The 288,358-nt window shown below is 44.8% G+C and overlaps 6 protein-coding genes and 3 long non-coding RNA genes across 19 annotated transcripts in view; 2 read left to right on the top strand and 7 right to left on the bottom strand.

Annotated features, from left to right (window-relative positions):
* LOC118174005 overlaps positions 1-29,085 on the top strand; it is a 100,992-nt gene extending 71,907 nt beyond the window's left edge. The window contains exon 3 of the long non-coding RNA XR_004754490.1: positions 28,898-29,085. This is a non-coding gene — a long non-coding RNA (uncharacterized LOC118174005). The remainder of the gene's footprint in view (positions 1-28,897) is intronic.
* COL23A1 (collagen type XXIII alpha 1 chain) overlaps positions 1-46,657 on the bottom strand; it is a 165,100-nt gene extending 118,443 nt beyond the window's left edge. For 2 of the 3 annotated variants that reach the window (XM_035338988.1, XM_035338989.1), the window contains exons 1-2: positions 46,202-46,655; positions 42,107-42,176 (exon numbers count right to left, since the gene is read on the bottom strand). In XM_035338988.1, the coding sequence (XP_035194879.1) occupies positions 42,107-42,176; positions 46,202-46,417 (286 nt within the window). In that variant the 5' untranslated portion in view covers positions 46,418-46,655. Of the gene's footprint in view, positions 1-42,106; positions 42,177-46,201 lie in introns of all 3 variants that reach the window. The other variant, XM_035338986.1, reaches the window with a different exon arrangement.
* A 3,634-nt stretch (positions 46,658-50,291) lies between these two features.
* Positions 50,292-60,877, bottom strand: CLK4 (CDC like kinase 4). The gene is made up of 14 exons (XM_035338679.1): positions 60,770-60,877; positions 59,006-59,065; positions 58,230-58,387; positions 56,948-57,173; positions 55,664-55,754; positions 55,176-55,242; positions 53,409-53,525; positions 53,153-53,319; positions 52,954-53,048; positions 51,739-51,868; positions 51,319-51,401; positions 50,837-50,916; positions 50,526-50,613; positions 50,292-50,445 (listed from the first exon to the last, which is right to left on the bottom strand). Exons 2-14 carry the CDS (start codon positions 59,057-59,059, stop codon positions 50,308-50,310), a joined length of 1,494 nt encoding a protein of 497 aa, XP_035194570.1. The 5' UTR covers positions 59,060-59,065; positions 60,770-60,877; the 3' UTR covers positions 50,292-50,307.
* Positions 60,878-68,313: 7,436 nt separating this feature from the next.
* RASGEF1C (RasGEF domain family member 1C) lies at positions 68,314-138,282 on the bottom strand. 3 transcript variants are annotated; one of them, XM_035338429.1, is made up of 14 exons: positions 138,099-138,282; positions 96,222-96,404; positions 94,484-94,606; positions 91,775-91,912; positions 86,377-86,589; positions 85,259-85,333; positions 82,138-82,233; positions 80,954-81,056; positions 80,771-80,850; positions 80,242-80,337; positions 75,381-75,476; positions 73,909-74,032; positions 71,919-71,991; positions 68,314-71,526 (listed from the first exon to the last, which is right to left on the bottom strand). In XM_035338429.1, the coding sequence occupies exons 2-14, from the start codon at positions 96,396-96,398 to the stop codon at positions 71,502-71,504; spliced, it is 1,419 nt and encodes a 472-aa protein (XP_035194320.1). In that variant the 5' UTR covers positions 96,399-96,404; positions 138,099-138,282; the 3' UTR covers positions 68,314-71,501. The 3 variants fall into 3 exon arrangements, with proteins under 3 accessions (XP_035194320.1, XP_035194319.1, XP_035194317.1); XM_035338428.1 differs by lacking the exon at positions 138,099-138,282 and adding an exon at positions 112,175-112,243; XM_035338426.1 differs by lacking the exon at positions 138,099-138,282 and adding an exon at positions 107,325-107,444.
* Positions 138,283-164,210: 25,928 nt separating this feature from the next.
* LOC118173665 lies at positions 164,211-188,426 on the bottom strand. 2 transcript variants are annotated; one of them, XR_004754338.1, is made up of 3 exons: positions 188,305-188,426; positions 168,476-172,068; positions 164,211-166,533 (listed from the first exon to the last, which is right to left on the bottom strand). It is a non-coding gene; the product is annotated as an uncharacterized LOC118173665 (long non-coding RNA). The 2 variants fall into 2 exon arrangements; XR_004754339.1 differs by lacking the exon at positions 164,211-166,533 and adding an exon at positions 167,009-167,596.
* Positions 188,427-192,404: 3,978 nt separating this feature from the next.
* LOC118173553 lies at positions 192,405-201,621 on the bottom strand. The gene is made up of 2 exons (XR_004754280.1): positions 201,547-201,621; positions 192,405-193,144 (listed from the first exon to the last, which is right to left on the bottom strand). It is a non-coding gene; the product is annotated as an uncharacterized LOC118173553 (long non-coding RNA).
* A 24,098-nt stretch (positions 201,622-225,719) lies between these two features.
* On the top strand, positions 225,720-229,856 carry LOC118173609 (rho GTPase-activating protein 24-like). Of its 2 annotated transcripts, XM_035338341.1 has the most exons (3): positions 225,720-225,968; positions 227,016-227,670; positions 229,231-229,856. In XM_035338341.1, the coding sequence occupies exons 2-3, from the start codon at positions 227,417-227,419 to the stop codon at positions 229,436-229,438; spliced, it is 462 nt and encodes a 153-aa protein (XP_035194232.1). In that variant the 5' UTR covers positions 225,720-225,968; positions 227,016-227,416; the 3' UTR covers positions 229,439-229,856. The 2 variants fall into 2 exon arrangements, with proteins under 2 accessions (XP_035194232.1, XP_035194233.1); XM_035338342.1 differs by lacking the exon at positions 225,720-225,968 and having other exon boundaries at positions 226,903-227,670.
* A 6,348-nt stretch (positions 229,857-236,204) lies between these two features.
* On the bottom strand, positions 236,205-258,493 carry MAPK9 (mitogen-activated protein kinase 9). 5 transcript variants are annotated; one of them, XM_035338337.1, is made up of 12 exons: positions 258,343-258,493; positions 254,196-254,370; positions 249,696-249,825; positions 248,924-248,982; positions 248,095-248,233; positions 246,756-246,921; positions 245,745-245,816; positions 241,238-241,420; positions 240,394-240,518; positions 239,841-239,904; positions 238,863-238,934; positions 236,205-238,144 (listed from the first exon to the last, which is right to left on the bottom strand). In XM_035338337.1, the coding sequence occupies exons 2-12, from the start codon at positions 254,315-254,317 to the stop codon at positions 238,002-238,004; spliced, it is 1,275 nt and encodes a 424-aa protein (XP_035194228.1). In that variant the 5' UTR covers positions 254,318-254,370; positions 258,343-258,493; the 3' UTR covers positions 236,205-238,001. The 5 variants fall into 5 exon arrangements, with proteins under 5 accessions (XP_035194228.1, XP_035194229.1, XP_035194230.1 ...); XM_035338338.1 differs by lacking the exon at positions 245,745-245,816 and adding an exon at positions 245,439-245,510 and having other exon boundaries at positions 236,205-238,072; positions 258,343-258,491; XM_035338339.1 differs by lacking the exon at positions 245,745-245,816 and adding an exon at positions 245,439-245,510 and having other exon boundaries at positions 236,205-238,149; positions 258,343-258,490.
* A 1,825-nt stretch (positions 258,494-260,318) lies between these two features.
* On the bottom strand, positions 260,319-288,041 carry GFPT2 (glutamine-fructose-6-phosphate transaminase 2). Its single transcript, XM_035338878.1, has 21 exons — positions 287,685-288,041; positions 287,021-287,084; positions 277,479-278,386; positions 272,677-272,784; positions 271,929-272,027; positions 271,135-271,260; positions 270,508-270,566; positions 269,888-270,022; positions 268,349-268,410; positions 266,946-267,025; positions 266,515-266,632; positions 265,647-265,810; positions 265,457-265,552; positions 265,255-265,352; positions 264,773-264,893; positions 264,288-264,445; positions 264,037-264,151; positions 263,285-263,412; positions 262,420-262,587; positions 261,851-262,012; positions 260,319-261,201 (listed from the first exon to the last, which is right to left on the bottom strand). Exons 3-21 carry the CDS (start codon positions 277,483-277,485, stop codon positions 261,157-261,159), a joined length of 2,049 nt encoding a protein of 682 aa, XP_035194769.1. The 5' UTR covers positions 277,486-278,386; positions 287,021-287,084; positions 287,685-288,041; the 3' UTR covers positions 260,319-261,156.
* Between the last annotated feature and the right edge of the window lie 317 nt (positions 288,042-288,358).

Raw genomic sequence — 288,358 nt, 5'->3', positions numbered from 1 at the left:
AAGTTCAGGTTGAATGCAGTAGATGCCTGGTATTTTTTAATCAACAGGACAATAGCTTTCCACTTCTTTAACCTGCAAGAGAGCACGAATGTTATGAAAAAGCCATCCATCAGCTTCCAAATAAGCCACGCAGCCGAGGAGCCGACGTTCTCCCCATGTGTTTAATCCTACCGCGTGACTCATGCGCTTATTTTTATCCTTATAATGAAATTATTATTACTGGAAAACTTCTTTGCTAAGTTGTCTCTGTAGGTGCCACACATGAGTTGAAAGCACATGAAGTCAAAGAGGGCCTTTGGTTTCTGAGCTAGTCAGCTGGTGACCAAATGGCAGCTGTGCTCCAAGTGCGGATTGCACGAGGCAGAGAGCTGCTTGCCCCTGCTCAGCTCTGCCCCAACGCTTCCTCAGCTAGGCCAGAGGGGGCTGAAAGGGTATGTGGCATAGGGGAGGTTTGATTCGTTTTCACTAGAATACAAAAAAGACAGAGGGATCTTCATACAACCTAGGAGGCAAACAACAACAAAACCAGAAGCCAGAAGAGCTCCTGGGGCTCTGAAGAGCCGGACTGGAGCTGCGAGGTAGCCCCAGCCCCCTCCAGCCAGAAACAAGGGGTGCTAGCGCAGCACCGCGCCTCGTGTCTGCAGGGCACGGCCCCGCGGGTGTTCTGCTCGCATCCTATTGCCCTCCAGCCCCACCTGCACACCAGCGCGGTGGCTCCTGCACAGGTCCCATGGGGGACGCTTGGGGATGAAGGGCTGGGTGGAGAAATGCCACGACACACGCAGAGCCAAGCACCCAGCAGCAGGAGGTCCAGAGCCCCTGCACAGCGCCGAGTTTGGCAGAACCAGCGGCTACCACCCGCCCCAGAGCCCCAGCACCAAGAACCAAAGCGACCCTCTTATTCGGCAGGCAAATCCGTGAGGACAGGAGAAGGTCCTGCCCTAGCAGGACAGGGAAGGGGACATGCAGGGGCCCAGCGCTGCCCCCCCAGCCACGCAGAGCAGCTCCCAGAGCCTCGGCACGCACAGCATCCCTCGGTGGCTGCGGAGCTGGGGGAAGCGGGACATGTCCTGCGCTTGCCCCGGCTGGGTCTGGCAGAGACCCAACAATTTAAAGAGCAGAGGAAAAGCAACTCGAGGAGATAAGCTTTACAAGTAATTGGGACATCTTCCACCAATTCGACAGGCGGGGACCAGCTCACAAGCAGATGCGCCTTGCCAGTATTTTCCTCGCATCCTGTCACCCTCGCCGCGCGCGGAGGCCCGCTTCCCAGAATCTCAGCCTAATGTACACAAACCGGAGGAGAAAAACCCCCAGCGACAGCGCTTTGGGTTAAACCCATCCCAATCTGATTAATCAGGTCTTAAATTGCACATTGTGCTGGCAAACATGCTTTCCCGAGTCGTAGGTTATAAATATTTACAATTTCCCCTGTAACAATGCGGACAGAAACTGCACACAGCTCATCAGGAGCGGAGCTGAGTGCCAGGCACAAGAGCTGGGACTCGCGGTAGTTTCAGGCTTCTCCCTGCCGATGTTTCAACACATCACGTAGCCTCTTGCTGCCACCGCGGGAGGGTTTAATCCAGCGGGGGCTTTGCTGCTCCTCCCAGCTCCAGCCCCCAACCTCCCCGTGCTGGCCCTTGGCCGGCAGCGCTGCGGGGTGAACAGAGACAGAACGGAGGCACTGGAGGAAAAATGGGGAAAACAAGGTTGGGTTGGGTCCCTGAAAGCTTATGCTAGCAACAGGGAGCAGATGGTACAGGGACAACAGCCAGCAGAGGATGGAAGCAGCTCTTCTGGTGGCAGAGCGAGCAGATTTGGTTTACATTGCCCCAAAAGAATGCGTGTTAGGGAGAGAGATCCATTTACATGCAATGCAAGACGACAGCAGGATTTTCAAAAGCTGCCCTCTCCCTGCCATGGGACCCAGAGAGGATTCAGCACTAGGCTCGCCCTGGTGCTGAGCACACCGCCAGGGACGGCAGGACAGCACGCCGCGTGGTGGCAGCCAGCTGAGGATGGATGTGCCAGAGCAAACCTCCAGGTTGGGTCATTCCCCGCCGCCTCCACACGCAGCACCGCGCAGCTGCACACATGCGTCCGCGTGTGTAAACACATCTGCGGAAAAATAAATAGACTGAGCTCGGTCTGGCAGACAGCTCGAGCTGGTCTTCTTGGAAGGCTCGCACAGCGACATGTGAGCAGCATGCTCCACGTAGCCTTTCCTCTCCAGCCCCAGAGCGCAGAAGTCTCGGTGGAGCCTCCAAGCGTGCGTTAAAGAGCAGTTGTTGAGCTGCAGGAGCCTGCTGCAGGCAGAAGCAAGGACGTGCCCCCATTTTACAGCCACCTGCAGCCAGCCTGAGCCTCGTGCCACCAGGGCTGTGCTGGCCAGAGCCAGCGTTTGTCTCTGCTCCATCCCCAGCCTGAGCAAGCGTTAAGTGAAGGCCCCCTGTAGGCGCTCTGGCCACCCCATAGCTCTGTGGTGAGGCGGCCTCCAGAGCTTATCAGAGCACTGCCAACTGCCAGGGAAGCCCGCGTGTTTCAGCGTGGTATTTCAGAGCGAGACCTTTCCAGGTTACATAAATACAGCTGACACGTGACCGGTCTGACTCCTAAAATCCCCCCGTACACACAACGAGGCACCTCAGCCCACAGGTACCTCACAACTACGAGCACTGCCAAGGCAGGTCACACACACAGCTGAAGGATCAGCAGCTGCCAAGGCAGAGACAAACAGCAAACACTGCCGCGCACGGCTCTGTCCGATACGCTCCTTTCCAGGTGGCTGCCACCAACCCTATCACCGCCTCAACGTGAAGACACGTCCCCGGCACACACGGGTGGTCACAGAGCACCCACAGCCAGCGGTGGTGCCACAGAAGGGGAAAGGGGCAGCGGGCATCTGCCGAGCTGCGGTTCTCCGAGCCGGGAAGGCACCTAAATGCCAGGTCTGTTACAAACGGCGATATTTCATCTTTTTAGTGGAATACCTGCAAACTCCCCAGTTAAAGCAATACTTCACTCCCACTTTCCGCAGAAGAGATAAACACTGGAACAACTCTCCTGCGAGACGGGTAGCCTCGTGCTTGTCCCAGCCCGCTGATACAGAGCACTTTGATTTCTGAATGCTCTTCCTTTAATTCTTGTTATATTTTAGCCATCAAAGCCAACGTGCATGATATTGGTTTTTATTGGGATGATGAGGTTTTTATCGGGGGCGTGCTCCCGAGATCCTGAAAACACAGACGTTTTCCCGACGTTTCTGAACCCTTTGTACTTCAAGGCCTAGAGCAAGAGGCTTTTCAGAAACTGCTTCAGTTACGCCCTTTGGGAACATTGTGTGCCACTGAATTTACCCGTCTTTAATTTCTTGGAAGGTTTGCTCTAAATCATCAAGCCTGCTCGCAGCTGTCCTGAGCCACGCAGCCAGCCCCTGGGGATGCTGAGTGCCATGTGAGGGCAGCAGGAACGGGCCCACGGCTACCTCACGTCACCCACCTACACTCCGTTAAAAATAATAGTCATAAAACCAGCCTGAATATCCCTCCAGCCAGCTGTCTTGTTCTCAGGCCTGAAAGGAGATGCCAGCAGTGAGCATCATCTTCCTCCGAGGAGAGCTGACCTTTCCGCTCGCTGCTGACTCAGACTCGAGCTGTAAACAACTGCGATTTGTTCTTCCCCCGGAGCCAGTTGTTCTCCTCTCCCCATCTCACGCCGCTTACAAAGTTCAGTGGCCGGCCCCGCTCGCATCTGCCGCCCTTGCCGCTGAAGCACGCTAACCTGGTTTTCTCTCAGCATCCCGAAAGATTGCGGCTCCGCTTGCTGCGGCGTTCGTGGGTTTGTTTGAATGAGCTTCCCAGCCCACACAACACACACACACTTTGTTGTTTGTTGCACACGAATCTTTTTGCTTGAAAACACATCTGCTACTGCAGCAGCTGGACGCTTGCTCCAAACACCACACTGCAGAGACGGAGTCACTTTGAAACCCATGCTTTTTTTTGCTACGACCTCTGAAAGGAATAAGAAATAGCTCATAGCCACCACTCCGCAATATTTCTTCAACAGTTTCCTCACTACTCCCTGACATCCCCTAGGAAACCTGCTCATCCCTGATACCTTTTCTGACAACTCGATGACGTGTCAGGGGGATTTCCAGCACCAGAGGTGCAGCTGCCCTCCTGGCTCGACGGCTGTTTGCAAACCTGAATCCCGAAGCACTCCGGTTCTGTCCTGCAGCATCACAGCAGAGCCGAATTTCCAAAAAGCATCGCATCTTCCACGTGGAGCTTTCAGGACGTGCTGCTGCGCTGCTCTAGCAGAAGTGGCACTGGAGAGCCACCCGAGGCACTGACTGCTCAGCACCCCAAACGCCAAGGTCACAAAGAAGGTCACACAGAACGTCACTTCAGGCTCAGGACACTGGGTGCCCGTGGCAGCACGGCCGAGGGATGACTGTCAGAGCAGATCTGCAAGGCAGGACTGAGACTCTCGAGTGTTCAAAAGCACACCTGCCTTTTGCGAGCACACCTCCTAGGGTGATGAAGGGATTCTGCCTCTCCCCTGAAACACCCAAACCTGCCCAACACCGCGCTGGCACCCACTGAACAAGCCCATATCCATGAAATCCACCGGGCCCATGCTGCTCCCCCAAGAGCAGGACTTCCTCCACAAGCCCAACACTAACCGACTCCATGGAGTTAACTCGGTATTAAAAAGCCCCGATCAGCACTGTCAGGGCACTAGCTGGGCTCCTGACATCATGGTGTCGAAACACAGGCCTGCAGGTTTTACCCACATTATCTTTCCTAGCAGAGCCACTCCGTGGTTTGCCAGGTGAGGCTCTCAGCCCGGGGTGGGTTTGGCATCTGCCATTTCCTTTTGCAAACCTGAGCTGTCACAAAGCAGTCATTAGGCTGCCTCGCTAACCACGAACATGAAGCATCATGCACCCCAGCTGACGGAGCTGGCCAGGTAGAGCCTTCTCGGGGACCCTCTGAGGGCCTTGCACTCTTCTGGCCACCCACAGCGGTTTTACACCTCCAGCCCTGAGCAACCAGGCAGGGGAGAGAAGGCGCAGTGCTGGTTTGGGTTGGTTTGCAAAGCGCTTGCAGCCAGAATAAAAAAACTGGCACATTTTAACATTAAAAGCACTAGTGCAGAAAACCAGCAGCAGCAGCTAGCGTCTATATCAGAGCATGCACCGCAGGCGCGATTAACAAACTGAATGGTGCCTTTTTTTTTTTTAATATAAATTAGGTTGATTAAAAGCAGGAGGAAGCAATGACTAATCCCCAAAATAGAAGAAAACATTGGGTCAAAGTGACACTGTCAGAACTAAGCTGTTGAGGGACACGGTGATTTTAACCCAGCAGCACTTGTGCTTGTCAAGGCGTAAAACATCATTTTGGATGAGGACAAAACATTGTTGTCCACGACTTCCAAATCCTTGCTGCCCTGAACTGTTACAATTTAATCTCCCCGTCAAGAGAAAAGATGGCTTTACGAGAAGAAAAATCCAGTAAAGCAAGCGCTCACGAGAGCTCTAGAAAAGCTGCACATGAGGAGGATGCTGTTCATGACACCCCTGCCCAGGTCACGTACCTCGAGGTGGGTGACAACGCTCAGGAATCCCAAGCACTCGCAGATACAGAAGTGTCATCGGCAAAGCAGCACTTTGGTTAGCGTTGGTTTGTGTCACGTTTTGACAGTAATCTCCTATTTTAGAGTCATCCGGGCAGCTTCCCGCGGACTGTAACGCACAGCAGCGAGGCAGGAACCACGCCATTTGAACCCACACACCTGTAAATCGCCTTCAAGCCAGCTGGACAAGAGACATGGCACCTTAAGGTCTACGTGGCTTCATAACTCAGTCCTCAGAATTTCATGAATTGGATCCCAGGACACTAATGTTTAGTGTTTGCAGGTTACGTACACGATTCCTCTTTCTCAGGACACAAAACAAGTGCCCAGGCTTTATCTGCAGTTCTCCATCTGCCTCAGAAGGCATCGTGGAAGCTCCGCTGATAGTGCCAGTTCAGAGAGCAACGGTGAATGGCGTTACCTGCTCAGCAGCTGCTTCCCTGCACACTCCGAGCTATCTATAAAGTAGCTTTGGTTTGGGGCACAGGCAGTAACACAATATGAGGCTTTTCCTCAGGGAACAGCTACCTCCCTCAGATTTCCAGGCTGTTTATGAACTTGAGAGACCAGGTTAATGTATCAATTGACTTCTACAAGACCGAAACCAAAAACACTGAGAGCTACATGGAGACTAGAAGTGGCAGCGATGGAAAGTGACAGTCAAAACCGGGACTCACGCTGCCAACACCAGCATCGGGCTGCTGTCACCTAACCCAGGGAAGCCTTTTCTGGCACATAAGCAGTGCTCTCAACACCACAGGCACTCTCTCCTGTCCCAAAACGCGAGCCCTGAGGCCAGCTGGGTGGCCACAGGCTCAGCATCATCCCAGCCGTGCCTTCGTAGAGGCCAAGTGCCAGTGGGGCATCCACCTTCTGCTGCACCTCTCCAGTCCCAGCCCCAGCCCAAGAAGTGGCTTCATTAAAACTGACTCTGATTAAGCTTACACCAGCTTTATCCTCGGGTTACCAATTTAAAGCATGAGGCTGAAATGCCTCATAAAAACCCAAAGAGCCTACAAGTGCCAAACGCTCTAAGCGGCTATCGAACGCAATTACCCCGCAGTTTATTTTAACTCGCTCACTGAAAATATTTAAGCAGGAATTTCATGCCGAGATAAACCACCGGGTAAGGCGAGAGGTTATGGCACAGATAGGAGGTATTGTATGTGTGCGGGCATGGGTTACAGCAGGGAGCGTTAGGGCTGGATGGCATTTCCAACTTAATCCCATTCTTCAGCTGCAAATAGCTTTTATTAAACCAAGTCCGCGGAGGACCGAAGTTTTCCATGCATCAGCTGAGCCGGAAGGCAGCTTTCCTTGTAAAACTTCGAGCAATGCAGGGTCAGAGTTAAAAGCAGAGGGAAATAAAACACAAACCAGGTTTTAGAGAAGCCATTGGCTGAAGGGGAAAATCCCATGGGAAAATTTATTCAATCATTTTTACTTAAACAGCAGAGTATTTCCAAACACGTGGGCATCAGCGTTCCCAGCTGGGAGAGGGGAAACCGCTGGGCTAGATGGGCAGGCAGCGAAGGACGATCCCCTCCTCAGGGCCTGAATCCGAGGGCTAAACCCTGAGATCCCAGAATCAGATAGGTCAGGAAGTCAAAATAACTCACCCCCGGCTCATATCTCAAAATATGGGGAAAGAAAAGCTTTTTTTTAAAGCTAGTTAAAGCAAATTGCATCAAGTATGAACAAAGCTAAATTCTTCCTGGAAAAAAAGAAAGGCTGTATCACTGCAGAGTCAACACATCATTTGGGAAAGAAACTAATGTTCCGAGATAAAATTTTGAGGGGAATTAAGAGCAGTTATCTTCCTAATTAATAATTTGCCATTTCCTTTCAAAAATGGCAAGCGGGAACCTGCCTCGCCCCTTCCCCCTCCGACCAGCCCCTTCAGAGCAACTGTGAGAAAAATGTGATGGGAAAAAAGGTCAAGAAAAGCAGAGCAATGCTTTCGCATGCATTTCTCCCGAGTTATTCCTCCGCTCCCAACATTACCATGTAATTTCCTCTCCAAGGTATTCTTTATCGCTGGAGATTAAAGGCACATTTTGCGGCTGTTTGATTTGGCCCGCGCTCAGATAAACAAGTAAACTGCAGGAACGCAGAAGTCAACAATCAAAATCGGTTGGGTTGACGGCAACGAGATAAAAAGCAGCAGGTCAGGGTCTGGTTTGCTTCATTTTCTTACACATCCTCTTGCCTTGCTACAGACGGGGCTTGGGGAAGAGCTGTCGCTCTCTGCAAAAAGCCTACCTTCCTGAATGGAAAAGTTCCTTGTGAACAGCATTCAGGGCCAAGTCAGCGTTCAACAGCACCTCCTTTTCTAGCTTATTTGTCGCAGGAAAGAGGAAAGGAGGCGCCTTTCCCACCCAGAAGTGCAGGTGATGGCTGCTCTGCCTTCTTCGCTTGCTCTGAAGCCAAGGCACAGCCACACGCTCAGTGCCCTGCAAGGACAGAAACTGCAGCGGGTAAAGTCTGGGGGAGCCAGCACAGGGAATAGGTGATAACTTGCATTTCTGCACGGCCGCATACTTATTTAAGCGATCACAACTATTTTTTATTTAAAGCTGTGTGCTTTTAAAGGAAAGCCCCACTCCTGCATGCAGCAGGGGCTCCAGAGCAAGCCACGTCGCGCTGCACCGAGCTCAGCCTCAGCTCCTCACCGAGCCCTCAGCCCCAGCCCTGTGCCAGCTCAGCCTGCTGGGGCAGCCAGGAGCAGCAGCACTTCTGCACCGGGTAAATTCTCTCCCTTTCAGCCCAGAAGGCCTGAGGTGACGCAGGTTGCTTCAGCCCAGCAATTTACCACAAACCCAAGCCACTACGAGCTCAAAGCTCGGCAAATTTGATCAGCTCTAGAGAATTAAACTTCCTGCAGCTCCAAAGACGCATCGTGGCACGGGGCCCATTCCTGGAACAGTTTGCCAAAAGGTATCTTAGGGCCATTTCCTAAATTAACTCATTCATAGTTTTATTATTTCTCTTGCTATGCCTCCTTTCCCCCCCCCCCCCCTTTTTTTTTTTAAATTAAGCATTGGAGAAAGGGAGCTAGGAAACATCTTAATTTGAGGCCAAAAAGCAGTAAAAAATGAAGTTACTGTTGCAAGGAGAAGCTGAACCATGCATTTGTGATACACTGCGCTGCAGCCTTCCTGGTAGTTCCAGGGGAGGAAGACATCCAGTTCAGCAGAGCTGAGGAAACGTACAACATCGCTCATAAAAAGCGCAGATTCCAGCTGGGCACAAAAACGTCAAATTTGTACTTACCCTCGCAGCTTAACCGAGGGGTAGGAACGTGTGTGGAAAGGGAAGGGAGAGGAGCTTTTAACAGATGAGAAACAAAACTGTTTCAGGAGACTTTCCCCAGACAGAACGTTTGGCTGTCCTGGAACAACGTTCTCAGACCAGAGAACGCCGGTGTTTGAGAAGTTAAATTATTGTCTTGTAAAACTGCGCTGGGCAGAGCACTTCTGCGTTTCTGGAAAGTCCAGAGCTTTTTTTGAAAAAACAAAGCTTTGCTTTGAGGTTAGGAAGAGCCCTTGCTCTTCATCTTCCCCACAAATTGAGGGTAGATTATTCCAGATTTTTTCCCCAAAACCCAGCAGCACCACCCAGAGCGGTACCGACATACCTCAGCTGCCCCTGCCCCAACTCTCAACCAAGCGCGCACAACATTTTCCTTAATTCTCCGTGGTCTTATTCAAAGCCTGCTGCCTGGTGGAAGCGTAGCACAAGCAGAAGATGATTTTCTTCACGAAAGAAGAAAAACTTAACTAAGAATGAAGAACAAGAGATCTTGTATTTATCGTTGGGATATTTGCGTGGAAGGCCAAGCCACTACACAGCCCGGGCCCTGCGGTCTGCTGAGACCTGCAACCCACTGGGGGGATTTAGCGTCAAAATACATTCAAGGACACCACAAAGGAACTCCTTTGAGCAAATCCCCAGGGCCAGAGACCCAGGGACACCTGCCCTGCTGCTTTTCCACCTGGAGAGCAAGAGAAAGGAGGAGGAAGCACGACTGGCCAGAGGAGAGCCAGCTCACTCAAACACCGCTGCGATTCATGCAGCCATCCCCAGGGAGGGGAAGGAAGGCGAGTGCACAACTGCAGGCACCGCTGGAGAGCAAAGTGCTCGTGCTAAAGGACGAGAATCAAGGCAGAAAGCAATTAAGAGAAAAGGTAATTACAGGAGCACATGCACGTGTGTTAATCACTCCCTACGGAGCTCACAGGGCACCTTGTCTTGCTTTTGGTGACTTGCTTTCGGCACCTCCCTGAGCCCGTCCTGCTGGAAGCCCGGAGCCGCACAGCGCGCAGACCTCACCCGCGAGCAGCCGCTCCCCCCTACACCAGAACATGCATTAGTTTGGCAAAAGAACGCATTTAATTTCACAAGTTTTATTTTTTTAAAAAATCACTTCTTTTGAAACCAGAACATAATAAAGCGAACAAGAAACGCACGAGCAGCATGATGCTCATTTATTCCTTATACAGCCCAGAAGGAATGTAATTGAAAAGGCAAACTTTGGCAATCCATCACACGCTCTCTCAAACTTCAGGACTTTCAAAGAGGAAACTGAAAGGAGCAAGATGTTTAACGCTGGGGAATGCCTCCCACCACCAGCAGAGCTATCAGCCGCACGACGTTCGCCCTGAACGCACCACGTTCAGCTCCTCGCTGCTGCAGCTCCGCCGGCTCGGAGACTCGTGGGGGGAGCAGGGCCGGCTCGCTGTCACGAGCACATCCGTGAAACACTATTTATATCATCACCTCTAAAAAACGTACATAATCGCATGGAAAAGGTGATTTAATTGAAGTATTCGTGGAGTGCAGGAGACAGGCACTTAAAGCTGTAGGGTAAATCACATCTCTGCAGGACACGCACAGGAGTTAACACGAGCACTCACGTTCATCCTCTGCTGGGTAACACCGCAGGTTTGGGCTGAATATCTAAACAGACAGCTTGTTTCTGAACCTGATTTGTTGACGCAGCGATCCGACGGTGAGAAATAAACCTCTCACATCAGAGGCCTTCACCCAGACCAACGGTGGCCCTCCTGGGCGAGGGGCCCCGCGCTGGGAGCATCCCCAGCCAGGCTCCCCCGAGGAACAAACCGTCCCTCACGTCTGGCTGTGAGTTACCCGCGGTGCAGGAACAGGGCTTTTCCTTCGGATACCCTGAAGCACGCAGCAAGCCTGTTCACCACTTACAATTAAAATTAATAGGCAACCTTGCCCTCCCTTATCTGCGCAGCAGTCATTCCCCCGTGCACACCGCGCAGCGCTGCCAATCCTGCCCCGTGGGCCTCCCGAAGCACAGCCCAGCTCACGTTATCTGCGAGCACGCACGCCAAGCATTTTCAGAGGCAGATACACGCCTGTGTCTGCTCTCATTAAGCCATTTCCTGGGGTATCTGCTGAGTGCCTACAGCCTGCCCAACAGCTGTACCCCTCCCAACCCTCACGTTTTTCAGGACATATATATATAATATATTTTTAACCGGGGACACAGGGGACTAACAGTACCCAGCTTGCTGGGAAGCCTGGCACAACTGTCAGTCTTCTGCTGTTGGCTCCAGGGTAACACAACGCCACGTTACATTCACCTCTCCCACCAGGAAAATTAATTATTTAAGAAGAATTATTGACTTCTGCAGTAGCCTGCTAGAAAACGGGAAGAATCAGCCTCAGACCTATATCAAGCAAGACCTCTTATTCCTCCTGTGGTTTGCCAAGCGTCCCGTTCCCAGCTAGGCTGCCTGGGCTCCTGCAAGTCTCCGGCCCAACTGGCTCCACATCTACTCCCCCCCTTCTCTGCGGCTCCGCGGATCCACGGACACAGCTTCCCCCTCGCTTGTTTGCTGTGGGTGGTAACGTTGGACTACAAGTCACCTTCTGGGAAGAGAAAAGCGATTTCCAGCCTTCTCATCGCAAATGCTCCTGATGTTTTGGTTTCTTGTTTCGGGTTCGATATTATTTCCTCCCCCTCCTAGGGCTTAGGCACTTGTTTCTAATAAGGGCTGAATTTCTCGTGCAGCTAACCGAGACAGCTGGTGGGTAATTAAATATTACAATGCTGTGATAAACTTCCAAGCATGCACTGATATTTTCTTTTTTAAAAAGTTCAACGTGAACAAATTCTAAACAAAAGAAAAAAAAAAAATCAAAATCCCAAGCTAGGAACAAGTTGGGCTGAATTAAATTTAAGTCAACCTTGACTTAGCTGGTGACAACTCCTGCAGGGGACTGAACTTGGATGCCTCGTGAAACCAGTACAGTTGGAGCAGGGCTTGCAACCTAGCTCTAAAGTGGGCTGCCTTTCATCACCATCTGATTATTTTCTCTCCTTTCTCTTTGGCTTCCAGAAGCAGTACAGGGGACACCCTTCAGATAAGAGCTTATTTTTGTACCTTGAAAGAAAATAGCAAAGGCATTTTCTCCGCTTTAAGCGGCCTTAAAGACGCGATTTGAAGTGCTCTGGAAGCATTTATATAATTGAATTATAATTTGCTTCATTTGTGCTTGTGGTCTCTGTGCACTGTCCAGTGCACAAATCAGGCATTTTGTACAATTCAATTACAAATATACCCAGGAACCTTTTAATCTCGTATTAGGTTTCATAATTGATTCCGGCTGTCAGCATCAAGTCTCAGCATTCACCAAGTTCTCCCGAATCATGTGCAGAGTCCATCAGACGTTCACAGGCAAAAAAAAAGGTACAATTAACTGTAATGTATAGGGTAAGGCAGATTTTGGGGACCAGATCTCAATTACAGGAGCGGACATAGCCGTGTGCATGCAGGGTGGTGACATTTGGTGGCGTGGCAGCAATTTACACCCGTGACTCCTTCCCGACTGCTTTTAAGTTCTGGGTTTTCCTTGGAAAAAATAATGTATACACACTACTGAACTATAGGCAAAAAGTAGAGTGTAATCAGTCAGTGCCTGGAAACATCCTTTCGGACTAGAAAACAGGGCTTGTATTTTTAGAAACTGGAAGAAATCCACAGTAGTACATCTGTTAAACAAACCTCTCAGACTCTTTCCTAAAGTAATGGAAAATGTCATGGTCTCCTGATAGAGTAGTGGAGGCAACAAGCTCCTTTAAAAACTAAAACCAGGTGTTAGCACTTCGGGTTTCGGCAAGAACATCCCCAAGCACACCCGCTTACAGAGGCTTTGCATGGAGCTGCCGTTTCTGCTGTCCCTTGGTCGGCCCAGGCAGCACGGCAGAGCCCACTCCCCGCAGGAGCCCGCTCCCCTTTGAAGCTGTCACAGCACACCCCGAGTTGGAAGGGACCCGTGAGGATCATCGCTTCCAGCTCCTAGCTCTGCACAGGACCACCCAAAAATCAAACCCTAACGTCTGAGAGCATCGCCCAAACGCTTCTTCAACTGCGAGAGGCTCCGGGTCACAGCCCCTTCCCTGGGGAGCCCTCCCGAAGAGCCTTCTCTGGTGGCACCCAGCCCGACCCACCCCAGCACATCGCACACACCCTCGGCTGAGCCACTGGGGAGTCCAAAGTGAAGCCACAGCTCGAACACAGTGCGTGAGCAGCTGGGCACGGGAAAGGTATTTCAGAGCTCCTCAGGCTGGTGGATAAGATAGGCAGAAAACGAAGCAGGACTTATTCTATACTGAACGCTATTCTGTACTTACTCAGTGTAAGTCCTGCTTCGTTTGCCAGCTATCTTGCGTTAATCAAAGCGTTTTTATACATCTGAAGTTGCTTCAGCACCCACAAGCACTGCCAGCACTTCGGGTTACCTGACTTTTCCGTGGCATTTACTGATGTCTTGGCTCCACGGAAATCTCATCCTGAAATCCTGGTCTGATTTTTCTGTGCATGGTAAAGCAGCCTAGGTCCATACAGAAACACAGAACTAGCCCGGCAGTAGCAAAGCCTCACAGGACTATTTTCCTGTTCTTCAGGCAGGTATTAGATTGAGCAGAGCAGACCCAGCTCTGCTAGCAGTTACACGCACACAAACCCACACGTCTGGGAGGGGTCGCACTGGATTTACCCATCTCTACTCACAATGCCATGCTGAAAACCCCCGGCAGCCAGCAGCAAGCCCGGCCAGCTCCCTCACCAGGTCTGCGATGGGACACACACCGAGTTACGGGTCACCAGCCGTGTCCCATCCCATCTGCCAACGTGCCCCAGCCTCTCAGCACCAGCTACTGGCTCCTCACGAGCTGAGTACCTTGAGGGAACAAGCAAAGCTGCCTCACCTGACCTTTGCAGACGCACTTTCAGATAAAGTTTCCTAACATACAGCATCGGTTACCGTCACGCACTGCCCCACACCAGGTACTCAAGGCACGACTTCCTGGGGCAAGCAGGCAGAGACCGACACCGAGAACAACGGGCAGACACAGCAAAACCCATGGAGAACACAGATTGTATACAGCACTTGGGACCCACTTCAAAGCCCAAGTTTAGGAAAACAACTGGTACTTAGCTCCCATTTGCTTTGTTTTGATGGTTTATGCGTGCAGTTCCACGAAGCAGCGCTCATTTTTTCCTAAAGGCTCTTTTAAACATAAGCCAGGGGGAAGGAAACCTCCGAGCGGTTACCTGAAGTGAACCGCCGCGGTCACGGCTGGTATCGGGCAGTGCCTCCCCTGCCTGCTGCCGCGGGACCGGAGGGAAGAAAAAGCTTTCCACCTTCCACCCCACGTGCTGCGTGTTTAAAAAAGTTATCTATGTTTTCAACACATGATATTCATAATCAGACCACATCAAAAAGTCCTAAGTGCTCCTCCAGCCTGAACACACACAAACAATGCTTTTCACGAGAGAATTACAGCGCTGTGGCTTATCACAACACGAGGAACAGCAGCTCCGAGGGCCCGGAGAGCCGCAGCAGTTCATGATATGCAGGAAGGGGAAAAAGCCCCCCCAGGAGGGGCACAGCCAGACGTGTGCCTAACAAGAGACCTTGTTTTCTCCTGCTGGCATCCGAGGATGTCCGAAGGCGGATGAGAGGCCTTACAGTGCAGTTAAACGTCACCTCCTTCCACAGCAAGGCCCAGTAAAACAGCACCCCCGGAGCACTGTTGGAGTGCCACTGCCCAAAGGGGAGGCTGCAGATAGTGCCGCTGCTGCTACACCAGTTCATGCCGCTGTAATCCCCTCCTGGATCCAGTCTTCCTCATTTTGGGGATCTCATCCTGTGCGTTGACCTTACCAAGGCAGAACATGAGGACTTCTGTGCCCGTACACCTTGCTTAGAGCTGCACAAATGAGTTCACGTCACCAGTGCTTCAAGAACAGCTCCGTCACCACTCCGCTTCAGAAGCACGGATGAAGAGCAGCTACGTGAAGTCACACCTGTGGGCCCCGAGTCAGTTTCAGCTGCATATAAAGAAAAACATTATCCAGCTTCCAGCCCCCCAGGGTCTCTCTGAAGTCTGGAAGCCAAGTGAGGTCCTCCCCACAGGAAGGGAAAGCCCAGCTAACGACACATGAACCAGAAAAAGAATAAAAATCCATTTACGCCCCTCTTTGCCAAGCTGACACCATAGCATTAGGAGAAACAAAATCCTCCCCGGAGGATCTGGAATCCATAAATTTGTAAAAATTAAAGCGCCGTTCTCATACTGAAACTTAACCAGCCCTGAGTTTTTAATATTTATGAAATTTTGCAGCCCTTAGAACTCGCTAAGCAAGCACTGGGGTAACGTTAGATGTTTGGGCAGTGGAATGCAGCAGGGAACCGCTACGTTTAAAAGTCAGAGGAAGCGCCAAGCACCAGGCACGGCTCAGCACAACGCTTTTACCCCAGCAGCACCTCCCCGGGGAGGAAGCTGCCCCTGCAGCCAGCTTCTCCCGAGCTGTCCGTGGGCAACAGGCAGCTGCACCCCGGAGCCGGGGATGCCCCAGAGCCACAGGCAAGAACGAGAGGCACGGAAGACACCAACACCTTGGACCTTCATTAAGTCTCTTTTAGATGTATGTGTAATTAAACCACAGACCTGCAGGACCCAGGCCGCTCACAGACAGCGGGAAACCCACTTTAATAGCAAGGAAAGAAAAGATAAACCCCCATGGACACGGCAACAACTGGCAGAGAACAGTCCCAACGCGACCGCAACGTCTGCCTTCGTTTCTGACTGGCTCAAGGGTGATGACAACTGCGGGACCTTTTTCAATTATCATTTTAGATCACTCAGAAAATCTATGTGCTGATGGAGAGACAGACACAGCGGGTTTCCCTACACCAGGGGATCATTAATAAAGACTTTACAGGCATAAGTCTTCGGGTCAAGACATAAAACATGTCATAGCGGGGTGCTTAATAACCAAACGTGGCGCAGAGCCTTGTACGCGAGCTGCCTACAGCTACAGAGAAAGAGAAAGCAGGCTCCAAGCGCTCATCTTGTAGCATCAAGCACCCAGCACCAGGAAGTACACAGGTCTGCAAAGTTCAACCCCAGTTCCTGAGAAACGCCCCCAGTTCAGCACAGCCGCTGCATTTCCCCACAGCACCGAAGCCGAGGGCTCTGTCCTAGCTCCCGGTGGCCGTTTCATAATGCTGCAATTTTCACCTTTGAGCCTTTAAAAAGGGATGCCTGTTTATTTCATCCCTTCCTGAGAAAGCTCTGCTCTAAGAAATGCAAACTGCTGGAAAACGCCTGCATCCATTTTAAACTATGTGAAGTGGATCTTATGTCATGAGGCAGGAGCTCATTAAGTCACCCCGATTAGACATGGAGGTCACATTGCTGTGATCAAAGAAAAATGTGATTTGAGAAATACCTTTCTACAAGCTGTAAATATTTGTAAGCAATGAAGGATTTTGTGCATCTCCCACCGAGTTCTATGTTTCACATTCAGAATAGGAAAACTTGATTCACAGCTCACGGCTTCCAGCAGCAGGGACAGAGAGGGACCAAACTGGAACACCAGGACTCACCGCATTTTCCACTTGCCCCACGTGTGACATCACTTTCCAGACATCAGGCTAAAACCGAGCTTTTAGAAAAGGATTTTGGTATCACAAGCACAATGTGTGCTGAGGGAAAAGGCGATGCCATGCAGCTGGCAGCGGAGGGGCACCGAGTGCTGCAGTGCACAGCTTCCAAACGAGAGCCAGATGGGTTCCTCCTGGTGCTATTCACCCAGCTCCAGGGGAAGGGCCAGATTCTTCTCAGTACCCTTGAGCTCGTTGCTCAGACAGTTACACTGAGCTGAACCATACAGAGCTGGGCAGCCAAAAGCGAGGCATCCGTGTGCATCCAGGCGATTTCATTACCACCTCTTGCAGTTGATGTTGAAAACAAGTTCACGTCAACAACTTTCCCTTAACCTGTTTGTGCAGTACAACAAGAGTCAGGAAGAGTTACCTTCATTACATTTTTAAACCCTGTTGCAGTAACAGAGGGATTACAACCCCCCGCTCCCTGCCTGCGGTGTGCATACAACCGTCCCCAGCTGAGCTCCCGGGGTGCTACAGGTACCAGCACCACGCTTGCAAGACTGACACAGGAGGAGGAAGAAACAACGCACACCTTGTCTCTCCGCAGAGCACACCCACACTCCGCATACAGATTCCGAAGCCTGAAGATGGTTCATTTCACTGTTCCAAAGCCTTCAGCGTGACCAAGTGTCAGTTTCTCGGTCAGTTCAGAGAGACCCTTCCGGCAGCTGGGCTCTGAGCACACCACCGTGTGTCAGTACACAGCAGCCCAGCCTGCCAAGCTAACGCCTGGAGGTTTACAAGGGACTTCACAGCATTTCCTTTGGTTCTCCCCTCTCCAGGTGGGCATTGCCACGCAAGTGCCCCCGGTGCACGGCGGGGCTGTCCCCGTGCTCCCCAGCCGTGCACGGCCGATGGCCCCGCACCGCACACCGCTCCCACATCACCACGCCGAACAGCCGAGGAAAAACGCATCTGGCAAGCTTCTCCCTGAAAAGACATCGTGCACAGGCACGGGTCTCAGCAAATTGGAACCAGTTGGTATCTTATTGTGAGCGTGCGCAGTGTTCACCATGAAAGTGGGTCACTCCAGAGGAAACGGTCCTCTGGGGATTTCATACATGTTTGACAGCTGATCCAGATATTTTCCCGAGAGAAAAATATACCCATTGGGAAACATCTCCCCTGGTAAGGTTCCTAAAAGCTTTCTGTACACCAGGAGGGATAGGGATGGAAGAAAAAGGTTCAACAAGTGGGGATTTAAGCCAAATCTTTATATTATTCTAGAGAGCTTACTAAGAAGCTGCAGATAAGTTCTGCAAGCAAGTCAGAACAAAGTCTAGCAACCAATTAAGAAAAGTCATGCTGAAATCTGAAGCTTCCATTTCTTCAGTGTGAGACAGAGCTCCGTGGGTGACAGGAAAGTCACTGCAGCCTGCCAGCAGCTCCGCTGCCCAAGCACAGCGTATCAGAGACCCCAGCACAGCGCCTGCTGCCAGCAAGCCAGGCCCCTGCAGGGCTGTCCTGCCCCAGGCCCTAGGACACGAGGTATTCCTGCACCAGGTGGGAGCAGTTGGAGATGCCTGTTCTCCCATTAGCCACGTTCAAACACGTTCCTGCAAAGCGGTTTAACCCAACTTGAGCATCGCAGCCCTGTATTTCTGCTGTAGATGATCACGATAGCGGATTCCAGACCAGCCAAATTGGCATCATTTGTCAGGAACAAAAAGAATTAAAGAATAACCACATAAATCAGAGTCAAATACTTGTGACAAAGAACAGATTTTTACATTTTAACCTAAACAGATTTCATCTTTCCATTCACATGGACGCCTGCTAATTGGGCTGCCCGAGACGACCTATAAAACTTAATTAGCAGACAACCAGCTACATGAAGTAATGCGTTAGAAACAAGTCTTCCTATTTTCTAGCCTACAGTTCCTGAAATGAACCACAAAGATAACCTCTGGTCATTTTTTTTTTTCCTCCAGTCAGTCTGTGAAAACTGAAGTTGATTCTGTACCATGTTAGTTTTTTCCACGTATAACTCAATTAGCATGGAAACCTGTATGAAAACCACATCCTGATGTTTGCTGGCTGCAAGAGCGTAAAATCGCTTATGGAAATCCCAGGCTGCCTTGGCCAGCGGAGCTGTCTGTCAGTCACTTCACAAGCACATGGCATTCTGGCACAAGGCAGGTTAGGGCTTTTAAAGACATCTGATTTACCTCCGGGGTACGCCACAGAGTCAGCCTAGCATGAAAACACATACCCTCCTCACACAGGTCATGCAAAAGAAACATCTGCTGGTGATTCAATCCCCAAACTCCTGACTAATCACGACAAACAGTTACTTAAACAATCTGCTCTCCAGTACAGATTACTCAAAAGGAGTAGTTCCTTCTCATGCAGAAGACCCTCGTTATTCATCTCTTGCCTGCAGGTACAGAGGGGGCAAAAGGACTCCACCGGGAGTCAGATCACTGCCCTCAGCCACGAGGACGCCCCGCAGGTAAGAGCATCGCCTGGCTCTTGAGAACTTCCAGCTCAGAAGGCAGAAGTTCAAGGCACAGATGAGCGCAACACCGACAGCTTTTTCCTCTGTACTTTTTCAAGCCCCTTTTTCCACCCCTCAAAGCAGAACACAGCTCTTTGCCTTTCACCCAAGGTTCCTTCGGGGCTGAAGCTGGGCTCGCTGGTGCCAGGTGTGAGCATTGGCAGGTCAGTTCGGGGCCTGGCAGAGGTCAGCCTTCACCAGCATTCATGCTCCTGAACAACCTGTGCCCACCTGGCACTGACCCACAGCACCCACAGCAGCCCCAGCAGCTCCCTGCCAAGGGTCCAAGCAGAGCTCAGAGGCTCACAGCCAAAAACCTGGTGTGTATGTGAGTAACTGGGCAAGGCCGTGGTGCTGAGCTCCGTCCCCTCGGATCGAGGGGACCGGCACCACAGACCCCAGGGGCTCTGGGGCCGTGCACCACGAGGAGGAAACTCCGAGCCAGGAGGTAAATCAGGTGAACGCCTGAGCAATGAGAAGGGAAGAGGAGGAAAACCAGCAGGTATCGATTCTCCCATGGCACGGGACGCTAAGTTGTTTTCCCAGAGGATGCAAATGATAAGCAAGGGAAAAAAGCTGGCCTTCTGTGAGATACCTTCAGGGATGGATCACACCACTTACAGGGAGGCTGCGTAAGGCTGGGTAAGTCACCCTGCAGGTCTGCAGCTACTGACCTTTGAGGGAAGGAAAAAGGAAGGAAGGCTTGCTGCAGGGAGACCTTCCCAGCAATCCCAGGCACCTTCACGCATCTAAAATGAATTCAGCTGCAGAGCAGGTGGAGATGTGGGATCACTAACATGATTGCAGGAGTGAGGTGTTAATTTCCTGACAGTGGTTCTGGCTGTGTTATGTCAGTTTTCAATCTTATGTGGAAATCCTAAGCAACATCAGACATTGCCCCCATTTGCAGGGGTATCCTGGGACAGACCGTTCCCTCTTGCAGCCCCAATACCACCACTCCTTCCCACAGTGCGTGCAGAAATTCAGGACCTCAGGACCATGTTTTGTCCCGAGGGGTAAAGGATGCTGTCAGCCATCTCAGAGGTCATCGGCTTCCCTCTTACTGCCACGCTTCCTACAGAAACAGGGCGCTGGGGCAAGGAGAGGAGCGTTGATGCCAACAGCGGTGTTTTCAGGCTGAAACTATTCAAGCCATTTAGTTTTCCAAACAACCCCAAACTTTTTTCCAAGTGATTTTCCTCATGGTTAAGCAACAGACACACATGCACTAATTAAAGCATTCACTCACTCAGAGGTCAGAATTGGAAGGCCTTTTGGTGCTCAGAGGAAAAAGAAAATGGAAACCATCCTAAGCAGAGAAAATTATTCACTCGCTGGGTTTCTCACTACCTATTGCTTCTTGGGGATAACTTCTTTAAATTAATTTAGCCTTAAAAGCCTCAGTGCATTTCTGCAGCAGTCCTTGTAACCAGCCAGACTGCTGCCTCGGGGTTTCAGGACGTGGCACTCACACAGACCCTACCGCAGCACGCTGCTGGCAGCCCGTCCTGCTGCGCCCTCGCAGAGCCCAGCACGGGGACAGCCTGCTGTTACCGAGATATTCAGGGACATTCGATACACCCAAATTGGAAAAAATTAGAAAGAGCAGCTCTACAGGTATTTCATACTCCACCTGATGGAATCCTGCCCGGTGAGGCACGCCAGCATTATACACAGACCTCTCCTACCTAAGGGGCAGTGAGAAGGCTCAGAGGCAGCAGCGAGGTCAGCCCAGGCCGCGCAATGCCCTGACGCGAGGCACTCACAGCACAAATGCTCCTGGTGTAAACAGGCATCAGGGTGAAAACTCAGTCTGCCACAACCCTTTATGGCTAAACACTCAATAAACAATCAGGTTTTAAAATTTTAGGTATGTGAAAACGCATTAATGTGCCTGCCTGAAGGATTCCAGCGACAGCCGTGAACACTGTGGACATGATAAAGTCAATCAGGTCAGTAAACAACCAAGGCATTGATATATTCCCTCAGGAAGCGTTCAGTGGCACGTTATCAGGTTCGGAGTCATACATCCTAAATTAACAGTTTTGGATGCAAAGATTCATACAGCTACCTGCAACTCCCCTGCAGCAAACCCGATGCTTTTGGGACAGTTGGTCTTAATCACGACTGAGGAGCGGAGGCAGCCCAGAGCCGGCCCTGAGCACAGGCTGCGATACCATAAGCTGAATTTTACAGACACGTTTGCTTAAATTGTTATTTCCAGGCCCTGCTCCGGTGGGAAGCTTGCCTTTGGCTTCCCATAGCAAGCAGCCACCTGTGGTATGAGGCCGGGCACCCCCGCTCCAGGGAAACAAAATCTGTGTGACCAGAGCCAAAGTACACACCCCTCGAGCCCCAAGTCAGTGCCAAGGTAGACTTTTGTCTCTCCAACCCCCAGAATGGAATTTTATTGGGTCTGGACTACCTGCGTGAAATCCAGCCACCATCGCGTCAGGAAGCGGAATTTAATCCTCCCTTCCCAGCACGTGGAAGAGTTGATGTTTTCCTTGGCAGTTCGGTCTGTTTCAAATACACACATTAGGAAAACCACAGCTGGAGAGAGGAGAAAAGGTGCGTCTTCAGAGCAGACCCCATCTGGCGTACGTAGCAAGCACGAAGCTCATTTCAGCAATGCAAAAACCCAGGCACCCTTCCAGCTTTCAAGAAACTGAAGGCTCAATACAACAAATTTTAGATGTCACCCAGGAAGCATTTAGTGGTGATGCACAAACGGCCTTGGAAGTTCAGCCCCGGCCACAAACACTCTCCATGCTGCCAACACACGGGTGCCCTAGCGCAGTCCCCACCACACGCTGGCGTCCCGTGGCTTTCATATTCCAAAATCCTGGCTTACCAAAGGCTGAGTAGCCAAATTGCTCCTAACTGCATTGCTGAGCAGGAAGAAAGCAGCATGCATCTCCCCAGCTGCAGGCAGCCCTGAGTTCAGTCCTACCTCCTTCCAGCAGCTCGCCTCACTGGGGCTGCTTCCCAGGGACGCTCGTGTCTCCCTGCAGCCACACGCTCCAGCATGGTGAAGAGGGCAAGGAATTGTGGCCATGGGTGGAAAAGCATCAGAGCTGCTGGGGAAAATGCTGCTTACATGAAAAAAACAAATCCATGCATGTCATGCAGACAGATATTAGGCTACACGTGTTTCACAGCAAGGAGGCTCCGTGCACGCAGCCAGAGCCCGATGCCACCAAGCGCTGCCCGAGCCTTTCTTGGTCCTTGCTCAGGGCATACATTAAAAAATGTCACGAGCAAAAAGATTTGCACTCCTTGGGTTAGACACTGGCTGCTAAAACACAAGTTTGTCTGAGTTCAGGGCATGGAAAGTTTCTGAATTTAAAAGGACTTAATCTGTTTAACACAGCCTGTATTAATTAGGGTTTATTGCAGAACTGTATTCTGTGCTACAAAAACACCACCACATATTTATCAAATTTTAACCATGATTACTGTGTTTTATTGTTTCATAAACTTTGAAAATGTCATGTCATGATCTATTTCATCTCCGACTTTCCTTTCCATCTAGAAACCATTACATATGCTCCGAGGAGAAGCCGACCCAGCTGCACATGGATGTACTATGGGATTCTGTTTGCAATGAAAGCGATCTGCAAGCGATTCTCATGGAGAGCCATCTTCACAGGCATCCTGTGAAGCCAGAGCTAAATAGCAAACAGGGTTTGCAGAAACACACACGTTTCCCTGCAGGCAAGAGAAAAAGGGTGTGGGGGAAACAATTAGTACGCTAACAGTGATTCTGAGCTAATGGGAACCTGAGATGTCAGCACAGTGCCAGGGACGAGCACAGCACCAGGGACGTCTCGCTGCGATGTCAGGCACCAGAGCTCTCTAGGAGAGCCTCTGCAGAACTGATGCCCAGCCGTACAGACAGGAAACCCACCACCACCACTCCTCCTGGTCAGTATTTAATGGCACCGAAGGAAAGCTGCGTGGCCTGCGGCAGACAAGCTGAGCAGCACTGCTGGAGCTGCCATCTCCCGCGCTCCATGTGCCCACAGAGGGGACACGATGAACTGCCACGTGCCAGAACCACGGCGCCAACCACCGTGGGCAGCTTGGCCGTACCACTGGGGGTTTGCAAGCTAGTGGCTAATCCCCTTGCTCTCTCCACCCCTACAGCAGCGCTGAACTCCCAGCAACGCTTCTCTGCTCCAGCCCTCAAGCCCTCCTGAGCTCCAGATGCCCTCACTGACAGCAGTGGCTGTGCCTACAGACCAGTTCTCCTTCCCGCTTCATTCCAGCCCCATGTTCCACATGGGGATTTCATTTACAGCCCCTCTGTTGCCACCCATCCATCTTTGCATTCAGTGCCTTCATCAGTTCACATTCTGTAGGATACTGGGAAGGTGCATGCTTGGGGTTTAAACCCCATTCGGGTGTTCTGGATTTACCAGCCCAATTACAAGGGCTTGCTACGTTCTGCCTTCCCTTGATGGCTTTCCAGTCTCCGTCGGAACAAGGGAGATATTCAGACGACAAAGGCTCTGTCTGATACCGCCTGCAATCCCCCCGAAGCTACTGACCTGGTCTGACACCACATTGGAGGCATTGTGCTCCAAGCGATCTGGGTGCAAAAGCCTTGCTTTGGTTAGCCCGATATTGGCATCCCGCTGAGCAGGAGGGATGACCATCCCCACACTTCTTTAATTGTAATTGATACTCTATTAACACTCCAGCTGGGAATTGTGGCAGGCTCCGAAGAAGGGAATTCTTTCCATCCTGCCACCCGGGCGCTGTGGCTGCACACTGGAGCTGCAGAGCAGCAGGGCCGAGCCCACACCGTGCCAGTAGAGAAAGGAAGGGACAGAGCAGCTCCCCTCCGTCCCTACGACCCTCACCAAGTTACCGAAAACTGTGAAAAATAAGAAAACGTGTGGCCCAGCACAATGCAAGCGGAGGCTCCTCAGGGAGCCACTAAGGCTGTGACACCAAAAGCGTGCAGCAAGCTGCTCAGGACGATCCATGAATTCTATTCAAACTCCGCTTTCATCCTCCAGAGCAGCGGGCTCTACAAGGACACACACACAGAGCCAGGACGCTGCTCTGGGGGAGGGAACACCTCGCCAGGCACGCTCCCGACACGTGGGAGCTCAGGGCTGGGATGCCTCCCCCCGAGGAGCTCGCCTGTTAGAGCAAACAGGCTCAAAAAAAAAATTAAAGTTGCATAATTGATTTGACATGCATTCTCTAGATTTTATGCATCTTCCCTGGCACCAGAGTGGATACAAAAGGAATTTAGCCCAGTACGATCACCAAACAGATGGAGACGCCTGTCCCCTGCAAGCAGGTACCTGGAATAAGACTCCAAGCAGTTATAAAGCCATACCATTCAGTCTCAAACACCAGTGACCAGGTGTCTGCCTCTGGCCATGAAAAGCCAAAACGTCCAAAGCTTCCCCCTGCTTACCCAAATACACCATTTACCTTCAGCAGAAAGTGCCCCCACCACATCTCCTCTCTATCGCAAAGACTTGCGACACTTATCCTGCTTCTTATAAGTCCTGGAGAGCTCGATATTAGCTGATAAACTCTGAAACAATAGGATTTACAAGTGCAAGAAACAATTCCCCACCCCACCCCCTTTTTAAACTTCTCTATTTGGAACAGTTTACTGGGATTTCTGCCAGGGTCTGGTGGAAAGTTTTTACATCTGGGCTGTACAATTAAAGTGTCAAAGCCAGAGATTATTCCGTGTATTAAGAGGAAATCTAAAGGAAAGCCACACATTTTTAAGAGTCATAATCTTCACTGAATTATGCCAAGACTATCTCCTCACTCAGCGTGAGCCAGTACTTCATAATTACCAGGACCCGGCCAGTTTGAAACTCTTCAGTGCTTCGCCCCCTTCCCACCCCAAATTCCTCCCTCCTTCCCCAGCCACCCTGCTCGCAGCCATGCCTCGAGCACCCCTCGGCCTGACAGGCACCAGCACCAACTCTGCTACAAGCACAGCATTAACAATTAAGACTCAGAGGTGATTTTGTGCCAACTGTCTGGGTGGGGAGGGTCTGACAGATGGCTGAACACACCTGTGTCACGCAGCGTGCTTCAGTCACTGAGGCTGTTGCTTGGAGTCACAACAACAATTTTAGAGCCAAGCTGTGGCCGCACAAAAGAAGTAAGGTTGCCCTGTACAGAAGGTTCCTACTCAACTTTTGCAGATTTGCAGCAGGGTGCTCACAGCAGACTAACAGCATCAAAATCGTGCACTCAGTGAATTCTCACGCCGTCGGGACCCCAGCGGGTTCCCAGTTTCCACCAGCTCTTCTGCTCTGGTGTGAGCTGCAGAAGAGGAGCGGGGCTGGGGTGCCAGGACCAGCGCTGCCTCTGGCTTCGCTCACACAACCTGGGGACCCGAGAGCTCTGAAGGACCCACAAGGCAAGGGCCGGCTGGGCTCCTACAGGACAGCTGCTCGTTTTTGCTGCCTGTTCACATGTAGTGGGGTTTAGGGGACCGATGAATTCACGCTTAATACAACTTTCCTTTGGTCAGTGTTTGAAATAACCCCAGATTTTCCAACAGGAGTTGTACACAATAATTCTGAAAAATGGATGACACCACCCCCTCATGAGGCTTCTCTGAGGAAATAAATGTGTTGTGCTTTGGTAGAAGTCCCCCCGTAAAGCAGGAGTGGTCAGAGGGCAGTGCTGTCTGCATCCCCACACGGATCACCACGCAGACATCCAGCGGCGCTGTCCAGGCCCCCCAGGGGAGCAGCCTGCACCCCTCTGCTTCCTAGAGGCCCCAACCTGCCTTGTCCCCCTGTGAAGGCACAGCACCGTAATCCCCCAGCACACCACCACGAGCCAACACACACAGAACCATTACTGAAGGGTGGTACCACACCGTTTGGGACTACGCAGTTAAACCACCTGGGGAAACAGGAGATTGGTCTGGGTGAGCTGTTCCACGAGAGACATCGCAGCAATTGGACAAGTCAACGCACACACAGTGCTAATAAAAGTCTTCAAGCCCTAATAAAAACCTTTCGATCCTAACAAAGACCAAATAAACCTGTTAATGATAACCAGGACCAATTAACCAACATCAGCTAGGACCAGGACTGAGGACAGCCCGGGGACTGGAAGTTACATTGGGCTGGGAGCTGAATTTCAGCCACAACCGACCCGTTGCACTTGAGAGCCCTGGAACAAACCTGACAGCAAGCAGGTACGGCGAGAGCATGGGCTGCTCCGCAGGCTTTGGGAGAGAACCAAGTCACTGTCCTCGAGCTACTTGCTCAAGAAAGGGCAAGCAGCACAGCAGAGCATCTAATGAGAGGCTCACACTGTAAAGCAGGTTCGCTTCCGTGACAAGTTGGTTTGTCTGCAGCGTTTGAGTTATAGATTACACCAGTATCCCTCCCCCCCAAGTCACGGCTTACCCAACGCAAAAGACATTTATGATAGGGATTCGTGTCCTTTTGTTTTTAATTATTCGTTTGCAGCTCCATTTTGGGAGGGTGGGAAGGGTGAAAAGACCACGAAGGAAATGACATGTCAAGATACATAAACTGGTAAGGAAGACAAGCAAACCAAGAGGGCTCCCCCAACCAAAAATATCTGCCAACAACCAACTTCGGCTCGCTAGGCACAGTTTGAGAGGCATTATTTATAGATGAGAGCTCAAGAGTCGCATGTGAACAGAAAATAGAGACTTAAATGATAACACATTAGTGATGTTTAAACATCTAGAGCAACCCCTAAATAAGGATCCAGGCAGCGGGACACACTGCTCTGATGTATTTTTACCTAGAGGAGCTGGAAAAAAAAAAACACACAGATTTCAGCTGCAGCTCCCCAGCTGATCGGAGCTGCATGAGATGCTTGGCACTGGAAAGCTTCAGTTCAGCCCCAGTTTGTACTGTTTATGGTACAAATCCGTTTGTGCTGCTCAAAGAAAAAAAAACTCCCTGACTTGAATAAAAAGTAAATCCATCTCTCTTCAACCTACCGGGAAGGACCCCTTCCTTGCAATTGGCCCACAGAGGTCTTCAGAACACGGCCCTCGCGTCTTCCCTGCCTGGAAGTGACAGCCCCGATTAGGACTTGGCTGCACAAACCCAATGGAGCAAAACAAAAACATTTCACAGCCCACAGCATTCTTGGCTCCCCTTCAAAACGCTGGCAGCCAGGAGAAGGAAATCAAACCCTCCATCCCCAGGCTGATCTCAGCCATTTGGTCCCCTCATCGTGCTCCTTCCAGCTTTTGCACTTAAAGCCATCAGATACAGACAAATTGCCTTTAGCACACGATATTAGCCAAAGTCTCAGGTGCTAACGACTGCACCATCCACAGGCCCTTTCACTCCGTCCTAATTTGAGTGGAAACAACTTTGACAAACGGCCTCGATCTGCTGGGAGCCATGCTTCTGCTGGCCCCACTCGTTAGGCTGCCCCTCACTCCTTGGCAAGGAGACAATCCCAAACAGCAAAGATTAATGGCTTCAACCCAGGGCCCCATTTACACCAAGACAGGCTGTTGTGGATTTCTACCGCGAACCAGGGTCGGGTCCCAGAGCAGTCTGGCACGGAGCTCCAGCCGGCTGGCACCGCTCAGCAGCCGCCTCCCCCCCCCTGCCTGGCACAGCCCCGAGCTTGTGCTTTATCAGTGCTGGCGAGCTGCAGACTGCTCCCCGAGCAGCCACTGCCCGTCACAGAGCACGACCCCTTCCCAGCTTGGGGTCCCTTTATGTTCTGCAGCGCCCATCGCAGGCAACACTTCCTTCGTCATAACGGCTTGTCCTCAGCACTGCCACTCCATGCATTAAACAATGAAAATACAAGCAGGAGCGCGGTCACGGGGCTGAGTGGGAAAAGCAGCCACAAACAGAAGCTGATGAGCTTGCCTGCTGACTCTTTCCCTCGCAGAGGGAGCCTTTTCACCTCCATGAGTTACCTTCCTACACTAAGGACCCCTCCACCTGCCCTTTTGGCCCAAATCCCCTCTTGCTGTGTGTCTCCAGGAGCCATCTCAGCGAGGTTTCTCCAACTCCCCAACCACGCCCTTACAGGCGGACCAGCAGGGCCACCCGCCGGGGCTTGCAGCCCCACTGAAGGCGCTTGCCCAGGAGCCTGGGGAGCACACGGCAGTTTACCAGAGTAAAAGCAGTGCTTCACACGAGCAGAGCATTAGCAAGGTGAACAGCTGGGAAGGTAGAGGCCCCTCAGAAGCCCCCTGGGGCTTAACATCTTGGAGCTGGGCCACTTCATCCTTCTCCAAAAGGTTTCTCCTTAAGGTGCATGCTCCTTAGGTGCTTCTTGCGCCCCCAGTACAGCCCAGCCTGCAGCAAGCAAACTGGGAGCCCCACAGAGGAAACAACCTTCAAAATAGCACACTTGGGCAGTCAGTCCCACCAACAGGACCCCCGGGGCAGCACACCACCCCCCTGCGGGAAAAACAGGGCTGGCAGCACCTTCCTCCATGGCAGGAACACAAAGGGCCTCCCAGGCCAGCACCCAGGCAGGCTGCTGCCACAGCTACCTGTGGGCCAGACCTTCCACGAGCCCAGCACACGCGTACACACTGCTCCTTGCACCGAGTACACTCCAGTACACCTCAATCCCCCACCTCATCTTTTAAAAGGGGCAGAGGGAATCCAGGTACTTTCAAGCATTTAACTCCCCTTTCCTGGCTGAAAGTCAGCCCCAGCAAACACTAACACGCTTACAGATCTCCGCCTTGCCGAGAAATGAAAAGTAGCAAACACCACAAGACTCACCGCACAGCCACGGCCTGGCCTCCTGGAAACCTCCGGACTTGAGCTCCAGCTGAGCCACCGACGGAAAGCCCCAGGGGAGCTCAGCGGGTGAATATGAGACCTCTCAGCACCACAGCGAGCTCGAGCTTTGCAGGAAGGGGAGGGAGAAGCCCTCAAACACACCTGGGATGAAGGTGGTTCATGGGGAGCAGCAGCTGTACGCTGTTAGGGGCAGAAGCAGGTGAAGCCCTGCTTGTTAATGCCCCAGCCGGGGCAGTGGTGCTCCTGTCTGAGGGGAGGGGGGAGCAGCTCTGTTGCCTTTCCACCCCCTTCCCTGAGGCATTTGGAGGAAAGGGAGATGCTCCTCGTACCTCTCCTGGGAAGGGAAGCAGCTGCAGTGGGGTCACTCCTGGGGACGGAGGGGCTATGAAGGGGTGTGTGAGGGAGGGACCTGGCCATGCAGCAGGACCAGCACTGTGATACGTGAGTGAGGTACGGGCGTCTTCACCAGTCCCTCCCGTGTCACAGCCCTGCTGCCCCCCAGGCTGGGGTCAGCCCCGCTCTTTGCTGTGGAAAGGACCACGAGCTATACAGCTGAGACAAGAATTTCTTTTTAAAACGTGCATTTGGAGTTTTAAAAATTGCATTAAGAGCTTCAGTATGAATAAGTTGGAAAGTCCAGCACGTGGTTGTGATTATTTTGCCCTGACAAGGATGCTGGGAGGCATTCAGAGGTCCAGCACTCCCCACTGGGGCTGCCAGCGCATCAGGCTGCAGGGCAGCAGCTAAAGAATAAAACGCTCCTTCACGTGATGATGCTTTGAAAGGGGATTTTGGATCCCCAATGACACGGCTCCAATGCGTGTGCTCCCCTCCCTGAGTGCATGCAGTTTTACACCCAGGGAAAAGCAAACATTTTCAATGCTTGGTGGCAAAGGCCAAACTCCTTGGGGAACCAGTGCCAGGTTTGACGTTGCTGGCTCAATTCAGTTACTCTGCGTGGGATTTCTGCCAGAGGCACTGAGCTCACTGTGTGAAGAGGCTGAAATTCAGGGTGATAAGGGCACGCAGACATGCGGCCGTGATACAGCCATAGGGAATCCCCAACGACAGCAGTCAAGGCTTCCAAAACTAGGTATCCGATCATTTTTAAAGCAACACAGATTGACAAAACTGTTCTGTTCAAACCACACGTAACTACCAGCTCAAACCAAGTCAGGATGGAGCCAACCAGCATCACCCGTTCCCCACAGTGATATTCCCCTGAGATAAGCTCTTGGCACAAAGTCATCTAGCACAGCCTATCTGGAGCAAAGAGGAGATAAAATCTGCAAAAAAAAAAAAACAGTACAAGAAGATGGCATTTATTCACCAAGGAGAAGGAATGTGTTTATCTTTCCCCGCTCTTCTGTTTTCATTGCATTTTGTTTTGCCCACTTAACATTACCAAGCACTAATGAGTACATACACACACAGAATGATGTATGTAATGGTGTACGTATTTATGTACACACACCTAGGCGTAGCTATAAAAATAAAGGCCTTCTTCCTTATGAACACTATCCATGGATGGGATGGAGAGGGGGTCCTTCCAACTTCAGATCCCCTCATTAACTCAAAGAAGTGGGTTTGGTTTTTTTTTTCCTTGCTAACCCCCAAGTGCCTGCTTTAACAAAACGCAGTCTCCCCTCTACTCTTTTTTTTTTTTTTTTTTATTTTTTCCTTGCATCCAGGCGGAGAAGCCTGGCTTTTCTCAAAGGCCTGAATGTGTCTTTGTGTCGCTACAGCCGGGGGGAGCCAAACCAGGGGGGTGGTTGTGCTGCTGCTCCTCCAGATACCACAAACTTCGCGTGTCTGATCGGCTCCAGCGCAGCCGTCAGCTGCCAGCACTGGGGCACGGCAGCGCCTGGGGACGCTGCGAGCATCGATGCACTCTGACCTCGTGTCTGTGTGAAGAAACTGTTTAAAGACTGTGAATCTTTTCACTTTGTAAATGAGATAGAGTTCCTTAAGGTCTGGCTGAATTCACATGAAAGCAACTCCCAAGCAGCTAAAATGCACTGCTTTTATCCTTAATGTCCAAGTGGGCTGCATGAACTGCCAAGCTGGACCTGAACATTTCTTCTTGGGGAACCTAACCCTATCTTTGGAATTTAAGTAAGACCTGTATAGAGCCCTAAACTACAAAATGGAGAGCTCAGAAACAAAAGCAAACCAAACAAAAATCAAACAAAATTACAAATAAAAAAAGCCACAAAGAAAGAAAGAAACTGCAGGAGAAAAGACAAGCACGTGCTTGTCTGGCCAGGGCTCCTCTGCCTCCACACCACGTTCCAGCACAGGATCAACACGTGCCTGGGAGGAGGGCAGGGGCAAACACACAGGCAGCGGTCACTCCATTCTGGAGTCAAGCCTCCAGGACTGAGCTGGAAGAGCTGTGTTTTAGGATGCAAAGTTCAGGAAGAAAACATTAACGAAGCAAATGAACACATGGCACAGAACTGCTGTGGATCGCAGCACCCCTGCCCGCACCAGCAGCACATTGCCCACTTCCATCAGCACGTCTCACGGCTGAGGACCTTCCAAAAACCAACCAACACAAACCAAACCACAACGGTTGTTCGCAGACAAGCTAACACCAGCTGCCAGTAGGCAAAAATCAGGCTCTCTCTTGAAAAATGGCCCAAGAATTCCTTGCAGCTCTCTATCAAGACCCATGATTGCAAGCAGCCATGCCCTCAAGCCCCACTGGTATTGTGCTTTAGTCTGCACAACACAGTTGAGCATATTTGCATGTTTGCACGACAGGGACCCGGCAGCATCATTATTTGCTAGGAGTTATTGCCAAAGCTTCCCAAAACACGAGGCAGCCCATATCAATACCAACTGTTCTCATCTTCCAGACAGATCTGCTGGGGGGAAAAAAAAAAAAAAGAAAGAAAGAAAGAAAAAGAAAAATCTGTTCAACATCTCGCCCAAGCTCTTCAATCTCTCTTAGCAGCGAAGCAGCACAAACCCGCCTGATCCTTCCACACCGCGTGCCTCGCGCTGGAGTAGCACGAACAGGGGCTGCTCAGAGACAGCACCAAACAGGGAGAAAACCCAGACAAAGTCAAGCCAGAAAGAAACATTTCCAGATGTACAGTGCTGATAGACCTCGTCTGCACTGCTCTTTTTTTTTTTAGAAGCCTGACCACAAGCACACAGATGGTTGGGAACTCCACTGAACCTATTCAATTCCTCTTTGTAAACACTTCCCTCTCCATGCCATACTCGCTGGGAAACCGCCCAAGAGCCTGGGGCACCCAGGGTACAAACCTAGGTGGCAGCACGGCCTTAGGAGGTCCACCCGGGGCCATGAGGCTCCACGAGCAGCTCGCACAGCTGAGGAGCACGGCTGTGCCATGGGAAGGCCAGAAGCAAAGGGAGAAACGTGGGATTTCTTGCAAGTGCACAAGAAATATTGCACATGGGTCTGGAGCCAAGTCCACCCCAGGAGTTGTCTTGGCATAACTGGTCCCAGGCAGACAACGCACAGCAGCGGGAGCCTTCTGGTGAGCTAAGTGGGATTTGGGGAGGTGCCACTCAGCAGCAGTTAAAGACTGAGAGCTGCCAGGCTGAGCCTCTCCGTACCGTCAGGGTCAGGGGCTGGGCAGCCACCAGCACCGCTGGTGTCATCGCTCCGACGTATTACACGGCCTTTCCTAGGTACGGATTGGTTCCTCTTGGCATCCGCATCCCATCACGATTGCAGGCATTTTCTGAAACTAAACCATGAAGACAGATGTAGTTCAGCAGAAGCCAAGCTCTCTTAACATCTTAAATAAATAAATGGTCCAGATTTAAAGTGTGCCAGAAACATGAAGTAAATACAACCAATGCGGCCCTAAATCTCTACCCCAACCGAGATTCCGTATGGCCACAGAAAGTCCTAAAGATGAATATGAGCTCTTTCACCAGTACCTCCCCCATTTCCATTTGTAGAGAAAGGTGGGCTTCTGGCATCAGATTAACACTGAAAACGGTGACAGGATCTAAGCCCCTCCGTGAGTCCTGGAGCTGCACTCCAATCCATCCCACACGCGCAGTTCTTTCTCCTTCTTGCCCCACTATGTCACTATAAAAAAGCAAATGAGCACATGCTGGGTGGGCAGGGGGAGATGCCGGACCCCACAGTGCCGCCCCCTTGGTTTTCAGCAGCTTTCGCTCGTACCAGAGGCTGGGAGCTCAATCCATCTGCCGCAGGGATGAAACCGAAGAAGCATGGTGCTTGCGCAGGCTGCCGAGCCCTGGTGTCCGGGAGGATCTCAGCACCAGCGGCTCTCCTGCCACGGGATAAAACAAAGACTGACGGGGACAAACACAGAGCAGGTGGAGGTTTAATTAGGTCACTAAGCCATGTGATTGCAACCTGCAAAGCTGCACTAACGCAAATGCTCGCGCCCACCATGCTTGGCCTTGGGGTGGAAAGCACAGCCCGAGACAATCGCCTCCCCCGGGGCTGGATGCCGCGTACCAGTCGTGGGATTGCTGCAGGGTCACAGCTGGGAAATGATGAGAGTTGTTGCCTCTTGGGTCCGATTTAGAAAAGCAGAAAGAAATATGTCCTTTTTACTGGCTAGGTTATCACGGCAAGACAGGTGCAAATAAAAAAAGATCAGCAACTGAATCTGCCTCGTGCTGCTTCTCCATGCAGCGTGCCACCACGAGGACCTGTCACTCAGACCAGCACGCCCCGTGCACATGCGGGGTGAGATCGTTTCAGTGGTAGGCTCCTGCACGGCCCAGCACCAACCCGAGACACCTTCAGCTATCCCTCCTGGCACCCCGGGGACAGGGGACCAGAGGGACACCACTGCAGCAGCACTGCCTCCAAGCTCCTCCCAACCACGATGGACAAACCTGCAGCCAAATCCTCCAAAATCCACGTTTAAAGCAGCTCCTCCGTGACTCCCTGCAGGCAGAACGGCTTCGTGCGAAATGGAGGAGTGGGAGCACCCGTCCCAGGCTGCAGGAGATCTGCCACCCGCTTACCACCTCTGTGGTCAAACTGCTGCTGTCACGTCGCCTTCCTGAGGAGCGAGGTCCATGGTCCACGAGAAGATAGCTAACTAATTTCACTGCTGATCTGAAATACCTGCAGTAAAGGTAAACCCTGCTCTATGCTAAGGATGGAGGAGGATGCACCGAGCTCAGCAGCTACTCAAGACTGACAAAAATACAATTTCCATGCTGTAAAGTTCCCATGCGCTTTGCTTAATGCGGCTTCTGTTAAGAAACCCTTTGGCAAAAGAAAATCCTGCCTCGTTGCTCCACACTGCTGGCATCACTCGAGCCGACTTCCCCCGAGTCTCATCAATGAAAGCAGAAGGACGGGACGGTCGTAAACCAGGCGAGCTCTCTGATGGGTTTGAGCGGATGCAGCACAGACGAGCAGCCCCAGCACCCCAGGGTCTGGTGCTCACACCAGGAGGAGCGGGGGTGAGGGCATTCAGATGGAGACCTGCCAGCGCTGATTTAGGGATGAAAGGAGGCTGCTCTGCAGAATCAGAAATGCAATCAGGAGGGAGCACAACCACCAAGCCAAGCATGGCGGAGCAGAAGCTGAACAGAAATGCAGCTGTGTTTCTATCTCAAATGTTTCATGATCTAACCATAGCTTTTTTTCCAAACTTTTTGGAGGTGTGATCCACCCTGATTCTTTGCCTCCAGTGACTACAAAGAGTTACTGGAATTGTTACCAGTTTTCCCCTTTAACCTCTTGGCGTCTTCCAAGTGAAAATAAGACAAAAGTTCCCCGAACTCTGTGTTTCTGCATCTGAAATAAAACCTGGAGTTTCGGTGTGGTCCCAGCCAACATGATCGATGCTTGGCTTGTGTTTTGGGCTGGTGAAACGCAGTGATCCAGGCGTGGGGCTGGTGTTTGGGTCTCACTCACCAAGTTGCAATCCTCCCTCCCCAAAGGGTGGTCAAAGGATGAGCAGATGTGGTGACATGAAGGCTCGCTACTTAGGTGCTGGAGTTCGGAGGAATCCTTTCCTTTTAGGAAACTCTAACAAAACTGAAATGGACTCGCCCAGAAATCTGTAAAACAGCCCAAAAGCTACTGATGGATTTATTTCTTTGGGGTTAATTCCCCAGGACCCAACAGGCCTTTCTCAGCGACAGGAGAGCTGAAGATACATCTGGAGTCTTTAAACTGCACTGCACCTATTGCCCCTGCAGCCCTAAAAAGAAAAACAAATGACAGCCTCTTAGAGCAGTAAAACAGAACCAAGCAAGCTGTGCCGTGGTAAGGACAACATCTCGGGTCCTGAAATGGCAGAACAGGGAACACGCCAGGTTTGAGGGTTGTGCTGGGCTTCTCAGGTGGGAAGGGCAGAGGCTGGTGGGGCAGATGGGGCTGAAGCAAAGCCCACCCACTGCAGGGAGAGGAGACGCAGCAGTCGTACAGCTCCTCTGCTCTGCTTTGATCTTTGGTGGCCGTTACCTGCATGCCCCCAGCCACCCGTGCGGGTGACTGTGCTTCCTGTGCAGCGTGTGTTTATGCAAATGTAAGTCACGAAACATCAGCCTGGAGCTCCTCGGTGCCAGTAAAATACGGCACCTCTCACTGCAGGACTACAACAAAGGTAGCTGACTGTCCAAAATGATTTCTGTGCTAAAACCTGCTTCTATCAACAGTGCGTGAAGGATGAGATCAACTGAAAGCACGCTGGGTTTGAAACACATTCCTATCCCAATAGGATGGATGGAAAACAGCAGTGCTGCCGACTGCATGAGGCACCAGGACAGAGCAGGTACCGCGCCAAGCGCAGGCTACTTTCCATAATCAGTTCTGCGAAGCCAAAATGGTGCCCACATGGGTGACATTCTTCCATCATCCGACCAAGAGAGAGAAGGAAACCAAGTGGCAGCAGATGGAGAACTCCCAGGTGAGGCAGTCCAGGAGCGTCGAACCAACCTGCTTCAGCGCCTCCTCTCTGGCCTGGCAGCGCTGGAGGGGCTGGCAGCAAAAAATATCTGTGCCTAGATAAATGACTTCATATGTCGAGACAAAGATAAAGTTACACAGAGCCTCTCACAGAGGATATGGTCATCAGGTTTATTTTTGTAGTTTTCATTACACTCAGAATAACTTTGGCAGACTTAGAAAAAATAAATTTTCAAAGCCTTCTCCCGTTGATGTCACCATTTTTAATTAATTTTTGCTGAAGTGGTCTGAAAACAAATGCTGCTGTGAGAGGGCCAATTCCTGGTGTACCGCTCTGGGCCTCAGTGCTCAAATGCCGCGGTCGCACCAAACAGCACCAGATTAAATACCGCCGCGGTCGTGCTGGGAGATGGCTCCGGCCCATCAGCCTGTGCCAGGGCTTTTGTGAGAGCCAGCGAGGAGGCCAGACTGCCTTTTAGCTGGTGTCTCTGACTCCGTGACAGAGGCGCTGCCAGCTCTGGGAATAACAGTGGTACCACGCTATTTCCTGCCTCGGAAAGTCCCGGCCACATCCAGCATTTAATGTCACCTCAGGAGGGCACCGCATGTCGCTGCTGGCTGACACGGTGCCTGATCCGGGAGGGTATTGTTCCGATGGGTTCTGAGACTGGAGGAGAACTTTTCCCCTACACACTGGCGAGGGGGGGACCTCAGGTTTGAGGGCAGTCCTCGAGCTCCCACATTCACCCTGCACGGCTGGCTGACACCTGCATCTCCCTCCGGCAGCACAACACCCTCAGAAGGGGTGCGGAGCGGTGGCAGAAGCGGTGTTTGTAGTGGAGAAAAGCAAGCCAGCATCAGCAGAGGTATGCCTGACGCTGCCACGCCATGCCAGGCGGCTGCCGCAGTACCAGCAGACCCCTCCAGACACACAGCAGCGAGTAAATCACTCACAAATCTACTTTCAAGAGGGACTTTGGGCCTCTTCCCCCTTGCAAGCTGGCTCCCCGCAGAACACAGCACACGCGCTAGTTGTACGCCTGGAAGGAGACGCCAGACCAAGCAGGACTCCTCCTCTGCTTGTTTCCGTTTATTGCAACCGCTCTTAGAAAACAAGGCCCTGGCTCACAGATTTCTATCAGCAGAGTCCTGAAGACGCAAAACATCTCTTTAAGCACAGCTTTAAGGCTCCCAAGGATGCGACCAAGCCCAGCCAAACACCGCAACTCAGCTCTGCTCCAACATGAGATCAGTCTGCTATTCAGTTTAGTCAACACATTTCAGCAAGTCTGGCTCGCGCTGGCAGGCTTCAAGCGCTGTCCCCGCCACGCTGCCACAGGTGACACAGGCTCCGTTGGGTGACCTTGGTTGATTTGGGAGAAACACCAGCCCCAAGCACGCAGCAGCTGCTTCTTACCAGGAGCTCCTTGAAGAAGCCGGAGGGTATCAGTGCCCATCCCAGGTAGCTGCGGGGAGAAGCCGGCTGGCGGCCCCTGCACATGTGGCGTGCAGACACGGCTCCAGATGTCCTTGGGACCTTCCACGAATATCCAAAAGGGACGGGGAATGGTCGCCAGGAAGGAGCTGACGGAATGTAGCTGGCAGCAATTTTTATGCTCAAAGAGACGCGGAGCGGCATTTTTCCAAAAGCTGCTGAGATCTGCAATTGGATCGTGTTTTGAAGGGGTAACATTTGCAAACACATGCAAAAGAAAGTAAGTTCCTGCATGTAAATGGCACGGTTTGTCACTGGTCCTTCCCAGACCGTTGTTCTTCATCGTTTCAGTGCTTTAACACTTGGCTTCTGGCTAATCTTTAAAAATCCTGGCACAGGTTTTTCCACACGGGAAAGAACTCTGATTGTTGTCTGGTGCAAGCAAATCCTGTAATTACACTGTCCTAGCCTCCTGTGTGCAAAGCCAGACCAAGGAAGTAAACCCTGATGAAAGAAAGTGACTGGCAGGGTACGGGAAGGGATGGGCTTCTCATAGAAGCTGAGGTGAGCAGGGTTTAGAAAACATTTTAAATCCTGAAGATGTTGTAAAGCTCTTTGTCTCCTTCTAAATTATAGAAATTACAGAAAGATACTGAGTCTTAATGACTTCATTGGGTAGAAAAACATCTCCTGGGGTGACGGTAAGGAGTACTTCAGACATTTAAGATCAGCAGATGCAAAGCAACTCACAGAGGCAGAGATAACTGGTAATTTCAGAAAGAAATACTTGCTCTCATTTGATATTTTTCCATATCTATTTAAGCATTCTGAAGGAATCATAACTTGAAAATGCAGAATTACAGACCCATATACCGAAGACATAGAGAAATAACAGAGAGCTTCTATCACACATGAGTGCGAAACAAAAAGCCTGCGTTAGCAGAGCACACTGTATCACATTTGGCCTGCTGGAAAACATCTGCCATTTGTCAGGACTACAAAGCAAACAGAACCCTCTCCTCCTTGATCTCCACCAATTAGGGAAATTCTGTTGTGCTAATTACCTGGGGAGACAAAGAGGGGAGAAGGCAGATAGCGAGTGACACTTGAAGACAACATTTACACCAGAAAAAAATAGGCAGACATTTCAAGTCACTAGGAACCACAGAACATTTTGTGCCAAACTTTCCCAGCAAGATGGAAGAAGTCCATCCATGTGCTTAAAAAGAAATATAAATAAAAATAAAAATAAATAAAATGCAGCAAGAGAGCCTCCAGAGTTTGCACGAGGTACAGAGGATTGTAAGTGATAGACTTCCCTGAGTACACATGGTTTGAATTGCCAAGAAATGGAGCAATGCACCGTCCTGCAGGCTGAGTACCACTCACCTCTTTGTGTTGCCAAGTCATTATTGGGAAATATTTGTCACATATGAACTGGAACATCAGATTACTACACCGAACATTTAACACTGCTTTATAATTTATACATACATACAAAAGCATATGATACCATCTCAGCATGAATTCGAGATGAAGACAGGGATATGCATCACCCAGCAGCCAGGAAATTCGGAGTTAGGGCTTCTCAGTAACTGAGTGCAAAGCCTGGGGAGATACAGCACGCCGAAACACCAGGCATATGCTGAGAGATGCAGTGCTAGAGCCACGCAAAGAGCTGCAGACTTTCACACCCTCAGTCTGAAATACAGCAAGAATCAGCTGATGGGCAGGGCATTTTCTGAGGACTCGGTCCTATTTTTTGTTTGTTGTTGTTGTTTTAAATCTATTTCTACTGAATTTAAGAGAAGTTTGCTCCCAGGCTCTAGTATGGTACATCTAGCACCTCAAGCCCGAGGGACTTCCTCACAGACCCCAAGGAGTTTTATTTAACTAGAGCCTTTCACACCTCACGTTTCAAAAGACTGTTAAAAAAATGAAAGGGGTGGAGGGAAAAAAAAAAAAAGAAAAAAAAGATAAAAGCAGTCAGAGGCCACACTACTGTGAACAAAGTATCTGCAAGCACAAAGTTTTAGTCTTGCTTTTAACCCGCTTCCACTTGCTCCTCAGTTGAAGGCTGTCCTAAATGCCATGTAAACAAGTGTTCGGCACCTGCTAAGCTGTATCTTATGAGGAAGGCTGCGCGCAGATCCCATCCAGAGAAAGAGGCTGAATGTAAAGCAACAGAGAGGCTCTCTGTGAAGTATCACACGCATGGCTCAGGATAACGATAATAAAAATACTGAGCTGCTGTTTCGCAGCGTGCCAACATATGGGGACAGCCTGTCCTCGGTCTGGCCAGCACCGGCAGCACGCAATGGCTGTGGCCCCCAAAATAGCTGGAGCCATTGAAGCCAAAAGGCCCTGCTCCTCACCTCAGCGGAGTCACCACTGCCCCAAATCCTCACCACAACGGGGACACAACCATCCTGCTCCTCACCACAGCAGGGCCACCACCGTCCTGCTCCTCACCACAGCGGGGCCACCACTGCCCCAATCCTCACCACAGCAGGGCCACTGCCGCCACCTCAGGACATCTCCCACAAGTGTTTTCCTCCCATTCCATACCACAGAAATGCCCAAACTGCGAAGGAGTGAAAAATGACACAAAACTTCCCCCCCACGCACCACCACCCACACCGCTTTTGTTGAATAAATAAAGCAGAACAAATCTCTTCACATCTCCATGACACCCCACAAACACAGGTGTTGATGGCAAACGCAGAGACACCTTTTGGAGCATCCCGAGCGTCAGAGGCACAGTAGCACTTTTTAAAAATCTTTATTATTGTTATAGTGTTTTACGATCGCGATTTCTTCGTGGTGCTGACAAAACGGCCGGGCCCCCTCTGCTGGCCACCCGCCCCAGGCACCTCAGCGCCTGTCCGGGCCCCGGCCCTCCTCACTGCCCCTCCGCTGCCCCCCCGGAAAAGAACAAAACCCCAAACTGACTCACTCTGAGGCAAAACGCGTCTTCTCCAAAAGCAACCCAGAGTGCAGGGCGAGCTCCGAGCACACAGCTTGCTGCAGGGGCTTTGTGAGTGCTGCAGCTCCCTGAAGAGGCCCGGCTGCGGCGCGAGGGCACGGCCCTGCCGCCGTGCCCTTCACAGGGGCCCGGCCTTAGAGCCCCCTGTGAGGAGTCGGTTTAAACTCCTGGGGTTTCTGGCCACTGTTTTGGGGCAGGTGAATGGAGGCTTCACTGTTAGTCGGCTACTTTGTCTGAGAAACAGAATTGTGTGGAAAAAGTCCTTTGATTCAGCCAAAAAGGAGCTGGGAGGCTTCAGGACAGCTCCACAGCGTGTCCTCGCCTCAGCGCAGCGCTCGGCTCCAGAGCGGAGGTGGCCAGGAGCAGCCAACATTGCTGCAGTGCTTTCTGTCCACCGGACAAGCACTTGTGCCTTTGGCTCACAAATTACCTAGACATTTGTTGCTAATGACTGTAACGAGCATTTCAGCAGCATGTGGGAAAACCATCCCCTTCCTCTCTTTCCCCCATCTTTTAAACACAGAAACCAGCAAAACCAGTGACCCAGAACAGAATTGGGATGTGCCTGGCAACAAAGGAGCTCTTAAATCCCAATTGCTTTCTGCAGAGCAAAGGAAAAGCCCTTTGACCACTTAATTGTGCCAGCAGTGTCCCCATTGCATGGACAGGAGCAAGATACAGCCCACAGGGCCAAGGGACTTGGTTCGGCCTGTGCTTCAGAGGGCAGAAAACCAATATGACCACTGGTCTCCAAAGAGCTGGAAATAAGCATCGTTTGTGTCTCGGCTGACGTGGTTTGGTTCCGAGGCAGTGAGGTACACAGGACGCCCGCAGCAGCCTTCCACTTGAAAACCAGTTAGGGCAACTGCAGCAGCACAGAATCATTACCGAAATATTTCTGAGGCTATCACACATAATTTTACGGGGGTGGGGGAACAAAAACTAAATCAAAAACAAACAAACACATCTTTTTTTGTTTAGTCCCATGAGTACGTGCTAATGCTGTGTATTCTGGTATGATTCATATCCAGGACGTCAGGAAAATCTGAGACTGCTCATTTGTCTATAATGCTTCTACATGTAACATTCATTCTTTTTTTCCTTCAAAACTAGGATTGAACTATCTGCTGCTTGCAAAGCTTTGTAACAGGCCAATGCATTCTCCACCATCAAAGCAGTGCACATCTTTCTCCCATCTTTAGCTACTTCTGTTAAAAAAAAAAAAAAAGAAAAAAAACACACAAAAGGTTTGAAGTGCATCAGACCGAAGTCATTCATGCTGTTCAGTATGACAGCAGAGCACTTACTGAGTATTTCTAGAATGAGATTCCTTTACAAACTAATCTAAGCTGTTTATTGTTTCCAAGGAGCATGCACTTCCACAGCAGAACAGGAAGTTTTGACAGTTTAAGAAGTTCATTAAACTCTGGGAGGAAATTTAAACAATCAGTGACAGCTTTCGTACAGCAAGGCGCTGGAGAAGTTGCTACCCTCCTAAAAGGCAGGGAGAGAGGCTGCAGCTTTTAATTATCACACTTGCATTAAGACACAGTGATTTTGTTACTACTTCTAAATTGTTTTGGCCCAACACCCAGGGCTCACAACCGAGTAAAGCTGTTCACTCTTTTATTCTTATAGCCAAATGTCGCTTTTGTCCAAACCTCAAACTCCTTTATCTGTAAACAGGCCAAAGCAAGGCAGTGGAAGAAGTTAATAGTCTCAAACACAAGAGAGTGCTTCAGCTTGGAAAAACACTTCTTAGCACATTTTACTTGAAATGGGGGAATACATAGAACAGAAGAGGAGTTCAGCAGCGTCGGTCCAGCAAGCCGTTGGCTCCTGGGCAGTCTGGCGTTGGCTGTGCTGATTCGTCTGCACCTACCTGGGGGGCACATGCAGTCTGACGGAGCCTCTCTCGCTGTCCGCAGCTTAGCTAGTCCTTCACCCAGTTTCTGTTTGGAGGAGGAATAAAAATAGCCATTTAGAGAATACATTATATCTAAATGCATGCTGTGCGTGCACTCCAGCAGCCAAAGCATCCATCACACTTCCTTCAAGTGAGGCAATAGTTTCACCCTGCTGTGTTCAGCCTCTGTTGGTAACACCTACAGCAGCACACAAAATATTAAAAGTTTCTTAGCAAGCCTGTGCCCTCATACGGAGCAGGTAGAGACTCCTGCTACGCAGCCCAGAAGTCCCTTGTGCCAAGCCCCATGGGCTGGATTCGTGCCCATTCATGGAGCAGATATTGGTCCTGTGTTAGACATTGTTAATTCCCATGTGCAGATTTTGGCACCATCTCGGCGTGTCTGGTGGCAGAAGCAGTGCTGCAGAGCCCCTTGTGCTGCTGCTCCACGGGCTGAACACAACAGGAGGCAAACGCCAGGGAAAAGCCCCGCTGTAATCAAATGCGAAGCAGCTTCCAAACACTCTAGGGGTTACGTGGCAGGGTGATACTTACAGAACAGATGTGGCCTGATTTTGGTGATTTTCAACTTAAAATTCATGCTATGTGGAGTATTAAAGTTTTCTTTAGGAGAGGGGTGAGGGGATGAAGGACAGTGGGGTTGGCAGTGCCAACGAGTCTGCTGTGCTCTCCCACCCCAGGCCCACCCGAAGCCCAACGTGTTACCATCTTTAAGGTAAAAAATTGATTGGTGGGACTACTAAAACATGTAAAAACTCCCCAAACTAAAGCAATGCCTATGTGGCATATTGTAGACAGATGTGAGCACATTCTGCCTGCTCTCTAAGCCTACCAAAATATTCGTGCCTGCATTTAGGACAGTGCCAAGCTCGTGTTAGTAAACCCCGATGACATGTAAGTTGTTTTAGCTCAGGCACAGCAACTCGTGGCTGCAGCAGCCCTGCAAGAGTGGGAGCAACTCCTCTTTGTTCGTAATTGTTACTAAGTCCTTCAGGAATCCCGTCTCACCTAAGGTATTTACAAGAGAAACCAGCAATCTGACAACTGGAGTCCACATCCAGACATGTAAAAGAGAGAAAATTCAGTGTACTTATTGGATTCAGGGTGCTCAGGCTTGAATTTTACATAGCTGATGACCAAGTCTGTGTTCAAATATTTGATCACTGTGGACTATTCAGGAATTAGGCTACATGTGAGTTAGGTTCTGGTCCTCTTATTCCAGAGATTAAATAGTTTTATCTGTTGTTGAAATCCTATGCAATCCTTTCCAGCTGCTTGATGCAAAGAGGTCCTGCAAGTATCAGCTCATTTACAAAGAAACTGACAGAGAAGTTGTCCTAAGGGAAGCACAAGCAGCAGAAAGACCCAGCTGCCTACTGCAGCACATACACTTTCCTTCAGAAAAAGCAGAATGTATCTGAAGAGACTTTTCTGCCATCCACTTACAGTCATAATCGTACAGAGCATCACTCAAATTTTGTGTTTGTTTTTAAATATTTGGATGATGAAGGTGCTCAGTGGAAAGACATAAGCTCTTCCATCCTTTTAGTTCTGCAGGCAGAGGAGATCTTTTCCTGTCCTGAATCCTGGAACAAGTCTGTTCTCCCATTGAATTGTTCTTGTCATGAAGCTGATTAATCTGGACACTCTCTGCCTACTGCGGACAATAAATCCTTTGTGAACAAAACGGTCCAGCTTTGCTTACAACAACTGGATACTCCTATAATCCTCACGTTAACTTTTTCACTCCAGTATGGAAATGATGTGCTTTGAATTCGGGCTTTGGCTGCAGAGCAAGTGGAGGTAGATGCCACCACATTTGGACCACACTGTTAGAAATGTTTCAGAGGGCGTCAAACCAGGACTCTGCAGCTCGTTCAGTTAAAGAAGTACCCGAGGGAAAACTAAGTTCCTGCATCCTTAAATCAGCAGTTTCTCCACAGTTAGATGGCTGCCTGTCACGGGGCCAAAAGCAAAACTTCAGTTGTCCAAATCGGCTTTCATTGCCTTTACTACATATTTACCCTTCCTTTATTATTTCCTATCCTCTTTAACTTGCCAAACATTTAAACAACGCTAAGAGGAATGGAAGCCGGCATGTTTGTGTTGCATTTGCGGCTCTTCATGTGCAGCCCTTCCATAAATTACGCTCACAAACCCCAAGACTGGTATATGTAGTCATGCTTTTTGTGTAGTGACAGAGAACAAAGTACCAGGGGTCATGCACAGAGAGCATATGGAGCTTTGGTTTCACTTCTGAAATACTGTGGTAAACTTCAAAGAAGGACCAAAACAGAGTTTAACAAAAAAACTGACCCCAGGCATCAGTTGATGTGCATGTTGATGGAAATATTCTCTTGCTCCCCAGAAACTCCCAAGCACAGAAAGGACAGAAGTTGCCTGACGAGCGAGAGGTCTTATGTAACGAAGAGGAATTTGCTCAAGAAACAGGCACGTTCTGAAACCTTAACGTGAGTGAATAAGCCTGCTTAAAATGATGATTAATAGATAGCATGATGGCTACCATGCATTCCTTGATTGTTACCCCTTCCAAAGTTTGCTTTCGGTATTGACAAAAGTTTGGTCATACTAAACGTTTCAACAAGCTCACTCTTGCATTAGAAACCCAATTATGTGGTTTTGCTTTATTTTCCCCTGTACAATCTCCATCTGAGCATTCCCAGTACAAAACAAGCTTTCCACACTTAACTAAATCTCAGCAAGAGGTTGCACATGATCTTAGGCAGTGCCACAGAAACCATTCCCATTGCTAAGCACATTTATTGGAGTAATTGGAACAGAACCACTGCCACGACTGGCAGGCTAATTCCTGCCTGCAGAAAAGACGCTAACTAGATTTTCTGATTACGCCTCACAAGCACCCCTCTGTTCTGGTATTCAGGGTTTTCACAAAAATAGTTTTTAGCGTTTCCCTTTACCAAGACACATGGATGCGACCAAGTTTCCAGGAGCACGGGCATGGTCCAGCGGTGCCGGCAGTTCCCAGCTCCAAGCGTAATGCGCAGAAGCAGAACTTCTCCTGCTCGCCCCAGCGCTGCCTTCACCCCCCCACGCAGCCCCCGCACACATGCGGTGCAACTTTCGCTCCCCGGAGCTGCTCACAGCTGGAGGGAGCTGCATGAGAATGTATTTTCGCAGGACTGAGGCTTCATGGCTGCAACGATGTTAATGCAGGACTGTGCTTTGCACCCTGGTCAGGCCGGCAATAAAATACCAGCATAAACCCTCCCCAGATGTCAGACCTGGTCACTCGGGAGCATCCTGCCACAGCCCCGTAAGCCGTGATGGATCTCACTGCACGTTGCGAGCTCCTGCTTACACAGACCAGCAGAGCGACCGTGGGATCTCCAAGCAGTTCCCACAAGTGGTGGGAGCCGTTCCCATCACCCCCGCCAGTGCAATGCCCCAAACCTAAGCGCCACAACACCCCAGTCTGTGGAAATGTATAGTGCTGGGATCAAGTGTGACTTCTCCCAGGGGCTTGGCTTAGTTACAGAGGACATCAGCGTAGACAACTGTTTGTTAAGTAGAGGTCTTTCAGCACAGAACTCTTTAATGAGTAATTTCGGAAAATTTTGGGGCTGAAAGTGAAGGGACCCATCACTGGTCTTCTCTACCCACCAGAAATCAGCTCAGCGCTGCTGGACCACTCGATACCCTGTGACAGAGCCTAGATAACAGGGATGATCTTCATGCATTTCTAACGAGGAAATTATAGTCTGTTACGCCCAGGGATATATAGCATGTAAGCACTCGGATTACCTTTGCCACTGAGTGGAACGAGGGGGAAAGCGGGACGTCTCAAACACAGCCCCTAGGGCATTTTCTCTGGGAAACCAGAGGGGCCACCCCATGTCACGCCTCCCCCTGCGCTCCGACTAACGGGCACGGACATAACAAGGGGCAAAGTTCGGCAGGAGGGAAGGGGAAAAAGAAGAACAAAACTTTTCCAAAGGGAACAACGAAGCCGGCGCCAACACACGGAGCCCCGGGGAGGGGGGGGGGTGGTCCCGGCAGCCACTCACTCACCTCTCGGAGGAGCTGCTCCAGGCGGGGCTGCAGAGCGTCCAGCAGCGGCCCGGGGCCGGCGGCTCCGCGCTCCTCCAAGGCGGCCAGGCGGCCCTGCAGCTCCGCCGTCTTGGCGCCCAGCAGCAGGCAGACGGCCACGGCGGTGAGCGAGAGGAGCAGGCAGAGGGCGGAGGTGGCGGTGCCCGCCGCGGTGCCGGCTCCTCCGGCCGCGCTCATCGCTCCCGGCTCCGCGCCGCTGCGCGGGGAGGACCCGCTCGGGGGGGACCCGGGACCGGACCGGACCCGCTCGGCTGCCGCCCGCCCGCCCCCGGCGCCGCATCCAGCGCCCGCCCCGTGCGCTGCGCGCCCCGCCGCGGCACTGGGGCTGCGGAGCGGCCGCTGCTCCTCCGCTCGCCCCACCGGGACCCGGTCTTTAAACAGAGGAAGCGGGGGGGAGCCGGGGAAGGGGGGATGCTCCGGGAGCAGGCCCCCCCTTCCCCGGGGAGGAGGGGGGGGGATCACGCCCAGCAGAGCCCACCCCCGCTGCCCTGCCCGGCCCCCTGTGGGAGAGCTGTCCGTCCGTCCTTCCCCCCCGCCCCTCCCGGCCGCCCGCCCCGGGACTGCGGCTCCCAGCGCCCCCCCGGTAGCGGCGGGACGGGACGGGGCCGGACCCCGGGACGGGACCGCAGAGCTCGGCAGCCCGCGGAGCTGGCGCCCTCCAGCGGGTCCCGGCCCTGGCACCGACCCGCTGCTAAGGGGGGACCTGCCGGAGCAGGGATTTTGGGCCCCCGGCCCCCCCCCCCCCCCCCCCCCGCTTCTTTTTCTCTTTCCGTGCTGCGGCTCCTGCTGGGGTTGCGAGGTGGTTTAGGGAAGAGACCGTACCCGCAAAGCGCAGAGGTGTTCCACCATGCCTGGTAACACACGGACTGAATCGCAGGGAAGTGCCCTGTCTGCTTTGGGAAGCCTTTAAGGGAGGGAAGCTATGCTCACAGACAAACATTAAGCAGCCCCAGACTTTGCCAAACGTCCTTGTCTTTTTTCTGTTACAGATTGCATCACATCAACGCTTGACTCACCTATAAAACATCCTCAGGTAACGTAACGCTTGTCTAGACTCTACAGAGCCAAATCTGCTCTTTGCCTCTTGGCCCCAGACCCACCCTTGTACGCGTACTCCTGACTTCTAGAACAGGCAGGTGAAGCCTAGGACAGCACTAGAGAAAATTGCTAGGAGTGATATCAGCAACTGTGTTAATTAAACACCTGTGCACATGGCCAAGCTGCCCTGGTGTACATGTAGTGCTTATTTTGTAGCTACTATTTCCAAACCAGTTAGCCAGGAAAACTTTATATCACTTGCTAACAACTATTTCCTGCCCCTCACATGCCTGGAGACACAGGAAGGAAAATGCCAGGTTATTATGAGCAACCTCTTCCCTTCCTTCTCCCTGTCTCCTTTCTACACACCTGCTGAGACTTTGCTTCCAATCTCTCAGTGCACGTACACAGTGCTATCAACCTGAGGGAGCTTTTCAGAGCGTCTTGCCTTAAATGTGCACATGGCCTGAGCCCTCCCCACAACAGGGACATCAAGAAAATGTAAGAGGAAAAAGGACAAGTTGCTACTGCAGCCAAGCCCTCTGCCCCACAGCTCCTCTGAACTTTTGTTTGAAGTGTCACCCCCAGTGCAACTCTTCCCCTGCCCTACTCATCTTTGAAGTGCTGGATCTTGTACACCATTTGCACCTTACAAAGCCTATTTTGTTCACTTAAGAGACAGCTTAATTTTCTCCCATCATCTATGCTTAGTGAAATGTAGAACTGACCTGTTAAGATGCATGCGGCTGCTCTGCCTCTGCCTGACAATTAGCAGGTTTACAGACTGTGTTGTTCTAGGTACGGCAGCTAAAAATCAGAAGTGCAGAGAAAGATGTAAATAGATCTCATCATTATTTACCAACAGCAACAGGCAGTTAGCATTAGCTTGATCCAAACTTGCAGAGATTACAAACTACGCCAGCTATAGTCATGTAGTAACAATACTGAGGGCAGCCCAGAGAAGAGAAATTGGACCGATTAAGGACAGAGCCCCTGGCACCCAGCTGTTCCTCAGCTACAAACAGCTCTGTGCTGCTCCACCACTGAGCCCAGCAATGTTGGACCCGTGCCCCTTCCTCCTTCCAAACTCAAGCTCCATTTATGCAACACTGTAAAGCCTGTAAAACTACTTGGCACCTTGCTGCAGTTGTTCTACTAATTGTCACAGTATTATTTTTAATGTTTACAAGGAGGAGAGCAAATTTCAACAGGACAGTGTGTGTGTGTGTATACACACACACACTTCTTTTTCTAGCATGTATGTCCTTTAGCAAGTATGTCCATTTAGCAATGTGCTTCAGTAGCTACATTAGCAGAAGCTTCAAGTACTCCTTCAGGAAGAGTACACAATCCTTTACTTTCTAATTTTGATAGAACTGTTCTGTAGTTGGTTTTATAGGTATAGCAGCATAGAAACTTTTTTTTCCATCTGCCTTTGATTTGTATTGTTTATGCTGAAACAGCTAAGTACCTGCTTTGCTGAGAAAAGTGTGGGATGCAAAGTATTGATGGAGGAAATCAGGGCCGAAATTCACTGCTGTCCTCCTTAGTCCCACCAAAGGCACTGCTGACCTGGATGGTACCAACTGCTGAGTTCTGTCACACAGAGAAAAAACAATGATGCAAAGAACCCAGGAAGAGGGGTGTCTGTATTAGGAGATATAATCAAGCACAGTAGGTGGCACTGGTTACAGAAGATAAGCTTTCAAAGCCTTGTCTCAGCTGTAGTCTCTCCCCAGCTCAGAGATATGCATGTCTGGAGCCTCTTGCAAATTAAGCCTTCTCCCTGCCCCACACATCAGTGGAACACAGACACTAGTTTAAAACCTTACTGTGTTTGAGGACTTGCACAGCAAGCACAGAACCTGAAGTAAGGCTCCTGTGGAGCTGAAACAATTTATTGTTTCTCTCCTTAAGACTTGCATGCCAAAGACTGCAATAAATGGTTGAAACTTGCAAATTGCATCTAGACTGGCAGACAGCCTAGATGAGCCCTACCATTCCTCCTGTTCAGCAGTGAGAAAGACCAACACCAACTTAAACATGAAAGAGCAAAAACTACGTAAGAAAGTAGATTAAAGAGGCTTATGAAGCAGTACCACGCAGCACTTAAGTTCACGAGTTATGGCTGAGAACTGATCCTCCTCCTTCCTATATTACAGTCTGATGACAGTGCTTCCCTGTTGTCAAGGTTACTTATCAGTAATTACAGAGCTCCACAAAAATATGTAGTTGAAGACTTAGGCTTATCTTACGACTACTGCAAGAGAAGGGCTTAAATATGCCACAACCACTTCAGAATATTTCTCTACATTTTTTTTTTCCAGGGGCAGTACAGTCTTTCAAAAAAAAGAAAACTTATCACAGAAATGCTAGTTTTAAGTGAATGAAAACAGTACTGAAAATAGGAAATATTACTTCCCAAACCTTACCTATAAATTTGCCTGGAAATATTTCCCACTAAGCACACCAGACGAGTTTCCAGTCTCTATAACTAGGCTCCTTTTAAAAGAGCAACACATGCTGTTTAGAAGGAATTTTGGGGAAAAAGGGGACCCACAAGAGGTTATCTACTTGGATTTTAAACTCCCATCTTCAATCATGCTTCCAAATACTAGAAAAAGGTATTATTTACCACATTCTTATGTAAGCATAGCCCTTGAAATCTTGGGTCTAACATTTAAAGAAAGCTAGCTGAAAAAGTTTAATACTTTAAAAACTTGCATAGCTAGCCCATGGACTATTCATCTAAAAAGTCAAATTATTAACTCTACCTGCAGGAAGAGAATGAAGTTTCAAAGAGAAAACTATTTTCAAAAATGAAAATTACTTTTATTTTTCACTTTGATATCCATAATCAAGACTACAACTGTTCAACAAGATAAACATGACAGTTATACAAAACATATGTAAATATTTACAGACTTAACTGTACAAAATAATTTAAAGTTTACAAAAGTTTCATGCAACCTCTGTTGACTGACACAGTCTAGGTAATCTCCTTGGAGAAGTGTAAAAGATCTTTGAATTTATTTTTTTAATGGTTCAAAAAAAGGATGCTGCAAAGCTTCATCAAGAGTAATTCTTTTGGCTGGATCATATTCCAGCATCCTGCGAACAAGGTCAAACAGACTTTGATGATCTGTGTCTTGGCAATGCATGAATTCCTGAAATGAGAAAAAAAAAGTATTTGAGAGATCTTTCACAACTACAAATCTAACGCAATAATCAAAAGCTTCAGTCTTACCTTTAAAGGCTTACAGCGTCTCCTGACATATCGACCTGCAGAGCTGTGTTCATCCCAGTCCAGTTGGTCATGGTGAAAATAGTGTTTTCTGCATGACAAGGAAAATGATTTTAAGATAGTTGAGAACAGCTCTAACACTGACACTATTTAATTCAGCTAAAGCTGACACAATTTCTTGCAGTAGACTAGTAGGTAACAAGCCTGGAAGTCTTTCTTGATTTTCAGAAGCTCACAACTAACAACGGAACCTTTAAAATTTCCTTTATAATAGAAATATACTAGGCAACTTACTCCTTTTATAATGTACTTACCTGGATTTTTTGATCATGTGAGCTGGCAGAGGCCCTAGTATTCTTTCCATCATTGCCAAGTGTTCTTTACTGTCATGAGTCTACGTGGAAAAAGCAATGAGCACACTGTCAGATTTTTCTACACTCAGCCACTTGGTAACAACACTCGTCTATTAACAGTATGCTTGACAAGGCATCACCATATTATCTTTAGACATCAGCCCAGGTTTTGTATGTTGACTTTATTCCTAATTTCAGCAGCAGCCTCAAACTATAGACATGTTTCATTATCCAAGAAGCTACACTGGGTATCTTAAATAGTCTAAGGGAGATGTCCACAACATTACATTTTCATACATGCATGCTGTCTTTACAATCTCATCTCTGTAATACCTGAAACTTGTAAGGTTATGCCTTTTAAACTAACAGTTAGGCAGACATCATTAAAAGATCCAAGTCAGAAGTCTGTAACAAAAACACTTGATTTAAATTCACATACACACCTGAAAAACTGTAAAGCCCAGATAATACTCAATTAGAATACATCCAATGCTCCAAACATCACAAGGCTGCGACCATCCCAGTGCTGCAAAATAGGCAAAGTTGGTTTACTTTTTAATATATTCTCTCAACCTGTAATCCACAAAGGATATCCCCAGTTTTCGTGCAATTACTGATGCCTATTTCCCTCCCTCCACGCCTCTCCCCAAACCTTGGTTGTTAGATGGAAGGGGGAAAGGAATGTGTTTGGACTTGTGTTCTTAGAATATTTCTTTTACCCCTTACTCTCAAAAAATTTAACAGCACCGTCTGTAAGAGATGACTGAACTGTTAGAACCATAAGGAACCACTCCCGTTTACAAAATAAAGACATCTGAATGAACTGTAATAAGCTGTCAGAAGGTTTCAAAGTCCCCACTGACCTAAAATAACCTCAGGAGCTCTATAATGTCTTGTAGACACTAATGTGCTGTGATGTTCATCATCAAAAGTCGCGCTTCCAAAATCAACCACTTTTATGTCTGTATTCTTTAAAGTGCGTTCATCTCGCTTCTGTAAGAGAATCCAAATGCTATTTGTTAGTACTTTTAAAAGCGTGCTTAGGCAAAAGATACCACATTATCAATCTAAATCATCTTTCAAGTTCCAATTAACAATCATGCTAAAGATTAAACCTATGTAACAAAACACTCCTTTGCAATACATCCATTCCTTTTCAGCCCCAGCTCCAAGGAAGAAGAGCAGATAAAGCAATTAAATCTGAATACTCACAGACAGCTGAATATCTAAAGACCTTTCCACAGTAAGAGTTTTTTCTCTTTTGTTAACCTCAACAGTAACTTCAGTTAGTTGTCCATCTTAATTTTTTCGCTATCCATTGGTACATTCATATAACTTTGTAATTTTTCATTTATGTAATTTTAGCTCTTGAAAGCGAATTAGTAAATAAAAATGAGCCTCATGCATAAACTAGATGTAGTGATGCCCATACTGCTTTTCTGTTTCTAAGAAGCCTCTGAACTTTGAAAAAAGAGCACCAGCATAAAAAGAAATGCTTATTTCTCCTAGTGCAGCCAAGTTCTCATCCTAACGTTGTATGTCTTAGTGTTTTCTTACATTTAAAAGGAAGAAACTGATCAAGAACAGTCCTATTCTTGGCCCATGCCAATTATCAACGACATGTTAATCAAAAGAAAATTAATCTTAGCTACTAAGCCAAGGGCTGCTGAGCTGACAGGGCCTTCAGGTAATCAAATAGAAAGCAAGACCTGACATATTTCTCAAAACTTACATACACTTTAAAGAAAGGGATTCAAATGGCTTGTTAAAGAAAAATTAAGGAAAAAAATCTTGCCGAATTCAAAAGCCATTAATATAATGCCTCCTATTAATACCTGAACTTCATTAAACAACACAGAATTTAAATTTAGCTAATGATCAGAGAAAACACTTCAGTTTCAATTGAAGCAATGTTACCAGCTCAGCAGAAATCCAACACGTCTCAAAGGGCACAAGAAATCTAGGAAACATAACTCTGATTATCACTTGACCTTTTTATGCGTAGAAAGACTACTTTTTAAGAAGAGTTCAGATGAAGACAGAAATTCAGTGCTGAGAGAAAAAAACAAAAAACTTACCATTTTTGCATTGTACTTCACTATGTAATCAGACTCCACAAACAAGATATTTTCAGGCTTTAAATCGGTATGAGTTAATTTATTGTGATGTAAAACTACAAGGAAAAAAGGAAAAAAATCCATAATTAATACTTTGATTTCCTAAAGGAAAAAAGAGAATAGAGCAACATATTTGATAAAAGTATGGAGATTTACTTACAGTTAATAGACTGGCAGATTTGATAAGCCATGTTTCTAATGTCATTGATATGAAATGGCAGAAAGCTGTTTTCCTTAATAAAATCATATGTGCTAAGCCCCAGCAGCTCAAAAACAATGCAAACATGGCCATGATGATCGAACCATTCCAGCATCTGAACACAGCGGCTTGAAAGAGAAATACATAAATACATGAAAACTCAATTTATTGAGCCTTTTGGCAAGTCCTTAGCATGCTGTTCTCCCTTTTCACTTACAAAGTGCTGCTGGGATCCATGGTGTTCAGGTGTTCCAATACCTGTATTTCTGAACGGGCTGCTTCCCGGTATCTACCAACATTTTTCACAATTTTAACTGCTACATGCATTCCTCTCCTTCAAAAGAAAGAAAAGTACCACAAATTGATTCAGTTACTGTGAAATATCTACAGTCCCAGAGCATTCTGATTTTGGTAGAGTGAACGCAGAAAGAGTAAAGGGCACAGAATTGTGAGTTGGATCAGAGGAATGTGACTTAAGGACACTACAAAGGAAAAATCAGTATAAAAACAGTTCTGGTCAAGTTCATATACCCACAGCATATGCTAGATTACCTACTTCTAAGTCTTATTAACTCATTTAAGGTAGAACAAGCATCAGGAAAGATGACTCAAAAATAGCAAAGTTCTCATTTGAAAAATGTACTACAAAAAAACAAAAATTTGTCACATTTCTGCAACTTGAATAACAACTTCTGGCTCTTTTTCAGTGCTCCTATGCCATCAGGGGAAATAAGTTATTTTAATATCTGAACTTTATATTCTGAATATTTTGTACTAGTGAAGACAGACCTGCACTCAGTGTAACGTTCAAACTCTAACGCTATTACTGAAACATACATATAGCCCATTCTATCCTATCCACTAATGGACAATTTTTAATTGTCTCTGTAGAGTTATTTAGATTCTAATGACTTAAGAATGCAGTCTGCCTTTACAACATGACCTCAAGCTCCTGAAGTCTTAACTTGTGAAATGACCAAATACACCAAAGCCACAGGAAACAAATTACAACTGCTTCACTATACTGAACTGCAGATATAAAACATACGGTTGCTATAACTTGAATCTGGGTTTTACTAACTTTTTAAATGTCTTACAATATACAAGTTGTAGAAATATAATAATTTCTTCTTCTCCACTGAACATGCCATCAGGCTGGAGTCACCATGCTATCAAAAAAGCATGACTTGATTACTGTGCGTGCAGAGAAAGTTGAAAGGATTAAGTCTGATTATGAAGACTGAAGGAAAGAAATTTACAGCTTAAGCAGTTCCAAGCAGTTGCTTTCACTAAGAACCAAAACTACTTTCTCAGCATCTCACTGCATCATCCTCCAAGTCAGTCTCTTGACTCGCTTCTGTACTCTGCACACCTGCACATCCTCTAGTTACGGCAACAGCGATTGTAGAAACAACCAAAAACTGTAATGAAGGAAAACCAATCTCCCCTTTTAAAAAAGGGCAGATGTTATCTGCTTAGTAATTAGGAATTTATTCCATGTGCTTAGACAACTTGTATAGAATATATAAAGGTTTACTTTTGAAAGGAATCCTCTCTAGGCAGATGTTTCCCAAGACAAACGTGGTCAAGGAAGTTTATTGTTCAAGACAGATTCTCAAAATCTAAGAGAAATCGTAGCCAAAAATATTTCTCTGTATGCCATCTTGCATAAAGTTAACGTAACGCAAGGGCCTTTCACAAAGTGAATGGAGAAACAAAAAACCATTTATAGAATTGAAAGCAATGACTGAAGAACCTTAAAACTCATCAGGGAAATATATAGTTTCTATCCAAAAATCCTTTAAAAATTTTCAACTAGAAGTAACCTGAAAAGGTAGCTCAGATCAAAATAAAACCATTTCTTTTTTAAATATACTACACTATTTGAACCACAACTTACTTTCTTTTAAAGAAAACATTCTTGAACTTTAATTTCTGAGTTAAACAGCACTGTTTGTCATGAGGTGTACTTACTGACACTTACATATCATGATCTATACACTCCACTACTTTTCCAAAAGCTCCTTCTCCTAAAGTCGCAACAATTTCATCTAAAAAGAACAAACACAAGTTAGAATTATGCAACGACTTAAACAAGAATGAATATTACTAATGTAGATTTAAAAATGTGCCATTACAAAAGTATAATTACTTTAAATCTCAGCATCTGAATGTGTTATTTTATTGGACAGTTGTCATGAAAACAGTTAGCCAAAAAAAAAAAACAAAACCAAAAAACTATCTCTTGTTCTAATCTCAAGATTCAAGTTCATTTACTACTTGGAACTTTTTGAACACAGTACTTAAATTCTACAGAAAAGAAGATATGCAAAAAAAAAACAAACAAAAAGCACAAAAAAATAAAATGAAAAGAGCAATGAAGATTTCCTTAGCCCCCCTCCTCTGACATACTATTCTAAACAGATTTTTTTGCTGAAAAGTTTTTAAGAAGTGTTGAAAAATGTTCTATACATCTTGCTCTTAGAACGTCTCCACTTTCACAGATCAGGTGACCCTCCTCATCATCCTCTACACTCCTGGATCTTTTCCTTCGGTGACTCTTCTGGAAACGGCACCAAGATCGTCCAGCCAATCAATATATCAGAGTGAATTCAGGGCAGAATACGCAATTCATTCAGCGGGGAGATATTCAGGCATTCAGTTACGCACCAGGCCACGAACAGTTGGCAGGAGCAATTTCAAATTCAGTCCCCAGAAATTCACAGGGCACAGTTTATGTTACAGAAGAAAAACATGGCAAGGAACAGATTTTCAGATAAATACTTAAAGTGATAAGGCAACAGAAAAAAAAACAACACAATTTTGACTCTCAAACAGTGGCTTAATTGAAGACAGATTAAGACTGCAATGTCACTATTTCTAATACTTTGCTATCAAGCAGCAAAAAGCAGTTATTTATTTATATAGCTAAGCTTACAGTCAGTTGAAATGTTTCTCTTTAAAAACATACAATTCTCGTAATCTAAATATTATCAACTATCAAGTAATTTTACTTCCCTCATGCAAGGAGAGTGAAGAAAAATTACTCTCAAGCCCTTGATCTGCATTGTATAGTCTCATACAATTTGCCATTTCTATTGCAGAAATGCAACATAAAATACTTGGACCTGAAGATTTATCAGTGGGCATCATGCCAACAATGAGAAACTCACACAGCATGCCTTCAAAGAAGGCAAGCAGCAAGCTTATCCCATCTTCAGTAAGACATTAGCCGCCACTGGTCAGGCACGTGACTTATCAATATTTTCTGAAATCAGGTGTAGAATTGTGCAGCTTCTTCTTATCAATTTACCAGACATGCATGTTTCACACCCCCAGTTTACATTAAAAAGGCACGTTACTTCAGTTATTTTTATTTATAGGATGGATGGCATCTCACAGCCTACTTGAAAAGCAAATAGTTCACTATGCTCTACGACTGAAGTGAGCACTGCGAAACAGCACAGCTACCTGCCTTCACTTTCAGATAACATTTTTCAGATTAACCCCTGGCAATCTAGCAGCTGGCCACCTACATCCCCAGCGTGTAGTACTGACGATTATCCCCCCAACATCCTAATCCAAAAACCTCAACTAGGAACATTCATATGCTCACAACTGGGTTCAATTACAAATCCTTTATTAATAGAATAGTATTTCCCCAAAATACCGTGACCAGGAATTGAAGTTCTAGCACTTGCTTAAGAAGTCTATTACCACTCATTCATTAATAATAAAGTTAAAAATTACTCATACCGAATGTGATTGGTGACTGGAGCAATGATGTCTCTTATGCTTCCTTTTATGACTACTTTTCCTGCTCCGACCAGAGGATTTGCTATAGTGATGATGGTGACTCTTTTCATAGTCTCTGTGATAATGCCTGTGGTCATATACTTCACAGAAGTCATTTCTGTATTCCTCAACATATCTCCGGTCATGATGGTCTCTTTCATTTATGGCTCTATCGTCCAAATAATGACTGAAAATATATTTTAAGTGAATGTTCTCCACTTCAAAAACTTGAGGTTCCAACAAGATAAGCGATTGAGCTGAGTTACAGAGTTACACAGTATCTGTCTTTACAACAAGAACGTTTTCTAATCAACTCCCTCCTTAAAAGAAGTGGAGCTTTTCATTACTTTATTAGGGATCTAATGACACTGTCAGTCTGACATACATAGCCATCCACAGGAACAATATTCAGTCCACAGTTTGCACAGTAAGCAAGAAATTCAGCCTCAAAAAGGAGAGAGACTTCCTAAATATACCAAGCAACTCAATTACAATTTCCAAAGACACAATATCGAGTGCTCTTAATACAGCAATAATCCTTCTACGGTTTCAAAACTCAAAACATTAAAAAAGAAAAATAAAACCTGGAGATTCTGAGGTAAGCAGCATTCATCTTAGTACTCTACCCTACACATTAAATGCTTCAGGAAGTACCTGGATCAATGATCTTCTGCCCAGAAAAAAAACAACAACTTAAAGCGGCAGAGGCCAAGAGCCCCCATACTGCTGTACACCTACCCCTTCCAGCATTTTATAAGCATGAGTATGAGCTCTTAAAAGAATTCCATGGGATCTTCTTCGCAAGGGAAAAACAGAAAAACACATCCTTCCAGTGAAAGCAGTGTGGGAGAAAAAGCAAACCACCTCCAAATTAGTAAGAGAAATCTAACTCATACTTACCACTGTTTTAAATGACTACACAAGCCTTCTCTTCCCCTCCTTTTGCTCACATCAAGTAAACAAACAGACATACTTTTCACTTGAAATTTAATACTGAGTGTATTCAATGCCAACACTGAACTGACAACAGAGAAACAAACTAATAAACATTTACTGGTTTTATTAAAGAACTTCTGTTCAGCCATTGGGGTACTGTGTTAACAAAACCAACTACCTCTTCAGCTTGCCTTAAGTGAGTCAAACCTTAAAGAATCACCAGCAATGGGCATTTAAAACCTCATATCCTGAAAATGTGTTTATTTTAGGCACATAAATTATCACTACATGATTCAGAGTCTTATACCTTTCCGAAACGTGATTTGGCTTATAGTGCTTGCTTTCTTGTCCACTACTGTGGGACCTTTTCCTGCGTTTACGGCTGCTGCTGTGCTTTCTTTGATCCCAGCTCCTTCTATCATCCCACTCAGGGCAATGAGTTTGTTTTGAGTGCCGCATCTTCCACTAATAAAACAAAACAAACAAAACAACACAACAAAAACACATAAAAGACAAGTGTTACACTGGGATTTGTAGTTGTCAGAACTTAAAGAACCATTTCCTCTTTCCTTAGCTTTGCCCATCCACTGCTTTGTTTTTGGGTGAGCAGTTACCTCATCCCTACACTGTTACAAAACACAATTCAAGATTAAATAGGCCAGCTCATCTTCACCTAATAGCTTCAAACATGTTATTAAGGTCTGTTTTAAATAAACTCTCAAGTGACTAAAGAGAACCATTTCCTTAAATAGCCTTCCCATGGAGAGGGGCCTTAATCTTCAAATATCCTCTCTGAAAAATCGTAGATTTGGTTCTTTACGCTATATTGTATACACGTCACTACAAGAAAACCAAGTATGTTCAACTAGACTGAAACATCTCTCACAAACCTCTTTACAAATCACTCCTAAAAAAAATAAAAAACTAACATCCCTGTTTAAGCTGTAGCAACAATCACAAAAAAGTTGATAAATTAATATATAATTGCAGTCCTACGAACCAAGCCACTGTTTCTGAACTCTGTTAGCACACGAGTAAGCAGCTGCTGTACAATACGGCTGATTTACCAAAGACAAAACCCACCAGCTCCTGTTGCTGGACGTTATATGCAGGAATTCTGTGATCAAACAGGTACATGCACAACTGAAAAAGAAAGCAAAGCACAGCTGTAGGATTCGGAATACAGCAAAAGCAACCACATTCATCCTTCAGCAGAAATATTTAAAAATGAGAAAGCTCATGTATCTGTTTCAGCATATTGTAAATAACTTAGAAAGGACAAGAAAGATTTCCATTGCATTTGTTGACAGGAAGAAAAGAAGTTTAAAGAGGAATATAGCATTAAAATACTGATATATCGTTGCTCCATGTCAATTTGCGCCACTATGGTCGCCTCCACACCAACTAGAGGCACGAAGAAGGGAACTTTTAGAGCATGTGAATGCTCATGTAAATGGCAAGCTTCTTCTGAAAAAGAGGTTTTCTGACAAGCTTCAAATTTCTGACATGTTGGCAGTTAACAAATTAACGCCTTTATCAGCGTGTTTTTTCCCTTTTTTCCTTTTACAGTAATCTGCTTTAAACTCTGCAAAAATAAGTGACTGGCGCAACCTTTCAATCAGTCACGATGCAGTGGCATAAAAATCTTACTCACTTACTGTGCATTAGTAAGAAATAAAAACACGTATCTAAGTATAAATCGATATTCCCAGAGGACAAGACAAAATTAAAATCTGCTCCTCCTCCATTTCCATGCCCGATCTTCTTACCTTCTTACCTAATTCAGCAGCCATTTTTCTCTATTTCCGACCTACACCACTCAAATTACGAAACACACCCGGATTTCAGTTACTGTACTTCGGAGGTGAGAAGTGCTTTGTGCCCCGCGCCCTACTCAACAATAGGTGAATTGAGGACTTCACCTACGATTCCCTCCCCAGTTTGCCAGAAAGCAGCCCGCAATAAAGCTCTGTAATGGGTAAGTAAATACCTAAATAAAAGCCCCATGAAAGAGTGCTGTAGAGGGAGGTTTTTGGCTGGAAAAATAGCCACAGAAATCTTGAGGGTTTAGTTGACGACTAACTGCTGCTTAACTACACTTTTGTCCACGAAGAATGAACAAAACCTAGACAGAATTTGCATGTTCTATCCCTAAAGGATAGATAATAATAATAAAAAAAACATGCACTCCCTCTAAATGTATGCGCTGAGGCGCCTCACTTACGTAATACTGACAGCTGCCCTTACCACACGCGTTCCCATACGGCTGAGGCCCCAGCACAGCTCGCGGGCCGCCCCCACGCCGTGCCTCACGGCTCCCGAGGAGGGGCCCTCTGCGAGAAGCCCCCCCCCAGAAAACCACCCGCCTGGGGAAGGCCGCAGCGGCCCTGTGGCGAGCTGCACACGCAGCACTTTTTAAATGTCTCTCCCGGAGAAGTTGGCAGGCGGCGCAGGCCGGGGGAGGTCAAAGGCTCGCTGCGCCAGGGCGAACGAAGTCCGCCGGGCCCGGGAAGGGGGGGGAGGGCATGGGCAGGCCCGCAGCAGGCGCCCCCAGCCCCTGCTCACCCCAGCCGCGACCCCCAGCCCCCTCCCCGCCGCGGGAGGCCTCGGGATCCAGCTGAACGAGGCCGGGGGAGGCCCCGCAGCACCCCGGGCAGGCCCCAACCCCCTCAGCCCCTGGTAACCGCGCGGCCTCCGCCCCGGCCCCCACAGGGCCCCGCTGCCCCCTCAGCCCCTCACGCACCCGCTGCGCCCCGCGGCCCTCTCACCGCTTCGAGCAGAGAGGGGAAGGAAGGAGAAGGCGAGGAGAAAGGGACCCTCGGGGGGGGGAAAGAGCCCGCCGCTTACCGCTAAGGACCGAGGCGAGCGAGCCCCGCAGCCGCCCTGCGCGCCCCAACAAAATGGCGGCCGCCGCCCCGCGCCCGGCAGCTCCTTCCTCGACCTCCTCCTCCTCCTCCTCTCCCCCCCCCACCTCCGGCCGCGCCGTGCGGCGTGACGTCACGCGGGCGGCCCAGCCCCGCCCGGCGCCGGGGCCCCGCCCCCTGCGGCGCCGAGGGGCAGAGCCCGGGGGGCGCTGAGGGGAGCGGGGGGAGCCCGCGGGGTACCCGGGGGAGGGTCCCGGAGCCAGGAGCTCTTTCCCGAGGCAGTTCTGTCACATCTTACTGCACGGGGACGTCTGCTGCTGGCAGACAAACCGCAGCACCTCGCGTTGAGCAAGCGGTGTGTGTTCAGCGAGCCCCCAAGGCACTAGCACATGGTCCCGAGAGGGAGGGGCACGTTTGGTTTCGTGCTCCTAAAAATGCCGTTAAAATTCTCCTGCCAGTGGGCGTAAATAAGCATTTAACTGTGGTTTTCACTGGATTGATCCCGTTTCTCTTTATTAAGATGAGAAACTAAGACGCAGAACGCTGATGGCCATTTGCTTTCCCTTAGTTTTCAAAAGGCCTCGGTACCTCCCGGCCCTCGCCGTACCTCTGTGTCCGGGCCCGGTGTGGGCCTGGTGCCCATGGGTTACTGTTTTAGCGTGGAAGTGACAGGCCGTTACTTACAAAGACAGCACGGACAGCTGCCAAAAGTTGTCTTCCCAACACCCACCGATGCATCCCCACCTTAGCAATCCTCTCCGACCACAGGCAGCACGAGAGAGGTGAGGAGGGACGAAGTGAAGCCTGCGGCGAGACAGGGGGCAGGTGGGCACCTTGTGCAGGAACGCTGCACGCTGAGGGCCCTGCACCAGCTCCCTGCCCGTTCCCACAGCTCCGTGCCACAGGAGCGATGTCTCAGGGGCGTCCAGGACAACCTCAAGGGAGTGCTCTTGAAGAAAGGCTGGTGGCAAACCAGTGCCCTGTGTTGCTGGCAGGGCAGATGGGATGGGATGTGACGGGAGCACTTCATCTGCCTTCCTTACCGCCTCTTCTGGAGTCTCACTTTTGCTGTTTTGGTCCTGCCATGTAAATACACGACAGGCACTTCTACAGGGTACAGCAGCTCAGAGGCAGTTTGGGGAAGGCCCGCTTATTCAGACAGAGTAGGTTGTAGCTGAAGGGACTATCAAAAATAACCGTACCTTGAAGGCAGAAAAAACTTGGTTCTAGGGCTTTGTGGTTCTCGCCTGTTCAGAAAAAAAGATTTTCAGAATGAAAAGGGGGTGGAAAGGACTATTGTTCATTAGGAAAACGCGGTGAATGGGAGCTAGTTAAAATTTACCATTTTCAGTTAAAGGTTTTTGGCTGATAACTGAAGGAGGAATAAATCTGTCAGAAGCTAAGGATAATTAGCTTTTCATTTTGAACCTTTTTGAAGAAGAAAAGGGGTATATAAAGGTCATACCTTCTTCACATCAGACATACGTGAAGTAAATGAAAGAAAGCTCACACTGAAGCAAAAGCCTTACAACAGACTTTATAAAAAGCATTCTGCGTGTAACAAAGCAGACTTTCAGATATCGCTCTCTTTGTGCTAAACGGAATCCAGTGCTTTCAAAAATACCTGTCCAGACATTCAAAAGAAAAGTGGCATTGGAAGCAGTCAATTTTCCTCCCTGTTCGGGAGGTGGCAGTGCAGACCCAGCAGCAGAGAGCCGTCAGGCTGCTGGAATGCAGGTGGCATCGCTGGGAAGGAGGAATCAGGAGACGCTCGCTGGCCACGAGCAGGTTGTGTGGTGCAAACAAAGCAACAGCTGCTCTAGAAAAATCAAATTAGAGGAATTTCATCTTTATAGCAATGGGAAAGAAACTTTTGAGTGCATTTATAGCTACTTCTGTTGCCAACTCATATGGTATTTACTTTGGTTTATAAGAAGTATTTCCTTTTTTTAATTAGCCTCCACTATGCCAAATGTATGCACAACTTGAGCGAGTAACACACAATACAAGCATGCTTTCATTCACTCTGTACAACAGAATACATTACATTTCAGTGTTATTACCCTGGCGGGAGACATTTGTGCGTGTATGAAAAGCTACATTCAAAACGTTTGCTTCCAAAATGCAATATTGTGTTGGTTGCCCTTTCAAGTACTTTACAGCGGTGGGTAATCCATCCTCACAGCAGCCATTTGCGAGATGCAAGGCTCATCTACTTCTCTCAGTGTTTGGATACAGAATTTAAAATGGGCTGACTGCCTTGCCTAAAGAGGCACAATGGCAGAGCCAAAAATTCCTGGCTTTGACTACTTCCAGTAGTGTGCTTGCTTTCTGTTAATTAAAGATGCATTGGTTTTGTTATTCCTCCCTCTGGTTAGTGTCAGAGGCTGGCTGATTAGTAGTTGTGCTTTGCCTTTAGTTGTTCATGGATTTCTGCAGTTCCTGGGTTTGTTTTTTATAGTGATGGAGAGAATATCGTAGATCTCCTCAACTGGTAGCAGCTGTAGGAGCTCAGGGACAGAATCATGACATTACGGCCTGTTTAGGAGAGTCTGAACAATGGGGATGGAAAAAACAATCAGGAGCCTTTCTAAGATATGTTGGAAAAAAGTGCAATTTGTTTCACAAATCATTGTAACTAACGATCAAGCAAGGATGTGTCCCAGATTGTTGTGGTGTGTGTAAATTCAAGAGATAATAGGAACTGGAAAACACAAATAGGAAATGGAAAAATGCAAATATTCAGCCACAGCAAATTAAGGTCTGGGCTCAGGGACACATTTTCCTTATTAATGAGTTACTGGAAATTTTCTTGGGAAAGCAGTGGCCCAGAAACTTTGTGTGAGCACGTGCACTTGTGTTCATTCCCAAGTGCATTGTGAGAAGTCGTGGCCGAGCGATGGGATTGTTCCCTTCGAGCTGTGGTAGGTGGCAGGCTGGAACTGCCTGCACAGCCAGCAGCGTGTTCATGGCCCAGATAAACACGCTAAGGGCAAGCCAAATGCTGTGCCTTAAATGCCTGGCAGGTTGCCACTCAGGGAAGGTGTTTGCTCTCTGGTGTTTAGGCTGGTTTTAACTTTTGAAGGCGCGGTGTGCCTGCCCAGCTGGGGTCCCCTTGGGCTGAGCTGACCCGATCCATTCCCTTTTGTTGCGAGGCTCACGGACAGCTGCAACTTCAGCTTCTCACCCTCTGCTTGTGGCAGAGCCGAGTCTTCTGGGGCCCAGCTTTTTCCTCTCATTACGATACTTGGAGCCTGTGACTCCATTTGGGGAAAATATAATGAGAAATAAGAGCGATTGTCTCTTTTCCTTGTAGTGTACAGTGCAGTGCAATCTTCTGAATGTATGAGGATGGAGAGAGAAGCAGTAGAGTGGGAATGAGGAGAAGCAGAAACTACAGGTACTTTAATTTCTACACGCCTATTCATGAACTGCTGAGTTGAGTCAAGGGTATCTTTGTATTTTTGGTTTTTCAAAGCAACCAGAGTTTCTTTCCAGCCTATACTGTAATTTGGAGTTGTTGAAATCTCTACTAGAAATAAAGCTGAAAAACAAAATACACACAGCTCAGCCATTTTTGTTTTTATTATTCTAATTTGACACTCACATTACAAAATTTAGAAACCATAGACAGTTCAGGCAAACTGTTAAAACACAGTATAAATTAGGGGGGTTTAATATATAAATTCTATACATAGGTAAGTTAGCTTGAACATGACTGACAAAAGGATTTCATAACAATCTTACCACAACGGTATAAAAAGGCATGGAAGTAGGATGGGCACTATAATCATGACTGCGGGTTAAGACATTTTCCACAACAGCTATAAAGCGTAACAATGACCATGCTATTCTGGCAGTGCTTATGTGGGGTACAGTATGCATATTACCATTAACATTTTGCAAGATCTATGTACAGTCACGAAATTATAACAGCCACTTTCAAGTAACTTTACGGTTTTCTGCCTGCGCAATTAATAGAGTGGTGATATTTGTTTTGAGGACTTCTAACAAATCTATGTGGGTTTAGTATTATGGAGGGTGCGGGGGTTTCGATTTGACCCGAAAATGCTGATCATAACATGAAATAGCTTAATTTAAAGGAAAAGGTACAGGAAAAGCAGAGCCCCTCATTACTATTGCTCCCACAATCATTATTTACCAGTCTTTTAATCCATATTTATTTTATTTCCTACCTTATTCTCGATTAAAAATAAAATATTTCTTTCCCATTTTTCTAAGCACAATTGTAAAACGAAGTTATAAGAGATGAAATGTAAGACTAGAATTTGGATGTCAATATGGGGTAATTTTGGAAAGCAGGTGACTGCAGACATCATTCTATCTTTGAATTTCTCATTCTGAATACAAGGACAATTCTGCTTACTCATTTTTACCCTGTGCGTTTAGGTCTGTGAATAAATGTTTTGGAAGAATATGTTCCTGGGGTTTAAGACAACTGGTTCCGTCACAGTTCACAGAACTTGGTAAAAGTGAAAAAAAAAACACCCTAAAATCTGATTTTTCACCTTTATATACCAATGCATACTTGCTAAGAGTCAACCGTTCTGGAACCCAGAGGCTAATTTATTTTCCATCTGTATGGCATGCCAGCAGTTTTATTTCTTTTTACAGACCGACTCCTAAGGAAAGTACTTACACGTTTGTAAGAATCGTATCTTGAAACAAATTTAATAGCTGTGCGCTTGTATCGCTCACAAAGAGTTAGGAGGATTCTACTGGAAAAATTTCCTTCTAGTTCAAGGCGAGGACATGCTGTAAGTGATAACCCAGCCTGGGCTCTTTTGGAAGTACAGATCGTGTCAACTGTCTAGACTCTAACCCCTGTTTTCTCAATTCTTTCTCAGCTCTTCCAACTCCCTTTTTGACTCATGGGCCAAACACCAGGAAGATATCAGAAGCTTAGTTATCCCAAAAAGACTGGAATTTTAGAAGTCTAATTAAATGATGAAAGCAGTGACGTAGTACTGACCAGTGACAGTTCGCCGAGGAAGCTGCATTTTCTCTGAAAGGGAGCTGGAATTTTCTGGTCAGAAGTCCATTAATCAGGTTGTGCACATATTAGAAGGAAATTTACTGTACAGAGATTTAACTTACAGGACTTGTGAGCTCTGAACTCTAAGTCAGATGGATTCAAGAAGGCCTGGGAACGTTGCTGCACTGCAGGATGAGTCTGGGCTAGCACTTCTAGTGCCAGGGAAGAAGGGAGAAGGACTCCCAACGTGACAGCTCTGGCACATGACTGCAGAGCCCACGTATGGCAGAGAACTAGAAAGATATTCCTACGGCATTTTGCAGAAGCTGTTGATAGAGCAAAATACCACTCCTGTGGAAGGAAAGGTATCAGAGGGAGAGATAGGATTGTAAGCCGCCCCGAATTTACAGCGTTACAGTCTGAGTCTGGCCACAGTGCAAGGTAGGGGATCTGGACAAGAGTAACTCATATTTACTTTATTCTGTAACTCAGGTTATCGCCTGAGTTTCAGTGTCTTGCACCTGTGCAGAACGCAGGAAATGCCACCCATACAAGCTATTAACTTCTAATATACATCTTGCATAGTATAAAAATGCAGAATGCGATGTCTTCTATGCGCATTAACTTAATGTATTTGATAATTTTTGCATATCTGAAAATATGCAAAAAGAACTGTAAAATAAATAAATACAAAACAGATTAGCTTCCAGATCTGTTCCACTAAAAAGGGTAACCAGCTTGCTGCCTCCCTGATCAGCTCAGGAACGTGGATCTCTGTAGAGCAGCTACCAATGGCTGCAGGGAAAGGGACCCACTGCAAGGCAGCGTGCTTTCTTTCCAACGTACCCAATGTGAAAACACAAATATTGGTACAGCTTGCTGCACGCATCACTTTTTCACTGGATTCTCTCCTGCTTTGGACTGCCCAGCTGCCATTGATATTAAGAGGAATAGCACATGCACAGGTGTCTTTTTCCACTCCACTGCCATGCTGTGAAATATAAAAGTTAACAACCATTAAGGCATTGCTCATAATTCTTATGTACTTATTTTACCATGCTGCTTAGATCTTAAAATTTCTGTCAACTAAGTAACAAATTCTCCACTGTTTCAAGTCCTCCAGAGGAATCTCTTTTAGTTTAAAGAATTCTCTTGTAGTTATTCTGTTGGATGGAGAAGGAAGTATGTAAAAAATGCCTTTGGCCCACAGCTGAGCCTCTGAGTAGTGACAAAGGAGCTTTTCCATGTTTCCTTGTCACTTCCCAATCCTATTCTGCAGTTACAACAATGGAAATAATGTTTACAATCAAAGGGGTTTTAATTTCCAAAGAAAGACGCTCCTGAGACAGTAAGGCTGATTTCTACCACTTCAAAAGAAAAAAAGATTTCTTAAAAGCCAGAAGGCCAAATTTTGCTCTCTGATCTGAGATAATTCACTGGATCAAATTCAGTCCTTGAATTTGCTGTTGAAACTACAACGTCAAAGAAAACTTTTGCCAAGGCTGGATTTTCACCCTATTAAGTGCACCTGCCCATCTGAGACTTGCAGTTGGCTCAAATGAAAGGCCAAGGACTATACCAGCTGCCAATTTAATCCCTATACGTAACTTTAAACAGTATAGTTGCCAACTGCTCTAAAGCCCATCAAAATCAATGGGAGTTTTTCCCTGACACATCCCCGTGCGTGGGTTTGGTCTCCCTCTACAGAACAGTCCTTGTTAGGCCAGATGCTATTAACTGCATCACATTTTTAGACCGATATGCGTAACTGTCTTTTCTACTAATACATTTTCTTTTTGATAACTCCAACTACCTACTCATTAACCTGAACTCCATTCTAAACTGGATTTGCAGTGCTCATGTGCTTTAAAAAAAGGTGCATAAGCTATTGCACTACAGCATGACAAAGTAACAAAGGTATCAGGAAGGGACTGGCTTGATTTTAAGTGGGTGATTATCTTACCGCTACTGACCACATCACAAAGAACTTTCAAGCTGAGGAAAATAACTCTACGCTTGAACTGCTTCTTATTTGAAATGCCACTTTGTTCAAGTGCCATCTCAGCAGTGCCCGAGATCACGGTTTGCTTCCAGCCACCTGCCTGACAGAGAGGGACAGCAACATGCGAAGCACAGCGCGCCGGCTGCACGGGGCTCTTGTGTGGGAGACTCTCCTCAAGAGCTCTCTGCCCTCCGAATTCAGTCACGGCCAGCAGATCTACGCTTAATCATCCACCTACCTTTAATGAGCTAGTGTGATTGATTCTGAAGTGAAATTGAGGGCAAAACAGTTGTCAGGAAGGCAAATCCACTGAAAATAGTGGAATTAGAAAGCCATGGCATTACTAACAGTAACCTGTCTTGATGTCAGTCTAATGACCACATGCCTTACAGTGGCCTAGTGTTTGGCATTAAGTGATAGCACTCTTTTAACTCATGGTAAGAGCTCTCTACATGTTTCTAGCCAGAAAACGTGAGTATCAGAGGTGTTTTTTCTCGTTTTGTAGTTCACATAATGCTAATAATTTAATAATAATGACATTCCCCAAATTGTCATCCCTCCCTTTTTTTTTTCAGTTGTATTCAGGCTTTGTAATGCCTGTTGGTGAAGCAAAGCTCTGACCACACCACCCTGCTGTCCGGAGCTGTACCCCCTAGTCAGGCCAAGTATAAGGCACGAATGCAACTGAAGCGGTAACTTAACTCTTGAAATGGTTTCTATTTAAATCAATAGGATTTTGGCCACAGAGCTATGTGAAGGCAAGCCACAATTCCTAAAGTCTATTTTGAAAGTATTGTCTTCTCATTTGAAGTTGTGCACTCTCATCTCTGAGTTACTTGCAAGGTGCAGTCAGCATTTCTGGAGACCACATGCTATGGATCAATACACCATGCACCTCTAGAAAGCAGTAACTGCTTCAGTATTCACCAAGAGATGAGGATGTTTAGCACCTCTAAATAAATGAAGTGTGTGACTACATAAAGGCTTAAAGATGATCTGGTGCATCTGAAAGCCCCCCTAAGCCCTTAATACCTCCCTAAATCTGACTTCTGTGCTTCCATTTTAAGCACTGAGGTTTGAAAGTTTTGGACTATGAATGTTGTTTAGTTTGCAACAGTGATAACCTTTATGAGACCAAATTTTAACTCTTTCTTATGAAATTGCCTGAATGCAGGAAGGTACCCCAAAATGTAAAATATCATCAAGAGGAATCTCATTTTGATTAATCTCCTGGGTGTTAATACCTCAGCTGTACCGGCCTCAATTGGATCATTAGAAAAGGAGTGAGCATTTGCACTTTAAGAAACAGCTTTTAAGGAAGGGCCCATCCACATACAGTGCGTTTCAGATAACTAAAAAAAAAACAATTCCATCATGAAGTCACACTGTGCCTACTAAAAAGATTCAGACATCACACAAAAAAAACCCAACCACAAAACAACAACAACAAAAAAAGCCCTTTTAGCAAACACGTATGAGCATTAGCATTGTTGCAGGTACATTTATGGTTATTGCTCTGGATTTGTTTGGAATTAAACAGGATTTTAGTGGCATCATTCTGGAAATGGTTCTGCTCAAAGGAATGGCTGGGTGTGTACGTTTCTCTGTATAGCTCTCAGCTCACGTACAAAAATTAACAAACAGCATATCAACAGTGTCACCAGAACCATTGCTCCCTGGCTGGAATGATGTTGTACTAATCTTCCACTTAGTTCTTCCATACACAGCTTGAGTATTGACATGACATTTTCCCCTGACATGTTGCCCCTGCTTGAACTCATGTGCTGATAGATATGTGAAAAGAATTGGATTTCTGCCTCAAGCCCCTCCGCACACAAATTTAGACAAAACTGCCCTGCACACTTTGACTGCTCATCTCACAGAACGGCAAGAGTGCATTTCAGGCTGCCATGGTCCAGACGGCACAGGTTTCCACAGATCAAAACCCAACACAAGAATGGCACTGTAAACACTACCAAGCTTTAGTATGTCATGTAGAACATGTTTCGGGCTCTGTACCCCAGATCAGCTTAATTTTCTGGGTTGCCCTCAAACAATAGCTCACCAATGCCCCTCACATTTCAACAACTCACTCATGCATGGGTAACTTTTACCTGGCAGTGAGCAGGAACAATTCCAGCTTTCTGGCTAAATGCATAGCCAGGTTTTACAATTAGCCTCGTTTTTCCAAACCCTACAGCCATTTTGGAATTGCTCTGAATTGAAATAAAACAGTGAATGAATTCAAAGCAAATGTTATGTTCCACCTTTCTAGATGGAGAAAGACTAGAACATTTGAAAGGCCAGCATCAAGTCAGTACTAAAACTAAGTTCAGTATCACATGGCATTTAGGTTTCATCAAAGCTTTTTGAGGTCTGTTTTGGGGCAGGTGGAACATTCCTTTCACATATAAACAAGCCATCTGCTGTTAGGGCTTAGTTTTGAATCTAATATCCATCCAGTTCATTATCATTTATTATAGGTTGCAGTAGCACCATGGTCATTGTACAAGTTAGAAGAGAAGCCACAGTCTCTGTATGATCTGTAAGGAAGTGGTGGGTATGGTTTAGACCCTAAAAACCAAATAAGATAAAAATCTGTTAATGAACAACAAATTTTGTACTTTAGTTCATTCACTCTAGTCTGAAAACCTTTGTCTTTTTAAAGCACACCATATAGTTCCCACTTCAGAGCAATTACTTCCCCCTTCCCATCCTCTTAGCATCATGTTGCAAAGCAAACAGTGCTGGATTCATTGGAACCTGATAGATTTTTTTTTTTTTTTTTGCTAATGCAGTATCTTTTTTTCTGTGTGATAAAGTCCTCTAAAGGATGCATCTCACCATGAACAAAATTAGGGAGAACACTACATACATTAAATAGAGGTAAGTTGAGTCCAGGGTAATTTGCTTCTTCAGTTCAGCTTGGGGGGGAGGTGGTATTTAAGGAATACCGTCTACACTGTATGCCCTCCGCAGATCTGCCGAGATTCACAGTAAGAAAAACAACAACAGTGGTGGGAAGAGTAACTAAGCAATAGCCATACTTCAGATTGTTCTCTGTAAAAATTCATAGGATGTGTCCAACTCTCCCATGCTGATGCGATCTGTATATGACATACATGTGTACGTATGAGCGAGTGATGTCATTTTCATCCACTGGAAGCTTATACCTGTCGCAGTCGGTGCTTTGTTCAACAAGGCTGGGGGACTGCTAATGTAAGATTAAGTTCTTCTTTCTTCATTCAGCAATTAACCAGATTGCTGCTGTGTCAGTTTAATTTTATAATCCTCAAAGGGTTTAAAGAGCTGCTTTCTGAAGCACCTGCTTCTGAAATAGGCATGTCTATTTTTATTTTTACATTTCCATTCTCTTTTGCAGTACCATGGTTCTCCATGCTCCTGATTTTCTTCTATTTTCCTTCAGAGGCAAAGGTTACAGTGATCCTGACGCAGTTTGGGCACAGCCACAAATAGTCTGTCCTTCCTTTATCTCTCTCATAGTTAGAAAAGCGTCCACGTGCACAGTTCTGTTGATTTCGCTGGATGAATCCAGTTCATCCAGCATGTTAGGCAGTCAAAAAAAAAAAACAAAAACAAAAAACAAAACTCAAAGAAAGTAAATTGTCTACATCCCAAACAGGCATCTTTGGAATCAGTAGTGCAAAATGTTTGCGGATTTCTTTTCTTTGACCTACTGCAATAATCTCTTAATCTTCAAGTCTTTCCTAAAATAGTGGATCTGAAAATTTAAAACATAGGAACAATGAAAAAGTAGTAAATATAAATGTGTTTTTTTTTTTGATTGTTTTACATCACTCTCTTCAGATTCTCATTTACACCAAACCATTTACCATCACTTATAAAACTCTTACAAATAAGAGATGTAAAAAGTAGGAAGATTACAGGTACAGCAGTGTATAAACGCACAAGTGGAAGATATCCTTTAAGTGGTGGATAATTTGAGATTAAGATTAGTTTTTATCAGCACGGACCCAGCTCTGTAAGTTAGTCATAAATGGAAAAAACCTCCAACAGAGGTCACACTTTAAATGCCAGCACTTTACAGGCTTTGACCACCAATGCAGCGTTGTGGAGGTACTTCAGAACTGAGCTGATACAATGAGTGGTTACCTTAAGGATTTCCATCTGTCTTTTTCAGTCTGGTTTTCTGGACTTTCACTTTCATAGGAAGCCAGATACAAACCTGAAAAAGGTAAAAATGTGTTATTTCAACTGCAACAATAACTCCCTCTCTTCATGGCCTATCATGTATCTGGAAATCAATATGACACTGGTGTTTAGCTCCCATTTTTACCTTTGGAAATCTGTTAAGTTAATTTTGATGGAACCGCAAAGGAGCCCAGAGTTAAAATATGTTGGCATGATGTTCTTATAACAACACTAACCAGTTAAATGGTCCCCAGTTTTGAATAAAAAGATCTGGGCCTATTTATTTCATCACAGTGCTGCTACCAAAGTGTTATATGAACATTTAAAAGGAGAACTGAAGTGAAGCAAGCACACTTTTAAAATTCCCATTACTTAACACAACTTAAACTTCCTTGATCTTTTTAAAGCTTAAGAGAACACGGTATCTTAAATGGATACAAAACAGCCTCAAGATAAGAACGAGTTACAGAAACCAGAGAAGCAACACAGTAGAAGAAAATAAGCAGGTCTTTTTTTGGTGGTGCATCGATGTCTCACTGTCGTCGCAATTTTTTAAAAAGAGTAGGCTATGATGTGTATTCACATGCACGTCCTCATTTTGCTCTTTAGTGATGCTTCACTCTTTAATGCTGGAACCGTCTGTGTTCAAACCTGTGCTATAATTCAAGCACATTTTAATACTCAAGGGTTGGCCCAACATTCCTCCACGCTGTGACAAGCACAGTCCAGCTGTACTTCACGTACCAGGGTTGCATCTATCTGATATGTTCTCCCATCTTTTACCCAGGGTGAATCTTTCCACCCAGCACTTCCTCCTGGCTAACGGGAGGCCTGCTGTGGCTTCTGCAATGGGCATCTCCTGAAGTGTATGAATATGGCAGAGGACGTGGGAGAGAAAATCTGCAAGCAATTAGTGGCTTGAGGTCACTTTTTTTCAGTGTACCAGCCCCAAAACTGTACTTTTAAACACCACTTCTGAGATACCCTTGACTTTCACTTCATGACCCTTCAGAGCCCAAATACAGAGCAAATGTGCTCTCTCCTTTCAATACATACTCCTTTTACTGCATTAATTATTCCATTTTGGCAGTCATTTCTCTTAGTATTTAGGCAGGATTTTTGAGGGACTATTTTGTGTTCTGAAGTAATCTATGAAATAAAAGCTGTCTGGTCTGATTAACCTGGATCAGTACAGAGAACTGCCTACAGAAACAAGAAAAAAAATAAACCCAATGCCAGTATAGCTTATGGGAACATAGCTAGAGAGGATTTCTGTGCGTGACAATGTACAAGAAGCAACTGACATGACCCAATATGAAATGGCAAAGGCCATTGTGCTGGACACCAAATTGAAAGAAGAAAAGAAAGGACAGATATGACTAAAAAGACAACCAAAGACATAATTTCAGACCAGCCTGTTCATAGCTACAGCTTAAATTAATTACTAGAAAGGATTTTTCTTAAAAAATCTTTTTTGTAGATAATATATTTATTTGCTGTAGTGAAGGAGGTCAGCGGGACTACCACAGCCCCAAGCTGTGTTCACTGAAGAAATGACAGCATTGGTTTGCAGAAGAGATTAGTCCTGGCTCCATCAATCACGGAATGAGTTTGGCTAAGGGACAGCTGACATTCACAGCAGTCCATGACATGGTTTTGTGGCCATTTTCTTGATTACAAAAATAGGGCCACCATGGCAACTTCCTAGACAGCAGCTCATAAAGAAGCTACGGACTAGAGAAAAGTAATTAGGCAGCAGCTTTACAAGGTAGATGGTTTCATCTGCAAAAGCATGTTGATAGTTTGGGGATAATACACAAGCTATGTGACAGGAAAGCTAGGAAAGACCTGCGACTGGTCAGTAGGAGAGATCTCCAGAGCACGACTCAGGTTGTTAATTAGTAGTGATGAGGAGATGTATTTTCAGTGATTATAGATTGTACTGTCTTACCATCTTCAGTAAAAATGGGAGCAGTATGCAGGTAGTGGATTATGTTAGCATCTTGTTCAAAGGGACATTCCACTTGCTTCCATGTTATAAATTCTCCTACTTGCTTAGCCAGCTCCAGAAATTTCTGTAAAGATAAGACCATTCCATTCAGGTACAGTACCATTACCTCACTAAGTAACCACATTCAAGCAGAAGACCGGGATAAAGGATCCCTTGTGCAAACCACAAGGATATTAGCAGAAAGGAGCCTTGCATCTTTTAGTTGGGTGCATTTTCACCTTTTGTTTACAGGGGAAAGAGGGAGGAAAGGGTGTGCTACATATCTTATGTAAGTGAAAATGTATCCAGGAACAAAGCTAGGGTTATACATACTTAAGAACAGAGGGCATAAACTTTGATGGAATAGGAGGGAACAGAATTATACACATTACATGAAGTGGAATGACTCCAGTCCCTCACAGCTCTTTAGGCCTTCCAACAGTAAACGTACATGGCAAAAATATTCTGATGTAATTTAAGGGGATGCCAGGCTTTATCTTATGCATTACTCACTATCTCACAATGGCAATGGCTGAAAGAGAAATTTAATGCAACTGATCAAAGAGATGCCGAATAAATGATTTACAAAGAATCCGAGGGCTAGAGAACCATTTTCTCATTGACACGGGTCAGTTCTTTCTAAAGCATTTCATCTCTGCCCCCTACCACCCCCTCCCCCCATCAGATTACATGAACATAGCAATTGCAAGGCAGAGCACAATGTAAAAACCCAAGTGTCTGCACACAGCCACTAGCAACAAGTTGCACCACCATAAAACCACCCTCTCTGGCACAGAACAGGGTATGTTAGTGCCTAGTGCTGGGGCTGCAGGGAAATATCCTACTTCTGTTGATAGAAATTCTTCTGGGTAAGACTTACAGGCAGGAGATAACACGTTCTACTCCTTACATCAATAGCATGCCCTTTACCTCATGATCACAGTGACTCGGTACTCTATATGTAATTCTGCTTCTATTCTAATCTTTCTGTAATGACCACTACTAGTTTGTCTTACTCTGCCAAGTCTCTTTATTAAAAGTGAGAAAGGGCTAAGAAGGCACATAAAATTTAGTAAGAAGCGTTTTATACTAATTTGTCAAAACACGTGTAAGGAAAATACAGCTTTTCTTGTTCTCTGAAAGAGTCTTCTTCCCCTCCAAGTCATATGTATAATCATGTACACTGCTGACCCTGCATTTCTAGCAGCCAACCCACATGAAGTAAGTCAGAATAATCCGTTTGTACTGTTTCTATAAAATATATACATTATTGCTTTTAGAAAACATTCTGAGGTTGGTTTAACCTTCAAGCAGTCATTTGAGATTGTCCCTTTTGGCACACTCAGTCTTTGTTGGTCTGCACTGAAATTGCAGGCAAACAGTTACATAGTGCTGTCAGAATGGGATAGATAAAAATAGGTTTCAGATCTTACTTCAAAGTTGACATGTCCATTTGGAAGGCGATTAGCACATCCTTCATTCAAAAAATAAATGTCTTTGATCAATAGGCTGAAGAAGGGGATCACGATCTGTGAAAAGAAATGGCATAACTATTAGCTTTCCACTTCAGTATTTTCCCTGCATGAAACAAGAACTCAGCCAGGAGAGAGGAGAAAAAAAAAAGAAGTATCAACTTTTCAATGTTTTGTGCACTTAAAAAGCAGCGGAGTGACAGGCAAGCAAAAGGGCAGGAGGGTATAGAGACACCTTCAGTCATCAGGAGGATGAATGCTGAAATGAGTGTGAACTGAAAACAATGTGCACCGAGCAGACTACCATGACTAAGAAAATACTAATAACCCAGTTTCTTAGCTCTTGGTATATCACAGCATCATTGTCTGATGACAAGATCAGACAGCTAAGAGCAAAATAAAACTGCCTAACTTGGGTCTCTGTTGGGTCTATAAGCAAAGAAGGTGAGTACGCAAATCAAGCAACTTAGAGACAGCTGGGAACCAAAGACCACTATTGTCTCTGAACAAGGAAAGACAGAATAAAACCTGGGGACTGCCCCGACAGTTAATTAGGAGCAGTTTCATTTTCAACAGCTCCATGCATGGCTACCTCTCGAGGTACATAATTTCCTTCCTGGTGCCTGATTAGTACAACCTGCTTCCCCAAATTAACCTGCAGACAGTAGGACTGAAAATACATAGTTGACAAGAAACTACCAACAGAAGCCAGAGATCTTTGTAGCATTCAATATGAGCCCTGGCCATCATCCAGGGTGAAGTGACACATCGCAATGATCCAAGCCTTTTCTCTGACCCATCAGAGCCAGATCCTGATTTGCTACAGAAGTCTACTTCAAGGTAAAACTCTTAATATTAATGGAATTACAGCAGGGATAAATTTGATGCCAGGTGATCTGCAGTGCTCCTGAAGCTCATCCCCAGCACTTAGCAGACAGCCAGAGTGCAGCAAACTCCCTCCAGCCCTCTCGTGACACAACTCAAAGGGAGAAGGAGAACAAAAAGGACCAGTAGGGGACAAAGCTGACACTCAAAGCTCTTGGACTTGATATTCAAATCTGAGTGTACCCAGCAGTGGCACTGTGACAGAAAAAGGTCATTTTGGGCTTCAGAGTTTGAGCTATAAAGTCAGCAGCCTTTGTGAGCATTTTCCTGGGGCAGCCACACCTGTCCTTGAAGCCAGTAAGTACCAACTTAACTACCATGAACTTACAGGAGAGCACATAACATGGTAGTGTCCAGGTGTTTCCACTGGCCTGTTTGTGCATTAACTGAAGCATAGCTTGTTACACGTGCACCAAAGCTGAAGTGCATTCATGGCACACAAGACTAGCCAAGGGAGCTGGTGACAACCAAGCAGTCATTTATGTAAGTTTTATCTTGTACTGTTATTCCATCTCATCAGCTGAAACAGCTTATGAAATAGACCCAGGGTGGGATGGCAGCTGTTATTTTCCAGTGTACAGCCTTCACAATGCAACTGTGAGTGCGAGCAAGTACAAAAAACACATACTGAGGCAAGGACTCTACAAACCACTACCTTCTCTTGCTGTAAAAGTGGAAGCCGATTTCTGTTTTAGCTAAAATACCACGTGCAGTGAACTGCTAAAGATACGCATCTCTGCTGGCCTTTTTATGGGACAGCCACGGACAAACTCTAATGTCAGTGCAACAGCCATGAAAAAGGCTGAATGACATTCCAGGAGCTCCTGGCATTATCCTGATACACCACCGTGATAATAACACAGGAATGGAAACAAAGCATGGCGTCAGGCTTTTGGGTCTAAACCCCAAAACATGCTGAGCCCCCCTGTCAGGGTCAGGAGGGTGATTTCTAGGCAAACTGAGCTAAGTGTCATTTTTCTATCATCCCAATTAGACAAACCAGCCTCAGGTAAGGAACACAATTCAGCCTATGGTTTGTTTTCTACCAAAAATTAGGATACTCGGTATCCAGTGCAGCACTGGTCTTATAAAGTCAAAAGACACACAGAGAGCTGGAGCCAGACACTATCTCCAGCTAGAAATTACTGCCAGCTTCTGCCTACATACTTGTTTTCAGACAGATACAAGCTTGTTCTGCCTGCTCCACGCTGCCTGGGAGCTAGGTCACCATCATTAGTGGTACTGAACATAAACTAAAAGCCTTGCTGAGAAGGAAGGTATATTAACGTGGGCTCAGTGCCATGATAATAGAGTTACAAAGCCACCAGTCAGCTCAGAGCGTGGGCAGTTTGTTCTCATCTGCATCCAAAAAGCAGCAAAGACATTCCCTAGGATACCAGTTCTCCACTCCTCTCCAGAGGATTTCTATCTTTTGGTCACCATTTATTTCCCCAGTAAAAATATGTCACCCTGCATGCTTTGCCTTCCAAGTTTCTGTAGTAAAAACAACAGAAGTGGATAGAGTTACACTTTAAAGTTGGCTTCCGTCCAGGCGCTTTGCTAGCATAAAATCTGGGTTAGTGCCAGAAACTCCTATTTCACTCCCTTTTGATTTTCCCCAGAGCATCTAACCCACCCCCATGCCGAAGGACAGTTGTCTCCTGCAGGAAGAAGGAAGCTAATGAGATCAGACGTGTTCTTCCTCTGCAGCATTGAATGGCAGCAACACGCGGCACGGCACTGTACACACTCCCAGCATTTCAAAGCCGATCAGAGAACCAGCATTAGCACTGAGCAGGGTGTCCCAGTGCCTTATTTTGGAGATGGAACAGGTCAGCTGACTGCACAGATACAACCAGGCTTAGTTCCTGACAAGCTGCCTGAATCACCACCCCTCCTTCGTTAGCGGTTCTCTCACCCTGCACTCTGGCAGGTTTCCTTCTGCCACTGTATCGCATCTCTTGGCTTTGAGGGCAGCCTTGCCGTGCCTTTTTACAAACCTGCTTCTGAACAAGTACAGGTAGTTGTACCTAGGCCATATACATACGAAGAAAAGGGCCGGATTAAAACAGTCAGGACCGAGGTCAGGGGATCCCCCATGGGTATACTGAGATCGCCTACAGCCTGCGCTGCAGGCTCATGCCAGCACTCTGAGGATCACCATGGAGTGGATGATGTATTTCTCAAGCAGGTGGACTGAGGCCTGAAGCCTCCATGAGTGTTTCTGTGGTGCCCAACTGCTGAGAAGAGGGGCAGAGGGGACTGGGACCTCAAAGCGTTACAAGCACAGCTCAGTCAGAGGAAAAAATATTTTCTTCAGTGAGAGAGCTTTGCTACAAGCTTACTACAAAACAGAGTAACATTTTCTACTGAAAAAGGGATCATGTTCTTTCAAAGGCATTAAAATGAATAACTAATAATCTGGTTTACAACAGGCAACACAATTCCTTAATTCCTACAGCATGAATGACATGACCTTCTCTATCTGGCACCGTAAAACACCCAGCATGAGCAACTACCAAGTCATATGCTTGATCATTTGAACAGTTACATACACAAGGGAAAGAGAATATAGGCTTTTTCTTCTGTAAAATATCTTCCTTTCAATCTAATAATCTCTCTGTCCTCCATCTTAACTTCCTAGGGGGAGAGATACGGCAGAGACTGCGAACTTCCACAGGAAATTAAATCAAACAATATAGCAGCTGGCTTGAATATATATCATGGTTGCAGAAGAACTAAACTCCAAAGACATCTCAGACTGATGGGTCCTTGCTGTGTTCTGTGAAGTTAAAAGAATTTTTCTGCTGCTCACAAACATTCACAGCTATTGTCTCCTCCTTGTGCAGAGAAGTGCTTTTCAGAACAGCACACTCCCTTTGCAGCTGAGTCAGCCTGCGACCAGCTGCTGATCTCATTTCACCATAAATGCTTCAAGATTCCATTAGCTTCAGCAGATTTACATCAAATTTACAGGGATGTGAGATCAGCATCTAGCCTGGCTCCTCCAGTGAAAGAATATTCAATTCTGCCTTATGCTTCTTCATGCAGTATCTACCTTAGCCACACTTTGTGCAGAGATTACCCATTTATTCCTATGTGCGATTGCAATGTTAAACACAAACACTCTTCCGTAAAAATGAGAGAATTGGATAGAGAAAGAAGAAAATGAACGAGATGCATGCTGAGGCCCAAACCAGCAGGATTATGCACTAACATCTCATCGATCTGATCTTTTGCAGTATCAGTGATGTCTCAGAAAGCTATATTTGTATCTGCCACAAACACTGATGGTGCAGTTTTTGCTCAGCAAGAGGGCATCAACAACCAAATGAAATGAAAACTCACAAATAGAGAATTTCACCCCAAATTTCCTACAATGGATTCAGACCAGACTTTTTTAGCATGCCTTACAGTAAGTTATCTTTCTGTAACATAAATGGAGAAATAGCTTATCACCTCTGAGTGCTGTGCCCTTTGCTCTCTATCTCAAATCATACACTTACAGTAAGGGCTTGTCTGCACAGAGAAGCTGGCTGGCACAGTTGCAACAAAGTGCAGCTCCACCTGGGCCTGCCAAGCTGATGCTCCATACCATAACAGAAGTCATTTTAGTCTGGAATACCCATTCCATCTAGTTCATCAATCTAAACAGTATGAATTTTAGAGAGATACAGATATGCTTGCAACAAGGTCCTTCATTCTGCATGTCCTGTCCTCCCCAGCTCCCTGAGAGCAAGTCCACAAGAGCCCTGTGATCCACTTCAGACTCCTTTCCGCTGCAGACTTACATTTTTAGTTGAACTTAGCCATCCACAAGCCTTGCACTTGTGCCCCATGGAAGAGAGGAGAGCACTTGCATCAAGTGTTTCAGTCACGCTCTCAGCAGCAATGCACCCCAACCATTTGGAGGTGAAGGGGATGTGGTCACACCTACCTTTTCCCTGTTGCTGTGTGCAGTGAGGGATCTGTGAGCAGCCCCCCGCAGTGCGGTTCTGTAGTTATAGAAGTTACCAGTAGGGTCCATCTGGTGCTAGATACACAAAAGACAACACATGGGTTAGAACACAACCTGGGTTCTCTGAAGGCAGCTTTGCCTTTAGTTGTACCAAATCGTAAACAGAGCCTAGCCTACATCTTCAAAAATCCACATGCACACAAAACCCATGAACCACAGATACAATGAGAGCTCTGCAGGCACAGATCATACTGTAAATAAGATTTTTTCTATTAATAACTTTCTGAGCTTTTATTTGAAGACTAAGGACTGCAAATTTTATATATGCCAAATCCTAGTATCCTCCATATAAAAGCCAACCACCCTGCATATACTGTTCAAATAGGTGGTTTAAAAATGTGCCCTCTAATTACTGTTTATTCAAAGCCTAACTACTAAAAAACATTAAAGACTCTAGCTACTGTTTATTGGAATGGGAAAATGCACAAACAACAATTTATTCATTTACCTCAAGAATGAAGAATTTGGCTGTTTTCACTTTTGACCAAGTCTTCTTTAACCTGGAAACTGGACTCATGTTCATTCCAGCTGTGAGGGAGAGAGTAGAAAGGAAAAGCCATGGATGAGAGTCAGACTTCCCCTTTTTATTTGTGACAGCCCATGGTGACATCTGGTTAGGAGCTGTACTTACAAATGATTGCCATCAGTGAATTAAAATTCCCTATGTTAAAGCACTCTCGGGCAACGTCAATGAAGAATTCAATGACTTGTGCTCGCTGTTTCTTTTTTGCAGGCTGCAAATTAAAACAAACAAATATCTGTAATAAGCACACAGAGAACTGGAGGGAATCTCAGGTAATCATCCCACACATAGCAGGGTCCAAGCTACTTAAGCTACCTGCTGCTATCAGCCACTGGCCCTAATTCTATTCCAGCAACCCAGTGGATGCCAGTGACTGGCTGTGTCCAAAATCAAAACTTTCATTGCCATGGCACAGAAGAACTTTACGGCAGTGCCCAGGCTTGCCTCAGTCAGTGTCTTAGAGATGGAGCAGGCAGCCCAAATAGCCCAGTAGAAGTGCCAGCTCGCTGCTGGCCTCCCTGAAGTCAGTGGGCACATCACCACTGACTTGCCTATGGGCAGGATTTCACACGCATATGACACAGCACCTTTGTCCCAGACAGGCTTTGTTTCCCTGCATTAATCTCTTTCCCCTGTTCTCTGCCTTTCAGCATGATGGCCAGGCCTATCAGTACCTTACATTTTAATCCACATTGTAATTGGGCTGGAATCACCCCACCTTTCCAAATATCTTCAGATGACAACGCTGTCAAATCACAAGCTATGTAGGCTGTTTATCCCATTAGTATTCCCCCCCCCTTCAAAGGAGAAAACATTAATTTCATTTTGATGGGGTCAATCTGAACAACTAAAATCACTACCAAGTAAAAAAACCACCAGTCACAGCTACAGCAATGGGCAGCAGGATGAAGCACCATGCGATGGGAATTCACATGCACAACAGAGCTTCAGGATGACAGCTAACAAATACTGCTCCACTAGAATCTTTTCCAGCAGAAATCTCAGAGGATAATTCAAGGCATTTTTTCCTCTCTTTTTCCCTGCAGGGTTCATTATTCCACACTGTGCTCCTACTACATCAATAGAAAGCGTATCCCCTGTGTGCTGCCAGCTCTGTTTTGCAACATGCTTGTCATTTATCAGGTTGTTTCTGTGAATGCAGCACTGCTAAAACTTACTGTCAGACGCTTAGCTAGGTCATAAGAAATAAATCCCCAGGTTTCCTTATTAATGTGCCACCTTAAACTGGTACCTTGAGCAGCAGTAAAGCATGCCGCATATATTCCACTTACCATGCAAATTTCTGTTGCCACAAGATAGCAGAGTCTGTTGAACCATTTCACGTAGGCCTCAAGGTTACTGGTCTTCTTTTGTTCACTGAAACAAGGCTGGGGAGCAAAAAGCACAGGAAGACTTGTAATTGCACTTCAGTTAGCTGCCCAATTGCTAAGACACATCCTACACAAAGCAATCACTTGACCACATGTCTCTCAGGCACCGAGAAGACAGCATTAAGGGCTCACTGGAGAAAGGCAGCGGGTGGGTGGGTGCTGTATGGAAGCACAGGGTCTAGCCCCGTGTGTCACCCCATGCAGTTCAGACCAGTGCCTGGAAAACATCCCCATTTTGTCTGCTCACCAACGCAGCCTGCGCTGACCCTTGCTTGCTATTAACACCCAGCAGGCAGCAACAACACCATGCAGAGAAAGTAAAACAAGCACCATTTTCCACAGCCACCCGGTTTGTGCCTTCGATTCCTGCACTTCCCTCACTTCAGTGAACACCATCACCCACGGCTCTTTTCTAGAGGGGAGAGTCCATAACTCAGGGAAGTGAACAAGTGGTAAGCAAAAGAAAAAACACTGCTAGTTACTTCTTTATGGGAAAAATATTTCTCTTACTCTCTCGAGTTTTCGGGGTAATGGGCTGTGCAGTGCCCCAACTCTGTCTTGCTGGCTGCTCTGGAACAGGCCACATACATGCAAGACACACTTCTTCAGTAAGAGTCACTACAAGAAGCACGTTTTTCACTTCTTATATGGAGTTTTATACAGATTCCCACAGCTGATAGGGGCTGACTGCAGTTACTTTGATATGAACAGATAATTTGACTTCAGCAGAATGACAGGGTAGCTCACCCAGCCTGAAGGTGCTGCTTGGGGTTGTAAGAACTGTAAGCACTCCTTTTCCCTGCCCTAAATTCTGAGACTGTCCATCGAGGACACACGGCTCTCTGGAGTTCACACGATTTACCTGAACATTCGTTAGCATCCACTAGAGGGTATCAGAGAATACTGAATTTTGTTTTACACTGATGATCATTTCCTAGAGCTACCATAAATACACGCCACCAAGAAGAAAATCACAATGCATAAACACAGCTCCACGAATGTCAATGGGACTACACATGTTATGTAAGTTAAACAAGAACCTAAAACCCCATAAGAAATAGGCCTTAATGTGATCTACTTTACATTAAGATTCTTTGAATCAAGGTAAATCAAAGAAAGAAAATATTTACCTGCAATTCTGTATGCAGGCATTTGTGGAAGCAGAAATCACAATACCATATCGGGGGAAAATCTTACCAAGTCTGAAACTCCTAGCCACCTTATGAGTGGTCTATACATGCAATAAATATATACATATATTTTTAAAGTATCTCAGAAGTAAACATTGGCAAGCAGGATGTGAATATCAAACAAAAAGAAAACCCAAAGCAGCCCCAGCCTATCCACAGCAGCTGCTTTTCTTGCACTCTGTGGTATTTCTTGTTCCCTGTTAGAGGGAAAAAAAAATATATGAATCCTAGGTTTTGTTCCGAAGTTGATGTTTCCATCACAACACTGCTGTCCCGTGCCAGGTCACGAGAATGATAGCTAATGCCACAAAACTTGTGTAAAACGCATACATTTGAAGTTGAAACAGACAGCTTTTTAAAGGTTAAGATTTATAAACGGCAACAATATTTAGCACCTCCCTAGCATCTTCCATCTGCAGCTCTCAAAGTGCTTGATAAACATTCATAAATGAAACCTTTTGAAGCCTTCATGCAAGAAGGCAATGCAGTGATGCATCCCTGCTTTGAGCTCTTCTTTTCTCTCTCAATCTGCACTGCGGTGAAGTCACAGGACTGCACTGGGCAGCGCCCCAGTGTTGAGTTTTGCATTTGAAGAACATGCGTTACTGTTGAATTTATTTAGAAAAACTGAATTGGAGGAGTCCATGGAGATGATTTGCTTGGATTTCCCATCCCACTGCTACTTTTGGGCTCTCCACCTCCCATTCTAATTCTTCCTGTCCACCTTGGTTGATATTTCCTTATGTTTCTCTTCACATCTCAGTATTACTCTGTGCTGGCACCACACTAGAAATTCTAGATACAGCTACAGCCATGGTGCACACACCTCCTTGTTACTGAACGTTTCCTTCTGCCTCTTAGCATCCCTTCCCCTCTGTGGCTTGACAAAATTTGACTTCGTTTACTGCTGCCTCCCTCTCATTTTTCCAAACCTCTCAGATTCAGTGCCCTCATATGATCCCTTTCATTCTTCCTCTCCTCTCCTTGAATCTCCATAACTCCAGTGAGAGAAGGACAGAGCCCAAGGCTGCACTTTTTGTGTGTCTGTGCCTCCCTCCCTTCACAAGCAGAAGCTATCTTGGTGCTCTTTGGGAAACATTACAAACAGAAGTCTCCATGTTTCTAATGATCAACTTCTGCCATTGATGTATGACCTCAGTGGGAGCCCGTGCATGGGTCTGGTTCTGAGGAAGAATTTTCCACCCTCTTTCTTTTCTGGCAGCACGTGAAATCTCAGACTCCCACTCTCCAGCCAGAAAGTCTCTTCCCTTGTTGAGGTGCTCACTGAAATGCTGCTTCAAACCCCACTGGAATCAGTGGAAAGACTCTGCCTGGCTTCCAACAACTTTGGAGGAAGCCCTGCTCAGGCACTCTGCTCCCCGCAGTGCGTTGGGTTACAAGCTATTGTGTGCAGAGAGCAGAGGCTGTTGATTCATGACGCACTGACTCATTACTGTGGTGTCTGGGCACACGCTGTGCGCATTACATCATGTCCACGGTCTTTATGCCTTTAACACCAGGAGCAGACACCCCCTAGTTCTGTACAGCTACAAGCCTTCTGCCCTGGCCAAAGCGGGTTAGGAGGAAAAGCCAGAGGTCAGAATTTCAGCACGCAGGCCAGTCTCTGGCTGGGACATATTCTCACAAGGAAGGAATGACAACGACCGGCCAGCAAGAGATCTACCAGCAGGTCCCATCCTTGCCGTCAGAATACAGCTCTGCCAGTTGGCTGACATACGTCCCAAGCCCTGCTGTTATGGATCGGTTCAGTTCACATCAGTTCACTCAAAGCAGTTATTGCAGGAAACATTTTGCACGTGGACAAGTCATACCTTGGTGCCATCCAGAGGGTCTTTATGTACAAATGCCTGCACAAACTCCTCAGGTCCAATGTGACTTAGCCTTTCCTATGGGAGGGGAAAATGAAAGAGACGGGAAGAAATAAGTTTCTGTTTCTCTTAGTAGAACATTCCCATTATCTGTAAGTTCTGAGTGGTGTTGCTGAACTGGTAGACAGCCAACGAGCATGAGACATTAAAATTCATAAGAACAATTAGAGTTATTTCAGCAGAAAGAGGAAAATGAGAATAAACATGTCTCATTACTGAGAAGCCAAAGCAAGAGCCCTCTCCGCCGTGCAGAGGGAAAGGTGCTGGATGCACAAGGCTTCACATGGGAGCCAGCAAGTCCTTGGCTCTGTGCTTGGCACTGCCACGGACCTGCTGTGGTCCAGCATTTCTCAATAGCTTTGTTTCCCAGTTGTCAGAGTGGCAGTAATGCTGTCATCTGGTAACCACAGCAATCATAGCTCAGCTGCACACAGTGCTCCGACCCTACCTCCCTGCCCAGTGCAGCTCAGGTGATGCCCTGGGGTGCTGGCTGGGTGCCACTGGGGGAGGCAGGCGTGGGAGATGCATTTGCTTCTATTCAAGGCATTGCTTACTCTGTAGAGAGTCCCAGGAATTACCCAAACCAAGAGTAATTAAAGCACCCAGATCTCTCTTAGGAAGGGACAGTGATCTCCGCCAGCAACTCAGATACTTTACGTATCTATAAGAATGGATTTGAATTGTTAAAATTTCTTCCAAATTAATAAAATGGCTAATGATCAGCCATTTCAATAGCACCTTCAGGTTTTAGGGCTCAGAGGGAGTACCTTGCAGAAGGGGGAACCCCTCGACCTGCCTGCGACCTAAGACTTGAGTTTAATGAGTAAGCAAGCAGAAAAGGTAAAGCGATGTGCCCCAAGATGCACAGGAACACTCTGATATATATCTTGCTCCCCAAGCATCTCTTAACTTATCAAACCCTGCCTCCTGCTGCAGTGATGATACAGCACGGGATGTGCTGCAGCAGCGCAGACATTTTTTGGTTGTGTCTGGAATACTTAGCAGCTGATGGCTTAAAATAATATCTCTGACTGCAGAAGTTGGAAACCATTCCTACGTACCAGCTCCACATGTGTCAGCTGCTGAGCCAGAGTGTAAGGGTCACTGCAGACGCTCAGGATCTCCCTCTGAATTGATGGCGGTTTACTTTTAAAGGCAACCAGCTTATCAGAGACAGCAGCACTGATCTTGACAATCCCTTCTTGCCCATGGCTGAGGGTTGCAAGCTTCTGATTCAGGGTCTGCAGAAGCTGATTCATCTTTTTCCAGTAGGCCTGGAGAGACAGGGAGAGAAAGGAACGTAAACCACTCGCAGCATTTGACAAAGGTGTGTTTTTATGCTGAATTTTGCCTTCTGCAAAATACTCCTAAGCCAGCAACAGGTTACCAGAATAATCGGTTGGCTTAATTACAGCTCTGTGCTCCGGACCGCAGCAACAGACTGCAGCCTAGAGAAGATGCGAGCAGGGCTGGTGGGCTGGGCTGGCACCAACACTCACATATTGCTGCCAACACCAGTGCTGCTGGGATCAGAGATGTAATGCTGCAACATGAGTTATTCCAGCTTTCTGGAGCACTTGGTACCCATCCTTTATGTCAGTGACGTGTTGGCTGAAAACTCTACCTGTTAATAGTTCCTGGTCAACTCTAACTTACTGGGACTAAGAGATGTTTTTAAAGCTATTCTCTCCAACCTTTTGAGCCGAGAGCAGCAGAAGCACACTGTTACTTGCTACCTGGTTGAAGTGGTCTGAGCACTGCATAGCTTTGAGTATTTAACAACCAAGATGTTAATTGCTACTGAAGGAAGCTCATATTGTATTCCAGGCACAGCCACGTGCTCAGCGGGATGATCATTACCAAGTTGTGCAGGTTGCTCTCAGAGCTGGAGCAGCTCTTTACAGAAAAAGAGTGGAGCTGCTGGCCATGGAGGATGGGCAGAAAGAAATTCAGTTCTTCATGACTGACAGATGCAGACATAAAGCTGAGAGAACTGGTGGATGGGCTCTGAAGATGAGGATTAATTGTAAAAGTCCTTGGGCTAAAGCTTCACATGGAGGACAGCGTATGCTTGTGCTGAGGTGCTCCTCTGCAGGAAGGCCTCATTTGCTTTCCCCACCAGAGAAGTAGCACCAGGCACATGTGCGATGTGTGCTTGCTCACTTTCAGAGAGCACAGTCACTCGGGGCAGTAGTTTTCAGGCTGGCCTGTTATCAGCTCCTCCTCCAGCACAAAGCTGCACAGTGGAGAGATGCTCTGGCTGCTCACGTGTGGAATACCTCCTCTCCCTTCATCCCAGCAGATTTCAGTGATGTCAAGTTGCCAGTAACATCAGTTTGTAAAATGCAGGTGTGAAACCAGAGCTGGCACAGAGCCCTCTTGTGTTACATCTGTACTGTGCAGCAGATGTACACCTTGGCACCCTCCACGCAGTTTTTATTGTCACAACAGGGACTTGGCCCACGTGTGCCTTCCCGTGGAGGCCAACACAAACCTGTGCCATGGCCAGGCTGCACGCAGCCCAAGTGCGTGCTTGGGAAGCACTCCTGAATCCTGTGGTTCAGAAACAGCCTTTGTCTTCTCCAGACTCCTGTAGACTGCAGGCAGTCTTCAGTTTTCAGCACTGACTAGTACCAAAGTACCAAAACTGGAGGCAGTGTTCTTCTCACTTCAACCGCCCACTGGAAGCAGTGTCCCCACAACATGCTAACTTCTGCCCTGTTCCCGTTACAGTCTGAGGCTGGAAGCCCTCCGGACATCCCAAGTGCTTCAACTTCTGCTGCAATGTTCTGTAACGTGTGCACAGTTCTAGCAGGAGGTTTCACATTGCTGAGGTACCTCTTGTTTCATGCAAGGAAGATGTTCCTTTGAGCCAGGCTTGAGCACAGCCAGAGAAGCAGTTTGTAGTCAGGTTATTTTGCAAACCAGAGCTGCTAAGTCCAAAACAGAGCAAGTACCTAGAAGGCAGGAGGGACTCTTCTTCCAGAACATCAACACAGGTTTCATTCAGAAGCAAATCACAGAGGAGGAGTGAAAATCGAGTAAGGAAGACGTAAAATGAATAATTGAAATAGTTTTTAGAAAATAAAAATCATCTTTCACTTTTTATCTGTTCCTGATATGCACCAGCTCAAGGAAAAGAGACTGCTGGTCTTCTTCATGTAAGTCCTTGCTCAAACAGGTGGTCACACGTTTGATTTACAAAGGCCATTCTGGGCCTGAACTACTGAATACCGTCTAAATATTTCTCCAGCTTACATCCAGGTATGTTTGCAAAACTCAGAATAGCCTACCAAGGTCTATGAATAGAACACTATTCTTAGTGGAAAATCACACAGTGACATATTTTGGCATTTTGTGAACGTGTTTTGAAAACACGGAAATTAATCTCAGAAGCCAAACTTTTCTAGAGTATAAAGCATTTGGCTAAAAAAAATAGCTGAAAACCAAGTCTGCTTTCAAAGAGGAGTTTGGATGAGAAATCTTTGCTCAGCCATGTCTGTGCAGTGTCAAATTCTTCATTGTTTGGATGAAAAGCCAAAAAGCAGCAGAATTGTTTGAAAGACATGAATATTTAGCAAGTCTTTCAACACACCATCATCAAGAGATCTAGTTTCATCTACTGTAATAGGGAATATAACACAGAAAATTTGATATAGGCAACAATAGACAAAGATTTGGGTAAGCCAACCAGATAGCTTAATGAAATGAGAGAGTTAATGGACTCGGAAAAGATTATTCATAAAAGAGAGCTCTTGAGAGACTCACCCAGAAACCTTTTCTGTGTATTAGGGGAGAAAATAAATAAATAAAATTAAAAACTGCTTTTGCCCTTTTAAAAGTGTTTCCTGCCTCCTTTAAACTATGTTCAGTAGGTGAAAACAACATTGTTCATTACCTTCAACGTGCTGATAATTACCTTGCCACCAAGTGACCCCCCATTGTACAGGAGCCATGTGTGGGACTCTGTCAACCTATTTCACTTCATTGCCACATTAACAGTCAAAAGAAGCCTACTACTGTTTAATATTTAAAGAAAATGTTTCATTCTTTACTGGGAAAGTTACTCTGAAGACGGCAGGCCTCAGCAGGTGGCTTAGGAGCTCAAATTTTAATTAAAATTTCTAACTCTAAATGCAAATCACAGCACTTACTAAGAAATGCTTCTCAGCATGGACACCTTCCTCAGCACATCACGGAGCCTCTGGACTACACAAAGGACAGAAGCACACACTGCAGGGGAAAATGCTGCATTAACCTACATGGACCAGATGACCTCACAAATCTTTCCATCTTTAATTTCTCTCATCCGCAATAGGAACAACTTTTTTTCCAAACAACTACTGGGCACCGCCACTCCTTTGTGCTGCCCCTTAAAAAAAAAGGAAATTTGCATCTGCAGGATACGAGCTGTTCTTAAATTAATTATTGATTTCGCTCAGGCATAATTACTTGCAATTATAGTCCCTAGCAGTATTTGAAAAACAATGATTTGAACCTAATCCAGTCTGAGGCCCCCCAGAGCACCCAGGAACGTCATTGCTCATCTAGGCATGCTCCAAAGCAAAGGTGTGCAGCATCTGCCCAGGTTAGGCAAATAAATGACTGCTTTGTACGCAGAAGGTTGATTTGTACCACTTACTTCTCTTTACCGGGGCAGGTACTTAGCACAAAGCAGCAGCCTTTTAAAACACCCCCATAAAGCCCTTGCTATTTGCCCTGTTGGCTGGTTCCTTCTTTCCAGTAGACATGATTTTGGTAGGTCTGTACAGTTCAGATACTGGTGCCTTTCTTGACAGTTGGCAGGAGCAAGTTCATTGCCTGCTTCCCATGAAGAAGAATTTTGACTGCTCGATGGAGCTGGGCCCCTCCTGGGAGCACTTTTTGTTTCCTTTGACTCCAGAGAAGTGTCACGCAGCTTCCCCTTCCCACCCCATCTCTCCTGCAGTCTGGTCAGCCGAGCCATGCTAGCCGAGAGCCACCCAAAAGTGCCAGCTGTGATGCCAGCCCAGCCCAAGAGCAGCTGTTTCCATTTCTCTTGTGTTTCATGTGGGTAGGAGGGCTCAATTTCATTTCCGTTTTGCTGCAGCTCTGCTAATTCTTTCTCTTTTTCTCTCCACCCTCCCTCTTTTGCCCTACTGGGTATCGTGCACTTTGTTACACTGAACTGCACACATCTGTGGCCTGACCTTGGTGCTGCCAATGGGACTGAGTCCTTCCACATCCCACGGTTAACCTAGAAGTAATTAGAAACTCTCTATGCGCTGTTTGCTCTTATCCTTGTTATTTTCATGGACTTTGTGGTACTTTTAATGTTTCTGAATTAATTTATGGAGTTCACCCACCTGAATTTGGAAGCAGGTCTCACAGATGCTGACTGTGTCCTCCTCTGCCACACACAGCTCATGTAACTGAACACCAAGACCGTGTAACTATATAGATTGATTTTCTGCCCAGAGGGCTACAAACTGCTGTCTTCTGCCATTTTTATACGCCCAGAGAATCTATGTGCCCATAACCATTTGTATTTTTTTGCTAAAGGTAAGAATCATCCCTTGCAATCTCACCATGTCAGCAAAACAGACTGGATTCAACAGGATCTACATTTTGGCCCACAGATCATGTGGACCTTGACGGGGATCCCAGTGGCATTGCCTGCCATTCTGTGTCTGTCTGCCTTCTGTCTGGGTGCCAGCTTTACCATATCAACCAGCTCAAGCACGGGGCCTGTGAACGCTCTCACAGAGGACAGGAGTGTGCAAATTGAACCCTTGTTAGATTCACTAATGAAAAAGATGAGAAAATGCAAAGATTGTTTCAAGACAGTTACCACACTGAAGACACGTAAGGTAAGGAATGAGAAGTGGTTCCACTTTCACAACCACTCCTTTTCTTAGAGATAGGAAGCCTTTGTCAGGCACCTTTAAGCAACTGATCATCTTTTTTAGTTCCACAATATCACTTGATGATGAGCTGCTTGTTCCACTCCCCATTCACGATATTAAACATCCTGAAGTGCTCCCTAAGCCATTGCTTGGGCAGGATGGTTGTTCTTAGGTCCTGATACTTCACTCCTCTGCTAGACTATAATTTGGGAGATCACACCTCTGTTGCTATTTGAATTAGGATTCAAATAGCAACAGAAAAAAAAATAAAAAGCACCACTTTCAGTCTATGCTATGTACCAGATGTTCTGTCTGTAAAACAGGAGTATGCAGGAGATGAGTCCTGTTGATTACTCTGATGTTTCCCTGCGTTACTACCACAGGAGTACCTACACCGAGAGACACAGCTTTCAGGGAAGCTACTACAAGTTATAACCATTAGAGGAGAACAGAACTGTAAGAGCTCCAAGGCAGAGTTCCTAGAAAAGTGGCAAACATCAGGAGGAAAAGGAAGAACCAGGTGGGAAAATGAACTGAACACTTCCACGCAATGTCACAAGTCAGCCATCCTCACCTCATCACATGGGGCTATCCTGTGAATCATGTCTTTCAGGTGGCCAATCATCCGCTCTTCCTGAAAGTCATACGGGAATGTTTCTGTCCACTCTGTCAGCAACTGTAAGATTTTGGGTCCGAATTTTCTGATCCGTGCCTGAAATGGAAACCAGAACGATGCATAGGGATTGAAATGGGTTTACTCATTAAAGTCCCAGCAAATATGTATCTTACTGAATGGGGGGCCAGATTTTCAAAGACACTTAAGAGTTGCACCTGAAAAATCTGCACACATGCAAACTAATGGCATGTTGCACAAATGACACATTTTGGCATGCAGATATACCAGTACTTAGATGCACGCACAACAATCTGGTTTACATGCAGATTTGAGTATTCTGCACATGCAATTGGCCAGTCTGTAGTTGGCTGGACATTTTGTTGGTGCAACCTTTGTACCTTTTTTGAAAACAACTGGCCTTTTTGCTGATTTGAACCATGTGTTCTCCGTTGAACTTACAACCCTCCTATGCTTTCATCCTTTTCCCCCAAAATTTATTATCACGTATCTCTTGACCAACAAAGTGGTGAGTCTTTTGCTTCTTTTCTTTCCGTGTGGATGAAAAAAACTGCTTAGTGACCGGTGGCATATATAACATGAGGAAGAACAGTTGGACAAAACACCAGCCCTTTAGTAACTTTACCTGGACTACTGACAACGTTGTGCTCTTCCCACATGAGCTCAAGGTCACGATAGGATAAGGACACCCACTCACAGAACACACAGCTGGTGCCCACTTTGCTTTTGGTGTAGATTTATATGTGAGGATGCAGCAGCAGGAACAGTCAGGATGATACAGAACAAGGAGGGAAATATGTGGGAACAGCACAATTGGTGCCATACTATTATCTCAACAGACGGCCAGTGCAGCTGCTTCCAAAGCTTTCATCCTCCATTATCCAAGAACATGGGAAAAGGAAATCGCGTTAAACAACAAACTGCATTTTTATTTACAGAAAACACAGACCCAAACAAACAGCCTTCTTTTGCATCTTACGTACTGTAGCTAAAGCGTACCCTGTAATCAGGAAAAATTATACTCTTGAGCTCTCTGCTTTTCAACCAAGGTGGTTGAAACACGTATTTCAGCTTTCCACCAACAACAGGTTTCAATGAACCACATCTCTAAAAATAACTGCTGTCAGCTAGCATTAAGCTCATGCTCAAAGACCAGCAGGTGGCTGCTAAAGGGAAAGCTTTATTGGAAACTACAAAGGTCTGGGGAGACATTTGCTCCAGCTGTATAAACTGCTATTACGAATGGAAGGAGAGGACGTGGTGCAAGTCAGAGGACATGGCTCAGGGGATGGGAGGTTACTGATGTGCAGTTTCAAAGTCAGCCCCACTCTCAGTAACACAAAATCAGCTGTCCCACCAACTGTGTGTTACTACAGGGACGTCCAAAATGCAGATCCACTTTAGGTAGATTTGAGATCATAGTAAGATAATGTTTCTCATTTCTTGCAAGGTCTAATGAGCAGCAAAGCTTTGGAATGCTCACATTTTAAATCCTCCTGAATTTGCATCTGGCATAGCATCAGAGAACAGAATCCATCACATCTCAGAAAAACTGTTTTGGATGCTGCACCTCACACAGATATTTGCAGCTCACACTGTATGTGCAACCTAAATACTAGACTCCTCTGCAGTCTGGCTGATTGTACTGTGCAGTGAAGGCATAGCTCCTGCTACTCCTGCAACCAGTTGCCCAGGTTTGCATAGGCCAAAAGAAGCACGTACACTCAGATGTTGGTGACTGAACACCGATGCCAAAAACATCATGTTTCAAAGCTGGGAAAGCTGATCCTGAGAATCATGCCAGATTTTTTTTTTTTTTTTTTGAAAATTGCAACTGATGCACATTCTTCTCCTCTCCACTGCACTCAAGATGCATCTCCTGCTCCAGGTAGTGTACTGGAGAGGTCTTCCATCACGCACTGAGGCTCTGAGTGCGATCCAGTGGGATCCACCTATATCACAGTGCCTGTGGGACTGCCAGAGGACGCATGTGTGTTGGTATACACTGTACTGGTCTGCAGAGTCGCTAGGGCAAAACAGGAGGAGCAGTGACGCACTAACAGCTTGGATTTGCTCATTCTGTCAGCTTGTCACAGCCTCACTACTGCTTCAGCTCGCTCCTGGTGTGCCAGACATCGCCGCTCGGCAGCACGGCTGTGCAGACAATCTGGCAGTGCCGGCAGCGGGAGGTTAGCGGGTAGCTGCATGCTGTTACGTGGCGTTCATGGTGACAGGTAAGGCCAAAAGGAACGGTTATATACTGTACCAGAAGCAAGAAAGAAAAAGGTCAGACGCATTAAGTAAAAATGGGAGAGGGAGCAGTGTGCCGACACCTGCAATTGACAGTGTGTGAGGATTACGTCCTACCTCCTGGCATCCTGCAGGCTTCAAAGCCTTAAAGAAGTTAGGAAGGAAAGTCACCTGGGAAGACTGAGACAGTGGGAAAGGGAAATGAGAAGATTTGAAGTGCCTAGTGGCTGGGGCACTGCCCTGGGACATGGGTAGTAAGATGCCTCAATGTCAGGATCTCAACAACCGTCACACTTGTGAGAAAGTTTCATTCAATCCAAAGGGAGTCAAAGCCACAAGGCAGAGCCCCAGAACTCTGCCTGTTGAAAATGCCTCATATTTTTGTAAAGATCAACTAACCTTGTCCAGCACGGGGTCATCCAGCCGCTGCTGCTCAATGCACTTGTGACAAACTCGGGACAAAAGCTCATGGGGTTCGATGAAGAGTCTGGAACTCAGCAGGAATGTAAAGATATAGGCTTTCTGTGGGAGAAAGTCAAGCAGACCTGCTGTAAGCCAGCCACGCAGTGGTAATATTAGTCATAAAAGCCCTGAACTCCATGGTTTTATTTCCACTGGCACAGACAGAACAGAGCTGTGTGTCTAAAAGCCATTGATTCCTGGCCCCTTCAAACAGAATTGGTTGCAGTGGGCACGGGAGGCAGCAGCACCTCCTACGTCCACAGCAACCACGTCCAAACCTTGCTTGCCCAAACCCTGTGCAAAGGTGCAGAGAAGACTGTGTGCAGGTCACTCTGCAGAAGATGGCCCAGGTATTGGAGACAGCACCAGCAGGAATGCACAGAGACCATTGGAAACTGATTTTGTAGACTCAGGCATCCCAGTGCTGTACAGGGCTGCGAGCTCAGAAACTCCCACATGAATCACATTTTGTTACCGCCCTGAAGGTCTCACTCTTCCTCCTTCAGGGAACATTTCATTGATCCTACTAACTCCCCAAAACATATTTCTATCAGTTAAACTATACCACATGCAGCCTCACATCTGTAAACCTGAGGGAAGCAGGGCTGTTGGACAAATCCTGGGATTATTTAAAGTATTTCTGCAGTTAAATTAAAATATATGCATGAATCCTCAGTCTTTGCATCCCAACCCACCCTGGTGCCTGGATTATCTTATTTCCCCCAGACCTAGCCATGCTCCTGAGCAGCAGGCGTAGTATTTCCTATCACACATTGCTTAATGAAAATCTCACAGACTAATCTGGCCATTACCTATTTTTATTGCCTTTCTGTTCTTTTTTAATTAACATGCTTCTTTATTACTTATGTTTAGCTGATCAGAAACTGAGCTGCGGGTAATTTAAAACATGCTGTCTGCTCTGCATTGATAACTTTAGTAGTTCTCTAAACTGCCCAGAAGTCAATGCTGCTGCGGTGCTTTGAAATACAAGCCTTTCCGTGGACATATTAGCACTTGAAAGTCTTCCAGTAAAATTCTGTGCTGAATTCCACTGAGCATGTGCAAAATCCAGTGAAGTCAATGGCTTTCAGGACCACAAACCTGCTCACAGTTTAAATCCTCACACTGCTGATGGAGAAACACTGAATATTCACTGATGGATTGAGGATTAGGGTCCGGATCCTGCTGTCCAGTGACTGCAAAGTCACTGTGATCATAACCCCAGGTAAATTAAGAAGCCACCAGAAGCAGCGTTTCTGTTGTCACTGAGGGAACGCTTTGTATCTGCAGTGAAACCTGGATGACTTCAGCAGCTATGGAAATTCAGCTAATTTAATGCCAGTTCAGACTGGAAATTTTTTGCTTCAGTCTTCACCTAAATCTCTCTGGGATGCACTGCTATTGTTGCAGTGCTCCTACTGATAAATCACTAATTCATCATTGCCACGGCTTTTCCCCTCCCTGTTCTCTTACTTAAAGCCAGTATCAACTCTGCAATCTAGTTTTTCATGGAAACAAATACAGAAGAGTAAAACAGCATTTAAAGCAATTCATTAACATACCCAGCCTTTACATAAGCCCTCTTAATTCAAAATTGAACACATTTGCACTTTTGCATAAAGCACTGTCCCAATTCATCAAAAACAAGCTGTTTATTGTGCTGTGAATGGCTTACTTCAGGGTAGTAATCAGTGGTGGGTATGAGATGCTGGATTAGAGCATCCAGAGATGCTGAGGTAAGGTTTCCATCCTGGAAGATCAGTCCTCCTTGTTCATCTTCTTTTGCAGTATGTAGATGAGGGCTGAAGCTACATGGGGTAAACATACTGGTAGAAGTCAGCGTTTGGGGCATGCCTTCCTGCAACAGAGAGAAGCTCACATCAGGCAAAGATCCGTCAGGTTCACAGCCACAACTGTCTTCAGGTTGATTTGAAAACCAGAAGCCAATAACGAGAGCTTCCTGTTCACATCCTCTCTTCGTTATATCATCTTTTAGAGTTGTCATTAGCAGATCACACCTGGGATGGGAAATAGACATGAAAATGTTTTGATTTACACCTTTGGATTTAGGATGAGAGGGAGAGAAAAGGGAGCGCCAGCCTGGGTTTGACTCAGGAAGAGTCTTGTGAAATGCTTCGTGGCTCCCATGGGACAGGAGAGCCATCAGAGTGAGCAAGTGATAGCAGCAGGAGCGGAAATCAGTTGGAAGAGCATGTAAATAGAAAGAGTTGGAGAAACAGAGAATGTGGGAGTTGATAAAGAGATTAAAGGACAAAGAAGAAAAGCGAGGAAGAGGAAGAAGGCAGACACCTGCACTATTTTTGGAGCCTGAAGCTAGTCAGCCCTAGATCTATACTTAGGTACTAAGTATATGCTTCAGAAAGATCCTGAGCAGTCATCATCTTCACTAGAGCTGCAGAGTCCTCAGCACCTTTGAAAAGGAGGCCAGGCAAGCTCGGAGCACGTAGCCCAGTTTCAAGCTCCCTGTATTTCAGTTCTCTGGGCTGTCCGGGTTGCATTCTGGGCTCTATCTCTATTTTGTGGCTTACAATCAGCTTTAAACATTTCTTCTATGCAGCAAAGAAGTTTTGTTTCTGCATTGGTGCAGGGAGAGGACAGATTTTGCCCTGAGGGCTTTAAAGCAGTTCCAGCTGCCTCCAAAATGCCCCCTCAAAGCCCTGCTCTTGGCTAGAGGCTGGGCTGCAGGACAGGGACTGGGACAAGGACAGCGCTCACTCCCAGGTCAGCAAATGCATCATCCAGACCAAGGTTCTTTGAACACACAAACCCTCTGTGACCTGGCAATTAGCTTTGAAATTTGATTTAACTCGACGTGAGGGAGGATGGGAGAGACGACAAAAGGGAGGAGTCCTTAAGCCCATCTCTGCTCTCCTGAGCAGCTACCAAACATCTCCCAGGACTGCAGCTAACTCCTGAGCATAACCTCTGCCTGCTGGAAGAGCAGGATCTGCACCCCATGGCCTGCAGGGCCAACACGCACCTCCCACGTAGGGAGGCTCAGGGCCACAGGCTGACACTGCCTGCTGCGACGGCTCGTCCTGCCTGCTGGTGCTCGGCCTCAGGCACTCATCGGATACACCTTATTTTCTGGCATCCTTCTCTGCCGTTTCCTTCACCCTGCTCCACCTCGTTTTCTGCCTCTTTACCATCCCACCCAACTTCCAAAGCTGCCCCGTGGATTTGGCTTAAATACCTGAGCTCATGTTTCTCCCTCACGCTTGCAGGGCACGCTGTACCCCTGGCAGCCAGCTCAGCTTCAGTCCCACGCACGGCACTTCGTAGCTACTCCTCCAAAGAGCCCTGCACGCAGAAGCACCTCTCAGCCTGGCACAACCCAGCTACTCCCCCGGGCTCAGGCTGCTGCGAGTTGCCAGCTCAGAGCAATGCTGGCCACCGAGGAGGGGAAGGGCAGCACCCCTAAGCCAGGCCGGCTGCGAAGCCCCGGGAGATGCCGGGAGCCGAGCCCAGCACAGCGGGAGATCAGGCTGTACGAGCAAAACCGGGGTGGCTTCACCCTTCAAAGGAGGGACCGTTCCCCGAGAGCCAGTGGCGGGGTTACAGCATCGCCTGGGAGCAGGGCTGCCTCTGGGATCTGCAGCAACCACAGGGAAACAAATGCCTGCCTCAACTGCAAAGCGAACGAGATGGCGAGGATTTTAGTTTACAGACCATAACATCGAAGTGTCATCCCAGGCAGAATGCAAGTTGAAGTATCCAGTTTTAATGATGGTGCAGATGTGCCTGTTAATAAGGCTTTGAGAGCGAGTAATTGCTGCTTTTTGTACACAGCTCAGCCGCCGTGTAGTAAATGGGAGAGACTGCCAAACCCCATTTGTTACTTCCAACACGCTCCGTGTTACATCTTGTTTCTATGGCAATAATCCCAAGAAAGATTATATGTCCATATAGATCAAGAAATAAATCTTATGGACATACAGCTGTCTAGATGACAAAAAGAAAAAGTTAAAACAGCTGTGAACTTACAGGGCACATCCTGGCCTCGGTGTAGAACAAAACTCAAAGTAACAATTTATTCAGTGCAACCCCTCCCTGTCAACACCATTTTTTATTATCAAATAGAAACATATCTGAACAGGATTTTGCCTGAACTTTTGCATCTCATTACATGAGAAATCTTGCTGAAATGCACAGTAATACTTTTTAAAAAGTTATCTTGTTTTTTTTTTTCTAACTGAATAAAACCAGCTGTACAAACGTTGCTGAGGCATCCTTCTTGGGTATCGTTAAGAAATTAAATTTCACTTTATACCATGAAGTTCCAGGTCTGATCGCAAGCTTTCAGGCGAGGCCTGTGTCAGATCTGAGCTGGTGCCTGGCTGTCACCCCACTTGCCACTGAAGGGAGCGACACTTCTGGCATAGATGAGGTGCCTTTGCTGTGAACCTGAAGGTTTAACTTCACGGCTTTTGGCTCACTGCTGTCTGACACTGTTACCCTCAGAGCAGGATGAAGACCAACTCTGTCCAGAGACCAAAAACCCCTTGCACTACTACTCTTGGTAATAACTGATGTCAGCATTCCTCAGACAGGAGTTTAGGACGGTGACTTTCCTGCCTGCCACACCTTGATTTTGTTTTTCTCTTCATGCGGTTTCCAAAGTGGTCTTTCCAAAAGCTCTAAACAGAAATGAGATCTTGCTTTGAAACAGTCCGAGTGCGGGACTGGCTGCAGTGGGCAGAAGATGGGGTTATGATGTCCATCAGCTACAGAATACAGGAACAACAAGGGAAGCACTGAGAGGGGGAAACAAAGAAGCAAACAAGAACCTGGAGATTTGCCTTGCTGTACCAAGTGGCCCGTACCATGGGAAAGGCCGGTGGTGTAGGCAGAGGCAGCCCCCTCCCAGGGGAGCACAGCGAACGGCCGAAAGGCACCGCTCACGGGCTGCAGGAGGGAAATTCCTGCTGAACTAAGAGAAAATCCTCCCGAGTGCAGTGTGCAACTGGAACAGGGACCTGGGGAGGATGTCCAGTCTCCATTCTGGGAGATTTTCAGAGCTCAGACAGACAAGGCTCCAAGCACCCAGAGCAGTTTGCAGTTAATCCTGCTCAGAGTACAGGCTTGGACCAGAGACCATGAGAGGTCCCTTCTGATCAACTTCTCTGTGATTCTGATACGTCGCTCTCAAACCAGTGCAGTATTTCCCCTTTTCTTGGCTATATCATAAGTAGGGAGATAATATCACATGAGGGAGTGAAAGCTTCCTTTTTAGTGTAAACCATAACAAGTAAAAAATCTAGTCCAGATCATAAGATATTTGTAAAAAAAAGTCCATGTTGGGAATCAAAACCTTTTTCTACTTTACCTGGAAATAACAGCCCGGAGGTGGCCCCAGACTCCACAGTATTTCAACACAGATGAAAGCAGGTAGCCCCCAGACACTTCTCACTACAAATTATGCTGTTTACACAGAATATTTAAGGACTTGGTTCATTGAGCCAAAACAAGGAGCCAATCGCCAGTGCTTGGGAGAGAAGCCACCCACAAACTCCGCACCAATCTACAGCTAAATGTATCTTAAAACCTCTGGAAAAGCAGCACCCACCTGGAAAATTGAGCAGGGCATGACTCGGAGGAAGGGCTGCCTAGCCACACGTTGAACAGGAACCCAGCAAGCGGCACAAAGCCTGCCTCCTCTCCCACTGATGTTTCTCCAGGCTCAATTCAGACTGCAGCAAGAGAGGTCCGGCGGGCTGGCAGACAGCTGAGAGGCTGCCAGCTCGGCCTTCCTCCTGCCAGCCGGTGACCACAGCAGGGCCACGAAGGTAAACACCCCACCAGTGTTCTCCAGCTCCACTGCCTGGCATCGCAAGCGTCCCCGTAGCAAGTACAATTAATGCTTACGTGGACACAAAATGTTCGGGAAACGTTTAATGTGTTTTTCAGCAGCTTTGATGTGATAAGTGTTTTATCCTTATATCAAAAACTTAATCATACTGCTTACTTTTGATCTTCATTTCATCTCTGCCTTCCATCTGCCCTGTTCCTCTCAAGGGGAAACGAGCTGGGACCATGTGACAAACAGTGGGGCTGCAGACTTATCTTCCCACCCTCTTAACTTTCAGATTAACAAAATAAATAAAACCCTTCCCCACTTCAGGGATGAAAGGCACAAGCTTTTGAAGATCTCCCACCAGAATTACAGGAGCTAGAGAGGATGGTAAGGGAAGGTGTGGAGGCTGGGGTGTCCAGCTGTGCCGTCAGGGAGGCTTCAGTTCCATTCCCTCTCCTGGCCATGACAGCGGGGTCCTCCTTGCAAGGACGCAGGACACGTGAGGCAGTGCTCAGTGAGCACAGGCAGGCACTCACCAAGGCATAGGAGGCCCGAGGTCATGCATTACCTGGCAAGGCAGACTTGAACAAACATCCCTGATCTAGAGCAAGGTGGACTGGTTCTAGCTCCCATCTGAACAAAGGTGGCAGATGTCCTGCATCCCGTCTCAGTCCTGCAGAAGTCTCTGTCGAGCAAGCTGTCACCAAGAGCCAGAGAGTTCAAGGAAATGAAGATGGTACACACTGAATTTTGGGGAAAAAAAGAAAAAAGAAAAGAAAAAAAAAGAAAGAAAGAAAGAAAGAAAAAAAGGAAATATGGGAGAATTCCTGGCCAACGTTAGTAATCAAGCCTATTGCTGGTATCTCCATATGACATTGGAAGAGCTTTGGTGAAGGATTTGCTCTGTTACAAAAGCATCAGCAGCTGAGGGATGGAAGAGAGAGAGAATCACAAGAATCACAAGCAGCTACCACCTTCTGTAGATGGATGTTGGTCCGAGTAATCCAATGGACAGCATGGGTCTGCAGCACAAAGCAGATATACAGACCTCCTTCAATGTTTAGTTGCAATTCCACCAAACCCAGGTGCTGTTTGTTCTAACTCACATGCAGCTGAATCCTGTCCCCTGAGGAAGTCACTGCTGTGATGGACAAATGGTAGGATGGGAAACCGGAGCCAAAGTTGGTCTACTTCATGCTGCAGGTGGGAGAGGAACCAACTCCCAGTCCTATTCAGCAGACTCAGGTTTAGGGCTCCCTGTGCCTCCTTGCTGGCAATCAGCTTAGCTGTGGTGTTACCAACACTGGAGGACTCCGACACCACGGGAACACATCCCCCGCTTTGTCCAGCCAAGCAGAGACTCGTCTCCTACAAGTGCCCACATTTCTACCTCTAAACAAACGGTGATACCACGGCATGTTGCCAAACCAGGGCAGGGAGCAGTGTCAGCACGCCCATTAGGATCTGGGCGAGCCAAAGATCCTTTTGCTTCTAACAAAAGCAAGGTTCTTCACCAGCAGAAAAATCCAGAAATCCAGGCTCATTTTAAAAAGAGTCTTTCCTAGGTGAGCTCTGTAGGAAAATGAGTGTTTGTCCAAGGAGGTCTGCCTAGGATTACTGTAACACAGCGCTTCAGGAACCCTTCTGCTGGACACCGGGAGGTGAAGGAGATACAGCCTCTGTGCAAGGGTCTCATCTGCCTCACTACCTAACCACTGCTGTCATCTAAGCCCTCCACACCGCTGGGCTCAGCAGAGACTTCAGTAACACATGCTCATTTTCCTTTACATTAATTTCAGTAATTTTCAAGCTATTCATCTTTGCAGTCAAAAAAACAAACACCACCAAACTTTGGAAGATAATCACAGTGAGTTAAAATTCAGTTGTTTTTTTTTTTTTTTTTTTCTATTTCTTTTGTAGGGAGCAAAGCAGAGGAAAGAGGAGAGAGAGAACTCTGATGTTTCAGAGAACAAAAGAAAAACCACTGCAAAGTAATTGCTTCCACTTGTCAGGGCCACGGTTGTAAATATTTTTCCAGCAAGAGTACCTGGCATTAACAAACTCATAATGTATTTGATGCTGATGCAATTAGGAAGCTGGTAGCAGATGTAACTTTCTCTTCACCTTTTCAACAGTTCATAAAGCATTCAATTTACAGTCTGTGAAGTCGTGAGATTGCAGAGAGCTCAACCTGTCAATCCCAATACTGCTGGAAATGCTTAAATGAGCAACATAGTGAAGCCACGCAACTTACAAACGCAAAAGAATCAGACAGGAAAAGAACCATGAGATGGAAAAGGTGGGGAAAAGCCACTTAACTGCAATATTCTCCCAGCTCAATAGCAATGACGTGGACCGGTTCTCTCCCCTTTCCTATCCATTCCTCGCACCGGCTGAAGCACTTTGGTGAGATTCACATGAATGAGACTGCAAGAACAGCAAGTGAATTTCAGGGCTTTGGTTTCTGGGTATCTAACTGGAATTAGATGACAATTTATTTCCTCTGATCCCATCTGGTTCTCACCTCTTACTCATCTCCGCCCCTGGCCAGCTCCCTAAGGAGTTCACCCCCGCAGCCATCCATGCAGAGCCTCCTCTGGGTGCTGTGGATCAGGAGGAAAGCACAAACCCTCCTAATCCAGATTTAAGGGGAAAACCCAAACCACAATGACCTCTGCGGTAAAAAACAGCTACAAGGTTGCACACTGAACAATTCTCGGTGTGCTTCCACCTTCCCCATGGCAAAGTGCTCTAACCAAGAGCACCCCAAGATTCGGCCCAGGAACAGGGCCCAGCACCTCCAAACCAGCACCGACATCACCATAGGAGCGGCCTGAACACACAGACCAGCCCTCAGGTCTCTGTCCTGTCCCTGCTGGCACTCGGACAAGGCACAGAGCCACGCTGCTCAGGGCAGGCACAGGAAGCAGGCCAGCTCCTCCTTGCAGCAGCCCTCCAAAACCTGAAAGGCCCAGCGCAAGCAGCGCTCGCAGCCTAACTCCATTCCCCTAAGGACATTGCAGGGTGACAGGGAAACGATTCAGCTCAAAACCCACAGAAATTGCTGGGCTCTGCATTTCACGTATTTACTCCGAGCTAGAACGAGAGCTTTTATTCTCCGAGACATGCACATAACTGCGTCCAAAGGCAGCCAAGAGGAGCGCGTGCCTACACCTACCAGCCGATCCTTTGCCATCGTGTCAGTGGGAGCGATCACAGCTCCTCTTGTACTAGAGGTTTTACGAGAAATATCTTGCAGTCAAAATACTACAGTGGAAAAACCACTACGCTAACCAATTACCTCCAAATGTGACAGACGTGGCTCTGAACGAGGCCCAATTTGTAGGTAAGGAGCAGACATTAAATCAATTACTGGTACAGGGCAAGCGAGAACAAGGTCACCTTGCTGACGGAATATTTCTGTTTATGCTCCTGTCTGAGTATTTTGCTCGATAGTGAAAAATGAAAACCTGATTATCATGAATTTGGTAGACTGGGCTGAAGAAGAATGTAAATCAGAAATGAGGAGATTTATGGCCAATTAAATTGAACTCCAATCAAAATCTCATTCAGGCAACAGTTCCCTGGGGGCTTCAATTTGTTAGTGCCACATTTTTTTAATAACTTTCTTTTTCATGTAACATCAGCAATAATAAAAGCCCTTCAACAACAAGCGGAGCAGCAAACCCGTTATTTATCTCAAAATGCCATCATCGCCTGGGACCAGAAAGCACTGCAAGCACGCGCTGCCATCAGGAACAACCCCCCGGAAAACTGCCCCAACGCAAGGCTTTTTTTTCCTTAGTCTCAGAACAATTTCTCTTTTCATTAAATTGGTTCAAGCCTGAAGTATTTCTCCTGAGTAAGAGCGAGCTGGCACTAACCCTGGCACAAGATTGAAGGCAGGCTCTGCTATCTCGGGCTGCCTGCACGGCGCAGCCGCTGTCACGGTGCTAAATCTGTGGCGCGGGGCCCGTGGTGTATCTGTGCCTCATCACTATCAGACTTTTAGTAAAGGAGAACTCCCATCAGGGTACTGCAGATGCCCTTGACAGCATTCAAATGTATGCTAAAGGCAGCAGTCTGGATTTCTGTCGCTTTAGGCAAGGAAATCCATTTTCTGCTCTAACCTGCCGCCTCTCCCCTCCCGCCTCCCCCTGCCTCCCGAGTTCCTGGTGAAACCCTAGGATATTATAAAGATTATTCGGAGGTACAGGATTATTTTTGTCCTTTAGGGAAAGGCTAACTAGAACGTTAACGGAGTAAGGAAAATGAGAGTGCTTTGAGTGGGAACGAGCTACTATAGGTTTTGTTAAAGGCAGAATTGTAAAATTGCCCAGAGCGAAGTCCGAGCTCAGCCAGGCGTGGACAGCGAGGGAAATCCCGGAACAAAACCATGCCGGCAGCGTTCCCAGAAACCACCGACAGCAACAGGAGCCTTTGGCTCCTTTCAGTCACTGCTGCTGGTCTGCCACTGTGACTGCCTGGAAATCAGTCAGCACTTGGTTTTCTTGCTTAGACAGAAGCGGTGAGGAGAGGAAGATTTTTAAGGGTAACTACTAGCTGTCAGTCTGAAGGGTCGGATGGTTTTGTAGGGCAGTCCGGAGTCTGGGCTGCAGCATCACCAAAATCACACTTAGAAATGAGAAAGCTGCGTTGGGAATTGTATTTAATACCTCAGCCCAGGTGTGACGTTGAGACTGCCTGCAGACCTCAACAGCTGCCTCCTCTCAGGAACTGCTCCTTCCAAACCAAACCTGGAGGAATCACAGAGGCTTAGAAACAGCATGGCAGATACTGGCCCCCGCAACATCGACAGCTTTACTTGAGCGAGGACGCCTCTCCCCATCTAAATGAATGCTGTCTCCACCGCGTGCTGTCAGAATTACAATACAAAGCCCGTAAATAAAACAAAAATGCAGACTTGAGTCCTCCTCTCCTGACATCTTGGTGAGAACAGGCCCTGACAGGAATAAAAACCCTCCCACACTAAGCAAAGCGCTCCTGCTATTTATGCAGGAGGAAGAAGGAAAGCTGTATATCAAACAAATAATTACAAGAGCAGCTTTATCAGTCCCTGCTGATTACTCTCAGCTCGGTTTGATGATCCTGCCAGTGCTCCGCAGGTTGTTCAGAGAGGTGCGTGTCACAACATTTCACTCGCGGTTCTTTCATTTATTAGCACCTACTGCTACCTGTCTCGGAGTCAAAAATCTTAGCATACGTTTAGAAATTGGTCTCCTGGAGCCTGTCAGGGAGGTTTAAAAACCTATAAATCATGTTTTATATGTACACATACGCCCTCGGACAGATTTCGCATGCATATATGAATGCATAATGATATATTTTGGGCACTGCACACGCACACAAACACATATATACGCACACACAGAGACACGCACACATTTTTATATATGCACACCCCCACCCCCGTATGTAAATACAGCAATTCCAGTACCCTGCCTGTCACTGCTCTAGTTAGGGTAGGACATTTCATTTGATTTTTTTCTCCAAATTTGCTAGAACATTTAATGGAAGAGAGTTTATTCTTTTTCACAGAAAGCATCAATGTCTTCTGGGGAACAACGTAAGCTCTGCCAGTCACCAACATCAGTTTATCACTGCTGTTAATTACGCTGTATTTGAGCAGTGCTCGGTTACCTGGTTTGCAAAAACGCCTCGTGGACGTGTTCCTAATGCCGCAGTTTGCCGACATCCCCCAGGTGGCTGTTTCACCACGAGGCATCCTCCACGGCATGCACCTCTGTGCAGGACCCAGCCAGGCGGATGGACATCCAGGCACTTTACTGAAGGTGCTCACATGCCCCATCCTCAACTTGCCTTCGGAAGCTTTGCACAGGATCCAGATTAGAAAACGGAGAGGTCAGAGCTGAGCCTGTCACTGATGGGAACGGACACGCAGACTCCCAGAGTCACTTGTTCTCCCAAATAACCCCTCAGCCATGGGCTGGGGGGGCGGCATTGAAACCCCCAAGGACACTCACATGCAGAAATTCACCTGCCACCGGGGACAGATGCAGAGCACAGGGATTACAGCCAGCACTCTAGCTATGGATTTTGGTTATTTCATCCTAGCAGCCCTGGAGGACTCCATGCTGACGAGCTGGTTCCTGTGCTGTACGGATGGCATACGGACGTGTCTCCCTAAAAGAAACAAGCTTGTGAGCCTTCGGATATCCCTTCTGGAGCACCATCTGCACCCGCCGCCAGTCCCACCGCCCGCTACCACGGTGTGACCCAAGGAACCGGGCACCCAGGCAGCAACGTAGTCTGTAGCTGTCCCCAGATCTAATCACGTTCGTGCTGGAATATGCTCAGCCCACGCAAATTGAGCCTTCATCCGGGCAGCCAAGGAGTTTTTTACTGACAGATTTTCTCTGGCTGGGTTAAGTACTCGAGGAAAAAAAAAAAAAAAAAAAGACACTGCTGATATTTAGGGTAACACAGTAAGTCTGCAGCTGGCAAACAGTCCCCCAGCTTCAGGAAGCATTTCAGCTGCAGCCCGAGCACCTCTTCCCCACCAGTGAGGGTGCCGGGCTCCCATGTTGCAGGGAAGCACCGTGCTCAGCCCCGAGCACCTCTTCTCCAGCGGGCACGGGCAGGGGGAGTCAGGCACCGAGCTGACTAATTGCTCATTAGCAGAAATCAGCTACGCGAGACACTTCTGTGATCGCTGCTAAAAATCTGTCATTAAAAGGGAACGTGGACATCAATTCTTCACTTCCCATCAGAGCACCAGCTATGTGACGCCAGCTCCAGCAATCTGCTCTCGGAGAACCAAGGGACGTGCCCATGCGGAGCTGCCACCGCCCCCCCTGGCTCCCCTGCCCTCCTCTCGTGTCGGCCAGCACCAGATGCAAAGCAAAAAGGGGCACTAGCAGTGCTGTCTGCTCTCAGCAGCAGCCTCCCTCTGCTCCCCAGTAGGTAGAGGCTAGTTCTTATCCTGGTGCACGGGATTTAAGGTCCGTCCAAAATCTGCCATTGTTTTTCTCAGCACCCGTATACAAATTGTAACCTTTGGGAGCCAGCGAGCAGCAGGCTTTGTAGAGCTACGCTAGGGAGCTTGGTGAAATGCACGTGTAGCAGAGGAGCTGACTTATAAAGGGATGAATTTTTTTTCTTGGCGTCATTCCACTGATTTGGGTAGTATAAAACCCAGGGGTGAATATAGTCCAAGACATACGCACAACGAGCTAAATTCTGAACTGCATTTACTGACCTCATAGCTCTGCAGCAGTTGAAATGTGGGTTACAAAGCCAATTTCCATAAAGGCCACGTTCAGCTAACAGTGGGAGACTGTGCTGACTCGGGCTGTGTGAGCACGCCACCGAGATATTTCCCACACAATCTACATTCATTCCATACTTTTCAGAAGTTCTCTAACGATGGTGCAAATCACGTCAAGCGGTAGACATGTGACCCACCAAAAGCACAGAGCTTTTAAACTCATCATTCCAGTGACATAAGAAGCCACAAAACACTTTTTTTTCTTCCCTTCACCCCCTAAAACTGCAGCTTGTTTAGCTTATAGGCGCTGTGTGGCTCTGCACGTGTATCCCCCGTAGCACTTGAAGCAAAACAAGCTGTACAGGGGCTCGGTGAAGGTCCCAAGATTTGTCTCTGGATAGGGCCCAGCATAAAAAGCTATATTCATTCGCTCATTTTGCTCGTTCCTTGAGCAACAGCGTGTTTTTCAAAGCAGCAACCACAATTGTTACGAAATTGTGCTATTTTAATAATATGACAAACTACTCGATACAAAATTTGAATGAACACCAGAGTTGTTACCCTTTGGCTAAATGTCTCACCCTTACTTAATCTTCTAAGACTCCAGACCTGCACAGACAGAGACATACACAACAGGACTTTAAACACTGTAGGGGAATTTCTGGTAAAATTATGCATGTACAGATATGCAAATATATGTGGGATTTGCAAAAGGAAGAGTCTAATGTCACCTGTGATCTCTTGAGCACATAGATTTAGACGTGCAATTGAAAAAAACCTTTGACTTCCCACACCTGCATGGGAAATTGAATGAATCACAAGCTCAAATGAGGTCGGGCACTGCCACATAGCCAGGACCAAGTTCGAGCCATTTTATTTCTGTTCATCAGCCACAAAACACGGTGAGACCTTCAAATTAGTGTGACTACTCAAAAAGAACGCTGCTGCTGCTTCCTGTGGATAAGGGGAGTCAGCCCCGCTCCCCAAATATACCAAACTGCTCACGGAAATGTTTATGGCAGCAAGGTCGGATCGTGCCTTAAAAATTCAGTCTCTGGTATTTGTAAGTTTTCTAGAAGTGCTAATACCAAACCCAGAAACATGCTGCTTGTCTTGAAATGTTTATTCAGCTAAATAATCGTTTCAATTTGAATAATTCTAAAGCAGCTGAGCCAGCAGCCTGTTTCAAAGAATATTGACAGGAATGAGCAAACACAGGTTTAAGATCAGTTTAAGGCAGTAACTGGAAGAAACATACAGCACGTTGTTAAGTGGACATAAAACAAATAGGCATACGTGATAGGAGACAGACAGGTCTTAAAGGCTATTTTAGTACTGCTTGGAATTTAAATAATAATAGAGATTCATGGTCAAGCCATCAGCAGTGTATCTAAAACATTCATGGATGGATCTTCTCTCTTCCCAGTGCAAAATGCACTGCAGGGACCAAGTCATTGGGAACACAGCTCCAGGCACACTCACCCAAACATTTGCTCTTGAAGGAATTTGCAGAAGGATGGACACAGGACAGACGAAAATTTCATTGCCCAGTGCTTTGCTGGGAAGCCCCCTGCTGCTCCCACGAGGGACACAGCAAATGTGAGTCTGATTAAGAAGCTAACTGAACTCCAGAAAGAAAAGAAAATGCGGAAACGAGGGATGTAACAAAGTGCTGCATTCGATGCAATGAAATTTGAACGTTGGTTTGTAGGCAATAGTAATTAGATTGGAAAACAGGTGAATGCCAGCCACATCAGCTTTCAGTGAAGTTACTGGCACTATAAGTGAGGGGCTGAAATGCCCTGTGCAAACAGAGATGCCCTTCCCCTGCTGCACTGCGGCATTACACTTTAGACTTGGTGCATGGTTACTCTGCTCACTGGGATGGCATGAGGATCCAGGATGTCTTCCATGCATTTCAAATTTTTTAAGCTCCACTCCAGCAGTCCCTGCTGTACTTTTAGATGGCGCTGAAATTTCAGTATTTCCTTGGTGGCATATGGCAGCAAGAGAAGCCACTTAGGAGGGAACCGGGGAGGTAACCAGCTGGAAACCCATGACGAAGGAAAGACTCCTCGTTACCTTCCCAAGGGAGACAGGCGAGAGTAAAAGTTAATGGAAGGATAATCAGAACTCACCAGGGATATCAGTTTATAGGCCAGGAGCATATATAACCTGAAACTTGTTTGCATATCAAGAGACTACAGGAGAGGTGTGACAGCCAAATGCAGCTTATGAAAATATGGCTATCCGTACAGCCGATAGCTTCTTTGCATGTGAAAACACAATCCTAATGTTCAGCTTGGCAACTGAAGGCTAAATAACATCAGTATGTTTGTTTTGGGCAGCCCGTACAGCAAAATCGCTTCTTGTGACATTTATATTGCTCTCAGCAGCCACGCCTGGGACTCAGAGACAAGCTGGGTGGTTTTTCCCCGTACCTCAACTTAGAACCCCCTCCAACACTGGCACAGGAGCCCTTTAGAGAAAAGCAAGTTCACCCATACCTGATTTCTGATTTCCTCCCATGCTGTATTAAGCATTTTGTTCAAGTACTTTCTTGGAAATAAAGGTAACTGAAGATCCCCACGACTCAACTTCACTTCCAGTCTGCACATTGAATAATCCCTCCAGCTGGTCTGCACAAGTGCCACCGTGCTTCGGCCAGATCCGTGCCCTGACCTCCCTGCCAAGCCCAGCACAAAACTCTCCTTCTCCTCCTCCTCTGGACTGCCTGGCAATGTCGCCACATGCTATTAAACAGTATGAAAAGGAAGGATTACTGAAAGCCTTTCACTGGGCGAAGCACTCAAACACAGGATTTTATTATTAGAATCTGTTTTGTCAAAAAGCAGGATATTGGCCAAGATTATCTCAATCTGTTTTGTGATGATTTCAGTGAAATCTTCCATGTTGGCCAAGTCAAGAAATGTGTGGGAAATTAAGTTATTTATCCCATTACGGCTCTTTTACTGTGCAAATGACCAATATTCTTCTTTATTGTCAGGGCATTTTTAAATATGTGCCTGTCATGCATAAATATATAATTGCTTTCTTGTTTATAATTTTTTATTAACATACTGAATATTTAGATGGCTGCCACATAATTACCCGGGGAGAAAAAAACTTCCTCTTGTACATGGTGCCAATTCACCATCACGTTACAGGACTGCGGTCCATTTTACTGTCTTACTCATTTCCCAGTGGGAACTCAATTCAGAAATTCCCAAATCCTCCACTTTTAAAATATCCCTTTTTATGTTTCGATGGCTCTTCATTCCACTCCACTGACACACACAAGCCAGGAGAAGCTGGAGTCGAAAGGTTATTCTGGAACTCAGGCGGTTGTTATTCAGTGCCCACGCTTACAAAAGCCGCCGGGACCTCACCATTTCCAAACTACCCTCCCACAAGGAAGGGTTTTGTTCCAGCACCAGTTTTCCATCCTCTCTAGAGTACCATGGTTTTTTTTTTCTCTCTTGCATCTGCAAATCTTTGATAATTTTCACCTTCTTTAGGCAGTTCAATGACACTTTTGATTTGCAAGTAAGTTCAGGCATGAATTTTATCGGATGAGTAGTTTTGCTATCTACATGCATTTTGCTACCGCATTAGTATTGGCTTTCTTCCAGCCAGGAGACTTAGAAGAATCTTGAAGAGGTCTTTGTATTCAGACCAAGCCTTCTGCTGAGCTCTGGGCACTATCTGTAAAGTGACTCTATGAAAATGACATCATTGTGTGGCAAACTTGTTCTTCCGACAGAAAATGTGTTTGGCAATGCGAGTCAAAACGGAGCTTTTTCAAATTGTCAGCATCTTGAGCTCAGTCTTGCAGCTAAACACCACCTTGTGTTCTTTCTCCTGCATGTCTCGCACATCAGCAACAAGACGAGCTCGACAATCAAACCTGAGCTGGCGTTTTTTGTGATGACTCACGGAGCTGATTAAAATACAATTGCCCTACCACGTTTGTACTGGCTCAAAACGGCAGCAAATGTATCAAAGAGGTGTCTCTTAATTCCCCACCCTTTGTTCAGAAAATTAAACACACACAGAGAAGAGACAGATGCAGTAATGGAGTGTGCATTTTCCTGTCATTTGTAACCAAGCCAACCCTTAACTAATGGGGCTTGATGCAGTTGTACATTATGATTTCAGATGGGCGTCTTTACTCACACTGAGTTATGCGCTCCGTGAGTCGCAGTAACAAAACCGTGCGCTCACGAACTGAAGCATTAAGAAATAAGGCGGGAGACAGACTCTGTAAGTTAAAATGACATTTAGGAGCATAACAGCCACATAACCTCAAGATAGAGGCTCTTAACCCATAGCAGGCTTATTTCTAATGCTGTATTTGTCACAGGTGACATGAAGTTACGTACTCCCCAGACAGCAGTGGCGCACAACAGAGAAACCTTCAGTCTCCTTCAGTCTCTCCGAAGGCAGAAGTATTTGTCCTTGTCACCCAGCGCAAGACGGTAACCCCAGCCCAGCAGGCTGCAATCACACCAGCACTGAGAAACCAGGGGGAGGAAAATGAAAGCACGAAAGAGGCAGTGCCTACCTTTTGAGCTGAATTATCTCAAGGCATGCCTGTAACCCTTCTCTGCGAGACGCTGCTGCTGAGCGCTGGCAACGTCTTTAAAAGTCTCTAAAGCAGTCAACAAATCTCGACCTCTAAAACACCAGCCTGGCTGCTCCGTATGAACCTGGGGCATGACTCAGCGTGGGAATACGGCTTCAAAAGCAAGAATTTCAGACGGCATTCTCTTAAAAACACTTGGAAAAAAAACAGCTCATTTCAGATTAGTCTTCCTTCTTCCTGTTGTTTTTGTTCTTAATTGCATCAGGAACGAGCCTTTTTGGGCTCCTATTTTAAAAGTTTGGGCCTAGAGGAAGTTCTGCCAAGTCCTAGCAAAGCACAATGTAATTTTAAAATTACAGCCTGACAAACTGCTGCTTAGAGAGCCCGACCATCTAAATGACTGGGCAGGCCACCTCAAATCGCTGCTTTACATGAGAAGAGAAAGGGCTGCAAGAACGCAGAGCAGTTGTTGCTCTAACTCCACGAGGGCCCTGGACTTCAAAGACATCTGAACATCACCGCATCGCTAATGCAAATCCCACAGCATTGCTCTGCACATCCTCAGGTGGCCTGAATTCAGCTGCCGTGCTGAAACGTCAGGATGGCACTGAGGCATGTCTGCTCATGCCTTGGTACAACTCCAGACTGATACCGCACGGCTCCATCAAATAAAAATAAATCACGTCTCCCAGATATGATTAAATCCCTTTGTGTTCTTTAAGTCTGAGCTGGACCGAGCTCAGAGAACATTACACAGAGGCTGGGCACCCAGGGAACAGCGGCGATCACCTAACCGAGTCGGATACACTCGGCAACAACCTAGATTCCAGCTGGACGCAGGAATGAAAAAGCAGTGATGGATGATCTCTGGGTCTCAGCAGAGATGGGAGAAACATCTATTTTCATTCCTCCAGACTGCTCGGCAGCCTTCAGCCCGTCAACGTTCAAACTCTGCCTGGCAGGAGCAAAGCAGCCCAGGTTAATGCTGCGATGTGGTTCTGCCACAGAAATTGGAGTGATGAGGGAACACACCTTTGCTGTCCTTCCCTCTGGGATCCCACTCGGCACCTCCAGGATCTTGATGCAAAGGGACGTGCAGGGAGGATTTGAGAAGCTGTCAACGGGCAGAGAAGACGCAGCACTGCTTGCTCTCCCCTCCACACAGCCATGCTGCAGGTACCGAGGTAACACATGGCCCAGAGGAGGACAACGAAAGGCTGGGAAGCAGCTGGCAAAAACTGAACCCAACCTTCAGAGAAAAGGGGAAAGTTTCAGCCACAATTCAGTCACTTTTAGCCCAAAGCTAACCTGTACCCTGCAGCTGTCCCTCCTGTGTCCAGCCTGAGGGACAGCGTGCGACATGCTCGCCACAGTGCTGACTGCCTTGCTGGCAGGCAAACAGCTTCTGGTTGCCTGTTTTCACCACATCAGAACTATCTTATAATTTTATTGTACAGCAGCACCAGAATTCCCGTGCAGCTCAAGGGGAGGGAGGGACGACATGCTCACCACACACACCACCACCTGGACTGGGCTCACGATTGCCCAGGAACAGCTGGAAGGAGAGGCTGGGAAAAGCCAAGCAGCATCTCTGGCATCATCTGAAGAAAACAAAGACCGCTCTATGTACCTCTAGGCCTAAATACTTGTACATTTTCTAATTGCAAGAATTGTGTTAATTTCACACTCTCCTTGTCTTCAGGGCTACCAGTGAGCTTTGCAACATTTAACAACAGCTACCAGAAGAGGCAGTTTCCAAAGACAAGAGCAGAGTAAGTTGATGTGCACCTTCCTCAGCATTGCTTTGCTGTTAGAGGTTTTACTGTCGCTGTCACAGGGCCACTTCTGTGAATAAGAAAGAATCAGAGCAATCACCGCGTGCTTCAGCTCTTCCTAGGAGAACCACTGCTAAGGCAGGCTGTGGGGCAGACGTTCATCAACCACAAAATGGAAACTGCAAAGGAACCAAGCTAACAGGCAAAGTGATCACTGGATTCATCATTGAATTCCTTGCACGCTTCGGCTGGATCTGGACCCAGGTTCTTCCAGAGCCCATCAGACTCGTGTATATCACCACGTCCCGACAGCTAAGGCCAGTACAACCCCCCCCACAGTGCCGCTTCCCAAGGCGCAGGGAACCGCAGACCCAGTGCCAGGACTTAGGGCCACCAGCACTACAGCTGCTGCAGCCAGGTGAGAGGGCTGAAGCAAGAAAAATGCGAGTTGACTCGTGGGCATTTGATCATGGCCCAAGCTGATTTATCCAGAGGGGAAATCACTCCTGAATTTGCCCCAGGTGGAAGAGAAAATTCACTTGTAAGAGTTTACAGACTTGAAAAAATTCAGACAGCTCGAGATGCTACAGCCCTAAGCAGGCACGTGTCCCCGTTTCTCAGCTTTAGCAGTCTACAGAGCTCTGCCTGCTGCTGGCTGTAACTAGAGCACTAAGGCTGTACAAGATTTACATTTAAAGCGTATTAGTAACACTTTTTAATGATGAGAGAGGCATTTTAGCAAACAGTAAATTCCGCAGAAGCTCTGCTTGGCAGAGTTATCAATAATCCTATTAATGACAAGGTGCAATTTACAGCAAAGTGGCAGTGGAAAGGAGATACAGTACTTATGTGAAACAAAAAGATAATACAATATTATTCCATTGACTGTGCTTTCTCTTAATTGCCTTGTTATGTACGCTCGGGGCACACGATCTATCATGGATGAAGTTGTTTGTTCATAAAGCGGCACGCAAGAGGTTTTTAATCCAAGATCCCTCTAGCTGCATTTCAGGATTTATTTCAGAGTTGTCTTTAATTTTTCTATCTCGTCTAAGTTTATCCTAATATTAGGGAGCACTCCTCTGAAAAGAAACTGCTGTGCTCAGTGGTGCTGCTTGTGCTTCTGTAGGGGACTGCTCACCGAGGCGTTAGTCAGTAGGAGCACAGAGACAGGCTCTGCACAACAGGCAGCGCATCCACTGTCACTGGTCTCTGCCCCCAGGTTTGCAGAGGGGCTGGTGACCCTCGGGACAGAATCCAACTATTATTCATTTGTGTGTCAAAGGGACCCACGTCCAACATGCCAGGTTCGGTGCACAACTATTATAACAGAGGTGTTGAGAATACCCTTTGCACAAATATGAAATAACTCCATCAAACCGAATGCCATCGTTCTAATGTAATGAGCAAACTTGACCCCCTAAGAATTTATCCATCCTACTAACACATGAAAAAACACCGGAAATTTTAAAGACTGTAGAAAGACACTTTTGAGGCTTTCAAATTGTTTTAAATGATTTGTTTTCAACATTAACTCATCTTCAGGTGTCTGTGTGGGAGGGCAGACAGATGGTTACCCAACTGGGGAACTTTAGGCCGTTCTGTCTTTGTACAACAGTAACCACCAGCAGGCTGAAGATGGGCTTCAGACCAGATCAAATTCCAAATAAAGAAGAAGAGACTATGGAAACAGCATGTCAGGGAACTGCTCAGATCTAGCTTTTGTGTGGTTTTCCTTCAGCTTGGATTCCCAAGGCTCTCACAGATGGATTTGGTCATTATGCCATGGACAGCTAAAATGCCCAAGATGCACATTTCTGTACCATACATAGTGCTAAGAATGTAAACTACGCTGGGAAGGAAGATGATGAATGAATTTATTTTATTTGTAGTTTTAATTATTGGGTAAATTCCATTTACCACCTAGAACGTGAACTTGTTTTATTACAATAATAAGCCTTAGGCACGAATCCAAAAAGAGCTACCAAGCAAGGGGGAGGGGGCCTTAAATTGTGCTGCTTGTGTTGAAAGCACTTGACATTTCTCCATTTCATTTCCTGGGTGCAACATCATAAATAAGCTCAATAAACTGTTGCTTACAGCCCTGGCCAATTTGAAACTCTACCTGATGGATTTATTTCAAGTATGCTCTGTCCTCCAAAGCTGCCGGGAAACAACAACTTATCACTGCCAACCTGTTATTTCTGGTCCCGACACTGTCTGTAGCATCAGCAAAGCTATTTCCAGGGCTTGTTTGCAGAGTTGCTAAAAGTGACCAGAAATTGATGGCTGCCTGCACTCGTGCCTGAAGAGGCAGCAGATAAGCCGAGTGACACTTGGCTGTCCTGCCAAACACGGAGACCACCTCAAAAGGCAGGAACAGATTTGGACTTTTTGCAATCCATACTCCACAGCTGAGGAGAACTAGGGAAACAGTCCTTGCTTAGGGTAATAACATTGGCTAATCTTTTCTTATAGCTTTACTTGGTTTCTTATAGCAACCAAGTTGACTTACGCCACAATAATTCGAAGTTGTTCGGAACTTTCTCTTGCAAAAGTCATCAGCTTGACATTACATGCCTCTGGCAAACGCAGCAGGAATCAGCTGAGGGTGTTTCTCCAGGTGTGTGCTTGTTAAAATACACACGTGGTGTTGGCATCCTCCGCACAGATGACTGATATTAAGAGGACTGGAACATCAGTTGCAGCTGCTGGACTTGCCAAGTAACAGCCTTAGCTTAACAGAAACTGCAGATGAGAGGGTCACGGTCTGCTCAGTTAGTTCAGGTACACGGTGACATTAGTGAAGCCAATTCAATCCTGGGATCCTACACCTTGTGCACAGCTGATGCAAGCTGGCGGCTCACACTGCAAGAAGCAATTGCAACGCACACCTACCGTTGGGTTTTCCGACCCAGAAAGCCACTCCCCACTCCTGCTGTTATGATGCTCCAGCTTGCAAATCAAACCCTACCTCGTTCAGACTCCTCAAGGCCACCCACCACATGCCCACAGTCGCGAAGCACCATTTCCCTCTCGCACATACTCCATGTGCCACTCCAGCCTCTGACCCCTGCTGGAGCTGCTGGGCAGAGGGAGACGGGCCAGGAGATTTCCGCGTTATCATGGCTCTCCATGAATGACTTCAAAGCAAAGCACAGATCCTATCTCCTGGAGATTAGCTGGAGCTGCACTGCCAGCATAGGCAAGCTTGTTCCTGCCTTTTATCCTATAACTTGCAGGATCCTCGTGCAGCAGAAAATTCAAGACCACATTCACCAAAGCCTCCTACACTGGGCCTGCAGAGGGTCACTTCCAGCAGCCAGAGCCCGGGAGAGGACAACACAGCACCTACAGCCCCTCCTACAGGAAGGAGGTGCTTACTCCAAGCAACCACCAAAGCTTTGGGGTAATAGGTATTCAAATCTCGCCTTGTTTTGCGTTCCAGAATTGCTTTTACTAGTTAGTTTACTGAACACCCATAATTGCATTTCCATGAACACAAACCCCATTTCCTGCCATGCCTTTACATTCAAATAAACAGCTCAGCAGTACACAAATGCATGGCTGACGGATGGCAAGTCCCTGGGAGCTCTGGGCACCTCTTTACGTGAAGAAACTTTGCCTGCAAAGCAAAGAACAGGAGCCACAACTGTCACGAGCAGTAAACAATGCTATCTTTAAAAAGTACGCGTGGGTGCCTGTGTGCAGCTGCAAAGCCCAGGGGAAGCTCCATATGCTGCTACATTTCTGCTTAGTGCTGTCAGACAGAGGCTGCTTGGGCTCTGCACAAGCTGCTGGGGATGGGGCCAAGCCTGTCCCCGCTCACAGCTCCGCAGGAACCCCAGCACCCTTCTGCAAGTCCAGTTTCTGGCAGTCCCCACTGCTGTAGTGCGGCTGGCTTTACAATGACACTTCTCACACTTGTGGGGTTTCCTCCATAATGGAGGGACTCTGGATCCTCAAACGTCCTACCAGGAAAGCACTGGAGAGGCAGGGACAGAAAAAAGGCACGCTCTCCACAACTTCTGCAGTGGCCTCAATGCATCAGAGAGATCTCGGTGAAGGAAACAAGCTGAGCTTGACCTCCACGTCCTGCTCATGTCAGCTAGAAGAGGAACGAAATCACGTAGCTGTGGTTTTCTCCCAACAACGTTAGCTCAGCAGACCGGCACACTCCAGCTGGGCTGCTGACGGCCACCCAGCACCAAAGCTCCTTTAGCACCCTGAGCTTGCACACACTCAGGGTGCTTGGCACGACCTGCCTGCAGCCTCTTGCTATTTCCTCACACAACGTGAAACGTGAACGAACCTCAAAGTTGCAGGGTGGCAGAGGTAAGGATGGCACAAGTTTCCCTCCGCTGGCTGAATCCTCGCGCCATGCCAGCCGGTGCCACATTGTGCGCAGCTCAAACTGCTCCAGCTCCCCATTAGCATTCTGGAGCACAACTTCATCCTCCTGCCTCAGAGACCAGCCCCTGCTTTACATAAATCTTTAATGAGACGCTCTGCCTCAAGCGCCAATGCCTATGCACAAAAGGCAGAGTTGAAGGAAAACAAGGTTTTTGCCTCCAAAAACCAGCATTTCTACAGATAGCACATGGAAATTATGCTTGCTACCTCCCTGGGATCCCTGCAGCACCACTAAAGAGACGGTACAGCATCAAGAAAAGCAAGGAGGTAATAATTGTATGTAGTAAGAGTAGTTTAACTGTGGTACGTGCTAAAAGACAGCAGGACCGCCCCAGTGTCCCAGCACCCACGTAGAGTTCATGTCAACGTGCGGGAGGCTGGAAGGCTGCGTGTGCCAGGCTGACAGCACTGGGTGCTCCACACCAAACCAAAAAGGCTGGATGCCGATCAGGAAACTGTTCTTAAAACCGTGAGATTTAAAACCACACACACAAGTCTATGAATTTTATGTTCCTTCTGCGATTCCGAACACTTACGGTTAATGCTGTCGAGTGTTTCAAGTCCTCCTTTCATGAATGTAAATGTTATAAATGTCCATCTCCCCCCACAACCAGCAGCAAGCAGAATTAATAATGGAAACCGGCCGTACCGCTGTGATCCAGGACTAGGAACTATGATTTTAGGATAAAACTAAGTATCAAGAAACAAGATAAAATTGCAGGGACTGGCAACACAGTGCAATAAGGGCAATTACTGTCCTGATGCACAACAGTGACCAGGAGATGTCACAAGGCCCACAGAGCTGAGAACGCAGACTGCAGCGCAAAGCCATCAAGCCTTTAAGGCTTCATACCATAACACTTGATTGATGTTTTCAAAGCAGTCTGCAGGAATTAAGACATGTATCTTCCATTAATCTTAATGGAAAATGTTTGTTGAAATCCCCAAGACTGCTTTGAAAAAGAAGTATTTCTACTTCACAGTCTGGGTTGGATGCCTACATTTTCATTTGAATATTCACATCGGCATGTTGGCCCCAGGTCAGTAAATCATTTATATGTGTGCTCCAACATGCACCAGCCAATAAGGCTGCTCATGTGCTCAAAATTAAGTAAACATATAGATGTCCCATCCAACAGAGATGGGGTTGCTCACGTGATTCCGTGTGTTGCTGATCTAGTGCCTAAAAGCTGCAGAAGGGCTGCCATGAGGAAGTTGTGTTTTGCCAACAAATACCACGCTGTTACCGCACTTATTCTTACAGAGACAAAGGCAATCTCCGAGACACGCTCCAAGACACAGTCATGTCTCAGAGATCACTTGTTTGTGCACCTTGGCTTTCTCATATGTATTTTGGAAAACCGAGTTAGGGATTTGAACCAAGCTGAAGAACTGGACCCAACTGAACGGTTTTCAAATATCCCTTTAGTTCTTCTGAAACAAGTTTTCTTTCTGTTTTCTTTCCAGTCTTTCCTAGGCTTTCTACATTGTATTAGCAGCTATTGTGAGGATTAAAAATAAGGCAAGAAAAACCCTTCAACCCTAAAAAACAACACCTTAACATAATGGTGAGACAAAGTAGAACAAATCCTCCTCCCTAGCTGGATTTCCAACACACAGAATGCAGAGGGCTTTGGCAATCCAGTGTACTTTCAGCTTCAGCTTCCCTTACATCTGCATGACAGCCCAGGATGCCTGGGGACAGGAGTTAAACCCTGGAACTTGAGCTGAGCGCCCAAGGATAGGCAGGGAGCTACCCCTTGGGACCAGGCATTTAGGGAAGGATCACCACCAACATTTGGACATAATCTAAGGCTGGGGAAATGAGGTCTCTGAACGCATGGAAATATTTGGATCCCATCATCCGATTCTCAGTTACCCCGATCAGCACGAGTCTGACAATAAATTAATGACTTCATGCACACAGAATTTCAGCTTTTGAAAGCCAAGCAGCTATTTGCAGCTACATTTTAAAGCTCTGAACCCAACACCAGCCGTATAAATGCTCAGCCGTTACCATTTGCAGACCCATCCAAGGTAAGCAGGTAAGACAGCAGCTTGATGTTAAACATAATCTGGTGCGACCATGCGCAGCGTGAAGGAGAGATCCTGCTCTCCCACGCTGCCTGTTGCTTCCCTTGCAATTTAGACAGAAACTGGAAGACAAGAGAGGTGAGTCTGCTTGGTCTGCTGACCTAGCAGAAAATTAGCACACCAAGAGGAGAAAAAACCCTCTGAGGAATCCTTTGCCCCCTATCAAAGTTGAATGTTGGCCAGAGGACAAGCCCAACGAGCCAGCTCCCATGGGCCACACAATCTGCAAACCTAAGGGAGAGGGAGAAGATGCACAACTGCAAAAGGGGAAAGAGACTGTCCCTTCTGGCATCAGCTCACAGTCAGGGTAAAACCTTCAAGCCACGCTCCTGGTGAGCACGTGGCATCCAGCACGTGGGGGAGGGAACAAACTTGTGTATTTCGGGCTAGCCAACGGACAGAGGCAGGTTTGCAGAATAATACATAACCAGAGACGTGCACATAAAAATCCCAGCACGTGGCTGGCAGTCTGCGTGATGCTTTCGCACAGCTGTGCCGAGGCACACGCAAAGCAAGGGCGCCCATTTGGCCTCTGCTCCGTACAGCTGTAAGCTTGGCCCAAGTCCCGCCAAGCACAGAAGAGCGCCACTTTTCATAGCAAATCCCTCCTTCCTTCCTGAAATGCTCCATGTATTGCTGTAATTTGGACGGAAGAACATACATGAAATAGACACCAAGACTCTCCTACCTAGGGTACAGTCACTGTTAGGTGTTGGAGGTATGTGGCCCACTTGCACTGGGGGTAATGTAGGGGCTTGCTACTAGGAGTATCTTTATGCACATGCTGCATAAAGAACAGGGCTTCCTTGAATTCATTTCTGTGTGAATGACAACATCATTTTCTGAAAAAGAAACTCACTCTGCTCCATCTGAGTAATTCCACTGATTGGAACCACTGGTAGATTGCTCTGTGGCTCACTGATTATGCTCAGTGTGAATAATTACGTTACGAAAATAGGCCGGCTCCAACACCGCCAAGGCCAAGTCTGAGCAGCAGGGGATGCAGAGGGGCTGAGCCCACCTGTGTGAGGGCCACACGAGCACCCCGACTCCAGGAGGACAGCAGGAGGTGTTTGTGTGGCTGCAGAGAGCCTACCTCCAGGAGCTCCGTGGCTCGTTTGTTCTCCCCTACAGCTACAGCATGCTCCCAAGTGGACGGGCCGCTTCATCCCGGGTCCCAGACGTGCGTTTAGTATGCATGACGGTGCTCCTCAGGGCAGCGCCTACGCGGAGCAGCGCTGAACATGCTGACAAAGGCAAGGGAAGTGACCTGGAAATGACAAAGTGAAGTGAGGCAAGGAGCAAAGATGAGGCAGCAGAGGAAAAACGTCTGCATGGTTACACCGAGCCCACCGAGGAAAGGGGACGGGTTTTGGCTGATACAGTTGGTGCAGTGCAGGCGCTGCTGGGTCTCTCTGGTTCGGGCAAAAGCTCTGTGGATTGGCAGCCAGATTAATCCTGTGCCGCCCAGAAGCAGTGGGGGCTACGTGTGGAAGAAGAAAGGCTACTTTAGTTTTTCATCACGTAGAATATTACATCAAACAGCAGAGACGTACTGTCCTGAGCACAGTAACAGCCTCCTGGCAGCAAGCACAGAGCTGCCACACGATTCTTTGCAGCTTAAACTGCAGTTCCTGAAGCTGAAGTCAACTTTTTCATAACAAGAAGTAGCAGAAAAATCACTTGATCAAGAAGGGATCGCTTGTAAAATCAAAATCAGTTCTAAAACTAAAGAGCTACTTTTCACAATGAACGATATTTTAAATACTACAAGACAGAACACGGTTTCCTTAAATAGGTGCCAGTTAATTAATGAGATGTGGTAAATGAGTGCATCTCCTGCATGACAAACTACAGATTTATCCTTACAAAGAACATTATGCTAAAGTGGAAAAAAAACTTTTATTCTGAAGTGAAAGACTGCCCACTGGGGGGTTTGCACTAAAACAAGTACTCCAGGAATACCTTCACCCAGGAATACAAGCAGTGTATTTGCAAGCAGCGACCAAGCAACCATGAAACATACTACTATCTCCTAAAGGAATCAGTACAAAGATGAAGCTCCTAAATGCCAAAGAAAACACATCAGCTGGGCCTGCTGGTTTATACAACAGCTCAGCAGACAGGGCTGAGCTGCCTCCTGGGAATAAGACCCTCGGAGCCCGTCCATGTGCTGCAGTATCAAGTCATAACCGGCTCTGGGTCCTGCACTAGGCCACGCAGACATCACATCTCTCAGCCTGCCTCAGCACCTTGGGACCACAGCGTACTTGTATTTAAGCAGTGAACTCCAGTGTGTGCTGGCTTGTCTAGAGTTACTTAAGCATCTGGGCACTGTGCTGCATTGCAGGGGGCAGGCAGGACGGAGCAAGCAGACACAGCAGCTTTCCATCAAAGTCCCCGAGTGCCTGACACCCTAAAACCTCTGAGAGATGGCAGGGGTGCCACTAACAAACTGATGGAAGAGACCAGTCCTATGACCAGCGTGGTTCATGATGACCCTTCCCAGATCAACCCATAACACCCCTGAAGCCACCTCCCCCAGCCTTCTTTCAGAAACCTGCCTCCAAAATGCTTTACACGTGCAAGGCTCCCAGCCCAGAGGGAACGATGCTCGTGGCGCAATTCACCTGGTGGGCTCCTAGGTGGGAAAGCCATCTGGGAGAGATGCAGCCATAATCACACACATTGGGGTGTCCAGCCCCCAGGCCAGCATCTAATAATCCGTAGCAGACTCTGTGAGCGACCAACACAGAAATACTGTTCAGGTTATTCCCTAGAATAATAAGCACCAACCTTATCTGCTCAGGAACATCTCTCTGAGCTCTCTCGCTGCACGCAGCCAGTGTCAACTCACTGGGACGCCGAATGCTTGACTTTCATTACGGTAAATTATTCACAGCAGAAGTGTCATTTTAGCCAAGTAAACTCCTTGCCATTATAAATATTGTCAAATCATGACTTTGCTTCCTTTATACCTGCTGCATCTTAGACCACACTGCTCTGCTCTCCTTTAGACCAAGCTTGGCTGTTCCACACAAAGGACAGTCTCCGATTTACCAGAACACAAAGCAAAATTCACAGTGACCTTCCTGAGACCTTCAGAAAGAAGCATTAATATTAATTTTTTTCTGTGCTTCCCATGATTTTGCCCATTCTCCCAAACAAATTCTCTTTCCCTACCAGAACGTGCAAGTATGCACATGCTCCATCTTCAGTATAATCAATATATTGACACAGAAGTGAATGCCTTGCAGTATATCTTCTTGCTGCTTTAATACCCTGACTTTTCCCCATGGCTGTATGAACTAAATCCATTCTAAATCTTAACTGTGTTTCTGTACCAATGATTTCCAACTCAAAAGCTTTGCACTGACAATTACACACATGCCCGCACATACCTACCTATGAGTCTGTTAATTAAGAAATACTTGAATCCTTTAAGACTCTTTTCCAAATTTTACTATTTCCCCTACAACACTAGCTTGGTTACCTATTAACCCTCCTGAAATATCACTTTGTCCAACACTCTTAAACCACCTCTCCCTCTGCACAGCAGAGAGAGACAGCACCACGTCACAGAACCATGTTTTCATCTTCCAACATGCAGATATCGAGTCCGGGTATTGTTATAACTGTGCTTTTTGCTAACCTATCCAGGGGTGAAAGCATTCAGCATGACTTATTCACAACTGCACTTACCCCCGTTTATTTTGTGAGTTCAGCGCTGAGCCACGCTACGAGAATCCTCACTCTACCTTCAGTGACCTGTTTGGCATGGCCAGTGCTAGCAGTTAGCGCAGATTTTGCACATTAACAGAACAAGTAGGACAGAACAGCAACAGAAGAGCAGGCTAAATGTTATAGCAGCTGGGACATACCTTCCTTCAATCTCCCAGAACATGCCACCACTTCCCATTTCCAGGCCTGGTTTCGTGCTGGCAGCTGCCCCAAGGCATGGACACGGGCAGCACGTGGAACTGCTCAGCCAGGAGAGGGCTGAAATTCCACAAGGAGCTTATCCTGCCCTCAGCTTGCACCAAAATAGCTGGGGAAACAAGGTGGAGGCTCAAGCCCCTGGATGTTCCCCAGAACCTCAACTTACAGTCAACCTTACTCGGATGTTGATGGAGTCTTCAGGACCGTATCGGTCTTCACCTGCAGGCAATAAAAGGAGCAGAAACAGTCCTTCCCACGAGCCATGGCTGTCTGGGTATTCTTGCTGCTAGCAAGTCTTTGATTTTTCAGCTTTAGTGGTCTTTGAACTGAAGTCACCTGCAGCGTCCTGCAATTCCTAACACGCCTTTGTCCACTGGGATAAATGCACATTTCTGTGCTCTGGTCAAAAATAAGACTTTTACCCCTGATCAAAGGAACTGCATCTTTCATGTTGCATAAACCACTACAGAGATGAAAATACTTTTCCTAGATGAGAATTTAATAAAAAAAAAAAGACAGAAACCTTCCTACATAAACACGACAGAATAGACACTCAAGTCACATACCAAGCATTTTATAGTGGTTTGGGAAAGAGAAGGAATATAAAGCTGGAAGTTAACATTCCTCATGGAATGAGATTAGAGATATTTATTTTACGCTCTACTTGAAACATCATAGTAATTTTCATCTGCACTAATAAAAATAAATCAGAAGCTGATCTTCCATGCATTAAAATTACCATTTCATGCAACAGTCACAATGTTTCTGAGACATATGTGCCTTTTGGAACTCGTGCCACAAATAGAGCTGAATTTAAGGACTGCTGCGTACACAAATTTATTACACCAATTCTTTCCAAAGCGGGATATTGTCATGTACAAAATGCCACACGAGCAGCTACAGAAAAGCATCTAGCACTGAGTAAAGACCCTTAGCTTCCAGAAGAATTTTAAGAACTGAGAAACTAAAAGAAATAATCATACTGCATGGCACCAACTGTCGGGTGACCAGCAGAGCCCCGTTTGGGGAACACTCATCACCCAGACAGGAATTAATGAATTCACCAGCAGCCTGCAGCCCAGCCTCTCACAAAGATGCTCATTTGCAGAGCAGGATACAACTTGCTGTTAGACAGGGGAAGTTCAATATTCATTAACCAAAAGAGCCCCCACTTCGCGCTGCTGTCTGCAGTACAAATCATCCGCCTGTGGGTTTTGTCAATGCCACCGCCTGCTGTTTGGTGAAGGCTGTACCTAGAGACACCACGCGATGCATCAATATCCCAGCCCTCAGCTGGGGGTTTTAGAGCCAGAGTCCAAAGCTAGGAAGCTGCAGCCACTTTTTGAGCGATTCAAATAGAAAATGGTGAAGAGACAAAAGGTTCCTTCTCAAACTTGCATATACTCCTCACAGTAGTTCAGTCTTTGAAAAAGAGGTATGTGAAAGGGGAGGATTGAAATGGGCAGCTGCCCCTTGGGACATTTACTCCAAATCCTCCCAGGTCGTTCTGCAGCAGGCTTGTAAGCGTGCCCTTTTGTACTGCAACTCAAGATGGCAATACATTCAACCGTGCTTAAGCAAACTTGTCAGGTACATAGATGTTAAAGAGATAATACACCGAAGTCACAGGGACTTCATATAATCATAAAGAGATGCAGGCAGAAGCTGCTTCTTCCTTGCTCTTTGCTATCTGCTGTCCGCACCGTTACATCGGATGGGAGATGCGCACGGAGGCAGCTCCAGAGGCAAGGAAGGCTGGGGTAACCTCACCCTGCTCCCGCAAACACTGCCAGGAGAAAATCCTAGGTTTCTTAAGAGGTCAAAGCCAACCTTTCTTAGATTCTTGTGTCTACATTTCTACTACTGAGCTCTGCACCTTGGCGACATGCAGATAACCTGAGAAGCTCACTCAAGCCATGGATGGAGGTAAGTAGGTACAGTAGAGCTCCAGTACTACAAAAGCTGTCAAGAAACCTGCTTCCAAGCCTCTGGAAGCCATACAAAAAGATCTTCATAACAGGGACCAAGCAGATGGCTAAGCACGCAGTCCCAGCAGAGGCACAGGTCGTGCTGGAAAACAAATCCAACAAACCGCAGAGCCCCGCAGACACATTTCAGTACCACCCGGGATGAAGCCTGCCCCTCCAGCACTGGCAAGGCTTGGACACAAAGGTGTTTCCTCTCTTCACTGAATGCCTGAAAATGCTCTTTATAACACAGCTATGTCATACGCCTGTCACCATGTTCCAAATAACTCATAAGAATGCCTCGCATTTTTCAAGTGGTGTCATAAAACGCGGGGCTGCACATGCCACAAACACTGACATATTTCACTACCACAATCCAGCAGCAGCATACAGAGAATATTTATGCAGCTCTTTATTATTTTTTATGAAAGGTAAATGACCCTTTTGGTGAAACGGTGACTTGTGCTGACAGCATCTTTGTTTTTAGGAAAAAAAACAACAGTGAAGGGAGGTTCGGTGAGTTTGCAAATTAACTGAGGGGTACAAATTTCTCCGGCCTTGTCATAATAAAAAAATATCTTCAGAAGGTTTTACTGCCATTCATCCTTTAAGCTGGTCTTGCTAAACTAGTTACTTCACACAGTAATTAGCAGCAATATGAATGAGCTAGAGATGCATATAAATTAAATCTATATATTGACTAAGTGAGTCTTGAAACACAGGTTCCCATGATTTAGAAATCACCTCCCCAATATACTTTCATATCTTAAGGTCAAATATTTCTAAATGAGGAAATGAGTGATTCTGCTCATTAGCGCAGGGCTGAGGCTAAGCAGAGTCAGCTGCACACACCGATCTGCTAAAGCATTCCCAGGCCAAGGAAGCAGTAAGATTTCAGATGTCTGTCTAATTAAGTCTTCTTAATTGCTGTTTTACTAATTGGAGTAGAGTGGTTTTGTCATGATTTTAGCTGTTGACAAACAATTAAGTAGAATGCAGCATTAATTCCTCCTTTAACTACTGAGGAAGGCCAATGCATGCTCAGACTCCAGTGAAACAAACCAAACCTAATCAAAGCGCCGTGGTTATTAGCTCACGAGGTGGGAAGCCAAGAAACCAGCACCGCTCCCCACCAAGCCAACAGGAGGAGATCTCTACAATGCTCCCAGCCCAAGCAGGCTGGATACCAAAACCTCAAGTCTTTGCTCTTGCACCTTGCTCGCTGACAGCGACAACCTTTGAAGGCCGTGCCAAGGTGACTCTTCACCAAGGAAGAGCCGTCCGTGACTCGGGGGATCAGGATGGTTTTAGGGAACCAGCTCTGAACTCCTGTTCTCTGCTACATCACAAAGAGGCCTTTCGATGAGTCCCACAGTCTCCCTGTCCCTCTGTTCCCACCTACCAGGAGTGGATAACAGCCTGTCTCTAGCACGGAAGGATGCCTTGATAAATGTACTAATTATCACCAGACACCCCACCCAGCAAGTAAGCAAAAAGGCCATTTATTTGCCTAAAAAACTTCCGGTTATAAAATCAGCGCTAGAAAATTGTGCAAATCAAGACCCTGGAACCTGATTAATTAAATCAATGGGAATTATAGAATTAATTTATAAGAAAACTCAAACCTAACATGAAAGAGTTGGTACTGATCAACAAAGTCCTTCCACATGCCGAGAGCAAATCCATTTTTATTATTCTTAGCACTGCAGAAGCTGCCATCAAACAGCTCAGCGGTACCGCCACAGCCCTCCCAGCCCAGCTGCAGCTCCACTGCTCCATTTGTCATCTCAATGCCCCATTTGTTCCTCAGAACACCGATCATCTTACACAAAGCAGTTGTCATGCGTCTTCCCGGTCCCGACCATTTCAAACGCTCCGCATTCCTCCCCGCACATGCTCGTAAACATCACTTGCCAGAAGAGTTTTCAATGGGCCTTGTCAAAGCATCAAAATAGGTGTTCAAGACAGAACCCCCCGTTCTTGTGCCGCTTACCCAAACGGCCACGCGCACAGCCTAGGCTGCTCTTTTTGCAAGGAACCACTGAGATATTTAGACGTGGCTCGTAAAGGAGAAGAATTATGCCAGGAGGGTAGGAGGGAGAGACACGACCACCTTGAAATAAATTCAGGTGCATAACTCTACAAAAAGGAAAGCCTGTCTATCTGCAACAGAAGCCATTAGGAAGTGATTTAAAGTAGTTTGGAAGTAGGATTTGAGTGGCCGTTTGAACACCTCCTTTAGAATACAAACATTCCCCAGGCTATTTATAGTCCCCGTGGAAAAGCTCCTGATTTCACCCCACCAGGCACAGAAGACCAGGATCTGTTCTCAGTGGGGAAAAATAAAATTTACCAGCTCCAATGGGCACGAACAAGTCACTGGATTTATCTCACTTTAACTGATTTCAAAAAACTTAAAGAAGCAATACTCCAGACAAGTACTCTCAGTCTCTTAGAAACTCAGCCCCCTACTAGACCCGCTGTTGTGTAGATAGCGATTGCTCGTTTATCGACGGCAAAATGCTGTGGATCAAGCCTTAGTCTCTGCTAATATCCCTGCCAAAATTGCACTTTAACAGCCCAATCCAACTCCCATTAACCAGAAAGGATTGAGTCCTATTTTCTTTAATGGAGTTGTATATGAAGTTGTAGCAGTTGGGAAAAATATTAAGAATTTTTTTTCCTGACCAGGGGAAAAAAAAAAAATCCGGAACAGGAAAAAAATATCTAATTTTGAACCAAATACTTATTTCTGAGTGCATTTTATCTGATATGAAAACTCCAAATCTAGGACTACAACAGGATTTCAACTACACTGATGCATTCAAATTAAAAAAATATATAAAAATAAAGTGTTGAGAAGTAGAAATCCACCTCTCATTCAGCTGGGCGTTATTCAGAAGCAACCCTGGTGAAGCCAGGGCAGCTCCAGGAACATAAATATGAAGTGACAAGGAAATCCAGCCTACTATTCACATCACATATTTCATGCTTCTTTCTATTTCACAGTAATACACCAAGTTAAGCTGCTTATTAGATGGGCACATTCTCCTAACCGCAGCCAGATTTGTATTTTATGTTGGGCTAACCATCAGTACTGACTGCCCTTTAATCATAATACTGCTGTCATTTGTGGTTCCACTTTGGAAGATGCTGGCTTTAATACACAAGCTGCATAGCTGTTCACATTGCTGTGCTCCAGAAGAGAAAGGCACAAGAGTAATTCCAAGAGAGGGACTTTATTGTAGCCATCCCTGTTTATACAGCCCTCCTGCACATTTTCCTCAAATACTTCTGTTAGCCTATATGATGCTGTAGCATACTTTGCCAAGTCCCACAGCACACCGATTTGTAAATAATGACCTTCCTGACATGACCTAGTAACAGCTAATAGCTACGCCATAAAGAACAAAAGGCTTTGTTGTACAAAAGGTCTTTTATGGAATGAAAAAAAGCCCAAGTGCTTTTTATGAGCAGGATCACTAAGAGATGCGTGCTTCTCCTGTGCTGTGTGGATTTGAGAAACGTCTAGTACCGGTTAACGAAGTTATCCTCGAAAACACAAACAACCCCCAAAACAGCATTTCAACACGCACACCGCAGCCTGGCAGCTTATGAATGAAATGCTCCGTAGGTGTTTGTGTACATTTATAATTTACTACACCACATTAAGAAACACGACTGCAAATGACAAGCTGACACTCTTACAGCCCCGTCCACCACGTGATGGTATCTTAGGGCTTTGCTAGCCTCCCCACCAACTTCTTGTTTGAGCCAAACAGAAGGATCCAAAGGATCCAAGTCACCTCTAGCATCTGGGTAACTACCTGCAGCGACTCTGCCTCTACAGAGTTTGTATTGTGGATGTTTTAAAGCAATACACAACAAACAGCTGAAATGCTGTTTAACAGAGGCACATGCTGTGAACAAAGGCACAAATCCCATCCCTGACGTGCAGAATCAGTGTGAGGTTCACGCTGGCAGTCTCTACATGGACTGAAAGGACCAGAAACCTCTCCTCCAGGTCTTGGCACAGCAAGCTATCCCAAGTCCTCCCTTAGGGCCTGAAAGGGTCACATCTCACCTTGCTCTACGCCAGATCCTACTTCCAGCGCACATCCTGAATTCGCATAAAGTCACTGCTCATCTCACAGAGCCAGACATCCCTACCTGACAGCTCACGTAGGACCAAAGAGGCAACTACTCTGAAGGGCAGTAAGAAAAAACTTCATCCCTAAATAGCTAGCAGCCCTGTCCTTCATTTGTGAGTGCCTGTGCTCAGATACTGTCCCTGACTTCTGAAGAACAGGACACATGTCCCAGATTATTCAGCTTATTTTAAAGTATCTGCAAGGTTGCAGGCTTAGCATACCTACCAATTTGTCATGAAAATATATTTTGAAGAGGGCAAAATTAAGAGCATTTTAAACTGTGATCTTCCAAACTTTGCTTGCTTCCTGACTTGGCTGTATTGGACATGATAGGTGCAATGGCTGTAATTAAAAGGACTTAAAAAACAAACAAAACAACCACCACCACGCCTCCAACCAAAGCAATAACAACAAAACACTCCAGCACAAAATTACTTAATTCTGTCAAATCAGGTCTTTGTGGCCATATGCCATGACCCAAACGAATAAGTCAATAAGCAAAATTAACTACCTCATCCATCTTGCACTTTTCTGCTAGTAGGTCTTGGAGCTTACCCCCAACCCTTGGGAAAAAGGCACAGGATCCCCCAGTGTCAGTGATGACAGTGACTGTGGGGGCATCGTGTCAGAGACCCCCAGACATCTCCAGTTCAAACCCAATGGACTTGCAGCAGCTCCAGCTGTTAGATAGCAGGATGGGAAATAGGAGGAAGCCACCCAAGTAAAAAACACAGTCAATTAGTGGATAGCCTACACATTCTAAGGCTTCATACCCAAAACCAAGGGGTTTTACTGGGTCCATTGTTTGCCACTCCACGTGAAGCCTTGGTGAATTATTTCATACTGTGTCACCCTAACAGCCACATAATCAGTGACCCATGTAATTGTAACCTCAAACTCCTTTCTCCACATGCAGATAAAGAAGCTCTGCAGAGTTTCAGTCCCCTGAATAAGACAACAGACTTGAATGAAGTGACAGAAGAGATCAGAAGACCTCAACAGTCATCTTTGTTTATCCCAGACCCACCGAATACTCACAGCAGCTTGCCTGTGTTCCAGCTTTGGCACAGCAGAAGTGCCCTGGCAGCAGTCCAGGGACTGCCACAGAGCCTTGATACTTTCAGAGGGCACCTTCTCCAGTCCCCACGGCAGAGCTAGGGGCTGCACAATGATGATGTCTGCCCGAAGTCTGCTCTCGTGCCCGATTTCTACATCCCTGCATAATCCTCGTTCCTTTCCTGAGCTCCAACCCAGAGAAAGCATCAGGTCTTTTGCCTGCACCCATGCAGAAAGTTGCAGCTTCTTGCACTTGTGGCTTTTTCTTCTATCTGCTCTGATTTGTGGACAATAAATTCCCTGGAAGACGAGCCCCAAGCCCAGTTGACCAGACATGCTATATGATGTTTATACACACGCATTCAAACAGACTGTATGTACATGTTCAAAATCGCTCAGGAAATGAGCCACAAAATGTGTAAATGACAGCACATGAATAATCTTTTTTTTATAGCTTAAATTAGAATCTTTGGAATTTCACAGCCAGAGACTTTAAATAGGTCAAAAATGTGATAATCACACTTAATGATCGCACTCATACGCGCTGCATCAGAGCTAGTAGCAAGGGAACCTGAGCAGAATGGATATGAACCACTGGTACATTCAGAAAAGCATTTAACAAACCTCAAGTGAGTTTGATGCCAAAGCCAAAACACACAGCCCGGGTGAGAAGTTGTTTTTGTTTTTGGTCCTGCTTGTCAGAACTGAGCTGTGAGATTTCATGCTGATCAGCAGCTAAGTGCTGTGCCTCTGCACCTTCCTTCTGGCTGGCACTGCAGATTAGCAAAACTCCAGATTTGACCACTTACAACGGGAGAGCATTTTGTGATGAAAAGAAAGCCTTTCCCAGCTGGGGAATATGCTTTATTATTGCACTTGTCCGCACAGATCTCACCCCAGGTATGCAGAGCTAAAGCACATTCCTAGGTATCAGCATTTTGAAATCTCTTAATGAAACCAACAAGAACGCCGTCCCAACAGCCATCTAGGCTCCAAATGAGGGAACACTTCACAATATTTCCAAGTTCAGACACACATTTACATTCTCTTTACAACTGGACTTCATGTACAATGTGCCTGATGGACAATTGGGGAAAACATAAGAATTTCAGTGAAAAACACCAGAGCTGCTAATTAATCCTGTCCTGCCAAGCTACTGATACGTAACCAAAAAATTAAGCCAGGAAAAAAAAAAAAAGCCAGCTATATTTTGTGTCAAGCTGAGGAAACAAAGTCAATGTTTGTCTACTGTGAAAGTACAAAGTCAGCAGGGGAGACTGCTTGGAAGCTTGTAAGAAAGCTACAGAGAAATGTTTTTTGGTTTCTTTTTTCCTCCAGTCAAAATTGGCTTCTTCTGAAAAACAAAGCCAGGCAAAAGATGAAAGGCCTTCTTTTTTGAAGCCAAAGATGAAGAGTACAAAGAATATTAACGACTAACAAGTCTGTCCGTAAATGCCATGAGCTTAGCTGTAGCAGGGACAAAAAGGAAGAACAGCTCTGCTATTAGGTAATGAAGTTTCTGATCTAACCAGCAGCGATGAAGGCTGATGGGGTCATTTTGGAAAGGAGCATTAGTTCAGAAGAACACAGATTTCCTGCGAAGGATAAAAGGTAAGAAGGAAAGATGCCATTAGACACATAGAAGCGCTCAGGATGACTGTGGCTCACTCACAACGCATGGAGCAGAAGTAAATTCCTAATTAGCGCTTGTCTCTCCCTCCCTCCTGTTTGTATGCGCAGGTACACAAGATGTGTGTCCTGCAGGAAATTTAGGAATTGTTTCAGGTTTGTCACTTGCCTTGTGTGCTACTTCCTAGGCAATTCAGTTTCAGAACGTTGTATTTTCATGAATCGCAGTTCCCAAAGGAAAACTTCAAAACACAAAGAGGTTTGCCTCTGTCGCTGTTATCGAATCCCACAGGTGCCTGCCCAGCCACCGCAGCTTCCCAGGATGCCGGCACCCCCCATGCCAGGAGGGATTTATTGACAAAGGGCAGAGCAGCAGCGGAGGCAGGCGCCCAGCCTCTCACCTTCACACCGCGACGTACAAGCACCGCTGTGCAAGATCAGCACAAAGCACATTCCTCCACGTTTGACATTCGCCCATTCTCCTTTGAGAAATTCTTTGAACTTAGGGAAATAAAGCAAAACAAAACCACAGAGTAAAATAAAGAGCCAGAAGTGACACTAAGCAAACTTCAGATTGGGAATCTGATTCATTTGCCAGCTCACAGACACACACACCTAGCGTGTCTATATTTATATGCGGAGACTCAGGCTCTCTGCTCTGCAGAGGCATTCTGAGTATTTTTAAATCAGCAAGAAATCAAGAATCATTGTGCTTCCAGGAGAGATGATGGAAAAATCCCCCCTGGTCTAAGCTGTGACCGTTCAGGTTACAGGAGCCTTGAGACTGCAGCTCTCCTTACAACATCCAGCAAGACGGAGAGCCTGAACAGATAAAAAAAGTATTTGACATTCTTTCCCTTGACAGGCCATTGCTCATTCCTGCAGACAGGCTGTATTTTGGATTGGAGCCTGATCCAGTAGATGATATGAGAAGTCTTTGTGTCAGCTTCAGAGGCCTGTGGGATGGAAATTTGGGGAGCATTCTTATAATATGAAAGCTGGCAATGTTTAAGCAAGCACTGCCAGAGAGCTGTGCTGCTGCCCCCGTCTTACAGGGCCGGGTATTAAAGCTGCAAGTTCAATGCCAGCTTTGTCCCTAACACACAGTGGTCCCAGCAGATCCCCAAACTCTCAGCATCTCCGTCTGAGAAGTGGGGATAACGAAGTGTCCCAGCAGAAGCATGAAGGTTCGTTAATGCCTGCAAGCACTTTGTAGTAACGAACATCAAGACAGCAGTTAGCAGAGGGATTTGGGGCGGGCAGGCAGAAATCTGAAGTACTCACATCATCTATGCTTTTAGACAAGTACAGCAGCAGATCAGTTCCCTGTATTTAGTGGTTGTGGGCTCCATCTTCTCAACATACTGAGCAGCCTGCCTTTGATCCAAAAAATGAGCCCAGGGAGAATATTCACATGTTTAATGTTAATCATATGCTTAAATTCTCTGCATTTATAAAGAGGGTAAAAGAGAAAAGTGTTCCCCAGCTCCAAAACAAACACAAATTCCCAGAAGTTATATTTAGAAGACGAGTAAACATTTGACCACCAGAGAAAAGGCCTCAGCTACACACCTGCTCAGCTTCTGCAGCCCTGCAGAAACCCAGAGGCGGGATATGCGTCTGAAGTGAGTTTGCTGAGACAAATGGCCAATGTGATGTTATTATGAAGAAGCAAGTTGGAGCATCTGAATTACTAACCCACAGGCAAAAAGGGTCCTTGAGCAAGGAAAGGAGGGAAAAAAGAAAACAACCAACAAATGAAGTTTAGTAAAGAATTCATCACACAGATTTAAACTTATGATTATAAATTTCCTACTACTGATTACTACTACTTCCTTCCTCCTAAATTTCCCACTATTTCCAATTTCCTACTACTGAATCCTTTATTTACTGGACAGGCACTGCCACCAGGACCTCACAAGCACCTTGAGCCTTGCAGCAGACATTGGCAGCACCTTGAGCATTGTCTCCTTAACACTCTGCATTACCGAGAACTTAAACGCTATGCAAAAGGCTTTAGGACACCTTCTACTTTTCCCTTTAAAGCCTTATTCACTTTAAGCACAGCTACAGAGATAGATGAGCATACCCAAAACTTCTAACTCATTTTCACCTCCTGCTAAACTCCTGGCCTAATTCCTTGGGGCTATGAGTGTCCTACATCTGCTGACTGGGGTGTCCCAAAGTCCATCCTCTTGCATCAGCCCCACCTTGGCTCCTATACAGGTGCCTCAAGTCACTCAGCAAGGACACAGCACTTGCACAGGTGAACTCTGGACAGCAAGAGAAGGTACCCACGGCATCAGGTGAGCTGAGCTCCACCTGGTCACACGCATGCGCCACCAGAGAGCAAGAAGTGCTTCAGGCCACGTTCACAACTACAGCAGGGACATAGCCCTGACCCGATCGGCGCCAGGAGCACAAACAAATAGCTGGCTTCCAGAGATGATTTTCAAAACTCTGTTCAACAGGCATATATAGCAAGAAGAGCCTCAGGCAATTAAAGGACCACTATCCAGAGCCTGATTGCTCTAACAGATCCGTAAACATTACCCAGCTTACTCACAGCAACATCACGCTTCACCAGCGATGTGAAAAGGACAAACCACTCTCTCAGCCTAAATGAACCAAGATGCTAAATAAGGTTCTTCATTATTTGAAAGGCTTTTTAAAAAAGAATCCTTTAAGATTATTGTCCCCAAACTTGATTAAATAACACTTTAAATCCTTTCACCTGAACATCATTACATGAAGTTGACTCAATGCTGTAATAGAAATGTTTTCACCTCAACTAATGAATGTTGGTGAAGCGTGCTGCATCCTAACAGTACGCACCGCTTTAACTTCATAAACCAGGGGGAGCCATATTAGTCACATTTTACAAAGGGTTAACTAGGTAACTACCTTCCTTGGTTGGCTGAACTAGGACTATACAAAACACTATGCTTCAGGAGACAGCAGTGTGTGCCTACCTTCACCTGCCATAAACCAAAAACCACAGGGGACAGAATTACATCGCTCAGTGAGGCTGCACGAAGTCCAAGGGAAGTTGCCCCAGGAGCAGAAATACTGGGTTTGTTCCTCCTCTTTGCAAGACCCTTCCTTTGCTGTCCTAAGGTTTGCAGGTTCTATAGAACACCACCAAATACAGTCATTGCACCTCATTAGCACGAGCTGGCAGATCTCGCCCCTGGGGAAACCCTCTGGAGAGAGCCAAATGCCCCAGGAAACACCCCTGGGACTTTCTCAGCATGTTCCCTAAGAAGCACCGTTTCTCGTGATGGGGTAGGTTGCAAGCCACAACCACAAACCTGTGCACTCTCAGAGCATCTCTGACAATAAGCTAAGACCACTGGGATATCACTGAGTGCCTCTGCTTTGTTCTGTGCCTCCACTAGAATCGCCCAGGAGTTCAACTCTAACAGACCTTCACAGCCAGGCACCTCTCCCTGGCTAGAACCTGGACTCATCCTTTGCTCCACCATTGCTTGCAATCCAGAAAGAGCATGAGGGTAACAAACGAACACATTCCCCATCCTCACCCTTTACCCAGTCCTTCCCCATCCTACACAGGCAGTCCGCCTCCTCCCACCCCTACCAAAGTAAGCAGGACTTGAAGAATCCCGGGAAGCAGAGGCAAGGCGCATCGCATCGCTCAGGCAGAGCCACCACCAGGCAGGAGGGGCCAGTGGCTGCGGCTATCCCGCAGCAGGAGCCCAACGTGGGAAGGCTTGCTGGAACTGACCTTCCGTGCTGTGTGGGCTTAGGAACAGCAATTAACTCCAGTCTCATTTCCCTCTGACCTAAGTCCAGAACGACTCCCATTAAGTAATTACTGACACGTTGTCACTCTGGATTGTTGTCTCAAACAAAGAGCCTGTGAAGCTACTAAAACAAAAACAATCTTTTGAACCGTGAAATACCTGCCCAGGAAATTTCATCCGTGGAACATAAGTGAAACTGCAGCAAAGGACCACGAGGACCATCAAGCCCAAGGAATGCAATCCAGAGACAAGCAGCTCCTCCTCCACGCTTCTCTTTTCCCTCTCATCTCCCAGTGTTTCACGCTGCGCCAGAGCATCGCTGAGGGGCCGGTGTGGGTCCTCACAGAGGCCACCCAAACCCCCCGAGCTATTTGGTGTCACCCAGGGATACCCCGGGTGTTAAGGCCGGCACGGACAGGGGCTGTGCAGCTGCTCCCGTGCCCTGTTAATTAGGTACTACGGACACGCTCATGCTGTAAGCGCATCTTTGACATAACGTAGCATGACAATTTCTTCAGAGCCCCAGAAATGCAGAGCATGCAAATAAACCTGAATGCTGAAACCATCTCATTGTTCATAGGAATATGCACACTGCACCTGTTACGGCCAAGGGCACTGCCTGTGCCTCGGAGCTGATTATTTCAGCTTCCACCAAACCTGTCTGTCTCAGAGGGCTGTTAAATTCCAGGAGCAAATAAAACACTGCAAAATTATTTTACGAGAAGAAATCATTAGCAGCTATACAGAGAGACGTCTTTAGATCCAAAGGAAAGAAAACAATCCACAAACTGACATTTTTCGAGCTTCTCTTACAACAGAAGAGTCCTTTTAAATTAAATTCAGCTGAAAGAAAATAACTCTGAGACTGACACCGGCGAAGTCCGAGCCCGAAACAGAGATCTGGGAGCCCAGCCGGCCCCGGGCTGGGGGCAGAAGGGCCGGGGGTCGCCCCCCGAGCCCCAGGAGGGGGAGCAGGGGGCCGGGGGGGAGCAGGGGGCAAAGCCGGGTGGGGTTTTACCTGGAGGGGGAAAGGAGGAGGAAGAGGAGGAGGAGGAGTGCTGGGAGGGACGCGGCTCCCCGCTGTAGGGACCCCGGGACGGGCCGGGGGCACTCACCCAGCTACGCGCGGCTGCTGCCCCCGCTGCCGTCCATGGGGGCGGCGGGGGGACGGGAGCCCGCTGCGGGCCGGAGCCGCCCCGCGATCCGCCGCATCTGCCCGCCGCCGCGGAAGAGGAGGAGGAGGAGGAGAAGCAGGAGAAGGAGGAGGAAGAGCGGAGCTCGCCGCGCCGCCCCGGAGCCCCACAGCGCAGCCCGGCCGCAGAGCGCCGCCTGCCCGCAGCGCCCGGGATGCGCCCGGCTGCGGGGGGGGGGGGGGGGACTCGGGGGGAGCCCGGCCCGGCCCAGCAGGTGCAGGCGACCGGGGGCACGGCTCGGCACGGCCCCAGGAGCCGCTGCGTAACGGGCGGGCTGTTCCCTGACAGGATTGTATCGTCTTCCTCCCCGTTACTGCCTTGGGCCGGATCCTGCCCACACCCCCCCTCCACCCACAGGGTGCGGGAGAGGAACCACGCACCCAGACCCCTGTGCTGACAGACCTGTCAGCGCAAGGATGCTGTTGGCTCACGGTGAGGCTAAGGGGAAGTGTTTATTTGCTTATTTCTTAAAGCACGTGTCCCTAGAAAGCAGAATGACCAGGCCACGGGTTGAAAGGGAGGATGTGACATCCCAGTTTTACAAAGCAGAGGTTACAGCAAGTGCTGGGGAAGGCTTTTGAAGCACAGCCCCACGTTAGGACGGCCGCAGAGGATGCCTTGCTGGATGACAGGACCAGCATTTGCCTCTTCCTCTACCTGTGCTCTCCATGGGCCAGGTAAGCTGCTCCACTTCTTCCCAGCTTCGTTTGCCTTTAGAGCGATTGCCAATGAGGACACGCTAACACAAGCCAGATGCGCAGGCGTTTTGTGCTTGGATGTGGGGAAAATGGATCAAGCCCACAAAATCATCGCACGGATGACAAGCAGCCAACTCAAGGTTATGATTTCTAGTCACTACAGGCCCCAGACCAGACTGCTTTTCTGCGATGACTCAAAGCTGAAACACGGCCGTACCATGCCTGCTGATACTCGGGCACTATGAGGAGTGTAAATACCTTGGATAAGCAAGATTAGGGAATTCTTGCCCAGGGTGGCAGAGGGGAGCCGCAGACAGCCTGTGCATCTATCTGTACCTCTCTCCATGTGCCAGCCTAGGCATTATCAATGGGGTTGGGCATTCCTGCAGGGTAATACAACACAAGCTGGAAATGGGTGCCCCAACTCCAAGAGCCCACATCTTACCTGCTCTGCTTGCACAGTCTAGCATCTCAGCTATCACCTTCCATCAGCCTGGTTTTGTTTAAGTGAAGGCAAGTGACTACAGTCCTTTTGAGCACCCCCTTCACACCCCAAGCCCACAACACTGTCACTTTCCCACTATGTTTACCAGCACCACCAATGTGACACCTGCGGATTAAGAACCGTTTTGTGCCAATGCATGGGGTAGAAGGGGTAGCTCCGCCCAGAGACTGGGGCTGCATTGGTTTTGTGCCATTAATTCTGACCTCAAGCCCATGCCTGCCCACACACAGGTTTTCCCTCTGGAACAAATTGCCATCCAGATGGGCAAACTCAGCTCCAAGGGAGCAGCTCTGCAGGCCCAGCTTAAAGACAGCTAGAGACAAGTCTGAATTGCGTACACAGGCACCAGCCCTCTGCACAACGATCTCTGGCTTTTCCTCAGCAGGAACAGCAAAATGGTCCTTGTTTTTTTGCAACTATGCTCTGCAGATGGGGGGTGCTGCACAAGGTATGCATGGAATGGTTTGCCCTTGTTTTGCCCTTGACTGGGCACCTTTGGGTTTTTGCTCACTCTCTAATACCTCCATGGCTGCGCAGAAGTCAGAGAAGCCTACATGATCACAGAGATATAAGTGATGTTTTGTCTTTTAGCCACTGTTTTTCATATTCCTTCTTTCTGTTGAGGATCCCCAGAGAGTGAAGCCACAGGGAAGGCGCAACGTCAGAGACAGCTATGCGTATTCCCTGAGCACAGATGTGACTGCAGCAGATAGCTAGGGAAGCAGGGAGGGATGAAGAAGCTTAGCCATGGTAGAATCTTTTCCTTAGAAGGATATAAATACAGAAGAGGTGAGGGAAACACAAAATCAACACCACCTGGAACAAATATGGCTTGAACCAGAAGGGTAGGCAGCCTGGCAGACTGACTTCACAATCTTTCAGTTATTTTCTTCAAATGTTAACTTTTTGATTTTAAAGACCCATTATAACTACAAGCTCTCAGTCAAGCTTCCTAATCTCCATCTAAAACCAACACATAAATAGCTTCAAAGTTATTACATGCATGACGTAGTTTAGTCCTTCTTACAGGACAGACACTGGAAAACATTCACCCTAAACTGGGAATTCTTCCAGTTTGTGAACTCTTGAGTGAGCATACAAGTAGACAGGCATGCTTACCTTATTGACAACATCCTTGTTTTTCTTATGGCTCATGGACCTTTCAGCAGGAGTAGGAAGGTCTTCTCCTCCTCCTCACAGTTCTACAGATCAGTAGTTTTCACCTGTCTCTCATTGACTCATTTTCTAACATCCTTCCAGGTGTTAAGCTGTTAAGTGTATGACTTCTAAGCTTTGTCAAAAAGAGAAGGAATAGTGAATTTGTTCCTCTCTGTTACATCTTCCATCCTCCAGCCATTACTAAAAGTAGGTGGTTCAGAGCTGGCTTCAGCTTGTTCCTTAGATATTCCAAGGTAATCATCTTCAGGCTTTGCCTGTTTCACTGTACCTTTTGCATCTGTGCCCCTCTGCAATTTCCATGTTGTTTTCTGAAGGTCTCCTAGAATTAAAAACACAGGGAAGCTTACTGTAGAATTCAGCCAGTAACAGATTGGCTGATTTTGGTCTTTATTTCATTCCCTTTCAGGAATAAATGCTTTCTTAAAGAAAACAAGATAGTGTAACTGCTAGATCCTGAACAAATAAGAGCAAAGCCTTTTTTCCCCCGGTATAAGGCACCTGTCCAACATTTTATTAACTTTGCTAATTGCATTAAGCATCATGAAGCGCTGAACAGTCCTCAACTGCTAATTCCCAGATTGCTATAGCTTAGTTGACGGTTAAATGAGAAAAATTCAAAGCAGGAAAAAAAAAAAAAAAAAAAAAAAAAAGACATTTTAGATCCACAGTGGCAGAGCTGATTGTACAGTTCTCAACTCTGATCAGCTTCTAGCAGCAATCAAACTTTATGGACCACTGGAAGATGATGCTAGGACTCAGACACTATGACACGTTTCTGAGCCATATGGGTGCATCTGAGAATGACTGACAGATCTTACGTGTTCAGACATTTATACAAACAAGAAACATTAGTTTTCCATATGTGGATATTTTATGCAGATTTCTAGGCAGATAATTTGTAGCTGCTCTTTCATTTTGTTACCTGTAGTATTACATGTGAACATAATAATAACCTGAATTTACATACACAAATTACTGGAAGGTCTGGATCTGGCACACTGGGGAGTAGTTCCTGGCTGGAAACATTAGAGACGTGATAACTATTTAGACAACTATATGAAATGAAATAAGCACCTGTCAAGGGAAAATGCATTGTTAGGAAAACTGGAATTGGTATGTTCTCAAATAAAAATGTAATCTATGAAAAAGAGTTAATCAGAAATTCTCTCCTGCCACTCTTGCATTTCTGCTTTTCTCGTTTCTTTCTCTCTTTTCCTGGGTGAAAACTTACCACCCAGAAGCACAGAGCTGAGGAAGCAGAAGCATCACCACCATGCTGCACACGTGGGAAAGCAGTAAATCACCACTCAGAGCAGAGGGTTGGCAGAGGTCCTGCAGTCCAGTGGTGGCTCTACCTGCAGAGATCAAGCATGTGTGTGCCCAAGGAGGACCCAACCATGATGTGGGTGCAACTTACGTTGGGACTGGCTGTGTGTGCGTGGTAGGTTTGACCTGGGAACATTGGACTCTCTATTTTTGGTCCTGACAGTAGCTGAGACCTGAGTTCTGCCCCAGAAATAAGAGAAGAAACAAGCCTTCAGACCATGGTTTTGTGGAGTGGATATTTTTGCCTTTTCTTATTTGACCATCAGGGTACATGTGCTACAGCCAACCAGAAGAAAACTAAGGAATCAAGAAAAACAAACAAACAAAAAAACTAGTCAAACTACTGCTATCACGTTAGTTTATATATGTTGTTTACAATTAGTCTGCATAAATATTTGTTTCCTTACTTCAGTAAAGACTATCTTTCCAGGACCCTCACCTTTGTCCATGGTCTTTGTGGCAGACAGCAGAGATAGATACCAATTACTCTGCTGTTATTTAGCGAGTACTCTAAAGTACTTTGATGCAGCAGCAGTGTAAATTATCGGTAGCAGCTAATTGTCTCATTTTAATGCATTTCTAATAAGACACCTGGGAGAATGAAGAAAGAACACAAAACCACCAAAATAAAACCAATATCTTTGAGTTGGCCTCCTAGTCTCTATTTCTGCCTTCCAGCAAAAGGGCTTTTTCGTAACACACAAAGGGGCAGCCCCTCAGCTTCACCCAGCTGTGTGACAGCATCATTCTCTGCCACACCAAAACCCATCTTCCATGGGCAAGGAAAGGAAATGGCAGATCTGTAAAATGCCATGGAAGGGATGCACAGAGAAGAGGCCTCCAGTCTGCAGATGTTCCACATCTCCATCACCTCTGCCTGTCTAGGCAACAAAGCCACATTTCCTATGTTGCCAGCAGGCTGTAGAAGAGAAGTTGTCGTTCCTTGTCATTTGAAATAGATGTGATTTTCAGCTGGGAAGAAAAAAGGTGGCAAAGGGGTACATTTTCTTCATCAGTAACTGACTCCATATTTTTTTTGATAAAGTAAGGGAAGCTGTTGTGTGTCAGTCACCAGCTTGGTCTCATTAATTAAGAGATACCCACCCTTCTGATTTCTCACTTACCCAGCTTAGTGTTGTATTCTGTGCTAGTCTCAACATATACATTTTATTGCCTCAGCGGGGGGCTTAATTCCAGTAAGACAGAACTGCCCAAATCTCTATGAGCTGCAGAGCTTCGGGAAGTCGCTGGCAGAGCACCCTGCTGGCCTTGCTGCTGTGAAGGCCAGAGGAGAAACGTGCGTGCTCCAAGGCAGCTGCTCGCCAAACCACACAAGGAGCTCGTGGATCAGAACCAGCAGCCAGAGTTGCACCCAGGAGAAAGAAAGCTGGACATCGAGCAATAGATTTGCTATGTTCTCAGTTTAATTAGAAAAGCACCTATGGTGACATGTTGCCTATGTGCCAGTTTTCATTGAGGGATTCATCAGGAGTTGAAAGGCACTCCCAGTAGGCCGTGAGACTTCCCTAAGATATTTCCCTCACAACTTTTGAAAAAGTGCTTTTTTCTTAGCATTGTGATAATTTTTACCAATTGAGGCCCATCAGCAGTCATAGGCAGTTGCAGCTGGCCCACAGCCACCTCAGGCCATCACAGAAGCAGATCCTCAGCTGCCCCCATTGACGATGGCTGGAGCCCCTTAATGTATGTGGCTATTTCTGTCTTCAGCTCTGACATCTTAATGAGAATCTGGCAAGAAGTCAGGTACATAGGAAGACCTACAAGTTCCAGAAGTAGCTTGCAAGTATCTGTAGCTGCTCTCTTACAGAGCTATGGCTGTCAGAGCTGGGCACAGACAGCAGATGTGCACGTCCAGTCAGTTCTGGCCTGCCCAGGTGCCTGAGCCTGCAGTCACTGACGGGTTTCAGCTGGGGAGAGCTCTGGTCCAAGCTCAGGACCTTTGGTGCTTAACAGCATAATGACATTTAACACTATCAACATGCTGACAAACTAGATGCTTCCTTTGAATGTGTTTTAGCTGCTTAATTCGTAAAGGAGCTTTGCACATCTGCAGTACTGAGACAAGGGGCTTGTTGAGCCCAGCAGAAGGGCTCTCAAGCCCTTGCTACGGCTGTGGTGGAGTGCTAGCACAAACACTCAAAAGTTAGTCGCAAAATTCCCCTTGTTTTTTGCTGCTTCTGGGAAATGCCTTGAAGTGAGGAGAGCCGGCTCCTTCCAGAGAGCTGCAAAGCTGCTGGTTTTGTTTGAAGCAGGGGGTAGAGGGGCACGTTGCAAGCATAGGTCAGGGAGGGCATCACTTTTGGGAAATGAGTATTGACACACTGAATCTACTATTACAGAAAAAAAAGAAAAGCTCAAATGCCATAGCACTTAATAGCCCTTTGTTGATGCAGATTATTTTGACAAGACCTTCAGGAAACTTACTTTGACACTGCAAGCCCATTTTCAGGCTATTTTTGCCCTTACTGGATTTCATCTCTTTTTCTAAGATAGATTTTTCTTCTCCACAGATGAGATCCCAGTTTCTTTCCAGACTTGGACAATGGTGCAGTTGAAGAGGGTGACAACAACATGCTTCTTCTCAAACTACCGCACAAAAGCCGTCAGTCAGGATATTTACAATAAATACAGGCTCTGAGTGTGAGGGCTCCCATTTCCTGGCAGTGTTGCTCTACGTCGTGTTTTCTCTGGAAGGAATCAATTACATCAGTGGCCTCGGGAATGTACGTTGAGATGGTTTAATCAGAGTTGAAAATCACAGTACAGAAAGGGGCTTCAGTTCTTCTGCCTGGACACAACGTACCCAGTTTGGGAGTCACTAAGGAACTTCCCTGGTATCAGCCACATTAGCTCAGCTCCATCCAGTGTTGAAATGGCTGGCGGCAGGACCTGATTCAGCAGAGCACTGAAACACATGCTAAACTTTAATTTCTTAAATTAGACTTCAACATGTGCTCTGGGCTGAGGATATGCCACAATGCCCACAGAAATCACAGCACTGTTCAGCAGGTAATTTGTTGTGGCCAGTGAACTCCTCTGTAGGTAAAAGTTTTGTCATGTTTCCCGTACTCCCGGCTGTTGCTTGGCTCTCCCTGCTGACTTTATTCTTCCTTTGCTATGCAGTCTTTCAGGACACAATTCTTCTTCATAATATATTTGTACTACATCAAGTACAAATAGGCTGGAGTTTCTATAGCTCTCGTAACACCAATTATTACAACAGGAATGGATTAAGTGCAAGCTTTATTGCCCTCCTAAACAGAAGCTTATATTTAGACCCTTATCTTTCTCATGCTTTCCTCAGTGTGTGAAATGGGGCTTTGCTCAACCCAGCTTGCTTTAGATCCCCACGGGGCAAACTGTCTGTGGGTGGAACGACATCTATCTGAAAGGAACAGTATTAAGTGAGAAGTAAAGATTAAAAGGTCTGGAAAACTTCTAAGACTTCAGCTGACATGATGAGTAACACCAAGGTTGTGGCAAGATGACAGAAGCCGCGTTCCTATGTGACTTGAGAAGCTATGGAAATGTAGGATGTTTCTGCAGTAAGCTAATCTGCTGATAAGAACTTAAAGCAGTGGTTAATTAGAGAGCAGGTTCAAGGGAAAGCTCAGCTGAGCCTACAAAGTAGTTGCTCCATTGATAGGAGCACTGAAAGTAGGCAGGTAACCTCCCAGAGATGGGCCAAAGCCCACTCTTCCACCAGCGTAAAATTTATCATCAGTGGGAGCAGATAATCATCAGAAAGTTTCGGTGAACGCTGGAGTTGGCTGCTTAATTGTGTGAGAGTTGCAAGAGAACGATAAAGGTGATCTAACTCATTATCCAGGGGCAAGTTGTAACACTGCTGGACAAATATTTTGCTGAAGGGTCTTTCCTAGCTATCAGGTTTTTATCTGAATTCTATCACCTGCATTCCTACGAGGAGGAAAAAAGCCTCAAAGAGTAAACCCTCACCAAAAGAAATAGTATTTTTGACTGACAGCCATGTATTTTTTTTTGTTGTAAGTCAGATTTTTTCAAAGTGGGTAGGGCCAAGGACTTTCTCTTACAGAAGACCAAGGGTCACATCCGTTACTTGTCTCAACTGACTCGGTTTCATTGACTGCTTTCTTGATTTACAGCAGCCGAGTGTCTCTCCTGAAAATACCGACCAGACACAGAACAAGCAGCACACCCATGCTGGCTCTCCCATCGTGAGGTAAAACATGATTCATACCCAAACACAGGAGAAGTGGAATGCAAAAAGCAAACAGAAGACAAGGTGAAAAGTAATTACACTTCCTTAATTGCAGATATTTGAAAAAAGTGTGAGAGAGAAAAGCGTAACACTAAAGACTGTTCATTAGATTCTTTCTCTTTAGAAAGCCATAAAGCGTGAAGCCAGGCTCTTTACTGAATCACTTTTTTTGGCAGAAAAATAAATATTGTTGTAGGAATTATTGGAACATCCATCCAATTAAAATCCTCAAACAGAAACACACCGTTAATGCAAGAGCTATCAAGCAGGGCTGAAATATATAGATCATATTTAAACTGAAAGGAGGTAAATAATCCATCGCTCCGATGTGATTGCCATTGGCAGAAAATGAAATAAAGCAGAATTACGATCAACGGTGCAGCCAATAATGGAAGCTGTGGCTGGCATCCCTGAAGGAGGCACCACCCAGAAGTGGTGAGTAAAGAAAGTAGTAAGGTAAATAAAGTAGTGGCAAGACCAAAGTGCACCATCTATGTTGTAGACCTCAGGCCTACAAAACCACTCTGAACACAGAGAGTTCAGCCCAGATGACTGAAATTGCAGGGCCCGGGGCACTGAGAAGCCTCAGCTAACCTGGCATTATGCTTTGGTGGCATTTAATGCTGCTGTGTGACAGCAGGTAGGTGTACGCGGGTGTGCTGGGCATGGACCGTTCTCCATTTCAGCCCAAAGTGGAAGGCAACAGTTTGCTTTAATTAGCTTTAACTGGTTTGAATTATGTAAACATTAATTTCACACCTATGGGTTGAGATAATAGATACTGTCAAAAGAAAAATTACAAGAAAAATGTGTGCACAGGAGTAGAAAGGGCTGCTGCTCAGTGGTACTGACGAGAAGAAAACTCCCTGTAGGATGGGCAGAGCAGCCACCTTGAACAGGTCCCCCCCCCACAGGGGCAAAGTATTTTCTTAGTGAAAAAAGACTGATTTGTAGTTTTGCCACAGCAGACGTTTAGGTTTGCTATCTGCAATGGAGTCTGGAGACTTCAGAACCAGCAGAGCAATACCGCATGTGTCCAATATCAAGTCACAAAACAATTTATTTGCCTTTTCTATCAGAACACACTGTTCCTACGGGGGCATAATTTTACAGCTCAACTCTTGTGCTGCCTCTGAAAGCTTCTATTAAGACAGAAATCTCTCAGATAATAGAAAACTGTCTTAGGCCCCATTCTCTTGCATCTCAGCTGCTGGCTGTTCATTCAGGAGTTTATAGAAAGCTCATCTTTGCAATAATAGAGAGAGGTCTGAAAAGGCCAACAATTTCTATCAGCATCCCTGTCCCCCTTACTCCTCTGTTGCCTCTTTTTCCTCCCATGTTTCAGGGAATCCATCATCACTGCACGTCAGCTCTGCTTGAGAAGAGATCTTCCACCGAGTTTGGTGGGTGTGAGGATTTGACATCATTTTCACCTCTCGTGACAACGTACCAGAGGGTCCCTTCCTGGCAAGTTGTGGTCTGAACTGTACCCACCAGCACCATCCACAATGCCACATGAATTCCTGGCAAAGTTTGGTCTGGAAAATAAAGTTAGTTCCTGAGACACCCCCGGAGCCCCTCACTGTCATACCAGGACTGCCCACAGGAGCAGTAAGATTCCCCAGGCCCTTATCACGAGACCCGTGCTGCTCCCTGGTGCAGGCTCTGCAGGCAGTGACTGCAGCTGCTCCTGGCTGCCCAGCGGGCAGCTCAACAAAACGGAGCTGAGCTGCTAATGACAGCCTCTACACTGCTTCGTAACCCCGCTGTGGGACCACTTAGGGTAACATTTTTTCCTAGAGTGCTGTTCCAAAGGTTCAGACAACAGCACAGAGGCTAAACTAGGATCCCCAAACCAACCTACTCCTTCACAGAAGCTGAAATCTGCTGGCAGCAGCAGTCTGTGCCCCCAGAGCTCCCCAGGCAGGGAACCTACTCCTGCTTTTCCCATGGGATGGTTTCGCAGACCTTAGGCTCTTTTACAGAAAGATGAACAAATACAGGAGAAAACAGAACTACAGCAGACAGCTGCATTTCATTACTTTCTGATTTAGTCATCCAGAGAGCTGCACTTACAAGCGATAGTAAACATTGTTATCTCCGTGTACTGGGTGGGTGTGAAATACAACTTGAAGGACACTCAGAGCTGTTACTGGCTTGCTTTACGTTGCAGATTTCTCTTTCTTGAATTAACGTCTCTGTACTGTATCACAGAAGGAGACTGGGTTTATTTAATATCCAAAGATGCTGGCCCAGACAGGTGGCAACACAGCCTTCCATCAGCAGATGGAGAGAAGAAAAAAACCCAGACCATTTCTCTAGTGTATTTGTTTTAACATCTTTCATTGCCAGCATTCAATTAGTCAGCAAGGTTAATCTTTAGCTAGAGCTCTTTGCAAGGACTGTGTTTCTTTCCTCCTCTCTGCCAAAGTTCCCTGTGCGTGGAGTCTTTTTGTCCAAAAAAGCAGGAACTGACCTGGGAAAAATGCAAAGCTGTCACCTTCTCCCCAGATGCTACCCGAGAGAGCAGGCGGCGCACCGGGCTACGTTAGCACATCCCCACTGACCGGAGCCTCGTCCAAAACAACAAGCCCAGCCAAACCACCATGGATATTTGCTCTTAAATGTCAGGTCGAGGAATCCAGCCCAGACATGTCACTTCCTGTGCTGAAATGGCGTTTCAGCAGCCCCACGGCCCCCACCAGCTAGAACCAGCCCTCGCTGCCGTGCCGAGTGGGTTTGCTGCAGCTCAGAGCTGTTGGGAGAGGCCGAGCAGAGACACTTCAGCAAAAACAACAAAACCCAACACACCAGCAGTTGTACTTCACACACGAGCTCCTTTTTCTTAAGAAAAAGTTATTAAAGCTCTGAAGAAAAACTCCAGATTGTGAACTTCGGATCTCCTCCCAGCAGAGCAGCCTTATCTCACCCAGAGCGAAGTGCAGGCGTGAGAGCGCAGGACAGCTGAGATGGGATCGCTCCTTTTCCTTTTGTTATGCGGAAGTTATGGGAAGTCCAAGCCAGGACAGATGATTTGTCTACATGTTAGTCAGCCAAAGAGCTCGGACTCTTGCAAAACAAAACCACTACCAACAGTAATTCAGGCTCTCCAAGGAACACATTAGAGAACGTTAACAGCTGGAGACCAAAAGACGAGTTGGGAGGTGGGGGAATACTTGCCTCCCCTCGGCACGAACAAAAGACTCACACCAGTCATTCCCAGCGCCGTGCCACGTCGACCCATGGCTGAGACGAGCACTGTGGCACGACCGTGTCCACGCAGGCTGGCTGAGGGCAGAGTCACCCGAACCACACGAGATGCCAGGCTCCTGTCCTGGGGCTACCTCTGCCAAAATTCGGTGAAATAATAGGCTCCTGCACACAGGATAGACTCACGTCGTTGTCGTTCTGAAATACATTTGGGGATTTAACTTCCTTGACACTTTAGAAAAATAAGACATTGTTGGTTACATTCAAAAGGAAAATATCGAGGAATGGGAGATTTTAAACAGCTCTTTACAAGAGTTTGTTATAGGTCCTCTAAGCAAGGAGAGTAACTAAACTATGAAATAACCATTCAATATAAGAGGATACAGAGGCCAAAATCCTAGCAATAGATTGTATCTGTCTAGTCAAACTAGAAAACACTACCAGGGAAAATTAGATTGGAAGTCTCCTTAGTTTTGGTGCTGGATTGTATTTTTAGAGCTGAAGTGTATCCAACAGGGAATGAAGTTGTGTGAAATTTCATTAAGCGATAAAGGGGCTAGGGCTGAAGTTGGGCAGAAGAAGAACAAAGCACAGACGAGGAAGATTTTAGAGGCAAAGTGTGCCAAAGGAGGAAAACAAACCTCTCTGAATGGTGGGCAGGCAACTCCATTTTTCCAAGTACATTATTCTGCGATTAAATGATAAACCTGGGCATTACGTTATTTTTTCCTGATAACATCCAACCCTTTTGTCTACATTATTTAAAAAGTCCACAGCTATTTGGCAAACAGGACAGACGGAGAAATGTCAGCTGGTCGGGGCTCCTGCTCTGAAGACAAATAGATGAGCAGACAAAGAGTCAAGGAAAGGCTCGGGCGTTTCAGCTGCGTGGCCAAGAGCCACTTCGTTGTAGCATATGGCGTACACTAACGGGTTTATTTTCCATGAGGAGGATGTATAAACTGTCTGCAACTGCTCTTCACACTTGTCACTCTAAGTCAGACGATTTTTCCAAGGCATCCTGCAAAAACAGCCCCTCGGTTGAAGTCGAACAAAGAATTTGTGGACGCCTTGCAGGTGGGCTGTGCTTGGGCCGCAGAGTGAGCGTGGTACAGCACACGTGGAGCTTTATCAGAGGAGCTGACAAAAGCAGACTGACACGATATGAAACAAGAGCAATTAAACGAGGAGGGGCAGGGCTGGAGGGAGGCACTGCTGGGAAGTGGAGTTAAATTTGGGTCAGGGAGGAGAAGCAGCATGTTGCAGCACAGCCCCGCAGCTGCCCCGGCCACATGGGCAGCCCTGGGGCTCTCCCCCCATGCCGGGCAGCACCCGCGGGCGCCAGGGCTGGCACCTGCTGCCATCCCGGTGCTGCAGCCTGCCCCGAGGCCCGTTAGACACCGTGATTAATACGCCGAGACCAAAGTGACTGGCAAAGATAATTACACAGCGAGTCAATTGGCTGGCAAAGTTAATTATGCAGGGAGTCAAATGAGTGGCAAACCAAATGACTGAGGCAGAATAAAGAAACATTTGGCAGTGACAAATGGCAAAACAAGTTACTCCGACAGGGGGTCAAGCGGGCTGGACATGAGACATGTTTTCCAGCAGCAGATGCTGGCAGGATGTCAGCGAACGCTGGCCGTCGCGCGATCGCTGCCGGCGCTGCTCCCAGGCGGGCAGCAGCAGCGTGGGCGGCACAGCTCGGGCCCCGCTGGGACTCGCACCCCGACCTGCCTCAGCCTCGGCCACTCAGTCACCCCATACCCTTGAGCCACTCAACGTCCCGCTGCCTCAGGACTGCTCCAGATGAAGTGTTTCGCGTTCCCTTCAGCTGTATGTAAAGCAGCCGTGTTGACATGAAAAGGGAAATACGAAGCAGGCCTGAAGCAGCTGGGGTGTGCCTCGTGTGCTGCTCGGTGCCACCATCGGCAATAACCCCTGCTGGCGCTCAGGAGCTGAAAGTTACCCTTCTTCTTTTGCCATCAGCAGTCCAAAGGGGAAAAATGCACGGGCACAGAGGCCAAAATAGTCACAGACCTAAAGGGAACTGCAAGAGGCTGGAGGGGCAGTGACGGCAGCTCTTTATTCTTCACAACATGTAGGGAAACTCCGAAGTGCTGAGATCCTCGAGTGGTTGATTTTGTTCCTTGCTTGTTCTTACATTGGACACCCCACATGAACATCACAACTACAGACCAAAAAAACTACAAAATCCCTAGAAATTAAAGAAATTAAATTTGAATGATTGAAAAAGGAATGCTTAATCCTGCTATCAGCAAGAATGGGGGGTGTGTTATTATTTCCTTAATTCTACCAGTCAGTTGGCACCGTTGGACAATGCAGGGTTCCCCAGATCTATAGGAAAAGCTCAGGTGTCCATAATGCTAATTTGCACACAACTTCTTCAGTAAAAGAATATAAATTAATGTAAAATTTTCCAAATTGCCTACAAAGATAGTTTTTTTCCAAACTATACTTAGCGTTTGCCACATAAACTCTCTTCTTTACATGCAACACTTTCCTATCTTACTCTTGCATTTCATCTGAAAGCAAACAGAGTTCTTTTGGGGTGATTTACGCTACTATGGCCATGAGATAAAAATAAAGGAGGAAAGCAAAACAAGGAATGTCGACCCCCAAACACTAGACAGTTTAAAATAAAGAAAAACAAATAACAATAGCAAAGAAACAAAATGGTACATGAAAAATAAATCCTTTCTAGGTCATGCTTAAATTTGCATTAATGGCCTTCTTGTCAAATTATCTCAGGGGAACTTCAGATTAGCATGCAAAAGCAGCATGATACAAACTGCAGCGGTAATACTTGTTTTATTTACCAGACCATTTTCTCCAAAGGCACTGAATACGAGTATTTTGAGGGATCTGACTTTCATCTTTTATAAAGGAAGTGCAGTTGGGAAGTGCTCGCCATAATTAGCAGCTAGTCAAATAGTATATAATTCCTCCCTGTATTTACCCAGCAGTGTGTACTTTAATCATGGAACACATTAAGCTGACCCTAACCATCTCCTTCGATAGCTCAGGAGCTCATTTGTTCAGTTCCTGGATCAGCTCTTAGGAAAACAAATCTTACCAAGCACACTTAGAAGTAAACATAGGGCATTCCCAAATCTGCGTAGGAAAACATTTTTAATAAACAAGATAGCGCAGAAAAAAAAAAAAAGTCAAAGCATTTTATTCACCACTCTGATGTGTAAGTGAGGTGGGGTCACCTAAGGCTTGTTGCTGGTGGTTTGGAGCAGCAGGGTGGGGTTTCGACAGGATTTAGGAATTATCAGAGACCCTGGCTGAGTACCAGCACATGGTGAGCGAGTGACCAGCTACAGCACTGTGTCAGCAGCACGTGGGGTGCCCACTGCAGTGGGATTTGGATCCACGCACTCTATCAGCATGAAATGAGATCTCTGACCCTCAGTTTTTCTTATCACGCAGCTGTGCGGAAAGCAGGTGTTATCTTGAGGACACTCGACATCTCAAGTGGTGTTGGTGGGCGGAACCTGGAGGCTGTGTTTTACACTGCTGCCTCTCTCCTGGCAGGCCATGGCACAACCCGTCAATTACGGTTTTATTTAGCAAATCTGTTAAGGTTGGCTAGATAACCAACCCGCTGCTCACAGAAAGGGAGCCAGGAGATAACAAAAGTATTTCTGCACCTGACTCCAAGGGGCACGTGAGCACACTGAAAGGCTGCCTCACTGACAAAGTGTTCATGCCTGGGGATCCGCGCTGTCACGGCAGTGACCTGCACCAGGAAGCGTTTGGTCAGATGCTAAAAACTCACCCCTGCCCCAGCAATACACCAAATACAAGAACACTGCCATTGGCATCACTTCAGGCCGAGAAAATTGCATCAAATCCTTTGAATTAAGTCATCTTTAATACTAGCTGAGTGCTTGGGCTTTCTTGAAAGTCCTCTGAATTTTAAAGCTGGTCAAGATTTTCCAGCTGGAGCAGGAGTAGATAACCCAGCCCAGACCCTGCTATGGGAAAGAGCCTCGATGGGGCAAGAGAACAGACAAAACACCACAGCTGGCAGAAAATATTTCACCCGTTTTATGGAGTCACCAATCATTACAGGGGACACAAGGCAGTGGAAAACTCATGCCCCCCCAAAAATTTAGGGCAGCCAGGTCAAGACACAAGAAAGTGGCTAAAAACTTGTTTTTAAATAATTAGCAACTACAGCGAATACAGGTACCTGTTTTCATCCTGGTATTCAAACACTGAGTTTCAGAAACATGAGGCCCATATATCGACGTGGTTCGATCAGCAGTTCTACGCTGCTCTGCCATGGCTGCCTTCATTATCTGCTGCCCATCTGTACTGTTGGTATGCTTGGCTCTTGCACAGTGATGATCATGTCTGATTTAACATGCCAGGTTACATTAACAGCTCAGATACCCAAATGGCCACACAAGTCCTGGAAAAGCGGTTGGGCTGCTTTGTTGTTGTTACGCATCATATGCCCCTACTTGCTGTCACTAATTCCAGCCCCAGAAGCGCTTCTGGGGGGAACCACCAGCACCCAACACCGCAGGGCATCCCAGCGGCCCGCAGAGCTCTGCCAGCCCACCAGCCCCTCTGAAACATGCGGAGCTTGTAAGGTTTCTGGGCATCCCTCCTCCTCCCACTTAGTCACACCCGCGACTTCTCTGTACAAGGAATTAGGAACGGGAAAAAAAATAGCTTTTCCTCTGGCTTCCAATTGAGTAAGTGGCTTTAAAGTTCAGTGAATTCAAAGAATGTAACCTTTGGGGCTCTCGTGAAGAACCATAGGAATGGTAAGGAACTCTAATGCTTCTTATGGAAATATATCCTTAAAACTCCTAAAAAAAATAGCTTTTTAGGTGGAAACTTAATCCAGAGGCAACTCGGTGTTGTCAGGCTGCAATAAGATTAAATAGCCTATTAATCAGAAATCAGATTAACAACACTTAGTTAGAGCTAATTATGTGAGGAAAGCCAGCCTGTTGTTGCGTTGCCAAAATATTGGATATATTTTTTTTTCCTTATTCATTGCACCATTTTAGACCAAATGTTTTGGCAGCTTAATTAGAGGCAGGTGGTGCCGTTGCCATAATTACATAGAAGTCCTCATATTTTGTCATCATGCTTAATTAGAGCCGTTGATTCAGCGTGAGAGGGAAGCATCTCAGCCAACTGAATATTCCTGCAGCCTATATGGGAAATGCAACGCACCTTTAGATGGGAGCTGCCGGGTTTAGATGATGCCAAGTACTTGGGACAATAATCTGGGACAAGGTTTGGGACAAGACCGCCTTCTCCAGTAGAATACAGTTAAATTAAACCGAAAGCCCTTATTCACAAAAGAAACCCAAGCCTGCTGCAGTCAATGGCAGAATTCCCATTGACTTAATTAGGAATAAAACCTAGCTTGCTTTCCTGAGCAGGGTAAGACTGATTTATTCAGGACAGACATGGGACAACTCCACAAATATAACCGAGATCAGACCTTGGCTTGTTGATCTCACAGGAGCTAGGCTGGCTGTGTCCAGCAAAGGCAGGGTAGGACGTGGGTTCCTTGCCAGCTCAGGATCACAGCGCTCAGCTGCCTCTGCTCGGAGAGTGGTCATCTTCAGTTCAAGGTCACCAGCTGGTACGAATGGGAAATTCACATCTCCCAGCTAAACAGCTGACTTTTTGGAGTGACAGAGCAAGCGTAGGTGACAAAGTTACAGCCTGCACATCCCAAGCAGTCAGAAAACCTCGCAGCCTCAGACAGTCCTGCTGGGTGAGAGAAGTTGTGCTGTGGCACCCAAAGGATGGGTACAACCTGCATCACATCCAGCAATTTTCAACACCCCAGACTCAACTCCAGGCAGAGGTAAGGTACCTGGGCGAACAGGTCTCTGAGCATACAGCCTGTGTACAAATACCATATGTACAAATCCCATAGGTACAACACACGTGATCTAACCGAAACAGATCAAATACATAATCTCATTTTTAACACCTTTGCCCTCGTTCCCGTTTCTGCCATTCCATTTTTTTTACATCCACATGAATTATCTTATCTTTGTGCCCCTCAGACTGGGCTCTGGGGGCCCTGCATAGCTGCAGCGTGCGGAGCTCCCTCTGATCTGGATACGGTGCTGCTAGCATTACAGAGCTATTAATCAAGATCAGTACTGCAGACTGTAAGTAATAAAGGCCTTTAAGCACCACATTTCCCTTAAGCCTTCTCATTTATCCTGAAGATCTTACACTGCCTGTTCAAAGTTAGTGACAGGACTCAATTTCCCATCCGTGCCTGCTAATTTCTTGCTGATCCTACAGGTTTTAGGCCATTCAATCCGGAGAGCTGTTCTGCGGGGAACGGAGCCAGGCTAAGACAGCTCAAAGAGCAGACTGGGAAAATCACTTGGGGAGAACACCCAACTCCCCACAACCCCTTGGTCTTTTGGAAACAGTTGGAAGAAATCAACGCTGTGCTCTCTGCTTTTCTTGAGTTTGGAGCCCCCCTCCCACATACACATGAGGAGATCAGCTACCAACCCAAACAATATTTTCATTTCCCTATCTTGGCTTATGTCTGTGAGGCTGATGCTGCAAAACTGATGGGAGCTCAGCTTCTTCTCAGCATGATCATCAGGGTTTTCCCAGTTCAAATGGGTAGGCAGCCGCAGCCATAAAGAATCAGGAATAAATTCACCATAATCAATGATACATTTTATCACATTTGTAATGCATACAACAATTTTTAAACCTTGTGGTTATTATTATATTTAACATCAATAACCTAGTAATAATCTTATTATAGCTGTAGTTTCGATGAAGTACTTAAAATGTCACCAAGTCTTGTAAAGTGCAGTCAGCCACACAGCCTGAATAAAGATACTGCAGATGATCAGATTTAGGGTGTTTTCCATACACGTAGCTAATAAACCCTGAAATGTATCAACAAAGCCCAACAACAAATAAAGATGATGAGCCTATAAGAGACCTTATTTAAGATATTTTCATTACTAAAATAAAACCCAAACATAACAGCAAGTATGTACTGGCCTTTGTGAAAACTCAGAAGCCTGCAATAAGAAAGAAGTCTCATAAAATGAGTCCCTGAGCTTTTAAGTTTACAAGAATAGAACCAGCTTGTCTGATAGCGTTTACCTGAAATGACTGCGCAGCCAAAAAGGGAAGCAAGAGTCAGTCAGGAGACAAAAATTTGCATTTGTTTGTTTGTTTTGTACAGGGAGAATGGATGAGAGGATAGACTCTAGCAGTTCTTAGAATCACGGCTTGTTCTGTATTTCTACATTTCTGGTTTGGATGGACTCCAAGCTCCAAATGAAAATACTCTGCCCTATACTACAAGGGAGTTTTAATCCACCCCAAATTTAGCAGCAGCAGCCTCCCTCCAGTCATGGCAGTGTGCATTTAACAAAAAAACTGCTGCAGTCATTTTCCTCTTTTCCAAATCCACCGCTACAGAGAATCTCCATGTTTCATTTTTATGTTTTCCAAATGAAATGGCAGGGAACTTTCCCCCAGGGAGAACTCACCACTCGGTCCTACAAGCTGGCAGGTTTGGAAGGCAGCTGAGTAGCGGCACAAACACTGTCAGGCCTCCAGCAGGAAGAGCGATGCCCTGGAAGGGCTCTGCCCGAGCTCCCAGACACACTGGCACGGCTCCATTCCAGCTGCTGTGCTGTGGCTGGGCTGGTTCAGGTGCTCCCAAGCTGGTTCAGGTGCTCCACGCGTTCAACCCCGGCAGCTGAGCTTCCCTCTGTACAAGCATACAGCTGAACGTGTCCACCAGTGGTGATGGTGAATCGGTAAAGTGAGCTTGGGAAACCCCTCACTGAGCTGAAACAAGACTGTGACTCCTTTAATTTGTTCTGAGAGAAGGGAAACATCAGTATTTAGCATGGTCACAGCTGGATGCCACATCCCTCGCTGCAGCATTTTGCTTTGTTTAATTACACAGAGTTTTTCTCTTTAATTTAAAGGTGTTTCCTGGAAGCGGAAGAACTGCAGACAACACACCAAGTATGCCTGTAGATTTTAGTATGATATTTATGATGGTCATAGCAACCTGCATTCCCATGGAAGAGTCAGAGACCAAAGCGAATGCTTTGCCCGGCTCCATGAAGTACCCAAGTGGACCAATAAGCTCATTACTCCTCCATCCGTCGAGGTTTGGAACACGGTGCTTCATGAAAAGCCCAAATTCACATCTCACCAGAAGTTACTTGATAGTGATTTAAAACCAATAATAACTTGACATGAGACAAGTTCCAGTAAAGAAAACTGATTTTGGCCTAAACCCAACTTCTTTAGTTTGGGTTTTCACGGTTTAACCAAACCCATATCCTATGGCAGCCAACACCAGCCTCTTTAGGATGAGATGTGAAGACCCTCCATGGGACGGACGCACGGAAGCACATCCCTGAACCTTTAGTATGAGGGACTTGTTTCTCCTCCACAAAAGTTTTACCACGTACAACATGGTAAATACAGGTCAAGAGAAATGATCACAGGAATCCAGCAGCTCATTTACACACATCTTGTCCGGCACTCACCAAGGTCAAGCCCACGGACCCCAGCTCAGCCCTGCGTCTTCACTCCCTGCACGAGCGATGCTGCAGGAGGACCCAGCCCCAGCTCTCAGCTTCAATTTTAGCAACTCCCAAAATGATCCATGTCACTTTTATTCACTGCAAGTTTTATAGGAAGAGAGAGTAGGGTGTGAGAGTAGTGTGTGGTGCTTCGGCAGTTCTTGTTTCTGCCTTGCTAGCTCAAAGAAAATTCATCGTTGCTGCCACACGGATGGAACATGGGTAGGGCATGGCTGCGATACCTCTACTGGTATGGAAGAGATATTGCGTGACTTAATATATTCTTATCGCTACTATGCATCATCCAATCACGCTCTATTGTTTTTTGTGGTGGTTGATTCCCACCCCAAATAAATAACAACAGAGAGGGCTTAGTTCAACACACGCATTCCCTTTACGAAGGCTCTGTAGCAATGGTGGTGATTTTGTGGGACATGTCGCAGCTTCAGGGCTTTCTGGGTTTGCTGAACAAGGCTGTCACTCAGCCTCCCACTAGATTTCCAGGCATGGACTCCTGTCCCACAGCCACAAGGCTGAGCAAGCGTGGAGTCACTTCCAACACATACTTTAGTCCTGACTGAGAACAGCTGATTGTCCCATTACCAGTCCCCCAGTTCCCCTTCTTTATACTTGGATGCCTTCAGTTGTACTTCAAAGGCTTTGACCCTGCAATCCTTAATCAAGAAAATCAAAAGGAATTTTACTATGTTAAATCAAAATCAGATTTACAAGATTAAAGACTGTAGAATCAGGAATTGAGGTCGAAAAGGAGAATCTCTGAAGCGTTCAATACGCAGCAAATAAACGCAGTTTTCCTTATGCACCTGGGATGTGGATTTCCAAGTAGGTGTGATGGAAGCAGGCACCCAGATCCCGCTGAAACTCCTGGGAGCCCGGCACCTAATTGCATTAGGGCACTTTAAAAATCTCAGTCATGCTTATTAATTGTCTGTGATAAAATTTAAGCGATATATTTGCCCTTCTGTTTTCCAAGGCAATAACCCAATTAATGTGTGGATAAACTAGGAGGCCAAAGGGAATTGGATTATGTCTGAGGAAAACAGAGGAGCAATTAAAGTATCACTATCGCAGGACAGACTGAATTAACATAGTAATGAAAACATTCTTCCCTGCTTGGGAAAAGGAGGCTCAGTCTCCAGTTCTGCATCTAGGGCTACGAGCAGCGAGAGCTCCTTGTAATAACCGCTCAGCTGACATCACAGCCATCATTTTATTGCACGAGGTGGCTATATCGGAAGGAAAAAACAGGGATAAAAAGAATAAGGGTTCACGCACCTCTTTTTACCCCAACGCTCCACTCTCCTGCCAGCCTCAGCCACCCTCTCACATCCACACCCAGGGGCTGCTGCTCCCCTGCTTCCAGACAGGGCTTTAATTTGGAGTCCAAGTGAATGCTTTAATTAACAGAGAGCAACTTCTACCTACAGCAAGCTCATTAAACACATGAATCCAACACTGGTCATGATTTGCCCTCAGAATTAAAATGGTGCCTCCAGGAAAACATAAGATTGTCTTACAAACCCACAGAAAACTATAACCATAAACCAAAATGCCCCAGAGTAACAGAACAGCTTTATTTCACCCACATTGCCAAACCTACGGCAGGACTGTAATTCCAGCCCATGGGCCTATTCGGCTTTACTGAGTATAAAAGTCAGGAGTGGAAAAAAAAAACATGGTTACTGACAATGGTTACTGCTAGCTTACGGCTTCTCTCCATCTTTTGTCCAAGTGCCAGGGTCTAGCTTGTAGCTCAGCCAGTAATATCAGTGTGCACAACGGTGGAAAATGAATTATTACTTGGTGTAACAGAAGGGCTTCTGAAATCATGATGATAATGCTTAATCATGTTCTTTGCAGACTTTGCTCCCCAGAGTCATAAGGATGCAAAACAGTGCTGGAAACACATTAGCAAGAGAAAGAAGGGCTCCCACCTCTCTTACGACTTTGTTAAAACTGCATTTTGCATTGTCTTTTCTGGAGATGTGGGCTGAGTCCTGGAAATATTCAACAAACTGATAAGTTAATGAGTTTTGCCGATGAATAGACTTTCGAATTCAAGGCTAGGGTTGAGTTTGTTTTAATTGAGAAATTGGATAAAGCTATTTTCAGTTGTGTGCTAAGTACGTGCTCACACACCAAGAGGGATTACTTGCTTTCTCAACCACGACAGTAGTAGCAGAGAATTACTTCTCCTAACGCCCAGCCCAGTGATCACAGCACTGCAGCAACCATACAGAGACCAGCTGAGATGAAGTATGAACAAGCTGGCAATATATATATTTTTGTTCCCAAGGTGAAAAATACATGTGATAGGGACAAGAAGCCAAGTTTCAAGCCAGGGTACCTACACACCCCAGTTGGGCAATCTGGCTTCTCTTAGTGTCCAAACTCAAGTCAGCACATTTGGATGAACAACAGACAGTTTTAGGGAAGGCATTATTCAAACTTGCCAAAGTGATTTGGAGGCACCGGTGCCATTATTTGCACTTTTAAAAATAAAAAGGACAATTTGTAGGTGAACAGCCTGTTTTGGAGATTTGACAGATTGTCCCTCGTATCTTTATTTCAACTCAACTAGAATGTAAGGAAGGAAAACTTGACAACGTTAAACATCCTTGATGATTTAAATTGCTTAATTCAGCCCTTAAAATATACACGTATGATTTCCAAAGCCAACCCCGCTAATCCATACCAGGCTATGGTTTAATTCCCTGGACTTCTGGATATCTGCCTACCAAGGTGCACATCAGCCAAATAATCAGGGTTTTACAGACTTAAGAGTTTGGGGTATCCTCATTTGAGGGCCTGGATTCAAAGCCGTCACCAAAAAGTCTCAGTCCCTCTCCCCACTGCATCCCCACACTCTGGGCAGGAGCTCAGCAACTTTTGCTCCACCTGTACCACACTTGTGCGAGTGAACTCTGAAGATAAACTGGAGTACAACTGGGGTAAATTTCTCACTTACAATCCATACTAAACCAGAACTGTGTCTGAATAATACTAAAAGTCCAAGACAAACACTCCCACTAAATCCCTTCCACAGAAGACAAGCATCTGCAAACACACTTTCCCATCTGTGCACTGTTGTGAAATGAAACATGGGCTTCTCGGGCTCCCAGAATCTTACAGCTGAACGGCTAAGGCTGTGCTTCACAAATATTTTCGACCACTTCAGTGCTGAACTCTTAAACCTATCTTAATCCATCCTCACTAAGTGCAAGTGTCTCTAATCACGTGTAATCTAATTGAACGCTCTCAATCTCCATGTCTGTAAATGATTACATGAACTAACTCTGCACGCACATAAGCCCAGTTAAGCAAAAATGAGAGGTATGTTAGCACCCTGCCAGAGTCAGGGCAGATCTGCGAGCAGCGCAGGACAGCTCTGCTCCACAGACTGTCCTCCTGGCCTGCAATAAATTCACAAAAACGAAGACCCTTCACAGTAAGCAAATCTTCCTTGTTAACCCCGCTTCCTGGGGCAGGCAACAAGTGCTGGGGATGGAGTTACAGCACACAGCTGGGATGTCAGCACTGAAGTCCTGCCCTCTGCCTTGCTTCAGCTCTGATGTGCATCACCCCTTGTGCCGCGCTACCTTTTCTTTCCTGTTTGCCACCAGGGTCGGATCCATGGAGAACCTGCCCCAGTCCTTCTTAAGTGACAAACAAACACGCAGACATCCCAACTTGCACTTGAATCAATCCTGGGAGGCAAACATTACTACCTGTCTTTTGAGATGGCTGGCAGTGAAAGCTCGTGGTCAATGTTTGTCCTTGTCCCCACAGTTACCGTGGCCTCCCTCTGCAGGCTTCGTGCTTGTGCTCTGCTTTACCCCGGGGCTGTGCCCCGCGGAGCATAGCTGCTTGCTCCTAGAGGCGACATGAACTGACCCCTTACCCAAGCCAGCAAGCTCCACAACAAAGATATTGCTCTTGCTTCAAAACTGGATGCTGGCTGGCTTTGCCCTTCTTATTTAAAGTTGGTCTGATACCAAAGGTTACGGCACTTGAGAAGACTGCAGGGGACGCATGGTATTAAAAAGCAGAAGCACCAGGAGATGCCAGCCCTGAAGATTCCCAACCAGAGCTGGGCAATGGGTAGTGAGCAAGAAATTTTAAGCTGCTGGGTGTTTTTTTTAGCATGCATTCAGCATGGAACTGCTGTAAATTTAGCAAGGGTGGGTTTCTCATCTCACTCAGGACTCACTTGCTGCAGTGGGTTGCAATCAGCCTGGGCACATGCGTGTGCGTACCAGGTCCAGGGCCAGACATAAAGATCGATGCTCATCGCAGCAGCCAAACAAAATTTCTAGCTCATTTGATTTTAAAGCATGCAGTTGGAAGATCTGAAAGCAGACTTCTTTCTCAGTTTGAAATGCTTTTAATCTTCCTGGCAAAGGAAGTTTCTTCCGGTTCCTTCCTTCCTTTCTTCTCTGCCTCCCCTCAAACTGCAGCCTCTCTGCTATTCTAACGAGCTACCAGTCTCTTAACACTTCAGTGCATTCAAACATTTCTTAACAAGAGCCTAGAGAAGGACCAGGAAGAAGGAGAATGATTATTCTGAATCCATTCCCTAGTCAAGCTCTTACATTTTAACTGCACTTGAGCTGAAATTCATTAGCAAATTATAGGTAAAGAACTCAGAGAAAGAGACAAAGTAGCTTTCAAAGAAATTATTCCCTGCAGTCTGGTTATTGAATGGATAAGGGGGGGAAAATACACATCAATATAAACATTCGTCCTCTGAAAAGCACTTTTAAAAAGCCACTCCTCTAAAACAGTGATTTTTCTTTTAAATGGTTAATATTAATAATTCACTAGTGCTGAACTGATTCCAGCATTTTATGTCATTTTTGAGCTAGAGCTTTGCTTTTATCTTCACAGACTTAAGTCAGTCAGCATTTAACTGAGATTGTGTTAACATAATGAGACAAAGATCGTTCTGTGGTTAAGGCCCTCCTAACGCTGAGGAGCGCTGAGTTCAGTTCAGCTTCTGCCCCGGAGCATGTGTGGGACCCCAGGGAAGTCATTTAGTCAGCTTGCTCTTGAAGGCATATTTCCTCCATCTTTTCTATTAGACAAAAAGGAGAGCTTAATGGGAAATCAGTCTTCAGCTGCACAGAAAAAAAATAATAAAAAAAAATCCCAGAAACATTTTTGGACAAAACCTGCAGCATTTTTATGAGATTTAAACCCCACTCTATTTACTCAATCCGATAACGGCATTTTGGAAAGAGGGGGGCTTCCAAGCCAGTAGGAAATGGTGACCATTCAGACATGCATAAGCTCCGTTAGGAGCCCAGGAAGTCAGGTCGTTTCCACAAAACCACTCAGATTTGACAAGTGGAAAATTCCTGTTCAAGAAGCTCCCTCCTAGTTTTGCAGACAAGCTCCAACTATAAATCCTTCGGGGTAGAGATGAGCTCTGATTACCCAAACGTGTCAGTATTAGGAACAGAGAATACCTGCTCTTGGTTGGTACCTCCATGTGCTAAATAACAGCGTGTGCCTAACGAGGGGCAGCTTCTTAATATGCAAGATTGCGTTATTGAGAATTAGAAGGAAACTTTTGACAACAGCTGCTTTCAAATGTCTCATTTACACTGTAAAAGCTGCTGCTTCCTGTAATAATTGGGAGGGAGAGGAGGGAAACCACATGTAAGCTGATCCGTGCCCCCAGGAGCTGTGCACGCAGCTCCTGTCAGATCAAAGAGGAGCCTCGCATGGAGTCTGAGGGGAGAACTTGGCCCCTGGCACTTTACACAGAAATACGCTGGAGCTTGCCTTGTATTTAGGCAGCACCCGGCCCGTATGTTTGATGTGTGATAACAGCGAGGCAGGTAAAGCATAAGGGGAGGCCTAACAAGTTATAGCATAAGTGGGAAACGCCATTACACGTCGGGGGAAGGATGAACGAAATAACGTTTGTGCTTTCCTGTGAGAGCCCAGACATACCTCAGCCATGGAACGATCCAGACAAAGGGAAAAAAGCTCAAGACCCAGCAATCTGCAGACAGTTAATAAGCTGGAGGTAAGGTGAACGGCCGGAGAACTGATCCAGCTGCACGTGGCGTGGGGGATCAGGAGGTGGCTGAGCTGCAGGCAAACCCCACACTGTGTGCACACAGCAACAGCCTTCAGAACAGCCTTCCCTGGACCCAAGCTGGTGGGACAACATGCAGGCTGGCGTAGCTCCATCACCGACCAGACGTTGTTATAAATTCAGCATCTCCATATCACATTACACTGTCTCCCTAATGAAAGAGATGCGGTAAGCCACTTACATTTTTGAAGGCAATTTCTTTTTGAGATGGGCACAGAAAACACACGGGCTGAGCCAAACCATCACCACCACCGCAGATCACATCTCAACTTCACAGGCTTCCAGCTGTCCCGTGCAGCCCATCTTCCCTCTCTCCTTATTGTCATACATCTTTGTACTACTCAGGAATAAAAAGAGAGCAAACAATTCCCACTACCAACGTTGCAGGATACCACTGGAATAATTTCTGTTAAGCTTTGAGGAAGGGAACCTTTCTGTCCTGTTACACGCACGGGAAGCCCAGGGGACCTCCATGTGCAATGTTTGTACATTTTCCACTCAGAGGCCTATGGCCCGAAGACTTCCAGAACCAAAGTCACTGAATAAATGAAGTCGAGGTTCCTGCTCTCCTTTTCACATTTATTGTTCTCTAAGGAAGAAACACCCTGGCTGGATTTTTACAGCAAGGCTTAAATCAGCCCAGAAAGGCTGTGCAGGGAGTTCGTGTTTGTGCATGCTGCACATGATTGAATGGCAAAAATAAGCAACTACGTAGAAAGCCTCATGTCATAAGACACCTAACAGAAAGCCAAGAAAAAAAAACAACTTGGCCTGATTTGACTGGTTTTACTTCTGCAGGATGCCTTCAGCAACTTTTTGTTCATCTTTGACTTTACAAAGAAACAAATGCAAAAAGACTCCAAGATGTTCCTTTGAAACTTTTTTTTTTTCTGTAAAGGGAAGGAGAGAATTTAAAATCCCTCAAAAAAAATAAGCTGCTTGTGAAGATTCTTATCTCCTACATAAATCACTTGCTGCTATTCTTAAAGATGTGACCGATTCAAGAGTCAGAAGGAATACGACGACTGAATGCACTTGTTAACAGCTACAAATCATCTGTCTTCGGCAAGTGACCAAATGTTGGTTTAACCTTCTTAATCCTACAAACACCATGAGCTGATCCGATGATTTTAGTGATGAGTGTCACCCCCAGGAGATGCGGGAGGCAGGAGACTCGACAAAGTGAGTGGTAAATAAGGGCCCCAGATCATCCCTGGGCTCTGGCTTGGATACTGAGAACCTCCTGGTACAACTGAAATTGTCACTTTCAGCTGATGGCAATATTTATTTTTTTTTAAATCATGACATTGAGACAAGCTTCAATTTCAGTCTCAGAGTCCTTCTAGAGACTGCTTCTACAAGACTATCCCACATAAGCATAAATCTAATTATATCCTTGGCCTTGTCCAATTAGCTTTTTAAACTTCACTTATAAACCACAGAAGAAACTTGTTTGAAAGGAAAAGAATTCTTTAAAAAAACAACGTCTGTCAGGCAGTTTTAACAAACTTCACACAAGTGCATGCCAACACTTTTCTGAGCCATATGGGGATTTCTGTTGTCAGTTAAAAATTGTGAATACCCCATGCACGAACTACTGAATAAAGCTGTTTTTATTATAGAAGTAAACAGAGAAATTTTGGACGATTCCTTGCATTTCATCATTATTACCAACTTAAGGCACTTTCACACACATTAAAGTTTGCACTGCTCAAAAAACCATCAAGTTTTATGAGTAGAAACAGACATCGCGTTTAATATGATCTTTTCAGCTAGAACAGCTGTAGCCGACTGCAGAGCTAGTGCTCCTCAAGCCAAGAGCCATCTTTTGGTTTTGTGATTATACAGCGCCTCACGCCAGACATTTATCCTCAAACCAGTAACTCTTCTGATAGAGGTTTGCTTTGTAGGATCGACCTGGCATAGGACTGAACATCCCACCTTCCACTGAAGGAAGTTCGTGTGACTCTTGCCCCCTAGAAAAGCTGAGGATTCAAGCTTGCTATCACAGAAAAATCCTGAAAGTGAGAAAACTCCTGTGTGTCAGTTGGTTCCACGTCCTATCCCCATCATCAGAAAAGCACAAGAACAAGGGCCAACACCACAGCTCGCTCACGCTGCGAGCCGAAAACCCCGATCCAGCTGCTTTGGCTGGTGCAGCTCCTTAATATCTCTGGAATTCCCCAGGCACCGCTCTCAGTTTGCAGCAGGATGAGCCTGAGCAGCTTGTTTGTGCGAAGCCTAACGCTCAGCACACAGCGGCCTCAGCACGGACAGAGCCTTCTCGGCTGCCATTAAAATCCACCCAGAGCAGCAAGCTGAAGAAATACCGTTTTCTTTCCACGGTTCATCATCTGTGCTTCTCTTTGCTTTCTCAAGGCAGCTCGGCTCATCTACGGGAGGCCACTGAGGGTGCACCCAGAGCGCTAGTGCAGATGGCACCGTCAGCTGCAGAGATGGCACGTCAAGTCAAAATCCTGACAGCACTACAGACAGCTGGCCCTACAGTGACAAACTTTGCAGACACGAGAGGTTTTACAGCTAGCGGTGGCTTTGCAGCAGAAGCCGCTCCTCTGGGTCTGTGCTACCGCAGGTGTGGGGGCACAGCTCTGCTGGAGCAGGCAGGGCTGGGGTTAAGCAGAGTGCTTAAAAATCTTGGCTCGTGTTCTGCAAAATGACCAGGATGCTATCCCAGTGCCCTCAATCCCTGGCTCTGCCACCTGTGTTCTTCGTCTGAGCTATTCTGCTGCAATATGGCACCACCTGCAGCGACAGTCCCCAAACCGAAGCAGCTGCAATCCCAATGAACACAGCAGATCAACAACACAGGAACAACTTCGCATGAAATCAGGCTCTGTCTATGGCCTTCTCCCTCATCACCAACCTCCTCTTCCTCCAGGGCCAGCTCAGTGCTTTGCCACCAGACTGCCCTTTTTTTTGCCTTCCTATTACGTCTCCTCCTTCATCCTCGGAAGTCGGGCTGCCACGAACCGCCAGCTCTGCGTGGACTGGACGCATCCTAAGCATGTTTTACATGCTAGGGAAATACCAAGAGTTTTACAATATGCAGTAAATCTTTCAGTGGAAAGTTAAGAGTCACTGTTTCAAATTGAACCATTACAATCAGCCTGATTTTTTGCTTTTTAAAGAATCTGCACTGACAACAATCTCCCTCATTTAAAAGGAAATTTTTATCAAAACCTGCTAAAATGCAAATTGTTGTATCTCTGCTATTTTGGAGAAGGATCGTTATGAGTTGACAAACAGTCTACTCACCATCTGAAAGAGCTTGTCACAACACACATACATTAACCCTCCCCCCTCCCACAGAGTACGGTAAGCTAAAAAAATAAAGAAATAAAAAAATATTTTCTTCTCCTACAGCCCATGGAGAATTATCTTCTTTGCAGGGCTCCTTGTGATGTATTGCTGCTCAATCATGCATGCACCTTTGAAACAGCATCACAAGTTCTTCCTGACAGCAAGGAATGTGTTCCTACTCCAAGGTTACCTTTGTTCAAAATATACAATAGAAAGTAGATGCTAATGAGAAAATAAATGCACAGCAGTCTTTGGAAATGGCAGTGCTGAAGCTATCACCTTGCCTGAAGCAATAAATTCCAGGCGAGCACAGATTGTAGTTTTCAAATTTATCACCTCCCAGGCTAACAAGCATTGATTACGTGTTTTTCTTTGAGTAATTGCCAATATCATTAATATGTTCAAAATCATACTTAAAAAGAGAAATCACATTGCGTACTCCTCTCCACAGAATATGCATGAAGTACAAAGACTAAAACTGGCTGCCCAAGGAGAATCCCGGCCAGCCCCCAAGCTCGGCTAGGTGGCACGAGCTCAGCACAGCAGTAGGATTGTCGCTGAGGTTAGGCACTGTGACAGACTGGGGAGAAACCGTGGGTGCCAGCCAGCACCCTCACTTAGCTCTCGAGTCCCTCGGTGGTCCCAGCAAGCAGTCCCTGTTTAGGATCTCACGAAGAACAGAGCTCACAAGCTCTGTAAATGCTTCCAAAACCAAACGCAGTCCGACTCCCACTGCGCCTCCACCTCCAGGTTGAAGTGCGTTATGTTTTTCTGTGGCAACTTAATTTATATCCAGGGAGGTTAACCAAAAGTAGTCAGGGGGGATTCCTTTCCCATCATTTAGTACAGAAAAGCCAGAATAAAACCCTCCTTCAGAATTTTTCCTGCAGTCCTTGACCACGAGTGTTTAGTGCGTATATCAGCACAGCCTTCCACTGAAAGGCACCCAAGGGCAGGGCACAGCAATGGCTCAGCTCCCACTTGCTACCGGAAACACTGCAGAGAACTTTTTTTTTTTTTTTTTTTTTTTTTTTGCATTTTTGGGGTGGGAAGCACCTCATTTTCTCACCGTTTCAGTGATGTTCTCTGGTCTCTACTACACCAAGGCATATCTGTACATGGCAACCATGTTCCTCATTCTGGCTGAGAAAGAACTGACTCTTAAAAGTAATAAAGAAGATACTTGTTAAAATACTGGATTGAGAATGCTCCTCATCTCTGTGAGAATTAAGTTAATACTATTTCCCAGCAAAAGGGCTTGTCCTACCTTATTTAGGAATTTCTGGAAGTGCCACTGGGATACTGAGACAGGCACAAAAGCAGAGGGGAAGCCTGTGTGGAAGCCCAACTCCGTAGCTCTCACATTCACTCCCTAATCAGGGGTTTCAGAATCAAAATGAGACCCGCATTAGCGTTTGTGACACTTATCTGCATCGTACTTCTCACATTGCCACCGTACATTACAGCCAAGACGCTGAAATCCTATCTCAAAAAGGCGTCAGGAACAGAAAAGCCCTGGATAAGGAAGGCTACATTTTTCCCTACACAACATTACAGATAAGATATAAGCTGCTCATTTATCGGTTGTCACCATTCTAACAATGCTAAAACACTTCATTTTCTGAATACCATCCTTAAACACGTCTTGAAAAATTAACTAGCCTAAAAAGAACAAAATAACCAGAGCCCGGTGCAGATAAGAGAAATATTGCAGAAGAGGAGCCTTAAGAAATCCAGTGAACGTTAGATATCCATCATGTACATTCGAAATTTAAGATTGAGGGTAATTATTTTAATGTGGAACTTTCAATCACTGCTCACCCTACAGAGCTTCCCCATGGATTTGAGTTTGAGTAATGTAGTAATGACAGCATTACCACTTGTAATAGAAAGAATCATTACAGCATCATTATCAAGGAATTACTCTGGCAATTAGTAATAATTCCCACATTCGGAGTCAAATAAGTAACACTTTCGCCATTAATTTAATTTTCCCTGTAAGCGATAAGAACAGTTGCTTACCCTAGCCTGTGTTTTAAAATACCTATCTGCTGCTTTGTCTAGATGATTCCTAATGCTCTGCTTTTGAAGAGCACTGCATCCAGTCAGATAATTTCACAAGAATCAAACTAGATGATCTGTCAGGTTACTGGGCAGGTAAAAAAAAAAAAAAAATCTCATGTCTGACCTGGTTCCACAACGTACTCTAAATGGAAATCACACCCTTCAGATGCATTTACACCATGGGAAGAATGATAACTGAGGACAGTGAAGAACATTATCCTGTGTGCATCCAATTGTTTGCAGTGGCTTCCTAACTACTAGCAGTAAGCAGTAGCTCAAAAGAGTATTGCTGTGCAACTCCTGGGGCTTCTGGGATAAAAATCCCATTACAAGGGGTGAACGTTCAAGCTATCAGAAAGAGCAGCCCAAGTTCAGAGTTCAGGACCACGCAGTACTTGGAAGGTTTTGTTTGGTTGTTGCTCCAAGCACACATACTCCTCCAGGGTGGCTCAGGTAGTGATGTCTTCCATCCTTCGTTAGCTCCCATTTCATCAGCCCCTCCATCACAGCCTCCCGCTATGGATGAGATTTCAAGGAAGAATGTAACTCTGGGGTTTTATACGTACTTGCATCAAGTATTTTGTATCAGAGTGAACCATATATATTGAGACTCTGGAGTATTTTCTTTAAGACAAACCTCACTGCAGAGCAGACGAAGGATGACGGTTTTTCCTGGTACTTTCAGTGATGTCGATGGCAGAGGTTAACTTACAGAAACCTTTGTTGTCCTTTGGTTGCTTATCCTGGGGAAAAGTTTGGCAACCCAGATCAATCCTCTCATGCTGAACTGTCCTGCATCATGCCAGTCCCTGTCCAGCCCTATTAAGAGACTGCTGCAGAATCAAAAACACGGTCCTTCCCATGTACTGTAATGACACAAAGCGCCTGCAGCCAGTCCCCCTCTCCCTGCAGGCATCGGAGAGCTAAGAAGGCCACAGCCCTCGTCTGCACTCCGTTCCTCTGGGCTGACATGACAGACAGCTTTTCTTCCTGGCAGACCGAAGAAAGCACTGAGCACAGTGCTCCATTCACGACCCCGGCTCCTTCACACAATGCTTAAGCGGGAGCCAAAATCTTACCCTAGGTATGGGCACTGAATTTTTGAAATGCTTTTTCTAAGTTCTAAGCACGCAAAGCAAGAGAACAAAACAGCCAACCCCATGACACGGCCTGCATGGCACGTTGGATGGATGTGCCAATCTCATTCCTAATTCTATTGCATTCCCCTTCATCCCCCAGCTTAGCTCTTTGCCGAAGCCTTCCTCAGCGAGATCTTAGAGCTGCTTTGTAGGGAAGCCGATGAATACGTTCATTGTTCTTACACAACTCCAAGGCATATCGTTCCTTGGTAAATCAGACATTCAATACACAGAGGAAAACACTGTAAAGCAGTACAAGATACGGTAAGCAGCACTTGGATTACTATGAATAATTAAATAGAAACCAATGGATAGCAGATCTGATGATCCTCATGCAGATTTTTCCCACCTCGCTGATGTTACGCATCGTCTCTTTACTTCAGCTCGCGTTCCCTTAGAACTGCAGAGAATCTCTCATGCCAGCACAGCAATTCAGCTATCGTGCTCCATGTCATGCAATCCTGCAGATGCTAATCAGACACCAATTAATGGCTACTTCAGGTGCCTCGTCTACATTATACTTACTGCAAGATTTTTCCAAATCCCCATAGCTCTCATACTTAGAGACCTCCACACGCCCAAACTAAATTTGTTCTCAGCCAGACTTCAGCGTTTCAGTGCCAAGCACAGAGCTGCCATAGCTATTGCTGTCTAAGGCTATAAGAAAAGCAAAATCTGCAGGGAGATGTAATATCTTTCATTAGATGACCTTATACAATGGGAAAGCACTGTGCAAGCTTACAGAAGCAGAGGCCAGCACAGGTTAACTACAGAGCTCTTCTCCTTCCTGCTACCTACCCCCTTGTTTTTACAGCCAGCGATCACATCCCTCCTTAGTTTTCATTTCACGAAGCTGCACGAGCCAAGCTGCTTCTCCTGTGAGAGCCTCAACTTCCTGTCCTAGGATCAGAGGAGATTTCTTGTTCTCCATAGCGAGACCAGCCGCCACAGCGTACTGCTCGGACGGCAGCCTGCTGCTCCGCTCTTCCAAATGCTGCAGCACCAAAAGAATTCTCTGGAAAAAGCCAGAACTTCAAGCATCCTATGAAATGTATTCTTTTGTTGATGTTCCAGTCTCCTCACAAAGGAAAGACATGTGTTTGCATTAACAACTTCAGTATCAGGAACAGAAGCATGTTGTCTGAGGCTGGGTGCTGTTTTCCATGGCTTGGTACTTAAAAACAACTCTGGGTGGTTTGCTTCCGCTCTTTAAGAGAATTCATAACTAGAAATCCACTTCTTGCCCCTCTTTTTGTGCAAAACAATTTTTTTCCAGCTCTAGTGTCAATGGGAAATAGTGTTGAAGGGTATATCACAAAAAACATTAATGCCACAAGTAGGAATTTTGTCCCCACATCACTTGTACAAGTGAATATGTAGACTGCTTCAGAGGAAGGTCTCCTTGGATGATGCTACCTCATTGTGCTTTGTAAAGCCCTGAGCTCAGATAACTTTTTCGCTATGAGTGAATGAAAAAAAGAATGGCATTCCTCCAAACACAGTAAAATGGAAAACAGAAATATCACAGAGCAATTTGTTCTGGTGGAGTGCTCCAGCCCTGGGACTTGAGCATGATCCTGCAAAGCAAAGCCCTGCAAACAAAGCCCTGTATTTATTGCAAACCGCCCCCTCCCAGCGTTGCTGGGATCTCAGCTTGCAAGTGTCATACAAGGACCCCACTCAGCCATTAGATGCCCCAATTTCGAGTTCCTATACGGAGCAGTCATGTTCATGAGGACACTGCTCTCAGTCCTGGAACCCCGGTGAAAGGAAGATGGAAACTGTGTTGTGGATCTGGTTTCCCTCCTTAAAACCCAGGGATGGGAAGTCCGCACCCAGGGGATTGTGAAACAGTGGCCTCCACGGCCTTCAATTTCAGTTCCAGCACAAGGAATTGAACTTGCCTGACCCTAAGCCCAAGCTAATAAATCCTCCTACAAAGCAGCGATATTGTTTGCAATCACAAGCAACCATCACTTCCCTGCTCTGTGATTGCGTTGTGCAGCACCTAGCAGCGTGGGAGCTGAGGGGGGCCAGGAAGGGTTGGCGACCGTGGTCTTATTTGTGCTGCAAGCAGTTTGTTTACAGAGGCAATCGCCATGCTCAGCACACTGAGTGCTGCAGAAAGATCATACAAAGAATTTGCCATGAATTAAAAATGAACAATACTTAAACCCCCCCATTTTCCTATTCTCTCAGCAGCATGCAGCACAGCAAGGTAACTTTTCAAAGCAAGCCTCATCAGTTCTGACACTTTATAAAACGCACAGCCTGACCTGCTCAGCATTTACATAGTTCACTGATCAATTAGGATGCAGCACTAAACGGTAGTGCACAGGACACTTATTTCTCCACCTTGGCCCTCTTTGACCTCCCCACACGGTAATGAATTTTCTTCCTGCTTGCCCTGCAGAATGGATCAACCTTAATTATCTCACTAAAGACCAGCGTTGACCTGGATTTATTAGAAAATTGAGGGGCTGTCATACCCAACTAAAAACTTCAATGTCACATCGAAATTAACTCATAGCACTGATACACATCTCTGCAGCCAGGACTGTGTTCAAGTCAACAACAATATCAGCCTGCGAGTCAACTCCTGCAGACTGAAACGCACAGCAGCCTCTCAGGGAATCACCTCAGACAACAGCCAGCACTATCAGTCATTTTCCATTCTGTCTGCTGCGGGGTCTCAGCATCTTCCAAAGTCAGGTCAGATGTGAGGTGTAAAGGGAGGAATTTCACAAGGACAGCAATCAGTAGCCACAAAGCCAACATGGGCAACACGATGCATCTATAACTGGGAGGACGAGAGTCTGTGGACCACAGCACTGACTTGGTATTGGAAAACCTGGGCTCAAAAAAGACCTTGCAGAAGTCATTCAGCTCCTCTGTAACACAAAGGGGAGATCTTCCTCAGCCACGGCTCTGTTAGAGGATCGAATCCTTTATTAATTAAAGCTTGTGCCTACAGATGTATTACCATGCCCAGCTTCTATCAGAATAAGTTAGGCCTAGATTGTAAGAACCTATTAAGTACATAGGTAGGATCCAGACAAGACAAGTTAATTAAAACCCCATCATAAATCAGCATAATTAGAAATAAAATAAATGTGAGATGTAGCCATAATGAGAGAGCCCTTCACGAATACAGAAGAGACAAATCATGCAAGTGAGTGTCAGTGCAGAGAGATCACGCACAAGCGTATTTCCCAATCTAACTTACACTTGAGGTGTCTGCCAGCGTAAAAGCCTCTGCAGCATTTCCTTTTCATTTTGGTGCCACGCCTGTCCTTGTACTTGCCCAGAGCAGTGGCAGCTTATAAATATAATCACTATGGATTGATGCACGTACAACACTTCTATTTTAAGTGTTACATTTTCCGAGGCACTCACTGGGACTGAGAACTGAGCTAGAGGACAGAGGCAGCTGCACAGCAGATCTTTGGTAAAGCAGAGCTTCTTGCTGGGAAAATCCACATTTTGGGAAGTACGAAAATGAGACTATGGCTAGAATATCAAAAGTACACAATAAACCCAGCTAACAGGTCAAGGGAATTACCACTGCTTCAGTGCTGTTCTTCCATGCAGGTAGAGATGCTTTAATTGCGAGATGCTTTCTCTGGTAACTGATGGAAAAACATGCTGGTCAATGTGTGAAAAAGTCCTTGCATAGGAGGTTATTCAAATCAAAGGTGCCAGTTTTATCCAAATTTCAAATAATAATTAAAAACTCCCTTTCAAGGAACAAACACTGTATACTGGACCAAAAGCATTATAAAAGTGCACTAATGTGCCTGACTGTGAAGGACATCCTGAACTACCCCAGCCCTCTGCTTCTGCTGAATCCAAGACACTCAGACCCCAGGAGGTCACTTTGCAAGTGACATCTGGGGATCCAAGAAGGCCACACCACACAACACAGTCTCAGACCTGGGGAAAAGCCAGGCCTGCCTCCTGCTTTTGTATCTCCGGTCCAGTCTAAGGACTCAAAGTGAACAATGACAAATTAACTCCACTGAATACCCAGATCTTACTATGAGCCAGGAGCCCATCCTTCCGAGTCATCAACAGTAATTTCCATGCCCCAGTGAATTAGCATACAGCGGTAGGATTCAGTCACTCTCCACAATCTCCAAAACAGATTTTAAACAGCAACACTTGGAAGACTTATTTATACTGTGGCAGTATCCAAATTAGGATTGGAGTCCTACAGTAGAAGGTACCATATATACACAAGAAATTGTTCTCTTCTGCACCTTCCTCCCCAAGGACCTGCAATTTGACCAAAAATGAAGCTTGGAAAGCAGGGGAAACTATCCTAATGGGAGCTCATAGACCGAATGCAGCTTTTAAGCAGCTACGTAGTATGTATCAGAAATCCCTGCAGATCTGTGAACCATCTAATCCACCCTTTTAGACAAGGAATCAGTCTGAGTCAACCTGTATAAGATTCAAAAGCATTTTTTCAATCTCTAATTCACAGCCTTCATCAGCGATTATTTTACAGTGGAAGTAATGGAGCAAGAAAATGATGTACTTAATATACCCAAGTAGCTAACCTAAAGCAGCTATTTAAATTCATGTACTGCTCAGCTTCAGCTCCAATGGAAGTTGCTATTTTCTTTTTGTCAGCTTCTCCTCTGGTGTGTATCATTAATAACATCCAGGGAGTGATACCCACTTCCATCAGACAAGAACATATCACGATATTATCTGCTTGCCCGGAAAAGCTGGCTAAAGTTCTGAATCCCGTGGGTCATTCCAGTCTGGAGAAATAATTACTAGCGGAGTCTGATATCTTTGACACAATCCTGTTTGCTTTTAAATTATGTACAAAGCCTTGTTTCCCTTCACACACTAGGAATGAAACAGCAGGAGAGATCTCCAAGCCCCTTTTTAGCCAGCAAAAAGCTGCATTCAGCATTTTCTCAGGACTGTGCCGCCAGTGCTTTTTCTCTGTGCTTTTTCTGTCTACTATCTTTCTCAGATGATCTGATGCCATTCTGCCAGAGCCATGCAAACCTTTACAGCAAAGCATCTCATGGAGCCTCTATACTTCCTCTGACTAGCGACTTCAACTTATGCTTTTGCTGGATTCTTTAGCATACAAAGAGACCAGCTATCTCCTTTATTTTTCTGAAATGAAGAGACAGCCATTTACACCAACATTTACTGCAACTCAGCAGTTAATGCAACTCATAAAATTACAATTTATACTTTCTAGAGTCACAATCCTGGTGGCTCTCTAGTCACTGAAGTGCTTTGGGGTGCAGGCAAGTATCAAGCACGTTATTCTAATACAAAAACAAGGTCTGTCTCTGTGGCCCCAGCTACTACTGCAGCTTCATCCCCTGCCTGGGAACAACCCTGGATCACGGAGTTTAACTGCAGCCCTTTTAGCTAAAAGGCCAATATTTTAGCATTGTAACCACCTGACTGAGGCTACATATATATATATATATATATATATACACACACACACACACATAGACTCAAGGCACCCAGCTGCCTGGCACCAATCTAGAAACATCTCAAAAGCATGGCATGTGCTACACCTTTGTGTTCAGCTTCCCTCTTGTCTTAAAGTAGAATGCTTCAAGATTGAAACCCTTGTCGCCTTTTTTTTTTTTTTTTTTTTTTTTGCCACCATGTATTTATCACACATCTTAGATCGATTTAAAGCCACATGCTGACGCAGCATCCCACTGTTTCCCAGACTATGGACTGCACCCTCTGAAACATGTGCACAGGCATGCAACAGCACAAAAGCCAGCCCTGCACTAGTCTGCGCTGCCCCCTTGCAAGTTTGCTCAGGACCATATATTCTCCACCATCACCTATTGCGCTATTTGCAAATAGGAGACATTTGCATTCAGACAAGTATTTAAAAGCACTTTGGATTTGTTACAGAAGTCGTCATTGGAAAGGTGGTGTAAATCAACGTGCTAAGGGTGAGAAATATTGATTTCCCTGCAGGTTTATTTGCAGTTTGGCTGAAAGACCTAATACTAAGAGACAACAAACTGAGCCATCTCAACGCTCGGGGGCAGTTTGAACAGGGTTACAGGGTTCACAGGGAGCACAACCAAGCAGGCACCGTGCCAACCCCATGGCCAGTGCCCAGCAATGAGGAAAGCACCCCCAAAATACAGGCAGTACCAGGAAGAGTAGAACATCAGACCCTGCAATAAAAGCACCTCTTCACAGCAACCCAGTACCTACCTGCAATGTCAGAGGCTTTTCCACACACCAAAGCTGGCTATGGATGATCTTCCAGCACTTTGAGCTCCAGGTGTTCTCCAAGGGCCATTTGGTGATCACTTGTCTCCCAGAACCCTGCATGGGGCTGCTGTAGGGAGCTGGGGTTAACCCCAGCAGTCAGGGCCTGGGCACAGGAGAACGTGCAGAGCCTCAGTGCCTAGGAGAAACAATTCTGCTGTCATTATTGTTTGTTAAATAAATATATATATGTATGTATGTATAAAATCTTTGTTCTTGTGTTTACTTCATAGGAGATACCAGCCACCCTGTCACTGCTGGCCCAGCCCTTCTGCTGAGGCCCACTGCACGCCCTCATGCAGGGAGCAGCAGAGGACAGAGGCAGTCTGGCCAGCTCTGCTCACTGTTCAAATCTCAGTGGCAAGAAGGTGCTGAAAGCATAAGAGAGAATAAGGGCAGCACCTGGCACCTTACAGTGCTGAAGCAGCCCTGTCATGGAAGGGCACATCTCTAGGCTCCCAGGATGAGAGGAGGCCATTTTGCAGGGGGCAGGTCATAGCGGCCATTTTAGAGTCCTCAAGAGACAGTATCTGTGCATTGTGCTGGGGAGAGAGGCCTTCCCTGTGCAAGAAAGCACCTTTTTCCTGTTTCTTACCCCATTTTTCCCAGTCTCAGGAGTGCAGCTGGTATCTTTCTCCTGAAAGCTCCTCCAACAGTAGATAGGGCTGTCCAGAAGTTACTTCAGGCAAAGGGTGCAGAGATCACCTCCCTTCTGGGTGAGCTGCTCCTCCCTCAGAATTTCACCCACAGTGTCCATAGTACGCAGGAGAGGTTCTCAGAGCTAAGGACTGCTTCACAAGCGTGGTGCCTCAGTACAAATGTGCAGGGGAAAGACACCTGCTAGTAGGGCAGAGACATGCCAGAAACTCCAGCAAGGGCCTAGTAGCAGGACTGGGAGCAAAACGATCTCCTAGTCCTATTTGTTGGGCAATCCTGTTTCTTGTGCAACCCTGCTTTGCAAAGGGGAGATAGGATCTATCTCCCCTTTTCACTCACTGTTCACTCACTCCTGGAGAGGAAGGTCTCACAGAGAACATCTCAGTCAGAACAAGATGGATGTGCCATACCCTTTCAGTGAACTGCAAAAGCAAAGAGCTCCAGCTCCGAGATCAGCACAGGGGAAACACTTCAGCTGCTTCAGGCCCACAGGGGAAGCAGAAGCACTGCCAGCAGCTGAAATGTGTTAAGTCTTACAAACATGGGTTTTAGTCTGTTACTTCAGCAAATTAATTTCTACTGAGTTTTGCAGTTTCCTCTCCTTCTCCATGGGCCCTGTGATGGTCATTTGTCAATGCTGCTCAGAAAAAAAGGCAATTTTCAGGAAGCCAATGAGGCATTCGACAAGGTTTCCACTAAGTGTGGAAACATCACACACTGTCACATAATCACACTGTAAGCAGCGACGCCTCTCAGACAAGTTGTATGGTTACATCTCTAGGTAGTGATGAAAGCTTTTGTTAGATTTAAGAAACTCAGCAAGGATATGCTCCAGAGCAGGGAAAAATATGAATAAGCAGGAGATGATTAGATGCTCAGTCTCACAGACATCATGCAAATAAATTGGTGTGGAAATCAGAAACCCCTTAGCATGTGTCAAGTTCTGCAGTCCTCATTCAGCCCAGGCTCCCTGCAATGGTTCACCCTTAAGCCACTTTCTGGTAATATTACTACTTTACTAGTTTGATAAGCCTCCTCCACATACACTCTGATTTACATGAGTGTATAGACAGACCTTGCCACTGACATTTGCTAGAAACTTTCCCAAGGCTTATACTGAATTAGCTTTTCTCCCCAGGCAATTCAGGCCCTGGTGTTGAAATCCTGCAGCATTTCCTCACAGAGCAACTAAGTCCTGCCCAACGTAACCTGCAGGTGTTTATTTAGTGCAGAAATCAGGCTACAATGGAACCAGAACCCTTATGACCTTGTCAAGTAAAGTGGTTACAAGATTTTAAGTACTCGCTTTGTCAGGGGTCATTAATTGACCGGTGACCAGTCTCCTTGACAGTTAAAAAGAATAGGACTCTTTCCTCTCAGAACCATGGGAACATGCCTTCCTTGTCCTGCCGGCCTCCCTGCATTCTGAAGTCTACTGCTTCTCATTTTCCTGGGAAAAATCTCATCTTCCATTACAAACAATGCGCAATTCATAGTCTGGATACCAGGCAGAGGTCAGTGGGAAGGTACAAAATGGAATAAATGACAGTAAGAATGAATAAATTTAACTTCTTGGCTCCTTTGGAGAATTAATCCTAAAAGGAGGTGTAGCCTACTTCAGTCAACACTTGTATATCACTGCTTGTCTTTCTAAACATATCCTGCTCTTCTGGCTCTTTACACAGAAAGAACTCTAGCTCAGGTAGAGTGAGCCATTTCTGTGGTTATGCATGAGTAATTGTACTACTTGTAGGTGCCAACCAAAGGGCAATAAAACTGGTTTAACTAGCATACCAAGGGGTCTGTGCAACCAACGCCAGTTTTGGCTTAATTCTGAATTTACAATTGTTATCTCCATCACTGTTTACTAAGAGATGGATATGTTTTTGCTCTAGTTAGCCATCTCTTTCCAATTCAGGTTCAGAATAGGTAAAATATAGGACTTATTTCCATATTACCTTGTGCAGTTCAAGATCCCATTTCAGAAAGACCACAAATTACAGTCATTTTTCCTTTCACATTTACCTGTGCCTTCACATCTGCATTGCACTGTTAAAAGTTAAGGTCTAAGGCAAAGATTGAAGTTTGTCTGTGATAAACAGTGAGGAGCTGACCTCATATATTGGAATCACTTTCTCCAGGAGCTAAAGAGCATCTTCCCTATCCCAGCTGCATATTTCCTCAGGCTTCTGCTACTTCAGCTAACAGTTGCTTCCAGAACAGATCTGGTCCATTTTGATTCCAGTGCCCTCTGAACAAACTGGTTGAAAGGTGGAAAGAAAGATATATATATATATGTCCACAATAAAAGTAGCTGCCTGGAAGAACAAAATGGGTACACCTCCAGATTTGAGGCTGGAGATCTTAAAGAGACTAAAGGCCTTAAATGAGTCCAGAAGAGAACATTTCAGAAGCATTTGAGGGAGAGGGAGCATGTGTGTCTAGCTCTAGTTAACAAGGTCTAGTTTTGTCCCCAAACGTCCACTTAGTCAAAAACAGCCCCACATTCAGAGGTTCAGTTTTTATTCTGGATCCTTGCAACAAGTGAGAAACTGAAGCAATGAAAGACATGAGTAGAACATGTTAGACTTGCTTCTATTCTTATTTATAGGAATTTTGGTCTAGCTTCATTAATTTCAGCAAAAGCTGGATAATGTTCAGAAACCCCATTTCAAATTGGGGCAATTCTTAACCATGTACTTTACCTCACAGCAACTGATATAGCTGAAGCAGACTTCCAACTGAATACATCCTTAGCAGCAATTGCAAGGTGAATAGCTTTATAGAAATCAATGGGAAGGTATTCCATCCCTCATCGCAGACATCTGTAGAAGTGGCACCTTTTTTGCCCAGGGCAATATTATAGGTTCTCTCAATTTTATCTATCCACACATGCTCTGAGTTAGGTTTGTCACATTTCTAGCTGTTTAGAGCGTCACTTCTCACACTTAAATAGCCACAAAGCAAGACAATGTTTGTAATAATATAGAACAGTCACTTACCCCTGAGCAAGTAATTTATCTCAGACCAGAGCGCCAAAGTAATAACTGGGATTAAAGATAAAGCAGTCAAGACAAAAAAAAGGTAAATCAATCACTACATTAGGATATTGGAAGAATCATTTGCATGTACTCAGGAAGTATGATACTTGCTATTAAGCCCAGCTGTAGCAGAATCCCAAATTCATAAATATTCATCAAATAACCTTTTAGCAAAACTCAGTGACTACGATGGTGGCCAGCTACAGAATTCAATCTAATTGAAAACCTGAGAAATAATGAAATGATTGCATGTCTGTCTCTTCATTAAATCAGTGTGCAAATTTGCATAGATTAATTTGTGTCAAATTAATAGCTCCACTCTTGGCTTTGAGCCAAGAGAACTTATGATCAATCTATAGTTTTAATTCCATTCTGCACGCCCAAAGTGTTGGGTGGTTTTTGCTATTTTAGAGACAAAAAAAAATTAGAGCTGAATATGATTTTCACCACTTCTGTCATTTTCCCCTATTTCTTATGTTACAATGATTAATTATAATAAAACGTGCACATGATTAAAAAGCAAAAATGAAACATACACTCTCAGCCATGGAGAAATGAGATCTTGTTCGCTTCCCTGCAAGTGAAGTCACATTGGAATGCCTGAATCCTCAGCTACGTTAAATTCAACACAGAGTGGTGTACGTCTGGGGCTGAATGGGCAACTTACTTGCCTGTTTTATGAGAAGTTCCCAAGACTGGGTATTTTAGTAGAATTTTGCCTGTCATTCGCTGGGTTCCCAGCCCATCACGCTCTACCTTTCCATAGGATGCAGAATTTGTGGTACCTATGTGACTGTTTGATCCACATGATGTGCAAAATATAGTTAAACATTTAATGCTTGATATGTTGAGGTCTGTCTGGAAAATAATTATTTCAGCCTTCAGTTATTTGAAGTTAGTGAGAGGGACAGACAATGCACTCATTTACATTTTCAGCTTGCCTTTTTTTGTTGTTGTTGTTTTAATACAATCAGGCTTTAATTCAGGACATTTGATTAATCAAACTCAGACCATCTGCTGCAGTCCTGTCTCCTGCTGATCTGCATTGCCTGCAGTGACATGCTTCAGGGCTGCAGTCTCACACTGCCTCTTCCTCTGTCAGCTGTTTTATTGCTAATCTGCTCCTTTCAGCCAACATACAGTGACTGAGCTTTGTTTACTGTGATGACCACTTACGATAGTCAGCGCTAGACAATTAGTATCAAAATACAGGACATGTGCAAAAGCCAGTTACACAACAAACATACCCGAATGAAAACAGTATGAACCAAAGATTCCTCGTTAACCAAAAGAAACTCTTCACTAAGACAATTCAAATACTTCCAGTAACAACAAGCCATTTTAGCTTCCTCATAGTTAAAACTTCCTAGCATTAATGGGGATTCTGCATTCATGTGATTTTTTCATGTCACAGTCAGAGATGGACTCAGAAATTCAGCGTGAGGAGCTGGACAGCGTGAACTAGCACAGCTTGAGATTTAAAGGCACAAGAGGCAAGCAAGCAAATTTTCAAAGAGGATTTCAGTTTAAATGGAAGGGGAAAATATTGCAGGCTTAAATCATAAGTCTCAAAAAAGACATCCAGAGAACTTCTACTCTACCAGCCATCAGTTACTGCCGTGGATAGGGCACAGCTCTGCACATCCCTGGGTTTGGGCCAGCTCTTGCTGGTTCCCATGGAGCTCCATAAGGGACTGAACACACTGCGGTCTCTGCAGAAATGGGACAATAGCTATCTGAATGCCTTTGATAACAAGCATCCTCTAGCTACCAAGGCTAATGCAATAAAGAGAATTTCATTTTGGCGTAAGAACGACATGATGTATCGGCAAGATTTCAATTATATGAGGCCAAAGAGGCAGCTTAAAAGAGTTAGGCCTTTATTAATCAGGTAACAGTGATGCTGCATTTCAGAACAGGCTTAACACCTGCTAATTTCATTTCAGTGCTGCAGAAGCTGAGTCAGCTAACTGAGCCTGTTGTGGAACAGGCACGTTCAGAGCAGCAAAGGTATTTCTTGCCTTCGTGAAAATGTTCTTTCTTCAGTAAGGACAGTACGGGGCGAGTGAGGAGAAAGGATGCCACCCCTCCTCCTTTAAGCCTGCCAATACTCTGTGCAGTTAGAGCTGTGGGGAAAGACGATAAGAAGCATCACAGATGCTGGCAAAATGCATTGTTGCAGTTGCTAATGTTTATTAAAAGCTAAGGTTTCAGTGACTTGAGGGAGATTCTACAACAAAAATACTGGCGTAGGCCAAATTATCTCCTTGCTTTCATTCTGTTTGGAGACAATTCTCACCCCAAGGCTAATGATGAGAAACTTGAGTCAGATTTTTATAATGGAAGTCATTTTGCATCCTCAACCACAATATTTGCTATCAGCAGAAACTAACGCTAAAACTGTGTGATAGTTTAATAGTTGATAATACAGCATACACCTCATTTTCCATGACAAAAAGGTCTAGTAATCGTAAGAAGCACTGCAAATCAGCCATAATATACTGAAACAGGACCTATTTCACCAGGACTGGCGCTTACTACAAGCGCTTATATGGTTCATTTATACGGTACAAAAGACAATTGTGAAATGACTGGAAATGTAATATGGAGGAGCGTAATTGGTCTTGCTGGAGATTGATAGATGGTCATTTATGAAAAGTAGCCATCAAAGGTGGGATTGTCTTCTCAGTTTCACCAGAGTAAAGCAGCACAACTATGAGATCAAGGAAAACCCCAGATTTTTACTGTCCAAAGGACTCCGGCTGATCTGAAGCAAGTACTTCAACAGAATACTTTTTTTTGAAACTGCCACAGTCCTTGCTGCCCAGATGGAATTTAAACATTGTCATATCTAACATAAGCCCAGAATGTTCACAAAGTACTGGACTCTGATGAAATGTCTGCGTTCTTCAGTCAATACTATTATTGTTTAACACATTGCTTTGTTCTTCAGAAAGTTCTGCTGTAGAGGAATCAACTGATATCGGACCCATTTCTAGAATCAGAATAGGAAATTAAGAATATAAGCTAAGATTCCCCCCCCCCCCATGCTATTTCATTAAGATGAGTTAAGTGACAATCCTTCATCCTTGCAAGAACCCCCAGTTAACACCTCAGTAAGACTCAGAGCCCAAGGCAGTCTGCCTGGCTGCTGCACACCTGGAGTGTGCAGATGAGACACGGGAAGAAAGGCATTTTGATGCAGTGAGAAACTGAGCCCTTTGTTTTGTGCCTTGCAGATGCTCTACTATTAACCAGAGGTCCTCAACTAGGAAAGGATAATTACAGCAAGTATTCGGTCACCTGAAGGACACTAGCTATTGCAGACCAGACAATGCTTCAATGCCAGTTCCCCCTTACCCACCTCCAAAAAAGAAAAATTCTTATGCAATCAAAGCAACTCTGGGGAAAGGTTTACTTCTTCTTTCCAGTCTTTTTACCTCTCCAAAGCCCTGATCCTATAAGTTATCCCATTCTTATACCAGTATAAGCCACCACAAACTCCTATGGACTCTACCAAGAGAAAACTATCATAAGCAAAAAGGAAGACCTGAATGGTTTAGGAGTCCAGACTATTGAGAAAGAAGCCACAAGATTCCCGTTTCGAATTTCAAGTGCAAAACAAGTCCTTCGTAAATGTATCCTGTGCCCCACTGCAGTGAGACAGCCCACAGTGGCAGGAGGATGCAGCAGATACAAGAGGTCAAGCACTTTCTGTTCCTCGGGATCAAACATCTTTCATCCTCTGTTCAACGTTTTTTATTTTCAGAGCTCTCAGTACAATAGGTGTTGAACTCTTCTGAAAATCAGTAGACACCTGTCTACTAAGAACTGCTGAGCAGCTTTATTGATTGCTCTCGAAATGGGCAGACTTACATTTCATAAACAGCGTATCAAAGTTCAAGTATAATGACTGAGGACAAAATGCCAGTAGAAGCATAATAAAAAGCTTCCAGTAACAATTGAATTAGCTTGGCCATATATCACTGGACTTTTTTGCGTGCCCAAACAACCCACAAACATTAATTATGGTTAACTGCACAGAGGACGATAAGCAATCATAACAACAAAAATATCACCCAGGTCTCATATATGTAGCAATCCACGAAGAATAGGATAACCCCAGTCCAGCTTTTCCTTTTGTAGGACACAGACCCCCCTTCCCAGCAGACTGTCCCAGGGCACTTTCAAGGACCCAGGAGCAAACTGAAAAAACAACCTACATGATCCCCCCTTCAAAAGCCATAGAAGCGAAACACTACAAATGAAAACATTCAGCATCAAATTAGCCAGGGGACTGCTGCTTACCCAGGACTTAAAAAACATTCAGGCTGCAAGACAGCTTCATAAAAATGTGTTCTACAGTAATAAGGGGAGAAATCCCCCCCCCAACACACATCATTGTAGCTACATCCCCTTAATTAATAGATCATTAGAGCATGGCTGAACATCTTCGGGGGAGGTGTGAGTTGCAGGATGGAGACCAGGGAGGGGGGCAGCATGCAGCTGGCAGCGATTCATGGCTTTTCATCAGCTAAAAGGATGCTCCCCCTCTACCACCAGCTGCTGCTGGGAGAGATGGAGTGGCCCAGGTGAGAGGCTGCTTGCACCTGGAATGATTTACCAAGTTAATAGCTCTAAGAAGCAAAACACAGCCCCCCTTTAGATCTAGCAGCATAGAGAGAGGGTCTTGCTCCAAAGGCAAGCCTTCTGGGGTCATTGTGTGTGCCTGGCTGTGCTATGGAGTAATTAGAACAGCTAAAACCAAGACACGGCAGCTGACCTGCTTTCCAAAACCATCATGATCTTTGGTATTTTATTAACAGTAGCGTGCTACCCTGAGCTGCCAGACAGCACGAGCAAGGTGCAGAAATAAAACACAAGCAGCCACATACATTCCTTTGGGAGACGTTCCTTTAGCCTCCGTAAGAACAGATGAGATGCAAACATGCATAAGTCTCCCTTCAATACCGAAGATCTGCCTGCAAGCAGAAAATTCCTGGAAAAAGAAAGCTGATCTCTCTGGGGGCAGATTTCTTTCTTTCCTTTTTTTTTTTTTTTTTTTTTTTCCCTGAATGACATTTAAAGACAATGAGACCCCTTTGTGTTTTAGATACAATAGCTAAGCAGTAATATTAAAGCTTTGAATTTGCACAGCGCTTGCCACCAGCAGCCCTAGCATGCTTGACAAATATTTGAAGTGGGCTTTTCCAGAGCATCTGTAGGAATTAGAAGTGTAAATCACAGAATCTGTAATCTTTAGAAGAAATCACACCCTTAATGTTAACTTCCTCCTTGTGGTGTTTCTGTGCCTTTGGTGTTATCAGGGCCAGTGTTCTCAGTGCTGGTAGAAATGCGTGCCTAAAATTAGGAACTAGACTTGGGCACCTAAATAAATATCTAACTCAATAAAAGTGACATGATTGTGTTTTGTGGGATTTTTTGTTTGTTTGTTTCATGCTATTCTTATGTCCCAACAGAAAATCCCTTTCCTTACAAGATGATTTAAATGCTACATCTTTTGAAGCCTGAGAGGAAGCTTCATCCATCAGCCATAAGAAGAAACATCCCTGAATAAAGTTGCCTTTTGGTTTTCAGAGCTACTCAAGGACATTTCATGCGTCTACCGACCCGTTTGCACTAACCATCACAGCTCTAAAATTAAAATTGCTTTATCTTGCACCAGGTTTTCTCCTATATCCAGCAGATCAGGACACTGACCCACTCCTTTCCAGGAGAGTGCTGGTAGGGCTGTGTGAGTTGTGGTGCTTGGTGCCACTGCCTAAGGAGCACTGTCCTTCCTTGCTGTTCCCTGAGGGGTGACTCGGCTCCCTCTCTTCCCACCAACAGAATAGCAAAGGCCACCCTGGGGATTCCTCCGCTGCCGCTGCAGCAGCCAGGCACAGGGGAATGCTAATTTATCACTGACATTAGAGGCAGCGAGCTGCTGGTTCCCTGCAGCCCTCATTGCGATGGCCACAGGTACAATCTTTGTCAGAAAAATGATGATTCACCACGTATCGGAGGCAGTGGCTTCAGCTGCTTGTCTGGATCAGGCCTCCACGCTGAGCTGGGAGCTCTGCTGAGAGTCAGACCTTTGCCAGGCTAATTTATATATTTTGTCAGCATGCTGGAAAGGAGCCTTTGGATATATTTTCAGCTTGTGTCAAAACACCACACATGTTATTCTGATCCCAGCACTTAAATTCTAAAATGCTTTAAATCTGCTCTCATCTTTGATATTTTTAAATAAAAGTGTTTACATATGCATTACTATGGTGACAGGAAAATAAAAATAAAGGGAAAAATTCCACCAGCGTATCAAACTCTATTTCGAGTACAAACACCATTAACATATCTAAACTAATCAATAGAGTCTGGATGTCTCATGATACCGTTTTGATCAATAACAGAATAGGTATGAAGATAAATTCCCATTACAAATTCCTTATAGATTTTCAGGTCTCTGCCCAGTTCATCAGCATCCACCAAATAATTAACCCCAGAGAACGTGAATCAATCTCTTCCTCCAGCACCACTTCTCCAGCATCTTCCCCCCCCTGGAAAGCCTCCACTCTCTGGCCACTGGAAACTAGATTTGTTCACCAAAAATCACCCAAACTAGAGGTGATGATCCTTTCTTGCTACTTGCTGCTGAGCCCATCGAGGCACCCCAGCCTGCAGGCTGACCCCACATTTATGGCTGCCCCCACTGATCTTTCCTGAGGTCTTTCAGAGCTTGGGCAGGGGCAGGCTCTGGCCCAGAGAAACCACTGCAGCAACCCTCGTCCTCCTTCCCGAAGGCCTGTTGACCTCTCTTTCACCTGAGTGCAGCTCTCAGTGCTCTAGTAGCATAAATACAAGTGCATTCATTTTATAACATGAACCTTCTCAAAACATAAATAAATAACCTTAAGAGTTTCCCAGGCATCACAGCAAATCTTACTTTCAGGAGAGTTCTATTTTAAAAGATGAGAAACCCAGGAAAAAAACGTAAAAAAATCAACAAAAAAAACACTGCTCCACGATGACAATTTTTTATTGAGGTCTGAAAGCAAATTGTCTACACTCGCAGGCAATACTTATTAAGGTCTGGTAACAGGAACGAGAACATATCGCTCGTCTCCCTCGCACTGCCATTTATTACAGGGTTGCAGACTACACTTCCACTACTTGGATCCTAGCTATTGAAGTAACAGCCCCCGAGGGCCATAAAAAGTTGCTGCTGTCACATATAAATCACTTTTCATCATAAAAAATGACATGGCTTGACACGTAGGGATAATATAATAAGGTAACTACTGTGGAGGTTTCATGCTTCGGTATGTTCAAAAGGATGTATCTCTTTATCCCTGACCACAAATACTTGTTGATGGTTTCTTGTCAGATGCTTGAAAGCCTTAAAGAGCTGCTATCTGTGCCGGGGTCTGCTCCTTGGACGAACTTTTCATTAACCTTTGATCATTCTCCAGTTTTGGTGTGTTTTTTATTTTACCAACTGAAGAATTTCAAGTGCGATGTGTTCATATGTGTGGGGGGGAGAAGAAGAGGAGGTGAAGATTTTTATAGACACACACATCCATCTTGTACAAATATACACCCGAGTCCTTAACACGGAACAGGGCTGGAGAAAACACAAATGGGTTCTTCTGTTTTTAAGGTTTATAACATCAGTTGTGAGAGGAAAAGGGATTTATTCCCCCCAGTTTACTCACCTCTCTTCCAGCCTCTTCACTCCAGGAGGAATGGTCTCTGCTGAGCTGATAAACACCAGCAAGGCTCTGCCTCTGCATGAAACCTCCAGTTTGCAAAAAAGCTAACGTTTCACGTGCACCTGAATGGCAAATGTCTGCCCTGAACAGGCAGTTAGGAAACTTGGGGTGAGATACCTGCTTCCCTCCCAGGGCAGGGACACCCGCGTGCCCTGCGGTGGCAGCTGCTTGCCAAAGCCAGCCCTGACCTCGCCAGCGATGCTGTCTGAAGGCAGCAGCCCCAAACCCTTCCAGGAGGGTCTGCACACATGGCACAGGGCTGCAGCGTTTCTGGCACTGAAACACCAAACACAGCTTCATTCATTAGCTGCAATAGTCATTAGGGCACTGCGGACTTGAATACCCGTGGTGATACATTTTACCTTCTGTTCTGCTCCTTTGCAAATGCAATTTAAAGGATTTTCTCCAAAGCAAGCACTTGTTCACAGGGGTGGCTCTGTGCATTTGGGTTTCTTCTCGTGATATTGCAGTACTCACCAAGCTCTCCACAAGTCATTTTTAGCAACCCTTTTCTCCCAACAACCACCATGGCAAACACATTTTCACTGGCTAATGTGCAGGGTGAGCTGGCAGCTGCACCAAAGTTTCGAGGATACGGAGCAGCTGTGGCCATAATCTGCTCCTGTTTTGGCAAGGCTGGTTAATTGCCCCTTGGTGTAAGAAATCATCCTGCTGCCAAAAATGTCTTTTTTTTTTTTTTTTTTTTTTTTTTTTTTTTTTTTGGTGCATGCTGGGAGCTGTAGTCTTTTGGGAGATTAATGTCTGGGAGGAGGACCCGAGACTGCAGTGCAGCATTTATGGCTCGCCCTGATTTGTATTTTAGGTGGTTCTGTTTTGTTTCCCTAAACGGGTTTCTCTGTACCAAGCATATAAATCTGTATATGTCCCTATGAGCACAGGAGTATAATGAATTGGAAGTGTCTGAAAATAAACATGGCTCTTCTGTTCGCAGCAGCTCTGATGTTTCCAAGAGGATTAAATAAATAACAGCATATTACTTAATCAGAGTAAGATGTAGAATTGGTTTGGGGATGTAAGGGTGTTAATTTTGTTTGGGAAAATGCCTAAAGAGAGTGTCGTTACAGATAAATAACCAGTCCTTGTCTCTCTAGCTGGCTGCCAGAGAAATGTTAAAAGGTTTCAGGTCAGGTTTTTTTCCCTGCCTTCAGTCTGTGCATTGGGCAGTGCCCGTGAGCAGCAGTGATGCCATCAGAGCATCTCCAGCCCCCTGGAGATGTGGTTACACAGACACCCGTTTCGGTCCTAGGGGTCGATGCCCCTCTCTGCTGAGCTGAAGCCCACGTTTACAGAGCGCTGGGTTTAATCCACGTGGATCAAAGCCGTGGGGCAGCCCCACAGGTGCTGGGAGGGGACGGACACTGCACGTGCAGGCAGGCCCAGGGGGTCAGCACGGTGGGGACGCCTCTCACTGGCTTTGCTGCTGGAGAAAATGCTTGAGTTGCCGCACCCAGAGTTTAGTTCTGATGGGAAAAAGGATCTGTTTTAATGATGTATTTGATATGAAAGGGCACAGTGCTTCAGTGCGTAGCTTGCAATAAGCGGGAAGCAGATATGACAGCTGAGATTTCGCAGTGTTAGAAATGGGTCTTTCAGACTCTAAGACAAGAAAAACAAACACTGAAGGACAAATTTATGGCTAGAATAATAGACTGGTGGGTTTGGGGGGACATGCTTCAAACAAGCTTCCCTTGACAGCTTCTATATTTGTCTCAGGCTGCCTGCTTTCCATGCAGCATCGCCACCCCCACAAGCCCCTCAGCTCTAGGTAGAGCTGAAGGTCTAACTAATTCCTCAAAGCAGGAGCAGGAGAGCAGGAGACAACCCAGTGCAGCTGGGGCTGGCGGAGGTGTGAGGAAGGCTTGCTGCATGCTCGGGGTGCTCTCAGTTCAGGAGCAGAACTAAAATACGCAGGAAGGCAGCCACAAAGTCTTTTTTGATCACTTACCCAAAAAAGACAGCTTGTATGTGGAGAGGGATCACGGAAATGGGAAACCATTTTCAGAATCCGAGCCGGGTTATCAGAACACTTATCTATATTTATGTGTAGGGGGGAGAGGAAGACAGAATTTATGGCTGGAACACTTCTCTGAAGCTCTGCTCTGCCGCTGTTCCCCCCAGATAGCACTGGCATATGTCGTGGTGCTCTGCGTTAACATTAACCCCAGAAATTAACTGATGACAGCTCTTTCTAGCGCACTCGATATTCTTTATTCCTTGGTTACACTTCTTTCTTCACTTTATCCCATTGAGGCCTGGGGACGCTGATAGTGCTGAAAGTCACTTGACCTTCTCTGTCCTCAAAGTGATCTGTCTACATCTGGACACTCTCTTTTTTACACACTGGCCACTTTTACTCATATAACTGATTTCTTAAATACATCAGAATTTACACAAATACAGATTTATTTCCCTAAGCTTTGGGTTTCTTCTCAATTTATTTTCTCTCCTGGGAACTGTAAATCTGCTTTTACTGGCCAACCCCCTACTTTCAGGTTACTGGCTTTGTAGACACATCTCTTGATGAACTAAGCTATGAACTAAGCTATGAACTAAACTATTTCTAAATTTTGTTAAATGTGCTAAAATTGAATAAAATGTCATTCCACTTCTGTGAACGTTGTGGCCTTTTTAAGAAATGGAAAGTGTACTTTCCGTATAACCACGCAAAGAAACTGTCGTTTTCTACAGTTTCAGAGTTGAAGGGGTAGAAAAACTACCAGGATGACTGCTGAATAAATGACTGTACAAATACAGCAGCTCAAGCGTGCAACATACTCAACTTTCATTTTCTCCCGATATGTGATAGGTGGATTTCCATTTATATCCCTTTACTATCTGGACTGCCCATAAAATTTTCAGAGAATTACCCATATTCAGTTTGTGCTTATTTCTATATAACAGGGGCACAAGGTTTTCTGAGAATATTACCATATTTCTTCCCTTGCAAGACTTAAAGACCTCCGACTGGTTCTCATTTGGAGGACTGGGGCCTAAGCATTTCAAACTCTTTTGGCTAACAGATAAATCCGACAGCAACAACAACAACTACAAAAGAACTCTAAAAATTAAAAAAACAAAACAAAACAAAACACCTCCACAGTAGATGGTATGACTGAAGGTTTGCTAGACATCTTGGGGACCCAGACCATTTCCCAAAGCCAGTGAACGCATCGTGGTTCTTCCCGTGTTCACCCTGACCACCGTAACTCTTTTTCAGTAATGCAAATGCACCATTTCTAGCAAAAGGACTTACTGCGGTAGTGGCTATTTACAGCCAGGAGAATATATTTGGCATCTTTCTTCTACGCTCTCTGGTTTCCTACCATTCCAATGAATCCTCGTTAAAAAAAAAAAAGTATCTTTCTTTCATAACTCCCTCTCCAAAAATATACTCGAGGCTTTCAGTAACACAACTGAAAGCTAACAGAAAGTGAGTGCATCAGCTAACCTGCAGTTGTGTAAGGTAAGTTTATGTATTGGCTTGCTAAATAATAAAGTAAAATAAATTAGTTCCTATCAAATGTTTCCTGAATGCATTCCAGCAGGAGCTTATTGTTATTTATTCATCTGTTGGATTGCATCTGTAAAAGCCAAAGCTGTTTCAGGAGCGTATGTGACTGGAATAGTCTAAATGGAGGAGCCAGGACTCGGGAATGAAGCCAGCAGGTCGTTAATTAAGTGGCTGTACAGTTTGCAGTCAGCCTGGTGTATTGTGGAAACCGCCTAAAATCAGTTACTGCCTTCTTGCAGCTGCAGAGGTGTCACCAGGGTGTTTTGGGCAGGAACCTGAAGCGGTGGATGAGGAGAGGCAGATGCACACCCATCACGCTGGAGCTGCAGCACAAGGTGTCAGCTTTCTGCTTCTCCCTTGGCATGGCTTAATTTTCCTGTGAGGTATATGATGTTCTTTGCATCCGATATGGTGCCAAGTCTGCACTTCCAGCCATATCTATCTGCCTGCGTTTGAATGGCCCCCATTGCAGAAATAGCTGAGATGGAGCTGTGGAAGAGGATGACATAGCAGCTGTGCTTTAAGAGAGAAACCATTAGAGATCCTCCAGGTCTTATTTCATGATGTTGCTTTTCTGCCCCCTCTCAAAAAGCCTCGTGTAATGTAGTCAAGAGAAATGTGCCTGGCTAGCACAACGGGCTTTTTCTGTGTCACTGCTCTTGTAACCTTTCTGATTACACTTTTAAAGTGTGGCTCATAACATTTCATAACAATGGCAATAGAAGTGTGTATTTAAATTACACTTTAAATATAATTAGAAATATGTACAGTTACTTAGCCAAATTCTGAAAATGATGAAGTAGAAAATTCACAGGAGATCAGCAGCTGCTCAAACAAATGAAAAGGATTTTCTTTTATTTACCCTGGAACAATAAGCATGGATACATCTGGTCCTCCACGAGGACTTTGCTTCTTACACAATTTCCAGCTGGAATGACCGAGAGTCAACGTGATCTACCGACCTTCCTCAAGGTCTCCGATGATGCCACCGAAAACAGAACAAAGCATCCTAGCTGGATGCCTTTCATGCTAATCCCTGAATCAATACATTTCCAAGATCATTATTGGGCTTTCATGTGCTGCCAGAAGATTGTGGTCCAGCAGTTCTCTCCTTCTCTGTGTTGTTTATCCTTTGGAATACTCTAGATCATAAATCATTTTAACCATCATCACATATTGTGCTCCCCTTGTCTAATAACCAAGAATGTGGGAAAACTTTTCTTTATAGCTTCCTGAATAGGGAATAGAAAGCTGTATAGTAGACAAAGATGGAAGCTAAAGCCCTTTTGAGAGCTCCACGTGGAGGCAACCTGCTTGGAGGATGCTGCCCTGGCCTTGCCTCCTGCAGCATTCCTGTCAGGAACAGCAAGGCCGCTCTGGTTGCCTAACACACAGGCACCCAGATGATAACTTCCCATAGCTGAAATATTTATTTATTTATTTATTTAAAAGAAAACAGTGATGTGCTAAGACTTCAATGTCTTCACAGGAAAGGAGCGTGATGCAAATCTCCATCCGTTCCCAGAATGGGCAAAGAAGGCCCGAACCTGCACCGCCCCGTCCAGGTGCTGGCTCTTGGCAAAAACCCATGGGAGGTAAAATCCCATCGTCTAGTGGGACATGGTGGAAAACAAGCTGCCTGTTATTGTGAGCGAGAACAAAGCGCGGGAGAGCAGCAGGCACCTTTGTCTTCTCATTAACACCGATGGCTAAAGCTCTTTAGGGAAGGGACTTTCCCACTGTGTGTTTGCACAGAGGGAGCTGATCTGATGAGGGCAGCTGAATGCTGTGGTATAAATAATGAATTACACAATAAACGCTACAAGACTGGTTCAGTTGAGGAAGAAAAATAAACACAGCAAACAAAGAAATTCGTCATATTAGTTAGAAATCCCATGGCAAGACCCAGCAGAGATTCTTGCCAACTTCCTCCAAGAGCCCAGACTGCATTATTCCATAAGTATAAAAAGTACTTCTACTTACCAAACTTTGCTGTGTCTCACATCCACCCAAAGGGCAGAATGAGCGTAGATTTCCTTTTCTATCTGTACTCTCAGTTTCTAATATAAGCGTGACCTTTAAAAGAACCAGCTTTGCATATTCTTTCCCAGTGGCAGTGAAGAGTTACTACTTGATCTCTCCTCTAGCAAGAAAAAAAATTAACAAAATATTTATTTCAACAGTGTTGTATATTAGCCAGCCAGGGAACCTTGTGATGTGCAGGGAAAACATTTGTGTAATAAACCATGGTAAGGGCTGTGAATACCGGTGCTGCAGAGCTCTGGGCTCAGAGCCACTCTCGTGGCTGCGTTCAGGTGTTGCTATTGATCTAATCTGTAGCGAGATGATCACAGGAGACACTCCTTACATTATTTATCTTGGATTTGGGGTTGGACGGGGATTTTTTTGTTGTTTTCTCCTTTATTCATTTCTGTTATTAATATTACACGCTGTTAACAAATTCCGCAGACAAACGACTCTCACCTCTCGTGACACATTGTTAATCACAAGCGATGAAGGATTCTGCATTCCTCACCACTCGAGCTGTGTGACCAACCCCAGCTTGTGATGTACCCGCAGCGTAACACAGGGATTAGCCCCAGTGGCACGCAGGCAAGGAGGGCATGCAACACGTGGGGCAGGCAGTGACACAGGCCGGGGCATCACGATTCCCACACAGCTCCGAGGAGAGCAGATCCATGAGAGCTGGCTCCGAGCCAGCAGATCCATGTTCTGCAGGTACACAGTGAAGCCAGAGCTAAGGAAGAGAAGAGAGATGCCAGCTCTCCAAAAGATTGATATCTGACAGGGAAAACCCAAGGCGCAGCTAAAACCGATCTGACATCCTGATGCCCTGCCTTGCACAGATACATCAGTCTGCACATGGGTTCATTTCACTCCCAGATTTCTCTTGCTGGCCCTGTTATTTGGGTCTGGCATTCCTGCCCCCCACTCTGATTAACTCAGTTCAGGCCCTCTTAAGCAAGATTTTGATGGCAGTTGCAGTCATAGATGCGGGGAATAAACAGACCAACTCTCAGTGGCTAATAGTTTTTGTCTGTTTTCTGAACAAGCATTTCTCACTGGGACTTCTCATGGAAGCAATAAAATCCCCAAGAAGATTCTGAGGGACAGAAGATGAAGGCCAGGCTTCGAGGAGGGCACTTCTGGCCAGGTTCCTGAGCCAGCAAGCAGCCCCAGGCCCTGCTCCATGGGATGGCAGCTTTGTGTTCCAGCCTGCTCCCTGGTGAAAGGGGCACGGAGCACAAATGAGATGCACAATGGAGTTTCTGCAGCTTAATGACTTATCACATTCATTTTTGCTACTTGGAGGAGACCCATATCATTAGACATGTACAGCATTGAGCTTAACGTGACCCAGGACATAGTGGTCAATCAGCAAGACAAGCTGTATGGGGGGGAAAGGAGTTTCCTGCCTTTGTTTCTTTTCTTTCCTTTTTTTTTTTTTTTTTTTTTTCCCATGCTGATTTCCTCCTTTTTCCAACCCCAAAGTTGCTCAGCACCAAATACCTGTTTGCTCTTTGCGGAAGGTTCTAACACGTACCTGCATGCCATATGACCTCCCTTGCACACACATACTTCAAAAATGTCAAACTCATCTCCAAGGGGTGTCAGAAATAGTTATCATTGCAGCCTGAGCTCTTGAGATTGTGAATGGTAATGCTGAACCATCCAAACAGGAGATGTCATCCTGTCACCATGAATGACAGATGATTATGGCTCTTTCTAGATGCCTGTAATTAACATGGCTTTCTACCTTTGACGTGAACATCCAGAAGCCCAGTAGATGGGGAAATCATTTGGAAGCTTTGGCTTTCTTTTCCTCTCCTGCTTCTCTACCCTACGGGTCTTCAAATAAACTGAAGAAATCAGCAGTGGGTCACTAAAAAGCTTCTTAGAAGGGAAGCTGAGATTCAGAGCACCAAAAAACTACATGGATAAATATCACAGCTGAGGCTGGACCCAGGCATTGGACACGCACAGTTCTTCCCCTTCAGTGTTCAAACATGAATAATGCGGGGAACGGTGCCTGGGAGTAACATTGCTATCTTGAAAATCAGGATTGACTACTACCAATCTCTTTCTTTGGCCTATGCCTCCTAATATCCTCTGCCATTACTGTCTTCTATCACCCTTTTGCATCTATCTGTTAACATTTTTGCTCCTGACCTATGACAACAGGCTTTGTCAGGGCAATACAATTTAATATGCGGTGGATGCACGATGTCAGCAGCAGGCTTAGGTATCTGAAGAGCCTGGTGAAGAATAATAACTCCCTGCTACGTATCCTGGATTGCTGTTTAACTACATGACGCTGAACATCAATCAAAGAAGGATTAGATGCTCCTGGTAATAGATAAACAGCAAAATGAACAAGATCATCTAAGCTCTTCAAACAAAATCATATATTTTTAGTCTATGGAAATCCAAACCAGGACTCAGCAAGAGAACAGGAAAAAGCAAAACAAAGATTATTGAAAGCTTATGTTTAAACAGTTTCAGCCCAAATATTTACTGATGGCACACAAAAAAAAAATAATGATCGTATGTTTTGCAAGGAAGAGCCGGACCCTTTAATTGCATAGGAAGGCAGGCTCAGAGAATGAAAAGAATAAATACACAAACCCCCTGCAGAATTCACTGCAAAGCCTGTACATTTGTTTACATTCCCATTTCTCTTTAACCTACATTCCCCCTGACAAAGGCGTTGTTTTGGGTAATAATCCTTTTCATATGGGCCAAATCTACAAGAAACTATTTGCAATTCATTTAAAATATGGATTTTGGAATCTACTGTAAATCCCTTTTGCTAAGATAAAAAAGCACAAAGAAGAAATAACATGCTGTTTAATCTTTGGGCTCATCAAGTCCTGGAAGATTATTTTGACAGTTAATTTGATGAATTTAACTGAGCTTCCAGTCTGTGCTGCTCGAAGAAAGCCATCATTTATGACTTGCTGTTGTGTAGGAACATCCCAGATAGCTGCAGTGTCTTTTGAAGAAATATTTTCAAGGGGAAAGAGCATATATTAACGTTTCCCTGCTGTTTGAGCTCAACACTTCCAGAGTCCTCACCGCATCCTGGATATCTTTTCCATGGCTGTTCCTCAGCCAGTGGATGGGCAGAGGGAAAGCAAAGGGTCTCTGCAAAGTGTGTGGGGGCTCCTCCCAGCTGTGCCCCTTGCAGCCCATAGTGTAGAAATGGCTTCATTCCCATATGCCCCCCAAAGGCTGATGCATCCCTGCGGACTGGTACACAGAAATGCGTGGCCATGGGATGCTTGTGGAGGACTGGGAGGTCACCACGAGTGCAGTGGCATCAGCCTCCCCCAAAACCACCTTCCTTACCTTGGGGGCAGATTTTCTAAGGTGAATATTGCAGTACAAGTCTCCATTGCTCACTGCTGGAGCTGGCAGAGGCTTCCAGGCGCTGAGTGCTCCTGCAGCATATCGGCAAGTCAAAAATACAAGGGATGCTGTTGTGCCTTATGTACAAATAACAAAAAGTAGGTCAGATCCCACAAATGCAAACAGACAGGGGGGAAGGCGCTTGCGGTTCTTTATGCTCATCTTTGGGAACAGCTTCGTAATGAGGACCAAAAGCCCTCAAAGGACAGCACCCAGGCAGGGTTGCTCAGAGCGGTTCCCTGCTGGATGCTCACAGCTGGACACTGCTTGTGACCAGCTCAGCACCTGTGCACATAGAGGCTGCTCTGGGGGGGGGGACCCCCTGCCACACTGGTATGATAGACTCCAGAAATAAATGCCACAGGGCTGTGGGAGCTGGGGTCAGATCCTTTGCCTGGTGTAGCAGAGTTTGTCGCTGTCGGGCGATGCTCTCTGCAGGGAGGACTCTGCTGGCTGAACAGCCCTCTTCAGGAGGAACACGAGGCATTTCTGAGCATGCATAAGCAAGGCAGGCTCATTACCATTTCTAAAATCCAGCTGATGAAGCCTCTCTTGGCTCTGTCACCTCCAGCCTGAGGACTGATGAAAACAGGGAATTTCCATGTGATTTAACATGTTTTGGGCCGTGCCTGGCGCAGCTGCTGGGAGGGGATGGCGTGGCACCAGCCCAGCCCCTAGGAGCCCCTGTGTCCCCCCTCATACTGCAGGGGGAGCCTCACCCAGTTGCCATTTATACCACAAGAAGTGCTGTTTGGGACAAACTTGCCCCACAGCCCCTGGGTACAGGGAGTGGTGCCCAGGCAAGCGAGGATGTGCAGGACAGGAGGACGACAGCAGCTGCCTCCTGCCTCCACCACTTCACCAACCAGCCTCTGCCTCGTTTTCTCCATTCACAGATGAGGCAGAGGAGATGCAGGGAGTCAGGGGTAATGTGGAGAAGTGGCTGGCAGAACCAGGGTCATTCTCGTATAGCCCAGTCAAGCAGTTGGTTTTGGCCAACAACCCATATTTTTAACTGGGTTCTTTCTCTTCAGAATGCATGACTACAGGAAATAAGCCAGCAGTTTTCCTAAGCAAGGATAAAACCTCTTCCAGTGCAATGAGTTGCATTGAGCTAGGACAAGAAAGAAGAGCCAAGTCACCAGGTGTTAATCATGTCCAAGATTAATCTACAACATGGTTCTTCCATCTCAAAACCTCCAAATGGTTTTTGTGCCAGACTTGCACCTCCTATCCCCAAATCCCAGCAAAGCTTGAAGCACACCCAGCTGCAGTTTGCAGGAACAGCTGCAGACATGGAGGCTCCCAGGAGCGCGCTTCACACGTGCAGGCTTTTCTCCAAACCCTGCAGTGTCAAACAGCTGGCACGAGAAACCGCGGTATGCAAGCAAGCTTCACAGCAGCGATTCAGCCTGGCTGCAGATTGCCTCGCTGTGAATATCCGCATTTATCAGCACGGCTGCAAATCAGCAATGGCAACAAGAGAAGCTGAAATTTCTAGAAGGAAGCAAGGAGACTTTCTCCAGGGTCTGATTTCGGGTGATGCATCAGTGAGGTTTGGGTTGCCCTGCCTGAGCTGTGCCCGCACACCACAAACACTTTCCTGCTTTTTAGGGCTGCAGAAGGAACGTCTGAGCGCCCACAGCTGTGCCTGTGCGCTACAGAGTCTGGGAACACAAAGTCCCTGTAGTTCCTCAAATAAGTGTGGGAGTCACCTGGAAACCCACACACTGAGGTTTTGCAGGTGGTGTACATGGACGAACCCTTTGGCTTTACAAGGTCAGAATCTGTCCTTCGAGTTTCTGATTGAGGACTACTCAACATACCACCAAAAGGCAACTGCAGGACTGTCATTCAGCAGCTGGCCCAGGTTTATTTTGGTTTTGCATCGCTGGACTGTAAGGAAGGCTGTGAAACCGGCTGGCTACGTGTCATCTGCTGTAAATTATATCTTCCCCACCAGCATCAGCCAAGCCACTCAAGGTATTTCTAATCAGAGATTTAGTATATTCTTACCATGATTGAAGTATACAGTATTAAAAAAATAACTGCATTTTTTCATTATTTTTTATGACTTAACTACAATTGCCAAGTGCCTGTGTGCAGCTTGACTATTATAAGACTGCATTAGCAAATGGGAGCTCATTTGCTGCAGTTGACTCACTCTGGGCCTGACCTAAGCCCACTAAAATATCTTTCTGCTGTCTTGAGATTATTTTGGATGAGGCTCTGGTGATACAAAGCACACTCGGAACAAGGAGGTGTTGCCTAGCTGAGGAAAAATCCTTCCTAGCAAGTGTGCAGATGAGCTGAAGTCATGCCTGGTACCACTCTGATGATGCCCGAAGGAAAGCGCCAGGACAGGACGGAGCCTTTTCAGCTTTGACCTTCATGTGCGTGTCCTTGGGAAGCACCAAATTAGTTAATCACAGGAGCAGCAAGAAAAATTTCTCATTATAAATATTCACAGGATCGCATGCCATCCAGCGAATCCTGTCTAAATGAAGGAAAATAAATTAGGAGAGGATGCTGGCCCGCTGATTAAAACTTAGCCCCCGCTCCCTGTGATGGGCTGACATTTGCCAGCTCCTCAGAAGCCGCAGTCACATAGGCAGCCCCTCCGGCTGCTGGTGACATTAAAGGATGAAGCTTCTCGTTTTTAGCAGCAGCAGGTATGATGGCACTGATGTTCCCGGCTGTTAGCTGCACAGGGAGCAGCCCCATCCCCAGGACAAGCTCTGGTGTCCTCCTCACCACTGCAGGAGGCAGGAGCACAAAGTGCCTTGCTCCCCTTTGGTACGTGCCTGTGAGCTTTTCTTCCTAAAAGCAAACCTGTTGGCAATTGTATAGCTAGATCCCCATTTGCTTCAGAGAGAGAAGAAAATAAAACATGAGGAAAAGAAATGCCCCTTGCAATGCTTACTGAGCCCTGATTAATTTTTCATTTACAATTATTTTCTGTGCAGCACTGGAGAGTTCAGGTGGTAACATTAAAAATTCCCTGTGCCCTCAGCTTTCCCTAATTAAAATTGACAACCCTCATTTTGAACCACAAACATAATTACCCGGTCCTCCTCACTGACTTGATAGCTGAGATTGTTTGTTGATAATTTATGAGCACCAGGGAAGATGAATAACAAAGCCGAGGCTCTCAGAAACCTCTCAGCTCCTGCCTTTGAAGTTCCAAACGTGCCAGCACAGAGGAACCTGCGCGGAGGCTGCGCAGAGGTGTCCCTTCCCAAGGCAGCGCCGTCACCGCCACGGTGACACCCGCGGGACTCCTGGTCCCGCTCTGAGTGTTGGGAGCGATCGGTCAGAATTGCTTTTCTGAAGGGTTTACAGAAACATTAAGGCACCTACTCAACCCCAAGTGCTAGTATGAAAGCCACCCTGGGGATGCCCAGCTTGCTTTATGGCCCTGTGCAACACATGCCAAGTGACTCTGCCCAAGAACAGCTAGAAAAATAGTTTCCCCATACAGAACAAACTAGATTTTCCCCAGGTTTTCCCACATTTCCTTATCTTAAAAAATAAAAAAAAAAAAAAGGAAACATGTGGAGGAAAGCACCCATCACACAGGTCACCCAGGCTGGGTTCAGACCAAATCCTGGGTTCCTGCATGGGGACGTGGGCACAGCCATGGCCCAAGCAATGCGGCTGTCACTGCTGGAGCTGCAGGCAGAAGGGTTAAGAGGCCAGCAGACGTGAGCAGCACCCATGTGCCAGCCAAACTGCTTTGTACATCAGGTGAGGGCAGGGGAAGCAGTAAAGAGATGCATTTAAATGACTGCTTGCTGTTGTGTTTAATTAGGGAAAGCTTTTCCTGGCCCTGTTCTCAGAGGGGGATTTCTAGGGTGCAAAACTGAAATGCTACTTAGATCAGAGTGGAAAAGGCCTTCCTCCAAGAAAAATTGCCCCCCATGTTTAAAGACAGTGAGAACATGGGATTGTTTTGTCTATCAGTTCTTGCACAACCTGACCCACTGCCAGGAATGTGGAGGCTGGAGAGAAGAGAAAGATGGGGAAGAGACTGAAGCACAGAAGGAGGATTATTAGAAATTCATGTACAAATGAAACACCATGCTGAGAGCTAGGCAACATCACTGAGCAACACAGAGTGCAAACAGACAGAGCAAAGCTATGCTATTCCCTTTAAGGTCAAAGCTTTCTATAAATTCACAGCAAAAGCAACTCAAGTGCACTCTGTTCTCCCCTTGACTTACCAAGACCAAAGGCTGGTGTGTATCCACATCTTTAAAGAAACCATAACTCTCTACATGGCCATACACATCTATCTGCAAAGGGCAAAAGAATCCAACATGAATGATTTTGTTCCTTCTGCTGCATGAAATTTTCCATGCACAAATCACTGAATGTGTACCTGCTCATTGCTCCTCTCTGAACTGCAAGTAGCGTGCAGAGTGCCACTGCTATAAAAGAGCATTGCCATTTTATTGGCAATTCTCCCTGCTAAATTGCAGGAATTAATAAATGAATGCCTATCCAGTTAATTAAGAGTCCCCTCCCCAGAGCTGGCCCAAGATGATCACCATGATGTTAGATTGGATTCAGTACCAGCCTTTTTCATTTAAGCTGCGTCCAAAGCTGCACATGCACAGACCCCAAATTTGGGGGCTTTATAATGAAATGAACTTAAGACGACAGATTTAATGGGGGAAAATCAAAGTGGCTCATTCTGGAAGTGTTAAAATAGTGTTTTGACTTTCAGGAGAAATTTTTATATGAGCAGCTTGGTGAAGCCAAGAGGAATTCATGAAACATTTGGATTTTGGCAAATTACTGGAAACACTTCAGCTTAACACACAGCCAGCTCTGCCTCCAGCTGGTACGGGGGGGTTTCCTCTTACTTCAGGTTGTTCCCAACTTGTTTCCCTTCCACTGTTTTCCCTCACATTACTGTTAGCTCATCAATAACCTCCATGAAAAATGACAAACCACTGAAGAACAATTAATATCTATCCATTTCCTCTGGCATTAACAAAACGCTTCATTTACAAGCCAGCTCTGTGTGCTGTAACCCAGACACGTGCCACAATCGCACCCATGTGTCACCAACCCAATGCTCAGAGCACGTGGGGACAGCGCCAGCCCCCAAGGGCCAAATCCTGAGCCAGGAGGGGAACCTCAGCCCCCCGGAAAGGAAATTAGGGTAGCTCAGCATCAGAAGGTGCAGAGTTACAAGGTGGGCACGAAGGGGACCTAGGGGTGTCAGAAAGGAGGGCTTTCTTTGGGATAACAGACATGCATTCAATTAAAGAGTACACAGCCAGTCCTTGTGTGCACAGCTGCTGGCACCAGCTCTTATCACAGGTTTGCCATCAGCACAAAATTAGCTTTTAAGAACTTCTCATTAAGAGCAACAAGGGTCAGGATTTCCCCAGTCAACACAAAGAAATTATGTGTCTTGGCTCTTACCATGTGCATGAGCAGAGCTAGTTCCTGGGATCATGCTGCTACTCAAGTGCATATTAATGGTTTTTTGGAAAAAAAAAAAAAAAAAAAAAAAGATTTTTAAAGCAGAGTGAGGAAAGAGGACATCTGGGTTGCCAAAATTCCCACCAAGGTGTCTCCTCACCCACACTCCGATGGGGCAGGACGTCACCACTGCTCCCACACATCACAAACCAAGCCGTGCTGTGCCATGGCACCTACTCTGCCCCCCAAGAAGAGACCCCAACCCTGGGCACTGTTAGCAGTGAGCAGAGCTTGAAATAAATATTCCAAGTTTAATCACTGGCAGAGTTGTCAGAAATTTATTTTTAATTTGCCCTGTGTAGCATCTTAATTATGCAAGATCCAAGCTACTGCTAGGCCCAGTACTCAGATTTTATAAGGGTGCCTTCCAGAGAGCAAGGCTGCTGTCACTGAGGCAGGAGTGAGGCCTCAGCATCTGCTGCTTATGGATGGAAATAAGTGGTTTTGTGCTAATTAAATGTATTTTATTTTGTTGTGGATGCTCGGCTGTTGGTGATTTTAGGCTACATTTCAATCTCCACTTTAAAAAACAAGATAGACAAAAATGCACTTCTTTGTTTTGATCTAGAGCACAACTCATATCATTCAAGCAGGACAGACACGAGGAATGCGGGGGCAGACCCATCGCCTGCTCTGCCCCTTCCCACCCAGGCTGTTCCCATCACCTTCCTGGCCAAACCCGTTCCTGAGCACCACGCTCCCCTGAGGGCTCCTTGGGCAACCTCCTCCTGACTCACCCTGTGTAGGAGGGCCCCCAGCAGCAGCAACCACCCATGACCGGGCGAAGCTTCAGTGACACCTGGAAAATTCCCCTGTGACCGGGCCACCTGATCTGGGAAGGCCACAACAGGCTCTCCCAGCTGTGGGCCACACCATGGTGCTCGCACAGCCACTACGGATACAGAGCTGAGCGTTTTAACCCAGCTTGGTCTCATGGCTAATCGTCGATGCCTAACCCCTCCATTTCCCTAACCCCTCTGTTTCTAACCATCCTATTCCTTTGATGCACAGGGCTTTGCTTTGCGGTCTCAGGCCTCTTGTTCAATAAATATATTGAATCTAAGATGGTTTCCTTTACCTGATGGGATTTCTTGGGCTACAATTAGCATCACAGGCTTTTAAAATGCAGGAGTATGAATTTACAGACGTAGCTGTCAGGTAGAAAGGGAAAAAACCCACCCCTTAAATTATCAGTGGCTTTGGCTGTTCCATACTGATACACAACCACAGCAGGCACCACACTGGCCGTGCTGTTGTCTGCATCCTTGGAACAACTAAAATGGGATAATATGCATAATACAAATAAAACTGAACATAACAGTCTTCATGGCTATAGCTTCCTGTAAGATCTACACAGGTTAGACTTTCTGTATAATTAAATCTATAGATTGCCTTCGAATGCTTACCTTGCAGTTCCCTGAGCTCTGATGAGAAGTGCGCTGTTCGCAGCGACAAGATTTATTGCATCGAGCACTCTATATTATAGCTGCTCTGCTAACCACAGTAAACAAGATATGAAAAGCAATCACACAGATAATGCCATGGAGGAACAAGCACCAGCTCTGACTTTAACCCTTTCACCTGCCTCCATGCTGGAAACACCAGTCAGCATTCACCTGGCACCATCCAACCCTGGTATGTTAAGGATTTTATTTCTGCCCTTACACAGCCAGGGCCTGGGTTTCTTTCCTCTCATTTCTAAAGCATCACTATTGTCAGGAGATGTGGGTTTACCTCTCTTGCTATTGAGGGTACAGCCCATGGATGGAAGAAAACTAAGGAAGCAGAGCCCGGCCAGCTGCCATGACCCGGGCTAGTTAGCAGGAGTGACAAGGCAGGACTGTGGCTGTCCCCAGGGGAGTGAAGCTTTGTGGCACCCCAGCCCACACTCAAAGCCTAGTCACCACTGGATTTCAGCCCCCTCCCCAGGGCTGCAGTGAGTCCCAGGCAAGGCTGGGACCTCCTGGTGTCACTGCAGGCTCAACCCTGCTTCCAGCAGGATGCTGCCAGCCCAGGATGCAGTGGTTTCATTAGCAATGGTTTGCATCACAGAAGCCTGGATTTGACCCTGGAGACTTAGAAACATTGTTTAAAGGGCAAATTTCCATATGAAGGTTGAGTGATGATGTGTAAACTTAATCTAGTCACCACTCACTAGCGGAATAGGTCCATTGCTGCCCACACACCGCAGAATATTCTCTCAGCCCCTCCTTTAGATCTTCACCAGGTCCAGAAAAACACCCCAGAGACAAGAACAGCAAAGATTTAAAAAAAAAGAAAAAAAGATTTCTTTTTGCCATTGCCATTCAAGTAATGTAAACAATGAGCACATATTCCTTGCACCTAATCAAATAAATAAAGCCCTGATAAATATTAGCACAGGAGGAAGCAAGCAGTCACTTGTTTTCTGCCTTACACATGTAACTCATTGGCCATTTCAACCCAGAGGAATAAGAAATGCTTCACAGGCAGGAATTCACTGCTCTATTATGGTATTTTCTGCCCCAAAACCCAGTTAACTGTTTACAAACTAGATTAAAATTCCAGAGGTGTTTCATTGCTCCTGTTTTATAGGGACAACTAGCTTCCTTTCTTCCCTGTCCACTTTTTTCCATCTTTAAGTCTGTCTCTAGCCAAACAGAAGCTGACACAGTCCTTGCCCACACAGAAGTTCAGAGTAATAAGCCCCCTTCAGTGATGCTGAGATTGGGCAACAGAGAAGGAGCAGCAAGGCCTAGGTTTAAGTACAGATCAAACTGTTCTATCAAGGGCTGAGAGATTGAAATATGCTGGAAATAAATGTAAAAATAGACCAGGGTCTGCAGTCCAAACAGAGTGTATATTTAGTAGTTGTGAACGGGAAAGAGCAGCATATTACTGGAAAACATTCAAAAAGCATCTACAAAAGATTAAAAGATTTCCAAGCAGAGAGTTTTAGGGCAGGTTGCTATGGATGCTGGAGAACGGTGTTAACCTCTGACCCTCAAAACAAGATATGTTCCACAAAAGCCATTTTTCCAGGAACTGTAAGAGGAATGTTAGTTCTGGAAAGCTCTGAGAAAGGAGTACGTTGGTACACAGCAATCCTGAAGCACACAGGACCTTCAGCCCCAGTGGCAAACAACTCTGGGAAAGACCAGAAGTGGCCTAACCCCTCCCTCAGCCTGTCAGTCAAGGTTTGTCAAAAGGATTTTCCCCACCCAGGCTGTTCTTAAACATTTCTTGAGGTGGAGGCTGTCCCAACCTCCTCCCCAGTGCAATCCAGTTGTGGCCGATACGTGCCCTGCTTTCTGCAGGTAGCTGTTGCTCCCTGCCCCATCCACCAGATATATACCCATATACTTAGATCTAAAGCTTCTGCAGGATTGGGTCTTTCAGCATGATAGAGACAGCAGGAGACTAATCTTCTGTGAAAATGACACTAATAAGGATGATGATTTCCTTGCGAGTTTCCCCCTTGTTTTGTCTCTTAAGGAAATAAACCTTTGTGGCATCTGCTGCTTTTACAGCTCATCAGCCTGGTACATCTGACAGAGACAAGATGCATAATAGAGGGCAAAAGGCACAGACAGCCTCCGAGAGCCCACCAAAAGCTGTCAGTGCCTGAACTTCTGCCTTTACAAACATGGTTCCCTGTGACATAAGTCAGACCCATCGATTTTTGGCCCAGCTGAGAAGCAGCCCAAGACTTGCACACAAAAATGAGTACTCTGATATTGAAAGATTAATGACAAGGAGTTGAGCGCAGGCTATGCATCGCTTCAGGCAGCTCAGGGACAGCAAGCACATGTTTCATCTCAGGCAGTGCTTGGGTGCTGGTATCACTCACCACAGAGGAGTCTGAGCTGTTCACCCGCCCCTGCCCCCATGGCAGAAGGCTCCAAACTTGGATCACAGACAAAATTTGGTTGCAGCATAGACTTCTTGTCATCACACACAGAAAACTAAAATCTCATGATATTCTGCTTGGAGAGAGTGCCCAAATTTATCTACAGGAAAACGGCCCTCTATTTATTTGCTCCTATGGCAAACCAACTCATGAATGGATAACCTGAGTTACTACAAGTATTCTGTAAAGAAACTGATGTCTGAGACTAAATAGAGGCAAAATAAAGTTTGCTTTTATAGTCAAAGCAGTGAAAAAATCAGCCTCTGTAAGAAACAGGAAAGAAAAACTAATGTTTTTGTGGGAAGTGCATGTGCCTGTTTGACCAGAGCACACCCACAAGTGTCTTTCCAGGACACAAAAGCAATGATTGGGCTTATCAGGTACAGAAGTTTGATCTATTTGTAATATAACAGAAGAATTTCAGATTCCTGCCTTATTGATTTTGCCTAATGGAACAAGCTCATTTCCTAGGGGCACTACATATTCCAGTCTGCAACACAAAGGGCAGGAGAAATCCTCCACTCCTATTCCAGCAGGCTGTCAGCATTTAATTAATCCAGGGGCTGCAGGGCAGATTCTTAGTGCAACCAAAAAGCTCAAGACAAAACATCAATTTATGCTCTGAATGCCCCTGTGCATTGTCGTGCTCCAGGAGCACTTAACTGGAGGCTCCACGGCTGGACCGCTGGTAGTGGCTGAACACCTGTCAGATTCCTCCCCTCCAAGGCCCCTGCCAGTTACTCTCCATCCTTTTTAACATCAAATGCTTTCAGTAGGAGGTTCTGTGATGCTGATTTTCCATCTCCAGATAGAAGGTTTCCTTTATATTTGAAAGTATAATGAAAGTACCTGGCACTTCCTTGACTGTGAGCACACACAGCACAACGGACCTGGGCAGGATCTTTGAGAGCATCCCGTAACACTCCAGTGGGTCTCTCCTGCTTGTCACCATCTCCTCCGTATGCCACTACTAAGTGTGCATACATGTTGTCCCTGATCCCAAATACAACCTGCACAAATGATGGGGTGCAGAGTAGCATAAAGTTCTTTCCACTCCACACATTTTTCTCTTCCCCTGACACTGCAGACCCATGGGTCACCTACTGAACGAAGTCTTTTTTTGTTTGTTTTAAAGCAGCTTTGTAGATAACATTTACAACTCAAACCTTTAAATTACTCATTTTGTTTTCAGTTATAGGTCTTGCTCCCTGTCAGTGCTACAAGCTGCCCCACTTTGCCTCTCCGGTCTCTCCTTTTCTCTTCCCACCCCCACAAATACCTCCTGTCCATGTGGATGTCATTGGTGAACATCACCTGCTTTGTTTCACTTCAGGTAAGCCAGTTAAAAAACAATTCACCAAAAAAAAAAAAAAAAGATAAGCTGTAACAGCTTATGCATGCTGGGGCAAAGCTACCACCTCTGTATGCCTTCAGGGAGCCATGCAGAAGATCAGGTGCACTGTCCAGTAATTCAAGGCCCCTGGGAGCTGCCTCCCAGATGCACAGGGCTCATAGCAAGTATTGTTGGCCAACAGAAACAGAGGAGCAAAAACCTTGTCAGAGACACCAGGTCACCCAAATCTGCTGTCGCTCTGTTTCTCAGCATTGGGAATGCAGATAACAGGCAGCCACCTTTGGGGAGGTACTAACCAAAAGGGGAGAAAAAACCCTACTGCAATACAACTTTGTTTTCAACCTCTCAGGCTTGGCAGGGAATGTGTAATTCAGGGCCATGTCCGAGAAACAAGTGATTTGGCACACTCCCCATGTAGATGGCAATCCTTTTTCTGGCACCAGATGCAGACCAGAACTTGACACTGGTAGTGATTCACTGTGAAAATGGGTGTTGACTGACTTGGCTTCTTCCAAACACAATGCTACCCAGAGATTAAAAGCTACACAGCAAGGATGTTTGAGACAGGCGAACTTTTGTGAGCATTTCTCAGCTGCCAAAGCAAGCATCTTTAGTGGTTTTCAAACATTTTGCCCCTTTCTTATTCTTTCAGAGCCAGAAGTGTTTTTTTTTTGTTTGTTTGTTTTTTTCCTCCTCTTTCAAGTGTGGTGACAAAACTTCTCCTACACAGCTGAAGGAAGCTCAGAGCAGGGCTGTTTCTATATCTGCAAGCTCAAGTCTCCCTTGACTGGAAGTGTGCAGTGATCACTGCATGTTCCCAACAGTGCCTTCACGCTTCTTTGGCACTGGGTGCGGCGATGCAGAATGAGGGACCTACATACAAGAAAGGACAGAAAGATGACGTGTAGGGACAGTGTGTCAATGAGATTTCCTCGGTTCAAGGCTAGGATTTCTGTTCCTTCAATTTCAGGAAGAGTTCAATGGGACTAAGGGCTTTATTGTGCTACAACATTAACTTAAATTGTGATTCATGAACAGTAAGAGAAAACATGCCAAGGCCACCCACTGTCCTGTTCCTCCACAGTGATTTAAGGATGGAGGAAGGACACCTTCAACAGCTTAAGTTGTACTTCCTTGAGCAGAGACAGAACCAAACAGCCTCTAGCAGTGCCTGAGAAGCTGCCAAGGTCTTGAGCATGAGCCATGAGGAACCAGATCTTTGTCTCCTGGCCGTTGGCTTGGGACAGGCTGCTTTGCTTTCTGCTCTACACAAAGGCAGCAAGCAACAGCATGCTTCAGAGAAGTGGGTGGACAGCTGGGATACCTCTGTCTGAGCAGACAGTGATGCCCAGCAGGGCTTCCCAGCTAAAACATCATGAGACAGCAAGGAGTTCCTTGTGTGCCCTTAAAACCAACTCCCTCTGTACAGCCTGATAAGAGTTTTGTCCATCACCAGCACTAGTGGAATAAATCCTGGTTAAAGCATGGCATTGGGTGCCTGATCTTTAGCTCTTACATTAAGAGTGGATACAGCAAGTGGGGAAGTGCGTAGGAAGGTGCCCTACCCCTTAGCGAATTCTTTGCCATCCATCTCCTTCCCACGTGTTACATCCCGGAGACACCACCGGCGTGCAGATAACTGGGTGCTGGACCTCCGCCAGCCCTACACAAGTAAGGGCACATCCAGGCCCAAGATGTTTTCTGGCATCAGTATCCAGCTTTCTTTCTAACTAAAGATGCTTAAAGGGCATTATAATAGCTGCCTGAATATCCGAGACGCTCCCATTACTGCTTGATTTCCTCGTGCAATAACGCATGGTCAGATTCACACAAGGCTTGCAAAGGATCAAATCTGCTCTTTTCAGAGACAGCTGGGAATACCCCTGGAAAAACGTGAAAAACACAGCATGTGTTGGGACCAGTGTCTCTCCCTCATTATTCCATGTAAATACAAGCAATCTGACCCTCCAAAAAGACTTTGCATTTCTCAGAAAGTGACCATCTGTCAGGCAGCAAGGGGCGCTCATTATTTAAATTAAGGATCTATTCCCTGCTGCCATTTTCACTCACATCTCATTATAGCAGAGTTTCTCTAACACCCCATTCCCTTAGCACGAAGACCTGAGATCACAACTCACCCCGCACCTTTCCCAGCAGCTATTGCCCATAAAGACCCAGCTAAACGATGCCAAAACACGTGGGCCAGTAGAGCCCTAGAGTTGCCATGGAAGAGAGTTATACAAACCAGGAAATACACAAAGATTCCCTTATATTGTAATCATGTAATAGTGATTTTGGGGTATCTTATGAGATTTAAGTTCTCTAGAGGGGAGTAGATGCACATTGTGGGGCCATGCAGAGGTCCATCTGCAGGCTGGGGCTGGCAGGAGCTACCCTCACATGCTCCATGGGCTGCTCCATGCCTCCTGCTACCCATCCCAATCTTTCCAAATAACCCACACTGTGCTAGGGGAAAGGCAGCAAGGCCAGTCAGACATTGGTAGTAGTCATCTGTGAATCACAGCAACACCTTGTGTGCAACTGCAGAAAGATGAACAGAGGAAACCCAGCACAACTCCACTACCATGGGCAGCTCTACAGCTTTCACAGGCCTGTGCTGCTGGAGAGACAGCTCTGGGATAGCTTTTTTTTTTTTTTTGCTAGGTCTTGTTAAATCAAGAAACATTTCTGCCCACCCCAATCAGAAAAAAGAGAATCATACCAGCAAATCCCCAGCCTGACATGATTTGCTAAATGTGGCTCATTACGGGGCAGCACAGCTCAGGGAGTGTTACTGAGAAGCCAGAGCCAGCATCAGGCCCCTGTCCCCACAGACCTGTGTCCTCATGGATCTGCCCTGAGCAGCCCTCTCCCCTCTCCAGGTCTCATTTCCCTCCTGGACAGTATGAAAAGCCTGTTTCCTGGGGGTGGGCAGGTGAATAAATGAAGAACCCTATCATATCCAGATACTTCAGTGGTGTAAATAAGCAAGGCTGGTCTGAGAAATACCCAGCTCCTGCTCGGCTGGTGGAGTAGGTCCAGCTTTTCACAGGCTGTTGTCTCTATCACGAAATACCCAGCGCACCAGAGATGGAAATGCCTGACTTCCCTGCGGCGTGAAAGACAGCAGGGGGAAGCTCGTGCCAGCCGCGATTAGAGAGCGCTGGGCTCTGGGTTGACAATCGCACATCGTCTCGAGGTACCACATGAATTACAAACCCTTTGCTAGAGGCAAGCTGCGTGGCCAGACACCGGAAAGGATTGCGAAGAAGTCGTTCTCAGCTGGAAAGAGCCTTGGGAGTGTAAAGTATTTATTAAGCCAAAAGAGACAAACAGCTTTTAATATATCATGTTATGAAGTGAATCAATTCTTATCACTTTTAATAAGGCAAATTTAAAATATCATCAGAAGAACAGGAAGGGATCTATTCAAGGCAACTGTAGGCTCTCCACAAGCAATCCCAGCCTGTGTTTATTATGGATATTACCAAGTTTCTGCAAGATGCAAAAATAAGAATCAACAAAGCACAGCCTGCTGTATCAAATTGCTTTATACTCTAAAAAAAGCCAAAAGGGAGGGGGAGCTTCAGGAATGCTGAAATGACATCAACTCTTCTCTTGATCGAAATCAAGACTGAACAAGTAGAAGTACGTGATCTTCTCAAGTGCTCGATGCCAAGTGACCCCATACCAGGAAATTCTGAGAGCTGCATTATGGATTGAGCCTGACATTTATCAAGGAGAAGCAAAGAAACACGTAGTGAATGTATGGGGATTGGCTGGAGCTGGCAATAGGTGGCCGTGAAGAAGCTTGGTCAAATGCTAGGATAACTGTGCAGCTCGAGAACATGTGAAGAAATCCCATTAGGTGTGACTAATCAAAGACTTGGAGGGGAATGTTCTGATAATGCCTGTTGTCTGCCTTCTTGGCATAGCTTATTTACGCCACTGAATGCTTTGGACTGAGATTTTCAGTGGATTGTAGCTCTGCATGCTGGTCATTTGCGTTTGGTGTCCAGCCACAAAAACACCCTCTGCTTGAGCTCCCTCCTGCTGTTACCAGCCATGCTCTGGGGAAATAAAAAAGAAACAAGGAAGCAAACAAAATCTCTGGTACAAATTTAGGAGAACGGGGCAAAAATTAATCAGAGCTCATCTCTGGAACACTCTTCAAAGGAGATTAGCTGAAAGCAAGTCAAAGGCTATCATCCAAGAACAGCAATGGAAAAACATCCCAGAGACACCAGTTACAGCAATCACTACAGCAGTTAAGGGAGTATGAATAGGAGAATATGGTGCTTTGTGCTTTCCCCCTGCAAGACCTTATTTCTATCAGAAGATGCTTTGCCACAGTGCATGCCACTAGGAACAGGTTGTACAAGGTACAAAAGAGCCCCAGCCTCACACACAAACAAGGAATTAATTCCTTCTTGGTGACCAGTTTGCCCACACAAGTGAAATCACAGCACGAAGCCCCACTCACAATCAGTGCTCTCTATTGCACAGACAGGAACATAACCCTAGAAAATTATGTCCCAATTTGTACTGGAAGAGCCTCAGCTGAATTATTTTGTCTAGTTGTGCATCACAAAACAACAGGTCCAGAGGAAAACGAGAACAGCCTTGGAAACCAGTAGAAAGTAAGACTGAATGAAATGGGACTATTTAGCTTAAAAAGAAGAGCAAGAGTGATGAACTTCAAATGCATAGCTGGCTTCCCTGCAAGGAGGGAAGGTGGGACCTACTTTCCATGCCTTTGACGGATCAGATGGGAAGAAATGAGCTTGAACCAGATCAGGGAGGGCGCACAGTACACGTGCCTCTGTATGACCCATTATAGCTTTCTCCTGCTTCTTCTTGGGGTTCATATTTATGGAAGCAACGCTTCACATCACACAGCCAGAGAAGCACCTTCAGTATCAAATTGATGGTTAAATGAGAATTCAAAGGAACGCTTAAAAATTTCATCAATGCCACGTGGACATATGCCTTCAGGCTGTTTATCTTTAAATGAGATGTCACATGTAATTTAGTGGTGAGATTAAGTATTGTTTTTCACTTTTAGTTGCATTGCTGTGGGCAGCCCTCTATCAGTGCACACCTTCATTCTTTATTAGGTAAGATAAATGAAAATGGCACCATTTTTCTGAATTAAAGTCCAAATATCTGACATGTCAATACTGTCTAATGGAACAAAGCACTACAGATTCCTAGAGCAGGTGTTTAATTTGCATGTTATTACTGACGAGCAAGATTAATGCTTTACTAAGTACTTATGCTACAATAATGAGAGAAGCAGAGGGGGGTTATACTTAAAATGAGTAACAAGGACAAAATACTGTAAATTCCTTTCACTCCTCAAGTTGTTTTGTCTTTAGAACTGAAGTCTCATGGCTTTGGTGGTGGGGTTTTTCTGGGAACTTATTTGCAGAAAAAGCAGTCTGGGTCACACCACCCAGAAATCCAACAGGTTTTCCCTACAACTTAGAGCCAAAGCTGTGGAATGGTGGCAATGCTCTTGCAGGAAGCAGGGATGTTACCTACTGCTCCACCTCCACAACCCCTCCTTCATCCAGGAACCCTCGTGAAGGAAGAAAGAGCTTACACCTCACCCCCGAGGCATTCTGTCCCCCCCCCCCCGACATTTCTTTCTACACCACAAGCTGGCTCTCAGACTGCTTCCTACGTATGCATATAACAGCAGAATATAATAAGAACCCAAACTGCTTCTGGAGTAATAAAATAAAAAACTGAAGTGTAATTAAACTACAGCTCAGGGCCATTTGTTTTACAGGAAATCTGCTCTGCAGAGACTTGCTGCAAAAATGTGGCAGGATCAACCCTGCTCTCAGCATCACCATATGAACCTGGAGCCTCTGCCCCTGCTTCAGGAGAGCTCCTCTGTACACATCCTTGTCCCATCATTTTGACAAGAACAGCAGGAAATACACTCCATTTCAATTTGAAAAGCTGTGTGAGCTTATGCATGCTGGGTATCCAGCTCCTGTTCTCCACTGCTGATCAAATTAGAGGGGACTTGTTCTTCACCGGATATAAGAAAAGCCAGAGGACAGCATTTGTATCAAGAATCTGCCATTTCACCGCAACCAGAGCCAAACGAAGAGATTCCCCCTCCACAACTGCTCCCACTTGCTTTGCACACTTGCTGATAGGCACCAGCCCAGCTTCACCTCACCGCAGCACAGACCAAAGCCAGCAGGCCAGGCCCTCTCCCTGGCACACACCAGCGATGCTCTGCTGCCTCCAGTTAGCACAATCACCACAAGGCCAGCAGCAGCTGTGGCAGAGTGCTAGTGAGGTAACAGCATTGGATTGCCGCAGACACAGTGCCTTTAGAAATCAAAGCTTAGGTGAAAACTCAGCCTGAGAAAGACAATGACTGCTCCATGAGGCCACATCTGTGCTTGGACATTTTTGGCAATAATTTGGAGCCTTGTTTTTCCCTGGCACCTGTATGGATGGTGTTGGTGATGTGCCCAGGAGAGCGATCTTACCTTTAAAAGCACAGCACACCTTCAAGGCTTTCATTACCTGATCTCCCATTCATTTTCCATGGAAGGACTTTTACTGTTTTGCAGACAACAAAATAAAAGCTACCTTTCACTGGCTGTCAGGTTAATGATTCAGAACAGGCCCATGTGCATTGAAGAACGCATGAGTTCAGGGAGTAAAACCAGTATTAATTGCAGCACTAGCAAGCAACATCCTCATTCATCAGCCCCCCCACCCACATCACAGCAATGCCAAAGCACCGCTGGAAACCAGAGGAGCCCAGCCCAGCAAGTCAGCACACAGCAGGTCCGTGGAAGCTCCTGGGGGGCATGGGCCATACCCTGCCTCATGAACCAGGCAGGAGGGAACAAAACTTGAGGGACTGATGAACCTCAGGTGGAGTGAGACAGGACACACAGGACACAGCCTCCCCACACAGCCACTGCTCTGGGCAGCATCCCCCAGGGCCCATGTGGTGAGACACACAGGGCACCAGCTGCCTGTAAGCTTGGCCCCAGATTTCCACGTGCCCAGTGAAGTATTTAAGCACACTAAACTCTCCTAAATTTCCTCACATTATGAAGCTTGATTTTTAAGAAACACTTCTTACCTGGCTTGTCCTGGTTTACCCTTCCCAACTTGCCATGGAACCAAAGAATTTTAGTCCCCATCACACAGCACCAACACATCCCAGCCCCCACCCAGAGCTGGTGTCCCCAGCTTGGGGGGCTACCCCTCATTTATACCCACCCCAGGCCGTTAGCAGAGGCTCCACCTGTCCTCAGCTCCTCACCACAGGGGCTCCAGCAGCATCCCCCAGCTGTATCAGCCTTGTCTGTCCTTCTGGGCAGCTCACAGCAAGTGGGGCTTGGGGAATTATTGGCCCCAAAGTGATTCCCGCAGCTGAGAGCATCACCTGGCCAGGGGTGCTGGGAGGATTCAGCATCACGGCTTCCCCAGCATGTCAGGAAAGTTCAGTCCAGAGGGGTTGTCTCTGATTAGAAGCACCTTACCCATCTTTTAATAAAGCTCTTGCTTTATTAAAAGCCAACCTTATTTTTTTTCTCCCATGGAGGAAGCTGTGTTAATAAGCAGCTCACTCAGCTGCTACTCCTGCAGTAGCCAGTGCACTGCAGCCTGCAGGCTGGCAGGGAACTGTTGCATTAAATAAAGTAAAAAATTGTCATTAAATAAAGTAAAAGCCTTACCCGTCGTTCTGCTGTGCTCCCGCTGCATTGCATATCATAGAAGAAATGAGGAAAAAAAAATAATTACTATTGATTTAAGTAAATGTGCTCGCATTATCAGGTGGCAGCAACAAATGGCCAGCCACACCGAAGCCACTTCTCAGAAGCTGCGTAAGCGGCTGCCTGCACTCCAGACCTCGATGGGGTCTCAGCAGAATCTCTGAGATGAATGGGAACGTTTCACAATTTTAGCCCAAATGAAAACAGCTCATTAAAGTGATCAAAAACCTCGGTGTCTGCACTTCTGCACTGCTTGCTGTTGCTGCTGTGGTTTGAAGTCCTGATGTGAAAGGGGCTCCTGGCATGCCACGCAGGGGGCAGGTGACAATTTGGCATCACCTGGGGGCAGACCAAGGCCAGCAAGTATTCCTGCAGCCAGTGAGCCAACAGGCTGATCCCCACAGATGAAGGAGGAGACCAAACTCAAGGCAGCAAAGCAGGTGCTTTGGTCCACCAGTGAGCCACAGAAACTGAAGAAGACACCCAAAGTTATGAATTGGGCATAATGTGGCCAGAAGTGCCATCGAGGCCCGGTTTGACAAAGGTGCCACTTTCACACTCAAACCCTCAGCAAAGCCAACTGGGCTTGGTTCAGGTTTGCAATAGGATCAAGCAATAGGAGGTATTTTGTGGACTGATAGTTTGAGGGCTCGCTTCCAGCAGCCACTCACAGCTGGGCAGATGTCACAGCCCAGCAGTGCCCTGGGATGTTTTCAGCCTATAACCTGGCCGGGTTCAATGGTTAAAATGGACAATTAGTGACATGGGCTGGAGAATTTTCTCTTTAAGAGTGAAAAGCAAGCTAAAAATATTGAAAGCACTGTTGAAGATCCCTGATTTTTATGCCTGCAATTTAAAACAAAACTAAAATAGAGGGACAGACTTTTATAAGTGGCTTCCTCTTAAACAGGCAATGTGTAACCCAGCTTTTGCCTGAAACACAGCTTTGCCTCTTCCCCCCAGGCAATAACTGATTACCACAGAAATTCAGAAACAGCCATAGCAGCTTTAGGAAGTCCTTCTAAATGCCGTGGCCACAGTCAGCACTCATGCTTTCATCTCAGGCTCAGGCTTCAACTTCTGGCCAACGAGTTTGATATGTGGCTGCCCTGCGTCCTTATTTCAGCGGTGTTGCAAAAATATGAGCCATGCATCTTTAGATAGCCCAATAAGAGCCTGATCCAGGCACAATTTATGCTGCCCAAGTGCTGGAGCTCATTCCAGACAGAGCGTGGTTTCTTCTCGGTGCACGCTCAGAGCGCTGCTGATGTACGGCCGCGGGGTCCCCACGGAGCCCAGGCATCAGGGTGCTGGCAGCTGCAGGAGGCACTGGGGTGCCGTGGGTCATTTGCACTGATTCATTGTCCTAGAGGACGAAAAGTAGCACAGCAATTAATTGCAGAGATTTAGCTGTGGTTTTGTTCTTATTTTATTTATTAGTAATTACAGACCGAGGAAAAATGAAGGATAGCGCGTTGCCGCTATCTAAATAACTCCTTTGCCCACTGCTGCGCCTGCACTGATGTGCAGGCCTGTCTGCACTCTCCGAGTAAACTCTTTAAAGATTTAATCAAACAAATTAATCCCCTAACTCGCCTGTTCCCTCGTAGCTGTCATTCAGGACAGCTTATTTTCCCATTTCCAAGGGCCCAATTTCTGCTGAGTGCAATTTTAAATTGAAAAACTCCTTTAAAAACAGCCAAATAAAAGATTTGTTCCCCAAACCAGTTTATAGCCTGGCATTTGCCGTGTGTGAAATTGAGATCCATTTCAATCCCACAGCACCGAGCTGCAGCTCGGGGTGTGCTGGAGCCGCCAGGGCCCTGCTCCCTTCCCTCTGCCGTCTGCCCTGACCTTGGGGATGCCATTTGAACGCTCCACGCTGTGCAGTCATCTGTGAAATTAGTCTATTGCTACTTTCCCACCTCCAAAGTGATACAGTAAAGAATACCCTTCATGAAATACTTGGAGACTTTCAGGGGAAAACACGCCCACCAGGTTCCAACCAGCACCGAGACCTTGGCCCTGCAGATCCTCATCACCTATGGAGCCTGGAGGGAGAAGACCCCACTGGGCTGGGGCGAGGCTGAGGTGGGCATTGCTCAGGTCCAGCAACAGAATGCTGCTTCTTGGAAACTAAGCTGCATCAGCTCGGCAAACAGTTCTGTGTTTTAAGTCACCGTTTGGCATATTTTACACTTGAAGTAACAAAATAAATGGCCCAGTGACTGCCAAAACTCTCCACGATGTTCGTCTTATAAATGAGAATGAAACTGAAAACTATTTACTTGGTTCTGCTGGCCATTGCCCTATGAACTGCAACAGCTCGGCTTGGATCAGTAGGGAAGGCAGCCCTAAAAATGTGGTGTCCCCAACAGCCATGGAGCTGTGTCATACCTCTGGCTTTGTACCCAGAAGTTTGGGGTCATCCCTGCAAAGAGGTGCTAATAAGTACAACTGACTTTCAAAAAGGTGTAAATAGAAAATACGGCTTTCAGAAAAACCTGCATTATTTACAGGGTAAAAAATTACCCCACACATCTCCTTTGTTATTCAGCATCTTTCAGGCCCTTAATTCCAGCTGCCCCAGAAGCGATGCTGGAGGATGCAGCTCCCCCGGGTCCCAGCTCTGCCCAGCGGCACTGGGAGCTGCTGCCCCGCAGCAAAGGCTCCTGTGGCCTGGCCCAGGGCACCGAAGCACTCAGGGCAAAAGGGAAGAATTGGGAGCAAATGGAGCTGTAAACAGTGCAGGACCATAAACAGGCACCCCGGCACGACGCCGATTCCCCAGCTCCCTCCCACCCTGCACAGACATCTCTGTCATTAACCTGAGCTTGGCTTTGAACCAGGGCTGTAAGGGTTTATACAAGTAGTAGCTAAAAGGCATTTAATAGAACACTGCAGCCAATAAGCAATGAATTATTTAGAATATTTTACTAAGAATAATTGCTGTTTTTAAAGTGATTTTTTTCCCCCATCCTCCCTGGGGCCTGTAAATGGTATCACAGTAGTAATAATGAGTAAGAAGAAAAAAAAACTAAAATACAGAGCCACCCAATAGTGGCTGCCTGGGATCAACTACATCATGATGCAAAGGAGAAACTAAGCATCTCAAATGTGGTTTCAGCCTGTGTTTATTAATTAAAGCAAATACACAACCGCAGACAACAAAGCAAGCACACTTCCAAGAGCCAGACTCAGAGCCCAGCTAGTCCAGGCAGGATGGAGCACACTCTCACGCTTCTAATATTTATTATAACTCCCCCAAAATGCTAAAGAGCTGTTTCCTGTGCCCTGAGGGGAGCCAGCACCCAGTGCTGCTGTGCCATGTGCAGAGCAGCACCTACAGAAGATGCAGCTCAAACCCTATTCAGAGAGGGGAGAAGGCCCAGCAGAAGGCTGTTTGGATTTTGTTTTTTCTTTTTTTTTATCAGGGGACATCATGGGGACAGCAAGGCTTCTGCCTGGAGGCCTGATGCCGGTCGCTTAGCCTGGAGAAATCAAGTGAAGGGCGATGCTCAGCCCACCCAGCCTGGTCCTGCCCCAGCCCAGGGATGCTGTGCCTGCCCTGAGCCCCTCTCCTGCAAACTCAGCAGCAGCTGCTTGCACACGCAGCAAAACGGGTTTATTTATGTGGCATTCCAGGCTGGAAGCGCTGCTGGGAGGGGTATGAGGGGATCAGAGAGCAGCTGCCCAAAGATTTAAGAGAGGGGTTACACTGAGCAGGGCTGCTCCTGGCTTTTTTTTTTTTTTTTGCAAATTCACCCCTTCCAAACTCCAGGCACTTCCAGACTCTCTTTTCCTTCACAAGCGGGTAGGATGTGCTTTCTGTGGGACATGGGGTCCCACAGAGAAAGGTAAAACAAATTCACTCCCAAAAACTTGGTTCAGGAGCTCTGAGGCCTTTTCCAGTTGCCAGTCCCTGAATTACAAATGTTTCCTCTAATTAACAGTGCCCCGCTCCTCCGGTGTCTACTAATGACAAGCTCCGGCCAAAAGACCTCTAGCAAGATGCTCTCTATTGATCCCTGCATTGATTTTTTATCTCTTCCCCTGTTGTTATCGTACATGCAAATGGATGGTAATGACTCAACATTAGCAGCGCTCTCTCCAAGTGATGTTTGGGAAAGGCAATTTGGTGCGAGGCCTCACAGGGCTGTGCTCTCTCCACTCCCCCGCTGAGCCCTCTGCTCCCAGCCTCACGCACGGCTCCACTTTTTTCTCCCCAAAACCGTGCCCAAGTGCAGGACCAAACTGAGCACCCCATGGGGCTCTAATCAGATGGATTGAGAGCAGGTATTTTATTCCTTCCACTGGGTTTACTGGTGTCAGAGCTTGCTTTGCCCAGATAAAACAAGGTGTTGGGTGAAGCAGCGAGGCAGCACAGGAGCACGACCAGAGCCGGGAAGGGAGGTCCTCTCGGGAAGGGGTTTCCTTAAGAAATCAATTAAGAGCCAGTGGTGCATGGGGATGGACAGACACAGCGCAATCATAGTTAATGGTGAGGGAAATTCGAAGGCAGTTGCATAAAACCCATCAGTTTCAATTCGCAGCAGATTCTGGGTGCAGCGCTGGTGACAAAATGCAGGTAAAGCCTAAATGTTCGGGCAAAGCAAGTAAAATTGCAGAGGGGTGGGAGGGAGAAAGAAAATAATCTCCTTTCTTCACCCTTTTTATTGTCTGTTTCCTTGGGACTGGAGGATTTTGCAGTTCTCCCAGGATGCTGGCAAAGCAGTGCTGCACTGAGCCAGCCTCTCGGCTCTTGCAGCTTTCATCTCCCTGCACCATGCGGACAACACAGTGGTGCACAAGTCGCATGCATTCCCCAACACGATTGTGTTGACAAGAACCAGAAGAAAAAGAAAAAAAAAAAAGAGAGAGAAGCACCAAACAGATTTTGTTTGAATGTGGTTTAAAAAAAAAATCCCTTTAACAGATGACCTCGGAGTTTGTGGTAAGGCAGCAAACCCACGAGAGTTCATTCCGCTCCATCCCGTCCAGCTCTGGACAGTTCAGCCGGAAAACCAACAACTAAGGATTTTGTTGGGAAATTCCTGACATTTTCTCCTCTTAGATGGGCCAGAGGACATCACAAGAACAGCCTTTCCCATGGTGTTTTGGTATTTCTTGTCTTGGAACCATCTCGGTGCAGGAAGGTTGCTGAGCCTCTCCCCATCACCTCCCCAGACAACAAGGGACAGAGCCCACTTTAGTCCCTGGATTGGGAGGCAGGTAACAGAACTTGCTAAACAGCAAGGGATTGGGTTTGGGGCCAACTTTTGTAATGCTTTATAGTGCTGCCTCCCTGCAATGCAGCTGGCTGCTTGGGGAAAATGAAGCAACCAGGGTCCTGCCCCAGGAGAATTCCCCCTTACAAAGGCTTTGCAGGAAGCCTCAGGTTCTGAGCTGTGGTTTTCCCTGCCCACCTCCAACCACGCACCTCCCAGTCCTTGCCTCCCACCACCATTTGATGTGAGGCTGCTGGAGCCAGCACCGGGTACTTCCCCTCCTGGTCACAGCCCTGTGCACCAGCTGTGGTATTTTGGGAGCACCTGACCCCAAATCTGCCAGGCTCGGAATGAGATTGCTGCTTACAGTTGCTGTCAGTGAGGTTAATGAGGTTAAACGAGGGTCAGTGTGACGTGCCTGAAGTTGTGATTCATGGAAGAGGTCGCCTCTGATGTCCAAACAGAAATATCAGAGGAGGAAAAGAAATAAGTAAGAAGTGGGATGGAGGAAATGGGGAGCCCCCAAGGTTGGGAGCAAAGCTCCCTTTTCCTAGCTCTGCTTGAGAAACATAGAGCTGAAGATGCCAAATGTGCATCACGTTAATCTGATGACTCTCCAAGATGTCTAGACTGCTGTCGGAGCTGATATGAAGCTGGCATTATCCGAGCTCATTGAGCCCTTCTTGCCTTTTTTTTTTTTTTTAGTAATAAGATTCTTTTCATATTATGCACTGCTGGAAAGTCCCGTTTGCATGCAGACAGCTGCTGTGTTTATAGACACCATCCAAAATGCAGCTAAACACGACAGCTCGCTTTAAGTGGAGCAGCAGACATTTGTTAAACTGATTTCCAGAGGGATTGCAGGAGCTCTCAACCTTTTCTTTTTCTTTTTCTTTTCTTTTTTATTTATTTATTTATTTATTTATTTAAAGACAAAGCCTTGTCCTTGCTCAGAGACAAAAGTCCCACATGGAAACATGCCTTGGGAAGAACCTAGGAGAAAAAATATATATATTTAGGAAATATTTAAAAAATCCTTAAAGCAGAATAACAGCCTGAAAATCAGCATCTCCTGTCGATGTTAACCCAAAGTGCAAACGCTGAGCTGAACACGCCGGTCCCAGTGAGTGGCCGAGGGGTCATCCTCCAAGCACGAGAAGGTCGGCTCGTCTTCAGCGCTGTAGCAGACCAAACATCTCAGCTCCTTCCTTTCAGATCCACAGAGCTAGAATTATAAATAAGGGGGGAATTGCATCAAATCTGTCTATGATTAAAAACCAAAATCCTAAGCAGCAATTTGGGAAGGTTTCTTTCAGTCAGTTTTTCCCCATTATATTGCAATGGGAGTTACTGTACAGAGGAAAGTGAAGGATGAGGGCATTAATTTGAACATGCATTCCAAATGAAACCCCATTTCCCCCCCGAATGGAAACCCCACACCTGCAGCAAGCAGGTAAGCAATGCTTAAGTCACCTAATGCAGCATTTCAAGTTCTGACACCCAACTTCACCCAAATTCGCTCCTGTGTTTGTCCCACTCCTTTCCATCAGCAGCCCCTCGTCCCGCGTTAAGCCAGCACCTTGTGCCAAGCACATTTTAGCTCAAAACCACCAAGAAAAAGCAGGGGGCTTGGGATCAGGAGCTCTTCTCACGAGCCTTTCCCCACCGCTTGTGGAAGTGCAGGGAGAGGGGTGGCCCATGTGGGGAGCTGGGTGCAGTTCTCCCCATCCCCACTTTCTGGTCTGTGGGGTCCCTTGGAGCAGGGATTTTGCCCCCTCCCTCCAAAAATAGCCTCACCCCAAGGGCACACTGCGCGGCACAGCCAGGCACACAGTGCCCCCTCCTGCCGGGAGACGCTGTGTTTTGAACGGTCCCCTCACCCATGTTTTTGCCCTTAAGTTGTGAAAATTAATTCCCGGCTTGCTTTCACAAAATGCTGGTCACAAAAGGCGACTGAGATTGACAAAATTGTTTTGTTTTTCCTCGCCAGGTTTCAGGTTCCCGCACCAATCCAGACCCAATCGTGACATCTAGTGGGTAAGAGGCTGAATGCTTTCCTTGGGTCAAAAAAAAAATATAATACATCATTTTTACTTTCCCACCCATTCCTGTGCTCTGGCAGCAGGAGCCCCTTATATTTGGGGGTGTCAGCCACAGGGAAGGGATCACAGCCGCCCGCAGAGCCCAGCTGCTGGGGACGGTGGCACCGTGGGGACAGTGGCACCGCAGGCAGCTGCAGCCCTGCATGAGCGAAAATACCCAAACGCAGTAAGAGAATTCCAGCCTTGTTTTTCACGCAGCTTCCAGCTGGCCCAAAGGCAAGCGCGCTCACTTTCTGTGATGCTATCTCCTGCAGGCCTCCTTATTTATGCATGAAAAACAAATGGGGCGATTTGCAGTATTTCTGACAAGCCCCAGAACTTGAAAATCTCAGCAGTGTGCGTCTTTTCTACCCCTACTGGGACCAGGCAACACCTCTGCACAAGAACAAGGATCATAAAGAGGCAAACAAAGTATTAAAGTTTAATTAGCTTTTAAAACCAATTTATGAACATTTGCTTTTTATTATTTTGTTTCTGTTTCTCTTTACAAAAAGATTGATATCAAGAAATACAGGACTGCTGCCAAAAGCTGGAAAACTGAGACACCTGAAGCAGGGCAGTCAGTAAGCACCTGGAGCTTCCCGGAGCCAGGGCTGACTTGTGCTGTGCCTCTCTTTTGCAGGTGCAGAGAAAAGCTTTTCTATTATTTGCAATGATACAACTTATTCAGCACAGTAAGCAGTTTGTTCAGAGTTAAAAAGACCAAATGGGATTTTGGGAAAATAAATAAATAAACAAACAGGAAACTTGTTTTCCTCTTACAGTTGATAAATTAAAAATAAAAGTAGAGATGAGATTACAGGATTCAAAATTCTACAGTCATTGAAATCCAAGCTGAAAAATAACAGCAAGAGCAAAACATCCAATTCATTAATGGAAAACTAAGATAGCACTGAAGTCAATTTTAGATGCAAAACATGCTGACTACAAGTAGCTCCATTTAATGAGAAAATCAATTAGTGCATTTTTGTTGAGTTCCAGTTTCCAAACATAGCTCAAGACAAATCGTTATGCAAGAACCCCGTCCAGAACTGTTTCTTCCATTACATCACAGAGCAGGTGTGGAAGTTCAGTCTGAATAAATGCTACAAGCAAACAGCTCATGTACATGTAAGGGGCTAATCTAGCTCTGAAGTAACTATAAAATACTTCAGGTTCAGCACAGGTATTTAAGTGCCAACACATAATAATTACCAACCAAACAGAATTAAAATAGTATCCCAAAGAATGCCTAAAATTATTAAACTTCAGATCCGTCTATCCATCCTGACATCACACACACAGCTCTGACTCTGTCCCGATGAAGATAGCAGTTCTCCTGGCTGCTGGCACATCCTCGGGATGTCTTCTCCAGCCCAGCACGAGGGGCCTGTTGAGAGCAAGGAGCCTCAGGAGCACAGTCCTGGTTTTTACCTTTTCCAGCCATTCCAGTGCACGCTCGTGTCCAGCAGATTGAGAACCACCTGGCTGCACAGTGGCACAGGGCTATTTCAACACCCAAATAGCTGAGGATGTCAGGAGGTCCCCACAAGCTGCATGCAGATGACTCTGTTTTTTCCCTTTTCCCAGAGCTGGCAGCCGAGCTTGTTTCTACCACGAAGTTAAAGAGGAGAAAGTGCTGATAAACATGGCTTGCAAACACAGAGTGCAATTATCATCAGCTTCTGAGTAAAGGAAGCTACGAGCTTTTATCTGGGCAGTAACCCCAAAGCACATCCCCAGGAAATCTGACATCCTTTTAGGAGCAGTCAAAGGTCATCTGTCCGCAGCACAAAGGATGCCCTGCAAAAGGCGAGCTGGGGTACGCCGCTGTCTCTCTCTCTCTCAGGGCCCGGCCGCGATGCGCGGAACAGGGGGCTGGCGCCGCACCAGGACCGAGGGAGGCTGCATCCCACAGCTCGCCTGGAGGAACTATTTCAGGCACGTCGCATTTTAACCACACATGGCAGCATCTCTGCTCTCTGCAGAGAGGTCATCCCGGAGGATCACAAGCTCCATCCCAAGTCGGTCCAAAATAAGAAATGATTTTTCAAAACATCCCAGCTCCATGCAAGCTGAGAGTCTGGAACAGAGTCCTTCCTCTGCCTCTGGGCAAAAAATACACAATGATTTCCATCAGTGTTCCTTAATTTGTGAGGGAAGTAATACCAGGCATGGGGAAGGTGCAAGAAGAACAGAGTGTATGTATAAGTGTAAATACAGAGGTGGAGGGGTGGAAAAATCAACATTATGTGGTGCGGTGCCAGATTGATGTTACAGTCAGGAGAGGAACCACAGAGGATATGAAACCGCAGCTGCTGCATCCTGATGGGCTCCATGTCGCAGCTCGGCAGCCCCCTGCAAAGGGGTTGTTACGGGACTGCCTTCAGGACCAGGCACAGAAACGTTTCCAGTTTCAAGGTTGAAGAAAACATTTCTCTGGCAGGCCCCTCTGCGTCACTGCCTCACCTTCACCCCACCCTCAAAGCAGGTCCCACACAGCTGTCCTCACAACAGCACAGAAGACCCAGGGGTCTTCCTCTGTTCCCCCCCCGCCTCGACGTGGCCAGGCCAGCTCACACACTCGTCCCAGGGGCAATTTCTTTTCTTCCGAGCTGCCCTACTGTCCTGCCAGCACTAACCTCCAGAAGTAAGCAGGGAAGCCCCATCCTCCTCACCCCCTGGTTGTTTGTTGATCAGCGCTGACGTTCCTCACATCATTCTGAAACAACGCCAGCGCTGGAAGTGAGCTGGCGAGACGGGCGGCGGGAAGAGGACTCGGTCTGTGCGTCCATCGTTATCTCTTCACTGCACGTCAGCTCTGAGATAACATCAGGGTGAGTAAATTAGCAAAAACGCAAAACTAGAAAGAGCTCTGTCGTAGGAGTGCCAGCTAACGCAAGTGTCTGAATCGGTGCTAAGATGCCCAAGGAAGGTGCAGCAGAGGAGCAATCCTTGGGGCAAGCTCCCACCATTCCCCTGCACTTTTCTACATCTCCTTCCTACTGAAGAGATTTCAGAAAAGCGTCTCAATGAGCTCCCAGCTATTCAGCAAGGAACATACCGCAGCCTTGTGATTAACAATTTTGCTAGGCATGACTGACCATTTAATTCTGCATTTTTCCCCACTAAGACAGAGGATTTTGACTGGATGCAGCCACTCCTACCCCTCTGAGCTGGTGCTGTGCTCCCCTCTGATGGGCGAGCTTGTGAACGGCATTTGATTTACCTTTGGTGGTGATGCAGGGAAGGAGGAGGCTCTTAGAGGGCATTTAGCAGGTTTAGTTAATCTGACAACTTTCTGTTACTATCAGAAAACTGATGAAAAGGTGATAGTCTGTACAAGATCATGGTCTGGCATTAAACACCGCTTACTTCTTACACCAAGAGACTGAAAAGGTGAGGGTCAGGGAGAGGAAACTTCCCAAATCATTTGAATGAGTGCCTTAACAAGAGACACTTTCAACTTGCTTGCAGATTTGGTCTTCCTTCAGTTATAGCCAGGTTATTTCTGTACTGTACCCGTTCTCCTGTGAGAAGAGGCAGCAAAACCCCACATTTATTCCTATCCAGTAGCTTTTGTAAGGGGAACTGAAGCAGGGCCGAGGAGCACCCCACTTCCCCTTCCCCTCCACGTTCTTGTCCTCAAAACAACACGCGGTGAGGCCCGGGCCTGCCTCGCTCGCATGGCTGCCCTTTGCCTTCCTCACAGGGCCAGCAGGGGCCCAGCAACCTCCGACGTCCATCCGATGTTCCTCACGGCCGAGGGGGCAGGGAGAGAGCAGCCAACAGCTGGGACTTGTCTCTTTTCTGACCCTTGGAAAAGGGAGCAGAGTCCTCTGCAGTGTGAAAAATATATCTTCATTTTTTTTCTTTGACTACAGAAATAATCTCCCAGCCCAGGAATGAAACAGCTTCATGGTGGGCAGCTCTGCAATGGGCCACCCGCAGATGTCAGTCAAATAACACTGAAAATAGAGAGGGACGGACAGCAGGAGCAGATCCTGGGGCCGAGAAGCAGCCGGGCACGGCCACTCAAGCCCACAGCGTACAAAAAGCAAAACCAGAGCCTGAAATGAGATCCAGGCTCCAACAAAATGGACTATTTCCAACTATTTGAAAAGCTTCAGACAGCTGTGGGAAGGAAGAAAACTCTCACAGGCTGTGACAACAAAGCAGGAGAAGCACAAAAACAAGTTCCCCCGTGAAACAGAAAAGGCATTGAGGCTCCGGCAGCCCGCAGGGGACGGATGGTGCCGGCTGGGCAGGCGCTCACTGCTCAGCAATGTTTGAGGAAAATCCTCCTTCAATGTACCTGACAGGGTCAAACCACACAGAAGACTCCCAAGAAACGAACACAGCCACAGGAGGTGCTTTGGAGGCTCAGGAAAACACGGGACCCATCCCAGGGGACACGAACAACAGCCATCCTCCTGCCAGCGAGCAACCAGCAAGCCCCAGCTCCCCGCAGCAGCACCTGGCCTGCCTGAGGACACTGATGTCCAGGCAGAAGGCAGAGTATGAATCCAGAGTCGCAAGGTAAAGGCTTTAAGAACCGTGAGGCTTCGGGGAGGGCATCGCTTCGTATCGCACGCTACTGCTGCGGGGGCTCTGGGCACTGCTGCAGTACCACCAGTAGCAGCGTCCATGGCCAGCGTTACGGGACCAGGTTAGCAACCGCTTGGTAATTTCAGTCCACTTCTGTGTGAGGTGCTTGAGAAGCATTAAAGCACATATAACATTTTCAGCATGACTGTGCAGAGCTCTTGAAAAGCATCTGGTATATTGTGTATTTTTCCCTTTAGTCTTAATCCAGTATTAAACATTTCTCTGAAGAAAAACGTGCTGGGTTCTCAGCAGTAGTAGGCCATTATTCTTTACACATTTTAAGACATAAAATTAAAAATCTGAGGAAAGCATTCAGAAGTACTTTCCAGCTTTCTCAGATGAGAAACTGAATACAAATTTACCCATAGCTTGTTATCAAAATAACAACATGGCAGCATTTCCAGGCTTCACTTTCCAAATGCTGCTGTTTTTTCTGTCATGTAGGTGAAAGGAATGAACATTTTAAATACAGCATCATTATCTATAAATTACAGGTATAAATCATGCAAAATAACTATTTGATTGAAACATAATACGCTTTAATGTGCATTTTTTCAACAGACAGCACTGAAGTTGTTTAATTTTCCATTACACTTTGCCTTGAACACTGAAAGAGAAAAAAAATCCATTAAATCTTTAATTTCCTAAGGAAGTAGTCACCAATTTCTTCCTAATAAACAAACTGTTCCTAGGTTGCTCGTTTTTTTTTTTTTTTAATTATCATTAAACTCCTCATTAAATTCTGCTTAAATTTTCCCTTGCAGTTCAAGTTGGCATCCTCAGTGTTTCCTAAAATAAATTGCACTGCCATTTACTGTTAGACTACTGTAGTACTCCATAAGGAAATGATTTTTAAGAAGCATCTCCCCCAAAATACTGCTTTGGCGATATGTTTATTTGTATGTACTCTAAATTGGGGTAAGTAAGGTTAATTGCCCTGTTTTTAATATTTAACACCATAAACTGGAAAAGCAAGCCCTAGTATCAAGTGCTGAACAGCAAATTCTGATGGAAAACAGGATATGTATGGACCCATGTGTTGATGACACCAAGAGCCACATCAGACTAAGCATACACACTCGGGGGCAAGGCCACACCTGCATGTGCTGCAAAATGCTGCACGCTACAACAGCACTCTGCCGCTGCTGCCGCCTTACCCCTCTTCCACCAAAATCACAGTGCACAAGCCAAGGGTTTAATAGGTGCATAGGGCTGAATCTCCTCCTAATGCTGGGTAAAGACATAATTTAGCATTAGATTTCCCTCACAGAAGAAAATATGCCAGTGAGAGCAACTTTGGTGCATTATCTCCTGAAAAAATCAGTCAGTGTAAGAATGCTGTCCTTGCTACACAGGTTAACAAGGGGCATGTAACAGCCAGCGTAGGGGCTGCTAATATTTATATTTATAGGAACATATGTTTAAAAAAATAAAAGCTACAGCTTCATTAAGGGGAAAAAACATTATAAATTACGTCCATCTTTCAAACAGCCTGGAGAAGCGGAACAGAGAGCTGCAGTCAGAGATTAAGGACATGCATTCGAAACTGGGACAGCAGCGCAAGCAGCACAGCCTCGTGGAGATGAAAATGCGAAATGCAGAGAGAGCAAAGGAAGATGCAGAGAGAAGAAACGAAATGCTTCAAAAAGAAATGGAAGAGTTTTTTGAAACCTTTGGGGAAATTAACAAATGGAAATAATCAATGACTTGTTCGGTTTGAACTTGTGCTCTCTCTGTAGGAGAGAGAAAAGTCATGTTCTGATCTCAGAAATTAAGAATCTCAGCAGTAAAAACTGGGCTGTTAATTACAAAGCAAGCAGTGATATAAACTCGCGGGCAGGCCTTACCTCCAGGAACTCTCTGCAGCGCGCTGCTAACACGAAGGATGCTCTCTTTTACCCCTGGAAAAATCTTTCAGACATACTTTGCATTACCCATTCCCAAACCGGTCTACACAGCACCATGGGAAAGCTCCCTGGTATTTTTGGGGTTGCTTGTACTAATGCACCAAGTGGCTGACTTTTTTAATTTCAGGATGTTGTGCTTGTTGGGCATGTTTTACTAGCCACCCTAGAAGTCACATAGGTGTTAGATGGGCCTTAAGGGTGCTGAGTTTATACCTGCATCCTTAAGTCAGCTGTTTAATTTGGAGACAAATACAGAGAAATAATGACACCAAACATCTCCCTATAGCCCATGCCAGCACTGCCACGGGGCCTTGTGGCTGGAATCTGGAGCTTCGGGCTAAGTCCTGTCCTCTCCCTGTACATCTGCACTGTTCAGTCAGAACAAGATGAAACAACAACGTTGCTGCATTAGGTGAAAAGCAAATTATTTCAAAGTCCATATTATATGTACAAATATACACACCCCATACGGCCAGTAGCTTTTCTGGAACGTACAAGGAAATCTGAAAAATCAGTTATGATACTGGTTAAACACAAGGATGTGAGTACAGATCAGTCAGTATTACCCAGAAAGGTTCTGCAATTTTGAAGAACAAATTTCAAAATACACTTTTTACTTGGCAGTAAAATCAAGTGCTGTTACCATGTCCAAATGTTCCAGCTGATCGGGAGAAAACAGCTCCAAACAGCGTCTTAAAGCTGATATTAATTTACTTTTCATACTCATACTTATTTTTTTGGTTAACTGACAACTGAAGTGTAAATGAAACATTGTTTTATAAAACTAAGAACATATTCTTTCAGTTAGATAAAACATTCCACTTCAACACAAGAAGAATCAAGAAAGAACACAGCTATAGTAAATAAAACAAACTGCTCAAATTGTTTAAGTATACATATTTATTTGTAATTTTACAGTGGCTTTAGTACTGTTTTATAAGTTTTTTGGAGAAAAAAAGCATCAGAACAAGGCTTTAACTAGCACTTCAGAACTAGTTATTGACAGCTTTCCTTACGAAATTCTAGTTTCCTTTAAAAAAATCAGTCCAAAAAAACAAGGAAGCATGACTGCTGTCCATGAAACAAAAAATACTGTCTAGTCATCCTGAAAACAAAGTCCAGCATCAGACAAAATAGCCACTGCATTGAAGGGAACATGTTCCTATTGCACAAGCGTAAAGAATGAGATATGACAATCAAAGCCTAATTTCATACGCAGAAGAGGCCACATGTATCTATATAATTAGACTTCAAAGCACATCTTTCTTCTGAAATTATATACCATATCATAACTAATATTAAGGCCATAAAATCAGAACACTGTAACAAGTGATAGGGCTTGATGCTACTTTTTGTGACATTTGGTAAACAGAAGGTGGAAAAGGGGGGCAAAACAAGACACACAAAGCATTTAACAGGGAGTTAAAGGCATTTCAAAAAAGTTCTCAAAGAACTGAAGTTGGGAGGGGAGCGTGGTTATTTAAAGTGATCAGGAAAAATTGGATTTCAATACAAATAACTCAAGGAGCCCATTATACTCTTTAATAGCATGTGTTCTGGAGCAAACTACATAATATATTCTCTGGATTTAACATTTGCATTTGTACAAAACAGTTCATTAATTCCATTTGTTATTCTCTCTTTAAAATAGATTAAATTTCTTATAATCTTTATAAGTTATCTTAATGACCAGATAAGGCTTCACTGTACCGGGTTAACTAAACACAAGTATCTCTGATTTGCCCTTATTTAGGAACTTTAATTACACTAAACTAAAACCACCTATGGGACCCAGCATGTCATGCAATTTAAAGAAAGGGATTGTAGTTATGCATTGCTAACTTTTCTAATCCTGTTCATTTTATCAGTGTATAAAACACCTGAAAGCAATAGCTCCAAAGAAGCAGTAACTGGAATTTTACACACTTCACTTTTGGAAAAATTGGGAATTTGATGAACATAAAAATGTACATTAGTAATTTTATAAAGTCTGGTTTGCCACAATTTAAGAAAATATAGGTATCAAAAACAGACAAATACATTGCTAACCATCTGTTACATTTTGTTTTAAAAAATTAGCACCAATTTAAGCATCTGAATTCATAGAAAAGCTAGTGACACACATGGTTTTTCAAAAAAGTTTTTCCCAGTAGAAGACAATACAATAGCACATGTTCATGGGTATTAAACTAGCTTTGCTATCGTTAACAAATATGACTATTGTTTCAGGTAGTGGACATAAAACATGGTTCTTACGTGACTGCTTTCTTCTCTGCTTTCGTAATCCTAAGAAACCATGGAGTGCTGAACTCCAGCCTGGGAAACGAGCTCATGTACTTAAGCAAGTACATCATAGGAGGCATCAAGCTTTCAGACTAGTATTTTAGAGACACTGTCTTCCTATGGTATTCTCAAAGTATCTATAACGGTGGAGTCCCAGTGCAGATGTTCTGGCCTCACCACAGCACATACATCTACCTTAGGATGAATAGCCTAATGTTAATAAAAGATAGCTGATCTTGCTACATGACAGACTTGTTTGTTTCTTTATATCATAGATGCCTAGGTAGTCACATTGCTATTCAAGTCACCCTACAGGCATTTAAGTAGGGGAAGCTTCTTAAATGATCTCGCACCGTGTGTTAAATTTCAGCCATAAAAAAAATCTCAAAGTTCACATCTCCCAAAGAAGGTTTGTTTAAAGGAAAATGCTGATCAAATCTATCAGACCAAAAGACTGCAACCAAATTTGAATACATCTGATTTTTTCTCATTCCTTTTAACACCATATACTGGTTGTATTCAGAAGAATCCTAAAGTGCTTCAAACCCAGCAATTAATAAAGTTGATTTCTGTTGTGCAAAACTGCAAGCACCTTTTCAAAAAATAAGCAGCAACATCAAGGAATAAGAACTTAAATATTTAAATGTATTTTCTTTTTAAAAAATTCTTGGACCAAAATAATTTGTCATATTTTCATTAACAAATTGCAGAAGACTATTTTATTATTTTAATTTTATACTGGACTTGTTATACATATATTTCTTTGAAATAGCGGACCCAGGTAAATTTATATCAACAACACAAGGCTATAGGATTGAAATCCAACAAATAAAATTTTAGCTACAAAAATAGTCATTTAATAAAACACAAACAGAAGTGACGATCTTCTCTTCACCTTCCTCCAACACTAATATGAGAAAAGATGGCTTACTTAAAACATTAGTTTAGCTCCAGACGTTTTAGCATGCAGTGGGCAAAAAAATAAAACTGATTTGATAAGTTGTGTAATAAGCTTTTAGAACATCACTAATTACTCATGTAATAGACAATCTAAGATATATGGAAAACAATGAGGCAGAATACTTTTTTTTTTTTTTTTTGTCATACTTCATGTTGAAAAAAAATCAAAGACACTGTGGAAAAGCAAAGAAGTTACTAGATTCACTTATAGGAACTTAAGTCCAAATTCTGCATCTGGGTGCAGGTGTCCCTGGATCAAAACCAGTTTTGAGCAGGAATTACACAATACACATCCCAGGAAAGAATTTGGTTCCCAGTATACAGTATCACTAAGTTTAGCATCAAGCCCTGATAGAATCCATATGACATATGTAGAATATACAGACAAAGGCTGGTCAGCATTTACCCCTCACCACACTAAGTACTTCCATATCAAGACTCACAATTCAAATGAAACGCTCCACACAAACTGTATTGCTGCAAGACTGAACCTGTGTTCAAAAACAGCATTATGCTCAGTAAAGATTTGTCTGCACTTCAGCATCTGAACTTCCAGTGCACACTGAACGGGAGGATTGCACTTTTGCCAAAAAAGGCTCATTCACCCAGTTCTTGGAGACTCAGTGTCTAAGTTTTTTGAATGTCTGAAACCTACTTTGTTTGTAAAATTATAATTTTAAGCCAAATACAATCTAAAAAGGAACCGATTCAGCATTATGATTTAGAAGTTGAGGTCTTTCCTTCAGGAAAGAAAAATAAAACATATGGAATTACTTCCCCCGCACACACTTAGTTTTGAATAAACATATGTGCACTCTGTTAGGACTTTAAAGGACAAAAAATAATAGTCCTCTAGTCCCTAACAGTCTTAACAACCAACCAGTTAATTCTGAGTTAAGGTTCAGTTTAATTTTCATTATTTTGATGAGGAAATGCAAACCCTTACCAGAAAGGAGATAAAGCTTCACAGGCTGTTTGCAAACACTAGTTTCCAGTCAGACTTGCTTGTATAGTAAAATCTGTGCAGACAAAACCTTAATTTTGACATTCATTACTCGTGGTTTTTTCATTTTCCATTAAATAAAATGAAGCTTGTCATATCACACTGTTTCCTCAAGGCACACTTACAGGCTGCTTATCCAGATTTCAAAAAGCCAGGTTTCTCTAAGGGTGGTGTTTTTTCGTTTGGTTGGGTTTCTTTTGATTGGATTTTGTTTTTTTGAGGAAAAACAATATGAGCACAGAACATTTTAAAACATACTCCATTTCTGCAATGCCATTCAGCTACTCAGTGTTCATATATCTAACAATGTTTCTGGTAAATAATCTGATTGATAGCCATATATCCCTCTTTTTTGTTGTTTTTCAGGTGAGCAGTTAAGATTACAGATTGCATCTATGTTGACTGCCACTTCTTTTTAGTCATGTTTTATAAATCATTTATGCATACTGCAGTAGTGTTAACACAGTCTCTCATACAGAAAAGTAACATTCATGTTCACAAAACTGAGCAGGTTTCTAATATATACGTATACACACTCACATATTTTTAGTCTTTAAATACATATAAATATTTATAAAAGCCAAAGTGCAAAAAAATGGTCAACTGTATCACTTTACATACATGATTTTAGTATTAGGAATAAAAGTGATTATATTGCACACCAAACTTTCTCAACTTTTAAACCCCTGTCAAGATACATGTGCATTTTACTTTCCATCAATGATGAGGTTCTCACAGCATCGACAACCATTTCACAGATGCGGCACTGAACTTAATCTGCAGTCAGGAATATAATACGTATAAAGTCTGCATGCAGTGCATTTATAGCCTATATGTGCACACTGAAACAGCATGGGACCTTTAGCATGCATCTATTCTGCATGCGTTTTGCAATCTGCTTATCTGCCTTCTCTGAGAACTGGACGTTTATTCAGGTTATTAGCAGTTTGTTTTTAAGTTACGCTGGAATCAAAATCCACAGTATTCACACTTTTCATTTCATGCATGTTTTGAAGGCAGTAACATTTTGGTAGAATTTTGAAGCTTCAAAGTATGACATAGCAAGAAGCCATTAAAGACATGCGGTATGAAATGGCTTTTCCTACAAACAATAAGATTTACAAGGAAGCTCAATCTCAGGGCTTATTTTGTTCAAAGATTACATATTTGATATAACCGGATATACTAGAAGGTCAGGTAACAGTTCAAATCCTGGGGATAGGGCAGTTCTGTGTTTAAAAAACACACACAACATTAAAAGACTGTTTGAATCACAGAGCAATTTGGGTTGGGAGAGACCTGGAGGCCATCTGGTCCAACCAGCCCAGCACTGAGCAGCCCAAGTCCAATATGAAAAACTCAACTCTGAGAATATCTAAAAGACACGAAAAGTATTTGTTGCATTAAATCTTCTGAAGCCATAAATGTTAAAATGATAAATGTAGAGTACAGTGCAACTTCACTTGAAAAAGCTAAAAATAAATCTTGAAAAATGAAATCCAGTAGACGACTTCCATAGTGAATCAAGAATATAAAAACATTCAGTGATAATTAAAAACAGGTCTAGGGTAAAGCAGAAAAAGATATAGCCAATTACCATGCAGGTGAATTCAACAAATTTGCTTTGCAGTTGTTTTAGCAGCAGATTTAAAACTGCTGGAAACCTTAGTCCCTCATGTCCATATAAAGAAAAAAGCTTTTTCATAAAGCGTAACATGAAATATATAAACTGCTGTATTCTGCTACTTTCAGAGACTTAAGAAAAAGTCTTCTAAAAAAGTAGGCAGAAATTTTGCATGGCCAATCTGAGATTGTGGGATACTATTTTTAAAGAGAATGCTAATGCTATTGTCAGAAAAGCCACCTCTTTAAAAAGCACTATCTAACACCACTATGTAACTGATAACTTTTGGATATATTACTATGGACAATCAACAAAGCATAGTTAGCTTTTGCAATCAGACCATTATTTTTTTTTGTTTGTTTCACTCCATAGTGGCTGCATCTTTTGATAGGCTAAAAAGGAAGGGGGGGGAGGATTACAAGTAGTCCAAAATCACTAATGTTACTTTTGAAAAGGTGTCTTTAATAATTTTAACTGGCACAAGTAACAAGGATTAAGAAGGAAAAAAGGAAAAAAAAAAAAAGAATAGCAACCTGTACTGTATTGCTATATGGTAAAAGGTATTTTAGATTTATTTTTTTCCAGTAACAAAAACACAATAAAAATGTACCATCAGTATCCAAAGAAACTAAGGTATCCATAGGTTTGAAACAAAACAACAACAACAAAAGCCCTCAATATCCTACAATTCAATAAAACTGATTTTTTTTTTTTTTTAATAAAAAGTTCGTAATTCCAGATGAAAATTCTGAAGTTAACATCTTAAGTCCTTCATTGAATTTTCCTTTTCTGGGACAGTAAATATTTTTGCTACACCAAATTAAAGTAGTTAAAAACACATGGATACAATTTAACAAAAGCAATTTTGGCGTAAAGTTACTACTTTTCAAACCCTAAGGTCAGAAGCAAGGGACACTTGTCTTTTACAAGAATGTACTAGACATGTCAGTAATGCAGTGGCTAGCTGCACAAGTATGTTATGTAAGTGCTCTTTTTAAATTCAAGTCAGCAGTATCTGAATCAACAGCTAAATACAATGCCTTTAGGAAAGTGGTGTTTTACCTCATCTTGGACATCTATTACTATTATAGTTATATAGTTTAATCATACACACATGCACACATAAGATCCTTTAGCAAAATTTCACACACCTGTGCACTCTAAATTGAATGTGCACAAATTCACAAGTGTGTAGCATCTGGTAATTTAAGCCCTAGTCTACTGCAAACATTTTCTAAGAATTCAACGTACTGTGCAGGCAGTGTTTGTATTACACAATTCTGAAAACTGCATTGACAAGCCTGCATTGAAACAGCAAATAAGCTCCTCTCCTCTGACACTGTATTTAGAAAATATATACGTATTAAATATATTAATTTTTCCTCTCCAGTAGGAAATGGAGAGGTTTTCCTAATTTGGGAATAGAGCTAAATTTAATTAAGTAAATACTTAAACTTAATTGTCAAATGACTTAAAGCTACCACATTTTTTTCCTTAATTACTCTCTAGATAGATGGACCCATTAAAAAATGGAAAACATTTATGCAGCTCTTTTTCAGGCCACTTAGGCTGCAAGTCTCTCCAATTCACCTTTTACCAGAGTTTGCACTGAATGAAAAGCACAGATGTAATTTCCTTTTCTGTTTGTTTTTGTGAAAGGACCAGTATTGCAAGACAGAATGTACGGAACAATTTAGCACTCTCCCCTCTTTTAACAGGCACAACTTCACAGAGAAGTCACTCATCCTTAAGATTGAACTAAGCCACTGTATCTTCCATCCACTTCAGTTTAAATAACTGAAAAGAACGTCTGAGACATACTCATTGGTGAAATATGAAGGGATGGCTACATTCTTTAAACTTCACCATTTTCTCTTCTACAAGAAGATAGACAGAATTATTAGGAAGTGAAGCTAGAAAGGGCTCAATAAAAAGTGCTATATGTAAAAATAACTGCCCTTTAAATATAGACTGAGTGTTCAATATGTGAGTTAACACTTACACACAACACTCCAGTAGTTAAATAAAGCAAACTGCCATAGTCACACGTTCAAACAAACTTCATAAGACACTATACATTCAAAAAACCTACTAATGAGCAACACTGTACTAAAATGTAAACAACCATTGATGTCACAAAAGCCTGCCAATTGGTACTGAAGATTCATGAACCCATTTAAGAGAAGTTATTGGTTAAAAGTCTATTATAACTGCTCACCTGAAATAGGCTGAAACAAAAGAAAAGCCTATTATAGTGTCTAAATTTATTTTTTTTTGTTGTTCCTTAGACATTGATTTACTTTAAGTTCTACAACATTAAGCAGGCAGTTTCATAACAACTGAGTAAAAATAAAAACAGGCATTACTTTAGTAGAACATGCAGAACATGGAGTTTTTCTAGTTTTGTTCCATTAACTTACAAGCAATTCAGGCCCAATGGAAGCGAGAGTTCTTTTTCCAAAGTTAAGTCTGCAATCCTGGCTGATCATCGGCATCCTTCAAGGGGTCCTGTCAAGGCATCGAGGCTGCTGTCTGTATCTGAAGCCAATGTTTGCTCTGTTGACATGGATGAAATGTCATTGATAGATGATGACTGGGAAGGACTGGTGTTGCTATTCACTGCTGCATCTGTGCTAAGTAAACCAAACATAATAAAATCTGAGGCAAGACAATATTTCAAGTACAAATAACCCCACTTCTAGGCTATGAGCATCACTTTCCCTAGCAAAATCCTTAGAAAATAAGAAATGAATAAACAGTAGAAAAGCAAGCACTAAGTTTCCTAACATGCAAAACCTGAAGTGAGTATCTAGAGAAGTCATCATTATTTTTCTCCTTCTCTAGGAAACATCTCTACAAATATCAAGAAATCTAGGTATAGTTAATAAAAATCCAATTACTAAACCAAGAAACAGCAACAAACGACAAGGCTTCAATTGTGGACAAATACTTTTACTATTAGCTGTTTTAAAGTAAAGAGCTCTAAAGATGTTTAACCCTGCATGAAACGTATGCATTCACACAGATACAAAGAATAACTGCTCAGCATAAAAGGTACCTGTGCAACAGTTGATGTAACATGGCATCAATTATTTCTTTTGATGCCTAAGACTTGTGTGGAGAAGCCAGTTCAGTGTGTTGAGCACCCCGGACTTACACTTTCCTACAGCTTATTTCATAAAAATGAAATACTACTGCACGAGTCTCCAAAGGCCGATCAGAATCCTTGTCTTTAATAACAGAATTTTTGCCTACCTGGAGTAAGTAGGATTTTTTCACTCCTCTAGTCCACCGGATCAGCCCTACGCAGCATAGTTATAGAAGAGCTACTGAAACAATGACTAACCTGAGGGCTGATCTTTTACCACACCATTCTTGCTCCTTTCTTCCCAATCCATTACTTCTTTGTATATTAACTCTTATGAGAGGAAGGTGGGAGGAATGAGAGAAGAGAGCGAAAAAACTCCGTAAGATCAGAGGATTTATATACAATTTATAAATGCGTAAAGGTACAATTAAATAGTTATGGGTCAGTCTAAGTACAACTGTAAGGGCCTTTTATTTTTTTTAAAGGCCTGTTAACATAATTAGAGAATCCTACATATTTTCTTTATGTGTCACAGAAAGACACTAAGCATGTGCCAAAATCAACATTTTACAAATGGAATAGCTAAGTCATCCTACCTCAAAATATTACATAGATACACACTACAATTAATTGCAAATAAATGCATAAATAAATCAAATTTGTATTTAAAATATCATGCAGATAAACACCCATGGAAATTTCAGTTTGACAACAACAACTGTCTGTTCTTGAAAAACATGACGTGTTCTTGGTATCCCATCAGGTACACCAAGCTACACCTTCACTTAACATAGTGTGCATATCCACAGACATAATGAAACCAGGAGTAACAACATTTAAATAGATTAAGACCCCTCTAATTTTGAGTAATAACCAAATGAATTCCATTTGATTTGTTTCTCTTTCAGAGCATTTTCTATCAAGAAAAAACAATCATTGGGACTACGAACACTTAACAACAAAATATTCAAGGGAAAGGAAGAAGAAAATGAAAATGACAATTTGGTGAATAGACTTTAGATTGTTACATGTATGTGTACATAACATACATGCATATATATTAATTCCAAAAATAGTACATTTTTCCCTTGATTTATTCTCTTATTAGCATAAGTACTGCTGCATATTTTGCATAGTGGTTCCATTTACACAATCCAACACGCATGTACTGTAAGCTGTCATTAATAACCTAACTTATTACAGTAAATTTCGTTGGTCATGCTCATTTTTTTTTACCTTTCCATTCTTCAATTGCATGTTCTCTTTCTTCCAATTGTGCATCATAGATTTGGGGTGGAGGCTACAAAGAAAAGAAAGTCTGTAATTTACCTATTACATATGGCCAGCACAATCAATTAATCAATTATAGCAAGAAAACTAAAAAATGTCTTAGCCATTTGTTACCTTTCTCTTTGGCAGTCTATCCCCTATATCTCAAAGTTACGTTCATTTTATATCTCCAGAATTTAAGTCCTACGTCCCACTGAAATACTGTTTAAAAGCATCAATTAGAAATTAAACTTTTCATAAGGCTTGATGGGGCCTCTGAGAAAGCCCACTATCCAAAATGCACTACCTTGCCACCATGTAGGCAACTCTTTCCATAAAGGGAACTGTTATATCAATTTGACTTCAGGTGGTTCCTCAGGTGGTTCGGTGATCTGAATGCTTTACATGCAACTTTCACTAGTTAAAATATGAGTTCAAAGCATGTTCTTGACTCAAACTAAAGATATTCTTTAAAATTATTAAACTGTTATCTTAAAATTTATTTTCAATGCAAACTTACAGCTTCTGCTTCAGCTGGGTCATACCAGACAGTAATATAAGGATGACGTAAGGCTTCATCTACAGAAATTCTCTTGTCTGGATCTACTACAAGCATTTTTGATAATAAATCTCTAGCTTGGCTGGCTAGAAAGTAGAAAATAAAAAAACACAGATAAAAGAGCTGTAGATTTTTAACACATGACAAAATTCGTACTGGGAACAGAAAACACAAACAGATTTCTTAATCATCTAAGCTTTTCAACAAGTTCCATTTGTTGGTGACATGAGAATACTTAATTTTTAATCCTTTGGGGTTAAATAGGTCTTACTGAGCACTGCCCTTTTTTTATTATATATTTTTTTTTAGTACTAAAGCTCCACATTTTGCTAAATACACAGAAACATTAACCTGCAGAACAGGCAGGTCTGAGAGCCTCAGAACAGGCTCAGCGATGCAAGCTTTCCTATACTGGTAGAGATTTCTTTCAAAATGAGGTCACAATCCTCTAGTGTAAATGTTATTTTACTGTAATCCAAAGCATAAACCCTGCATCTGACATCAACCAAACTCAATTTTGAGCAGTCATGTTGATGCATGGGTCACAGTTTTTGTCCTTAACTACTGAACTTTAAATACATTTGTAAATGCACAGTAAGTTGCTATTCATTCTCGCAGCGTCACTGTATTGACATTTTTTTTTTTATGAATGATCATTCTAATACAATAAAATACACAAGTTATTTTACATAAAAACTTATGTCTGCCCATAGACTAAGCTAATAGTTTTTTTTATTATTATTATTACATACGTTGCAGACATTTTAAATTAAAATCTTGAAAAGGAGAAAAAAGTTTGTCTTACTTTTTAACTTGTCACGATCAGATTCTGATGGAAATATCCAGTCTGGGAAGAGCTCTTCAAATTTAATACCAGGATATTTTGGCCTGTTTTCTACGTAATTCCTCACTGTAGGCTGTAGTTTCTTCATGAAGTCCGCTGACGGCGTTCCTAATTGTTCAATAACTTTATTCCACTGATCAATATCTGCACCATATCTTTAGGAAAATCAGCTGAAGAATTTGAAGTCTGCACTACACAGAAATATCACTTACAGAAATCTGAAAAGTTGAAAACTTGAACAAATTACAAAAAAAAAAACTTAATTCTAAGATCAGTAACATTCTGAACTGCCATGCAAAAAGCTACACTGACAAAAATCTAAAATTTAGGGCTTTGTAAGACAGACTAGAAGTGCTTCACGATGTATTATTATTAATTATCTTTTGCTAATTAATAGCTATTGGCCAGTTTTGAAAACAGTAAAGTCAAAAAGAAGCGTCACTTGGTAATTAAACCCATAACAAAACAACCACAGGGACAGAAAGGAAAAGCTGCTGTTGAATCTTCCAAAGTACACAATATTATCACATGGAAGATTTTTGAAAATAAGGAAATATATGTTTTTTAAACAGCCCAAAGCACAAATACATCACATTCTTCAAAGTACGGAATTTTGTGCCTATGTCGTGAGGAAATTAGGCTTTATGTTGTGGGAGTTTCTTTGGTTTTGTTCATTTGGTTGCTTTTTATTTTCAACTTCGGAAGATTTAAAGGGTTCTAAAAAGTGAATCCAGATTTCTGTATGTTTTTATCTAATTAAATCAAAAGAACCTCCTAATCAAAGACTGAACGCAGATTATAATATATTTCTTAGGAACTGGATTTACATTACTACCAATTGAAAACGTGCCTCAAATTACTTCTGGACTGCCCCTTCTTTCATCTAAAGGTATTTTCCCTAGACTTGGTGAAACATGTTACAGATACACTGGAACCTGCTCTGAGCAAGTGTAGTGAGGACAACAAAGCTCTTTCACACTGAGAAAACATACTGTGTTAATTCTGTACAAGTATTTAAATGACATAGCTATCAGCAGTAGCAGTACAGTTGGTTTTCTCAGACCTACACTTTACATTTTTCGAATCAAAAGAATGTGCAATTCCAGCAGAGTCTAACCATCGACCCTTATATATATATTCATAATCTATCATTTCAACCTATCCATCCTCATACATATTTTCTAATAAAATATATTTTCTGCACTTAGAATTAAAGTATTTATAAACACTGAAGCGCTTTCATTTCAGTTAGTGCACCAGAAATACAACTAGAAATATATGCATAGTCACTGCTTCATGCTAAAACTTCAGATGCAAAGATTGAAAATTATATTTGCTTACTGAATACATTCCAATGGAAAAACAATATTAAAATAAAAATTCAAGTCCATATTGACTCTCATGCTAAAACAAAGCACGTACAAGGCAAGTTTAGACATACACCAGGAAATTTTGTTTTGAGTTGGAAAACTAATTTCTGCAGTAACTCCACCAATCCAGCTTCAAGAGGTTTTTTTTTGTTTTGTTTTGTGCTTTTTTTTCTGAGTAACAGTAGTCTGGTTAGCCAGCTAATCAAATTAAAGTCCGCTCTATTGTGGTTTCAGGGTGAGGGGATGGACAATGATGACTAAATATCCTACTTCAGTAATAAAAACCTGGAAAAAAATGGAAAAAAAAAATCCCCAACATAGAGTTGGATGTTAAATAAGTTATGCCCATTGTTAGAAACCCATCAGGAAGAAAACCTTAATTTCACTGTAAAGCATGCAGAGCATCCTATGAATAACCCTGCAATCTACAGACAGAAGTCCCTCATCAAGTAAGTGACCTCAAGGACAATAGTAACCCAGTCCATACCAAGTATGCCTTCCTACTTTGTCTGTCTAGAAGAAGAGAAGTTGGAAACAGAGTGCTTATTACAATTATAATAAAGCACAATTTTCTGCTAAGAAATCATGACTATGACCTCATGCTTTTTCCATTAGTCAGTTTCTTTCACCACCTGGATAGCAAGAGCATTAAAAACATTCCCTGGTGCTGCTGTGCTTTCCATTATTTCATCTTCGGTATCTACATTGCAGAGTTTTTCTACATTTTTCATCTCCAGTGCAATAGCAACTGCCAGCCACTCGGGCCAGTTTATTCTCCACAGCACCCATCAGGTGCAGGCTCAACCCATCCATCGCTCTGACAAGGTGGAGCATCTCAGCCCAACCATGGCACTGCTGCAATTCCCTGAGAAACCCCTGTCGGGATACAAACTACTGGATCTAAAAGCAGGTTCTCCTAAAGATAGTCAAGGTACATCATAAGGCAAGGTACTAAAACTGGCCCTGCTCTAAATACCCAAATACTATGACATCTCAAAACTTAAGTCAAAAACGTTTTATAAAAGGGAAAATTTCACGGCCATGCACACTAGCATCCCCCATAAACCACAAAGTCAAAACAGCCTTGCAGCTGCAGCTAAACCAAAATGACAATCTGAAACTTTTCCAGACTGATAACTGCTTAAGTCAACAACATGAATAGTTGTCAGTATTTCACATTAAAGGGAACCGAAAGTCTTACCAGAAGAAAAAATACTCTTAAGTTCAGCTATGCATTCTGGTAAGGTAGAAGGGGAGACTCCTTGAAATATAGACTGGTGGAGCTTTCAGAGAACCACAGATGATAATTCGCATATTCAGAAATATGGACAAAATTTCCTTCACTTATCATGAATGAATCAAAATAGCCCATGCTGACATGCAGGTGAAAGACATATAACATACATGAAGAATTGTGTTAGGTTGGTCTGAAGGCTTTGAAAGGTAAAATAATAAATATAGAAAGAAAGAAAGGTGGAAACAGACTTATTTAACAATTAATCGTTTATGCCACTAAATAATGCATGATCAACTGTTGAAGATTAGTGTCATGAAAATTAGTATTCAAATTTAAACTCCCCCTCTATAAGGTACAGAGGTATCTATAAAAAGATTATGTGAACGTGTATTTGATATTCAAAGTGGTAGACCCAACATTTACTTGCTGACAAGAAAAAAATACTATACCTTCTTCAAAATGTTGGACCTGAAGTAGCTAGGGCTTCTTACCTTAAGAAGGTAACCTACAGCCACACATGGCAATTGTGGTTTAACTACATTTGCTGCTTTCTATGTATTTACTGATAAACTTGGAACTTCTAGTCCTACAATGCTACTACTTTACAAGACTATTCTTTATAAAGGAAAAGAGAATTGGTTTCACTTTTTTTTTTTTTAATTGGAAATTGATAACAAGTCAAGTGCTTTCAATTTTGTTTCTAGGGAAATACTTCGAAATGCATCAAATTCTTCAAAGAACATGCATTCGATTACATGAACATTTTTGTTCACTTAACACAGCGTAATGGCTTGTCTCTGATCCACTGTTACTGAGATTTCCAACTAAGGCATATACAAAAATATATGGGTGTAATGCAGAAAAATTTCCTGTAATTCCTATCATACAAGAAAGCACAATTATGTGAAGACAAATTTGGATCAAAAATACTGGAGAGGGAGATGGAGGAATCTTAAGAAACGGTAAGCCTGAAATAAAGTTTTCATAAAATGAAAACAAAAATTCCAAAAGAAAAAGAATTGTTCCTTTTGTATTAAATAATAGTTTTTTAAAAGATCTCATGCAGTGTGCTTGCAATTAGCACTTGCTGGACAGCAGTGTCCTAACGAGCAAGAAAAAAAATCTGACTGAAACTCAAAAACTTGTACATTAAAAAAAGTTCACTGTTCAACAGAATAGGAAGCAAAAATGCATGCATAGTAAGAAGTAAATTTGTAGGCGTTTGCTTATAACAGTTAACTACAAAGAACAATAGTAAGAAAATATACTTACTGGTGTTTATTTTTTAATCTAACAGTATCCTTTTAAAGCTAGAAAAGCTGAAGCTCTTAATGTAAATCCTATAGATTCAATCAATACAAATTATAGTAAATAGTCTGCTACAAAAACAAAATGGGAAGGCTTAACAATTTGGCTAATGACACTAATTTCATATATTACAGTAGATCTATTAAAACATTATGGAAAACACTGTTTATGCTTTTATACTTATACAGATCAAAATGTGTTTCTGTTGGAAGTGGAATGGGATTCAAGGATGACTAGGGAAGGATACGATCAGTGCCTTGGAAAATCACACAACCTTTCACCAATTCTCCCATGATGCACCCAACTGACCAGATATCAACTGAAAGTAAAAATGAGATGATCAAATTATGAAGTCTCATGGACAAAAGTGAGGAAAAAAACAAAAACATCTAGCATCTACAATAAAACACAACAATGTGGAAAAACAAGCTGTTAACATGAATTTTCAATCATTTCAACACCAACTAACTTAACTACTGTTAAATTGCCTTTTTAGCATTTTGTAAAATATAATCAGTGTTTACATTTCTGAAACAACCATCAAGAAGGATACAATCTCTTCCTGGGAACAGGACCTTATGGAGGACCATTTCTGCCATAATGCACCCAACAGACCAGATATCCACTATCATATGTTAGGTGCAACAAGGACAAAAGATTAAAGAGTTTTTTTTAAATATGATGATTATTCATTTGTAACTTCACACTGCACATTTATAGTCCTGCAATTATTTTCTTGTCCTATCCAGAACTGCCTCTATTAATGTTCTCATCCACATGAGCATTTGCTGTAGTACAAGCTGCCACACGCATCAATGTAAACTCCTAGGTGGCTCAGCAAGGTCCTGTGAGTCCCTTTTAGGCAGCCGAAGTTACAGAAAGCACAATATCCCCAAGCCCCACTGACAAAGCAAAAAGTTGTACTAAGATAAAAGACCAGAGGAGGCAGCATATTACTTCACAACTAGTAAAAATCAGCAAGTAAAACACTAATCCACAAGTTTGTTGGCTGGATGTTTAAGGTATTAAAAACAGTTCAACTATAGTATAACACCCAGCCTTTTTAAGTGCTTTGCAGATTCAAGGGAATATAAGACATGGTTTATCCTAGGAATCTGAAATAGATTTAAATAATCACAGACATAAAAGGGGCAGCCTGTAAAAAGAAGATACTTCACAATAAAAATCACACTGATAAAAGGGTTTATAATTTATACAATGATCATTATTTTAAAGTATCATCCAGCATAAATGTCTTTTTTTTTTTTAGGTAAAGAAAATGACACCAGGACAACACATGAGAAGATAAAACAACAGCAGGGGAGCAGGAACAGCATACGTTAAATAGAGATAAGCATGCAGTAGAAAACCATTACCTTCTCCAAAATAACCAGTGTATATTTTGTTGTTATTTCCAGTAATGTCATTAGCACACTTCAAAAACAGACATGGCAGAGGAAAACCAGCTCTGCCCTGATCTTTTAAAGCTGTTATATTCTGAGACAGATATGCTTTAGACAAAAGAGTGTCAAAGAGATTTTAAAGTGTTGCTCCAGTAACTTACCATTTTCTTTATAGCCCATTCCAAGGATAACCTCTGGTGCTCTGTAATATCGTGTTACTACATATGGAGTCATCATAAAATTAGTACACGCCGTTCTTGCCAGTCCAAAATCAAGGATTTTGAGAGTACAATCTGATTTTACTACTATGTTGCTGGGTTTCAAATCCTAACAAGAAATTATTTCAGTTAAGGAAGGATCAACATACCGGGTAATACATTACTCCCCACCCCCCAAGTAAACATACACCACCAGTTCCCCTCACATTAGCAGCTTTACATTCATGCTCTGATATATCTGCTGGTTTATACACAAACCAGAGACAAGTGAAATATTGCACAGCTCAGTGCTCAAAAAAATCAGGGAAATACTGAATCAGAATCATCTGCAGACTTCTAATTTACACAGTTGTGCACTTACACGTAGTCAGTTACCTTACATTCTGTAATGCACAATGTGTACATTTACCTACTTCCTTTAGCACATCAGGTGGACCTATTTTGGGTATGAATAACAGTTGCATAGAAAAGGGGACTGTATTAATCTGTCAGGTGTCTGTAGAAGAACTGTCCCAACACAATGCATTAATAAGCATATTTGCTAATGACAGATAAGCCACCTGCATTATTTTGATTAGCAAATTTCACAGTTAAAATTATGATGTAGCGAAAATACAAAGCTATCCAGTGAGCAGGGAGAAAAATATTTAAAGATATCTGCCTCATGGGAAAAAGCATGATTGCACCCAAAGGAATATACAGCACAGGAAAAACTAAAGTACTTTCTTATTCACAGATTATCACAAGTCGCTGAATTACAGATGTACATTTAATTCTGCTCAAGTGGTTGACTTGGTTTCAGTCACATGAACTATGCTTTCAGGTACAAAATGTTCTTTTCTCAAGGGAGATGATGGGGACATGCAAATAGTTCAAGTGTGAACATTTTAGGAAGGCAACAAGTTTCTGCAGAATGGTACTGAACCAGCTAGCTTGGAGTTTCTAACCTTCCACTCAGACTGTTCTCTTGAAATAACAGAATAATTATTTACAGTTGCTGGCAGTGAAATTTGTTGTCATCTGATCTTGCTATAATGCAGGGTGGGCCATGTGAAGGATATCACATTTCAATATTCATCTATTAATAACAGAGGTGGGAGTCACACACATTATTTCAAAGTTCTATTTGGTCACAGACTCTTTTAAGTCATCTCTAGATATATTCCTTTGAGCTATTCCAGTTCTGTTCCTCTCCTAGACTGGATTCTCTTCAAAATCAAATCTCCAATTCCTAAGAACATCTGTGTTCATAGAGTATTGTTCATGATCTAATACTACCTACTCTGTGGATGATACCAGCTGAGTGAAGATGTTTGATACCACATAGCATCTGGTAAAGAAGATAGGACATTCTTTCATGATCCAATTCCATATGAATAACCTGGCACAAATTGGCATCCATCAGCTCCATAACCAAATATCTAAAGCATAAGAAAGAAAACATTACGAAACCCTGAGTCAAAAAGTTAAATTTAAAATGCATTTCTTATGCATTACCATAATTTCAGAATTATATTGTTACCTACTCAAATAGTCTATTAAAAGTGAACAAAGTAATCAATAGTCCATCACAAGAAATTAGAATTTAGCTAGTTTTAGAAATGGCAGTCAATAATAATTCTGAATTTTCTAAATTGATACAGCATGAAAAACTCAGATTGACTGAAATTGATGAAGAAATTGCAGATACTGAAATGTATCAGGACTCGATGCTTCCTTTCACAGTAATTACACTCCCCACACCCCCAAAAAATAATAAAAAAATACAATAATCATAAGTACTAATAAGGAATGATTAATTTTCAAATTAAAATATCATCTGCTTACCCACTCAAAGACACACATCCACTTTTACCCAAGCCCATTCACAAACCACAACACCATATTCACTGGAATGACCTACGCTTCCCTCTTACGTGTATAGTAAAACATCTTATTTTTTGCTTCCTTTCAGAAACATCCAGAAAGCCTAACTAAAGCCTAGATTTAGTCTTTCAGCTACCCTCTGCATTCAAAGCATAAAGTCTATAAGATAGCGGAAATACAGCTCTATGGCTTATACTACTATTTGTCAGGAAAATTAAAACAAAAAACAAAAATCTAGTACTTACACATCCTGAAACTCTTCTAGTGACTTCTGTGGTGTAAATACATTTAATAAACTAATTATCTATAAAACAAAAACATTAGAAGAAGTTTCAGCTTTAATTCAAGTAAAAACCCATTTATTGCAGAAATTATTATTCAAAATCGAAGGCACACTGGTAATATACACAATTTAAATATTATTTGTTTTCACAATTCACTTACACTGAAAAAAATGCTGTTTCAAAACCAGTTCAGAGTTGCATGTATGCTGAAGGAACTAAGACAGCAGAAATGTTTTTCTTTTTCAAGTTACACGACACCTATCTCCCTCCCCAGTGCCTGAACAGCACCCTTTTTTAAGCTCCATCACTGCGCCCTCCAAACCTACCAGTTAAATACTGTATTTAATACAAATCTTGCCTAAACTCAGAAAAATATGATGACAGTGCAGTTACAAGAGCCAAACCATCTGCCAAACAGGCTTCGTTCACTTAACAGGACTTAGAAGAGCAAACACACTACAGCAATGTCATCTTTACAAAGTCTACACTGAAGATAAATAGACAACAGCATTGCAACAAAAACCTCCTGCTCTTGGCACTTCATCCTCTTAACAACCAAACAGCTCACCCAAGAGCTCAACCACACACAGTGTAAATTGTATTACCCACACCAAAACTTTCCAGTTTCACCATTTTTTCTGGTATTTTGGTTATCAATAACAAGAAAGCAAATCCTGAGCTTTTTAGACAAATTACACTAAGATGTGAGAGGAAAATAAAAAGCCAAACTTACATTTTTGTGGTTGACACATTTTAAAAGAACAAGCTCTCTGTAAGCTCTTTTTGCATGGGTTTGATTCTGAAAAGGACGACTCAGCTTCTTTACAGCAACATTTATTCCAAGGACTGTATCAAACGCAGCACTAGAAGTTTTCAAAGACAAACAACTTAAGCTGAGGTCTGTTTTGGGGAGAGGTGGGGGAAAAGGACAGATAGGAGCAAGGAAATAAAATGAGATTTGAAAAAATTATTACCAACTAAGCAGCTTCATCTAATTTACATTTACAAATGTACATTTCTTAAAAACAGAATTAGTTTAAAAAAAAGCACTAACACTCTTACGGGAAGTCTTCTATGCCCCCCCATAGGATAGAATCTGCTGACTCAATAGATGGAAAAATATGTTAAGCTTATTTTAAATAAATTAGTATTTCAGTTGCCTAATCTGTATACTTTGGCATTTTTTGGGACAGCACTGCTGACAGCCATTTAACATTTGCAATAGGAATTTTCCTAAAGGACAGTCACAGCACCTGATCTGTTCCACAGGTGTCAATGCACTCCTGCATGTGAATAAATTACAATTCATAGCAATTTTAATGCTCAGCAGAAAATTACACTTAGCATCTGGTTTCGCACAAAATAAAAATCAAGAGAATGGTGAAATATGGAAAGCTCCCAGATCCCAGGGAGCGATACAACGGTTTAAAAAATGAAAATGGCCATTCATCTGGTATTATTTTTCAGTTGTCCTTGTTCATTCCCTCTGCAATTTGAGATAGAGATGCAAACTTGCTTTAACAGCTGTAATAATCTAAGGCTAAATTATCTGTATATCCAGAACAACTCTGAAGTCTGAATATCCTCATTATTAACACAGAGACTATTTGGCAAATTATCTGCAAATGCATACCATAAATGACACAGGTGTTCCAGTCTTCTACCTCTGTAGTTTTAAATAAGGATTTCCATATTACTTCCATTTAATATTTCTTTGATAGGGTAGGAAAGAAACATACATTTTCCCAGAACATTTCTTTGTGAATTCCTTCCCTGTCTCATCAAGAGATGTACAACACCGGGCTTAAAAGGACCATCCTATTACAGTACTCTTACAAAAGAACAGCTCATCTGTGATAGAAATACTCAAATCACATGAAGTTTACCAACTTCAAGCCACTATTTTCCCTACTGGAAAAAGCAATACCACCACAAAGCAGGGTTTGCCTACAAGACGATGTTTTCTTGTCCCAGATTTGAATCAATGCACCACTTTCATTAAAGGCTTGCTAGCATTTATTTCAACATGGTTCTGTGACGTGTGATCACTCTCAAATTTAAAGCCTTTATGTCTATGTGAAACAAAACACAAAATGGGAGGCCAGGCAATTGCACTTTTTTTTTTCCTCCCAAATATGAAGCACTGATGCTTCAATATTATTCACTTCACCTAGAAGTCATAATACGTAAAAAGTTTCACATGTATTAATGACTAAAGGCGCCTGGGAATTAGTACAAAGCTAATAATCAACAGGATCCATACAAATAGCTAGGTCACTGCAGCAGAGGGGCATATGAGCAATTTCAGGCAACGTATCCCTTCGCAATCTGACAAATCAGGTATGTGTAAAGACTCAGCCTCAGCACATAGTAAAAAAGTCACCTGTACCTTTCATTTTGCTTATTTATCTACGTGGAAGTCACTGACACTGCATCTCAAAAAAGAATCTGCAGCTGCATCTGCTACCTTCACAATCCAAAATTAAAAACAGACTGATAGGAGAAAAAAACAGTAAAAAACTTATGAGCATGAAGTAATTTACCAGTAAAAAGACGGAATATAACATCTTTTACCACCAACAGCATACTTCTAAATATCACAATTTTACATAAACACAAAAATCATGGTGAATTGTACTAAGGTCTTCCCTGCACTTGTAATAGATTTGCATCTTGAGCAAATGTTTAATATTAGGAGTAACGATGTCACATACGTGATGAAATCATAAACCAAACATTATAACCTAGCAGCAAGAAATTAGAGTTCAGATCTGTAGGCAAAGGACTTTCTCTTTGAACTGCAATATGCTACTACCATGGATTCCTGCTCTGCCAGTTCCACTTCACTAACTTCCGTACCGTCTAAATACAAGTTTGCATGCAGCAACAAACATCTCCCCACAATTTCTTCAAGTGCAACTGTAAATAAAGTTATCAACAGACCAAGCTCAAACGAGTCTACGAGTAAGATCGTGGTTTTGCTGCACTGAAGGACAAAAGAAATTTGTTAGGACAGAAAAATCAGATTTACTAGAAAAACATAGGAAATTAAGGGCAAGACAGGAAACAAATGATGACAGGAAGTCAAAGAAAATTTTCAAGTAATTTTGTACAAGTGGTTACTCAGTAGCAAGCAGATTGTAAGGTTTCAAATATGTAAATACTTCAGGAGAAAAGTGTGAAAAGTCACATATAAAAGCGAACTTTGTACAGAAATACCCTCTACATAACAATCAAGTTCCCTTTTCATTTATCTAGAGGTCTCATTTTGTATTTCCTTTATCATTGTTGTTGGTTATTTAACTGCTTAGATTTTTCTTAATATAAGATGTAGAAAAATAAGCAGCAACAATACCAATGAAGTTTCCTATTAATATTTGGAAGAAAAACAACAGCAAAATTCAGATCTTTTACTGCTGAAGTAATACACTTGGTTTTAAAAACTCCTCACCAAAAAAAAATACTACACACAAAATCCCAGAAATATTTTTGTAATGTTTGCGTTAAGCAGAAGGATATATATATATATTTTTTTTTTAAAAAAAAGGAAAATATTGCACGTGTGTATCACACGAATGACAGTGATATTTTCCCAGCCAAAAATGACAGCACAGAACTCATCCTACGGTGAGATTTCTACACTATATACCCGTGTATTTTGCATATTTCCTTTGTGTGTTTTAAGGACTTTTATGGAGAAATTAAGATTTTGCACCTTCTTCAACTTGGACACAGTTTTGAGATGTCTCACATGAAGATGAGAATTTATGCAATGTTTTACCCTGTTGTTCCAAAATATCAAGTATTCTCAAAACACGTCAATAAATCAAATCATCCCTTCCTCCACCCAAGATGTTGACCTTAGCGCAACCCCAACTTTGTTTTGCAGCAGACGCCTAGATTAAGTCATATAGTTCATGCACTACTTCCAATGAAAGGAGAATCAATTACAACCACCCTAAATTCTTGCATGAATACATAAATACACCTAATGTTATCCTGGTTCTATATGTATATTCTTTATATCCTATACTAACACCAAACACTAATAAGAAAATCTAGCATGCCTACCCGTTCATCACTCACCCCACTAAAGAAGAATGAAGTAAGGTGGTTGCATCTTGCTTATTTTTCATCTATTAGCAGGGCAATATGAACATCAAAGTCATTTTATTTTTAAATAAAGCTATGTTCGTGCAAAAATGCATTTTCCTACGTATATACAACTTTTTAAAAAGATTTTGAAAAGGCTAAAAAGACACGGGCAGGTGCAGCATAAGGAGTTGCTCACAATATGAGTCATCACACTTATTCTGCAGAATTTACAGACAAACAAAAACCGCAGGCTGGATTTAAAGCACGAACAACCCACCATACTGTTCTGATCAAGTCTAATATTAGAGTTCCTACGCATATCTGCTTACTCCCTTGTGTACGGAATTGTAAAACCGCATCGATAAACATTTCTGTTGTTACCAAGTTAAGTTTTGCCCAACAAAATAAGGGCTGGCAGTAAGCGGTGCAGAATGGATTGCTGCAGTCTAAAAAACATTTGAAAATGTTTACCTTTAGCTGGCCCAGAGGTGTGGTGCCATACAAGAGACTAAGGTTCAGGATCAGACTAACGACTCTCTCGTCCTGGGCCAGTGGAGGCTGGACACAGAGCTGAGGTGACACACCAAGGAAGAGACGGCCAGCCCAACCCCTCACACAGCATCCCTTCCTGGTTAATCCATGGAGTGACAATGACACTGACTTGCCTCGTCCTGCCAGTTAATGGCAAGGCACTGCATTGATGGCTCCTAGAAATGGACAGGAGTGATCGGGAATAAAAGGGGGGGAAGAAAGGGGGCCATGATGAAGAAACGAGTAAAACCCAGAATCTCTCACCATCTCATTGTCATTCCTTGCACTGTAATATCATAACTACATGGGGAACGTGAGAACTAGAAACAAAAATAAAGTGGTTAATGAGAAGGAAATTTGTTGACCCTCTTAATTTATGCAGTTATATAAATATTACTTTTCCTCTAAAGCCAAAAAAAAAAAACTAGTTTTGTACATGAACTACTGCGGGCAGGTATTTTAGTATCTATTTAGTCCATCATAACCCTGTAGCAAGAGACAGAGAAATCAGCAACATTTGACATCCTGGCACCTCTATCAGAAATACATTCAAATTTTCTTACATACTTAGAGCTTTTTATGTTTTAATAAATTATTTATTACTCACCAAACAATGCCCTGTGCCCCTGATCCTATGGGCTTCAATTGCTGATAACGTTTTAGTACAGTGAACGTTGAATCTGCAACTTGAACACTGTAAAACTGACTATCACATTTACTGTCACTCATGGTGTAGTGTCATGTAGTTTTCTCTCTCAAGGACCTGGTACAGGTTTCAAGATCTTGAAGAAAAAAAAGAAAACACACGTTCAATCTCTGACTAATTCAAGGCAAACAAGTTGGAAAATACATTTTAATACAAATAACTTTTTCAGTAGCATACCCTTTAATAAGCATTCTTTCAACTTCACTTATTACTACTGCTAATGAAAAATTCCTGCAGACAACAAATAATTATAACCTTCACAGCTGTAAGCAAACGCATGGTTCTATTCCAATCCTGAACACAAAAAGCAGCCAAGTAAACAACTTAATCCAACACCTCTTTCTCCACAACGTGAAGGATACTCCGTAGCTCAGAGCTACAGCTATCTCAACCCACTCTATCTTCCTCTTACCTTAAATACACACTGACATCCCACAATATTTGTTAGCGTGCTTAAAGCCCTACAAGAATCAAAGAGTTCCCTTTAACAAAGGGAAAAGCAAACTGTATGCAAAAAGAAATACCATCCAGGCAGTGACACTCTGCAGCTGGCCTGTCCCAAGCAGTTCTAATCGGCCTCCCGCTCAAAGCTGCAACTGGACTTTTACAGACACAGACTCAAGTCCAGAGGGCAGTACGGAGCAAGACCTGGGAGGAAAAAATGTCACATTAACTGGGTTAGTTACCCAGAAAAAGAGGAGAGGAGGAAACGCACGAGAGACTGAAGAAAGGAGGAATGGAATAATGTATTCTCCACGGACACAATAAATGTGATGATTAGCAATGAGCTATAAAGAGGTTGATTAGACCTTTTAAAAGAGGGGAGAGGAAGAGAAAACGACAAAACAAAAGCCACTTTGTAAAAACAGGAGCAGTGAAGCACTCTAGAAGATTCCCTAAGGAAGTGACGGACTCTTCCTCAGTGGAGGTTTCTGTGCCACATTAACATCTGTCAGAAATGAATTAGACGTACGTAATTACATCTAAGAGCAAGGTTAGGCACTCTTTAGCTCTAAAGCACTACAGTAATGACTGTAGACCTCCCGTCTTCCCAGGCATCCATCCCTCCTCCAAACCTTACAAGACCTCAATTACCTCGGTGATTACTGTAGAGGTCCCTAAGAAATTCCCCAATTTTTAATTTCACATTCAACATGATAGATCATGTCATTATAGCCCAGACTAAATTGCATAGTCAAGTGTTCCTTGAAACAGGAAATGAAAGCCGATCACCTTCCCTCTCAGCAGCTGCCCTAACCACCAGGCTGTACAACGTCCTTGATAGCTACAGAAAAAGCAGTTGTTCTCTCTCTCTTCACTGGCCTACAGAATATTTGTGAGCCAACACAAAGCAGAAAAGCCCCAAGAGCAACCCAGAACCCCCCCAGAAGGGCACACAGCCACACAAAAGGCTTTCAGTCGTTCAAGAATTAGCATCTGGACATCTCCCTTCCTTGGCGCAAGCAGGAAGGAGCAGCATCTTCTCCATGGCCAGGACGAGCAGATGAACACCAGGAGACGTGCAAGGAAAACAGGCAGAAGAGCTGCAAAACCTAACAGAGACTGGGGTTAATCCGATAATGGCTAGTCTTAAGGCACCCTCAAGAAATATCTAGAGTCCCATTTAGCTTCTAGCATCCCGGAATCTAAGTAGCATTTTTAAAAAGTAGGTACTCAACTTGGTCATCGCTGGCAGCAATTTAGGCAGTAAATTTACCTGATACATCCTCTTAGAAGTTTAAGGAAAAAAAGCAAGGGAGAAAGGATCAGCAAAAGGAAAACGTAAGCCACCAGTTTTCTGCCTCTGCCACAGCAGGGAACAGAAATACATCTCCTACACAGGGGCAGTCAGGTGTGGTTCCACCATGAGTTCACACTTAGATAAGACCAAATCCCTGCCTTAAGAGGTGCTCTCAACCTTTCCTGCTACACCCTAGGAACAAACCCACTCTTCCTTTCAGCCTTTTTTATTACTCCAACCCGATACACTCTGCAGCACTGAATTTCTTGATTAACGGTCCCTGAGCAGCCCTGATATTTTCAGTAAGTTTCCAATGTTTCAAGAAAGACAACTGGAAAGTGAAGACCCTACCTCTGCAAAAGACTCAGAGGAGGGGAAAAGGAGTACAGAATGTGATTAAGCTGGAAATCAAGTTAAAGACTTTTTAGTTATGTGAGAACCATGCTATACCTCTTCAGAAGATAACAAAGATCATCACTTCTCTGTAGCAGTGATAAAGAAGCAGAGGGAGAAGGAAGTTATCCCGAAATCGAGAACCCTCACTTTAACAAATCTTGTCCGCACAAAGCCATCTTTTGGAAACAATCTAAAGACCAAGTTGAGCTCTTTAGACAAGACCTGATGCAGATCCCATGCACTGCAACAGACAACCTTCATGTATTCTGACATCCTTTGGAATTCAGTGTGCTGAGTGCCCAGCCTCTCCATAATACATGGAGAAAAGCAGCAGGCAGAGCCCTAGTTTGCACCTGGGCTGCAAGCTGCTTGGAAGCATCATAAGTTACTTCAGACACACACAGGAACGTAAAACTAGGTGGTGCAGGATTGTAGGCATTCACAGGACTTATGGCTTAGAGTCTGTTTTTGGGGGGGGGGGGGGGGGGGGGGTCAGGCCCCTTGAATAAGAACAGATTTCCCACTGCTCAAAGGGCAAGTGTATCTGACAAGTGAGTTTCACAATCCTGAGCTGTTACTCTCCTACCTGAAACAATTCAATGCACCACTCCACCTAGCAGCGTACAAACATAGTCCATGCTTGTGATATACAAGAATCTCATTTCCATTTTGGAAATGTATGTTTTCGTTTATGGTTCCCTAGCTACAGCTGCACCAAACAGGACCAGCGCCAAATGCCAAAGTCATTCATTCTGTGAATGATGGTCAGCAAACGTACTTCTACATATTGATAATGGTGTGTCACCAAATCACAAAGTTTCAAGATATCTTTTTATTTTAGAGCATGCACAAGATGCATAAATCGGGTGTGGGTTTTTGTGCTTGTTTTAGTAGCTTGCTCGTAGCGTTGGAGAAACTTAAGAAGGACAAAGTTGATTTTACTGTGTGCGGTGAGTTCAGAAACACAGAAATGGTTTTCAACCTGTAACTCAAGAAAGATGAAATAAAAATAGGAAAACAACAAAACCACCCAACCTACCCCCAGTAGGCTTATGAGTTATCATACAGAATTCCAGTAGGAGATATTCAGTGGTTGAAAGTGACTGCACTAAGATTTGTATGTATATACACAGCCTGTATTAAACAGTCACCTCTTACAAGTCATTTATTAAAATGGCAACTTATTATTAACCAGATCCATCCTCTGGATATTTTCCAAGTCAAAAGCTTCTGAAACAAACAGGTTTTAACAGCTGAGAACACATTCCCCATGTTATTTTGGATACAGAGGTGTTATGACAATGAAGCATACGAGTATCAAGAAATTGAACTTGGTTTTTAAATTTCAAGCCAAATCGCACTGCAGACGGAAAGAATATAGAATGGACACGCTACCTATATAAGAGAAGATTCTCTGTGCTGTTTCTAAATCTCCCCTATTTGCTTATTACCTTTGCAAATTAACCAACAGTGCTTGGTTTTCAATCGTTACAGCAAGACGTATCAACAGGTGCACGTCCCAGACACAAAACCCCGCTGCGTTACCTCCCGTGCCGCTCCTGGCAGCCCTGTGGCAGCCCGGCACCGCAGGTGAGCGCAGCACAGCGGCACCTCGGCCGCTCACAGCGGATTCTGAGGCACCCCTGGGGCTCTCCCAGCAGCAGCAGCCCAGCACCCCAATCCACCCCAGCCACCCACCCACCCTGGGGCGAGCCGGCGGCAGGAGGCTGAGCCGGGAGGCGGGCAGCACCAGAGGAGGGGCGCCGGGGAGAGCTCCTCGCCTGCCCACCTCCCCGGGGCCCTGCCCCGGCCGGGGCCCGCGCCCTCGCCCCGCTGAGGGGCCGGGGCTCCGCTAACCACGGGGCTCGGCTCGCTCCGGCCCCGCCGCCGTCCTCACGGCCCTTCCCTCACCGTCTCGTCCCTCAGCGGGCTCCAGCGAGACGGGCCGCGGCGGCAGCCACCGCCGCCACCACCACCACCGCAGCCACCTCCTCCTCCGCGGCCGCCGCCTCCGCCTCGCAGGGCCGCCCCAGCCACAATGGCCTCCCGCTGCTCCGCGCAGGCCGCGCCAGGCTTGCGCGCGCTGACAGACGCCGCCTCGGGCCAATCGCAGCCCTCCGCCGGCGAGTATCAGCCAATTAAACCCCGGGGGCGGGACCTCGCCGTGCTCTCCCTCAGAGGGCGGGGAAGGCCCGCAGCGGGGACGGGGAGGCTGCGGCCAATCGCGACGCGGCGCCCGCCCTCCGCCGTGATGTCATGGTAGCACGTCAGGCTCTCACGCTACTCGTGACGTCGCCGCCCCGCCGCGGACAGCAGGGAGGGAAGGGGGGGGGGGCGGGCGTGCTGCGATGACGTCACGCGCCGGCATCACGTCACTGCCCGGCCCCGGCCTGCCTCAGACCTGTCCTGCGGACGTCAACCCCTTAATTAAAATAAATACAGCCGCCCCTTAAGTAAATAGATAAATAAAGACCTTAACTGAAAATAAATAAGTGGAGGAAGAGCTGTCAGGTCACTGGCTTCTATGCTCCTGGATACTTTTAGAAACACACACTTTTTTTTTTTTATTAGTCGATTTAATGTATTTTATGGAGCAGGTGACGCCAGCCTCCTTCCGTAGCTCTGCTTTGTAACGCAAAGAGGGCACTACAGGGGCCGTGGGGTCAGTACCACCCTGTGGCAGCTACACAGCCCTCACACAGCCACCGCAGGTTGGCAGCATGGTTTTGTCCCACCTTACCTGGGCTCTTTCACACGATTATAAAAAGTGTGCAGGAGCTGTTCTGTTATGAGCTAGTGTAACGCTTTCCAGCTATTAACCTGCATAAACACACAAACGGCACTGGCCATAACATGAACAGGCTTGCTTCTGAAGAAAAAGATAATTTCACTAATCAAAGATGTAATAAAAAGGCAGGCATAAAAGATTTCAATTTCAGACTGTTCCAAAATATACAAACATGTGAAGCTCTCTCATAATTTGATACCCACCTTATTTCTTTAAGGTTTATAATGCTTCCTAGTACTAGTTCACAACTAAAAATACAAGCCATTGCGAAATAACATATATAAAGATCTGAAATAATTAATAAGGCCTTTCATATAAGTGTTTCTTTTTCTGGATTAGTCATAGCTTGAATTTGTAAATAGTATTCTCTTATTTACCAGCATTGGGTTTTGCTTGTTTGTTTTTATTTGTTTGTATTCCTGTGACTGTAGATTAGATACTATATTAAATGCAAGTTTATGGCAATTTTTTTCTTGGCCTAGGAGGCAACATTATCTCAGCAAACAACACATGTAAAAATACAGACAGCTTCCCTTTCTAACTACAGATTTCTTCCCACGTTCATCTACCTCAAAAGAAGGTAAAATACAATGGCTTAATCTATTCTGATTCTCTGCTCATGTAAGGAAATGAATCCAACTCACTGTGTGCATCAATCAATAGGTGGTGTGAGATACAGTGTGAGCTAGAGACCGTGCTGCTGTACTGCTACAGGACTTGCCAAACACCGACGAGCAGTCACCAAGTGGAGTGCTCCTGTACTCACGTGCTTTGTAAAGATGGGGCAAGCTACCTAAACCTGATGGAGTCTTTTGAAATGCAGCTGCTGGAGAAAGAAAAGTGTGTCCACCTTTTGCATGAGTACCTGTGGCTAACATAAGACCTGCGTCACACAGAAAGGAAGAGATGAAAGAACTCTGATACCAGGACTCGGACGAGACTGGAGGAAAATATCTTTCCTGCTGGTACCAGAGTACTGCAGTGTTGTATTTGTACTCAGACCTGAGATAAGGAGGAACTAAGGGATTAAAAACAAAACAAAACAAACAAAAAAAAAAACACACACCACCACCACCACCAAAAATCAGAAACAAGAAGAATCTATATAATCTTTTCTTTAATTGCATTTTAATTTCATTGTACATACTTCATACAGAAGTATCATTTGATGAAAGACATCTAAGTTCCCTTATTTTGTTGCACTGTACATGTTAGGCAAGTAAGAGCTGGGGCAGCATACAAAACAAGATGTTGTTCTGGCTTTTCAAATAATTAGTTGAAAGAAACAGGAATTTAAAACATAGCTGGGAATTTACAGCCACAGAAGAGCTTTACAAAAGACTGGTTAAATACAAAACAGTCACAAGGGCAGGGAAGCAGAAGCTGGGTGGGAAGAGGGACAACAAATTTCCAGTTTGAGGCTGAAGTAGGAAAAAACACTCTAAAAACTGTACACGAGTAAGTGTGTCAAGATGCTCAGTATTTACATTCTGAGCATTACCAATGCTACAGATAAGCAACATACTAAAAAAAAATAACTTAAAAAAGCTATACAATTGTACTTATAAATACTTTATCTTTAAAACTAGTTAAGTAGTGTAGGCTAAAAAATGTTCACAGTTACTCTGAAGAGAGCTGTATATATATATTGCACAGTAGAAAAGTTCATTCAGTATACCATGTGTAAACAATTATTTTTGTCTTCTCCTTTGGCAATTTCAGGACTTAAAGGTATATTTGCTGTGAGCAAAAGCACTTGGGTAACAAGGCACATTGAAAGCTTTTAAAGCTGCAAGATAAATCATTCTGACACTTGCCACTTAGCACTGTCATTCTCTTTCAAAAAAAACATGTATCTATCAATTCAGAACAACACATCTCTACAAGTATAACTCAGAGGTCAGGTGACAAAAAAAAATATCAGGTGTTCTTTGCCATTATTCTACAGTAACAGATTTGGCCAAATTCCTCGGAAAATCCACCTAAAATGAAAAAACAGACTTTCAGTATACTACAGAATAAAAGTGGCATTCTGCACTTGACAGTTCATTCAGTATGCTGGTGTTTTTTTGATTTGTTTTAAGGTTTTCCTAAGGAGATTTGTTTTATTCTAGACACATTAACACACACAAGAGACCACAGATCTGCAGACAAAAACTCACTGTTGAATTCATCCTTGCTTCCAAAACCCTCCTAACAAACATACACTGCTTTGCACAGGGCATCTTTGCACAGAGGTCATCATCATCAAACTGACGCACCTAGCCAGAGTCAACAAACTATGCTGTACAAAGCAGTGAACTGTTCTAAGTTAAAGTGCAATACCATGTTTTAAGATTTAGTTTTCTGAAAAAGTATTATCTGCATTCTTAACTAATCAAGCTAAGCAAATGATCTTCACATGTTTTAGAATACCATTAAAAAAAAAAAAAAGAGGCTGAAGAACCAGCTCTCTTTAACCACAGTTCTACTGCTACCACCACACCTCTACAGTCACTATCGGAGCTTGTAAATATCATTGTGTTTTTGTTTCTTTTTAGAAATGCCATATAAACATCTATCTCACTTTACATTGGTAGGAGGAAATTCACAACTGCTCTGACTGGAGGGCTAAACATAGAAAGCACTTACATCATATCCTCTGAGAACAGCCAGGTGGAATGAAAGCAACTGGAGAGGAATAACACTCAAGACTCCTTGAAGGCAGTCAACTGTATGAGGCAGCTCAATGGTCTTGTAGGCAAATTTTGAGCTTTCTGTGTCTTCTTTAGAACACAGAATGATTGGACGACCCTGAAAATAGTTTTACAGTGTTAAGTGAAGAGCTGTTTTAGAACTCCTTTGCAATATTAGTTCAGAACATGCCTGCAGCAGTATGTTTGAAAATGCTACAGTTGCTAATAAAGACAATGTCAGTCTTGCATAATGGCTTTCGTCACCCACTGTTGTGTGAGAATTGAATGTTTTCACCTCTTAACATTATACCTTTAGCTTCAAAGCTGAAATACATCCACATGCAATCAGTTGTCACTACTAGTGTTAACCTTCAACGACAAACTGCAGTGCATGTATAACACCGTATTTACAACTTTTAATTAGAAAAAATAAAATCAATACACCTTGCTTCTGAAGCACAATCAGCAGCAATACAGCATGCACAGTTTCTTACTCTATGACATTACATTAGTTAAACAACTTACCTGTCGAGCAGTGACCTGTTGCAGAGCATTCTGGCACTTGGTGAAGCAAGGATCCTTCATTATCACCATGATAACCGGCATTTGTTTATCTATTAGGGCTAGTGGTCCATGTTTCAGCTCACCAGCCAGGATACCTTCAGAGTGCATATATGTAATTTCTTTTATTTTCTTAAATAAAAAAAAAGAGAAAATGCCAAAAAGTTAAAGTAAATCAGATGACAAATAAAACCTGCAAGAAGCAAAATATTAAAGCTATACGTCTGCCAATTAAATAGAAACGTACACTATCAAGTTGCCATTTTCAAAAAATCAGCCAAAGGCTAGAACAGACAAGCTTATATGCTGGGATTTCTAGCAGGATGCTGGTGGAAATTGAATTTCCCAATGCACATGCATTTTCAGATAAAAAAAATGGAGTAACAAACAGGAACTTTTAAGAGAACAATTTTGCCTAATGCAGTCTAGCTTAAACATTTCAAACTTCTGACAGACGAATATACATGCATTCCACTGTGACATTTGAAATATACTTTAGCAGTTTCCTGCATGAGCATCTTACCTGAACATCAGCACATTGTGTCTTATGAGAATATTTTCAAATAGGTCAGCATTTTAAATGGTATTAAATTTTCTGTTTAAGTACATTCATTTTGCATTGAAATTATGTGAAAGAATCAATAAATTGATATTGTATCCAGGTTCATCTTATGTATGTGTTCAGTCCAACAGGACTAAACGTTCAATGTTATAGATAGCAGTTTTACTGCAGTAGGATTAAGTTTTAAAGAAACCTGAGAAATAAACTATTCTGCAGAAGCCACAAAAGCTCATTTTAAGTAGCATGCAGTGATTTTGAGTTTCCTACCAGAGCTCCTTCCAGACAAGTGGCATAATTATATCCACGACCCATAACCAGCAGTGATCTTTGTTTGTACAGTTCAAGAGCCAAATCATGAATCTTCTCATCCAAGGTCAAGACTTCCTTAATCATCTCTAATGGATGACATAAAAAGGACATATAAAAAACTCTATCAACTGGAAAAAATATTTCTGACTGGTTTGCTTGCAATATGATACTCTAATGATCTATTATAACAAATATGCTTAACATAATTCAACTGTTAACTACATATCTTTGCAACTTTGACTTCAGTTTAAATAAACTTTGTCTGGTCTTATTTGCAGTAACAAATTTAACATTTAATTTCTGTCTGTGCATCCCGTTCTAAAGGGATGTGCATCCCATTCTAAAGGAAGTTGTGAACATACATTTTAAAGTCAGCTTGATTAGTTTTGTCTTTATCTATACCATTTTAAAAGTGAAAGGCTTTACTAATTTTAAATTATCAACTTAAGAGATCAAGGAATATTTCTTAGACAAAACTACCCTAATTCCAATTCTGATCATCCTGCCAGGTTTCTTGAAAGGGTATTTGTAAAACTGGCAATAGGTGTAGAACCTAATAGTCCATTTTTCATGTATCATCCACCTTTCAGGAAGGAGAGAAGAGTGAGACTTAAACAAGAAAAACATTTTAAAAAGTATTTCTGATTAGTATTTTACTACCCGTTAGACAACATCCCCCATCCCTCCTCATACGCAAAATATCAATATACCTGGCAACGATTTTAGTCCACTTATGATTTCCTGTCTCCTTTTCTGCAAGGAAATCCTGTCTTCAGACATCATTAGGCCAAACATTACAAGAGACACAAATTGGCTGGTATAAGCCTGCAGACAAAACAAAACATTTAGCAGCTCAGTCTGCAGTGTGTTAGCACAATCTCAATTTGAAGTGCTACAATTAAAATTTATATTGGATTACACTGTGGTGAAGTATGGAAGTCAAACACAGAACAGCAATTACCTTTGTGCTTGCCACACCTATTTCAGGTCCTGCATTGATATGTACACCACAGTCAGTCTCCCTGGATATCGAGCTTCCAACTGTGTTTGTTATGCCAACTGTCAGAGCACGACGTTCTTTACAATACCTCAAGGCCATAAGAGTATCTGCAGTTTCACCTGGGAAGCATTTACAAACATTTACATCTTAACTGAAGGTTGACAGAGGGTAGAAACAATTCCAGAGAAGCATAAAATACTATACAAGAAGTTATTCTGTGTTCTAAATAATTGCATCCACACTCACACAATGCAAAAATACATCTGAAAACAATGTTTCAGCACTCGTTCATTGTCTATATACCTTAAACAAGAATGAAAGAAGCTTCATTCAAGACAGATCTGGCCCATTAGCTATTACCCTCTTCTGTAACATTCAGAAATACACATTTTTTTCCCATTTTTTAGTTTGCACTTAGTCGAAGACAAACAGTAGAAGCAGCTCACCTGACTGACTTATAAAAAAGCACACATCATCTCTGAACACAGGTGTGTTTCTATCCAGGAAGTCACTAGCAAGTTCCACCATCACTGGTAGTTCAGTTAATTCTTCCAATACTTGTCGAGTCTGTATTGAAACAGCACACAACATTTGTTAATATTGTTAATAATTTGTTAATATTAATAAGTCTTAACACCCAAAGATTGAAAAATAATCTAAACCTAATCTTATTAAAAACTTATTAAAAAATAATTGAAGCCCACTAGAGATTTAAACAACGAGACTAAAAAGTTAATTTCTAGCATGGTAGGTACCAACATTGGAGCTTTAATAAAGAACGTGGCACAAAGAAAAACTAAACAAATGTGTACAACCCTTCATTGAAAGGCAAAGTTTGTACCACAAACAGAAAAGCAGATGAAGAACTGTTGTCTAAAAGCCCCAAAACTAGGAGTTCTATATGCATTTCTGCTGAAGCTGAACATACGGCTACTGCAGCATGATAACTGGTCCCACAGCCAATAATGATCAGTCTTCGGCATCTTCTGATTTCTTTCAAATGGTCCTTCAGGCCCCCCAGCAGAACTGTAATCAAACAAAAGCAAAAACCAATGATGTTATTTCATTTTCTAATTAGTACGTTTAAAATTTGTTGGCTTAGCGCAACTTGCATGCCTGTTCTGAGTTACCTGTGCTGCTCTCAAAATTCACCCTGCCTCTCATAGTGTTGACAACTGATTCCGGTTGTTCAAAGATCTCCTTTTGCATGAATGCACTGAAGTTACCTATGCAGAACAACATTACATGGTCATGCTTATGCACATGGTTTGCTGTTTGAGGTCTAGAGAACTTTACTTGTTTACAGTTGTTTCAACCCACCCTTCATGATTTGCTGCAATTCCATCTGCAAGGTTTGTATGGCCCTGGAAGGATCATCACTAGCTGAACGCTCGAGACGGTGAATTGAAAGCTTCCCATCAGTTACTGCTGCAATGTCATCATCTTCTAAGAAAATTACTCTGTTGGTATGCTCAATGATAGCACTACAGAAAACAGAAGAAAGACAATCCTGACATTTCAGTTAGAGCTGATAGGAGCATTCCTCACTGAAATTAAATGTCCTATCACACTTCCAGAGTCACTTCTCTCTTCCTTTTGGACATAACTACAAACAGAGCCATCTTAAAGGAAATGGCTCCATCTGCTGCTCCTCCTGCACTCTCACAGGAACCTGGAGCAGGAGGCTCGGGAACCACAGCACCTCGCATCAGCCAATTGGTGCTGATCTGATCTTACTTGTCATGATCTCTAACAGATCCCTGAGGTCACAATCATGCTTCTGCTACAAGTGTGTATCCAATGCCCACACTCCTTCTAAGTTTGGAACCACATCACTATTTCCTCCTCTGATATCCTAGATAGATGGATTAAAATGCCAAAACCCAGATTAACCTATAGTCTGCCCAAATACTTGGCTGATAGGGGCTATTTGTACCCACCTTCCCTTCCTGCACCAAAGGAAAAAAGAGGTTAGTAATTAGCAGATATCGTACCAGATACTGTAAACAATTCAAATGCTGATGTCAAGATTCCACATTTTTAAACTGTGGGCTTTGTGAAGTAACCTGGATAAGAAGCTATCCCACCAGAACACAACTGTGCAGCAGCATGACAGCGTAAGATTTCCAGAACCACCTCACTTCTAAGCAAAAACAATACTTTGAGAGAAGGTCAAGTACTTTACTACCTTGCATCTGAAGCAAAGAAAAATTCTACTGCCTTATCCCCAACAGCATGAAGGCAGGTAGAGCTGTCCAGTCTTTTCATTCGTGAATTGCACATGTTCTTCACATTCTCAATGTTGCCTGTTAAATTAAAGAAGTGACACACTTTAAATGGAAAACCAGACTTGTTCAAGTTAGAGATTACAGACTATACAGGTTAAAGGTTGTATAGTTACACAAATGGTTAAAGTTTTTTTGGGGAGAGAAAGGACGGGGCACTTTTACATGAACTACACATTCAGTAGTGCAAAAGTGGAATACCCTCAGCTAAGAAGCTATTTGGGGCAGCAGCTGGTAGTTTTATAGTACAGAGATTTAATTAATCTTGTTTCAAATCAAAAAGTAACAATAACTTTAGGTTTTAAAAATAACGTAATTGGTTTTATCAACTTACATGTTCTATATAGAACAGGAATCTGTTCAGTGGAGAGCTTGTACTTGCTTCTAACCCCAATGAGCAAAGGACTCCCTCTCCTACAAAGAGAAAACACACAAATTTATACAGAGAAGTCAAAGAGCATCTGTGAAGTTGAAAGACAATGTCCCATTCAGCTTCCTAAATGGAATGATCCTTCTCAACTCTGATCCTAAAAACATTATATATATGGCAGGAATTATATAAACTTGACTTGTTTCTGTAAGACTCTCTAAATTTTATTATATGGATAAGTGCCATATGCCTATGTGAATCTTTCCCAATGATCTACACCACCAGGTAGAGGAAAACATCTATGAACTTGTTGTTTTCCTTCCAGTAACAAGGAAACAGCTTAGCACAGGCACCATTTTGAATACCATTAAAAAAAAAAAACAAAACACCTCACTCTGACTGTAAATTGAGGCAATTAGCACTATCACTCTTTACTATTAAAATGCTGTTCCACCCTTTAGTGTTTTAAACTCAGAACTGTCAACCTACTGGATCTCTGAAACTGTGGAATATTAAAAGGCAATTTTTTAATTATATGGGTCATGTGCCACATAAAGAGCTCATTAAAAATAAATAAATCTCACAGGAATAAAAGAATCATACATTCCCTCGACACCTCAGACTACAAGTTTAGCTCTTCTTAATCCCCTCACTCCTGCATACCCAAACCTGAACCACATACAGAATAGTTCAGTTCAGATGTTCTCCAGTTAGAATGATGGTACAGCTGGCTTTTTCACAACGTTAACAGAGTCCCGTTTTAGACCACAGAAGCAATGGTCTTTTAGGTTATAGTATAAAACAAGCTTTATTCCCACTATTACTTCACTTGCTACGTTAGTGTCTTTACATTTCCTGCAAGTTTTTTCCAAATATAAATTGAACTAGAACTTTAAATGCTCATAAATGCTATAAAAACTATAGAATGCTATTTGTATAACCTATCAGTGTGATGGGATTTCAGCCAACCTGAACATACCCTCAGTATTTATTCATAGTGAAAGGTGGGTGACTTTTCACTGTTGTGTTCACATCCTCAAAGTTTGCATCTAATTTAGTAAACAAAATCAAGTTAAAGATGACAGAACCAACAAGGCCTCTGCAAATTCTGTGTACAGTCAGGACAGCTCAAGTTATATTTAACAGCCAGTTGAAGAGAGGCTCAGCAGAGCTTTACTGTGCTTCAGAAGGATTCCACTGACATAGCTATCTACCTTCTGAGATTTAGTTAACCACAAACTTCTAATATTTTTTTAAGTAAGATACTGATGTTAAAGATGTTTACTGATGTTTAAAGAGACATTAGCTTATATATATATACATACCTAAAATGGTATATATTATATTTAAAATTGAGTTTTACTAACCTGGTAGCAACAGCTTCTCCTGGGTAATGGATACTCTTGAAAACCAATGCAAAAGCACCTTCCTAGACACCATGGAGACAGAAAAGAAAAAAAAAAAAAAAAAAAGCAGTCCTAAACAACTTATCTTAATTAGTTGTGCCTCATATAACTGGGCCCCCCTCTTCCTGAGAAGGCTCCAAAGGAAAGCTCTGTACTACTATCAGGAATCTCTTCCTGAAAGGCAGACTGCACCTTTAAAAGCAATTGGTCGTGAAGCAGAACAAGCTAATATACCCATACAGTGCAACAGTTGAACGATCAGGAAGCAAGCACTTAGGCAAGACACTTAGCCTCTTTTGATAAATAAAAACAATACCTTCCCAAGTAGGGGTTAAGAAAATCTCAGATGTATAATCAACCTGAAGACTGCGTTACAAATTTACTTTTATTAGGAATATGCAGGTAGGTTTGCCTCCTTGTGCATGTTAAGCTAAGATTTTCAAATTACTACTTCTAGGTTAGGCAGCAAAATCTTATTAGTGCATTTACCCAAACAACACACACAATTCGAAATCCCCAAATCCACAAAGCAAGAACAAGAGCAGGAGCATACAATAAACAACTTGTATTAGCACAAAACTCACAAGTATTCCAAAAGCAGAAACAAAAGCCCTCCCACCTTGCAAACAGAAAAGAGATGGTAATATTCACTCCCCTTATAGAGGCTTTGGTCTGAGACTACTCTGCACTTGTTCTGTGGCCAGATGAAGCCACCCTTCCCCTCAGCTAGGCTGGTGCACCACTATTGCCTCTTGACCCACAAAGGCCTTCCTTTACTTCATGTGTATTCCAGATCTGCTCTAGGGAGAATACTACAGAGCTGCCTTAGAGAAGAGGAAGGGGAGGTGAAAAGAGTGTAAGAAACTGCAGGAAGGGGAGGAAAAACATCTGCCTGAGTACTGGGGATCGAAACAAAGCAAGCTTTCTCCAAGTTTGCAATGCATCTGTCAAAGATCTAAGTGTTCACATACTAAGTAACAGTAGATTCCCACTTCACAGTTTGGGAACCAGCTAAGCCACGAATCCGTACAGCTTGTTAGATCTATTTCCAAACATGGGGGGCAAAGCATATGAGACAAACTTGAATCACAGCACTGTTTTAACATGACCAGAATAGCCCTTGAGAGCAAACTGCCCTTTATGAGAGATACCAAGCCCCAGAGGCTCCTACAATATATTTATTAAACTAAGCTGCTTCATTCAAAAACTCTGATAACCTCGTTCTTAAAAACAAACAAACAACACACACACACACACCAAAACTACCCACCAACTTCTAATGCAATTTAAAAAATTGCGTTGAAAAGCTTTTGAAGTTTCCAAAATTTTAATCTAATTTCTTGGTCTACTGAGCATTGTTTAGAAGCCAAACACTGTTATCTGCAGCACTTTCTAAGGAACCCTGCATAGAATCCAAAGGCATAAATGCAGAATCCTAAGTAACCACATAGTTAGCTTATACTTTAGTACAGGGAAAAAAAAGAGGAACTTCACACTTACCAGCTGTTGAATAACTCTTTCTACCAAGGCTGAAAAACTGGTGTCTTCACTCTCTCTGTTGTCATACATGTATTTGATCAATTTGGGGATCGTTTCTGTATCTGTTTCAGATTCGAATTCGTAGCCTTTGCTCTCCTAAGAATATTAAATAGAAAAGTAAAAGGTGTATTCGTCCTCAGGAAAGAAACACTTCATCTGTCTCCCACCAGAAACCACACAGTAAAACAGACTGCTTGGAGCGCTACATTGGATGGGTACATATATATACATATCACTACAAAGTATAAAGACTTGTCCTGTCATAGGATAAGTGTTTCGGAAGCACTTTAGCAAGACTTGCTTAGCATCTTTAAGCAATGAGAGACAGGAGGAAGCCGCTCCACATGCACTTTCAACCAGTTTGAGCACAATGCTACCCTACTCAAAGTACTTTGCATTTTGGATTACAAGAATATATTGCTGTTTGCCAGCTCCTGTGTATCTTTCTTAGGCAGATTCCTTTATACTATTTTGCAGCTGACATAAGAAATTTGAATTCAGGTTCTAACAGTCCTGAAAGACCTAACAACACAGTGGAGTACTTAGTTTCTAGTTTAAAAATGAAGTTGCCACAGACTCACCAAAAATTTTCTCAGGTCCTTGTAATTTGTGATGATTCCATTATGGATAACAACAAATTCTAAAAGGAAAATAAAAATAGACATACATAGGTAATGTATTAAAATTAAGATATCTACCCAGAACACAAAGTTAGAGAAAATGGCTTATAAGTACACTAGGAACCACCTGATAACAGCTTTCAGACCTACACTTTATCATAACATTCGCAACAGAAAGCAAAAGACTGGGAATTTTGAAGTCATACAAAGGTAGAAAACACCCGGTAGAACAGCACCAAGACATACCTCAAGAGAGATACAAAATGAAATCTCGTCTTCCCAGCCCAGACAATATTGATGCACTTAGATTTTTGGAATCTTGATTTTTAAAATAAAAATGTTGCCCTTTGACTAATTTGCATCCATTTTCAGATAACAGACCTCATGAGTCTTTTACAGTGCTACTTTAGCCTCAGAAGAGGCTGTTTTACTGTAAAAGTCTCTAACCTAAGCAGAATGGTAACAGCTTAGCCCTAATATACAATATAGATAACCTCTCTTCTTACTTGCATTCAGGTGTATGCTGTACTATGGGGATTCAACTGTTTCAAATTCATACTGTTCCAAAGCGCTGTGGAAAATACATACCATTCCCTTTATCTGATCTCTGAGGGTGACTGTTTATTGCACTTGGTACTCCATGGGTCGCCCAGCGAGTATGAGCAATTCCAAAATGTGTTTCAAAATCTGCTTTGGAATCCAAGCCATCTTGTTCTATAGACAAGAAATTTTAAAAAATAATATTTAAAGTTGAACGAATATCCCTCTCACACATGCACAAAATTAGTAAAACTCTAAGAGAATTCTTGCAGCAAAAATCTAAAAGTTATCTTCTGGCTTCCTTTAAAACCATTTGCTTACTTGACATTACACTTCAGACAGTTCAAGCGACTGAGATTAAAACTTTGTTTGCCAAGACTCAAGCATTCTCAGCCAATACCAACAACTAGGCCAACAGACCACATTACTACAAATTATAATATAAACTTATTAAAACACAACTTTAGCTCTTCACAGATGGAAGCACTGCATAAAGCAGATTGTGATGACAGCCAGCTGCTTAAGTGCTCATAAATTCTGTCAGAGTCCATGTTCTGACATTTCAGCTACCAAACACAGAAATCATCTGAGTAAATCACCAGCGGAGCCCGAGTCTTGAACAGAAACAACCAAATGAGGGGGGAAAGTAGACTGACAATTTCACAGCACCGTACCTGAAGACCAAGCTTGCCTTTAAGTGCAGAACTGGGGAGCATAAATTGTTTAACTGCAGTTATTTCTGCAATAAAACCGTAACTGTAAATTTTGTGGTCTTTCTGCTGAGATGCAGATATGAGCTGACTGGATAGCCAAAGTAAAGGGGTGCTTTTTAAGACACTTACTGTACAACTCTTCTTCCAGGGCCTTTACTTTTCCTCTTTTCTTGACCAGTTTGATGAACCTTTCTTTATCTTCATTATTATTTCCATCAATTGCCACTCCTGCAATACAGGACCCAGTCACAAGTGTTAATTAAAGCATGAAATACATCATCTAAAACTGGCTGAGAAAATACAGACAAGCATATACAGATGCAACCGTTATTTGAAAATTATCCTTCAAAGAGATGTACTTGAAATGTGTCACTAGACCTGTGTATGTTCAAATGCCATTCTTTGATTTCAAATCACTATTCAAATAAAACTAGATTAATGACTATCCACTGCATAAATGAAAAAAAAATACAAGACAGTTATCTCAATTTTGCTTGAGGACACACTGACATATTTTGCGTGGTGAAATTAGCAAACTCAAAATATAAGTTCAAGTTTCCTCATCTTTTCACTAGGACTTACACACACAAAAATTGAGGCACAAACTACATGACCCTGCAATGGAAGTCTTCTTCCTCACACCCTGTTTATTTGCTTATGTGTACTAAACTTCAATCACCATCTGATTACAGAGCTGCACACCCAATTTGAAGTCCTGAAGAAAGCTGAAAGAAGGAGATCCAAGAATCAAGGTAATTAGTACTGATCTTTCAAATTGAAGGATGAAAATGAAAAAAATCAAGATGAAGAAGCTGAAACTCACATAAGTAACATAAGTAGCTATTGGTTGCTAAAATTAATTTGTTAGTTTAGTTACCTGCAGAGTCATATCCTCTGTATTCCAATCTCTGTAATCCTTTTATCAGGGTTTCAAATATTTCCTTTCGAGTCCGAGGTACTCTGTAGTTCAGATAAGCAAAAATTCCTGTTTAAAGAGAAAAAGGGAAGGGGGGAAAAAAGAAGCGACATTTTTTTTGTTAGTTTGTTTCCCTTCAGACTCAATTTAAAACTCTTTACTTATTAGCATCACAGAGAGCTCCGAGCAGGATGCCACCTCCTATTTAGGACAAATCTTGCTAATGGGTTTTTAAGTTGAAAGAGCTCAAATACAACAAATGAATCAGGACCATCATGTTGATCAAGCAAACACAAGCTTTCCTGGCTGGTTTCACTCGTCTCATATTACCCACCAAGAGTTAAACAGTTGAGAGAGCTTTAAAAAAAATCTACTTTTAATGAAAACCACAGCTGAAAATGGAAACATTATGATCTATTTCATATCCCAATCTAAAACTAGACATTTAAAGAAGGAATATATTCACCAGTTCTAACACAAGGAGACTTTTGTAATCAAAGTCACGGCCCCAAATACCCATGGGTAGGTACTAGGCACAACATCTATTTTTGAAAGGCTCCAGCCTAATCTGGCATACAACAGTCACTTCAGCAGGAACAGAACACAGAAGCCAATATAAAGAAAGGGCAGAAGTCAAAAGGATAGGACAACAAAGGAAAGAAACAGAAGACACAGAACAGGCTCACCCAAAAACCAAGCATTCACCCTTTGCGCTGCCTCAACACAATGCTGCCTGCCAAACCCAACGCAGAGACATAAGATCCCTTCACTTGCCCCACATTACTCAGGTCAGCTTTTACAGAGGCATCACAGGAAAGGCGCAAACTTGCTCCTTGCCTACTTGGCAAACAAAAAGCCTGAAAGAGTCTGCAAGTCTGATCTCTCTTCTCTTCAATAAGCTAGTCATCCACCAAGAAGTAGCTTTTTGAGTTTTTGGCTGTTTCCCCTCCCTTCACACACTTTTTTTTTTGGAAGGCAAGAGTACACAAGCATTTTTCTTAAATGGAGTTTGGTGGATGATGTTGTATCTTTAGAAAAGGTTTAATAAAAAAGGGTCACCTTCAAGGGAAAACATAATCATTTCTTTCTTCTGCCTACTATGCTTCCTTGGGACTTGGGCATCTCTAAGGATGAATGTTATTAACTTTTGTAAATCTGTACCCCAGTAAACCAGAAAAGCCTAACTGCACTGTTTCAACGATTTCTCCAGACAGCAGTGAGGACTGGAAACTAAGTTTGCAAAAGGCAGATTTGAAGAGCTCAACAGATAAGCAGTTCAGACTAGAGTTTTAAATAGAAAAAGCCTTTGTTTGAAATTCAACACCCTTTTCCCCCTCAATTAGAGTTTTTGAACTGTAAATGGTTGTAGTGAAGAAGCTGTTATAACGATACACCAGTAAATCGTCCTTAGAGATATTGCCATGAATTTGGTACTCCCCGGTTTTAAGCCATTAATACTGCTGATCTGACAGTGAGCCTAAGAGACTATTCCACTGGTCTCTGGATTTATCTTGGAAGGATTAAAGGCTGGTAAATGCTTTTCTGCTAAGGAAGTGAGATTTATGAGGAGCTTCGCCTAATTATTTCTGGAGTGTCCAACATTAATGGGGATATTAAGACAATAGTTGCATTTAAAGAGGTACTTGGGAATTCGAACAGCTAAATACTGTTCTTCATGGATGCTTTGAAAAATAATGCCTCCAGTTACATAAAGCCACCTTAGACTGAGAGCTTGTTGATCATTTTTCCAGACAGACATTTACCGTTCTCTGGCACTAACCACGAGCCTCAAGAGCAGCATTCTTCAATACAAATTTCTCAACATCATTCCAAAACATTGCTACACACCTCATTTCAGACCCAGCTATACTTTCTAGGCCAGATTTCACAATGTATTTAAGATGCATCAGGCTTGTGTGTTCCATGTGGCATCACTGACTACACTGAGCTCCAGGAAAAACCTTCCTTCGGGACTGTCCTCACAATACTACCAGTGTGCTGGAATTGTTAAAAGGATCCTTGTTTCTAGGGTACTGTAGCTGTGCTTCCACACACGTGAATTAGGAGACTCAGAAGTCACCACCGTCTGTTACAATGAAAGCAATAGCTGGAGCCTGACTTCTTAAGAAATGCATTACAAACTCTTCCAGTTAAAGGAAATCAATCTTGCTCTCAGCACCTTTTCTCCAGTACTGCTCTGTTTCATGATTTTCCCGCTTGCGTATTTTCTTCCCTACTCAGTCATCATTTTGAATAGATTTAAAGCACATTGCTCAACTCAGAGAAACAACATTTGATAAAAGCTTCCTGTAGCTTTCTTCCTTGTGGAAGCAAATCAGTGCAACTGAATCTTAGCTGAATCATATTCGTGATAACAGAGTTTTGTGATGTAAGTTTTCCTTTATAACAGCCTCCCCAAGCAATTGGATGCCATTTCCAGAGCTTGCTTCTCTCCTCCCCAGTAAAGGCTCAAGTGCTCATTTGGCTTACTTTCAGAATCAGACACTTAAAGCAGGGTTGTTAAAACACTAGTATAGACAGCGTTAATCCAGCACAGACACTGAAAGCAAGGCTCCCCCCTGACATGCATATCAAGACTTTAGTTTCCCCTTCCCCTTTCGGGATTGCAAGCTGAGTGTCAAGAAGAGGGGGGAAAAAAGTTCACTGAACATTTTTGTGAGAAAATTCTACAAGAACACATGCAATTGCAAGATTTCACCAAAATCAAGAAGGGGGCACCCTATACTTGAAGTTTGAGTAAAATTAATTTATTTTTAAATAAAAGGGTACTTCTATCGGGGTAAATGCATTGTTGATGCCAGAAACTTACTTCTGAGAAACTCCCAGGTAATCCAGTTTTAAGAATAAAAATAAGAATACTTTGCCCATTTGTTTAAACTCTGCATAGTTTTGCTATACTGTCTTTGTATATGTATGATAACATCTCAACTTTGTTGCCTAAAGAGTACGCGTATGTCAATACCTAATGACCTATGTATTTTCAAAAGAGTGAACAGTAGTTTTAGATCTTCATGTGCTATCTCAAGTCAGAGAAAACACAGGACATACTTCTTAAGTGTGAAAACTGAAACCTAGAAAGACATAAAAAGAGGAGTTTAAAACTGCTAACTGCTACCTCAAAAACTCCAGCACTTCCTACATCATGGCAGGGGTCGCTGGAACTAGATGATCTTTAGATGTCCCTTACAATAAAACTATTTTTTGATTGTATATTCAGCATAGGGAGATACAGGACAACTTTCATGTTAACAAACACCACATAAAACTGGCTCAGATTTCAGAGTTTGGGAAACAGACCAGCGATTACCCAAGACTTCTTTTTTCCTCCTCAGTAATATTTTAGTCCTAACTTTCTTGTAACAGTTACCCATTTTGCTAAGGTGGCGGATCTCCAACCACTGACAGGAACAAACTAAGGCTACTCTCAGTGTGCTTTATGAATTACTGCCCTCTGCCATTTCACACTGAGTCAGTAACTCCACCCCAAGCTGGCTGTTTCACCAAACTCATTCACCAGTGCCGACACCCTCGTTTCCCAATCAATGTGCAGCTCACATGCGCCCAACTTTTGATATTGTCATTACGTATCTCACCGTTTAGCACTTGCAACCAGTACCTTTGGTTTGCCTAGGCGCTGAGCCAAGTCTCTCACCTGAGGGGGTTTTGTGTAGAAGGCACTGGGTTTGTTCTGGTGATAGCGACAGGAGAGTCACGTAGGCGCTCAAACACAACCATCTCCTGTTTCCATTCAAATGAAAGAGGCTCGCTAGACAGCTTGCTCTTTTTGAGGTTACAATCAAAGAGGATGTGGAGGCAGGGAAAAGATAGCTAGCTCAGAACGTGCGTTTTTGGGAGCAGTAACTCAACTTTTTCAGTCAGGATCTCACAAAGAAGGTTTTGTCTGTGACTGCTAAAAAGTACAAGGGGAGATTTTTCTCCTTTCAACCAAAATATCCTCCCCGACCTCAGAGGAAGTTTCAGTGAAGGAACAGGTAAAGTTTTACTACAACTTCACAGAATATATTGCATTAGCAGCTTTGAATCCATACTTTTTCACCTCGCCCAAAGCATCTCTTAAACAACCGCACACGTGATGCGCGCGTTATCTCCGCTATCTCATTTTTACGAGATAAAGGAACGCGAATAAACTCATCCGCGAAGAACTAAGCTCCTTCACAGCCTTTGTTTGAAAACCACAAACTCTCCCTGCCACCGCCGTCGGGCCGTGACTCACGGCGGATCCGTAGCCCCGGGCTGGCAAGGGCAGAGGCACAGCGCCCGGGGCTCTGCACCAGCCCCGGCGGCGATGAACCGAGGGGAGGCACCGCGGCCGGGGGCAACAACGTGGCCGGGCCCCCCCGGGAACAGACAAGGAGCCGCTACTGACCCACAGACCGCAGGACACAGCCAGGGGTAGCAAGGCAGGCTGCCTGCCCCCAGAGGAGCGAGGAAGCGCCACCTTTACCTGCCGTTACCGCTCAGCCCTTTCCCCCCGGCTTCTCCCCCCCCACACAAAATGGACGCAGAGGGGCCGGTTCCCGAACAAAGCCGCCGCCGCCTCATACCCCGCGGCTCCGGCTGCCCCAGCACGGCACAAAGCAGCTCTTATCCAGACAGAAATCGCGACTTGCCCTGGGGACAACCCGCTTTGCTCAAGCGACCCCCGCCGCGGCCGGGGAGAAGCCGCCGGCTCTGTCCCGCCCGGAGGACGGGGGCTGCCCGGAGCCGGCCCCGTCACTCACCGCACATGGTGGCTGCTCACGACCCGTCCCGCTACCAGCAAATGCGGCCTCGCTGGGGGACTGCCACCGCCCCGCTTCTTATAGCGCGGCCGGGCCGGGCCGGCCCCTGCCTCCCTGCTCATTGGGCGGGGAGCGGGCGCTGGGGCCGCTCCGCCCGGGGCCCCCCTAGCGGGTGGGTGCACGGCGAGGGCAGAGCCTGGCCGCGGCCGTTCGCGTCCTACCCCCCGCACGGCCCCGCCCGGCTCCCCCCTGCCGGGGGCCCGAAGGTCTCGGCCGGGCCGCTGAGGGCTGGGGGAAGCGGCGGGGAGCCCGGGGGTGTGCACGGGGGGGAGGCCGGGCACCAGCGCGGCGGTCCGTCCTGTCAGCGCAAGGGGCCGGGGAGCTCCTCCTGCGGCTTAGCAGGAGTGGGTGTCCCCCGCTATCGAGTCTTTTCGGTTAAAAACACACACTGACCAGCACTGAAAGCACCTGTGTTAGTGCTCAGGGCCAAAGGCCAAGGCCATCAGCCTCCACCAGCCACTGAGGATTCCCAGCAGCAGTTGACCAAACTCCCAGCCGCTCTGCGTACTCCTTTTGCAGTCACTCTCATCCCCTTACTTTGTGAGAAAAACACCAGACTGGCTACAAGAGCCTCCAGCTGCTTCTGTCCTGGGCTGTGCGCTCTTTTGGGATGGATGTAGAGGGTGTGAAGAGCCCACAGGGCCAGGCCAGCCAGCAACACTCACAGGCACCTCGGTGCGGACGTGACCCACACAGCAGGCTCAAGCTTTGCCTTCTTCTGGAGAAACTTGTGACCTCTTATCTCAGGAAGCTTCTTCCGAGCAAAGGAATGGGAGCGATGACTGACAGAGCGAGTGCCTCAATGTGTGTTGCTGCAGCGCTTTTGCTCACAAAAGTAGCTCAAGCAGCTGTTGAAACAAGCATGACTTTTTAAACTGCATAGTTTTGTGATGTTTCAGTCTGATCATGATAACAAAAAGGAAAAGAGAAAGTACCACAAAAATACTTCACAGAGATAACCCTAGCTACACCTTACATGGTTACTGAAACTCAAGCGCAAGGCATCCTATTTAAAATAGAAAGTAAGGGCTCATCTTATCTTGTAACCTTTTTGGTAGTTCATTTCTTACTTAAATGAGTGATTCCTTCAAACTCTGTTACTTTTGTTGTTGATGCTAAGGTTGAATGAAGAATAAAGATTGTAGTCTCAACATTTCAACTCACAAAAAAGCAGGTACCTTTCTTAAAGTAGCACAGGAGTTTACAAAGGAAATCACGCCTCATTTTTAAGGCGAGATTTAAAATATTTTGAAGTCATAAAAATAAAGAAAAACTGTATGTTGTTGGAAATTAAATTTGTTTATGAGAAAGAATACATGCATTTTTACTGCCTGTACGAAACAGCTATGCACACCATACTCAGTACAAACCAGTTTTGTTTTCTTCTCCTCACTCCCCCAGTATAAAACCAAACGGACCCATGATTTGTCACTCTGGTAGTCCCAGCTCTGTCACCAACTTGCTGTGTGACATCAGGCAAGTCATTTTGACACTCCATTCCAGTTTATCTTGTCTGTTTGGATTAACTTCCTCCTCCTCTGAAACAGTCTCTGATCTTGCATTTTCTCCCAAACCCAGCCCAAATTGAGTGGGAAGTTCATAATCTCAGCTATTTGCGTTAAATTATCTTGTTATTTGTATTAAATTACATACAATGAATAACACCTTTTTTCCTCTCTATACAACATGAGTTTTAGTAACTTGTTAGCTTTTGATTATTATTTTTTTAAACAATCATACCAAACTAATGATCTTATCTAAGATAACCAGCACAAAGGCAAGGAAACACCCGAATACAGATGTGCAATAGTTGAAGATTTCACTACTTTCAGCTGAGCCCCCTCCCAGTCTTCTCAAGGTCACCTGCCTCCTTCATAACACCAGCCCATTATTGCCAGCCCATCTGCTCCTCAGCTTCTAGTGTATTATTTTAAACTACCCTTTGTCTCAGTTTGTTAGTGTTCACAGCCTGGTATGTCAGCAAGCAGGGGAGGGACAGACCCATCCCCTGCTGGTACTGGAGGTAACTAGCCAGCAGCACAGACAGTGGGAAAGAAGCACTTTTTTTTTTTTTTTTTTTAATATCACCACAGCACTAATTAATTGCCAAAAATTACAAGCTAGAGCCCAAAATTTCACTCATGCAAAACATTTCATCTTTCTGTGTGATATTCCCATGAACAAAGCCAAACAAAAAAAGAGATTCAACTGAGCGTATGAATTGCATTAATTAGTGATTAATGCATCACTTTGATAACTTATCAGCCAACACTTCCCAGACTCATCTAATGCTTTTCAATGATTTTCTTGGAAGTGTATTAGAGAATACACTGGAAGAAGTGTGGCAAATATTTGGAAAATTTTAGGAGAAGCAGTTATGCAATAGAACAGGCTGCAAAGCTGGTTTATGGCCCTTTCACTGGTGACAGAACTAGACTTGACACTGCCCTATGAAGCATCACTGGAGTGAGTGATCTGGATATGATGCAGAGGATGGTGGATGAGCAAATGGAAGTCCTTTACAACCTCTGTGGCTGTAGCTGGGTTATAAAACTCTTTAACTACCCTTTTTAGACTGTTGTTTGAATGGTTACTGATTTCTGAGAACTAATAACTTGTAGCTAGATTCAGACTGAAATACACAGCAAAAGTTCTTATATCAATGATGACAATTCAATGAAAAAAAGAAACTGGAGAAGAGGAAAACTGATGAGGATTCCTTCAAATCTTGCTTCAAAATGTAAAAATTAAGAGAACAAAAGCAGCCATTGTACACTGCAGGTCATCATCTTCCTCAACTACACTCCTGCACATTCTGCTTTTTTTTTTATATATATATATTATTCTAAACAAAAATATTTAACGTGTTGAAAAAAGTTGAGCACTCCCATTGCCACCACTTCAGTTTTAGTAATGTGCAATGGAGCTATTTCCTACCAAGGCCCTTGGGAATATTTGGGCTGCCGGCTCAATCTGGATTTCCCTTTGATAACAGAGTGACTGCACTTTAACCTGGAGTCATTACTTTTAAGCTGAGATCCACCAATAGAGGGGGAAAAAAAAAAAAAAAAAAAAGGAAAGAGGAAAAAGGAAAGTGCCTTGCTGGCACTTGTAGAAAGCTGGGCTGTACGTGGCATGGTGCCTGTGTGCTTCAGGACAGGACACAGCTGAGTACAAAGGGATGGCTGCCCTCTGCCTCCATCTCAGCTCCACAGCAAGTTTTGAAGATAATCAGCAAGTGCCTTTGAAGTGAAAACAGCAACACCTTACTTGTGCTGCGAAGTTCAAAGGAAAGGAAAAGACGTTTGTTATATTGATGTTCTCTCATCGGAGGTGTCAACTAGCAATTCACCTGGGACTTGTGTAGGAATAGGGACCTGGTATTTTCAGTTTAAGGGTCCATGATAGAGATTAACAGCTTTGGAGCTGTTTGAGAACAGGGGAGAACTGATCAGCATTCATCGCTTTCAAACAGCTGGCTTTGAAAGAGTAGAAATTGTGTTAGGAGGAGTTATGTGTAAATGCAAATCAACATCATACCTATAACTGAGAATTAAGTAACCAGGATTCAACTCAGTGACAGCTTTTCACCAGAATTGCCATGATGAGCATATGGAATGTAAAGCTAATCAGGCTAATTAACTACATTTGCAATACTTTAAAAATACAAAGGTGCATTTAATAATAATTCATTTAAAGCACTATGTTTTAAACAGCATTAAGCACTTTCCTGACTCTTGATGTAAATTACTCATAACAGGAGCTGCAAATAAGTTAATGGGAAATGACAGGGAGAGAAAAAGTGTTTGGAAAAGTCTATAGAGTTTTCAAGCAAGCTAGCTTTTGGTACAGGATTAGTTTTCTCAGCCCATTGTGTGGTCTTCAGGTCAAGAGTAAGAAATGCTGGCAGAGCACTACAGATATTCTTATAACCCCCAACCCCAAATTTCTGGGTATCAGGACTATCCACGCAGTATTTTTCATAAATACAGGATTCCCACAGATTATGTGGGATTGGAGGGAGCAGAGCTAGCTTTTTTCAGTAGCTGGCGGAACCATGCCAATGTTAGAAATCAGCAAGCTTAAAACCCAAAGATTAAAAAAGGCATTAGAAGTAATCCTTAACTCTATCCAGTATACACCAATTTATGGCTCAGGGCTTCACTTAAAGTGTTTGAACAAGGAATCAGAAAGGTACCACAGTCACTGCACAGGGCTGGTACAGCCAAGTCACACCATCAGACCAGTCACACCATCACCTCCTGCTTCTCCACCGGAGGAAAGCCTCGGGTTCCTCACCCAGCTCCTGCAGAGCCCTCCTTGCAGCAGCCACGCTGCAGCAACGCGGCACTTCCCAACTAGCACAGGCTCACTCGACACCACAGAGCAGGGTGAAGTGCAACTTCCGCACCGCTCTGGTTAATTTTTGCTTCTAAACACATGAACCTGGCTTGCTACTTTGGTAAGAATAATTTCATTCCATTCTTCTCCCGATTTGTTTTCTCAGCTTTAATACTTCAAGGATTTAAACTGGCCTTTGAAAGGAACACCTTTGAAGCTAGAAAATAGTTTTGCTGCTGGCTGCCCTCTGGTTTGCCCTTTAGACAGTTCTCTGGCAAGAAGCTTCTGATTTTGCAAATCAAAACCTGCTGTTCTCCAGAACACATACCAACACTCTCCACAAAGCAAGGCAAGGGGAGGCTAAATAGAAGTTCAATTTTCTCCACCCTCTCACCCCCCAACATTGCTTCTTCCACCACTGCCTGGCAGGAAACTGCTACGGGAGCAACTGGAAGGAGCTGGAGGGGAGCAAGGTGCTGGGAGCATGAATTGCTTTTGCAAAGCTCCAAATACCAAGGTGTGAGGATGTCTTGCACCTTCTTGAAACATCTGATACAGATTACAGTCAGAGATGAGACAGAGGCTGGAAATCCATATGTCCCCATTGGATTTCAGTATAAGAAAGTGCACTTGAGAAGTAAAGGGTTAAATAAGGAAATTTCTTCTGAAACCAAGAGCCTGGGTGCATAAAGCTTGATGCCTCCACCCAGGCACCAAACCTCTCAAACTTAAACTCAGAGCAACCGTAGTTTTCACTGATCCTCACAGCCCCTGATCATCTCCCTACCAAGAATTCATTTCCTTAGACTGCCAGTCAGTGCCCCCCCCCCCCCCCCATGCCTCTGTTTTTAGAGCTATAGAGCTTTCAGATCTGCCAAGATCTGCCATGATCCACCAGCTGTCAAAGTCAGGTTTGGGCACATCTGTATTGGTTTTCATTGCACACAGGAGACTGAGAGACACTTTTCTATCGCCATTCACATACACAAACTGTTCAAGTCTTGTGCAGTTCCTCTGTACCAGGAATCAGGAAGTACCAGAAGTAATGCAGAACATTGAGTTGTTCACTGCATACATAGCAGTGGTACAGGACACAGTGAGAGAGACTGCTGGAGAGAAATTACAGGTTGGTAAATTAATAGAAACAGATTGCTCTACAACAAGCACGCAGGATGTTAACCTTAAATTAGCACAAAACAGAGGCAAAGTTTTGCAGTGACACAGCAGCTCCCCTGTAGCTTCATCTGGAGTGCAAGTCCCACACCACGATACCACCCCTTGGCTAGGCTCATGTTTATCTATAAACCTGTCCCTTGCCAACTTCTACAGCAAATTACACAGCTAACTGACTGTTACAATGAAGTTATGATTTACACTGCTTTACTGCCAGAAGAAAAAACAAACAAACAAAAAACACTATTTTATCTTCATTCTCTGAAACTCCCTTAATGAAAAAAAAAAAAAAATCTCCTCTAAGCAGAGGACCTTTGTGTTACAGTAGAATTAGAAATTTCCTTTTGGGTTCACTCAGACTCCTGCTACTCCTAAACTGATTTAGAGACTTGTGTTTAGGGTATACCATGAGATGCACAAGAGGATGGCATCCCTAAGGGGTGTTCGTGCTGCAGAACTGCAAAGTTGCCTCTGGCAACTAAATCTGACTATGGCATTGCAGTTGGGCTATGAACATTTTGGTGTGAACATACTAGGTGAGGTAAGTTATAGGTTTCCTGAAAGCAGGAAATTCAGTCTTGAAGCAAACAATTGCCCTCAATTCACCCCATCACTGTATCTAGGTAAGGAGATAAGGGGATGCTTTTTCTCTCCCAGGAGATTTTTTTTCCCCCCAGAACATTTTTTTTTTATTGTAAAAGAAGTATTGCCACTTAACTGTACTTCCTTGACTTACGTGCTGAAACCAAGCACAAACATTTTAAAAATGCTTCCTCCTGCTTCTACAATTCAAAGAGGAAAAAAATATTAAGGCACTACAACCTGGCCAAAATCTGGAGAAGAATTTGTGGGGGACTGTAGAGGAATGGGAGTAGGCAGTTGCCAGAAAATCAAAGAGGAATAGATATTTATGTTATCCATATTTTACTTGCTTCTTCAAAGGAAATATTTTTAGTCATAAATATTCCACATATTTATAACATCTAATTTCAGGTCAAATAAAAAATAAAATAAAAAAAATAAGCTGTACATTTTGTAAGGAAATGCAGTTTTCAATCCAATTGACCAAAACTGGCTGACCAACTAGAAACCAAAAGAGCTGAGGCCTGTATTTGTACAGCTGCGTGCACCAGGCTCTCCTCCACCCCCTGTAGATGTCCCTGCAGGACACCAGCTCCACACCAAGCCTGTTACCACCAGGTCCTGCAGCAGACAGGCAGGATGGTCACAAGTCTCCTTGGCTTTACAGGCTGTGGAAGTCCTGCCCATGCTTTCGAGGGAAGTGGTGCTAAAGCCCTCAAGCCACAGAGGTGTTTAAACCGTGCTTGTACAGTTCCACACATCGCATTGCCATAGCCTGAGGGAGCAACTGAATGCAATACATTCAGCTTGGGTTGAGAGCTTGGCTTCAGTCGTGTTGTTGTAATATAGTTTACTAAACCAAATTTAGTCAAACACAGATAGGCATCAAATTAAAGATTTGAAGTGGCCAACACTAAACCAGAATGTGTATTTATAAATCTCCATTTTCCATGCCAGGTGAATTACTTCTAAGCAACCTAAATGAATGCAGTTCTAACTTGGTTCTACTAAAAACCATCATATACTCATGAGGAATTTTCTATTAAGGAATAATTCTATTTTATATCACTTGTCTTCTGAATTAATTGACAACAAAAGGCACTAAAATAAGGCAGAAAGGACAGTTTCAGTCTTGTCTGTCACCTGCAACTGGAGTTGGAATGAGAACTTCAGTGCTGGGAACTGAAGGTAATGCTCTTTAGAAAGATTGTCAGTTCACATGGAAGCAAGCCTGAAACCCTTGGTGCTAAGGACCAGAAATTTGCTACTTCACTTTTGCAGTGATTTCCATGAAGTGTCACTTGATTTTTTTATTATTTTTTTAAATGAGTCATCCTAAGGAAATTCCAGCTAAGAATCTTTGCCTTTTCCAAGAAATGGAGGATTATCATCTGCCATAACTACACAGTCTGGTTTACTGATAAATAATCCATTTTCATTTTATTTCCTGAGTCACATTGTTTACTGGCTGTCTTGGAGCAAGGAGCATAGATATGAAGTGGTAACAAGCCACAGCACCTTCTGTATGTTACCGATTAGCGATGACTAACACCGCGTGTTAGTCCTTAGCTCCAGTCCAGCTGGCAAGTCATCGCCCCGTCCAGATGAGGGCAAAGCTTCCTTATTGCATGACTTCTGCTTCAAGGGTGCTATGACACATTGAAACTGCTCCCCCCACATCTGCATAGGAGGATAAAACCTAAGGTCTGGAAATCCAAGAAGACTGAGAAGCAGGAAACAGATTTATTTTTTTTTCTTTCAAGCAACACTCCCCCAGTTCCAAGAAGTTTACCCAACCCTTCTAAAGTCCCAGGCAATGTCACTCTGTTAGCCAGTATTTACATAAGGCTTAAAGGTGCCTCTAAAAGCACCGCACCGTTCACAAGCCATGCAGCTTCTGGAAGCTCACATTCAAACACCCCCCGCAGCAGAACCACAGTGCGTGCTGAAAGATTTTAGTAGGAGAGGTTTCATGTGCACAGTTTTTCCTCTCTACCTTCTCTTTACTTATTGAAAAGAAGGCTCTCCAACTCATTGCTTGTTACTATTTTGCCTGTCAAAGCTGCTGGCCCCAGACCAAAGCCCACCTTCTCCAGCAGCTCAGGATCAGGGGAGTGTAACAGGATAGGAGAGTACCTTCGGGAACAGGAATATTTGTTGTTGAAGAGTGCTGGGAAATAACATGATGAGAGGAAAGATGGCTCCCAGGGCAGGCTCAGGGCATAGACCTCAAGGAAAACGTCAGCAGAGGTCTAGAAATGGGTTACCAGGAGTTGGGATGATGCTGTTGCCTCCCCAGATAGGGGAACTGGAGCAGTACATCTAGCGAGCTTTGCTCCTGTCTCAAGTCAGGGTAACATTCGCTGTGCAGTTTTTATTTCTGTACAGGATTCCTGTGTGCTTTTTGGTAGGAGAAAGAGATCCTTGTAAGGAATGCTACACAGTCCAAACTCTTCAAGGAGTAAGTTAACATCATTTCTTCTGTCTCCTCCCCTTTCCTTCAAAAGGTTAGCACAACAACAGTCTTTACCATCAAGTACCTTGTTGGTGTTTTACAAATAAACCTGAATTCCAGAGAAGCTCTTAAGAGTTCCTCTTCTCAGTATTTTTTTTTTCCTCAGAGATAAAGCAAATGAGGTAAAAGAAACTCTTAAGTGTTTGATTTTTCTGTCCAGTCATTTTTTATTTTTTATTTTTTTTTTGTGAAAGAGGGCAAAGAAACTCTTTCATGCTGCTTGCTATGAATTTTCAGCTCTGTTTGCTTTGAGTTCTTGTAGCTAAGCCAAGGAATTAGAAAAAAAGAGTCTGAAAATTTCCACTAATGAATTCCAGACTTCTGGACTGCAAAGCCATCTGCTTTCTCCCAAGCCATGTTGTCAACAACTGAGCACAGCTGTATGAGGGACAACAAAATATTATAGTTACTCGTGTTTCTACACCCCTAAGTTTGCAAGTTTACTGAAGTAAAAAGCAGTAATAGAAACCAAACTGGTAGGTTTTGTGCAGTGTTTTATAGCTACATTTACCTCTGCAAAAGCTGGAAGTATTATTGTGGTCCCCCTGGGCAGACGGGTAACGCGGTCCTTCTTCACTGTTTTTTGCATTAACACTGCAAGCTAATGGACAAATACTTTTGCCCATCTCTGCAGCTATTAGTGACATTCATCTGCAAGTCTGCTGACCGCTGTGACTGTGCAGTGTGAGCTTGGTTTGCTCCCCTGACCATGCTGCTGATGCCCTGCAGTACCCTCTGCAAGAGCAACAGCCATCATCCCCCAGCACACCCACTCAATACAAAGAACTCAGAGCACTAGCACTAAACTTTCTCCTATTTTGAAAGAATAGTATAGGATCTTTAGAGACTTTGAGAAAATTCTATGCTTTACCTGCAGATAGCAGCTCTGGGTGCCTGCTCACACGCTGGGTTGTTCCAAGGCAAGGGCATCATCACTGAGATGCAACAGCAAAGGCACAAGCCTGAACCCCTCTGCTCTCGATATCCCACAGCTGCCACAAACTCCACCAGGCAGCTCATTCTTGTTGATCATAACATTTCTTTGGATACATAGCCAAAGTGCTTGCTTCTTACGTTCAGCCCAGCAGACACAGCTCATTCTCATTGTCTGTCTCTCCCCATTCCATGGGGCAGCTCCGTCCTGAGGCAAAATGATGTTTTGCCTGAGTTAGTTCTTTTATCTTGGATAACTCTATCCCAAAGTTCTTTATGAAATCCTAGATGCCTTTGGACTCTTTCAAGAAATATAAGGTAAATAATCAGTAGAGCTAATACAGCAATTTCAGCATATTAATAAGGGTGATAAAGAGAGCAGACACCACAGAAGGCTTCCTACTTGCTCCTCTTAAATTTCATGTTTTCTCAAGTCATTTCTTCTAGTCTTTCTTTTTTATAAGGCACAAAGGGAGGAGAGGCTTTGAGATAGACATTTAGTAGCTAAAAATCACATCCTTAACACAGAGCCAGTCAGATATTTCAAGTTAGAAATAACCAGCAGTGTATAAATAGCTTGTACTTCAATTGTTACAACCTACCTGAATATATTTATTACTAGGTAGGTAGGCTGGGGAAAAGCTCCATTCCGAACAGAGCACATCTTTTATCCTATGGACAGTGCTCCTATAGATTTCCATGAACAGTAATAAATACATAATTTATTTTACAGACTAACAAGATCCAACCCCCAATCCTGTTCTTCCTCTCCCTACTCCATTAACAGCATAAACCACAGCTTATTCATTGCCTTAAGCCTCACAGATCCCTATTTGGCTGCTAATACCAAACCAAATCAAGCTTCCTCCTGATCCTTTAAATTTTTACTTATGTGTATATGTATATATAAATACATACACACATAAAACCACTTCTCCACAGGCAAAACCAGCTAGATGCAGTTCAGAGGGTATTAAGACTACAACCCTTAAATATAGCTAACTTTCTCCCACTAATAAGAGGAGTTCAGCCCCAGAGCAGAGCGATTTGCCTCATCCACACTGACTGAGAGCAGCTGAGTTAATTTACAGTTGCAAACTGTAAGCTTCTCAAGAAAAACAAAAATCAACACACACACACACAGCTGCTTTGGGAACCTCAGTTCCACTTTCCATACAGATGGCTTAAGTATTTAGGATGAGATCTGAGCTTTCAGAAGCAACATTTGTGAATGTTGCATCAATTTCTGAAAACGGCACTTTTCTGTAAGCTTGCT

The sequence above is a fragment of the Oxyura jamaicensis genome, chromosome 13, assembly GCF_011077185.1.
Source record: "Oxyura jamaicensis isolate SHBP4307 breed ruddy duck chromosome 13, BPBGC_Ojam_1.0, whole genome shotgun sequence".
Taxonomy (NCBI): Eukaryota; Metazoa; Chordata; class Aves; order Anseriformes; family Anatidae; genus Oxyura; species Oxyura jamaicensis.
Note: the sequence above shows the minus strand (reverse complement) of the source record. Positions and strands in the feature narration are given on the sequence as shown.

Excerpts from the sequence above, each read along its gene's own strand:
- CLK4 (XM_035338679.1), bottom strand. The coding sequence starts at position 59,059 with ATGTACCTGTTTGATCACAGAATTCCTGCATATAACGTCCAGCAACAG. Across the intron at positions 53,049-53,152 it reads AATCTGCCAGTCTATTAACT|TTTTACATCACAATAAATTA; the intron begins GTAAGTAAATCT and ends TTTTCCTTGTAG. Across the intron at positions 50,446-50,525 it reads GACGCTGTAAGCCTTTAAAG|GAATTCATGCATTGCCAAGA; the intron begins GTAAGACTGAAG and ends TTCTCATTTCAG.
- RASGEF1C (XM_035338429.1), bottom strand. The coding sequence starts at position 96,398 with ATGCCCCAAACGCTGACTTCTACCAGTATGTTTACCCCATGTAGCTTC. Across the intron at positions 80,338-80,770 it reads CCAAATTCTTCATTCTTGAG|CACCAGATGGACCCTACTGG; the intron begins GTAAATGAATAA and ends TTGTGTATCTAG. Across the intron at positions 74,033-75,380 it reads ATGGACATGTCAACTTTGAA|AAATTTCTGGAGCTGGCTAA; the intron begins GTAAGATCTGAA and ends TTATCTTTACAG.
- LOC118173609 (XM_035338341.1), top strand. The coding sequence starts at position 227,417 with ATGTTTGAGGAAAATCCTCCTTCAATGTACCTGACAGGGTCAAACCAC. Across the intron at positions 227,671-229,230 it reads TATGAATCCAGAGTCGCAAG|CCTGGAGAAGCGGAACAGAG; the intron begins GTAAAGGCTTTA and ends TCTTTCAAACAG.
- MAPK9 (XM_035338337.1), bottom strand. The coding sequence starts at position 254,317 with ATGAGTGACAGTAAATGTGATAGTCAGTTTTACAGTGTTCAAGTTGCA. Across the intron at positions 246,922-248,094 it reads CAGCTGGTATCATCCACAGA|GATTTGAAACCCAGCAACAT; the intron begins GTAGGTAGTATT and ends ATTTCTTGTTAG. Across the intron at positions 241,421-245,744 it reads CCTGTTCCCAGGAAGAGATT|ATATTGATCAGTGGAATAAA; the intron begins GTATCCTTCTTG and ends GATATGGTGCAG.
- GFPT2 (XM_035338878.1), bottom strand. Across the intron at positions 265,811-266,514 it reads TTCTTTGCTTCAGATGCAAG|TGCTATCATTGAGCATACCA; the intron begins GTAGTAAAGTAC and ends TGTTTTCTGTAG. Across the intron at positions 262,013-262,419 it reads AACAGGTCACTGCTCGACAG|GGTCGTCCAATCATTCTGTG; the intron begins GTAAGTTGTTTA and ends AACTATTTTCAG.